The 243,793-nt window shown below is 44.9% G+C and overlaps 1 protein-coding gene across 2 annotated transcripts; it reads right to left on the bottom strand.

The window, feature by feature from the left end:
- Positions 1-1,207: 1,207 nt before the first annotated feature.
- LOC144729515 (neuropilin-2-like) lies at positions 1,208-144,906 on the bottom strand. Of its 2 annotated transcripts, XM_078609846.1 has the most exons (19): positions 144,570-144,905; positions 130,288-130,465; positions 94,834-95,015; positions 90,841-91,065; positions 79,630-79,785; positions 73,775-73,944; positions 71,554-71,709; positions 70,400-70,544; positions 65,529-65,875; positions 51,644-51,788; positions 29,926-30,021; positions 26,913-26,966; positions 26,148-26,303; positions 23,251-23,528; positions 21,565-21,661; positions 21,028-21,069; positions 19,412-19,516; positions 10,375-10,413; positions 1,208-2,209 (listed from the first exon to the last, which is right to left on the bottom strand). In XM_078609846.1, exons 1-19 carry the CDS (start codon positions 144,706-144,708, stop codon positions 1,866-1,868), a joined length of 3,054 nt encoding a protein of 1,017 aa, XP_078465972.1. In that variant the 5' UTR covers positions 144,709-144,905; the 3' UTR covers positions 1,208-1,865. The 2 variants fall into 2 exon arrangements, with proteins under 2 accessions (XP_078465972.1, XP_078465975.1); XM_078609849.1 differs by lacking the exon at positions 10,375-10,413 and having other exon boundaries at positions 144,570-144,906.
- Positions 144,907-243,793: the final 98,887 nt, after the last annotated feature.

Here is a 243,793-nt window from a genome sequence, read left to right as displayed (position 1 = left end):
TCACTTGCCCTTTTCATTTTCAACAAGAGTGGGTGCTTTCTGGCGCACAAAAACTACGTCTCTTGTACAGTCAAGCCATAGAAAAGGGGTGTGGGCATGCACAATTGTTTTAAGAGGCGTCAGGCGAGAGATGCCCAGGCAGTGGTGGATATTAAAGTAGTGTTTACAGTTGTTTGATGAAAAGGAGGGTGGTTGGGGGGGAAAACTGACGCATTCAAACAAAATCTTAGAGCGAAGGGGGAAACGAATGTATAAAAAAAAATCAGCATTTGCCACAATATGAACACCACATTACTGCTGCATCATCTTTTTGCCTTTTCCCCGACGCTGAACGTTTGAAATGCAGAACTGCATGTGGTGGCAGGCGACCACCACGGCCACGATCAAAAACACATTTTGGCAAAACGTAGAACTCCTCAACGCTCGCATGTACACAACTTGTGAAACAAAAACAAAAATCACTACAGCGGTACTACTGGTTATTAAATAAACAATAATCGTCATTAATACAAATACTTGTACATGAGCTGGATGTAGATCCCGCTTCGTGTTGCCAAGAGAAACATTTAAATTATTTTGAGATGTGCAGCTGCAACCCAGTTCCTGCTCAGTGCTATTCTTTTTTTTAAACGAGAAAAAAAACACAGATTTGGCCTACCAGCAAAAACACATGGATAAACATTGATCATGGGAACACATTCCACAGTTGAAGGTCAGAGGTGTTAAGTATTCTTTCAGTTTATATAAAATGATGACTGGTATTTCTGTACTCATCTAGAAACATTTTAAACAATATATCTCGAGCATCACTAAAGCATTGTTGATGAGCCTAATTTGGTAAGCGTACGAATCTCCTACAGGTTTAGTCTTGCGTTAAAAATTATTCTGTTTGACCCGTTGTCTATTAGCTTCATCTCCCCAACCGTTTGACTACATTTGGTTAAAAAAAATATTACACAAGGGAGACACACACGGATTTGCTTTTTCACATAGAGCAGAGGCGAGACACACGGAGCTATCATGCACGTGCCAACATTCCACATGGTGAATTTAAGAGGCATTACTTTGTCCAGTGGTAACTAATGTAATACGTATGCTTATTTTACAAGACTTGGGTATTTGCTGCCATAATAGTTATAACAAAGAAAGAGATATAGAAAAAAAAATGGAAAAGGGCACTTGTAGAAATTATGCAAGTAAAACAAAATAAAAATGCCCAAAAATATATATTTAATATAAAACATTAAAGCAATATATCTACAAAGTGCAGTATTCGATAATTGGACACCTGCCATAAAGAGATATACACATATATATTTGTAATCTTGCTCTCTATTTTATACTCTCAAAGTACACGTTTATAGTGGATTAAATCTGAATACGGTTCATTAAGGCAGAAACAGAAAACACCGACTAGGCAGCGCTGACGAAGCATGGTGGTGGGGGGGGGGTTAAGCAGCGTGAAGAGATGGCAGCGCCAGCACTTTGTGATGCTCTCCACGAGAGCATGGGACAGGGCTGCGGTAAATCCAGCAGAGACACATCAGTTGCACTTACAAGGCTTCGCACGATCGTGGATATGTATTCACTCGCTCGCTTCTCCTTTCGTTGCTTTTCCCTATTGTCGCTAAATTGCTCTTGGAAATCCAAACACATTAATGAGTGCAATAATTTTTTTTGTTTGAAACGTAATGCGTGGTAATTTTCTGTTTGTTTTGTTTGTTTGTTTGTAAGACTTTAATAAAAGGATCTCGGCACACAAATGCGGTATTTGTCTCCCTTGGATAAATTCAACCGACAGCGTCGGGCCCCCCCCTCCCCCCGATCCTCGCCCTACTCGTAACATCGGCGTGCTGGCACATCGGCTACGCCTGGGTGGCCTGCTTGTACTGCCCGTTGGTTTTACTCGAGAGCTTCACTCCGTTGTAGAGCTCAAAGTTGTAGCCGTCCAGTGGCGTGGGCCCGTTGCCAATGGTGTGGAGCGCGGTGGTGGAGGAGACGGGGCGGGCGCGCGAACACACGCAGTAGAGCAGCAGCGACGCGCACACCATGCCCATCACGATGCCCAGCGCGCTGATGGTGATGATGGTGATGAGCATCGGGTCTAATGCCTGGCCGAGGCTTGGCACGGTGGCGGTGACCCTTGTGCTATCCTTGCTCAGGCTCTTGCCTCCTCCTGGCCCTGACTCTGGCATCCACGGTCTTGAATCTACGGTTTGAACAATAAGCACAAAGTACAGTATTAATGGTTGCAATGCTGTTTGTGGATTGAGATGAAGGTGAATCTTACAATGCATACGAGTTGCACAGTATTTCGGAAATGTAAGGGTATTTCAGCGAGTAAAGTGAATGGTAATGCAGTCGGCTTATGTATGATTTTGGGAAATATTGCACAGCGAATGGGATGTGACCCGCATGTTCATGCGCAATTTTCTAAAGATCAATGTGCTTGCCACGAAATGACACCTCATTGGAGCGGTCAACTCTTACTCATATACAGCTAAAGTTATTAAAACATGTATAATAGAGGTTTTTTATGGGTTAGATTGCGTAAATATATAAATGTGTCGTTAAACCTGCCACCACCCGACACAGCCAATAAGTAAGGGTTGTCACGTAAACAGAACATGCAAATTCGTCACTCGTACAGCACTAACCGGTGTGGTCGAGATCTAAGCCACAACATTTACAATCTGAGTACGACGTTTCGCCAGTAATTACAACTAGCTTCATCAGGCGACAGCCAGATTTGTGGAGAAATCCTCCTGTTTCGTTCCTTAAATAGCAGGGTAGATGTGATGACGTCACGTGTGTGCCCTTGACGCGAAGGGGGGGGGGGTTAATGGATGCATATAAAGTAACGAATTGGCATGTTCTGTTTACGTAACAAACCTTACTAATTGGCTGTGTCGGTGGTGGTGGGTTTAACGACACTTTTAGAAATTTACGCGATCTAACCCAAAAAAACCCTGAATTATGGATGATATTGGTTGCGAAAGCCTACGTGTTAAACTGTTAATCAAACAATTGGAGCTGCAATGTGGTTATATCGGCAATAATCACAGCAGTCACGTATGGGCGGTATATCTGATTGGGGCAAAACATACATTGCCTTCACTCTAGCTGTGAAGCTTTAAGAAACATCAATCATTTTTGCCCGGGGGTCTTCTGTTAACTTTTCTGGTAGGCAGAATACACATACTTTGAGAAGTTAAAACGCCATGGTTTATTGAACGGACTGTTCCCAAATGTATCCTTCCGTCCATTTATATTTGATTAATTAAAATAAACCTCTCAACAGGAGCAACTGGTCTAACACATCAGCGACCATCGCAAATATTGTCATGTGCTGATGCAGCCGCTCCACTCGTTTGTAAACATTGCCTGCCGCAGTTTACACCGTTGTTATTCACATTTCAGCTTAATTTGGAAAGAATACCCTCAGAGGATAACTTTTAAAGACAATGAAACCTCAATCTTAAAGTCCGTCAGGGGACCAGAAAAATGAACAATAGTTCTGGGAAATGTGTTGGCACGGGAAATGTTGTTTCCTGCCATCAAAAGCGAGGATGCTCCCGCTGTCTGTCTCCCACTCTTGCTTCTCTCTCTCTCACTCTGACCGGCTTATCTGATGCTGTATCGCCCTCCCGTTAAAGCCTCTCGCTCATCTGTACGTCTCTCACGCCGCGTACGCATCTATCGCTCGATGGATCTCTCCCACGCCGTGCCGAGCCTCCACTCTCCCCACGTCGCACATCTCCTGCGCTGTGCCTCTCCCCGCTTCTCTCACTTTACACGTCTCCCTCCACGCAGGTCGTGCATCTCCCACCTTTGTGTGCACGGCGGCATCTCCCCAGCTCTCCACGCCTCTCACGGCACTATTCCTTTCTGATCTCGTCAAGGAGCATAAACCATCACACGAGCTCCGGTCATCCTTTTGGATAGCCATGGAACAAAGACGGCCACTTCACTTCATCGTGCGCTTCCGCGGCTATCTGGAACGTTCTTCCTTCTGATACTAGGAAGCCACCGGAGCTATGCACTTTTAAATAATCTGGATTGAAAACTCATGTCTATCGAACTGTCGTTTGTGTTTAGTTTGTTGTCCTCCCCTCGCACCTCCAATTAGCACGGTTGGCTACGTACGGTGCGAAAGAAGTTCAACATACATACATAGACTCACACAGAGACCCATAGATTCACACAGAGACCCATAGACACACAAAGAGACCCACAGTTTGTAGTCCATCCCCTACACCTCTAACGAGCATGGTTGGCTACGTACAGTGCAAAAAAATGTCAACATACATAAATACTCCATGCATCTCCCACCTATCTCACACCTCTCTCCACACATCTCCCCCTCTTCATGAATCTTCCATCTCTCACTCCATGCATCTCCAGACATATGTGATGGAATTATTTATACCTTTTGTTATTAAGTTAAACAAGTGATTGTGAATTGTATAAATAAAGGCGGAAATATTTCAAATACTATGTATTGCCATATTTTCACCACGTGAGATGTTCTGTTGGAGGGTCGCCGTTATGTGTGCGTACAGTGAAATGAAAAATGTTAATGGTCGAATTACGTCGCGAAAAGTGCACTGACCAAAAATTAACCGATACGGAAGAAAAAAAATCACTGCCGCATTGCGACAATGTAGATTGTAATGAGAATATGTTTAATATTTTTTAGTCGTACGTAAAGTTGATGAGAAACGTGGATATTTGAGAGAACGACCGGAACGACGTGAGGATTGCACGTTGAGAATTCCTGCTGATAGTGGGGCGGCGGTGGTGGCGGTGGGGTTGAGTGCATTATTTAGTTTTGCTAAATTGCCTAGTTTCCAGTTGAGTGTGACAGCCATTGGTCAGTGGGGAGAGAGCACGACCTCAGCCCGTGGGGAGGGAGTCTGGTCTATCTGTTTGGCGATTATTTATTACCTGCGCCGGATGGCGGGAGATAAAAGGTGACTGGGAGAATGAATGTTAGAAGAATAAAAACACCCCCCCCCCACCCTTTCCATCTGGCGTCCATTAGCCGCCGCTTGGTATGGGTAATAAATAAAACGCAGACAACGCAGCGTTGCCTTCTCAAAGCAGACTCGTGCCTTACCAGCGCCGGTCTAATTTAAACATTCACGTGGCAAGCGCTGGGAGGTGCTAAGGGGCCATCCATTGAGTAGGTACGCAAAAATCTGTAAAAACTTGACCCCTCCCCCCTTCCCTGTACGCACGCGGACTTTTTACAACCCCCACCCCCCCCCCCATCTGCGTACGTACGCCTGACACATCCCTCCCTACCCCCCCAGAATCCTATAGAACGGCCGATATTTAATCCACGCAGAAACGATCAAGGATCAATTAATCAACAGATAGTCCACCGCCGGACTATCTAACTCATTTGAAGGCCAATGTAGACAAATCATTATTATCGAGGCTTCACACCCCCCCCCCCCCGTTTCCTATGCGTACGCACATTGTCAGTAGACCCCCCCATACGCAAGCGTACGCATTTGGGTTAACCCCCCCCTCCCCCCTCCATGCGTACATACTAAATGGATGGCCCCTAACGAACTGGAGCTCCCACAATTTCAAGTGCGCCCCCCCCCGCCCTGAGAAGTAGTGGGGCAATCCATAACGGTAACATTGAAGGGCTCGTAGTGTGAGGCCCTTTCTGCTTTGAAGCCGTTTGTCAACGTTGTGTGGCGGTAATCATTCAAGGCTACGTATTTTGAATTGGCTACTGGTCATTAATTTGTTGCTGTAAATACGCATTTTATGACCGAATCGCCCTGCACGCGCCCGATATCGTCACATCTCGGATGCTAAGCAGGTCACAGCCTGGATAATGCTTTTTGAATGAGCGACCACCACTCACAGAATGGGTGTCATAGCCTGCGTCGAGACCATGTCGTCAGCAGACAGCGGCGCAGGACATCTGCTGTGCTACTTCTACTCCGCACCAACGTCTTTGCGTCCCACCTTCACCAGCCCGCAATGGCCAGCGTGCTCAAGTATGGTCAGATAACCCCCCACGACCCCGTGGCGTGGGAAAGGCGCTCATCCCGCAGTCGAATGGCACGAGGGCCGTGTACTAGGGCTGAACGATTTGGGGAAAAGATCTAATTGCGATTTTTCTGACATTGCGATTTGATTTGCGATAAAAAAAAGTCAAGCTTCAGTTCAATATTAACAGTGTAATTGATTTAAAACATGTGATGGAGCATTACCACATGATACCATCAAAATATGAACAGCTCTATATATTCTAATGCAAGGATGAGAACTTAAAATATATTACTTGCTTCCAACATGTATCTATTAAAATGTTTTAATTGAAATAGAACAATCAAACATAGAACATAAATAAAGTTATAATAATAAAAATAAACCAATTCCAATAAGTATTAGGACTTTTCAAATCTCCAAAAACCGCAGCTTTTGCGATTTGCTAATCGCATTGTTTCAAATTGCGATTTTGATTTGAAATCGATTAATCGTTCAGGCCTACCGTGTACACCACGTGCATGTGCGTCATAATGATAGTGACGCTCCTCTGCAGTGGGCTTACTTGGCATTCTGGGAAACCAATGCCGAGGTTTTGGCGCCTTTGGATCTAGGTCGAAAAAACGTTCCTTTAAAACCGATGCAGTTTCGCGTTAGAGTTTCGTTGTCCTTCAACCGCGCCTCCGATTGGCATGGTTGGCTACGTACGGTGCTGAAGAAGTTCAACGTACATCCATGCCCGTGCGACTGCAGTGCAGCTCATTCTCAGGACCGCACAAACCGCGGCACTCGTGTGCTCTACGAAGCGTGTGAGGGCTTCAACGTGCTGCCGTTGTTTTGGCGAAGGGAAAATGATCGACATTTTCTCGAAATCCACTTCGCAATCCGGCGACAACTGATACTCAAAACTCCTGAGTGGTGTGACTCATAAACGAAGGGCTGTTAATTTGTTATGGAAGAGGTGCAATTCTGGATAACAGTAGATGTTTGCCAAATTACGTTTATAATATATCACCGAAGCAGAATTTCAGCGTGGTATTGGAGGAGTTGAAATAATGTGACAAGTCTCCACTAATCTTGGTAAAATTGTTTGAAAATGAGCTCCGCGTCTTCACAGTCATGATAAATGCATCGAGGGCTGCTTAATTAGCTGATGTAGAGCCAATAAAGCGACAGTGGCCCATAAAGGCTGTTTCACACGTCTAATTAACTATTTAAACCCTGCAGCCTAAGCACCTTTGGCTGCACACATAAACAGAAAATCATTTATGTAGCCGTGCAGTGCTGCTTGTTTTTATTAAGGCTGGAATATTTGAACTCGATCACCGGCCAAAGCTAAAGCCAAATGTCCAAGAAGCTTGTTTTCAAAAGCTCTGGAAGAGTCAAGAATGTTTAGACATTCTTATGACATGTGGTTAATGCATTCTTTAAATTCAATGATCTATTGTAAACATATACAAAAAGTCAGTGTTCTCCATGCTTGTTTGACACTTAACTCCAGTGGCAGCTATAGGTTTTGTGGATACAATATATTATTGGGCTTGGGAAGAGACAGCGAACCTATTGAAGATACTCCTTTAACAGAGCTGCAGGTATCTCTGAAGAGTGCATGGTTCAATAAAATAAATGATCCCAACTGATCCTCTCCGTGATTCTGGAGATCCAATCCACATCAGTTTTTCGATCCAATCCTGGGCGATTGAAATTGGATTTCAGTGATTGCGTATAGGAGAACTCTTATCCGCGGTTATGGGGGGGGGGGGGGCGCACGGACCAATATTGCAGCTCCTATTATCTGTGGGGTTATCCACGCTTCTACTTTTCTCCATTGGGTACAAAAATGTGTGCATAACCAGTGAATAACTCGTGCATATTTTCCCAAGTGACAACTTGATTTCATTGGCTGTCGGAAGGCAGATGCTTAGTTAAAATTTGACATTACTGTAGACCTACATGATCTCACCCCCAAAAATGTTAAATCATGATTCATATTAGTCGCGAAAGTCTACGAGTGTACATTTACAAACTCTCGTTTGTGTTGCTGATTTGTAAATTTCGCTTTGTTTTCGATTTATTAGCAGAGATGTAACCTGTGTATGTAATAATAGTTCGTAAATTAATTCTACAGTAGACTTTGCCTGATGACGACCGCTTGTGTTGCGATCGAAACGTCGTGATTTGTTTTATTTAAATTGTATTTCTAGCTACGTGACTTTACCGAATGAACCAAAGCGTAAGTAGCTACGGTGTCTCATCTGATAAATATAGATAGAACAGGATGAACTGAAATACAAGACAAAATGCCTTCGACTCGCACAAGTTTAACTGATCTGAAATCTCCTGGCACTCATTTTTCATCCTGATACAGGCATCAGTCCAGATGGTCACATCTGGGTTTCCACAGTCCCAATGGAATTTCACTCAAATTGGGTTTTTTTCTTTCTTCTGAAAATAGGTTTGAGGTGTTAAATTAGGTTTGTGAATTTACATCTCGGTTTTTTTTGCTTGTAGTAATACAAACATTTAATAATACATTGCATCCATGTCGGCACTGTGTATGTTAGCTGTTTTTCTTCTGGATATAAAGCATGAGGTTAACCTCGAGCATTTATGTCAGTTCATATTTCCTCCCCACTGTCTTTGCTTTAGAGGTCACGGAGCATATTCTAAATCTAATAACGAGGAAAATCCTCGAACTCGACTAATGTGCAATTGGAGATTTGCAATTGGAGATTTTAAAACGTTCATTTCAGCTTTGATCAAAAACAAATGTGCAACGTAATAATAAATGTCACAATATTAAATTAAGTTAATATACGTTAATACTGTGTTGCTTAGCACGATATCACATTAATGTAGATATATATTTTAAGTATTTCGTTTTCTTAATCGACATTTTTGGACACGTTTCAACAAACCAATGCCATTTCACGAGGCGTGTAATTTAGAGATACATGTCGTATAAATTGTTCAGAAATATTATACGTGACATTTGTTTTGCTCATGTTAATCTTGAGCCCAACTTTGCATTCATGTTTACTAAGCTCTTAAATCAATTCCCATCAAGCATTTCTATTTGCTCTCATAATGGCAAATGTCTTCAACAAGTCTGAGGCAGTTGACATTGTCTTTCCATTTACGTGCATGCCCTTATCTCTCCAATTTCAGAAACGTCTTTTGATGCCATGCAGACAATTTTGATGTAAGCACGTTGCTCTTTGTACGAATCATCATGTGCTTCGATACTTTCTGCATGCGATCCAAGTGTAGCTGTTACATTTTTGTTAAATTGTCCACCAGAGTCACGGACAAAAAGTTTGTTAAACAACGTCAGATGGACACGACTGGAAAACACGTAAGAATCATTGTACAGCCAGGGCAGTTCTAGAAGGTGGTCCGAAATTACAGTTCTTACATAAAGAGGTGGATTAATTTTGTGAAAACTGTAATGAAAATGGACGTGCCGATGTGCCTCAAGAACTATTTTTTAAAATAAGTGTATATTAATGTCCCCACTGTGACATATGGATTACAAACATTAAACATGACGAATTAAAAACGAGAGCTAAAAAAACGTGCAAAGCATCGAAAGGTGCATGCATGGAATTACAGTGAGAACAACGGAGGAACACGTGGATTGAATAACATGCATTAAAACTCATTTGCAGGAACATGATGAATCACAAGGCCATGAGAGATGGCAGCTTATGGAGGCCTTCATCCAACAGTGCATATAATATGGTTAATAATGGCAATGACTTCGTAAAATCGCTATTTAATTGTAAAAAAAAATCCTTAATTTTAAAAGCTATTATTTTATATCCATTTCCTTTAACTTTGAATGCATTACACTTCGTGCAAAAGTTACATCAATAACTTATTTCATGTATGGAACTTGTACAGTAAAGGAATATTTATCTAAAGCAGATAAAGTATCTACATCATGGCATCTCCTTTGGCGTCCTCTGGTCTAACACCGTTTGAGACGAGGCTCAAAAGAAAGCTGTCTCTGGTGTGGACCAATCAGTTTCAAGGACAATGCATATATTATCAGAGTATGTTTTTTGGTTGTATTCTGACCACAAGTATTGTAGTTAATGCAGACATGATTCCTTGTAAAAGGTTTCAGTTTGGTGTTTTAACCAAACTGTTTTGTTGCCAGAAAAAAGGGGAAAACCCTATTCTCATAGCAGATAGCGTAAAAAAGCTTGGTAATTTGACATTCAAAGCGCCAGGAAAACAAGAGGAAGCTGTAATGGGTGGGTCTGCATATAGGATGGAGGCAACAGGTAACAAACATGGGACACTCAGAGAACAAAAGGAAGATATCGATCATATGATGGAGACTGTAAATGTGCTAACCTTGGAGGTCAGGCGTCATCTGTTCAACAGCTGCAAAATCTAGCAGAAGGAAGCAATGGTGAGGTTCATGCGGCATCAACAGCAATGGTCATAATGACCGTACAGTCTTGGTAGGCCATAATGCCCATACAAGGCACCACGGTGGCGAGACATAAACTACCTCGCCTGGTATACAGGAGGTCGTGGGTTCAAACCTGACCCTGATGCCTGTATGTTCGTAGTTTGCATGTTCTCTCTCCCCGTAGTTTCGTGGATTTTTTTCCGGGTCATCCGGTTTTTCCCTCCACATTTAGAAACATGCGTTTAGAATTTGGCTGCAATACATTTTCACGTGATAAGCCACTTCGTTGAGTTTGTGGCCAGGTCATTTCTGAAAAAAAGAGCTTAACAGCTCAGTGGACATTACCTGGTAAAATAAAAAAAAATGTTTAGCTTAGTTTTTAGTTTGATTACCCCCCCCCCCCCCCTAGTTTTAACACATTCAGTAATTTACTTATTGTTGCAGGGGGGTGCAGTGGTGGTGAGGCACTGTGATTCCCGGTCACGGATAATATTGTTGGCGAGTGATAACCTAACTGGTTGTTGGCCTCCCCTTCATCAACTCGAAATGACCAGCATAGTGAAGAATGTTCAAACAACCCCGTAACCAACACGGGCTTTGGGAGATTTTCATTCACTTATTGAATGTTATATTTTTTTTAAACAAATACTGCATACAGTAATGTATTATTTGTGAGTAGAACGTTGCATGCAATTTTACATTTATATTCTTAAATGTCGAGTTGAAGTGTCTCTCTGCTCAAATGGGCATAGGGAAGAGTCCATATTTACTGGCAGCACTGTGCATTGAACAGTAAAGTGTACACTTCAACCTTCGGCACGGCCCCTCAAGAATTAGATGTAATCTTCTTATTTCGTTTGGCTAACGTAGATGCAGAGCAACAAGTACAATTTCACATTCGGGTGGTCAGGCCAGATGATCGCGTCAGGAGCAGCGAAGTGAATGGATCGGGCATTGTTTCGTTATACATTGCACGGTCCGTTCTGGATGACCACAGTCACACACTGTAGAGTTTTTAATTGTACATTTTTGTGCATCAGGTATCCGCATCTGCTTCCATGGTGTGTGCAGTGGATGCAGTTTAGAGTGGACAATGGGCTTCGTGGAAGATAAAACCCAGGGATCTTCGGCGTTGGGTCTTTCACAACAAGGTGTTTATCTTCTTGGTTCTTTCGGTAAAGTCACGTAGAAGGGAAATAATAAAAGAATAAAAATAAAACATAATAAAATACAATTCTCACGACGTTTCGGCCACAACGCAAGCAGCCGTCCTCAGGTGAAGAACAGGTCTGTCGGAAAGACAGCGTCTGAATGAACACCACCAAGTTTGGCAGCGCATATTTAACCTGGGTTAGAGGAGGAAGGGCGCCTTGACAAAGGGATTTGCATATCAACAGAGGAATTTAGCATATTTATGGAAAATGCAGATATGGGATTAGTCACTACTTGTGGAATGCGTAGGAGGTGGGGGGGTCTCAAAGTCATATTATGCCCGTGCATTATGTAGGATTAGCAGCAACAAAGGGAGGAAGTAGGGTTAGCAGTAAAAAAGGGAAGGAATTTTAATAGTAAGGAGCTGCAGCAGCCAAACCATCACGTGACTTTACCGAAAGAACCAAGAAGATGAATCCCTGCAGTCACGACAGCTTTAAATCGAAATTTAACAAGGTGTTTGTTTGTGACTTAATTTTGAACCCCATTCAGCTCTCCAAGCTTCACCGGGGTTGAACTCTTATTGTTAAGTAATAACTTTATACTGTACTAGCTTGTACTAGCCGGCTTCGCCCGGGACTTGGATCCACCACGCCCGGCCACCTTTGTCTCCCCAGTGGCGATGTTCACACACCACACCAGTTACTCGTTTGAGGCTGAGTCGACCTAGGGGAGGCCCAGGACCAGTTAAAATAATTGCCACCGGCGGTGGCCGTGAGCGGGAATCGAACACGGGTCGCCGGGTTCGTAGCGCAGCGCGCTAACCACGACACTACAATGCGTTACGCTTCCACATGCGCGGGTCACGTGACAGATTTGACGTCACAGCTCACTTGCAGTGCAAAAAATCGATGCATTATTGAGCTCCCCCCCTTAAAAGGTGTATATTTATAATTTTTGCATGATGTACATTCTGGAAAGTACCCACATGGCAAATTTCAAGTTTGTTGCATGTCTGGAAGTACGCTAAACATTTTGAACAGACACACATAATCACAACTTTGCCTTTTATATATATGGAGATTACTGCAGAGTAAACATTACCAGCAAGAGTCCGGAGTCATGGGTACTCAGCGTGAGTGTCATGACCGGCGGTGCAATAACACCACCAAGACCGTGGAGTCAAGACGTCTTGTAGCGCACAACTCTGAGACATTAACCTCCCAGCTCTCACGAGACAAGCTCGTGCCATGCCCAGGTGATTATCATCCCCACCACCCTTCCAAAACACACGCAATGTTTTCTTCTGCTAGAACGTTAGGGCAGATGTTGATATTCCACATTTTTAGTTCATGCAAAAAAAGATAACCGATATTTATCCATCATAAGCAACCACTGTTGACCTTTTGCAGAGCAGACTCTCAATTTGGCATGGTTATAAACGAAGTAGAATTCCATAAATGAATTGAGATCAAGCAATTAACGGCGGCACTGAACATCCCTCTGTCGCTCAGACCAGCGGACGACGTGCTGTAATCCATTTGGTAATCGTCAGCCTGGTTCAGGTGTTAACAGAGGTGTGGAAAAAAGAAAAAAATCACCGATTAAATCCGAGGAGTAATTTGCCCAATTTTACAATTACAGTTTGAATGTATGCAGGGTCTAATGCAATTTGTGTACAAAAAAAAAACTGGCTGCACACGCATTATGGGAACAAAAGAGAGGTGGTTATATTTTTTAAGTGAGGTGCAATTTAAATCACTGCCTAGACGGGGGACATCAGTGCTAGTGCAGAGAAACGGTCTTGAGCGTGGATTTGAACAGCGGAAGGAATTCTGCAGCATGAATGGTCTAGTACTAATTGATCGTTGAAAACTGTACTTGCGCTCTGGTGGTGAGGAGATGTTATCTCCCTCTCCTGGTCGGCATGAGTCATGGATTTAATCTCCTACCCTGACGATGCCTACATACGACAGTTGTAGTTTGCGTGCTCTCTCTCTCTCTGTGGTGGTTGTGTCGATTATTCTCCGGGTCCTCTGGTTTATCCCTCCACATTTGGAATCAACATGCCTTTAGATTATACTGGTAGGAACCTCCAGGTTACACCAGCCCACAGGGGATTATTGTGTCCGTCGTGCAGGGAGGGGTTGGGTGGGGAGGGGAGGGTGGGGAGGGGCTGGGTGGGGAGGGTGGGGCTGGGTGGGGAGGGGAGGGGCTGGGTGGAAAGGGTGGGGAGGGGCTGGGTGGGGAGGGTGGGGAGGGGCTTGGTGGGGTGGGTGGGGCTGGGTGGGGAAGGGCTGGTCACCCCGTGGTGCCCTTATAAAACTCAACGTTTAACCTACTCACGCCGGCTTGTGTCCACCCTCACAGTCGGGCATATTTGCGGAATACTCCACGCCGCCGTTGACCCTGGCCATTGACCGAGCAACCCAACGTTCCTACTAGCTCCCTCCGCAGGAATGTGTTTTGGCTGCTACTATAAATTCCCATGCGTAATGATAAAAGCTACTTTGATGAGTTGTCACGTGTGGCCAGGGCATCACTCTGTGGGCTTTAACTGGTAAATAAAATAGTTATATAAAAATGACACCCCAAGTCTCAATCTAGTAGTCACATCTGGAAATTTGCCAATGAAAGTATCTCCACAGTAGGTGCAATACAATCTGGACGCCACACAAATAAATAGACTCCTCATCATCATCAACAACAGTGATGCATCAATCCACTGCTGGATGACGGCCTCTACAAGTTGGGGCTATATATCTGTCATTGTTCTGTGACACCATGAAACCATCTTGCTCTTACACATAAGCTAATCTCACAGTTCTCTCTCTATATATATCCATGGTGGTTGTCCTCTTAGGCGTGTTCTCTCCTTTGGCAGGCATCCCATCGCCAGTTTTGTCCACTGACTATCATGGTTCTAGTGGTGTCCTACGCAAGCACACTTTTTGCTGCAGTCAACACGATGTTTCTGTCATGACTTAAAGCTTTCGTGACTGCAGGAATACATATTTTATGGGTCTTTCGGTAAAGCCACGTAGATAGAAAAATACTAAAAATATCACGACGTTTCGATCGCAACACCTGAAGACGATTGCTTGTGTTGCGATCGAAACGTCGTGATATTTTTTTATTATTTTTCTTCTATCTACGTGGCTTTACCGAAAGACCCATAGAATACGATGTTTCTGGTTTGCATTTGTTCTCAAATACACGTGTTGTTCTTATTCCTATCTGGGTAATTCCCTGCATTAATCTGACCACGTTCCTTGGTGTATATTTCAGTTTTCGCTTCATTATCTCGGTCACTGTCCACACATCCGATTCATGTCACAGCGGAGAACGTAGTACCCATCAACATCTTCACCACCGTCACCACTATTTACACTTTCACCATGCTCAACAACTTAATAACGTATGTTACACTATCACCAAGAATATGAATCCCTGCAGTCACGAAAGCTTTAAATCAAAACGTATGTGATGTCTACCATCACCTTCACCACCATCTTAAAATGTACTGAAATGTTTATCATCACAAGAAGCATGATGACCAAAACCCACATTGCCACTACCATCGCAAGCTCCACCATCATTATCACCTCCACCTACATCATCATCATCACTATTTTAAATACGATCATTATCAACATCACCCTCAACCGTCATCATAACGTTTTAACCATTTAATATTTTCCAAAATTATTGAAGAACTAAACAAGGAAGGCTGCAGAGTTGAGCTTAAACATGTCCGTTGGACAAAAGGAAGGACACAGTTGGAAAGCACAACCGAGTGTGTGTAAAACTGTGCCAATTGTTGCACAGGCAAAGTGAGAGTGGGTTGGAGTGGTTTTGTAAAATTTTACTTGAAACTAAAATCAACTTACAAATGTGCCCAAAGGGGAACGTTTTGCATCATTGTATATTGTCTGCTCTGGCATATGAATTGAAAATGAAGAAACTATTTTTTGATAATTGCCTTTTTACCCTTCTATCTGGCAACAAAATTATCAGTTTTGTTGCCAGATAGAAGGGTAAAAAAAACAATTTTCATATTTTTAACTGGCAAATGAGGTTCCAATGGTGTAAACTATTTTTTGTTTTATTTGATGTGCTTCTTGTGGTCAGTGGCTGGTCTTGTGTGGTAAATGCTTGATTGTGCGTTCGGGACACCGGTAAGAAATTCTGAGATTGCTTTGGTATAACGTGGCATTTTTACATTTCCATGACAAAGCCAAGATCCTTCGGATTATATTATTGCCTTATGTTTGTCACAAATTGGTTTGTAGCTACTTGTTAAGTTACGGGGTGATTTTGTAAACCATCAAGAAAAACTAGATTTGTATAATGTGTGCACATTAGTTGCTGATGAAAACTATCAATGTCGTGAAAGAGTTGTACAATCACTGCAGATGAAGCGTTGCTCCTTCACCGTGGAGCTTATTTAACAAACACCGAGAATCAATAATCGGAATTTCAGATTTGTCACCATTTAGATGAGAAAATGTTGCCACATCAAGTTTATGTGTGGAGCGGTGGCACAGCGGATTTGCGTCAATTCGCTTGGAAACTGGTGAGCAGAGTTAAATTCCTGGCAGAGGCCAACATAAGTGGCGATTGTTTGAACCGGTCTTAGGCCCTCCTTGTCATGCACTGATCAGCCATGGGGAAGTATTGACAAAACAAACCTCCATAACCAACACGGCATGGACAGGCTTTTATCCAGCAATAGATTGACAAAAGGGTGTATAAAAAAGTAGTGGGTGTACGATGAATGTGCAGTGGCCATCACTGACCACCGCTATAACTTTGCACTGCTACAGTGTTTAGGTGCTGCTGCCAGTAATTGGCAGCATGAGTCCACTCGCAGTGAAATATCACAGCATGCCAGCCATGTGCAGGCAAAGTGGGCTCCTGAGCAGTTGAACCGAACAAGCAAGCGTTCATATTTTGTTGTTACAGGTAAGAGAGTTACCCTAGCTTGTGGCACGTCTAATGTACACGTTCTAAGTCCACTGGCGTAGACGTTGGTAAGTTTTATGATGGTTTCATGATTTAAAAGTGTTGTGAAAGCAGATTGTGTTCATCATGGAAGACAATGCATGGAGAGCCTATGTTGTTTATGTTGATTGTGGTTACTGATGTGGTAAAATGTAATGCCAATAGGAGTTTGGGAAACTTGAGAATTAAAGCAAAATACTGTTCAGTCGATTTTGAAACGTATTATTCAGACTTTGTATTTCAGAGGCACTTAGGGTGGATTGTTCTGTAAACACGTGCCCTAATAGGCTTCGGTCAATGTATAATTCGAGATAAAGTACATTGCAGAGTTAATAGAAAAAAAATAAGTATGTGATATTATGTTGTAAGTGTAGTATTGTGGTAATATAAATTTGTTATAATATTGATTGGCAATTTTTCTAAAGAGATCATTATTGTACTGATACGGAAATACGGAAACAGTGACACCTCATCTGGTTATAGGAAACCACGCTGAACATCGCGGTGAAGTATGGTCAATTTATCCTCACGACTGATCCAGCATGGGAAGGCCTTCATCCAGCAGTGGATTTACAAAGGGCCGTGATTTGTTAACGTTATTTTATTATTGTACAAACCATAAAAAACATGCAATCTACCATATATATTTCAAATACAATAAAGCCATTGCTTTTCTTCAATAGAATCCACCTTCCGCCTTCATATCTCCCACTTTAATTGAGGCTGTCTCTGTATAAAATATATATATTTTTTTTTACACTCGGTCGCAAAAACCAATCATTAACGGCAACCTCAACCCTCTTTGTCACTCAAGACCCAGACACTTCTGCAGATCTTTCGTCGTGGCGTGAAACAAATAACAGTCATTTGGTGCTTGGTTTGAGCTATAGAATTGATTTTTGGAGTCAAAGGAAGCCACATTCCCTAACGGTGGCTTGTGCTTGGTGAGATTATGTGCAATGGAACATGGTTACGGAATACCACGAGTTCGTTAGTCCACAACACATTTGTGCACTCTGACCAGACACTCAAAATGTTGAATATGCCTGCCAAAAATGTATACATTCGAGTTTGCTAATTTGACGTCATTTTGCACAATTTTATCCTGTTGGTGCTATTGGTGTCATGTCATGTGATCAGACAAAGAATCCATTCCGTTCTGTCACAGCCAGCAGTGAGTGCTCCCCTTCGTGTTAACAGCCCATGGAATCAGTTATCACAGAGCAACCCTTGAGGTCCCATTCAAGTGACCACCGGTCCAACCAGCAGATGGCCTCACTCTGCATGTAAGAGTACTGTTTGTTGGAATAACAGTGAAATTGACGTTTTAATTTGGCCAAAGTAAGTGCAGAACTAATAATTTATAGTGATCAGTTTGTGTGTGCTCATTGGTGACTGAGCTGAGAGCATCATCATCATCTCGCTACACTTGGGAACTCACATGAATCCCAAGCGGTGCCTGGATTGGAACCGAGGATCTCAACAGTGGCGGCTTAGTGCTTCCACCCTCTTGAGCCACTCAGCAACCTCCCATTCAAAACAAAGGCATTACCTGCCTTTGGCAGAAGTATTCTTGTCATAATATTTTCTTCATCTTGATTAACTCAATGCATGCAAATGTAGCACGTAAACAAATCATTGAAAATAAACATCTTCCAAAAAATTTACCGTTTCAGCAATTTAGGAATATGCACGGTGCCGTTTTTAGAAAAAGGTTTTTTTTTCTTCAAAGCATGCCCGCCCCAATCCATTTTGGATAACTTTGGATCATTAAAATGTAAAATAATAAAATGAAATCAGAGATGGTCACTGCCATGAAAAAATAATGAGAATGGGCTCGAATTGCCTCTAGATCAGAGACAAATGAAAATGAAACTGTCCTTTTGGACAAAGGCGTGAAATTAGTTTTCCTCAAGATATGTTTTTTATTCAGAAGAGGAAGTCTGCTTTGTGATAACTCCCAATTATAAAAGTAATGTTTGCAAACTGGAATCTTGATGTATTCCATCATAAATTATATAGGCAGTGCTTCTCTCCGAGACTGCTTTTGGGATGAAAGGGTACAATAATTACTCTGGAGGTCAACACGAGCAAAATTGCTGCTCTGCAAAAATTTCACAAAAAGGCACCTTCAGGATTTAATTATTTATAAAAGTCGATGAACATGAAAGTGATTATGAATCAAACTTTGACACTGATTCCAATTATGCACCCTTTATTCAGGGCTCACATGATTATCTAAGTCCCCATTTTTCAAAGATGGAAACACACCAATTTCAAATGAAATATTGCCGACGCTTAACCACAACGGAGCTGGTAACAGCGAAAAATATTCCCCATATGATAAGACGCAAAGATATCGATTGCACTTGCTGTGTTAATTCTCAGCAGGATATTTAATCATTTAGATTTATATAAACAATCTTATAGTATTCAAGTCTATAAATCGTATTTTGGCTCAGTCTTAATGTAAAAAAAATCCGGTTGAGCTTTGACCTAAAAACTACAGTACAACTGTTGCTAGGTAACTATACGCTTTCAGGCTGCCTTATATTTTTTTGTTCGTACAGACAGGCATGTCTATTAAGTGAAACACATACATCAGTTATTAAACAATCACTGACTTGGAAATATGTACATTTTGCGTTGAGCATTATACGGGGAAATGCTGCATTTCACAAAACCAGAAACAGACAACGCTTCAGACGTAATCCTTTCACCTAATCTGTGTGTACCAGATATGAGCAACGCAGAATTTCTCTCTCACAATATGTTTCTAGGATTGAACAAAGAGGGATGCAAAGTGAAAATGTTGTTTACCTGGGGGCCAACTTGTTGAAGTCTTGTTATCATATTTAACCTCGTACATATCATCATATTCGTCCAATATCAGCTCCGTGTCATCTTCAACATTTCCAGGAAATCCTGAAACGGAGATAAACCCATAGACAACGATTGCCTAAGGATCCTTTGCATCATCACTGTGTCTGATTTTGTTTTTCATGGAAGGTAGCCCAAGAAACAATGTCAGTAGTACTGTCTTATAAACGAGATTAAGTATTTAGTGCGCTTACGTTACATGCCAATGCCTGAAGAAAATGTTTTCTTCAGAGACGTTTTGTAGAGTTATGTTATTTGGAGAGATTTGGGTTTTTTTAGTCCGTGCGGACTGCTGCAAACCACTGCCAATGCCATAGAAATAAAACACGTTGGGTATTACAGTATTTTGTAGATGCATACTTGTGCTCTGCATCCGGGGTGTCAAGTTGATTGTGAAGCATCATCACTGTAAAACGTGTACATTCTTGGACGAAACTTCTGATGTTCAAGCGGGTTGCCATCTTCTTAAAGTGACATTACTAATAGTGTGCTTGCTTGACTTTTTCAAGCCAACCTCTCTGTTCTCAAGGTGAGGCCTGTAAGGCCCAGGGCTATATGATGACACACACCGTGTCACGGGAGCCAGTAGAGTGAAAAGAATATGGGGCAAAGTACGCAGAAGGTGAATTCAAAACTCATAGTTGTGGCAACACCACCCTCTTGCTTGGGACAGCCAGTGTTTCTGAGTTGGAATGCCAGTTTTATTTTTACAGGAATATATTGCATCTGCTGCATGTACACGCATGATCAATTCTATTTTATTCCGCTCAATTGTTTGTAAACAATGGTATGCTATTTATGATTCGAATCACTGAAAAAAGAATGCCACAGAACACATTGTTGCGAGGTTTTTTCATTCCTAATAAAAAAGCGGGAGTCACTGAGTAAATAAAAAGGAATCTTCCAATCGTTTTGTTCTTGCGACAATTATTTAATTTGGAAATGTGTATAAACATGTGTACATTACTGAAGAGCATTTATAAACCAACAACCCTAACGACATGATTTAAAGTCCACAAAAACAATTAACCCCTCGTGATATTTTTGTAGGAAAATTTAAAATAAACATAAGCACTGCATATTCATCTGCTCGTATCTTCATACAGTAGTGCTCGTCTGCACGTTTGGCTTACATACAACAGACGTATCGCGCTGTTTTACAAACGTGAATTCACGTGTCAAATATAATGCTCGCTCCGCCTCTAAGCCTGTTTGAAACATTTTAAAATCGCAAGCGCCAATTCAGTCCTCCTGCCACCAATTCAACGAAACGACTGTGAATGCGATGGCAGTGGAGGAGCGAGATTTCCCTCGCAGCAGGAACGGCGGATCAGTGTCTGCCTTATGTCCTCGGAGGCTGCTCTGAACACGACATCGGACGAGCAGCAGTCCAGAAGAGTGACTGATTATACACTTGAAAACATTCCATCACGTTTATTCGCATTAGACACCGTACAAAAAGGGACGACACATGTTAGCACTATAATGGCTTCTTTCTCTCTCAGGCGCTAGACACAAGGGAAACTGAGCATTAATGAAAAACAATAGTGTCCTACCTGGAGGCAGACCGAGTACTCCTGGGAAGGCATTGAAAGGCTCTGTAAGAGGAAAGGTGCTTGATCAATTTACACATGTGTGAATCGAGGCTTATGGACACAATCTAAACAATTGCAATTGGGGTGTAATTTCAGTTTTGTGAATGCTAAATATTGACAATTTGAGGTTTAAAGTGTGTAAGCGAATATTATATGGATGTGTCCCTTTGGGAAAATGGTAACAGCTGTCGAGGAAATTCAGTTCATTGAGAGTTTACATGAAGAAGCGGAAGAAATGTAGAGGGTTTGGGCTACTACCAAAAAGCACGTCCGCTAAAATGAATGCTACATCTGTCCTTGGTTTTGAATTCATTCGTATAAAAAATGCATATCCTACTTTTGCAAATGAAACAGTTGAATACTGTGTTTTGTTCTTTCCATGACTTCTGTAAAGTCGAACGAACATGAATTTTGGAGTATATTTTTGTTAATTTTCTTGCTGATCGCTATACAGTCGGTGCTTATTTAGAATGTGTGACCACTATTTGGGGTACTTACTCAGGCAGTGCATGAGAGGGATTTTGTCGTTGAACTTCACATCGTCAACAGCCAAGCACCCATTGTGCCCGTCACCCATCTTTCCTTCCAGGATGACCTGCGGGTACCGATCATGAGCCTTTGTTGCATTGGTTGTAATTTTACATGTCACATTCGAGTACTCCGTCATAATGTATTTTTTTTGTAAACACGTTCTTTCGGAGTGGGCAGGTAGGAACTTGGTTGGACAGCGCATTCGTGCACGACAGAAAGCTCGCGGTCACGTGACGCACTTCAACCAATCCGGGAGCGTACATGTTTGGGAGGGGCTATGCACGACAGACAAATAATCCCTGGTAGGCAGTGTGAAACTGTTGTTCCTACATGTATCATAATGAAATATATTATTGTGCAACATTTTCAAATATAGAGTGGTATATCCAGAGCGATAATATTCAGTCAAGATGTATTCTTTAACCATGCAAGGAACATTTTAGATGAATTATTTTGCATGTGAGGGAGACATTAACCATGGTTTCAAAATAATAATTCTTAAAATGTAGTTGCCGCTAATGTGTTTAAACATTGGGGTTTTGGCTTAGAAGCTGCAAGCAATGAGCTACGTTGTAAATGATACCAGGGTCTTTAACATCCATACCGTTACAGATGGCAGATGAAATTAACAATTCCCTGTACAAATGACGAGGCAGCTGCTGGATTCAAATTGTTCCATATCAAACTAAATATTGCAGGTTATAAAAATAACAAAAGCCCACAATATAAATGCATTAATTCCATGATGTGAAATGAGAGTATTGTGGATTGCCTACTAATATATAAATTAAGCTTTTTCTTTTTTTTGCATCCCGATATTTGCATAACCTAAGAATATAGACTGGTGATTAATGAAAGACTAAGAGTAACGGTGACAGAATAATATACCATGAAATGCAATGAATTATTAAACGAATCACATATCTATCAAATGTATAACCAGGAAATACAACTGTTCGGCTACAGGGGGGAAAAAATAATCCAAAATGACAGCGAATTTGCATTTCCCATTTGGCGGTCGGATATTTGTCACATGTGTGGTTATTTGGAGCGAGTCCCAAATATAATTAGCAGACAGCTGTGGATACGATTGTGTTTACTTGGGTCTCTGTGTTTGCTAACACTGGCCAATGCTGTGCAATATTTTTTTTGTGCTTGCCTGGGCTGAACTCGGGGATAATTCCCTTGAGTTCGTGACCTACTCGGAACACTTTCCCCTTTCCACTGACCTGTGATAACTTCCGTTAAGTCAGAACACTAATTAATTAAAACAGCAAAACGTATGTTCCCGTGAAGAAAGCTTAAAAATCAATACAACCTGCTCAAGCTGAGCCAGGTCGAATCAACAAAGACAAAATTCCCCCGTAAATATTGTTGGGGCAAGTGCTGCTGGCGAGTGGCACCTATAAAGGTCGACACGGCACATGAGGGGGGTGGGTTTGCCAGCGCCACGCGAGGCCGCCTTTGTCTCCCTTGTGGCGATGCTTACACACTGCACCAGATACTCAGTTGAGGCCTAGCCGACCTAACCACAACACACCGCTCAACACCTTCAACTTGCTGAGCGATCATCGCATCACGGCGGCGGGGGCCGTTGCTGTGATGCGACGAGCGTCCGGCGCTCCGAGTTGCGCACACGGGGAAGGAGGGCACCTGGTAAGGGGTGGCGTGTTGCGGCAAGATGGCGCGCGCCTCCTGCCAGCTTGATGCCGGCTGCTCTCCAGACAGGCTCCACAGCGTATCGTCCTGCAGGCCCATCGGCGTTTGCGTGCGCACGTTGACGGAGAGCTGGCTGTCGATGCCGCCGCTCATGTGGTACCAGAACTGCAGGCAACGGTAAGTGCTGTGCGGGGTCACGGGGGGGCTCAGCAGCCTCGCGGCACCCTGCTCGCCCATCTCCGACACTTCTACGAATGCGTAGTTTCCTTGACCTGAAAGAAAGGAAGGGACAAAAGATTGGGGTTATGTTACAACGTGGATGTGGCAATTTGGTAGATTCTCGATTTTAGGCCAGAAACGTTTAAGAAAGTATCGACGTTGCGTAGGTGTTCGTGGCTGTTGCGGCTATATCGGTGTCCGATGTGTCTTCGGGTTGTGTCGCGTGTTGTTTGCTAACAGCTCGTGGAGCGAAACGTCGGACATCATGCCGAGCAACGCGCGGCACAACCTGAAAACACAACTGGAGGGCGACATTATGTCCGATATTTATAACACTGCCCAATTACTGTATGGTCCGTGATCTTTGCGTGTTTTTTCGTCATAAAAATAAAACTCGCTACATTCAAAGTATATAGATGAAGGAATATAAAACTAATATAAAAAAAAATTGTCATTTTTAAACTGTAAGTAAATTGGCGAGTTTTTGTTGTTGCTATAATGTTATGTTCACGAATAACAATGAAGTGTCGGCTCAGGGATAGAAGGCATCTGAGAGAAGTCCACCAAGGAGATGGAGTGACAGAATCAGCATGTGTTCAAGTGCAAGGTGGATTAATACATTGCAGCATCCTGAGAGACAGCAATGGCTTGGGCCAGGCCTTCATCCAGCAGTGAATTGACCAAGGCTGCAGATGATGTTCAGTAATTTTCAGTTTTTTTAATATGCACTCCTCATGTTAGGAGTGTACTAGTCCATCGAATTAAAAATTGATATAAAAATAAACTCAACTATGGCTTATCACGTGGAAATGTATAGCAGCTAAATACTCTAAACGCATGTTTATAAATGTGGAGGGTTAAAACCGGAAGACTCGGAGAAAAATGCACGTGACCAGGGGGAGAACATGAAAACTCCAAATATACAGACATCAGGGTCGAGATCGAACCCACGACCTCCTGTATACTTGGCGAAGTAGTACATATCTCGTCACCGCCCACCCCGAAAAACGTTGGCATGCGCGTATCAGATTTTTAGTGCTAGAAATTCTTCTTGATTCCTACATGTTGTATGTAATAGGATTACATTGTCCCTAAAGCCACAAGAGGCGCTACCTGCGCCGCATTGTTACAAAAAAGTATTTGAATCGAAAATCGATCCTTTGAATCATGATTACATTGAATCGTGCACAGGACATTGTTACCCGTCTCGTTCAAATAACTAGAGTGCCTTCAATTGTCAGATTTCTCCAAAGCGTCTCAGTGTTTCATAACACTGCATGAGAACACAAGTTAATTCTGATTGAGAAGAGGTTTTCCCCTTTTTTCTGGCAACAAAATAGGTGCTAAGATGTTTAAACACCAAACTGAAACCTTTTACAAGGAATCATGTCTGCATTAACCACAATGCTTGTGGTCAGAATGCAAACAAAAAACATACTCTGATAATATATGCATTGTCTTTTAAACTGATTGGTCCACACCAGAGACGGCTTCCTTTTGAGCATAGTCTCAAAACGCCTGTTTGTTCCTAGAAAAAAGGGGAAAACCTATTCTCATATTTTGGTACTGGCAAAGGAGGTCACATGATATAGTTCTGATTGCTCACTTCATCTGGTTTTAAGGAGGGTCACTATCTGAGACATTAGTCTACGGGGTGTGACGAAGGGTGTGACGGATGCTTATTTTGGTTTATGTGTATCCATGGTGGCGGTTTAAAAAAAATATCTCATTAATTAGTTGGGTAATGATGCAAGAATGTACATTCTCATTGGAAGAGAAAATTGGCATCACGTTGTTTTTTACATCACGAGCTATTCTGGAGATTTAAGGTTTTAAAATATGCAAGCCAAGTCATTTTGATTTAAAGCTTTCGTGACTGCAGGGATTCATATTCTTGGTTCTTTCGGTAAAGTCACGTAGAAGGAAAATAATAAAATAATATTGTTTATAATCAAATAATATTATTATTTCCCTTCTACGTGACTTTACCGAAAGAACCAAGAATATGAAGCCAAGTCATGTTCAGTATTTGGTAATATCTCAAACATATCCGAAATGAGATTACCTCTTTGGTTAAAATAACATTTCAGAAAAACACGGGCAGGTTGCATAATTTTACAAAGTTGCGTGTTAACCTTTACTAACATTTCAGCACCATATTGTTTATGTATTTAAATCTAATGTACTATGTAGGGAAATGCTTCATTCTGTTTCTGATTGTAAATTGAAAGCACACTTTCACCTTTCTAGTTTGTTGTTAACATTTGTGTTACATTTGAGTTAATACCTCAGTGGGTTTTGCCTGGTAGGATGGGGATGGTTTATGTTTTTTGGTGATTTGTTTACCTTTCTTGTACTTTGCACTCCTGTTGTGTGTCTGTGTCGTTTGTTGTTGTAACGTTCTTACCCCGTGCATGGACATGTGAAAAATAGCTTCATAGCTCATCGGATTTCTCCAGCATAAATACACATTGATGCTTCGTTCACACGCTGTGTGTGTTCGCTGTGAATCAAAGTTGTAATTTTGAACCCAGGGGACACCCTTACTAATTCGACCACGTTTCACACCGTCATAACGAGTTGATTTTCCATCTGCCGGTTTAAATACAAGTTTACTACTACTGCTATTAGTAGAACAGCACCTACTGCTGATGTTGCATCGTGGCACTTGCCTGAGCTGTGATCGTGGCTGGGGCCCTTGCGGGAGGTCCCGACCTGCCAGCGGAGGTCGGCGCTGTCGTCATCCTGGAGCCAGCCGCATGTCCCCCTCTGCAGGCCGCGGCCGAAGCGACACCCGAAGCCCTCGACAAAGGCGCCCGAGTGCAGGTCTGACACGGAGGGCGACGAGGCGTGAAACGTCAGCTCGCGGGTCGCTCAATGACACCGAATGATTAAAATAAACACGGCTCCCAAGAGCACGACTCGAAATGTGCCATCAGCAACAAAGAGTTCCCTGAAGGTGCATAATTATGCATTGTATTTGTTTAATGAGCAAACGTCTGCCATGTGTCTCACGTCTGGTGATTTGTGTAAACAAAGTCAAGCCCCAGAAACACACCTTGAAAAGGTTTCACCAACGTTGGTGATTTTAAATCGTTAACTTGTTTGAGTGTGAATAATTGTTGTATGATTTAAGTATTGAGGACATTCTCCGCGCTACATTGAGGCGATTGATTTGTAAATTCCAATTAATTTTTCATGCTTCGTGTCACGTGATGGGGCCTACCTTTTTTATGTTGCAAATTAAATCACAGCGGGGGAACATCAACAAAGAATGTCACCACTTTTTAATAACATTTCTTAATGAGAGTGTTAGACGAGCGGTGTTTATGTTTGGGAAGGAGCACATGTTGATGCTATCGTCTTGAGTTTCAAGGATGTTTTGTCAGGAGTGATGCCACTTCTCCGTAAGTCAACGACCGTGGCAGCTGCTTTACCAGGAGTATTTGAAGAGTCTTCAGGAAACGTTAAATCATCAGGTGTCTGCACATCTATAGAAGGAAAAAAAGGACAACAGACGCATTTTTGCTTAGTAGTCACAAAATAATGACTAATCACAGGTCTTTCATTCAAGGAAGTGGACACGAGATATTTACACAAATCAAAAGTCCTGTATGTCGTCTCCCCCTGTTCAAATGAGCACGGGGAAGTGGCTCATCTCTTTTAGTGACCCTGAGCCTGTGGGACTAATTCCACATTCTTGTGATGGGGGCCTGTTCGTCCAGAGCTGGTGGGCTGGCCAGGATTTGACCCCTGAAACATTCTAATTGCGATGGAACTATAACCACAGTGGCATACGGCTGCAAAAGCTGTACATGTTACAGTTCTTAATCCAGAAAAGCCTCACTGAATCTCGAGATTATTTTCAGGAGGACCCATACTGCGATGGTTGACCAATTCCTTAAAATGCGTTGCGCATATCTACATATGTATATACGTGGAAACTGGAGTTTGTGCAAACAAGAATATCGCGCATATGAGGGCAAAACACTCAATACCCCCACAGACCAGTTACGTAGTGACTTTGCTGTAATACATTATCGGGACGCCTTAAAGCCCAGCAGGTTTGTAGTGCCACAGCAGAATATGAAATGTCAATGAACCGCCGACCCTGCTGCTAAAGTGATGGTTTGCAGTTGGGCACCACCAGCTCAAATATGCCACGTGTAATATGAGAGCAGTTTCAAATGTGGATTTAACTTGATGTTAAAACACCGATGGCGAGTGAAAACAGAACTAGGTGTCCCACTAAACACAACGAATTTCACAACATGGGTGTCTGCTGCCTCTGGCTCTTAGTGTTCCTACCCAGTATATAGACTGCATTTTAAAAGTATTAGTGGCCAATCACAGCGAGTCACAGATGTCACATGATACTTTGCGACTTCCTATGATTTGCCAGCAATGCTTTTAAATTGGCATTGGATGAACTTGGCTGGCTGTGTGTAGCACAGTCCAGCAATAGAAGTAAGTAGAGAGAAGGCTTTCGTGTCTGGCGTGGACAACTACTGTTTTCACTTGGCAGAGCACTGTGAATTCTAATTCCAGCCATAAACAACTCAGAAAAGAAATCAACGAACGTACCAAAATGAACATAACCTCGTCAAAAATCAACAGCGGCTTATCCTTCGGAAAGACTTATCCCTGACATGAACGTTACATTTGCCTGACGGACTTAGGATTGCCAATGGAAACAGAGTTGACCCAAAGTCCATATGTGTATGGTTGGTAATTTAACATTGGGGAAAGTTAACATATTAACATTACTGCAAAACATACTGTATAATCATAATTGCGTTCTATTGCGTGTAGTGTACTGTTATTGACTTAAAGCTATCGTGACTGCAGGAATTCATATTCTTTGGGTCTTTCGGTAAAGTCACGTAGATAGGTTAAAATAAAATAAAAATATACTACGACGTTTCGATCGCAACACAAGCGGCCGAAACGTCGTTTTTGTTATTTTCTTTGAACCTATCTACGTGACTTTACCGAAAGACCCAACGAATATACACTGGTATTGTTTAATATTTGTATAACTCTCAATTTTAACGGCTTATATAATCAAGGAGTTCCTGGCTATTGCTAACATATGGTTTTTCACTTCACAGGGATATACCAGGCCATTGGTTTGGCAAAATACATCCTTGATTGCCTAAAATTATGCACATATGTGAAATGGGAATGCTTACACACTGAAACTCTCACAGGATTACTGTGCACAGATGTGTGTGTGTGTGTGTTTTTCACGGGCAAAAGAGTTTAACTTTTCAAATGTGAAGTCAAAATGTATCACGAGTCTACAACCAGCAGTCTGTAAGGCTGCCTTTCTGCCTCCATAATTTAATGCATTGTGGTTGAGGGTTAGGTGAGGCCAAAACTCTGTTCAGGCTAGTAATGGGCATAAGGAAGGAGGCTCAAGGCCATTCTCATTTCCTTGGCTTGTCGTGCTCTATAATTTAGACCCTTTTTTATTCCACGTGAGTTAATTTCCCCAATTTAGAGATCAATTACACCCGCACGATGGACAGCATGACACAACGACGTTGGTTTGAAACCTGCACAATCACACGAAAGTTTCACAGCAGAGGACCAAATTGGCCCAGTCAATTTAATCATCATCATCATCCTATCCATGTATACGTTTCCAAACCGATTAGTGGTTTGATTAAGACTATTTTATTTTAATAAACCTCTATATGTACCTTCTGTACCATTACCCAGAGATTTAATACACCAAAGAGTTATTTGCAAATTTACAAGCAGAAAATACAAGAGGCTTTTCATCAGTGCAACTGGTTATTCATCAGATTGGTTTTACAACTTGGCATACTCTGCAATACAGGACATATATCTCCATCAACATACATTCAGAACATATGGCATTCCATACCATTGTGTTATTAAATGCGGGAAAAAACAATCGCGAATATGTAAAAATAACCGCATGATAATTTTACGCGTTCTTATATCGTGTAAGGCGATAGCGAAGGTGCTACGTTTCAGTCTGCAGGAGTTTTCACGGTCAGGTCGATGTCGCTGCGTGTAATCCCAGTTGACTCATTTGCGAGCAATTTTTCGAATGTGGAAAATTAGGACCGGCCGCACAATGGCCTGCTCATTTCAAATGACGTGAGGGGGATCCTTGACGTCCATTGTGAGGGGCAGCGCACGGCATTTTACGGGCAATACGCCCGCAGTAATGACCACGGTGGCTTGCGGAAATCGAATCCTGAACCTCTGCGACAAGGCGGCAAACACGACATCGCCATGGCACGCCATGGCACCCATAGGAAAAAATAGCATGGCAAGTTTGCAAGGAACTATGTATACATTTGCAGATAAAAATGCATCCGCAAATGTAATACAAACCCACACAAGCAAAACACTAGAGATACAGTGTAGCGAACACTTATACATGTGCGAGCATCCACCCACTCGTAAACTGACCTTGCTCCCTGCTCCCCTCGAGGCCAGAAGAACAGTTTCCATAATGCTCGCAATCTTCCTTTTGAGCCTCGCCATCAGAGTGATTTTTTTCTGGCTCTGTCAAACAAGCAGTGCAAGTTTCTTACATAGTTGTGTAACACGGCGTGAACTAAAGTATAGTTTACACGTTGTGACTGCGCAAATAATCAACATTCTAAACATGTCTTTGCCGGTAAATAATTCAGTGTGCATTTTGTACAGCGGATACAAAAAAAAACAACCCCAGCTCTCTCCGTGTTGGTTAATGAACCGAGGAACCATGGGGCTTTTTATGTAAAGGCAGTGTTGTCTGCCTTTGGGCGACTCCATGAACTGTGATAGAATGTTAACCGTTTGTGTTCGGGTGGTCCCTTTTGTGAACGTTTTAAAAATTTTACATCTTGTTCCCAATATGTTTATTCCGACCGTGCAATCGGTGTCATGCATGAGATGAAATAGCTCAAAAGGGTCCGCGGAAGGAGATGTCACAGGACTGCTGCTGAAATCTCTTTAAAGTGACCTCTAAAGAGAAGGCTCAAAGTTTATGTATAGCATTGTAGGCAATATGGCAGTTACACCGGTGGTTCTTTGGCAACGGATGTAACTGCCACCCCATACTCGTATGAACAAGGGGACACATGGACTCAACATTTTCACGAGCTTCCCACTCACAATCTTCCCTCGTGAGCTTATTACATGGAAGTTCGTGGAAATGTGATTGTTGGCACAAGCTGGTGTATTCCAATGAAGATGCATAACTCACAGTAAAGTACAGTGACTACGTAAGACCATAGCCAACATGATATTCTTCGAAATGTAGTCATATACCCTAGTGCCAGTGTGGCATGCCATCAGCAGGATGATTTATTTTTCCATAGGCAAAGTTACAACAAAAAAATAGCTGATTTCTTTGGATAAAAATTTACCACTTATTTCCAGAGAATGTGCCTGTTCGCAACCGGAAATGTCTGCGCATGTGAGAATGTCTCCTCTGCAATCATGAATAATACAAAACAGTAAAATACGAGTCATAAACCATTAATGCACGTTTAACATGAACAAAATAAATGTAGTTTATTTTATGAGAGTGAAATTAAAATGTCTCACATTTTATTTCAAATTATAACGATTATTAAATAAAGTTCAGCGTAAGCCAAATAATATGAACACAAATAGAATTCATGACACAGTTGTTTTCAACGGTATTACTCACCATAAGCAATCTCTGGTGTCTTTCAATAAAGATGGATAAAACAGTGGCTCTGACCCCAAACTATTGTTTAAAGTTTCTCATTTATAATGAATGTGCATAAACCAATACAAATATACTGCAGCGAGATCAAACACTACTCTTGCAGGGGAATTAGACCTCGCCTAACTAAAAGTGAAAGGTAAGCATAGTGCCAGGTGTGCGTGCAGTGGTTTTTCACATTTAAATTTGATTCATCAAATTACTGGTGACTTAAGCCTATTTGGGGGATTTAAATGACACTTCTGCTGATAGCAGTGGGTGACCTTCACGAGAATGAAACCACATCTGGACCTTGTCATTATCACCAAGTTTGCATGGTTTCACTGTCATGGTCCAGGTTGTAAATGCCATCGTCTTGTTAAGTATAGAAGTCTGATTGTTTCTACACATACGGGGTGGGAAGAAAAAAGAAACCTGAAAGGAAAATATGACGCCACTGTCTCTAAAGCCCTATATTGATTATTCATGAATTCCGGCACTTAAAACTCGATGCCACATTTTCTAATGATGTTCTCGATCCTCACCTGCTCTGTGTCAATTCAACGAAGCCAAAATCAGATACAATAATAAAAGAGCGTGTTATGCCAAATGCGTTGTCCATGCCTATCTGAGCTGAAGCAGGTGACTTCTTTAAACGAGAATGTTGTGCCAAGTGTATGTGTATGCCTCCCTTGCTCGTTGCATTCGTGAGTCATGGCACACTTCAGGAGTTTGGCTAAGAAGGTTGTTCACAACCCATCATAATACTCCCCTTTGCTACCAGTGCCTCAACAATAGATGTTTTGTGCGAGTGCTGTGATGGGTTTTTTTTCCAGCATAGTGTACTTGGAGCAATGTGTTAGCCGCCATTATAGCTTTTTTTAATGGAACCCCTTTTTGCGTTAGAAATACTGTACAACAGTATTTAGATTATTTTGCTACAATAAATGTCCACGTGATATGCCACTTTGTTGAGCTATCATTTGTGGCCGATTCTGAAAAATCAATTAATAGCTCAGTGGGCTTTACCTGGTAAGATAAAACAAATTTTTGTTGTATTTGTATATATTTTAAGTGACGCGTTTACCTTTACTATACTTTGCACTCCTATCGTGTTTTTCTATTGTTTGTTGTTGTAACGTTCTGACCTGCCCCTACCAGACATTTGTGAAAAAGAGCTTCATAGCTCGTCGGATTCCCCCAGGATCAATAAATATTCTGATTCTGAACAGTACCTACACCTTAGGTAGGAACAGTTATGGAGCTAAACAGAGCACATTTGCCAGTGTGCTTAAATCTCACCTTCTTGGGTATCAATCTGCAACACTAACTTGTTTAAACAGCTGATCGTATTATGCTTGTTATACCCAGGAAGGCCTCACCGAGTCTCGAGACTTTTTGCAGGAGGGTCCTGCCAAGTTTCTACAAGAGTCGGTGATGTTTCCTCGTGTATTCCCAATCGATAAACTTTTTTTTCCAGTTCTGGGATGTTTGGAAGATACCAGTTACATTTTTATATTTTGTTTAGCTGAGGGATGAAACCAGAGAACACCGTGCAGAAAATGGTGAGAACATACACACGCCACGCATAAAAGTTCCCAGGACAGGAATCTAACCAGGGGGCTTCTTGCTGCGTGGCACTGCACCACTCTGCCACCCATACAGTGGCAGTAGTGGTTGGTGAACACTCAGTTGCACCAAACCAAGCATATTAACCAATTGGGTTGATGTTTGATGTGCAGCCATCAATAATGAGGATGAGACCCCTCGAACCCACCGCATACAAGGAACTCCTTTCAACCTTTACCATGTTTGCACTTATCTAACATGGGGATCAATAACCCAGAGAGATACGAGATGAAGAGCTTAGATTAAAGGGCTCGGCAGAGTGTGATGCATTGCACCCACTTCTCAATGAAACAATTTAAGCTCGGGCAGTTCATGTCGTGAACACAGATGGACAAGTCTATTGATGGAACGGGCACCCATGAGAGGAAATGTGAACGATGTGTGACAGCCGGCAGGGGAGGGCTAGTGATGAAATCAGGGCACACGTGGAAAGGAGATGGATTGCAGGTGCACAGGACCACACATAACGGGGTTGGTGTGGAGAAGCCTTTTTTGCTGATGAGGACAACGGGAACTGCAATGGCACTGGATGGAGTTTGTTTGCTAATGTCAGCACAGCATTCTGAGTACTTGCAATCCTATAATATTGTCCTTGACATCGCCGTCCTCATTACTTGACACAGCCGTACGCTTCAAATACAAGGTGGAGGCTCTGGTGGTGGTGATTATATTCTGCCAACAAAGTCAAGGTGTCTCTGCTCAAGTGAGTATGGTTGCATCGCATGTGTTTATTGACAGCGCCGAGGTTGTCTTGGAAATTGCACACTCCTAAGGCAGGTGCGCAGTGTGGCTCCATAAAGTGGGAACTTATTTTTTGTTCATCAACACCGGAGATTGCAACCCGCTCTAATCGCAACCGTCTCGATGGAAACAAGAATAAATCTAGAACTCGACAAACAACACAAAAGGAAACGTTCTGCAGATGTGAAAACACAAAATACCAGATGGCGAAGGCATCCTTCTGGAGCACAATGTCATCCATTATTATGGTTTTGAACATGAATTGCACCAGGGGGGTGATCAGAAAACACACAGCATTAGGGGGACCGGTGGGTGCGATAGGGGGGATGGGAGCCGTTGAAATTGTCCGTGGAAGTTATTTACTCGTGATGCAGCAGCTCCCAGCTGGGGAAATCGCTCCCTTCACCTTCCTAAACACTGGTATATTCTCACGCATTTCACACGCCTGACAGTTCCACCGGGACCCGTGCAGCTCCCCGCATCATGTTCTTTGCGTGTTACTGCAGAGCTTTGGAGCTGTTGAGAAGTTGCAAGGGGCAATAACTGAGTATACCCCTTCCACAGTGGCGAGATGTTTACTACCTTGCCTGGTGTACGGGATGCCATAGGTTTGATCCCGACCCTGACACCTGCTGTATATTTGGAGTTTGCATATTCTTCCTGTGGTCGTGTGGATTTTTTCTCCGGGTCCTCCGGGTTTTCCTTCCATATTTAGAAACATCCAATTAGAATTTTGCTGCAATAAATTACCACGTGATAAGCAACTTCGTTGAGCTGTCGTTCGCAGCCAGGTCACTTCTGAAAAAGAGTTGTATGTAGCTCAGTGGGCCTTACCTGTTAAAATAAAACATAGTTTCATAATGGTTTAGTTGTTTCGTGCGTGCGTGCGTGCGTGCACACATTGTAGATTGCAGCTGCCCTCATCGCTGGGGAGCTTTTAAATCTTTGTCATGTCTGGGAATAATATTTTTTTTCGTGACAATTTGTTGGACATTGTGAATGCACGTCGGGGCAGATCAAAGACAAAGATCACCCGTATAGCCTTCACAGACTGTTGGGGCAAGTGCTGTTAGCGAGCACCAATGAAGGCCGGCAAGACACACGAGGGGGTGGGTGGCCAACATCACGGCCGGCCGCCTTTGTCTCCCTAGTGGCGATGTCTACACATCGTACCAGGTACTCATTTAAGACTGAGTCAACCTAGGGGGGGTGCTCAGGACCGGCTGAAGTAATCGTCGCTGGTGTTGGCTGTGAGCGGGAATTGAACCCGGGTCGCCAGGTTTATAGTGCAGCGCACTAACCGCTACACTACCCCTCCCCACAATCTCACCCACGCACAGTGGAGCTCAATCTATTGCTTATGTGGTAGGGGCTCCACAAGGTTTAAACTTGGTTGTGGTTTTGACCAAGAAACAAATATAGCCTGTCTCACCAGATTCGATTCTCGTTTAAGATTGTTACATGTAAACGTGAATATTATATAGAGGCGGGTTACTGTCCTCAAACACGTTCTATGACATGAATGTCGTTTGTAAATAAACGTTTATTTTACACGTGGAATGTACTTAAATAGCCTCAGTTCGCCGATATGAGGTCAGTTTGTTGACCATCCATTTGTTGTTTCCATACGCTCCCGTGCATTTACTCTTCACCCAATTTACGATTGCATATTCATTAACTCCCTGCCATACACTGTGTGCAATTGATAACTCTCATGAACAGGAATGAATCAAACATTACTGGCAGAGAGTAATCGTGGATGAAACAGGGCTCACAAGCAAGGCCCACTCTGTCTTGAGTCCTTATATGCAGTCCCGTGATGTTAAAGGGATCACCGAGCAAAGACGGCCACTGCATCGCGCGCTTTCAGATGCGCTTCTGTGGCCATCTGGAATGCTCTTCCTTCTGATATTTGGAAGCCACTGGAGCTATGCACTTTTAAATCATCTAGATTAAAAACTAATTTCTTTAGAACTGCCTTTTATGTTCAGTTTGTTGTCCTTACCCACCCCCCGCACCTCCGATTATCACGGTTAGCTACGTATGGCGCGAAAGAAGTTCATGGTGATGATAGTTAGTTATGCTGAACAATGGTTATTTGTGCAGTTTCGCATGCTTTGTGGAACGTGTGTGTGTGCGCGCCTCTTGGATTAGTTCTACAATGAGCAAATCTGTAAAAGTGTGGAGTCATTCATTAACGCACAGAATGCCTCTTGGCCGTGTGGAATGGTGCTGCATGTTGGTGAAGTCTATCTGCACATTGCAGGTGGGGGGGGGGGTGTTACAAGAGCTCTCATGAGGCTGTGCAGCGATGGTCCGCTCACACGTACACAACGACGCAAACTGTGTACCGTCTAGGGTCAAGTTGGCTATCACGGGCAGTAACATTGATGCCACCACACCTCGCCACTGCATCCTTTTGCCAGATACCGCAGCTGTTTGCACAGCTGGGGTTCGATCTCCGAGGTCGGCTCCCATAGCCGTATCCCGCTATGCGGGCTTCACATTGGTAGGTGGCATCTGGGTGCCAATCGGATGCCTCCTCTCAAGAACCTGCCCGCATATATCTGAGTAAACTCCTCCTCCACGTCCTGTCCATCCCATTGGAACCTCTCCCTCATGGTGATATCTACAATATGAAAACAAATTCTCCTGTAACAATTATCTTCTTGTCACGTCCGATTGTGAACGTAGCACCTCCTGCGAGCACCAAATGCCCAAGACCAGAAGCCTGCTTTCTAGTTGGTAGGGTAGAGTGCAGCTCGCTTGACGTGCACAACACACTGCCAAGTAAGGGATGCCACAATCTGGCCTGCTTATGAGGCGAAGGGTGCAGCCTTGAAGTGCTTGCTCATGCCACGGGCTGGCCGAAAGGCACCTACTCGAGGGAGCTTGAGAGCCCCACCAGAGGGGATTGGCCTAGTTTTCCCACGCTGAAAGGTGGAAGTACTCACAACACAACCTGTCGATCCGCGTATACTGCTATTCAGTCAACTGCTGTGTAGGAAGATGGAGTTGAAATCCCGAAACCTCTGGATTGCTCGTCCATTGTGCTAACCGTTGCTCCACAGCTGAGCCTGTTCAGATTGCAGATACAATTCTGCATTCGTCTGGCTTCGTCCTAGCACTGCCCTTCAACGAGCGACGGAACCTGGTCTGGTGGTTGAACCCCTCTCCACTTCAGCCTGGTTGCCACGGTAACAATGCTGATTGGACCATCTAGAACATGAATGCAATTTCCACAACCATCATTTTCTGATTCCTGACAATTATCGTCGAAATTGTATAGGTTGTGTTTTTCTCTCTCCATGGTAACCAGGCTGATGAGACCGTCTAGAACGTGAATAATTTCCACAGGCAGAATTTTATGATTACAGACACAATAATGTTCAAAATGAGACACGTTGTGGTTAGTTCTAAAGTGGGGCAGTAGCATCTATTTTTCCAGAGGCTTCTTCAGATGTGGCGACTGGGCTACCACTCTGAATTATTCTGCCAACGGGAGGGGGGTCATGAATCGACGGCTAGAAATTCTCCATGAATGAGCCCTATTATGTTGTTTGACCCCCTTATGTCACATCTGCACTCTTGCCTCGCGATGCATTCACACGTCGACACAATATATGAAATCATTTTGTGTTGTAGCATCGTATTGTACATATTATCATGGGTACCGTGTACAAGAGGAGCGCTGTGTTGTGGAAAAGCAGTAGCTGAAAATTAATATCAACCAGCAAAAATTCAGCAGAGGGATGACCCAGCAAGCATCTTGAAAAGCACTTGAAGCAAACCTTTAAAATGTTTGTATAATTGTTTCCTAAAGTATAGGCTATACATGCCTGAGTAATGCATTTCGTAACCTGCATAAAGAACATGTATGTTGTGGATTTATTAGAGCGAATAAATTGGTAGGATGCTGCCTGTCGGGGTGCATTTTACATTTTCACCTTGTTTTGCTCAAGAGAAAAAATAATTGAAGTGGGTATTCTGTAACCATTCAACGATGGGTATGCAAATGTGTGCATGGAATTGAGTTAAGAGGCTGTAGAAAAAAATCAAAAGTCAATCGACCATTCAAGTTAGAATGTTGTGCTGCACAAACTTTTGGGGAAGCTGGTGATGAATTGGATTATTGTGTTAATCTGTTCAGGCCTTCAGTGGTGCGTTGTAGTTCTGTCGAATATAGAAAATATATAATTTGAATAATTTATATGGTTGCATTGAAATATGTTTTATTATACTGATGGCGATAAATCATTTGTGACACGAACATACACATTTCGTGGGAAATTTGCAAATTCCCATGAGATTAAACTTTTTCCAAGTTTAATTATGCACACCACCAGCATTTCAGAAACTGTTCATGCAAATACTTTCGTCTTGCCAATATCATTTTCAATCACTCGTAATAACACCGATTCTGCAGTTCTTTCCAGAACACTGAACACATGCTAATATGCCATCTGCATTTAAAACAAACGAGCTTTCAAATGCACTTTTGCGGGCTGAATTACAGTGCAAATGGCAACACAGCAAAGATGGACGGCACGCAATGTTGCCCTTGGCAGAATTTGTTTTTGAAACACGCGTCTAGCTTTGTACAAGTTTAAACCTGCCGTCGTGGTGTGCGGCGGCGTGGATTTCACGTCGCGGGCACGAGGCTGCCTGCTACGCGCACGTGCGCTGCTTCCGGCTGCGCCAGCAACATAGTGAAAGGCACGAGTGCCCGAGCCCTGACCCAGAACAGAGCGCGGCCACAGATGTCATGGAAAGATCCACAGCGAAACAATCATGGCCCAGCGGACGCTTCCTCCTCCTGCCTCGTTACTTCCCACACTGCCCCTGCCACACGTGTCCCAATGGAAATGGGCCACGCTGCACAAGCCGGCGGAAGCCTAGTGTTTTTCTAACTCGGATGGCCCGAGTGCAATTCAGGGGGGTTATGCCGAGGCAGATTGATTGGAAATGTGCTTTGAACGCTGCAGTAAGCATGACTTAACAGTTAAGATAATGTATTGCAGTTATGTGATTATTTTTCACATTTTAAACAGACCGTGTGTATATATGTATATAATCATCTTTGAAGCCGAATTCCCATAATTGCATGTGGATTGCTGCTTGGATGTTTTTCTTGTTTGTGTACTGAAGACCATTATCTGCCTTTTTTGAGGTCATATCCACTGGTCTCACATCTCGTTCCACCACATCTGTCCATCTTATGTGGAACATATATTTATGGATAAAACAATGGTCGAAAATGTGAGTAAAATGTTGTGGGAAGTCAATAGTTGCGTTATGGAAATGGCGGTCTCCAGAAGAGGGCCGCTAATGCCATTGAGTGCCACTCAACGCTGGCTGAGTGGCACAGGTCCACCCGGGTTATATTCCTGACTTGGGCATCATCTGTGTGGAGTCTGTATGTTCTCCCCCAGGATCCGCATGGGTTTGCTCTGGGTTCGTCGGTTTCCTTCCATAGCTTAAAAAAAAAACAACTAATATACTGTAAACTGGCAATGGCCAAACACCGCAATGCCAAAAAACCCTGCAAATTACTCATTTGAGGTTACGCAAAGCAACATCGGCCCCATTCAGAAAAAAACTTGGCAGGACCCTCCTGAAAACGAGTCTTCAAACTCAACCTCTCCTGGATTAGCAAGCATAATAAAAACGCTCCGTTGAGAAGGGCGACACTGTGACTTGGTTTCAAGCTTAAAGCCACATTTCCAAAAAACTATATTTGCGTACTAAAATGCTTCTCTTTTTGAAAAACAAATCATAATACGATTTTCCTGTATGCTATAACATTACATATTTTTGCGCCACTACTCGTGATGCAATTATCTGGTTCAACCACCTTAATATTAAATTATAGCTGTTGCTCTGCATCACCATCAGCCAAACGCAAAAGAAGCAGACACACTTCCAGAGCATCTTGTTTTCTGGTACTTCTGCAGTTTAACATATGAGCGGCTGCATTTGGAAGCTCGCCCACTCTTTTCTCTCCACCTGAAGAAGACCGCTTGTGTTGCGATCGAAACGTCGTGAGTTTTCTGCTTTAAATTTAGATTTTTGTTTTCTATCTACGTGACTTCAACGAAAGAACCGAGAATATGAATTCCTGCAGTCGCGAAAGTTTTAAGTTTAAACTCAACATGTAACTGCTCTTCCAGTATTTGTATCAACTTACAATTTTGACTGACATATTGCAAGGAAGGCAGGTAGGGTAGAGTGCAGCTTGAAGGGTAATGGTAAACAAAATCACGTAATTTTTAAGAAAAATAAAAGCACGTAGTTAAGTGCTCTCGCTGAAATGCACCAAGAATCCATTTGGCTACTGTACTGCCATAGGTGAAAAACAATTCCCCCCACAAGCAGTGTCCAAGGCTGGCAGAGGAAAACCATTCCTAAAAAGGCGCATCTTCACAGATTCCAATAATGATCCCAAATCGGTCAATGCAAGAAGAGTACAACCAACAATTTTGATGGGGGGGGGGGGGGGAGGACTTTGCTCGTGTGTGTAAATTTAGCTATGGATGCAGCTTTCAGAGCTTGCGCTCCTTGCACACAATATGACCCCAAGCTTCATTAGCCCTGGCCTCTGCTGATGCAGCACTGATGTAAAGTGGCCTCAGGCCCGACATCATTTCCTCCTCGTATTATTTCCCGCCAAGCGGGCAAAAAGGAGTGCATCTTAATTCATGCAACCTTCACCGCAACATCACTATGACCGTAGTAAGGAGAAACAACACAATCTGCGAATAACCGACCTTTCGCGTCTTCCGAGATTGCAGATTTGTTTTTAATCCCCACCCCCCCCACCCCCCCGATTGCCATAAATGTATTCAAAGGAAGCCGTTTGGCAAATATACTGTTTGATTTGTGCGCATAAAGGTTATGCGTGCAACCCCTTATGATTTCCTATAAAAAGTCAACTCGTTTTTATCTCTTAAATGCCGTCACGGCTCTCATCTATTTTCCAACTTCAGATATGAATATTCCCAAAGAGCACATTATTATTTATGAGCACTGTTTGTGTTATGCACATGGCCATATGGGTCCCAAGCGATTTTGTGTCTACTTGTGAATAAGTAAGGGCCTGAATTAGTAATTGACCATTTGTATACATTATCATAGCAGTTACATTATGCATGTATGTATGTTGCACGCATTGTGCACCATACGTAGCCAACCGTGCTAATCGGAGGTGGGGGAGAAGGACAACAAACGACATTAGCATCTGCGCAGCTGGCAAAAAAGGAAAGTGCTTTATTCTGGGTATAAACTTCTAAGTTTCTCTGCACTCAAACAAACATTGGGCTGTACTAATTTCCACTTGTGGCCCTGGTGTCTGCCATTCCTATGGCAGATACCAGGACCATCAGATACCTTTCTCGACACAGGACAATCGTCATTGACTTCACAGACAGGGGTTCTCATTTAGTGACCATAGAAGATTTGGTTGAATAAACACCTTACCAGGATTTGAAGTCGCACCCTTATCATTGTTAGTCACACATCTTGTCACAGTGCCACCTGGCCAGGTATTCAGTACATACACAGGAGTGTAGAATTTTGAATATACATGCAGCATAATCTCACAATGGCTTGCCTCCACTATAGTGTAATGGCATGAGAAAATATGTTCTGGACTTATTGTACAAACTGTAGGACTTCGACCTGAACTAAATTACCTGTATTCGCAATACTATAGTGAGTTCATTTATTTAAGACCAACACATGGGGTAACTGTCCCTTAACAGAATAACAACCTATGGTGGTGACCACCAGGCTAACTACTCGAATTACAACGTAATTGCGACTACGGACCACGACCACAGCTCGGGTCCAGGTCTACGTGTTGGAGACTCGGTAGAACGTAGACAAAGGTTTGTTCAGGATCAACAACAACGCCGGCCCCTCTGGGGGACCCGGCTTATATTCTCTGCGGCGTGGCTGGCTCCGCCCTTGGCCATGACCACCTTCCAGAATCCTCGAGCAGGATCTGGACCCTGACCACGTGACCACTCCTAGCCCCCACTTGGAGCCCCTTTGTAGACTTAACTGGTCACGTGTCCTCTGGGGTCAACCAGAGTGCCATGGCTTTTAGTAACCCCTTTTCCTTTGGCCAGCACTCCCACACCCTATCCTGTAGGGCTGGCACTGCACGCCAAGTGAGATGCCATCCAGCGCTATCAATCGGCGCTGACCCACGAGCCCCTTTTGGGCCGGTACTACACCCACACCACGTGGTGTCCGCGATGTCGTTACACCGCACGCCGTGCCTCTCTAGGGCCGGCACTACACAGTGACATCCCGCGATGTCACTACAATACTATTAGACACACATTGCATTATCCACATTCATTTGTACCTACAGTTCGCTACGACTGAAATCCTGAGATATAGCATGTACATTTAATGATATTACATGAAATATAGTCTTTATTTTGTTATCTACAAGACATACCAGAGATAATAATAACAATCAGAGATGCTGTTTAATGGTGAGGAAGCGAGCCTTGCAATCCAGATGTGGCCGGTTTAATCGCTCGGCATGGCACGTTGGCATTTAAGAAACAACGGCTTTTTAAATCCCTCCCGCCTCTGTCCACCCAGCAGTGTGAACTGGGTTCACACCTGTTCCAAGATATCTGGCCCAGCGCAGAAGTGTAGGCCAAAATCCCTCTAGAGGGGTTCTCTAGAGCTCCCTCTAGTGTAAGCCCTTCCACCAGCAGTTGGTGTGAGCAAAGTAATTGCACCTTTACCACTTTTTTCCATGTTATAATGTTGAATGATAAACTCCTTGTTATATATTAAAAACATATTAACAGAACATTCAGAGTTGTCTGTGGACATGCACACGATGACGTTAGAAATAATGGTGAGCTAAGGAATAGATAGATTTGTTTAAAAAAGATTTCACTCAGTCAGGGCAGGTTTTACAAATATTAGTCATATGCATCAGATAACTGATCGGTCTTTTGATTTAAACAGAAGGGGGGAATCAGAAAGTATGGACAGCAGAGGGAAGGCTCTCACTGTTATATGCACAAGTAGAGCATATGTCGTTGTGCTGGATGGATCGGCGGTTAAGACAGACGTTCGTGCTTTTTGGAATTGAAGGAATGAGAGTCGAGTATAAAGATTACGGAAGTAAGTAACGGCAAGGCCTTGGGAGGATTTCGAAGATGATGAGAAAGATTTTCTCTGATGCTCTGGTGAGGGAGAAATCAGTGGAGGCTTGACTATATTTTCCCTTGTTGTATTACTTTTGTGCATTTGAGCAAGCAGCCTAACAAACACATTCTGCACAATATTATGCTTTGGAATGAGAGGTTTAGGCAGGGCAGGTGTTTGATGGGGCCTTGAGGCCAAATTAATGAATAGGAAACAGGTATTTGATACAGAAATAGCTTTTTGTTTCTGAGTCTTATCAGAGAGCTGAATGTTTCCAAATGTATTTCAAAGTACAATTGGCATAATAATGAACACAGCAGGTCACTGTGAACCTTCGTGGAGTTTCGCATTGTGTAAGATTTTTTTCTGGGCGATGGTGTAAAGGATATTTCGCAGGGTGTTTAGATGTCCAGAAATGCCCTGGTAGAGAGCTGGATTTTACCAAAGCAATTAAACTTAAAACTAAAACAATATTGACTTTACTAGGTAAGGTCCACTGAACTATATGGCCGCAAATGATAGCTCAACGAAATGGCTCATCGTGTGGAAATTTACAGCAGCTAAATACTCTAAACGCGTGTTTCTGAACTTGGAGGGAAACCCCAGAGGACCCACATACAAATCTATGAGATCACGTGGAGAGAGAGACATGCAAACTCCAAATATACAGCAGGCGTCAGGGTCGGGATCGAACCCACGACCATCCTGTACACCAGGCGAGGTAGTTAACATCTCGCCCTCGTGGTGCCCCATAGCCATACGGATTTTGAGGATAGGTGTATGGAGAAGATGCGAGGGTTTCCATGACAAGATAGGTCAAGCAACTTGGATATTTGGAATAGATCCTGGCAGGACATAACTGTAGCCAGGAGGATGGGGTCACGATGCGTGGGGGCACATGCAAGATGACGGTGAGCAGGAATCTTGAGATGGCCTTCGGAGTGGACAACCACTTGGCAACCTAGGGCAAGACGTCACGCCGGATAGCTGGGATACTGCAGGATACATTTTTGAAAGATGGTTTGTTAACGGTAACGGTTGTGCGATCTGGTGGCAGGTAAGTGATTGTGAGGTGTACTGATATCAAGAGCGGTGGCTCTGATGGTCTCTTGCTCAAGGAGTGAGGTGCAGAAAACAGTGTGGGAGGTAATGAACACACACACGACGGTTGCGGCAAGGGGAAGAGTTCAGGTATTGAGGGAATGGAAATGAGAAATGGCGAAAAAGGTGATGATAAGATTTGCAGAGTTGTGAAATACGGGGGAGAGAAAGTTAGCCGAAATTCAGTGTGAATGACCACACGTAATGTTAGAGCTGTGAATGCACAAGTCCGGGTTGATCACCCATCAAAGAGTTCACCGTGCTCAACTGCCCTCAGCCAAAGCATGCTTGGTGGAAACTCATATTGTTTGAGGCTGGAAATATCTGCTTTTGCTGTGCCCAGCAGCGTGCTCAAATACACACGCACTTTTTTCCATTTATAAAGACAATATTGAAGTTTGCCTTCTGAGGTCATCGAGCTTCAAATGGAAAAATCTTCAACAAACAAGTACAGCTAGCATAGCTATACAAATGGAAGGCATGGGCATTGTCAAAATCTATTAGACATACTCAGAAAGCATAGAAATATGAATGCAATGACTACATTATGAGATAAATATTTATCATATGTGAAGCTTTAATAAATAAATTGTAAAAAAAAAATACACCATGAGAATAGTGTGAGTTCGTCTTATAATTCATTGCTCACATTGTAATATATAAATAAATACCTTCCATCTACAACTAATATTAACTGAAGGCGATTTTTTTCCTTATAAATAAAGATTAGATTCATTAATATTAGTAGAGTACTGCACATCACTGACAGAATTCTAATATAAAAGTCACACAAAGTGTAACAGTATACTTCAAAATGAAAAATAGTTTCATGAAAATAACTCAATGAAGCTTTAAAAATAGAAGTGAAGAATGATAGAAATAATGCGGTAATACAAATTTATAGAAAACACAGCAGAATCCCTCTGATGCGCACGCTTTCTGTAAGTCAAACATCGTTTATTCTCAGTAGCTGGCTGATCGATGATAAGTCATGCTCGCCCAGTAGCCCCAAGGATTCACGACGTGAAATAGTCAGAAAGGCTGAAATGGCATCGTGGCCATGATGTTGTCTACAAGATGACATTTCTGCCTCTCAGAACCGATTCCCCGGGCGGTTGGGTATTGTTGCACACGTGACACATGTGTTGCACACGTGACACGTATGACACGTAAAGCTCTGCAGCGCTGTAGTTAAGCGGAGGACACTTTTATTATCCTGCTTTCTGCAATGTACATGCGTACGCATGCCTGATGAGCAAGTGCATGTGACCCACAGAGAGAGAGAGGGATTGTGGTTTCTCCAAACGGTATCCGTGAGTGTCCGTGGGTATCCATGTGCCTCGACGCACATCTCGGCACAAGCTAAGCAGCTTTGTTCCGTCGGTGGCACCGCAGCTAAGAGGATTATTTTTGCCCTCTCCACTACTGAACGTGCACCGTGAATCAGCCGATCCCTCTTAAAGGACCAGATTTGTGGATAACGTAATTGTAAATGTACATTGAACTTCTTTCGCACCGTACGTAGCCAACTGCTAATCGTAGGTGCGAACAAGAGGCGTCATACTAAAATCATTCGGTTATGAACGATTATCACGGAACAAATAGTGACATATTGTGTCCACGTCAGACTTATGAGCGCATTATTAAATGTCTGGGTTGAAACCACAGATATGTCAGGCGAATTCGACAGTTTATATTGCATGCAAAAAAGTTGCAGCGCTGCAATCACCTGTTCAAGACATTGTTGGAAGAATGTCGTCCGATCGAGAAAGCTTTAAGAGAGCTCCTCTGGAGGCTATTTTAGCCTGCGCAGTGCTTTCGGATATTTCAATATGAAAGGTGCTTTATAAAGCATATATTACAATTATTACTCTTCCATGCTGGCTAGACGTCTTGGAATAGGTGGGAGTGCTCAAACTTTCCCCCACCAAATGCGTACTGCCATTCGACAAATTGTGGCGAACCTGTTTTAATTGATGGGTGGACAGATGCGGTTGGCTACATGAGGTGCGAAACAAATTAATATGTACATACAATCCAATGGCAATCCTGACTCGTGGTTCCTCATCTTCATAGAAAACATTTTCTGTGTTAGAGCCGAGTACTGAAATAATCTTTGGTCTCTTTTAGAATCTTCTTATTCTTGGTTCTTTCGGTAAAGTCACGTAGATAGAAAACAAATAAATATATAATTTAAAAAAAAACGTTCAAAATAATAAAAGCAAAAACCGCAATAAAAAATAAAATAAATCGATTTGTTTTTTACTATTTTGAATTTTTATTGTGTTTTTTTGCTTTTATTATTTACATTTTTTTAAATGTATTTTCTTATTTTTTATGTTTTTTTTATTTTGATTTTCTATCTATGTGACTTTACCGAAAAAACCAAGAATATGAATTCCTGCAGTCACGAAAGTTTTAAGTCTCTTTTAGAATATTTCAGTTTTCATATAAATGGTGAATAATTCGTGGGAATTCCAGTTTCATAATTTCAATATGTTTTTCCACACCTAAACGTCCCTGTGCTGCTTTAATGTATGCCGAGAGCCGGGCAGTGCTGTAACGGAGAGCTCCAATTCACAATCGGAGGGTTGCAAATTAAAATTCCAGTTGGGTGTCAACTCAGCCAATAATACCTCTAAGGGACAATACAATCACGACTATTTCGTGGAAAAACCAGCAGCTGTCTCGTGGATAAACTGTCCTTCCATAGAAATATGGAATGTCTTGCACTATCTGACATCCACCGGTGAATCTGAACAGTGCCACATTGCTTTGGGGACAGAGACACTTGGGCTCTTAGGCTTAACAGTGCGCATTTAAATTTGTTTTTCAATTTAGCTCCACCAATTACTGTAATGTGGACATTAGAGACTGAAGGGCCTGTCACATCATTCTCCGGAGTTGGCAATTTCTGCTCATGCCTTCACCCAAATAAATCAAACACTTCCACTTTCCATCTTATTGATTTAAAAAAAGCAAACTGCCTTTATTAGGCTGGATGACCGATTCAGGTTGGAATCAGATCGAACACGTTAAACAAACATCATATCCGATCAGACGATCAGACTATGTCTGTTCATCCAATTGGCAGGGGCCAATTTGATTATTATTTGCAGTATAGTAGCAATGCGTGCTTTTTACTGCGTAAAATCAATGACAGTAGATTGATAGTACACTACAAATGTTATCTCCATTGGTTCAGACTTGAAGAATGACCCCTCTCATCTCCTATTGTCTCCACTATGCCCCCCACATCACTTGCGAAGCTTTCCCTTTGTTTTCATAGATCACTGCCGGGGAATAAAGAGGAATATGCTCACCTGTCGGCCAACCTTGCGTGCTTGCATTTTTGGTCCTGTATTGTGGTTGAAATGTGGGAAGATTTATTGAATTGACCTCTGACTCAGATATTCACTTGACACAATACCACCCACTCAGGGTGCAATCCCAGAGAGTTATTTTCAGTCCTCATTGCACAGGATATGGATTGTTATGCACCGCACTGTTAATGTCATAATTATTTTTGCTGTCTTCATATACTTGACAAATTTAGTAATTTTACGAATCCTACATGGTGGCTTTCTTTTGAATGTCACGTACCTTCCTATTGTCTCTCCTCTGAAAATTATTTCTAAATGTTAGCAACATGACTGAAGGCCTGGAGATGACTTTTTAACTAAAAACACTCTGTGTGCACCGTTTTGAAGCAGTACGGGTAATAAGATAAATACAGTGAGGGAAAAAAGTATTTGATCCCTGCTGATTTTGTACGTTTGCCCACTGACAAAGAAATGATCAGTCTATAATTTTAATGGTAGGTTTATTTGAACAGTGAGAGACAGAATAACAACAACAAAATCCAGAAAAACGCATGTCAAAAATGATATAAATTGATTTGCATTTTAATGAGGGAAATAAGTATTTGACCCCCTCTCAATCAGAAAGATTTCTGGCTCCCAGGTGTCTTTTATAAAGGTAACGAGCTGAGATTAGGAGCACACTGTTAAAGGGAGTGATCCTAATCTCAGCTTGTTACCTGTATAAAAGACACCTGTTCACAGAAGCAATCAATCAGATTCCAAACTCTCCACCATGGCCAAGACCAAAGAGCTCTCCAAGTATGTCAGGGACAAGATTGTAAACCTACACAAGGCTGGAATGGGCTACAAGACCATCGCCAAGTAGCTTGGTGAGAAGGTGACAACAGTTGGTGTGATTATTCGCAAATGGAAGAAACACAAAAGAACTGTCAATCTCCCTCGGCCTGGGGCTCCATGCAAGATATCGCCTCGTGGAGTTGCAATGATCATGCGAACGGTGAGGAATCAGCCCAGAACTACACGGGAGGATCTTGTTAATGATCTCAAGGCAGCTGGGACCATAATCACCAAGAAAACAGTTGGTAACACACTATGCCGTGAAGGACTGAAAACCTGCAGCGCCCGCAAGGTCCCCCTGTTCAAAAAAGCACATATACATGCCCGTCTGAAGTTTGCCAATGAACATCTGAATGATTCAGAGGACAACTGGGTGAAAGTGTTGTGGTCAGATGAGACCAAAATGGAGCTCTTTGGCATCAACTCAACTCGCCGTGTTTGGAGGAGGAGGAATGCTGCCTATGACCCCAAGAACACCATCCCCACCGTCAAACATGGAGGTGGAAACATTATGCTTTGGGGGTGTTTTTCTGATAAGGGGACAGGACAACTTCACCGCATCAAAGGGACGATGGACGGGGCCATGTACCGTCAAATATTGGGTGAGAACCTCCTTCCCTCAGCCAGGGCATTGAAAATGGGTCGTGGATGGGTATTCCAGCATGACAATGACCCAAAACACACGGCCAAGGCAACAAAGGAGTGGCTCAAGAAGAAGCACATTAAGGTCCTGGAGTGGCCTAGCCAGTCTCCAGACCTTAATCCCATAGAAAATCTGTGGAGGGAGCTGAAGGTTCGAGTTGCCAAACGTCAGCCTCGAAACCTTAATGACTTGGAGAAGATCTACAAAGCGGAGTGGGACAAAATCCATCCTGAGATGTGTGCAAGCCTGGTGGCCAACTACAATTAACGTCTGACCTCTGTGATTGCCAACAAGGGTTTTGCCACCAAGTACTAAGTCATGTTTTGCAGAGGGGTCAAATACTTATTTCCCTCATGAAAATGCAAATCAATTTATAACATTTTTGACATGCGTTTTTCTGGATTTTTGTTGTTGTTATTCTGTCTCTCACTGTTCAAATAAACCTACCATTACAATTATAGACTGATCATTTCTTTGTCAGTGGGCAAACGTACAAAATCAGCAGGGTATCAAATACTTTTTTCCCTCACTGTACATACATTCTCTTCGTCTCTTCTCCGTAAAAAATGAATTATTATTTAGTCCATTCGTCATTTTGCCTTCAAGACTAATGTTACAGAGCAGCAGCATTTATTTGAGCAAAAAACACTCCGCACAAGTTTCGAACTTAGTCTTATCCGCAGTGAGGCTTTTTAAGCAAACATTGTACTGCTGGATTGCCAGATGTTTTGGCAAAGAGCAACTTCACCTAATACCCTAACCTGCCCATACTGGATTCTGAGCTGCCCCTACTGGACATCTGTGAAAATAAGCTTTTTAGCCCATCGGATTCGTCCAGTATAAATACATGTTCTGATATGCCTGACACAATCCCTGAGACAAAATCTTAATGATATGAAACACATTACAAAGACCATTCGTGATCTGATCCATCTGCTAGCAGGAAGGGAAGGTATGGAAAGGATAGCTCGACCGATGAAAAAAACGTCTTGAGGGCATTGTTTCGTGAGAGGGAATGTTTATATCGGAAGGGGTGTAGAGCAAGAGGAAATGGGGAACATTTCACGAATAAATAAAAAGTCTCAAAATGCCATGGAACAGACATCTGGGAGATGCTCCGAGCGAGCCTTTGGGGAGAGGCAGCCAAGCAAACTGTGTGCCAGGGAAATATATACCCGTGGATCGATAGTTCAACTCTCGTCTCCCTCCCACTCACTTTGGAAACCCTTATAAGCAGTTGCATTTGGAGGCTTGCCCTCTTTTCTCTCCGCCTGATGAAGACCGCTTGTGTTGCGATCGAAACGTTGTGGGTTTTTTGTTGTTGCTTTCATCTGTATTTTATTTAAAAAATTATTTTATTATTTTCTATCCACGTGACTTACCGAAAGAACCAAGAATACGATCGTTCAATGTTAATGTGACATTTTATTGAGGCACTGTGTGGTGTTATCTTGGTGTGGTCTGGGACTGTTTTTTCGTTTTTGCTGCCTTTCCCAAGCTTGATAAATCGTACTTATATAATGCATGCATTTACCATATATTTATTTATTTATATTTCGTGGCTTGCTTATCTTTCTTCTCTATTTTGCACTGATGTTGTTTTGTTGTTGTACTGTTTGCTACTGACCCGCCCATACTGGACAGCTGTGAATAAAGAGCTTCACAGCTCATCGGATTCCACCCACGGTCGAAATAAAGATTCCGATTTGTTTGATGCAGAGTTGTGCTGCATCGTGGCGAAGGCGCTGTCAAGATGGGGTTGGGTACGTACGCCCGCAAGTGTGTATTTATCTTAAACTTCTTTTCGTACCGCACATCGCCAACTGTGCTAATTTTTGCAACTCAACGTTTTTGAGTTGCAAAGCTGTTCAACATTTTGTACTGTTAATCATTCTCCCATTCAAAAAGGCAGACACGTTATTTCTAAGAATTACATACCCATGGGTCTCTTACCGCATGAATATAAAACTTCATGAACATCACAGAGATGCAAATATTGGAAAATGTAAGTTTTCAATCAGTGAATATCACATGTTTTGACAAATGGATCAAAAATAAGGGCACTCACACAGAAATGCGAATGAAATCTGAATAGTATAAAATATGAATATTATGCAATGTGAGCTGGGAATTACACAGAGAAACAGAAACGTATTACAGAAGAAGTACACATTGGAGACATGGTAATGACAATCACAAAAAGCATGTGTGCTTTGCCAGAACGAATTCACAGAAGGGATGGTGGCCGAATGGATGAGTCTGTTGACAGAATGGAAGCCGAATGAGAGAACGTTCCCGCGAGGATTACAACTGTGGAGATGGAGCGATGAGATCATCTCGTGTGCAGTAGCGAGATGGATCGTTGCATCACAAGACCCGTGAGGGATGGCGGCGACGTGGGAGCCCCGCATCCAGCAGCGCGTAGCTCGTAGCTGACGATGATAATTATGATGATGACGAATGAAACATAGCTCAAGGCAGTGTTGAGTGCTGTAGGGCTTTCCGCGCCATGCACAACCTTCTCTGGCACATGTGAAGAATGCTGCAAGGTCCGACTATTTGCCCAGTGCTCGCAAAGTTTGCATTGCCTTCCGGTTGCTGAACGAATACATTATGAGGTCGCACTCATTTACACACAATGCTTCCTATAAATGAACCATTATACCTTACTGATCTCGTCATGGAACATAAACGATCACGCGAACTCCGGTCACCCTCGCAGCGGCTTCTGGCTGGCTGTCGAAAAAAGACGGTCACCGCATCGCGCGCTTTCAGGTGCGCTTCTGCGGCCGTCTGGAACGCTCTTCCTTCCGACATTTGGAAGCCACTGACTGAAGCTATGCACTTTTAAATCTAGACTGAAATCTCATTTCTTTCGAACTGCTTTTCATGTTTAGTTTGTTGTCCTTCCCCCGCACCTCTGATTACCACTCTTAACTACGCACGGTGCGAAAGAAGTTCAACATATATACATACGTGCACACGTGGGGCTGCCGGTGGCCCCGGGCGTGTTCTTACCGAGAGAATCGCAGCCCAGCAGCTCCATGCGGATCCCCGCGCCACCGGGCGCCTGCCTCTCCGGGTAGATGCGCACCCAGCTCGCCACGACCGGCTCGAACTTGCGCAACTCCGGCGTGTCGTAGTTACTGTTACCTTCGAACAACTGACAAGGGGCGGGGGATCGGAAAACGGAGGTCATGTCAGCGTTTTGTTTGGGTTGAGAAGAGATGATATTCACAACGCAGCGTACGGAAAGGCTAGAGGGAAAGCACCGTGTGCCGTCATACGTTTACGCAACCCCATCTTCAGATTGGTTGGACGGCGGTTCGCGCATTGTGCAATGAACTCTGATGAACTGAGTTTAATCATGGTTGTCCAGATGAGGATACATCTAAAAATGTGCCCAGGGCCTCAAACAAAGGAGGGCCTCACAGTGGGACATTTATTTTTTGTATCTCTCGCAAATGATTAAGATGGCCCCATACGGCTCTTTATGCCCCGGCCCTCCAGCCCTGAACCCCCAGAAACCTTTTGGCAGCCCTACATCAGAGCTTCATGTCACATTTAGGAATGAGCCCAGGCTAAGCAAGACAGAACCGCTACAGGTGTTCCTTACTACGGGAGTCTCTTGGCGCAACCATACACCAATATGATTCGTTTGCTATATACAGTATTTGTCTCCGACCAATGTTACTCCCACGTTCGTGTTCAGTGTAACAAGACTCGCTCCATGCTCTGCGGTAAAATGGTGGTGCAGTGATTAACGCACTGTGCTGTAAAGCCAGCGACCTGAGTTCAACTCCTGGCCACTTATAAGATTAGTGGTGATGGATATCCTAGCCCATCCTGGGCACCCCCTTCACAATCCCGCAAGGACCACCATGGTGAAGTATATGTGAAACAACCCCATGTCTGACACTGTGTGGGAAGGCCCTCATCCATTAATTGATTGACAAAGGTCCGTAAATGATCTATGATTTATGTTCAGGTTAACCTGTACTTGTTGTTCTAGAAAATAGTACATGCAATACCGCTGAAGTATGTGTAGCAGAGGCAATATCACGCAAGCGGGATTTATAACCTGCTGGCAACTCGTGCGTAAAGTGACATCACAAATAGGAAAATAATTCTGTGTATTTTAAATATGGTGGCGGACTGTGTCACGTGCTATGGGACTGCAGTGTGTGCCTAGGGGCACCACGTTGGTGAGGTGTTACCCCCCTCGCCTGGTATACAGGAGATTGTGGGTTCGATCTCGACCCTGACGCCTGCTGTATATTTGGACTTTGCGTGTTCTCCTCGTGGTCGCGTTCGATTTTTCTCCGTGCCCTCTGGTTTTTCCCTCCACATTTAGAAACATGCGTTTCGAGTGTGTGGCTGCTATATATTTACATGTAATAAGCCACTTTGTTGAGCTATTATTTGTGACCAGGTCCCTTTTGAAAAATAGCTGTATAGCTCAAGGGGCCAGACCTGGTAAAATAAAAAAAAATGTTAAATAGTTTAATGAGGTACCTGGTTTAGGAAATAAAAAACCAAGTAGAACTTAAATGAGGTGAGCTGTATAATGCAGTGAAACGTGTCTCAAGCAGAAGTATGTTTGACTGGTGCTTCATCATGCGGTAAGGATATGAGAGTTGGCAAACTGAAATTCACTACAGTAATTTTGCTGTGGCTGTTCCACCTGATGACGGAAGCTTGTGTTGCCTCCGAAACGTCGTGATTTAAATTAGTTTTTTATTATTATTATTTTTATTCATCGACGTGACTTTACCGAAAGAACCAAAGAGTATGAAATTGAAATGGCTTTGAACATGTCTTAAAGAGTTATGTGCTTCTGGCATTAAGGCGTTACAACACTGGCGGGGCAAATGCATACAGGTAGATTGTCTTTAACAAAAAATGAGGTACATTTCATTCATGTCACTTGATTCTACAAATCATCTGTAACTAAAATTGCACATTAAAGTTTGAATCGCACTGGTGCATAATAATTGGCTTTCGTCTGGGTGGCGAGATGTTGCCAAACATAGGGGGCTGAGAGGGATATGTGGGTCTCACAATGGAGCAGGTGTCATGGCCAATTATTTTTGGGCGAAATAAGTGGGAAAGCAGACTAAAGTGGAAAGTGCAAAGGGAATTGTATTCAATCTATGCCCCTTGATGGTTGCTGCAGCATTTGGTTCCGCTGCTTTGTATGCTTCAGCTTCAGCGCTGTATATAATGAAACACTACAACTCGAACTATTATCTTTGTTAAAATTACTTCATGTGATAGACACGGGTTCATGGCTAATCATTATAATTATGATCTCTTATTATTTCGGGAGAACCTTAATTGAACTGAAACATTTTCTTTATAATGGTATTGCTGAAGATGAATAATTGTGTGTGGGAGCAATCTGGAGTGCCAGGAGAAATCTCACAAACATGAAGGGAAACAAAAAAAAACAGATAAAATTAAGTGCTAGTGAAATAGAAATCGTGACTTCCATCAGGCATTTGACTCGCAATTTTAAGCTTGCAAGTTCAAATCCCAGTAAGCACTTGGGATATCATTCTGGTCTCCGTAAAAAACGAGAACCACTTTGTGTGAAGTCAACAGTGGCCGTTCTATGGAGAGAATGAACCCACCCTGGAATGTGGAATTTCCACCACTGTCTCTGGGCTGCCAACAAGACATGTGCATCGCCAACCTCGCGTTGCTCCCTCGAGCAGGGAGACACTTTGGCTTGACTTTGCATTAAACTTAATGATATATCTCCCTCATACAGAGTGTTATTGAAATAATCATTGTAATGCATTTCTAATAGTCATGATTTACTGTGGAAATTAGTTCTCTCAGCAGGCACTGCACAGTTTTCCATGTTATATGAGGTCAGCATTTATATTAAGCCGTAATGGCTGAGATAAACCAAATGAATTGCAAGGCGAGATTTATTCAAATTATTTTTTGTGAGGCCCAGGATAAGACCATAAAACTCCCTATGTTTGAATTTTTTTTCATTTCTAGATTCGTGGCTCGTACTCAAACCCGGGACCTCGACGACATTGTAACCTTAAGCGGGCATTTATCTGTCCAAACACCCCAATGTGACATTGACGACACTAAACTGTCTATCGACAGTGACAGAGAGCACAGGTGTGCTGCCTTATTAATGCCCATCTTCATTGCACCATGATATTGAACTTGAGTAGGCGGGTGTTCATCTACACGTACGGTCGGCCCATTTGACAATCCATGGCTCGATGGAGTTATCTGCATTGCCATACTTGCAGTGGGCGTTATTTGACCATACTTCACCATGCTGGTATTTGTGGAAACGTTTTTTGTGACGAAGCTGCACTGAACCTCTTTTGCCCACAAACGAAACCGACCTCTTTGTTTGTGAGGTTATTTTGACCCGTGTCTATGAATACTAATGACATCATACAGAGCATGTGGCATGCAATGTCTCAACACAATAAAAAGTTGAGTGTATGTAGCATTGTTTGAATACGTATATATCACTTACAATTAAGTTTGTTTTCAATGTGTAAAGGTATTCCTCTACTTCATATATATATACATGAACATTATCGGTAGGTAAATCTCACAATTCCTGCAATCATGGTTTAATCCTCCGCATTGAATACGATTCCTAATGGAATGGTGGAACTGTTGGAATTGTGTGAGCTGGGCTGAGCCGGGTTTTGGCATTCCGGCAAGAAATCAGGCCACGTGGAAGCTGACAGGGCCCATGCAATTCCTATCATTCATTCACGTAACACCCCGATGTACGTCTCCCCCCCCCCTTTGCGTCGTTTCGCAACTACGTCGTGCACTTTATTAACACCGCCACCCGAGTTGCGTCGCCTTCAACCTCCACGCACTCGCGTCGCTCACCTCGGCCTGTGCCTCCACCGCCACCACCATACCCTGCACACGAAATACTTTGTCTCGCGCATTAATAAGTGCACTGTACTGTAGAGTACGACGTATTATTTACGTGCAGTTATTTTTGGTGCTTATATTTGATCGTGTACTGATTTTTCTTGCACCCTGTATAATTTGTGTTAAAGTTTACTGCTGTACACTACCATCGAGTACATGGTTTAGTAATGTCATTTCACGTCGTGGGCGCATCTAGGACAAAGATGTGCGCATTAACACGCAGCTTCACCGTACCGTCTGTTGTCTTTGTTCAGCTCCCGTGGAAAAATTGCTTTGATTTTTACGTCGTTTCGATGTAACGTTTCACTGACGTAAACCGGGGTGTACCTGCACACAGCTTAGCTAAGTGTACAGCATCGCATATACACGGGGCAGCCTGATGCGTATGTAGCCTTGGCCACACCTTAACATATGCACGGGTCAGCTACGTGTACACGTAGTCTATGCAATGCACAAGTGATGACCGTGCCCGGGGCCAGTCTCCACACAGACAGGTTGTGAATTGGGGTGGAATCGATGAACTTCCAACGCACTTGGCATCAGCCCGACGTTTCAATGGCGATTATGGCTGCCTGGGATTTGCCTGAATTGCCACGATGGCTAGCTGGAATCGCCGATGCTTAGCTAAGCTACATTTGCAGTAGCATCACAATAGAAATCCATTCCAGTGCAGGAACGATCGATGGCAGAATTCCTGCTCGAATCCCATTCAATTGAATGGAGATTTTTAAATGGCATGAGTAAAATCGTGGGAGAAATTATACGACTCGAAGATGATTCCTGCAGGAATTGTCTGGCTGATGTGTAAATATCAGCTATGAATTTATTTTTTACGTTTTTCTTTTTTTAAATGCTCCTACTATACTGCAATAGTTCCTCTCTAAATCACCATCATTTGAAGAATAGCGTATATACGGCGTGTCGGCTAGCTTAGCAAAAAGAGACGTTTGTCTCAATGGGCTATCTCCAGGTTACACAAGAAGTTAATGCATGTGTATATTACCCGTCGTTTAATATTTCTCTGTAACTGACAGGTCCTAAGCCATCAGCGATACAGCCGTATAATCAATGAAGATCCCATTATAGCTAACAGCCCACTGAGTTCCCTCTTAGCTCACTGGTTATTGTTTGTGTAAATAATAGGTTGCAAGCTTCTCATCTGAGAGTAGAGGAAAAGGTTTTTTTGTATTCTCGTTAAGGCCGTAGACTTCAAGTCGAGCACGATTTCTGAGTATTAAACTATTGAGTAATCCACTGGTAACACTTATGCATGGTGATGATAAATGACCAATTGCATCTATGGATCACGATGCTAGGGCTAAGAACCCTTTATGCCCATGTTTGAAATGTCCCAATTACTCTTGGAAACGTTCTGGAAATATCACCTGATGATTCTGGATGTAATTATCAGGGAAACGTCGTACTCAAATTGTAAATGTTTTGGATGTACTCATTGCCATGTTTTGTTTATGTGACAAACCTTACTGGTTGGCTGTGTCGGGTGGTGGCGGGTTCACGACAAATCTAACCCCAAAAAATCTCTATTATGAATGATATTGGTCGCGAGAGTTGAATGAAAAGTCTGATCCTCGATCCTGCACATCAGGGGTGGGTAACCTTTTTTCTGCCAAGGGCCATTTGGATATTGATAACATCATTCGCGGGCCATACAAAATGTAATTCATGTTTCTATGAAAAAGCGCCTAGATGTATTGAATTTCGAGTCGTGCGGTTGCCTTGGCAGGGCCAGACCAAATGATTTTGCGGGCCTTATACGGCCCACGGGCCGGACGTTCCCCACCACTGCTGTACATCATGGCCTTCAACCGCTGCTATCATGTGCACAGCATAGAAACATTACAGACAAATTCTCCTTAAGTGATGGTGGAGCTCACAGGGCTAACGTCTGTAATTGAGTGGCGAGCTGACGAAGCCAAAAGCCTGGGCTTGAATCGGACGACCATCTGTGATGAAATCACGTCGTTGTGTATCATGTAACAAATAAAGGACAACATTCTATCTTTCCACGTAATACATAATAAAACATGTGTTTCTCTATCAGTCAAGGGGACTGCCAGACCAGAAGTCCACAATGATAAAGGAGGGAAACTTTTCAGCGTTCTGAGTTTCTCCAGTGCAGTCAGACCAAGAGCCTTTAGTTGCCAGATGTTACAAGTGACATTTCAGACACCTGATGAACAGTAATCTGTTGCAAATGAATCTCACATGGACATATTCATATACAGTAATATAATGCAGAACGTATATATATTAAGATAAACCTGGCAGGTAAGGGTTTATACTCTTGAAGGAATAATCATATAACTTGCAATACAGTACAAGCAATGCTCCACACTGCTATTTTTATACATATGCTGTACATCAATCAAGAGTAAGTGTACGTATGTGGAAATACTATTATTTATTTTCTCTAAAACGTTTACCAGTCACTGTTTTCCCAATGAGAAAAAAAAACGATAGTGCCCTTCCTGCTGAAAAATGACCATGGGAATCCTTGACACAACACTGCTGGTGTTGCTTTTGAAGCTGACAATTTTGCTCGGAATCTTGGCCTCAGAAATAGCAAGAAAACCATCCCCAACATAACTGCCACATCTATGTGACCTCAATGACTCCTCTAAATTCAATTACCCATTTATATTGCCTTTGCAGCAGCCACAAGTTTAAGCATACCTTACAAACTTGTAAAGGACAAGTCAAAAAAAGTTCAGAGAATCATGTTAAAGACGTACGATTATTTGAAACATGGCCAAGAGAAATGTTAATAATACTAAGGAAAAAAAGGAAAATGTCGTGGCATTATAATGATCATGCTCATTCTGTGCTCTCAAACACACGTGTAAATGAATGGCTTTTGGAACAACTTACTCCACATTACAGTAATTACACAGTAAAAATATGAAGGCCTGTGCAAGTATGTGCCTCATCAGTCTATTCTGTGTACAATGTCACAACTAGATGTATTTATGATGTGCTTCTTCGGTCACAAAGCTGCACATAGCTTTTACTTACACAATCTTAACAGTGGAGTATTTATTTTATAATTGTAATAAGGAAATGTATTTCATTCTCATAATGGCTTAGCGTTGAGCTTCATAGCATTACCTTCTGAATATCCGTAAAATGTTATTTAAGTGCAGATGTACGTCCATCGCTTAAGCCCTCATTGCGTTTGAAGTCATGCCAGAAATTGGAATTAACAAGACATTAACAAAAAGTGCTGTGTCGTATTGCCTTTCTTGTGAGATTTACACTCCGTCCAGCAGTGCAAACGCAGATAATGTTTGTATCCCTCACTGAGTTAGTAATAGTAGCACTAAAAGGAAATTCTAGCTCAGTAACATGCATCCATTAAACGCATCGTGTACGTGGCAGCTTTAATTGAGCAATGTTTCCAACAGTGCATTTATACAATCTCATTAAAACTAGATGATGTGCCCAAGGCCAAAGTACTCTCAAACAGAACAAAGCACTGTCAAGTTATTGAACACGAGAACATATATAATGGAATAGTGAGATTTGTGGATACTGAACCTGGCAGCCAACAACTGTGTATTGTTTAAGAACATCCTTACGGATACTTGCATGCAATCACGTTTTCTGCATTCCACAATGCGCTCCCCCAATTTATATGTAAATAAGTGTATTTTTTTTTTGCAATATGTTCTTCATTTACTCAAATTAAAGGGAGAAGTGACGCAGAGGTTTTGCTCTGAATCTGGCGACTTGAATTTGATAACCGCCCACGGCTCTCATCAGTGGCGAATGATATCTAAGCCGGTCCTGCAACCTCACAAACCCACACTGATCAGCACGGTTGAAGTATGGTCAAAATACCCGCGTGCCCGACATGGTGTGGCCTTTATCCAAGAAGTGGACTGAAAAATTGTTATACGTTAATTTCAACTCACTTAGGGTTAGTTTTATATGCTTTTATCTATGTGTGAAATAACCAATTGTCCACAATCCAATCATCCGCAATGTTATTTGTAAAAGCAATACGTTCATATGAGATTCATGTAATTGCCCATGGAGAACATTTACAAACATTTATATCCGACATTACCCATTAAAACGCTTGATAACTCCACCAAGACAATTTATTTGAAAAGTTAGCCACTGGATTATTCAAAGGGAAATACCACAGAAATATGATGTTGGTGATGGTAAAATTGTTATTTTGAATATTGTACACATCTAAAATTGACGATAATCACGATTTATGAGTACAGCATTATGTACATGCAGTCGATGTTTATGGAGTACACCTACAGAGGTCAGGGGGCTGATATTTTGTCTTCTGGATTACCCAAGTGGTTGTCCTATGTAGAAAATGGCCTCTGCCATAGAAGTGTGGAATTTCCACTACTGGCTGATGGTCTGCACGGACTCACTGCTTGTTTGAGTATGGAGACACTTTGACTAAATTTTTTACAATATCCCTAACGATGCATTACAGTGTAAACAACTTCTTACAAAACAAGCCATGTGCCGTTCTGGCAGTGTTATAGAGGGTATATGCATGCCAAGATGTGAGAAAATATTCTGACATTTGGGCCATTGGCAATACACTGCACCGACAAAGATCTCCAGATGTTTAGTCACAAACTTCAAATGATTTTGAAACTAGTTTTGCATGCAGATCATAGATGAAAAAGACCTATTTTTCACAACAGCCCAACTGAAACATCTGAGCGTGATGGGTCTTAGTTTAAACATGCATTTAACATGCAATGGTTTAATTTGTTGATGTTTGTTTTGATCATTTGTGAATTACTATTACAAGTAACTTGGTGATGGCAAGAGGCTAGGCCAGACATTTTGGCATATGCCTGTATTATAGGATTTTAAATGTTGGGTTGGTGAATCATTTTATAATGATCATGAGACTCCCAACCTCTTGGGCAAAGCGGAAAGGCATTACAGAAAGCGCATTACTTACTTGAATACATTTTCTCAATGTTATCCCCTCGTATACATGTGTAGTGACACCTTACATAGTAGTCTTCAAAGGGAAAGATCCCCTTTTCTCCAAGCATCCGGAACGCCCTCGCTTCCTCTTTACATATCCCTCAAGCTCCTTTCCCGAAGGTTCCTTGTCCCGCTTTTCCCTCCAGCCAATCACCTTCCATTTTTCCGAACGGATTCCAACCGTCCTCCCTATCAATCATCCTCCGCTCCCCACTCTTATCCGTGTTGTATTTCTCCTCCACAATCCCTTAAATTATGAGACCTCCTTTGCCAGTAGCAAGATATAGTAATAGGTTTTTACAGTTTTCTCTGGCACCAAATGATCCCTTGATAAAGGTGTCAGTTTTGGTGCCAGAAAAAAGGGTAAAAACCTATTACTATAATACATTAAATTCCATGCATCTAACCAATCACCTTTCAGGTCCGTTAAGTACAAATCAGAGGGCCTTGTTTTACGTCTTGACTGTACGTGTCATGCACGCCTGTGTCCATAACGTCCGGTGAGTATTTTCGGTTGTGATTGAAGCACTACACACGCACGTTATCTGGATACTTTGGTTTCCTTCCACGAACACACACGGTGCCCAAAATTTGAGTATTGGCCAAACATTGAAAAAGCAGCCACTATGTGAAGCTTTCCTGGATAAGCAATGAACTTTATTGTAGTCCTAAAAGGCAAGGGGGCGTATCGAGCCAGCACTGCTGACATTTTGAGTTCAAATCAGTGCCGCGGACCAAGGCACACTCCGAGTGTTCCTTTTGCAGTAACTTTTATGGTGTCACTGGAGATAGAAATACTACACAAAACAACTTAACTAATGGCTGGCAGGGATGTAAGAATGGGGACAACTGCACGCAGAAGCCACAGAGGCACTGCTTTCAAGCATAACATCTCACTGGCCCTGCCTATCAATCCTACCCTATCGTTTCCCTGCTCTGCCGCCTCCCATCTCCCACCCACAGTTTCAATATCGGCGGGTGATTTCTTCACATTACACGTCACACATCACACACTTTCATCAGCTCGCAATATGCTCCCATTTTTATTCTCACAGGGAGAAATGAACGCAACTAAGGAATATAATTAAAATATACAACAGCCATGAAAAAAAAACATGGTACGATATAAATATGAGCTGAATATGCTTAGATCATGTCAATGGATTATTCACAAGTATGTTAGATAACTTATTTATAATGTATGTGAATAAATCAAGAATTCCAAAATATAGCTTACAATATTGGAGCGCCGTGGTGGCGAGATGTTAACTACCTTGCCGGATATACAAGAGGTCGTTCGTGGGTTTGATCCCAACACTGACGCTTCTATATTCGGAGTTTGCATGCTCTCCCCGTGGTCGCATGGACTTTTCTCCAGGTCCTCTGGTTTTTCCCTCCACATGTATAAACATGCATTTAGAGTATTTGGCTACTATACATCTCCACATAATAAGCCCCTTCGTTGAACATATTGTTTGTGGCCAGGTAGCTTCTGAAAAAGAGCTATACAGCTCAGTGGGACTTACCTGGTATAATAAAAAATAGTTTCCTTTTTTTATAGATACCTCTGTTTACAACGAAAGGCCTAAACGATATACATGTTGACGATGGTTCTATTGCATGTTATAGCAAATATTATTTAGAGCTACATCTAGGAGGAAACCAAATTGCCCAAATAAAACCGACACTCGCGAGGGGATAGCGGTTAGCCACCGCACACAGAAGGGTCACAATTCTACTGGCAGCAGTGCCCAGTCGAGACACCTTGGTGTCTGGCAGCCAAGTGGCTGCGATTCACGAACCTATCGTCAAATCTCTCGATTACCGGCATGTGCCGGGAACGCGCTTAGTTTGACGATAATTCATTTTCATTTATTCGGTGTGTGTACGGTAATGCATTTGCATGTATACATGCATCGGGGCCATCAATCCTCCCAGCTCAATAGAACACAGTGATTACTAAATTGTGGAAAGTCAGCGTTGTTTGTCCTCGGGGTTCAAGGCCAGCATAGGAAGGAGCCCTGCATAATATACATTCGAGAGTGACGCACTTCTATTTTCTGAATATGAGTACGGTACAATGCGGGTTTCGATTACGGAAAGACATTTGACAATCCAGGCCGTAGAAATATTTTACTCATCGGAGTATGTCTGAATCAGTATTTTCGAGCTGCATTGCAGAAAAAAAGTATTCGGCAACTTCCATGTAGCAAGACTTTGTAACATGAGTAGTTGTATCAGCATGTGAATCTACAAATTGTATCAGCATGTGAATCTACAAATATCACTATCCAGGGTGCATTCTTTAAGCAAGCTGTCTAATATATTTGCCTTTGCACAAGAACAATTTGAAATAAACAAATAACAAAATTCGGTATGTGTGTTGACCACATGTTTTCTTCAGTTGTTGGTGAAATTCCACATTTTCACATAAAAAAAAACAGGTGGATACAATCTAATTGTTTTCATACCCTCGAAATTGGTTTTAATTGTTTTGGGATAAAATCCTGCGTACATTCATTCAACACTGGTGAGATACGTGGAGCTGTCGGGATGTGTCCAACGTTGAACGCTTCCCTGACAAACTGCGCCGAAGCTGAATGCCGAGCAATGGCGCATTTAGCTGGATGTCCACAAATGAAAGGGCACCGGTTTGTAGTAAAAAGGCACGGTGCACTTTCATCACAGGTGTCAGTATAAAGATAGAATGTGGAGACATTCGAGGACGTTGTTGAATTGGCTAGCGACGTTGCAATAACCCAGGAGAATTTGCGAGAAAGATGTCAACAGATGTATTCTTTTTTGCGGGCGCTGACAGCAAGAAATGACGTGACCCACTCTGACAGAATATAGAGGTCAATTCTGGTGTTGGAGATGGGTGCTTGAGGCAAGGCAAAGTCTGTTACTGTTAAGATCAGAGGGCTTTGCACATTTAGAAACCCTAAAACACAAGAAGCTGTTGCCCTTTGAATAGAAGTGCATGTAAAGGATGCTTGTAATTTAATGGCAGGACAACTTGAATATCCCCTTTCTGCCTTCAACATCCCCCATGGTCTCACGTCTGCCCACCTCTTGCATTTGATCTCTCTCTACTCCCCTTCACTTGCTCTCAGCTCCAGCAACCAAGGCCCTCCATAAAAACCTTCGCTCTGTGGGAGATTGCCCAATCTTGTCTACATCTACATGTCTCTGATCTCACTCCAGAACAATTTCATCTCAATGAGCCAGCATCAACCACTGTCCAAACCCGCTCTTCTCCAAACATGCAGGATTCAGCAACGTGCCATTCCACACAGAGCAGAGACACTCCAAGTTTCGCTGACTATATCATAATTTCCCTGGACTGAGCAGGAAAGCGGACATAATAACGCTTTGGTTTTGTGTTGCGGAACGTTTCACAAAACCCAAGTTCTGCCCCCATGCGTTTTGAGTATTTGGCTGCTATAAATGGCCACATGATAAGCCACTTCGTTGAGCTTTCATTATTGGACATGTCACTTCTGACATAGAGCTATATAGCTCAGTGAGCCTTACCTGGTAATATATATATATATTTTTTTTATAGTTTAACAGTTTTCCTTCCATCAATCTTGAGATCATTGTGGTTGCTGAGCATACATCACCCACCATAAAGGAAAACCACAAATTGATACAACTTAAAGTGATGAAAGTAAAAAAAAAACAGCATTCCTGTTTCTATTGAAATGGCATGTTTTCTCATGATTTCTGAAGAAAATAAATATGTATTTCAAGTAGAGTAATAATAACTCTCGGGGCATCATAATTTAATCACACCCTTGCTAATTATATTTTCCATATCAATGCATTACCGAGGTAAAATATTACATGCATTAAAAAGACACACACAAGTTGCCTTGTTACTGAAGAAGAGCCAATATTCAAACCATGAGCATACAAAACATATTTAATATTATAATAGACTGTCAAAGATTACATCAGTGGAATAGTTTAGGTCCACAGGGGCATTTGCTTCGAGCTAAAAAACTATTAAGTGCTGAAAATGTTATGCCTTTAAAACTCTATCTTGTAATTGTTACCATAACCTAATGATGCTTAATTATGTTTTAGTTTCAAGTGGCATCTTTTTGGTGGATGCCGAGCGTTGTGCAGTGCAAATAAAAAAACTAAGATTTAATGAGACGCATGACTCAGCCGATTTAATTTAAAAAAATGAGCAAATGTTGTTTGATTCACTGAAACAACCACACGGTTGACACTGGGTCTTGTGTAAACAAATATTATTCCACCGTTCATATTACCGATAGTGATTTAAAGACAAAGAGGGTCAAGATGTCACAGTACTGTGGTAGCCCCAGTCTTCCCCTTGCATGTTGAAGTTTAATCTTGTACAATGTTGAGCATTATCCATTATTGCCCTTTGGCTGTACCTTCGTGCATCCAAGTCTAAATGTGACTGACTCACGCTTATAAATCCCGTGATTTGAAGGCAGTGTTGGTGGATTACACGGACTTCATAATTAACCATGAGGCTCTCAACGTGCTAAACTGCATGGTGGCCAAACAACAGCAGTCCAGTGAATAGGTTCCTCACTTGGCCGTGCAGATTTTTAGTTTTTCCACTTGGCATGTGATTTCTTCCCACATGTAAAACTCCACCCAGGTAACAAAATGTAATAAATTTGGTGTCGCACTCACCTTCATTAACGGCCCTGAAACAGCCGTGGGAATTCAATATTCCTGTGGCAGATGGCAGTCTCTTTCCCTGGACAACCATGGACATGATTTCTACGTACATGCATAATTTCTATTAAGTCTCCAGCAACCCTATCGGGTTAGGGTTGACACCTCTGAGGTCCAAAAACAAGGACGTGTCATGGGAAGAACATCTCACAGCACGGGAGGCGGGCAGAGCTTCACGTGAACGCATCGCCCTGCCACCTCAAAAGGAGGACAATCCTGGCCAGGGGTGACACCCTACCAGTGGAGCATCGTCTACCTTGGGCAGGTCGGAGTCGTCCTCGCTGATCATTTCCCAGGTCTCTCCGTCGAGGCTCGTGGCCAGGCGGAACTTGCGCACGTGCAGCCGGTTATCCGGAACGGTGCCGGACTTGGCGCCCTGCAGGATGATGCCGCGGACGGTGTGCCGCCCGCCCAGCTCCACCTGCAGCCACTCACCCACGGGGTGGGACGCCCCGTGGGGGGGCATCGGCGCCCAGCCGTATGCGGAGCTGAGCAGCCGCGCGCTCGACGGAGCCCAGTTGAGGCCTCGCTGGGACGAGGACTGCAGCTGCGTGTCTTGTATCCTCCCGGAGAGCATTCCCAGCATGCCAGAGCAAGGGTAGTCTGTGGGCACAATTAATCATTTGCCGCTTACATGGAGTATATGGTTTTGCTCCTTCGTCATATGGCTGTGGTGCACAAATACAAATAAGAAAAAAGTCGACGCTCCCGTCAATATCGCTGCGGCCTGAAAAGTAAAAATATATTATAGGTGACGTTTCAGGCAATATGGTCATTCTCTAAAGGTGTACGTGCTATAAAGAAGGTACATTGCCTAAAACATTGCCTATTATGCATTTTCGTTTTAAGGCCACAGTTTTATTGGCGAAAGTGTCCTTTTAATTGATTCGGTGTGTGGTACGGCATGGTGTAGTAACAGTGTCCTGTTTAATATAACTCACATGGGTCATGGCGGTAGCAGAAGTGCAGCGGTTCACGCACTGCGCTTTGAACCCGTCGTCCTGAGTTTGATTACTGGCCATGGCTATGAATTTTGTATAGGAGAGCTGTGACGTCTATTCTCTGATACACAAGAGTGAGAAAATGTTGCATAGATTCATACACAACAATATTTTTGTTCTGCAGAAAGGATTGGAAAAATGCAGGCATTACAATCAATGGAGAAATCTTAACTAAAATTTTAGATTTGTTGATAACAGTAATTTATCGTCCAATGTAAATGAATAAACCCAACGTGTATCTGTGCTCAACAAGCAATGGGGAAGTGCTCATCTCTATTGGCAGCTATGAGACAGATGGGAATTCCACCTTCCCATGCCTGCAATGACTACAATCATATGATGCATATTATTACGTGCCAATAAATATGGTCCTATTTAATATTTTGTTTGCTCAAGGTGGCCTGGGTTAATAAAGACTACAATATCATGTTTGGTCTGGCTACTGCTGCTTTATTACAAAACCCTGATGTAGGTGCCTCGTGCCTGCAACAAGGACAGTGTAGACCATGCTTTAACTTTACCATTCACGCTGTAGGTAACACAAGACAGAACGTGCCCCTTATTAGTGCAGAAATGTATTATAATGATGATCGTTTCCCTGACCTCATTATGAAATAGTTGTTTTCAAAGTGGCCATCAAGAAAAAAAATGCTTTTCGTTCACGTTGTATTCATTACATCTGCTCTAAAATGAAGGTGTTATTGAATAAGAAATCACTGCGTATTGATCGTTTCAGATTCCTTGAAAGATGGAGAACACTAATGAAGTACATTTTTAATAAAACATGCAAAATAACATTCATATCCTGAGGCTCATTACATAAAAAAACAATGCTGCCTTTGCAAAAAAAACATTGACGCCCAGCATAAATTAAAACTGAGCCACGTTCATGAAAAGAAAAACAGAAAATAACAGGCGTTAACGTGCAGAACTATTATAATTAAAATGTCAGAAGGTTATATCAGAGAGTGTAATGATATGGTCATCAGTGTACCTAGAATGCCACCAAACAGGATGATATTATATAGCTCTAATATACGCTTTGATTACTATGCAAATGACATATCCTTAGATATGCAGGACGAATATGCCTGGTCTCCCCCCCCCTTCTCATTATCCTTGTGTAATTATGAAATGATTGCTGCAACCTGTACCTCAACTCCCAAAAAGTCAACTAAAATGTGATTTCTTGTTCAAATAAGCATTCAGGCAATGCTTGTTCCCTGTTTACAGCCTTACGGGGGCGGGTTGGGGGGGGAGCGAGTCTATCCATAGGACAACCTCTGTTGGCATCATGGTCCTGATTTTATTATACCCAGTGGGATGATTGGTTGAGTCAACCACCAACCAGGATTTGAACTCGCAACTTTCCGTTTTGCAAGCCGCTCCGTCGACCGTTGAGCCACGTGACCGGTTACCACCAACCGAAGGTGGATTCAGCCAACCTTAATTCATGACATAATATATCTGGACTAGATTGACCTGTGGAGTAAAAATTGGCAAAGCCTTCGCTTGCAGCACAGAAGGCGGCCAATCTTGGGTCAGCGCAGAGCGATGATTTTCAATGCAGTTTCACGAAGGGCACGGCTTAATCTTCCCCCAGGTGCCAACCAATCAGCCTAGTATCTGATACAAGGTGGTGCACAGCTAGCTGTGAGAGTTTCCGAATTGACATTTCTTCACCACCTGACGTGACGCCGAAAATATTTTGTGGGGGAAAAGTAAAAGAAACCCGTATCATCTCGGCCCGAGAAATAGCATGAGATGTATTGTCTGATGCATGTGTGGCATCATTACTTTGTATGTAATATTGAGGGCACTTTCAGTTTTTCTGTGGTGCCATGCAACTTAAATATATTTCACCATTGTGTGCATTACAGTACAGTTCTGGCCTGCGCATATCTTTTGAGGTCTTTTGGAGTTCTCATTGGCAAGTAAAGAACCTCAAATTGTAAAATAATCACGCAGCATCTTAAATCAGATTTCGAGTTTATCCCCAACTTGGAGTGGGTGTTTAAAGGAACAATTTCACTTACAAAAAAAAACCGAGAGTCAATGTTTTCTTTGGCAAGTTTCTGTACATGCACACGCACACACACGCGTGTGCAATTCAACACTTCCATAACATATGCCCAATGCTCCGGCAATAGCGTCTTCTCTCACTTTGATGGCACAGCAAATTAGAAGTCCTTCAAGCTATGAGGTGCAACCGAAACATTTGGTCATGTTTTTAGCTGCTGAAAAATTGATGCTCTCTAATGGCCGACTGATGCATGAGCCATCAATAGAGGGTCGGTTCAAGTGGAGGCAGGCATTGACGAGGCAGCTCTGTGGTGGTTTGCATGACAGGCTCTTTGCTTAAAGCCTTTTAAGCTGACTTTTTAATTCGGGATTGGATGCAACAATAGTGGGTGAGCGTTCCCTACAGGAGCCAGTTTATTTTTTTTCATTGCCAACATGACGATGCCAACATTTTTCCCGAACTGAGTTTAAACATTCGTCTTTTTGTTCGAGAGTTCGTTGTAAGTCAACTTAATTAACATTTCTTAAAGAAACATGCTGTTGTTTTCTTATTATAAATGCGGTGGTCACAGCGCTTGTCATAGCCGTTCTGGGAGGTCCAACAAAGACATTTCAAGTGATATAGCACATGATTTACACGCTCGTATGGAAAAGTTGCCAGATAAAGGTTACAGGGATGTGACCTAAGCAGACTTTTTTTCCGCGGCATCTTGACAAATGGCGTGTCAGAGTCGCCAATGAAAGTAGCAAGGGTTGGACATGCGCTATCTGAACGGATGAGACTGTCAGCGGAATACACACAAGCAATGATTTCATCGTCTTTTCCCATGGTGCTTTCTTTTCTCTCCACTCACGTCCAGATGTGCAACACTTGCAATGCCGTGCATTGAGAGTACCGCTGTCTTGTTCTATTGTACGGTACTTTAACTCAGGTCCAATTTGTTTACAGCTCTATAGCTGGAATTCAGAAAAAGGTTGCATGGGGTATTTTCCACTTTTAAAAAAACACGTTAAAGTCACTTTAGTACGTGCACAAAATTCACCGCCCATTTTGTGTCATTAGCAGACAATGGAAACATTTTCCAGCACAAAAAATCTTTTTATTTCCATGGCATGACGAAAAATGAGCATGCAATCTGGGGTTGTGTCCCCTGCACCAGGAGGTGCTACACCACGGGCACAGCGCCTGTGTTGTCCCTGCCCTGGGAATGTAGATATGCCACCAGCACCATGGAGATGATCTCCACTGCAAGCTTGTTTAAGCGTGGAGACCTTCTGGCTTGGCCGCGTGTTCGAGAATTGCAAGACGGGAATGATGTCGAGCTGTGGCATGATTTGGTAGAGCGTGAGCCTCGAGAACGTTAAGTCTGCCCTTGTTGCTAACTGTGGCGTGGCCACACTAATTGCCCTGTGCGATTGGAATGCGGTAAGTTGATGCTACTTTTATAGGAAGTGGTCAGTCAAGGCTTGTCATGAGATAATTCAATCATCGTTAATCCATGATTCTGAATATCTATTTTTCACGTGGGTTCTGCTACGTTGGGGGATGTTAGGCCAACACCAATTGCATTGCATGTGTATTAGCTATGGGAGAAACCCATGCAGAACAGGGGGATAACGCGTAAACTCCACTCAGAAAGTTGGCCGAGTCAAGAATCAAACCCAGGTCCTTCTTTCTGTGAGGCACAAGCGTTACCACTGCACCAGCCTTCCTCCCAAGCTGGCAGGTAATACAGCATTGTGACGTGATGTAGCATTGCCTACGCTCAACTCAATCAGAGTACACTCGATCTAGTCAGATATAAGTTAATCAGCCTTGAGCCCACGTGATGGGTGAATGTCATGCACAGAAAACAGTTGTAACAGCAGGTGTTCTGGGCACTAGAGGGCAGCGCAGCAAACACCATTGTTCTCCACTCTCCCAAACCTTCAACTCTCATTGACCAGCACGGGTGGCATGTGGTCAAATATACCTCACGGCCCTCAAGGCGTGGAAAGCCCATCAGCCAGCAGTCGACCGACACAAAGAACGGTCGTGGTACGTACGGCAGGATGTGTGGTGTGCAGCAGGGCATGCCGTGATTATGCAGCGCGGGCAACTTACCGGAGATGTGACATCCGTACAGCTCAAAGCGGAGGGCGATGCCATTCTCCCAGCTCCGGGGCCTCACGCGCACGAACCGCGTCAGCACAGGCTCCGGGAATTTGTTCTCCACCAGCGAGGATGCGTCCGAGTTGGCCGAGAAGACCTGTGGAGGGTAAGGCCCTGGGTGTAGTTACTCTGGTTGGAGTCTGCACGTTCTCACCGTGGTCACGTTGATTTTCCTCTGGGTCCTCTGGTTTTACCCTCCACATTTAGTGACATGCGTTTAGAGTATTTGGCTGCTAGAAGTTTCCACATGATAAGCCGCTTCGTTGAGATATCATTTGTCATCAGGTTGTTTTTGAAAAGAACTATATAGCCCAGTGGGCCTTACCTAGTAACATAAAAAAAATGTATAGTTTAAATTGAGATACGAATTAGATTCATTATGTTGTGGTAGTGCATGTGTAAGATCCCACATACATGTACTTATACTTTATCATATATGTAAGCATAGCATACGTAAGCAGGGGGGATCAGTGGTGCAGTGGCTAGAGCATTGTGCGAATAACCTGAATATCTTAGTTTGATTCCCGGCCATGGCTAACGTCAGTAGTGACTGATATTTGGAATAGGCCTGCACCACCCCTTAACCAAAACTCACTGAAGAGTGCGGTGAAATATCGTATGCACAGAACTCCCCATAAGTGGCATGACATGGAGATGCCTTCATTGAGCAGTGGATTTACATAAGACTGTAAATAATGGCGAGATGTTAACTCCCTCGCCTGGTATACAGGAGGTCGTGGGTTCGATCCCAACCCTGACGCCTGTATATTTGGATATTTACATGTTCTCCCCGTGGTCGCGTGGATTTTTAACCGGGTCCTCCGGTTTTACCCTCCACATTTATAAACATGCGCTTAGAGTATCTAGCCACTATAAATTTCTACGTGATGACAAGGCATTTCGTTGAGCTATCATTTGATAGCCAGGTCGCTTCTGAAAAGGGGCTATATAGCTCGGTGGGCCTTACCTGAAAAAAAAAAAGTTGTTTTTTAGTTTAATAATATTATTATGGTTAATGAAAGGACAGATGACTTAATCATGCAAGCATATTTCAAAACAAACGGTTTGTTACAATATGGCTCGGTTAAGTGTGAAACTTTGCGTACCTTGGGCATCCTTCCCTCTTTCAACATCATCCAATCGTCTCCATTGCTGCTGACTTCCATCTTGTATGATGTCACGTAGTAGCTCTTCTTGGAGTCCTTTGAGATGGCGCCCTGTGTCGCGATTCCACTCAGGATTTTCAGGTAGCCTAGATCAGCCTATTGAGATAACGAAGAGGAGAGTTCACTGGGCTGAAAACACGAATTTAAATAGATGAGATAAAAATGAAATGTTATCTTTGCACATGGCAGTCTTCATACAAAAAAACAGACAAACGTAATCTCTATAAGCACATGCGCATTATCACATTCGTTGCATTTAAAGTTGTTGCATTAAATGTCACTCGTGTTGTTTTTACTTTATTTCTACATATATATATTTCCTCCCAATATATTTTAACTGTGTTTTTAGAGTTGTATCGAGTTGAGCTGAACAATCAAAATATGTATCTAGACTGGAGGAATCCGATGAGCTATGAAGCTCTTTTTCACACCCAGTAATGTTCAATCAAAACTATCGTTCTGATGAGTGGTCCACCCTGAGTCTGAGAATTGTCTGGAACTATCATGGAATTGGTTCTAAAGTCCCTTCAGCAGGCCCCTTTCGCCACTCTCAGCATGCACCTTTTTAAATAATTAATTTCAAAGCTGGAATTTGCATAATTAAACTAAGCTCTTGTTTTTATTTCACCAGGTAAGGCCCGCTGAGCTACATACTGTAGCTCTTTTTCAGAAATGACCTGGCCACAAATGATAGCTGAACGAAGTGGCTTATCACGTGGAAATATATAGCAGACACATACTCTAAATGAATGTTTCAAAATTAAGTGAAGACAAAGCTAATTAATTATACATTTTTGTGTACTTTTAATGCCTTCAATGCTGTTTCTCAAATTTCCGGAATGCTCCTCGCATTATACGTTTCATTTGGAAAGTTTATATACTGCATTGTATTTTATTATTTTGCAAAGTTAAACTAATCTTCTCCCAAGCATATGTCTCTTCCTTGTTGAGAACTTGGCTGTGGTCCAGGTAATAACGTTTACTGCCTAGAATTTACACACTACAGCATTAATAAGACAATGAAATAAAATGTTTGCCAAATTAGACTAAGCTGACAATTTAAAAAAGAAAAAAAGTGTTAGAAAAAAGTGCTGCACATTTTACGGCAATTTGTGCTGTGTGATAGCTCATTACCAGTGCCTTATAAATTACACAGAACCTCAACTTTATTTTTCTTAACTAAACTCATTGCTTTACACAAGCGATGTCTATACTAAGGGTTCCAATGCAGTAAATGTGCACATTTTTACTTCATTATTCCCCACCAACGGTACTTAAAATGAACATTTTCTCCAAAATAGTTGTGGTTCAGTGGAGGAAGATATTTTACTTTCAGCTTATTTTTGACCATTCGGAATGTGACCAGGAGCCGAGTAAAGAGGAATTAGGTAAGTGATGTGTGTGAAACTAATCCTTGCATTTGGGACATTAGAGAGAAGGCTTTAAAGGTTTTGACTGCCCCACTGAAATCAGTATCTGGGGGTCAAGGTTTTTTTCTTAAGATGGCCTTAAGAGTGCTTCTGCGAAGAGCCTAATGGCCTGAATGACATGTAGGGCGTCTTTAGCGTGTTTTGCTAGTAAAAAGACACACAAACACACGGTGTGAGAAACTGCCCGGCGTTTGGGGACCTATAAGTGAAGGCTATTGTGCGTCTGAGTCGAGGTCTCCAAGTACTTAAACCCCCCCCCCCCCACACACGGAACGTTGAATTCTCACTGCCCTCCACACGTTCGGAGTTTGAAACTACCAAGTGACTTCTTTTTGGTTCTTTCGGTAAAGTCACGTAGAAGGGAAATAATAAAATAATTAAAATAAAACATAATAAAACAATTCTCACGACGTTTCGGTCACAACGCAAGCAGCCGTCCTCAGGTGAAGAACAGGTCTGTCGGGAAGACACCATTCAGACGCTGTCTTCCCGACAGACCTGTTCTTCACCTGAGGACGGCTGCTTACGTTGTGGCCGAAACGTCGTGAGAATTGTTTTATTATGTTTTATTTCTATTATTTTATTATTTCCCTTCTACGTGACTTTACCGAAAGAACCAAGAAGATGAATGCCTGCAGTCACGAAAGCTTTAAATCAATACCAAGTGACTGTTTTGTTTTGTTACTGCAGGCAGAGTGCGGTGTGTGCTCTGCAGACGCGTAACACCAAACCTGTATCCACTCCTTGTTGGAGTCTGCTGCCGGCGTCCATGCGTGGATGGGGTTGTTGAGCCGAGCCTGTTTGGGCTGCCACTCTTTGTTGGGGTACATTGAGGAAGCTGTGATCTGCTCATCTCGTATTTCCAGAGACTCCATTCCCAGTGGCTGGTTGCACTTCACCGCTAGATGCACGTGGTCACGGGAAATAAGTGTGACTCGAATGCACCGTGGCGTACGCAAACCAACGCGACAGTGCCCACACGAAACGCAGATGACTGAATTGACAGGTAGATAGGGGAGTTACGAATGAATAAAAAAAACATTCGTTTTACACTCGTCACAATGATGGCAAGCACCAACGCATTTGGCCTTGCAAATGCTTAAAATATTAAAGAGATAAATTGTTGTTCGTAATAATTCAACCGTAATGAATAATTGCACGGCTACAATAGCAATGTGAGGCAACTTCTGTTGGTACACAATAATATCTCAGTTGTGTAGATCCAGTGACCCCGAGTTGTTCAGCACATGCAGTAAATATCGAATGAACAAAACAGTCAATAAAGTACAACCCCTCCTAACGACCACCCCTGGTAACGACTAATTACTTAACGACGGGCCTCCATAGAGCCCAATATGTAGTGTATAGTGTAGTGTATAGTAGTGTAGTGTTTAGTGGTGTATAGTGTAGTATATAGTATAGTGTAGTGTTTAGTAGTGTATAGTATAACCCTTCTTAATGACCACCCCTGTTAACGACTAATCGCTTAACGACGGGCCTCCATAGAGCCCAATATGTAGTGTATAGTGTAGTGTATAGTAGTGTAGTGTTTAGTGGTGTATAGTGTAGTATATAGTATAGTGTAGTGTTTAGTAGTGTAGAGTATAACCCTTCTTAATGACCACCCCTGTTAACGACTAATCGCTTAACGACGGGCCTCCATAGAGCACAATGTGTATTGTATAGTGTAGTGTATAGTAGTGTAGTGTATAGTAGTGTAGTGTATAGTGTCGTGTATAGTAGTGTAGAGTAGAACCCCCAACGAACACCACTGTTAACGACTAATCACTTAACGACGGGCCTCCATAGAGCCCAATATGTAGTGTATAGTGTCGTGTATAGTAGTGTATAGTGTAGTGTATAGTAGTGTAGTGTATAGTGTAGTGTATAGTGTAGTGTATATTAGTGTAGTGTATAGTGTAGTGTAAAGTAGTGTAGTGTATAGTGTCGTGGATAATGGTGTAGTGCCTCCATAGAGCCCAATGTGTTCACTTACAGACCATTCCCCTGTTAACGACGGGCTGTTGTAGGTGCAGTAAATATTAATTGACATTGATTAACCATGTTTATTTTAATGATATGTGTTTATAAAGTTGTTATTATCTTTATGTATTAAATCCATTATTTAAATATTACAAAGTACGTTTTTTGGGTGAAAAAGGGTAACTTTCGGTGCTATCCGAACGAATGAAGCCTTTGACGTGTGTTTCCCATGCTCGCTTAACGATCAAATCACTTAACGACAGGTTCCGTGGAACCAATTACCGTCGTTAAGCGGGGTTCTACTGCATACGGCATTCCAGTCCTACGGTGGGGTTGCTTCTCGTGCTGCAATGTAACTGTTGGGTGAGTGACAGTGGGGTGACCTACAAAGGGAGGGAGCCTTGCATGCAAACCATTTGCACAGGAAAGTATATGACGTGACATGATCATTATTTGCATACATAAATTCAAACATATATATAACATTCGAGGCTTTTGCAAGCCCACTGGTGAGTGAGGTGCCCCACGTACAATTGGCATTCATTGGGCAGCAGGGGGTGTTGAGATACTTCACCACCTTGGTCAGTACTGGTAGAAGCGGAAGGTGTTCATCAATTATTCACCACCGATGTTAGCCCTGACTGGGAATCAAACTCAGGTCACTGGGCTAAAAGCAGTGGGTTTACCACTGCACCACTGCTTCATAAATACTGAATAGCGCATTAATTTCCATGCACATTTACACTTTGACCGGGTATGTCATATATTCAAACTGCCGAACTTGAAGATATTTTGGCCAACATTTAATCTACGCAATCTAGGCTGATACGTCAGAACGATTAGGCCGCTTTAATACCTCTCTTATATAAAACCACAACGGATTTACGATTGAATGTACATTATTAAAACACAAAAAATAGCAATTCTGTATGCAGCAACGTCTAGCAGAATGTCCCTAGAAAATGCTGGCTTTCAATATTGTCAGTGACTTTAATATAAAAATCTCAGCACTACTTCTGCTCTTTTGGACCAACCGTAGATCTCATTAAAGGTAGTCCTGAGGTTTTCTGCCATCTATATTACAAATCTCAAATAGAAATGTCACAACTCTACTCTCTCCCACAAAGGTTAAAGCACCAATTAAATATACATTTTAATATGTATTTCATATTCCTCGTGAACATATAAAGGTCATAAAAAGCACAGCGGCTAAACATTTTTAAAGCTTTGCTATCTGGCTGCTGCAGTATTCTGTAGCAGCCAGTGTTGGTACTCGTATTTATTTTAGTTTTTGATAATAATAAAAAAAAACTCCCAAAATACCACGTGCGAGTATGATGAAGGCTACTTTGTTTTCATTGCTGGAAATTATATTTGGTGATATGTATATTTGCTACCTTGGAATCAATGCTGCTGAAGCTATGCACTCCCAGAAGGCCGTGGGGGCTGACGGTTGTGTAAGCAAAACAAAAACACCACTTCATGCCAGAGAGATATATATATGCGAATGTGACGTGTTTTCCCGCTTAACCACTTTGTTACTTTGATGTTCTCCACGACGACGACGACGACGTTGTTGATTATATTGTGCAATGTATCATTGGAAGAGAGATCCTCTGGGGCCAATCGCGTAAACGTTCGAGAGCACCGACGACAAAACGTTCAGTTTGACACAGAGGCTTTCGCGACAAATATTATTCATAATACAGGTTTTTGGGTTATAATCGCGTAAGTATCGGTGTGTGTTGTCAACCCGCAATTACCCGACACAGCCAACCAGTAAGGTTTGTCATGTAAAAAATAAACGTTCCAATTACTTACTATTTCAGCCTACCGGTGTGTTTACAATTTGAATACCGTGACGTATCGCTGGTAATTACATCCGGCATCATCGGGCAATTTTGCCATAATTCTGGCAAAATCTCCGTGGATTATGATGTGGATTTACTCTCTAACACACCGGTGGGCTGAAGTAGTAACTTATTGGCACGTTTTGTTCACGTGACAGGCCTTACTGGTTGGCTGTGTCGGCTAGTGGTGGGTTAACAACACATTTACATTTCGATTTAAAGCTTTCGTGACTGCAGGGATTCATCTTCTTGGTTCTTTCGGTAAAGTCACGTAGAAGGGAAATAATAAAATAAAACATAATAAAATAATTCTCACGACGTTTTGGCCACAACGCAAGCAGCTGTCCTCAGGTGAAGAATGAAACACCACTAAGCTTGGAGCGTATATTTAAGCTGGGTTGGAGGGGGGAAGAAGAGCTTAAAGTTTTATGGAATCCCACCAAGTAGTGGCGGTTACAGTTTTTTTTTATTACTTCCCTTCTACGTGACTTTACCGAAAGAACCAAGAAGATGAATCCCTGCAGTCACGAAAGCTTTAAATCGAAATTTAACCGCCACTAAGGGGTGGGATTCCATAAAACTTTAAGCTCTTCTTCCACCCTCCAACCCAGCTTAAATATACGCTCCAAGCTTGGTGGTGTTTCATTCTTCACCTGAGGACGGCTGCTTGCGGTGTGGCCGAAGCGTCGTGAGAATGATTTTATTATATTAAAATTTTATTATTTTATTATTTCCCTTCTACGTGACTTTACCGAAAGAACCAAGAAAATGAACACATTTACACTTACGCGATCTAACCCAAAAAAACATTTGTATATAGACGAAACTTTCCTTGGAAGCCTCCCAAACACCAAGCCGTGTATGGTCACACCCCACAGGATTATCTGCAGCCACCCCATCTGATTCCCTTTGAGGGAGCCCTGCTGATGCCAGCCTTAATAGGTTTCTAGCGCCGCCCGAGTCTGAAGGAAAACAAAACTGAGTGACCCGCTAGCCAAGCGCTGCATGCGGTATGCACGCATCATGGGACTTGGACTTCGGCCAAGTAATAATGTAAAGTAATAATGATCTAACAACGGGTGTCAGTTTTGTTGCCAGATAGAAGGGTAAAAAACCAATTATCAACGTTGTTGTTGTTGTTAGTTCATGATTACACCATTAAGGTCTCGAGATGACGATCTGCGCAATAAAAAATAGATTTCTAAAAATGGCCGCCATTTTCCTATTTAAAGAAACAATTTAACTGCGGGAATATATTAGGTTTGTACACCTGGGATAGATACGAACAACCTATATTGTCTACATCGTTACATATTCTTAGGTTTCTTTCGGTAAAGTCACGTAGGTAAAACATTAAAATTAAAATTAATAAAAGTAAAATAAAAATAAAATAAACTGACTTAAAATACCCTGGAGTCCACAAACTAAGTTGCAGTTGTGGTGATTGCTACATTGGAGAAACGAAACGTCATATCTCTGAGCGTGTCCGCGAGCACAAGTCAGATCTGAAACAAGGTAAAACTGATTCTTCCGCCGTTGCCGATCATTGCTTTTCCGAGACCAAAGTGCTCTGCAAACCTCCTGGCTACCATCAAAGGTTTGTACATGAAGCCATCCAAATATACAAACACAGACATAATTTCCACCGTGATGATGGGTACAAACTTAGTAATCGTTGGAAAGATGTTATTAACCATGCAAAAAAGATTTAACTACACATTTTTGGACCATCTTATTTGACAGGCACTATTCTTCAGTTACCGTATAGTTTCTTCTTCTTTTTCACACACTGGTTTTCCTACTTTAAGTTTTACCACACATATTTGGCAAATCTAGAATTAATCCCAGCAACGTAACAAAAGTGCTGTTTCATCTACATAACAAAGGCTCAGTCCCATTCACAGCAGCCGCACCTTTACATCAGCCACACCTTAACAACTCTTAGAACCTCCCAGTTCAACCAGTCTACACAACAAAGACTCATTCCTGGCAGCGGTTTCAGCCTCACCACCTCTACATAACAAAAAGCTCAGTCCCATTTACACGCACCTTCACATCAGCCTCACCTTAACAACTCTTTTAAACCAGTCTACACAACAAAGGCTCATTCCTAACAGCGTGCTTCAGCGGCACCGAACCTCACAATAAGAATATTCAGGGCCTACCTTGGCTCCTCCCACCCTCAACCAGTATATATACAAGGACTGTTTTCTTGAAATTTCTCTTACTTGATACAGCTATCGTGCTGTGACGGTTCCACCTGAAGACGGAGGCTTGTGTTGCCTCCGAAACGTCGTGATTTTTATTTTATTTTTATTTTACTTTTATTAATTTTAATTTTTTTCTTACGTGACTTTACCGAAAAAACCTAAGAATATTAATCCTTGCAGTCACGAAAGCTTAAAATCTACATCGTTACACTTTGCATACACCCTTTGTATAATCAGGTAGAAGCAACATATGCACATGTTAGTGTATTGAATACGAATAAAGATGCAGTGATGATGAGTAAACAAAAACAAAGCAAGCACTGTCGGTACTTTGATCTAAAATATATACAGTATTTATGCATTTACAATTTTGCAGAATTAACATAACATAAATCATACAATAAAACAATGAATTAAAATTAAAGTTAATGATGTTGTTATAAATTAAACTGTACTTGCTTTCTCGCCATGGTTTTCTTACACATAGTTCGCTATATATTGAAGTTCGGAGGGGGAATTAAATGTCAAATATCAGGGACTTACTTTCAATGATCTTGCGTTGAATCATCCTGTATGTTGCAGAGAAGCCATCCTTGGCGATGCCGCCATCCGTGTTAAAGGTGACGGAGAGAATCCCAGACACAGACTTTATCTCCCCTGGTGATTTGCTGCCACAGTAACGGCCAATCAGTGGCCCAACTGTGGCAGCAGCAGGACCCATTATAATGGGCAGAGAGTTGAAAAACAAGAGAGAGAGAGCACGGAAATGAGAGGGGAGAGAATGAGATGGGGAAAAGCAGACAGAAGAGAGAGGAAATGGCAGAGAGGGTGCAACGGATTGACATTTACAGAGGGGCGTTGAATGTGGGAGGAGGGTTATTGAAGTGAAATAGAGAGGGTGTGAAAGGCATTCAAGGAATAGAGATGATAAGACCGAGGGACAGGTCAAAAGAAAAGTGAATGAGTGGGAGGGAAGATAAGGAAGAGTTGTCAGAGAAAATAAAAAGGCAGAGAGAGAGAAACGAATGATAAGACAGACACAATGTTAGGAATGCATTTCATAAATGGCGCATTTAATATATAAGTTCAAGTCAATTGCATTTGGAAATGACAGTCAATTGTTACGGGTTCTCTGAAAAATGTGAATATATGATGATAGTGACATATAAAGCAGCTTTAAAAAGTAAATGTTTTCACGGGGTCAAGAATAAATTGTCGTTGGCAAAAAATCCTATCAATACAGCTCACGCTTTCAAGAAATGCCAAATATTAAGCTGTCCAATTGGATTTAAATTTACTGATAGCTATTCATACTTATTACTTTTTGAATAATACAGAGTTCATATATAGGATATATTTTTTGCATCATGAGACCATTCATGCAATAACATGTGTATATAGTATATACAGCCCCTGATCATTCATTATTATGATTGACATTACATCTAAAATGAGACTCATATACTGTACATGTTGAAAACATCAATGTTTGTGAACTTGTACTGCAAGTAAACCACTGTCCACAGACTTTGTCTCACATGTATTTCCAATGCACCGCCGAATGGTGCTACCATTGCCGAACGGAGGGAGAGGCTTTCGTGCAATTTCCGGAACCTCTGCCTGACGATGGCTGACCAGCATATGTCTTGGCAGAGATAAACCCCGATAAAAGATGAGACCGTGACAGGGCTTTTCGGTCAGTCGGCTCCTTCTCATTCTGACACTATTCATTTCCCCGGTACAACAACAAGAAACGAAACGCCTCTGCGATGTGCGTGACTCAAGTGACGGGGCGGTGACGCGGGCCCAGCAGCCGACGGCGTTCGCCATTCGATTATAACCAGCGGCCGCCCCATTCAAACGACACGCGCCGTGGTGCCGCTTCGCAATTTGGATCCCCGTTACAAAATAAAAAGAGAATCCCGTAACGTCTTTCGCACAAGAGAGAGGAGACCGCTGTGTGCCGGCGTCGGGGGTCCAAGTTTGGGGAATCGAGGCTGCGAACGATCGAATCGCGGACACACGTGGCCGATCATCGCTCCCAATGTGGAAGCTTGTCAAGACCCTCCTGGAAGAGTGTCTTGAGGCTTTCCTGGGCTGAACATCATACAAATTAATGAATGAGTGATGTTCTGAGTGACCGGTACGTTACAAAAAAAATCCACTAAAGTCTTCCTACGTATAGCGCAAGACAAGTCAATGTGTCTACCTCCTCAAACAAGCATTGGGGCAGTGCTCACGTAAGTTGCTGGCCTTGAGCCAATGGTAGAAATTGCACAGTCCCATGACAAGGGAAGGTTTATTCATCAAACAACCTGTCCTGATTCGCCCCTGAAGGTTTGATGGGGCTGAGTCAACCCCTGATCCGGCTATGAACGCTATGAACAAGGCACACCGCAGTCAACAGTAGTTATCCTTTGGAGAGACTCAACCCCTATCAAAGGAATGTGGAATTTCCACCACCGGTTGAGGGCTGTAAATAGGCAATGAGCATCAGCAGAAATGCTCATTTGAGCAGGAAATCAGCTTAATTTCGCACTGCAACACCACCGATTAAAATCTTTATTCGGATATTCTATAAGGGTAAGGCAAACATATGTTCACATAAAGAAGGTTAAACCAGATGACGCGTTCGTATCCCTGCTGATCCGTGCTCCCCCATTGACAGCGGTTGACATATCCTCTCGCTTAAAAATCCCCGCGCAACTGTGAGCGGTGTCCCTCTCATCACCGGGTGAGCTCCTTAAGTCTCTGCTGCTAGACGCAATTCCCCACCTCCCCCCCCCCATCATCTCTTAATCCCTATTCACCCACCGCTCGGTGTGATGGGAGGGAGGTGGCGAGTCGAATTTGTTTGTGAACAAAATGATGTTGGCAAAAAAAACCTCCCGCGCCCCACTCACCCCCCAAATGCTTCGCGAGTGATACAAACAGATGGTGCTGTCGTGAGACTATGATTACACGTACGCATTAAGACCTTGATATAATGGGGTGAAGTTGCGCCAGTATCATCGGCTAGATCTGATTTACACGACAGCTCGAGGGCACGTTGAAAGTGCATTATCTCCAGCCAGACTCATTGGCTGGGAATGATGTTAGGGTGTATTACAAGCTTTTGAGCCGTGCCAATTTCACGTTTGGAAGCATAGGTTGGGCGCTGCTGTACACAATATCTTATCACGATTGTGGCATTGGGATAACGTGGTGAGACTATGTAGTATTGTGTTAATAATCCCTCGTAAAAAAAGGTTAGATTGCTGTACAATTACCGTCTTGTTCTACTCCACAAGACATGGAAGATGCGAACTCTTTCCATCGTTTGAAGCCAGGCTGACGGAGTGGATCTGCTCATAATCTCCTTTAGATAGCATGGCCTTAAAGTTATCACATATGTGGGTGGCATACTATGATGGTAAAATATTAGATTATTTTTTAAACTTTTTGTATTCTTAATTACAGCATATTATATCTACCTGTGTTCATCAGCAAGTGCCGGGTATTTATAGAACAGTCCCATTACTCTCAGTCACTGAACATGAACTGAAGCAATTTCCTGGCTAATTGATCTGGCCGTAGACTTGCACCGTCACTATTCATTCAGCCAAACACAAGAGGGATCATTTTCAATAAATGCACATGCTATGAAACTTTAGTAAAAGCATATCACAGACGTTGATGATGTCCTGAAGCACTTTAAAGTCGTGTACCTTTCGCAGTTTAAGGTCAGTGGCTAGATCAAGTTGACATGACTGATACTCAGACATACAGATGGTGTCCTCTAGTAGCTACAAAGGTACTGTAACATTGTAGTGAGGTCACGTAGGCAAAAACAACTTTCACAAAAGCTTCACTTATTTTAATGACTGCTCTGCATACATGTTTCGTCTTACTGTGATGGTCAGTGGCTGGAAAAGATGTCAAACAGTCAGTGCTATCAACAAGTGGTTATAAAAATCCACAGTCACGGGGCGTGAGGAATAACAGCAATCGAAATAAATCCCACGTAACGTTGGCCTTGATGCGATGCTCAGTATTCTGACCGGATTTCAGAGAGCACTGTCAAGGCTTTGGAGCTTTAGGTCGCTTACAGTCGGTAAACACACGCAGACACTTGTAGAGAAAGGTGAGGTGAGACATAGCAACGTTGGTTTAGTGGTACAGTGATGCATTTTTGTTCACATCAACTTTATTCCAATGCATTATAATTATTTGCAGTTCAACCCCCTTGAGATGCATTGAAATTCGTGTTTTTTTGCCAGCATTTGTGTTATAATTATTCTGTAATTGCTGGAAATATTCAATTTTGTAATTTGTGAACTGTGAGAGAAGCCTGCACATTTTTGGCCACGAGAAAAAAAATGATGTAACAAATACTCTGCAGGATATCTGGTTCCCCTGACCGGCTTTGCCGACTGACAGAAATGAGCACCACCCATTGCTCGTGTGAGCGTGAAGAGATTGATACTCAAAGTGAACAGCTTGCTCGATAACGCCACCTGGTATTTACAGAATACGCAAAGTGTGATAACGTTCTATAAAAAAATGAACAACACAAGCCACTTTCAATAAATTCCACACCAAAATCGTGCTTTTGTTGAAGTCGATTCGAGGTTTCATGTGAAATCCTTTAATTAAAATATTCAATTAATAATTTAATGAACAAATTCCAAGCTGCTAAGTTGCTTTGGTGCATAATTGTATTAATCATAATTGTCGGTAACACAGACTATTTACGTTTACAATAATTTTTGCCATAGGACAATCTAAAATATCATACATTTTTTAAATGTATGATATTGAGTGTAGAATAGCTACAATACAAGTGTTACTTCATGTAAACAGCATTGCATAAAAAGCATAAAACCTGAGAAAAAATTAACGTTGGTCCTATTTCCGCATTACTCAACAGTTTTAATTCCTACAGCACTATTGAGATTACATTTCATACTCACACAAAATGGCTACGACAATTAATCACATAAATGATATATTTTATATATTATAAAAAAAATAATTAGAACTACACTGAACCAATTAAAAAGTAAGCCTATAACTGCATAAATCGCCTCAACTATAATGCGAGCCACTAAATTCTGCAAAATATGCCACCTATAAGCAAAAATAAATCCGATGTATCTTCATCCTCGCAGGGACTTTTTGGCTGGCCATTGAACAAAGACGGTAACTGCATCGTGTGCTTTTAGATGCGCTTCTGCGGCCATCTGGAATGCTCTTCCTTTCGATATGAGGTAGCCACTGGGGATATGCCCTTTTAAATCTAGACTGAAAATCCATTTCTTGAAAACTGCTTTTTGTGTTTAATTTGTTGCCCTTCCCCTGCACCTCCGATTAGCACGGTTGGCTACGTACGGTGCTAAAGAAGTCCAACATACATACATGTTCAAACTCGCATTTGGGTCGGACTCATCTCCATTGACATGTCTTGAGCCAGGTTTTGGAATGTTACATTCCAATGGTGGGGACCAGTACATGTCCACTTAACCTCGTAGGAATGAAAGTTTGATTCTACTTTTCACTGACATACAACTCACGACCATCTGATTATGAATCGATTCCTCAGCGAGAGCATTGCCCGTCTGCAGTGGGATAGAACACATTTGGACTGCACAGTCTCATAAGAAAACATTAATTAACGTACAAGCCTACCAGAGTGCATCTGGAATGTGTACGCGACAGCCTGGCCCAGCCAGCAGCATCAAAGGCTGAACATTTAGCAGCAGTGAAACTAAAGGAGACTCAACTGCGAAACGCAGTTTGTAGAGGAACCACGAGTGCAGCCACCGAGAACCATCAGGCAGTAACGGAAAACTATTTGTAATCGGGTTAGAATATTAAAGTGTTGGAGAGAAACTCAAATGTAATTCTAGATTTGAAGCTTTCATGACTGCAAGGAATCATATTCTTAGGTTTTTTCGGTGAAGTCACGTAGGTAAAACATCAAAATTAATGAAAATAAAATAAAATAAAACAAAAATCACGACGTTTCGGAGGCAACACAAGTCTCTGTCATCAGGTGGGACCGTCACAGCCGAATTAGCTGCATCAAGTGAGGCAATGATTCAAGAAGTAATCCCTTATAAGCAAGTTGAAGGGCGGAGGAGAGGGGGGGGGAGCTCATCAGAATGTGGTAGCCAATGAATGGAACGTATCGGGAGGGAGGGGGGCGGGGCTCAAAGACAGCACGGAGTGCTAAGTACAACGCATCGGGAGGGGGAGGGGGGGGAGCGGGGCCAAAACAATGGACGACGGCTTGGACGCGGTTGCTGCTGCACACGCCAACACAATGGACAGAGAGGGGGAGGGGAGGTCTGATACACATGATAGACAAAAGAACGAAAATGCCCATGTTTATACCAATGCTGGCTGAACAATGAAGAGAGTACTGTTAAAAAATAACTGGGGATGTTAACACTCGGTAAAGTAAAGTAAAATAGTGCCTGTCAGATAAGATGGTCCAAAAAAGTGTAATTAAGTCTTTTTTTTTGCGTGGTTGATAACATCTTTCCAATGATTACTAAGTTTGTACCCATCATCACGGTTGAAATTATGTCTGTGTTTGTATATTTGTATGGCTTCGTGTACAAACCTTTGATGGTAGCCGGGAGGTTTTCAGAGAACCTTGGTCTCGGAAAAGACAATTTCATGAGAGCCCACCGAGTTGTAGCAATGATCGGCAACGGCAGAAGAATCAGTTCTGCCGTGTTTCAGATCTGACTTGTGCTCGCGGACACGATCAGAAACATGACGTTTCGTTTCTCCAATGTAGCAATCACCACAAATGCAACTCAATTTGTAGACTCCAGGATACTGTAAGTCAGGAACGACATCCTTCACAGATGGAATCAGATCACGGATTTTATGCACTGTACTGAATCGGACTTGAATCTTATGTTTGTTTAGAATTTTGGAGATCTTTTTGGTCACGCCTGCTATGTATGGTAACGTGATGGTTTTGGTCGGAGTTTCAAGTGGCTGTTTCTGTGTGGTGGGAGAGACAGCTTGGCGGATAGTACGGTCAGAGTATCCGTTCATCCTGAGGGCCCGATGTACATGTCTTTATTCACCGGTCAGGTGGTGTTTTTTTTTCTGACAAACACCACCTGACCGGTGAATTAAGACATGTACATCGGGCCCTCAGGATGAACGGATACTCTGACCGTACTATCCGCCAAGCTGTCTCTCCCACCACACAGAAACAGCCACTTGAAACTCCGACCAAAACCATCACGTTACCATACATAGCAGGCGTGACCAAAAAGATCTCCAAAATTCTAAACAAACATAAGATCCAAGTCCGATTCAGTACAGTGCATAAAATCCGTGATCTGATTCCATCTGTGAAGGATGTCGTTCCTGACTTACAGTATCCTGGAGTCTACAAATTGAGTTGCATTTGTGGTGATTGCTACATTGGAGAAACGAAACGTCATGTTTCTGATCGTGTCCGCGAGCACAAGTCAGATCTGAAACACGGCAGAACTGATTCTTCTGCCGTTGCCGATCATTGCTACAACTCGGTGGGCTCTCATGAAATTGTCTTTTCCGAGACCAAGGTTCTCTGCAAACCTCCCGGCTACCATCAAAGGTTTGTACACGAAGCCATACAAATATACAAACACAGACATAATTTCAACCGTGATGATGGGTACAAACTTAGTAATCATTGGAAAGATGTTATCAACCACGCAAAAAAGACTTAATTACACTTTTTTGGACCATCTTATCTGACAGGCACTATTTTACTTTACTTTACCGAGTGTTAACATCCCCAGTTATTTTTTAACAGTACTCTCTTGATTGTTCAGCCAGCATTGATATAAACATGGGCATTTTCGTTCTTTTGTCTATCATGTGTATCAGACCTCCCCTTCCCCTCTCTGTCCATTGTGTTGGCGTGTGCAGCAGCAACCGCGTCCAAGCCGTCGTTCATTGTTTTGGCCCCCCTCCCCCTCCCGATGCGTTGTACTTAGCACTCCGTGCTGTCTTTGAGCCCCGCCCCCCTCCCTCCCGATACGTTCCATTCATTGGCTACCACATTCTGATGAGCTCCCCCCCCTCTCCCCCCCCCCCTTCAACTTGCTTATAAGGGATTACTTCTTGAATCATTGCCTCACTTGATGCAGCTAATTCGGCTGTGACGGTTCCACCTGATGACGGAGACTTGTGTTGCGTCCGAAACGTCAAGATTTTTGTTTTATTTTATTTTATATTCATTAATTTTGATGTTTTACCAACGTGACTTTACCGAAAAAACCTAAGAATATAAAACTCAAATGTGACAAGACAGTTTCCTAGGCAGGCCACTAGTGTGGTAGGAGGGGACGGGGGTGGGGGTGTATGCCCCCCCCCGCCACTCGAAAGCCATGTCATCCAACATCAGCCCCGTCTCACAAATTACAGCAATATGCCACTGCTACCCTGTACTCATTCATGTCATCCAGTGCCCGCGCACGACATCTTGACTGGCTTTGGACATGGTTATCGATGCAATCGGGAAAATGAAGGAAATTGTGAGATGAGTGGAATTCTGTGTTGGAGAACGGAGGAGGATGGCAGTTCACCGTGACTGGCATTGTGAGTGGAGATACGGAGGTTTGTGGCCAAAGGAAAGGCATAAAGCCAAATGGTGCGATACTTTAGGAGCAGACGCTGGGAGGTCAGAGCACAGCTGCAACGTCGAGCGCGAGGAAGGAAGGGACGGTGACGTGTGGTGGCATCGCACCTCGTGACCTTCCCCTTTGCTCGCATAAAAAAAACTGACACATCCTCAGTATTTGTTATTCTAGCTAGCATCCTCTTCAATAGGCGAACGTACCCATCAGTTTGAAAACAGATTGTGGGTCAAGACGTCAATAATCGCCAAGGATCCATATCCTGTGTTTAGGCCGCACATCATCACTGCACTGATGATCCCATATCACGGGCCAACGCAGAATGCAGTTGATTATGCTGTTAGGTAGTCTTCGAAAATGTCGACACAATAACTTGTAAATGTCCCGCTACGGTGGGGGCAACTGTGGCGTGGCTGTAAAACATTGCATAATCGCAACTGCAAATGGGGGATACTGTTTCATTCGTCTCGCAGCACTTAAGTGATTTGTCTTGAGCTAAAGTGAGATTGAGAGCGTGTGTGAGGAGGGATAGACTTTCACTTGGCCGTAGTTTTTATCGATGTTTCAGTTAGCGCTACAGCTTTCTGCGTGATGCACACGAATTTTGCCTCGACTATTATTTTGACGTACGCATTTAACGCCGGCGTGATATTCTTTACATTCCTCAAGACTCCTTGTGTCTTTTGGTACAACAAAATAAACGAACCGCCGGTACATTAATTTAACAGCTAAGCTGCACCAACACTTGATCCCTTTGATTTTCACTCGGGGAAGAGTTACTGTGCGTTGGGTCACCGGTCAAACTAACCTCACGCCATTGCCCTCTTGGAGAAGGCAACGATTATAAAAGTATGTATGCTGGTTTGGGGGAATTACAATGCTCCCATGTGTCTAACATTTCATGCACCTTGGGGCCACGCCTCATTGACACGAAGGGCCCTTTTAAATATCCACCAACAGCTGACCCAGATCTATACGATACCGATACCCCTCGGCGCACAACGCAGTGTGATTTAGGGGCACTCAGAGGGGTCCACCGCACACACGCAGGCAGGCAAGTGGCCACTCTATCCGTGCAGGCTGGGAAGGGTGTTAGTGCAGAGGAAATGGCTCATTTGTGCCTTGCCGCTGCCCAGTGTTATTTGGGCTGCGGGGTGTAAAGTGGCGCCTTGGCTGGGCAGTGCGTGAGCATGTGCCTACAATTAAGAAAGATGGAGGCTCGCGCGCAAAAGTTTCAACGGTCTTTTGCTTTGCGGTCCGAATCGCGGTGCTTTCCCAATCTCGTAGCGTCGTTGACCAGTGTAGCAAGCGTTCTCATGAAGTCTGTTATGAAGTGGAATATGATTGATGCTGTGTGGAATTAACGTGGAAGCCTGAAGGAAGGGGAACCAAAACTGGCACGCTGCAGCGAGACGCCAAACGCCGTTACAGACATGCATTCGAGAGGCCTGGTATGTGTTTATGTTCGGTTAATGCACTGAGACCTTTTTTTCTATAAATCCCAAGGCCAGAGAATGAGGGGGCAGGAAGAGGGAAACGCTATTGTGGCTGCGTCTCTCTTTGTGCTGTCACCACGACATGTTGGGCCCTATATTCAAAAACGTGCAACATCTAACTCGATTATTCTATATTTCTCCCAAATCAAACACGATTTCCTTAGTCCACGAAACAATAAGGAATTATTTCAAAATTTGCAGCAAGCTATAGGGAGAGGCATGTGAAAGGACCAAGTTTGTATATTAAATTATCGCACCACGAGTGATCAGAATTGTATTTCTGCCGGAGGGCTGAGTCAGCCCTGAGCACCGTTCGCATTGCATGAGGCTCAATGTGGTGTGCATAAAGGCCGCGTGAATTTGACAATTGAACCATGCGCACACCGGCGTCTTGCCAGGGTCCCTTGTGGGAATATTAAATGCATCAAGTTTGGGCACTTCATTACATCGCATTAACAAAAACCGTGCTCCCAAACATTATACATACCGATAAGTGTAAAAAAAAGTCTGCATTCGTAATGCATTTGTCTGTGCCATGTCTTGTTAGTTTCAAACACACACACGTGTACTGAAAGCACTCAGCCTGTGTGCGTAATGTAAAAAACCATCAGCAGTTCCTAAAGGACTGCATTGTGGTAAAACTTATAGTTTTCTGGCCGGCACAATTCTTTTGTTAGAAATTAGATTTTATGTTACAGATTTAGTTTTTGTGTTACAAATTTGAATCTTACCATTTTCTTCTTTTGCATTTTTTGCATTACAGTGCATGACTTATACATAAACACATCATCATTGCAGAATTAAGTATTACCTTGCAATACAAATTGCACGCTTGACTCCGTAACATAATTTACCATTCAGTGTATGAAATGAAGATGTTAATGCAGTACATATCAAAACAAGCTACAACCATAGGCAGCTTTACACTGCAGATTGAGAATTAAACATCTAATTTTCAATATCTCAACATGGCAGTTGCTCTCTTTTACATAAATATATTCGGACAAATACTAAGCGTCGCATTAAACTATGCTAAGCAAGGCGATTCAGGCCGCAGCCTACAGTTATTATAAATGAGCGTGCAACTGAATGCACCCTAAATATCGCATCCGTTGCACTGAACCACCAGTCAATATGACACATGAAGCACGCCTTTTAGTTGAAAGAGGCAGCACGACATCGCTGCCATGTTCATCATTGCGTTAAGTTGCCCTGACCCAAATCATCACGACAGTCGGCACGCATTGCGTTTGACCTCGGCAGTGGCAAATAGTGTTGACATGGGAAAACCACCAAGACCTGGGTACCCGGCTCACCGCTCGTCACTCGAAAACTAAACAACTAAAGCTTAACTTTTCATTTTATCAGGTAAAGCCAGCTGAGCTATATAGCTCTTTATCGGAAGCGACCTGGCAACAAATGGAATCTTAACTAAGTGGCTTATCATGTGGAAATGTATTGCAGCCAAATGGGGAGGTGAAAAACTGGAGGACCGGATGAAAAATCCACGCGACCACGAGGAGAACGCGCAAACTCAAAATATTTTGGCGTCAGGGTTGGGATAGAATCCATGACCTCCTGCATACCAGGCGAGGGAGTTAACATCTCGCCACCGTGGCACTCACCGTGCGGCAGCCCGTCCCACACCTCCAGTCGGTCGAATCGACACTCGGCATCTGGTTGGGCAGCCGGCTCAGCCTCCAGGCTGAACACGTGGAATCGCAGGACAATCTCAGACTGTGGCGGAGCAGAGATGATGTAGGTGCACTCCAAGTTGTGGCCGTACGGTTCGGGGTATCCGGGTGATTGCAGCGTTCCATTGGGCGTCGTAAACGTATTGGAGCATTCGTCTGCGTGGGAAAGAAATGTCGCGCAGATGCAATGAGCACACGCGCCTCTCTCACTCCTGTCTCAGGCAAACAAAGCACATCTGCACAATTCAAAACAAAGCTCGTCTCTGATAATTACTTTTGAGGGAGCTGTCACAATATTTTCAATATTGTATGCTGGTGCTTGGTTAAATTTCAGTGCAAGATTTTTTTGTGATTTATAAATTATGAGCCCCTTCTAGTTTATTGCATCAGTTTGTTTCCCTCTTACTTTGACTTTTTCAATCCCATGCCTATTTTACATGCAGAACATATAAACTATGTTCTGCATAATTTATACCAATACGGTCAGTTGGCTGCACATGGCTCCGTGGCAGAATGCCTGACTCACACACACACACGTTTGCGAGTTAAAATCCCGTTCAAGGGTTTGGGTCAGTCTATCATCCCTCTGACATCTGTAAAATAAGTACTACTTTGTGGGTGGTCAGCAGTGTTTGTTTAATGGGGGGGGGGGGGGGGGGTCTGGACCCTGCAATGGGAATGTAGAATTTCCACCACGAGCTTAGGACTAGAAACAAACACAGATGGTTACTGACAAATTCTAATGAGTTGGGTCGGAGCAACGTAATGCATTGTTTAGCACGGCGCAACCCACATTACCAACACTCTCTTGTGTTGAGCTGGCCCTCGCAGATGCTTACTGCAGCATTTTCAATATATGTATGCGTATTTGAAAGACATTACGTTTGCATACATTTGTGTGAGCGTATTGGTATACTGTATTACAAAATGTGTTGGAAGTGAAAATAAAAAATTAAACTAATTTACAGCCATATTTTTGGGTCTTTCAAGAATATGAATTCCTGCAGTCACGAAATCTATAAGTCAACAATTTACGGCCAATTGTCAAAGGACTGCTGTGGCTTTCCAGTGCAGCATTCGCTGCACGGGGATTGTGTGCACATCCTTCGCCGTGCTGGTGAGTGCATGTTGGCGACGAGGAGACAGTACCATGTCAGACATCAACCTGCCACTGATAGCGAACCATGATCGGGGAATCAAACTCAGGTTGGCGGGGTCTTAGCGCAGTGCGCCTAGCGCTGTGCCACCACTCCACCCAAAAGCTTCAACACCAAAAAGTAATCTATGTTAATGTCCAGAGTGAATGTTAGCAGTGTGCTTGGCATACAGTGGAATTTTTGCACAAAAACTAAAATGAAAACCACACAATTACACGTGACAGTTGGATATTATTGCCTGTACTGCGTAGCGACCGAAAGCAATCTGAATTTAATTACGGTCAAACAAAATGTGGCTGATCCCACTTGAGGATTCACAAAACAAGAGGACGTTTAATGGCAACAACAACAACAACTTAAGAATGTTGTGCTTGAAGGGTCACTGCAAAAAAATAACAAGGAACACAGAGTCCATTTGCAATAATTAGACTTTACGTGGCGATTAAGCTACTTTCACAAACGAACTTTTTGTGCAAAGAACAGAAAAGGCACGAGCCATTCGCAATGATTATCATCTGGCCAACAATCCTGAAACGCAGTGTTAGAATTCACTAATTATTTGGTGACGCTGCTGCTGCTACGTTGCCAGTGGTGCTCAAGCGCAGCGAACAAAGAAACCACTCGACACGTTCGTCAATAACGCTGTGGCCTTGAAAAGAAAAAACATTGTATAATAGGCGACGTTTTGGGTAATGGTCCTTCTTCACAGCACACAGAGAAAGGACTCGACCTCTCAGGCCTCTCTCTCTCTCTGCGTGCACTGTGGGGAAATGCAATTTCCCAAAACATTGCCTATTTTAGACTTTCGTTCTTTTTTTTAGGCCACAGCGTCATTGACGAATGAAATTAGTTTCTTGTTTTTGGTTAGAAATCACAGATCACGTGTGCGTTCACTTACAGTTCCCTCATACACATTGACAAATGGGAAATGTAAATGTGGCACTACTTTGATGCTTAAAACAGCTGCCCTCGGTTTTGCCAACATTAATGTGTCTTGCACTCTGGCCAATCAAAGTGGCAACTCAGGCAAACTAAAATCCGTATCGTGCATATTTTTTTTTAAAAGCTAGGAGAGACGGAAACAAATACACACGGTTAAAATGTTTTCATTCACGTCGTAATTTTTCAATGCAGCGAGTCACATCAGTTTACCGTACTGTAATATCATGTCCATATCGCATAATTAAACCGAGAGTGAACTTCAATACGGAGCATAACATTGGGTTTGTACACCGACCTATATGTAAGTGTGTAGTCCACGAATGCGTGTCACGTTCACCTGCCATTACTTTGCGGTGTAAAACACACATCATTTATGGGCATGAATCACTCATCTGCTTGTAAACACGAGCTTGCATGCCATTTTGCACCATTGTGCACACGATGAATAAGCGCTGAGCATTCTTGATCGCGACGAAATTCACGTGCAGCACACAGTGTACCCTACAGCCAGAGCATGTCGCGCTGTGAAAGCTGGGTGTTATGTCCAGTGTAATGATGCTGCGTTTTTTTTTTGTCCTTCCTCGCACCTCCGATTAGCACGGTTGGCTACGTCTGGTGTGAAAGAAGTTTAACATACACATACGTTGCATTGCATTGCGACACAACACTGCATTGTGGGTGTACTGGTCGTTTACAGGACATGCTTTGTTATAGAATAGGAACGAACACATTGCATCACAGAGATACAAGCACAACGCTGCAATCGCTTGCTCATGTCACTGCTGGCAGAAAGGGCCTCTACGAGAGAGGGCTCCCGAGAGCCCACTCAGGAAGGTATTTGGCCAACTGAACCTCATGGCGGGACCCTGGGGTCCCGAATAAACGGAAGTCAAAATCGTAATTTATTTATTTTTGGCGACTCCGTCCCACCACGCACATAAACGCCGCGACCCGCTTGGCGCGGATCGTTCTGTTGTCGCGTCGTCCGAGCGCAGCAGCGAGGACGAATGCGCAGAAGAAACAAAACTTTGAAACTCTGATTAGCGCATTGTGTAGAGCTCGTCGAGAGGAATAAATTGCCATGTCGTTCGCCTTCAACAGACATAAGATGACGTTTCAACGCAGTTTATGCGAGAGCCGGGGGCTTATGGGACCCCGGTGTCCCGCCATATGGTTCAACTATGCCATGCTGGCCAGACGCATTATGGCACTCGATAGCGTGGATTGGTTGTATTTAGCAAAGGCGTTATGTACGGTGATGTGTTTTCTGTAAGCTTTGCTTGATTGCCTACTCTGATTAAATGCACTGAGCCCGATACTTGTAGAGCTCGTCTTTACACTTTGGTCGAATACCGGTGTCAGCAGAATGCTGAAATATGAGGCCAGTCCACAATTGTGGCAGGAACTGTGGCAGAATGGGTGTGGTTTTGTATAGATTTGGCAATAAATGAATTGTGAAATGTGCAACTTTGCTAAAGCATTCAAACTACAGGAGTGTATGTATGCATGTATGTTGAACTTATTTCGCACCCTACATAGCCAACTGTGCTAATCGGAGGTGCGGGGGGAAGGACAACAAACTAAACGCAAAACTCAGTTCTAAAGAAATGAGTTTTCAATCTAGATTTAGAAGTGCACAGCTCCAATATCGGAAGGAAGTGTTCCAGATGGCTACAGAATCACATCTCAAAGCGCGCAATGCAGTGCCCCTCTTTGTTCGATGGTGTGCCAAAAGCCGCTGCGAGGATGACCGGAGTTTGCCTTCCGGTTGATGCTCCTTTGTGACATATATAGAGAGCTGAAGCAGATCAAGCGAGACACTGACCTATTTTGTAAATCTCGTATCGGAGGGAGAATCCTGCTCCCTGGGTGGCATAGTCCGACTTGAATCGGATGAAGAGGGTGGCACCTGAGGAGGTCTGCGACGGGGGCGCAATGTTCCCGCAGAACTTCCCAAGCAGCGGCGCACTGTCGTCCGCTCCGTCCCGGATCTCCACAAAGTCGTACCTGCGCAGGAGAGAACCGCAGCTTGAAGCCGCGAATGGGCAGCAGGGTGGTTGCACGGTTGGTAACACTTGTGTCTCACGGGCAGAAGGACCTGGGTTCGATCTCTCTCTCTCTCTCTCTCTTTGTGGAGTTTTGCATGCTCTGTTCGGTTGGCCAAACGTCCAATTGGCGAATTACTCAAGATTGATCACGCACGGCAACGTCGCACCCTAACTGCCACAACTTGGCAGGCCCTCTCCTGCAAGAAAGTGTTGAGAGTCAGTGAGGCTTTCCTGCGTAAACAAGAGGAATCATAATACTCGTAATAACAGTCAAACATCGACCATCTCCTGCCTTCGTGAAATATTCTGGCAGCGCTCATCTCCACCGGTGGCCCCGAGTACAGCTGTGCATATCCCACATCCCCACGATTGATTCTGGCCTTTCCATTGGACAAGCACTGTTGAGTTTTTACAAAGAGTGACCGTATTCACTGCATTCACCTCGATGTGATGATTGATTGCGAGTTGAGCGCTCTGCCAACAATGCCACCGAAGCCAGCTCAATTATTACCCGTAGCTAAAAGGAGCGCATGTGCTCGTAGTTCATTATCAAGATATTTGGTCATGAACCGCACCTCCGATTAGCGTGCGGTTTGGCGATGTATGGTGCGAAAGAAGTTCAACTTACACACATACATATCCTCGTACACTGAGTTGCATTGTTGGAACATAAAGCATTTTACAAAACAGAGACAACATCTTCTTGGTTCTTTCGGTAAAGTCACGTAGAAGGGAAATAATAAAATAATAAAAATAAAACATAATAAAATAATTCTCACGACGTTTCGGCCACAACGCAAGCAGCCATCCTCAGGTGAAGACCAGGTCTGTCGGGGAGACGCTGTCTCCGAAACGTCGTGGGAATTATTTTATTATGTTTTATTTTTATTATTTTATTATTTCTCTTCTACGTGATTTTACTGAAAGAACCAAGAAGATGAATCCCTGCAGTCACGAAAGCTTTAAATAGTGACAACATCATCACTTGATTGTCCATTCATAGTGATGCTATCACTATCCTTATGTACAGTAATCACTTAAGCTCTGGTAGTCTTACAGCAATAAATATCATTACCACAGCAATGGCCTTACCACATGTTACTCCCGCCATAACCACTACAACAACATGAGCCTTTTCAAAATACTGTACAGCAAATACACGTAGATGTGACTTACCTCATGAAGTATGCGTGGCAGGTGTAACCAGATATTTAGCTTTCTAACTCAATTCATTTAAACCATAGGTTTTAAAGAAAACAATGTATATGACAGCCATCTGTGCAGCATTTTTAAACGTCTCTGAACCACAAAAGACAATATCTCAGTGCAGATTTTTGTTTTATTAAAAAAAGAGTCAGTATCGTATGCATCATTTTGGCTTTGGAGGTTCTAGCATTTGGAAATGTTTAAAAAGTAGTTTTTCGAGATTAGAGATAATGCATGATGTTTTACTGTTAATATATAACGCTCGGGGAATAGAATATACAATGCATATATTGTTGAATATGTTAAATGCAGCGTCTCTCTCTTGAGATGCCATCTGACATAGGTCTAAATCCCTGCTTGAAAAAAACCCCACATCTTTCAACAGCTAAAACGATTTTCAACTAGTAAATAGTATTATTTTTTAATCATCTTCAGCCATGATCTATCCACTGCTGGATGAAAGCTCCCGCCATCTCTCGATATTCATGGTGGACATCCGGATGGGTGTCTTCCCGACGTTGGCAGCTACTATGCCATTGGTCTCAAACATTGGTCTCAAAAACCTAGTTTATATCTCTTAACAGCATATATCTTCCGAAAAAAATATTCTGAAGCAGAAGGTAATAGTGCCGCGCACAACCACATTTGGCAATGTGGTTTGTGACTTTGATCCTTACCCACGTATCGATAAGTTAAATTGTAATGTGCAATTTTCTTTTGGGACTGTGTGTTGTCTTGGTGTGGGACTGCTTTTGTTTTGCTGCCTGCCCAAGATTGCATTTGGTGTTGAAACATCGGCAGAAATTGATGTACTTATGCAACTTGTACTTACATACTTTATTTTTAACTCATATATAGTGACTTGTTTAGCTTTCCTATACTTTGCGCTCCTGTTAATTTGTATTAATTGTTGTAACTTTTTGACCCACCGTTACTGTTCACCTGTGGAAAAAAAAGAGCCACATAGCTCATCGGATTCTTCCAGTCGAAATAAAGATTGTGATTCTGAAGTGCGCATTCTTCATCTGAACCGGTCCAGGTGCCCCCCTTCACGAACATGCACTGACCAGCATGGTGAAGTATGGTCAAGCAGCACCCCCGTAATTGATACGATTTGGGTCACAGTCAGTCCAGACGTGGATTTCCACCAGATCTGAACTGCACGATCCTGTGACTAATACTGCACTACGATACTGTGAAATCGCGACGTAAACTATAATCATACGTGATGTAGCCATATAACAGAGGTACAATAGCGAGACTGGATAATTTACACGCAAAAATAAAAAAAAATGTATTAAGTAAAAATGGGAAGCTTTTAGGCATAAATGGAGAATGGAAAAAAAGTGTGAGATGAAAAGCCCAAAGCACTTTCATATCCTCTGCTTGCACTGCAGGGTGCACTAAGAACAGCTGATCCAAGTGCAACTGTGCCAATACAGCCTTCACAGGACTTCATTAATGCAAGAAGAGGCCACATTAAACTATAAAATCTCGAAATTAAAATTCCTAATAGACGCCGGCACTTACACAGGGCTGCCCAGATAACGTATCATGCCAAGAACATCAGAGCTGTAGGTCCTGGATCCCTATTGGGTGGGTGCTTGCGGGTGCCGTTTTCGGCACTCCACGCTCCCGCATTCTGATGGCCGGTGTAGCACTTACTGAGAGGAATTTCTGGAAGAATGCCGCTTTATGCTGGCTGTTTTGAAGCTTCGTCTTCACAAGCAGCACTTTTGAGCGGCCAATTGTAGTAGGCAGAACTGCGGCTGCCCACCAGAGTGAAGTTGGCACAATGTTGAACTTGCGGCTGCCTGGCAGGATCAACAGCGGAGGGCCACATGACCTCCCGGCAAAAATGAAAATCGACGTTGAATGTCTTTTTTGCACCGTACGTTGCCAACCGTGCTAATCAGAGGTGTGGTACATAGCGGCGTGCACTCTTTTCCCTCTGGTATTTAATGATCCTGTGGTGTAGTTTGCAAGAGCAGGAAATTGTGTACCACTGTCATACTCCGCATCTATGGTTATAATGGGGGGGGGGGGGGGTCAGTATGAACCCAGTGACCTGAGTGTGATTCCTAGCTTTGCACCCCCTCCCCCATGTCCTCACCACCCACCTTGGGGCACATCGGTGATGAGATGTTAACGCCCTTGCCTGGTATACAGGAGGTCGTGGGTTCGACGACGACTTAGACGCCTGTGTATTTGGCGTTGGCACGTTCTCACCGTGGTCACGTGGATTTTTCTCCGGGTCCTCCGGTTTTTCCCTCCACATTTTCGAAACGTGCGTGAGGAGTATTTGACTGCTATGCATGTCACGTGATAAGCCACTTCGTTGAGCTCTCATTTGTGAAAGCCAGGTCGCTTCTGAAAGAGAGCGATAGAGTTCAGTGGGCCTTACCTGGTAAAATAAAAGTTTACTTTAGTTTTTTTTAGTTTCACCTTCACTAACCTGTGCCGACCAGCGTGGTGAATTATAGTCGCGCGATTCGCCGGACTGTAACAGCATGAAAGCTTCATCCAAGTTGACGAAAGGAACGGACATTTTTTATTACTAAATCATTACCTGCAGCTATATTTCCTTTGCATGAAGTGTAAATAATTAATGGGATATCACGTGGTAGGTGGGTGTGTGTGTGCGCGCATGCCTAGCAGTGGGGTTCTGAAGAGCATTTTTCTGCCACGATCCTGGCCTTTTCGAGGTCAAATCAGCTTAATAAGTACCTCGAGTAGAGTCAACAATGGCTACGGGGAAACAACGGCAGCTGGACAAGGCGCAGGCCATATCATCCCCTTGTCTGCCGTGTTAACGTTAACAGGTGTTTGCTAATGGCACTTACGCCAGCATTCTTTCAGGGTTGAAATGAGGGGTATGGTATATGGCCCTTTTTTTCTCTTTAAAAAAATAAATATTTGCCACGAAAAAAAACACAATTTGAACATTTTGCAGCTGCAGCATTAACTGTATGTACTATTTAAGAAGTTGAACGATAGCCACTCATGTTTTACACACATGCGAATGTATATATTTGCACAGATTTTTCCACCCTAAACAATATGTATTTATGGCTCTTTAGATTTACGTCGCGAACAAATTGGGCTGTCTACTCTGTTTACAAAAAAATATGCGGCCGCTTCATGGGCCTGCTCCAGTTGTTTGCTTAGTTGTTATTTCACAATTGAGAAACAGCAAGAGAATACGCGCCCTTTAAAGAGCACTTCCTCTTCCTCTCTAAAAGCTATTTAGATACTAGTTTTATTTCTATTTACACGGTTAATGAAGTAAATATTTTGAGTATTGTTCACAAACGGGTTGAATTGTTTTTTTCCGGGAATTGAGCAGCGGACTGGCCCATGTAATTATAGCAAACGGAGTTTCCTCCTCTGCTTAAATTTAACTGACGTCCCGCCCATCCTGCAGCTTGAAAGCTGTCAAAGCCACTGGCATTAAGGGCCCACCGAAACTCTGTTGTTCATCCGCTCGTTTTCTTGGAGACAAAACAACAGTATATTTATTTACAGCTGTTGTTGATCTGCATTACATTAGGCCCGGGCATTAGGCCTCATCATGGTCCGTGGTCAATTGTAAAACAACAACAAAAACTGCATGTACAGGCACTGTTTGTTGTCACTTGAGTAAAAAAAAATAACGAGACGTGAGCAAGGACACAATGAGCCTGATTGTTTCAACGACAAGAGTAGTAGGGCATAACAAATATATAAATAGATTGTATTGAGAACCGCATTTCTAAACGATGCATGTATAGTGTTGTAATATATTTTTAAAAAAAGGCAACGTGAGTTTTTGTTTATTTCTCATGGTTGCTGCTGTTGCTGCACCGCCGTTTCCTGGATTCTCGTCATTAAAACGACGAATGTGATGTCACCAAACAACGGAGCAAACATTTCATTTTTGGTCACATTGCTAAAGCATCAGGCCCAGAATAGCCACAACAATAACCCCATTGCCTAAGCCAGTGTGAAAGCCTTCAACTTTCCGTCGTAAATATATACCTCAATACATATATAATGGAACCTCACGTGTTGTCCAAATCCAACGTCCTATTGCGGCTCCGCAGCTGCATGTGACTCTTTCGGGCCTGCTTCGTGACGCAATGTGCGTACGTATTCACATGCAACGGCGCCTCTTGAAATATCGAGTTTTGTACCGAATTCGCACAAACAAAAATGTATCTTGTTATTTTGATTGCCGACCCTGGTTCCATTCTAATAGCAATCGGGTGTAGGTGCACAGAGTGACGAAGGGTCGAGTGACTCAAGGAATGTGTGGTCTTACGCCACGCACAGCTGTGAGGAGGACCGTATACAGACACCTAGGGGACACAAGTGAGCGTGAGCAGAGGTCGCAGAGGGTGTGTTTGCGGACAAAGTGGACAAATATGCCATTTCTCGTGTGTACGGTCAATCTAAGGTCATTCGCTAGCTTCACGAGTGTTAGAGAAGGCAGTGTGTGTGCATAGTAGGCATATGTATGCCTGGAGGGCATTAAATGTAGACAGAGCCTGCCCCGACAACGTTCTGGGGATAAGATGAGGGGTTAGGATCAGGGGTTAGGATTAGGGGTTCGTGTTGTGGATTAGGATGCTAGCCCGAACTGAAGAACTCAGCTCAAAATGTAACCTCGGCTCTTAACCTCAAAGTGAAGCTTTAAACAGGAATGTTGGTTAGCCTCACTGATTTTTCGGAAGCCTTATTAATTGAATATTCCACAGACAAGTGATGATTGGGCCACTGCTACATTTTAAAAGCACTGAATGTTAAAAAAGATGTCTTTGCCTCAGGTCATTTGCAGCTGCGATCGTATTACAGTCGCATGCGCCCTAATTTGACCAATCTCATCTTTCCCGCAGTAATTTTAATATATCATTATAATTCTTTAAGTCCGTATGTTGTCACTCCTGGCAGTAAGTGCCACTCAAGTTTAATAATTCTGTGTATTTATTGCGAGTTTTACCCGATAGTTTAATGTAACTATTGTAGTCACGATAACACGTATGCACCTATGCTACTCATTTATATGAATGTGAACGCAAAGCAATTCTAAGGATTTCTGAAATTAAATTAAGGGTACAAAGATCCGTATATTTATTTTATTTCAACATTTATGCCTGAGAATACTGTCACGTTTTCTTTTGGTCCGGAGAGTTATTTTCATCGAAGATGACCCCCATACATGTCTTCACTTGATTACAGTGGACGTTAGTAGGTTAATCATCAGACATTTCAGAACCATTCTGGCGAATTGCCCGATGATGCTGGATGCAATTACCAGCGAAACGTCGTACTCAAATTGTAAATGCTGTGGTTTCACGCTTCAATACACCGGTGGGCTAAAGCAGTGAACTAATTGTCTTTTGTCAACGTGACACTTTTTTACTGATTGGCCGTGTCGGGTGGTGGAGGGTTACGACACATTTATAAATAACGCGATTTAAACCCAAAAACGTTGATTATGAATTTCAGAACTGTTTGCGGTGTAATGTTCATTTATATAACCAATAACCCGCTGCTTCTCGTATTCTTTCAGAAAATACCAAATGTCTTTGTGTAGTCGTATGCATTGCATTTGCGAGCATACACAATGTACACAAAGGGGCCTTGCATTCACAACGCTGTGTGTATAGACTTTGTACAGTGTAATTGCTAGTGCCATTGCAATGTGTACTTGTGGCACATGTAAAAAAAAAACACCCTCAGTCGATTCGTTGTTTATTAAAATGTTACCAATTTCATCAATGACTTATTCTTCTTCATAATAATCATCATGTATTAATAGCAACATCATCTTCATCAATTCTCAACTAGAAAGGTAAAGATCGTATGCTTATTACCATGTGTTTCTATATGTGGTGAACCAGTTACCTTGTATGGAATTTTTAAGTATTTTACCAAAGCGGTAATGCAAAACTAATATTTTAGCAACCCTGATTTAAAGCTCTATATTTTTTTAAACAGTAATGTATTTTCAAAATGGTATATTTTTTCATCCACAAGAGAATATATTGCTGCATTTACTTTCATTATTTTCTTGGCATCAGTCTCAAATCACTGCAAGGCAATTCTTATTCATAAGAAATCGGAGTAAAATGTTTATTCAATGCAGGGCATTTTAAATGCAGTACCCTCCCACAAGCCCTGTAGGTAATTGATGAGCTCAACAATAATCTACTGCCAATAAAATGAGCAGCAGAAGGACATGCGCTGAAATTGTATAAGCCTTTGTATGAGCTCAGCTTAGGACTTCTACTTCTGTCTCATGGCAGGATGGAAAAGCAGTTGTGAAACGTGTTATAGTTGAATGCTAAGTTTATTTCCACCAATCCAAGGAGGCAGTAGATGCAACAACAGGATGTGTGTGGATGGAATATTCGACGGTGTTTCGTTTAGTGGTTTGGATTTCACCATAGCCGCAGCTTAGCACTCAAAACCGGGATGTCACCATGGCCAAAGATATTGATGCCACCACACCTCGTCAACAGATAGCAAAATTGCCTCAAATAACATTATATGTACACTGATACTTATCACTCTTTTGTTCACAAGTAATTTCCATAGCCCATAAAAAGCCTGGCCTGCTCAAGCAATCCACCTCTTGACCTCCTCACAGCCCCCTGTATTATAGACATTACTAACTAACGTCCTCCATGACCACGGGGAGAGAGACTTGCACACTCAAAATATACAGGCATGATCAGGCTTTGGGATCTAACCAACGACCTCCTGTATACCAGGCGAGGTAGTTAACATCTCGTTGCCGTGGTGCCCCAGATCAAATGAACGCTTAATTCCTTTGGAGTCAATAAAAGTTTGCAGGAAGCCAGTGGGGGTTATGCTACTGAGAGACCGGCCCCTACCACAGGAACGTGGAATTGTTTAACTTGACACGAGCATTGTTGCCGTACGTGGTGACGATACCATGCCGGTGGCCATTGCAAAACACTTCGCAGGAATCCATCCGCGAATGCGAGAGTCTGAAATCTCATTCGCATTCTGTGACTGTGCGCGCATTATTGTTTCGACGCCGAGACGCTGCGCTTTTTGCTGTAAAAGCTGATACGAAGATTGGCGTAGAACAACTGCTTCATGTGTTTAATGTTCGTACGAGACACAAACTGCCATTTTCTGCCAGTCATGCGCATCGACCGTAGCAAATTTCACCTTGAAGCATTAGCGCTGTTCGGGGCTCCGCTTAACTGGCAACTATCTCTGAATTTTAGAGCAAATTTCTTTTTTCAGCAAGCTCGATGCTCTTTTTTGCCTCTCACAAAATGTTTTATCGTCAATGCTTTCGCACAGGCACCGAATACGCTGCTGTGTGACATCGTCTTCGATGTAGCCCCCCCCACCTCCAAATGTACCACATTGCGATCTCGTGATGCCACAATTCGCAGAATACAGAATGTAATATTCCAGGAATACCTCTCTGCTAAATGTCTCAAGAAAGAGACAAAAACTGCACGATCAACCTTCATGAAATTGCTGACTGCAGTGGAAAACATGAGCGTAACATCTAAAATATTCTCCGGTAAAAATGATGAGTCTAACTAGTAACAGTAACAGCGACTTTGGCTGCAACGGTTCCACCTGTAGATGGACGCTTGTGTGAGCGCCCGAAACGTCGTGATTTTATTTAGTTGTTTTCATTTATTTTATTTTCTTTTTTACCTACGTGACTTTACCGAAAAAACCCGAAGAGTATGAATCCTTGCAGTCGCGAAAGCTTCAAATCTAGAATTAGTTTAACCGTACTTTTATGGGTGAAGCCATGGAGTGTGGCACACAACAATGTAGTCGGCTCATGAACAAGCTGGAGTCGTTGATAAGTGACTGGTTGAAGAATGGCACTTTGTCGTGTGGGAGTGTGCACGTGCATGCGTGCAGCAAAGTTTGTTTTGAGGACGGACGGTGAGGTGTTTTCTTTACTGGGCCACGTTTGTTTGTGTGCGCCTCCCGCGTGCACTGACCTCTGACACTACTTGTGAAGGTTCACAAATGGCAAGGAAAATGATCTGAGACAGCTATGGGGCGGGGGGGGGTAGGTAATTCCGCACCCTCTGCAGAATTTCATTCGTCCAGATAACAATGAGCAGTCAACGCAAAGTTCGAAGGTTGTGATCAGTTGCAATCCTAGATCTGGGATGACTGTGCCCACCATCCTTTTGCAGTCAACAAAATAAGAACTCAATTTGTACAGGACAATAGTCTTAGGGAGAAACTGGCCACCACCATAAACATGTGGAATTTTCCATATTTGGCTTAGGACTACCAATGGTGATGAAACCTACATCGTGCTGGTGTTGATTTTGGAAACACGTTTTCTTTTTTAAACCACACACACACACAAACATGCAAAAGGAAGCACCTATTATATGCACAATCTGTGGTCTCTTGAACAATAGGGTATTATTGGGAAGTAATGATAAGCGAGGCAATTTTTATTGTGAGTTAGAATACAGAAAAGAGCGTGGAATGTGGAGGACGGATTGTCATCACAGGAACAATGTAGTTAATATCTCCGCTGTGGTTTTGTATAAGTACAGGGTGTTTTCAAAAAGATCGCTAGATCTCTGCAACCATGAACTATCCATGAATGAAACTCTTACCACTTGAAAGGGCGGGGCATAGAGTTTCAAATGATTACCGCTAAATGCCTCTCCCAGAGCACAAACAGCCCCTAGCCTCAGTCATTCGCAAATACACACTGCCTCAACGTTGGATAGGTCACACGGGACCCCAATACTTGGCGCTACACTCTTGGCCCCCAAGATCCCCAGACATCATCACACCCTGCGACTTTTTCTTGTCGGGATACGTCAAAGACCGTGTTTTTGTGCCACCATTAGCGACTAATCTGGATGACCTCAAAAACAGAATCACGGCAGCGGTGACTTCAGTGAAAGAAGACACTTTGAGAAGCGTTTGGGACTAATTCCACTATCGTCTCGATGTTGTCCGTACAGCAGATGGAGGGTACATAGAGCATTTATAAATTGGGTAGTAAAACTTGATAACTCATTAAACCGTTTGTAACTTTTTGTGTAATTGTAACATGTTGCCATCTTGAAATATACTGCTTTGAAATTGGGTAATTTTTTTGGAAAAAAACTGTATTTAGTCCTCCAGCAAGGGTTAGAATTTGGGAACAGATGACCAAATGGAGAGGATTAAAAGCCACAGTGGTCATCATTTACGCTGTTGTATGAACTTTCTGAAATCGTGTGATGGACATTCCACATTCCCAGTTAAATATAATCTTGGCCACCGTCTCTAAAGCCAGGTCTGTTCATTTATTGGAACATTTTTTGAGACCCAAATTTACAAAGTATCCTCATAAAAATCGTCATAACCATAATAATATCTCACATATAACCATCAAATAATTTCTATTCATAGCTAAAAGATAGAGCTATTTGATTAATAACGTTTTATTTATTTATTTAAAAAAATTGAATAGGTGTGGAATTTATATAGAAAGTTTAACAAAAATAAGTTCCTTCAATTATGCCCCTAATTTTTCAAATGTAATTAAGTTCAGCTCAACATGCACTATGGAATAAAACCTGGATTAAAATCCACGTATTCCCTTCTCTAGGGGCTAATCTAATCGAATATATACGTAAAAAGTGTTGAAAAAAAAATCCGTATTCATCTTTACAACTTTGTCTCTCCACTAGCGATGATTACTTTAATAAATGATTCGGCAGCATTTTGAGGTTATAATGTACCGAGGGGCCTTAAGGTTCATATACGTTCAGTCTTGATATAATTCTGTAGAATAAAGCATTTATAACAAATGACTAATGAGGTGGATCTAGAATGTCCATCACAAGATTCCAGACAGTTCACACATCAGGCTCACTGAACATCATAGTGGCTGTTAGTCCCTCCATTTGGCAGTCAAACCTGGCCTGTCTCATAAACGAATGTGGTTTCACCCAGTTGTGGGCTTGATCTTTACAAAAGCGGAAATACTTAATGAAATTCATGGAATGCATACTTTGTTACTTTTTGTTCGTCTGTAACAAGCACCAATAAAAACCGAGGTCTTAATATGATGATAATTTGAAGGCTGAGTCAGGGTGACTCAAGGGGTCTTTTTCAGAATTGATATAACTGTGTGAATGAGGCATTGACAATGGCAGTAATGACATGCTGGGCGGTTTTACAGTCAGATACACTCTATAGAGCTGTTAGTATAATGAGATATTTTAATGAAGTGGTTATCAATGGCCATTCTCCGAATTTCCTGATGGGCTTTTATCTATAAGGCCATAGTCGAAACTCCATTTTACAACAGTATATAGGAGTAGGCACAAAAAAGCTCTTAGGAAATACAATCATGGCCATTCTGCCATATAATTTACTGGCCATTGTAGCATCCCCTTAGTGAGAATGTAGACTGTTTGGTTAACATATAGGACCGAGATTCCACATAAACCCAATGGGCATCGTCAAATGCTTGTTGGGTACAATGCTCGTGTTAAAGAGTTTGTCTTAAATTAGGAGAATCTGCACAGTAGGAATCCCAGTGTTTCTCTTGTGTAAATGTTAGGTGACGTTAAACAAATACTTGTGCGATGAAGGATACGGATTCATCATCATCATCATGATCCATGGGCAGATGGCCTGTGAGGTGTCCACTGAACATTTCGTAATTTGTTTACACTTTTCTTTGTCTTGTGCCAATATGCTCAAGTGGTGGCCACATCTGTCTGGCACCAATCTCTTGTGAAGTCGTCCTCAAGCCGTTCTCTGCTAGGTCTTCCTCTCTTTCCTGTTCCTTCCATCTTCCCATTGTTGTCCATCCTACACATGTGTCCAAACAATGCCGGTGTCTAGAAGCCAATCGAAGCTGGGTGGGATGAAGCCAAAAGCAGAGGAGTGCACTGGTTCCACTGCAGGAGGATTTGTACGACGAATACAAACCTCGAGGCGTCAAGGATGCCGCCCGTGCCGCGAGCCTCCGTTGCGTGTTTCAGGTCTCGCGAGAGGGTGAGCCCTGCAGAGGCCACCTTATCTTTATAGAATCTAAAGAAAACGAACACTTCTTAAAGCCGTGCTGATGCTAGATGCGAGACTCAGATAGAGCTGTCGAAATTGTCCGCGAAGGAATGTGCAAAAAAATGACGACTTTGCTCCCGAGGGAGGGATCATTTGGTCCCGAGGGTTTGAAAAACACACCGCGTGTGCCCGTTCACTCTCGATTCGAACGTGCACACTTTGTTGTCAACCCCATGATGGCAGCAAACACACCAGGAGCACGCTTCTCTGCAACCGTATGCTGAACTTCTATCGCGCCGTACATAGCCAACCGCGCGAATCATGTACGTATGTATGTTGAACGACCTTTCGCAACACGTGACCTACCCCCGCTCGTCGGAGATGCGGGGTTCTAAGGACAACAAACTAAAACAATTTTGTGCGCCGCCCGGGAATCGGACCATGGGTTAGCCAGAATGGGAATCTTCCACGATACAACTACACCAGCGGCATGTTTAACCACCGCCTCTGTGACACGTCTCATGCCAATGATTACGTGCTCAGAATATAATTACACAAGCACACCTCCTGCTCATTGCCGAGACTCGCGCAATGCAGCGTATAAAACTGATTTTATTTTTCCATGGACAAATCTACGATGCATTGATATCAGCGAAAATAAAACAATCTCTTCCTAGATGTACCAGCCCAGTGCGCATAAAACACCCTCCAAAGGGGCTCTGTAGAGTTCCCTCTCGGGGAAGTATTTCCATGAGCAGTGCTGTAATCAATCAATTGCAGGGCTGAACATTTACCTTGACTGTTTTAATTAAGATGACATAAACGATGACAGTTCGAGGTATACATACAGATATACCGTATGTGTGCAGCGTAATGCATCCATTGAAAGAGTTTATATACATTTCCCTTTGTCCGTCGGAAGACTGAGTGGCGTTTTTCAACATTCCCTTTTCCTCTCGTCTCTGCACTCCATCACGCTTACATCGCTTATCCTCCCGTCGAACGGGTCATTCCTCAAGAAATCTTATCTCTCGCCTGTTTCCCGGAATAGATGTGTTCTTTACTTAACTCTATTGTTTTTGCTTGTTAAACAACCCCAATCACACGCGATGGGAAAACATAGGCTATCTTGTAAGAATGCCATTCTTCTGGCAAACTGAGTATTTGACCAGGTGTCACTGTGTGGCAGAATTCTCGACCCACAATCAGAAGGCTGCAAGTTTAAATTCCAAAGCCGGACTAAGAAATCAGTTGCGCGTCTGCGACCTCAAGGATGTAAATGTGAAGAATGTCATCTCTTCATTGACAGCGAACTCACTTCTGCTTTTCAATTCAGTTGCGCCAGTTCCGTGAATGCCGATTCCTGTAATATCGATTCCTGTAATACCGATCGCGGAATGAAGCGTTGATCAATTGACGAACGGATATTCTCACCACACTCACAACACTGATTCTTACCGCACTCTCAAAAAAACTTTCCGTTCTCTCGTAATGTGCACCGATGCCTACTTTTACCGAGGGCGGCAATATTGCCACGAAAACACATAAAGATTGATTCATTAAATTTCGATTTAAAGCTTTCGTGACTGCAGGGATTCATCTTCTTGACTTTTTATTGACGCCGTGTGACGAAGGGGGGGGGGTCCAAAATCCTCCAAAATCGCGTGACGTCATTTATGGACGGCCCCAAACATCGACTGATGCGCATTGTGAAGACTCGGCTCCATGGCTGAAACTAAAGTGTTGAGCATCACCATACCTGGCGGCTTCTCCACAGATTCCACTTTCACCTGCGCAAAGTCACAAACACTCACAAAGCCCCTTAACACTTTCCTGTTGACGCCCGAGCTCCCATTTCTTTTTTCTGACCTTGTTTGGCCCCGACTCACCCTCTCACTTAAGCGCGGCTCTCCTGCTCAAGAAAATACGACCGTTGTCTGCACCCCATCAATATTCCTATGATCGAGCCCCCCTGTTCTTTTCTATTACTTACCCACCATATAAATCCGAGCCCATCTATTTTCCATACCTTCCCCTTCTGTCTTGCATATGATGAATTTCGCTCGACTTCCCTTCACTGTGCCTACATTTCTCTTCGCACGCCACGGCACTTTCCCTCCCCCCCTCCTTTTTTATTATTATTATTATTATTTATTTTTGTATAGATACTACACGAAGATAGACCTCGACAATTCTCACACATCCTTGTCCGCGAATTGAAACGTATGGCCAATGCTTCGTCTGAAAATTTGTCCGATTCCACCTCAATTCCAGAGTGTTCGTTGAAGCAACATTTGAGGGCCCCATTAGACTCTGGATGGCCAAGTGGAGGCTAGCCCGGGCATGACCAGGATGCATGCTGCAGCTAAGCCTGGGCTGTATACAGAGCAGCTGAGTGTATAGCCTAACACACAAACAGGGCGGCTCTGTGCGTATGTAGCCTTGGCTAAAGCTGATCGTATACATTGAACAATGACGAATACATGCAGCCTTTACTGTAGCCTAGCAAATACATGGGGCAGATATGTACTTAGCCTTGAGTCTACAAATGCATCTCAGCCCTGTATAGGTGCAGGTCAGGACTCTGCCGCAGTTTCTGCCACTTGGAAAGCTATGTGTGTCCCACGGGCCCTTCCTCCTTGCCTGGACACCATGCCAGATTTGGGACAATTCTGGGCACTTGGCATCAGCCATATATTTCTATGATGATTCTGGCCATCAGGCATCAATCAACCAGAATCACCATTACGGATAGATGGAGTCAGTGATGCTTAGCTAGGATTACGTAAACTCTATTGACAATAGAACCCACATTCTGTTGTACGAATCTTCCATGGTAAGATTCCTGTTATAACCCCATTCAAATGAGTGGAGAATTGTACATGGGAATTGGCGATAGAGGAAATATTACTTACATCGCCCTCACCTTACCAAGCTATCGAAACTTTAGAGCACCTCGAACTAAATGTGACAAGTTGAACCCTTGAAAAAATAACAATACGGTATCGTAATGAAATCGGTAACCGTGACTCGAACACATCACCCATTTTGCCATGTTTTCCACCAAGCAGATTTCACAATATTAGTCGTATTATTCCCAGATTAAAGTACCTGCAATTTTTCACTTTCACTCATTTTAGTCAATGTGAAACTATATTTTTCTTGTTGTTCTTGTTACGATTTATAAGACACAATATATTTGCTTTGATATTAACAGGTACTGTATAATAAAAAGGTTTTCCCCCTTTTTTCTGGCAACAAAACTGAAACCTTTTTACAAGGATGCATGTCTGCATTAACCACAATACTTGCAGTCGAAATGCAAACAAAAACACACTATGATAATATATGCATTGTCCTTGAAACTGATTAGTCCACACCCTGAGTTTCAAAGACAATGCATATATTATCATAGTGTGTTTTTGTTTGCATTTCGACTGCAAGTATTGTGGTTAATGCAGACATGAATCCTTGTTAAAAGGTTTTAGTTTTGTTGCCAGAAAAAAGGGGAAAACCCCTATTATTATATTTTGGTACTGGCAAAGGAGGTCTAACGATGATGAGGTAATGTTTATTATTTGGGTCTTTCGGTGAAGACACGTAGATAGAAAAATAATAAAATGATCACGACGTTTCGATCGCAACACAAGCTATCGTCATCAGGTGAAACAAATATATAGCGAGAGAGTTGCCTAGGCTGTATTTTCTCCTGCCTCGGCAGCTCCCTCACCTGATGATGATTGCTTGTGTTGCGATCGAAACGTCGTGATAATTATATTATTTCTATATCTACGTGGCTTTAACGAAAGACCCATAGAATATGAATTCCTGCAGTCACGAAAGCTTTAAGTCAAGGTACTGTATAGTTTATGATTATATTTATATGATGATCATGAACATATATACACACAAACAGGTTTTTTTTCTTTACAAAATCGTGAAAATTCACTTAACCTGCTCATAGTACTTACATGTTTAACATTATGCGGTATTGCCATTATTTATATGGCTTATAATTTTATAGAGTTACATTTTACCCCTGTTCCCCTCAACAGGTGTTACAAAATTTGTATTTAAAGCTTTCGTGACTGCAGGGATTCATATTCTTGGTTGTTTCGGTAAAGTCACGTAGAAGGGAAACAATAAAATAATAAAATAAAAAAACAAGAATATGTATACAAAACTTAGGGCTTTCATTACCAGTACGTGGCTGGATACGACACGCTTCTGAGCTTTTTTTTTTCAGGGTGAAGCACCAACTCTTGCTTATTATAGCGTTTATTAACACAGGAAATCCTCACTAAGTCTGAAGACTCCTTATCAGGAGGGTCTTGCCACGTTTTCACAGTGCGGGGAGGGCATGTTGCTATGCGTGTAATCCCTATTGAGTCGTTTGCAAGTAATGTCAGGCGTTGGGATGTCTGGCCATTTCCAGTTACGTTGTGTGATTCCCAGGCCTTTCTGTGAGGCACAAGTGTTACCACTGCACCACGACCCTGCCATCAAATCGTGGAACAAAGACGGTCACTGCATCCGCGCGCTCCCAGATGTGCTTCTGCGGCTGTCTGGAACGCTCTTCCTTCTGATGTTATGAAGCCACAGGAGCTATGCACTTTTAAATCTAGATTGAAAACTCATTTCTTGCAATGCTTTTTGTGTTTAGTTGGCTATGTATGGTGCGAAAGGAGGTCAACATACACATACATACCAAAGCACACGTGTACCACTGTATTGCCTAATGCCCGATTGGAAGACTTCTCCACTCAAGGATCGAGCTGCCTTTTTGTCAGCAAGTGATAGTCCCTTGATTTGCTTGAGCACTTGTATATTTTGGTATATGAAGCTCACTGAAGCAACGTTATCACAATTTGTCACTCATGGGAGTTGCAGACAGCTGGTGGAAATGTGCATGCACGACCTCTTCATAAAAAAAAGCTGTAAGCGAATCTTCTCAGCTTATGACACAAAGGGCTCACAGTGATGTCACCAGACAGCAGTCTCTTTGGCTTTAGCGCATTACACGTAAAATGCCTTTGAGGCGATTCTCTGGGTCCCATGCTACAGATGTAGAATGTGCCCATTATGACACATTAAAGCACTGCAGCTGCTTGTCACAAATTTCCTGGTACAAAAAAACTACAGGACAATTTACTGTAGGTAATTGTAGCTTAGCTTCCTCCTGAAAAGTTTCCAATCTCAGCCAATTTACAAGTTGAATCTTCACTGGGTGACAGCAGAATATTTTTCTGACACTACAATCTTTCCCAGTTGGAAGAGTTTTTACTAGACATCCACATTGCCAGAGTTTCAGATATTGTTTTTAAAGTGTGAGCCCCAGAGGTAACTGTTTTTAAATGTGACACATGCCGCTCATTTTCTGCAGAATGTATTATACAAATATTGCATCTGAGTTTTTTTTTTATAAATTAATCAACCACTCAAAATAATGTTTCCTAAAATCAAATGTTAACAATTTAATAAATCAATGTAACATTTAGCTCCCACAATTAATCCGGGTTCTCAGGTTCAGAAAATGAATGGTCTCAGCACGGTCACCAACATCTGCACGAAAAAAACCCATGAGCACATTCGATGTTCCTTTGACTGTCACGTGACACTATTATATCAGAATATATGAGAACGTGTAAAGGCTAAAAGGGCCACGTTGAGGGTTTTTTGGGATTTCCTGTGAAAACGCATCTTCTGTAGCCTCTGATTGAATTAGTAACGTTACGACATGATTCTAATAGCGCAGTTCAAATATATTGGGGGAAATAGACCAATAATAATGATCTCATTACAGAATGTATTATCCGTCATGCCTTTGTCAAAATCTTACCTTTTGGCAAGAAGTAAATAATTGCATATTGAGCATTATATTACCGTTGCCACAAAAAATCCACTGCCAAGCACAGGCAGGGTATTCATCATTGATGCAACCGCACTTTGCACGGTGAGGAATCGACGGGTCATGAGTAGTACAGGGAAGCGGCCCTGTTGCCATGGTTATCAGACTGTACGTATGTACGCTGTACTTCTTTCACGCCGTATGTAGCCACCCGCGCCAATGGGAGGTGCGGTGGAAGGACAACAAACTAAACGCAATCAAACTAAACACAAACTGGACTTACAACCCAGAGGCAACTGGCACGGTTTCCCGGCGTGGCAGTTTCGATCAATGGGTACGATTCTCATGTCCCTCCCCCTCCTCTGTCCAGATACGGATGCTTAATGAACAAATAGTAAATTAGAAACTCTCCAGTGTACAACTGTGGCCATCCAGAACAGACCGTACAGTGGAGAACAACGCAATTCCCCCCATCCACAAATACGAAGGAGACATCGTCGCAGTGATGCACTCCGCTGCCCCTGACGTGGTTATCTGGCTGGACCACCTGAATGTGAAATCGTAGTTGTTGCTCTGCGTCTACATCAGCCGTACGAATTAAAAAGAGGCATAAATGGAATACACCGCGCGATTTTGTTGATCGGCGGGTCGTGCGCGGTAGGATAAACTGCAGGGCACTCCAGCCTCCTCCTCCTCCAAGTCGTCTGGCCAGGATGGGAGAGGAGGGCAAACACCCTCTCGAGGCACTCTCCTGATCTTCTTCGGGCCCTACCGTCAGGATTGGTATAAGCGAAGCAATTGCAGGGCAACACTTTTACCTTTCGTTTGTAAAAAAAAAATGTAATATGCAATCCACTTATTTTCTGGTTCTTCCGTGGGGAACGGCTACATTTGATTTTGAACGCGTTGCCCTTATGAGCATGCAAAGACTGACTACATTTCAACATTTTAAAATGCAACCTTTTACGCGTTACACCACGGACAATAAAAAAGAACTGAGCAAAAAAAATCTTGATAAACTGAGGTGAAATTTGCAATTGGAAATATAATTTTCACTACAAAGCTGCCCTCTGCCACCTTCTGTTTGACCATGGGGCCACCAACGCAGCGCATCTGGCTGCCTGTGTACACAGAGATAATAGCACATGTAAAAACATTAGTGTCCAAATGAGATACATTTACACATACAGAGCTCTACAAAGAGACTGCTCCCTCTTGTACAGTTCACATGCTATGTCTATTTGCTACAAACCCATGTTACCAGGTTTCTGTAACTAGGTTTCCATTGCACATGAGCAATTATTGCCCGATGGGTTTTAGCTGAGCCAAAATAAAACCTAAAATCGATGTGAAATGTGGTAGTATGCCTGTTATATAATAAACTTTAGCAGATTTGGTAAAAAAATAATAAGTTAATATTTTGCCACAGAGGGAAGGAACAGTTCTGTGTTATGACCCAACATTTTCTACTTTCTGTGACATTGCCAATAACAAAAGTTTCCCGGTCATAGGAGGCCACTCTTCATTTTATCCACGTCGATCTAGAGATAGGAGGAGTGGAGCGCACGATTCGTTGTTATCTGTGATGCTGCAGCGAACAGGAAAAGTCACAATGATGCCACATGACATTAGCCACATGCCTGACTAGACATTTAATTATTGTTCTCGCGTGCCACAGCTTCCAATCTCAGCACGCATTCCATATCTGTACGTAGAGCACGAGATATTGTGGAACACTTCTTGCAAGCTTGTGTGAAATAGCGGCAGACACCTTTCCCGCTATGCATTCTGGGCGTCTGACATTACACATCTCACAGTGGCTTACATCCGGCAAGATTTTACATTCAACATATCTAATACAAATAATACATTTTGCAACTTCGTAAAATCACTGCTGAAAACCATGCCTCATGGCCGATTAAAACTATGCCATACATCATAAGGTCGCATTCATTACACACAAAGTGCTTCCCACAAATTAACCACAATACCTTGCTGATCAAGTCAAGGCGCATATACCATCACGCGAAATCTGGTCATTCTCGCAGCGGCTTTTGGCTAACTGTTGAACAAAGATGGTCACTGCATCGCGGGCTTTCAGGTGCACTTCAGCGTCCGTATGGAATGCTCTTTCTTCCGATATTAGGAAGCCACTGGAGCTATGCACTTTTAAATCTAGATGGCAAACTAATTTCTTTAGAACTGCTTTTTATTTAGTTTTCTGTCCTTCCGCCGCACCTCTGATTGGCACAGTTGGCTACGTACGGTGCGAAATATGTTAAGCATACATATATATCAGTCGTGAGGGTTGTCTGAGCATACGTCATCACACTTCACCACACTAGACAATTTAGGGTGGCAAAGTGGTGGGTGGAGGTCTGCCAGGATTGATCCATATATGACTGATGTCAGCCATGGCCGGGAATCGAACTGAGGACGCAAAGTTCATAGCGTAATGCTTGGACTACTGTCTCACCCGGCCACCCCATTACACAATCTATAGTATACGTATATCATACACATTTAAGGATGTCTTTGAGGGATACTCTATGTACAAGATAACTCCTCTATTATGCTCCCCTATTATCCATGACTCCTATTTTTCCTCCATGGATATTCGGAGTAAATTAGCGGATAGTGCCAGGAGAAAATAACATCCGCAATCTGGGCTCCTCCCATATCAAAACGGCTAAGCGGAGCTCTCCTGTGCACACACATGGAAGCAAATCTGTGGAGGCAGTAGGTTCCATCGGACACACACGTGCACACAAACGCGTCCCTTATGTGTGTGGATACACCAGTGAGACCAATAAGGGTCTGATTGGTTGACCCCCATTGATGGGCAGGGATTGCACCCGGGTACATTGATGCTTTGGCAGTATCTCCCCACTGTGCCCTTGCCGTGGGGTTTTAGCCATTGTCCGCAGATTGAAAATAGACCTCGTTCATTTCCTCCGGGGGGACAGCAAGTAATCTTGACCGTAAATTTACAGAAAGTTTCCACCACGAGCGCAATGTGCCCCAACTCATAAATTACGTGAAATGCAACTCATGAATCTACCAATCTTGCCTCCACATTGCTCAATTACCAGCATGCATTATTGCCACTGTGCTGCCTCGCCTGATATACAGAAGGTCGTGGCTTCGATCCTGACCCAGACGCCCGTATATTTGGAGTTTGCATTTATTTCTCCCTCTGTGGTCGCGTGGATTTTTCTCCTAGTCCTCTGGTTTTTTCCCTCCACATTTAGAAACATGAGTTGAGAGTATTTGGCTGCTTTACATTTCCACACGGTATGCCACTTTGTTGAGCTATCATTTGTGGCCAGGTAGCTTCTGAAAAAAGAGCTGTAAAGCTCAGTGGGCCTTATCTGGTAAAATAAAAAAAACTATATATCGTACTTGAAATTCATCATAATAGCTAATGCACTCATATATGAAACAATCATTGGATATTTGGGTGTTTTTGTCATGGAGTTCTGACACATATGCACAACCCTTTTGAGTGGACTCCACGTGATGATTGAATTTGCTTGGCCATGTCGGGAGGTGGAAGGTCTTATGAAAGACATTTGGCCGGATCGTTACGTGACCTCACCCAAACATCAACCGTGAATCACAAAAATCCTGTCCGAAATATTCCTGGAGTAGCTGAGGTCAGTCGAGCCAACACACACCACAATCGTTTGGCACCCCATGCATGCCTGGGATGCTGTTTTGTTTTTAATATGTAAATACAAGACAACGATATTGTTTATTGCATCCCGTTTAACAGCGGGACGGTCCATTTTTTTTATAGGCTATGTTGAAATATTCACACAAAGCTCCAGTGTAAATAATGTTCACTGCTGCGTACAATAGAGTGCCTTTGTGCTAACATGCTTGAGATAGAGCTGGTGTTGTTCTATTATACTTAAAAAAATCAATCTCAGCCATTCTTTCAGAAGATCCCATTGTTGCAGCTTAAGTTTTGCTCGTTGATCTGTTTTCACTGTACACTATCCCTTTAGAAACCTTTCTGTAATAAATTGCAAGGCTAAGCCATGGTTCTTTTTTTTTTACCCGTAACAATATAATCTCTTCCATTTTATTCAGCCTCGCTTCACCATCCCATCTCTCTCTTTCTCTGGTTCAGTCCTCTATACTCTCTGTGCGCCATGTATTCTGTCATCCCTGGCATCATTTGCCTCATGCTTTTGCTTTGAGTGATTTCCCGACTATGTCTTTTTTTTACACGTGCCCCTCATCCAATAAGAAACCTGTCCGGAGTCAGGAGTAGTGTGTGCTTTGAAGAGCAGCTAACGATTGGGCCAGTCTGGCCAGGCGATATACCTTACCCACTATTTCAGCACGCGTGTTATGTATGTATCTCACACTAAGGACACAATTTTAAGCATCGTATAACCATTCGATAATTTATTCTGAAGTGAATAATAACAATGTCAAATATTTGTCCAGGAAAGCCTTTGCCGAGTCTCATTACCGGTGCTCAGGTGCGGTTTGCAGGGTGGATGCTTGATAAAAAAAACACAAATGAGTGTTTGGCTTGTGGGAGAAAACTGGAATACCCGGAGAAAACTCAAGCATACGAGGGGATAACACCAGCACTGGCATCTCGCGGCCAAGTCTTGCAGCCCCTAAGCTTACAGCGCCCGGCAAGCCCTGGTGGTGGTTGCCCATAAAAACACTGGCCAGGTGAAACTTCTGCTAGGCTACATTCATGGTGATTTGGTTGTAAAACCACATGCGTCAATATTCATTGTATCTAACTTATCTCCACAGACTGTAACTGTCTCTTCTCGATGAAATATGTTTCAATTGCACCTAAGTGTACCATCGTCTCACTTCTCGCCATGATGTCTGCCCCCCCCCCCCAATTAATCTCCTTAAAACAACTATTTTTCTCCACTGCCGCTGATAAGAACGTGCCCCTGCTTTGTACGGCGTTTTGCGACGTGCTCACACTGAGACACTCCATGAACGTGATTGCATTGCAAACTATATTTCAGATACAGAACGCACATTACAAACATGCGTGTGCGCATATCTACACATTCTGCCGGTGCTACATCTGCAGGAATCTAATTGAACCATTGATTCCACCGTCTGTCCACATGGCTGCTAACATTCCCCTCCAATGCCTCAAATCTATCACCTAAACCGGTGTTTCACCTTTTACAAGCATCGCGTCCATAGACAGACTGCACTCTACATCAAACACTGTCTCCAGATATACGTATTCCCAATCTTTTCTTGTAATAGTTTTACATTGCCGCGTACTATATTCTTTTCTATAGTAATCCTCCATAATAGAGGTTTTTTTTGGGTTAATCCTCAATTTGGGATATGTGGGAGATGGTGACCAGTGGTCAAGACTAACGATGGAGTGGCAGCCACAGGAGGAAGGCAAGGCCGAGAGCCTGCCCACTGCAGGGAGATTGAGCTATTATATCAGCTCGTGTGCAGGAGCTACATGGATTGTTGCATTTGCGAGACCATCAGGGATGTGGTGGCCTTCACACCAGAAGTGGATAAATCCTGACGGGTGATGACAATGATTGTCATGAGTATTCGCCACGTTGCCACGGACGTTATCTGCACAGGCGTTGGTGAAACTGGCTAAGTACAGGAAAAACCTTGCCCAACGTGGTTTAATTGAACGCGCATTTCGGCTATCCACGGCTTACCCAATGAGGTCTGTATTCTGGAACGCAAGAGTGATGTTTCGGGTCGACGCGGTTTTACGCTGATCACATTCTCGTCTCCACGTCGACAAGTAGTGCCGTTAGGGTGCTGCATCCGAGGACTATTTATTTACCACGTGTGTTTTTGTGTGCGTATGGTTTTTTTTTTTCTGCGTAATAATGTAACACACTCAACACGCACGACGGCACCTTCACGTATAGCCGCATTCGTCGAGGACGTCGGTCATAAGGGCGCCTGGATGGCGAATCGTGAACGTTCATGTGTTTACAGGGGCGAGCGCTGGGCGTGAGTGCCGCGCGAAGGGGAATGGAGACGCAGGTTTTTGTGTTGAGGTGAAATTGAATAGTAAGGAGTGTACACACGCGCACAAGAAATGGAGAGAGACGCTGCATATGTTGTATACTCACAAGGGCTGACATCATGTAGAATTAGCTAAACAATGGGGGGTGATCATTTTTGACCCAGGAACGCAACTCAGTTTTTCCCACAAAGTCTATGATTTGTCGAACGCGATTTTGCCCAACACGGCATTTTCCAGGAACGTAACCCCCGACCCCGCGTTCAGCAGGGTCTGCCTCTTACTTCAACGTATCTCCTACGCCTGCCAGTGACCGTCTCTTCACTCTACTCCCGGCTTCATTCACCCGCCCACCGCAACCCTTCTCAGCTTTAAATGTTCGTCTGACTTCGGTTTAAACATTAAAAACAACAAGGCATTCAGATGAGCTGAAGGTTTATCCCCCTAATTTTATATAATTTTGACTCATTCGCCCACGGAGACATCTCCTGAAACCTCATTACTGTATTCCTAATTCTTAGCCAAATATTTCTTTACATTTAAATAATTAAAGTGCAGTGTACCATACGTGCGGATCGTGTTCAATATTCATGCCGGTGTGCTAGCAGGACATAATTATTCAAGAAACACTACATTTTTGGAGGTCTCATGAATGCAATATTCATTATCGCGTATAAGTGTGACAGAATTAATATTGCCACGCAATCTTGGCAGAGTCAATGTTAACGATGCACGGGGCCACTGTTGAACATCATTAAACAACCGAATTATTGTACATAACATGGGACTCGCTCCCTCCCCGTCACCTTTTAAATAGGTGTGAAGGGCAAGGGTAAACGTTAATAACTAATGAGGGCGCAATTCATACGTGTTTATGCTGAACCCTCAGCTCACGAATAGAGTGCTTTCAGACTCTTAGGTTTTTTCGATAAAGTCACGTAGGTAATTTTTTTTTAAATAAATTAAATCACGACGTTTCGGGCGTAACACAAGCGTCCTTCTTCAGGTGGGGACAACGTAGCGAAAGCACAACCGCTTAGATGTGTCTCAGAGATGGTTGTGACGAAGGCTTATATAGTCGCTGAGGCTTTGTGATGTAGATGGCAGAAGTAGATATGCAAGCTAAGACCTTCATGAATTATGAAAGTTATCAAAAGGGAAATTGTAGTAACCCAAGTCAAGAAGTGGTAACCGATTTTAGTTTTTTTTGTTGTAACTTTGTGACCCACCCCCACTGGACATCTGTGAAAAAGAGCTTCACAGCTTATCAGATTGTTCCAAGATGAATACAAATTCTGATTCCAGTACACCGTTTGGCACATGCGAAATTGACAAATAGTACGGCGGCCTAAGTCACTGCGAGGAGCATTGCCACTCCCTTCACGTCCCCGTTAAAACAAACTTTCACATGTTTCGTTTGTCGCTAGACATCATTTCTATATGTGTAGCAAACCGATCACTGGTTTGATACCATTTTTGTTTCATAGTAAGGAAAAAAATTACATGAGATCAAGATTTGCACGCTTTAGTTTTGTTGATTTTTTTTTACCTATTGTGGTATAAAATAACAACCCTTTGTCAAGCCACTGCTGAATAAAGACCTCCTGACATTGTGATTGTTTGACTACATGCTACCACTTTGGTCAGTGTGGGTCGGTGAAGAGGGAAGCCCAAGACTGGTTCAGGACGCACTCACCGCTGACGTTAGTTGGGTTTGTGAATTAAACTCAGGTCACAAGTTCATAGTGCAGTGCACGAACCACTTTGCATCTACTCCTCACGCACAGTATATATGCCTCAGACCGAATTGAATCATTTGTCTTGCTGTTAGGGAAAACAATACCCCAAAAAGTAAGGCGACTTCCTTGCCATCCAAAATGCTGAAGATTACAAAGTGTAACACCTCCCAAAGTATTAATTCTAGATTTGAAACTTTCGTGACTGCAAGGATTCATACTCTTAGTTTTTTCGGTAAAGTCACGTTGGGGAAAAATTCAATTAAAATTAATTAAAATTAATTATCTTCTTGGTTCTTTCGGTAAAGTCACGTAAGAACCAAGAAGCTGAATCCCTGCAGTCACGAAAGCTTTAAATCGAAATTTAAAATTAATTAATTAAAATTAATTTCATTTTTTACCTACGTGACTTTACCGAAAATTAATTAAAATATTTTTTTTTTACCTATGTGACTTTACCGAAAAAACTAAGAGTATGAATCCCAGAGTATTGCTGCTTATTCGGCTCCCGCACTCTCATTCCAACAATCACTCTTTAGTCTTCTATATTTGTATCAATGTCTGTACAATATGTGGTTGAATTTCGATTTAAAGCTTTCGAGTCTGCAGGGATTCATATTCTTGGTTCTTTCGGTAAAGTCACGTAGAAGGGAAATAATGAAATAATAAAAATTTAACAATTAAATTCTCACGACGTTTCGATTGCAACACAAGCAATCATCATCAGGTGTGAAAACCACAGCAATAAAATTGGTTGCTCATTTTCATGTGGTTGCACTTATTACCTGAACACGACATGCTGTTGACCACTAAGTCTATGTTACTATTCAAATCCACACTCGCAAGGGCGTAGCACTCATCTCTACTCTCACCGGCAGTACAATTTGTGATTCTTTCTAAACTAAACTATTTTTTTTATTTTACCAGGTAAAGCCCACTGACTTAAATAGAAGTGACCTAGTCACAAATGATAGCCCAACGAAGTAGCTTATAATGTGGAAATGTATAGCAGCAAAAAACTCTCAACGCATGTTTCTAAATGTGGCGGGGAAACTGCAAATATTCCGTCAAGGTCGTGATCGATTCCACGACCTCCTGTATACCCGGCGAGGTAATTAACATCTCGCCACCGTGGTGCCCTTTTTTGACTCATTTGCTTCGTTACATTTAGAACGAGCACTTAAAAAATTAACCCGTAAAAACAAAGTTTTTCACTATAAATCCTTTATATGCGTGGCGGCTAGAGTCCTCTCGTCCTCTGGCTTGAGATGGCTGCCACCTATGGGTCAGATGATTGCCTGCCACCATTAAGCAATTGGTAGTTAAATATAAAAAAAAAATCCTAAAAAGTGTAAAATTTTGGAGAAAAAAATTTCACGAAAATAAATTGTCACGCACAACGAGTCTGTGTGCAAAATGTCAGCTCGATTGGATCACGGGAAGTGGGTTAAAAAACGACCGAAAGATTTGCACGGTCGTAAGCGCGCAAGCAAGCAAGCAAGTGAACTTAATATAAAGGATTTAAAAAGAACGTTCAGAGGCACGGGTGAAAACATGGAAAAAAGAGTCTTGAGATTCCGACTTCAGAAGGATGACACCGACGTGGCTGTGTGGCACAGCGAGAGAAGAGGAGGAAGTGAATTCCAGGCGACGGGAGCTGCGACCTTCGCCTTGTCTGGGTCGAGAGACCCAGGATTCGACCAGGCGGAGGCCACTGGAGGCAGCCCATAAAACAAGTTGGAACAAGTTAACATTTTTAACTCTTTTGATGCTACACGTCATTTTGACACATTCGTGCATTCAAGATTCTTAGAAAGCGGGATTGTATTGTTAACGAATTGTCATTGCCTTTGTTATTGCCTGTATACCACGTGACATGTCCGTTCCTCTGATAGTTCTCAGGTGGAGAATGCACCATCACAATGTCTCTCGCAATATATTCCCGCACTTCCTAGTCATTGTCAAATATTTACGCTTTAATTTGGTTTCCTCTGCTATGTATCGCACTGTGATCCTGTCAGCCTGTCTCATTAAGTTGTTTTGGCACCCTGATGCCTGGCCATACCCACGAGGCCCTGGCAATCCTCACAATGCTGTCCCGTCAAAACACACAACACGCCGCTGTCAAGTAGGTCCCCGTGAAAACAATGACGGGAGTACGTCCTATGTGTACGTTGTGGATGGCCGAGCCATGCAGAATTCCCCACGGCGATACAATGTGAATGCATTAGGCATTGAGATGGTGGCTTAATTTAATGTGCAGGGGCGAGGGGGAGTAGAGGGGAAGTGGGAGATGGGTCGCTGTAGAGGCCGCAACTTCAACGGGGGCAAAGGAGCCGCCAGCCACGGATGGTTGTCGAGTGAGAGTTCCGGAACTAAGAAGCTGCAGCAGCAGCAGTGGGAGAGAATGAGCGACCTCCCACTAAGTGAAGGTTCAGGTTTCACGTCTATTTTGCTTCGCACGGTGAGCAACTCAGGAGGCATGGGAAGCCTCAAAGGCAGCAGCGACCCGGGCCACTGATAATGTAAAGCATAACAAATACAGGCAGACCTCGTTTAAGGTGCTCAAGAGGCGTTCCTGGAGAAGTGAGCTCTCATCGAATCAGCGCTAAAAGGGGGGGGGGGTCATCATACCAATAATACTGTCGGATGCTTTCCCGGCGGCGTTATTTCTTTCGCGTGAGCATTATATGCGGGCTTCGTTGGGGCATCGGGGAATAGCGCCAATAGTAATGATTCTTCTAGTAGCAAAGTAGCTACATATGCTACGGGCCCTGCACTTTCAAGGGCCCCGCGCTAAATGCTTTAAAGCTATCAATTCCGGATCAGTGATTCTGCACTTGCTTTATTACTATAGTACTATACCGCCTTCAACTTTTATGAACGACTGGGTGTTTAAAGTTAGCGATTTGTCATATTAGCTGGCTGTATAGCAAATGAAATAATACAATTACTTTACTATGCAAGTAGAAAATTTGTGTTTTAATATTTACGTGTTTATTTATTTATTTAGGGCCCCTTCATAACATATGCTACAGGCCCCGCACTAGCTTAATCCGGCACTGGGTACAGGTGAACATTATTTAATAAATGACACTCATACATTTATGATAAACACCGTCGGGAAGTATCGTGGAAGGTACTCGCGAGTGATATGAATGTACCGCACTCCTCCTACAAGGTTGGGGGTTGCTGTGTTCTGAGCAATGCCCTCGGTGAGGCTTCTTCTCGGGTGAAGTCCGCGAGACTCTTTGCTGTGTTCGTGGGTTCTCTCGCCGGGCTTGAACGCACTGCTATTAACATTGGAGGAGGGGGGGGGGGATATCTAAAACAAAATGTAATAAAAATAAATCGTGACCACGAATCGTGCTAATCGAATCGCTGGGGAAGGGGGTGGTTGACTGAGAGCATGCGTCGCTCTCGTTGGCTGAGCGAATGATGGGGGACGGGTACGTTTCGCTCGGCCGACGCTGCTGCCGCATGTTATCGCTCGTAAGCACTTTGTAGACATTTTGACCGCATTTCTTTTTTGTTAAGCGATAAGAAAAATTGTTCTCCCGGATAAAGAGCACTGTAACGACGAAACAGCGTTCTACGGGGGTCACGCTAAGCGATGTCTGGTGTGTAACAACGAAGCAGCAGCATTACAGAGACATCAACAACAGTGGATGTTGAAATAAAAACATTTTCAGAAAACAAATGTTGGCTCAGAAAAAAACTACTTTTAAACACCATGGTAAAATTAACTCACAGAATCCTCGAAACAGATGTACCGTCATGATTGCATGAGCACGTTAAGCATTTGCTGCTGGTGTGAAGCGAACATGGGAGGAAGTAGGGGATGAGAGCAGCGATGTAGGCAGGGGTGAGTCCTTGGAGGATCTTAATGATGGCGAATGTGATCTTGAAATTAATCTGGGGTTTTACTGGGAACCAGCGGAGGGGATTGGAGCACTGGTGGTGTATGTGGTCACACATTACACAGGAAATGCTGACACCACATGGTTAATATCAACCGTCCACGTTTCTGCTTTTGAGGGCCAGTCCTAGTTGATGGAGCCAAACTCGCATGGACATGTGAATAGAGGAGACGCGATTCGTCCCCGTGCCCAACTACTCAACATGAGCTCAACAACTCAACTTGTATTGTAATCCCATGAATCTTCACACACACCGCACCCTATCGCTCATCAGACAGAACATCATCTCCTTCATAACTGGACAATTAAAGACAAGCCACAGTAGGGCGACTGTGGCTATGCAACGCACACAATGGGCGCTCCTTCAACGGCCCCGCCCACCCCCCCCAACACGTTCCATTCATTGGCTACCACATTCAGATAAGCCCCTCCCCCTTAACTTGTATTTAAGAGCTTGTCTCTTGGAATTTTGCCTCACTTGATACAGTAAATTTTAACTGTGACGGTCCTACCTGATGACGGAGACTTGTGTTGCCTCCGAAACGTCGTGATTTATTATTTTATTTCGATAATTATTTCTATTATAATGTTTTACTACATCACTTTACCGAAAAAACCTAAGAGGAGCAGGAACAGCAAAACTACACAAACTCTGACGAAGCCCTCTCTTGGCTAGCAGACCTCGACATTTGCATTTAGCTCTCGAGCACATTGCAATCATATGCAAGAATGGAAGAAAATAGAATTCGTCAGACCTAACCCAAGTAGACACGAAAGTCACCTTGGTAATTTAGCATGCGTGGTGAAATAATTGAACGCACTATCAAAATGAATAGCCTATATTAATGTACGTGTTTGTTTTACTATTGGGTAAAAGAAATTCACATTCGTGAAAAGTGTCACCCGTGCAATGATAGCCCTGGCCAGACTGTGCTCCCTTCGTGACGATCACGTTTTTCATCCGAATGGCTCAATCTCGTTGGCAATTCGCATGAATGACTTCAGTCGAGCGTAGTTCCATTTGTGCGACGTATCAATTTTTTTTTTCACTACACATTCTGTAAACAGTGGGGAGGTGATGAAAGACTTTTTATAAACAGCTGTGCCGTGGCCAAAAAGAGCCAGGCAGCTGCACGAGGCCAGCCTATGACCGCCGCTCCCAGTTGGCCTGCTCACTGTTACTGGTAATTCTCCTGCGGTGGACACGCGCTGCCCAAAGTGATGTCGCCACTGCATTCACGCGGCTCGCCGATGTCGTCACGTGTGCCCTGCCCGCCGCGTACTTGCGTGCACACGCGTGTTGCTCGTGTCAGCGTGTATATTATATGCCATGTGGGGTGGGGGGTGAAGGAGGTAGGGGGTGGGTGGGTGAACATGAATCCCCAAGCGTGTTTAAATGTTGCTTCTACATGCCTAATTTTTAACCCGTCCGAGAGTGCGTCTCACCGGGGGAGATGGAGCGATGAAATGAGCTCGTGTGCAGGTGCTGGATGGGTCAATCCATCGCAGGGTTATTATGCGAGAGATGGTGGCAGCTTGGTAAGGCCTTCATCCAGCAGTGGTTTGAGCGTGGCTGACGATGGTGCTGGACAGTTGTTAGGAGTTAGTGGACCAAATTGGCAGAAAATTGCAGGCCGTGTTTGTTTTTTCAGTTGCGGTCATCAGCGGGACCTGCCTCTCCGCGCACACGTGTGCTGTGTCTACTAGAGATGTTACACTTAATAAATAAAAATCTGTTTGCCTTTTATACACTACACCTTATCATTAATGATGTGAACGTGTAATGGGGTGCACGTTAGAAAAATAAAACATTTAAATGCTCTTCAGATTCGACTTCTTAATATTTGGAAAACTCCAAAGCACCTAAAATTCGTGTAGAATGATTTATGATTTTGTTATTGTTACTGGAGCCTTGACAAAACGACAGCTTGCAATAACTTGCAAGTCCTGCGTTTCTTGATATTGTTTTATTTATAACAAATCACCTTATATTCTCTCATGTCATGAACCTAATGTGTTGAGGGACAATATTTGTGTTATTTCAAACGCAGCAAATTAAATTTTGCCCCGGCATGCATCGCTCTTTTGTGCCGTGGTGTTCAAAATGACCTTGTCTTAAGGAAGGTCGAGAGAGAGAGATGCAATGGCTCTGACGTTCCTACCTGCATTGTTCATCAAGTGAACGTGCATGAGGGCACAGGAGCGCGTCCCCGTGTGTCGTTTGCTGAGCATTTAAATGCTCATGCCGCACAAACCGCATTAATTGTGTTTCTCAAAACGCTGTTCAAGTCGCAGTGGAAGCGTGCACGATCCTAATGTAGCGTCGTATTTGCAGTGTAATAAATAGCGAGATGTTATCCGAACGGTACCCTGGTACGCTCGATATTTTATCCTTTATATCTGTTAGATGTTTATGGAAATTCTCCACACCTGGGATGATGTCAGCCTATTATGTATATCGATCAAAGTCAAGTCATCCCCGGAGGAATAAAGGGCTGAGTCAATCCCCGACAGGGATTTAAATGAGCAAACTTTCCAACACGGAGCGAATTTCACAACAACACTGGGTGGTATTTGTTACATTGAAGCCGAACAATTATCACTGTTACACTGTCTCCGACACACTCTTTATATAGCAGACACAACTCAACAGACGACTGAAGTTTCCTGACTCTGGCAGAAACTAAAGTGAAATATTAATCGTGAAGAATACCCATATTCCACGCTTTTTAACGCAAAAAAAATCCTGAGCTATCGATATTTTGTGCAATTCAAGGGAAGTAGGCAAGACTGGTGCCAATTTCATGGCCAAGAGCTTACGTGAAATTCCAGCTGAATTCGCTCTTGCCTTTGGTAGCCTCCGATAAATTATCCAACATTGCAGAGTAGCAATTTGTCAAAATAGATATGAAATGTTTTGCAACTGAAGTTTCAATAGTACAGTAGTCTTCCGTGTTTAATATTGTGTGGATAAAAAAAAAGATATGTTTGTGTTTTCAGAAAAATAAATTACTTAAAATTGTAAATTGTCCATTTTTTTCTGAATTTTGTTCACAAGGTCATGGAATTGCATGCCTGCATGCTTCACTTGATGCATTTTGAAAACAGCGTTTTCATTGTGAAAAGAAAAAAATAAATGTTTCGCGGAATGCGTGCGGTCACCTGACAACTTAAATGTGCTCGAAGCAAAGTGCAGAACCTTGGTGAGGTCGTTGGCGGTGGAGAGAAAAGTATATCCACAATTTGTGGTAACAAAAGCCTCTGATTTTCTATTGTCGAGATTGTACATTTCAACCCTATGATGTAGTTCATTCAAAAGTGACACAACTTTACGATTCAGAGGACTTCACCAGCAAATTAGGATCCTTGAAGCCAATTTGAACGATATATTTGCAGCACCGTGATAGCAAAATCTTTTTCGATCGGGATATCTAAAACTATCCCTGATCAAATGTTTGTCTCCAGGTAATCTAGTTTGCAGACATATTTGGACCATGGATAATTGGGATACCGTTGCAGTGATAAACATTCCAGCAGCGTCCTTCACGTACAACATTGGCTGCCCCTGCACCCTCCTGGTGAAGGTGTGAGTCCACCGCTCGCTTTGGGACCTCCCACTATGTAGTTGTAGCTCTGCCCCACGCTTCTTTGGCCATGAGAAGGCCTCTGCCTTTGAATACGAATTTACCAGTGATGTGGCCCGTTGGGCGAAAACCACGATGCAGTACCGTATGTGGAACCCCATTGCATCTCTCCACATACAAATACAGGCAATGTTAAGTCCACCACCACATTGGCTTTCCAGAGCAACATAGCCCAAGCAACATTTGTTTGAGCCAGCAGAGTCTTGATCGGTTTCAACCTTTTGGGTATCATCAGCCGAGTCAGACTCGTTAAAGAAATGCTACTGGTTTACCAGACGTTATTGGCAAGAGCACTCCATATAAACTACGGGAAACCCATTCAATGCGAAACGCAAATCACCGTAAGCAAACTCATCATGCGTTGCCGTGGGGCAGCAAAATAAGTGCAAAATACATACACACATCATGCGTAAAAACAAATAAATCCAGAACTCCGTTCTGTCACTCCACGTGCAGTCTAAGTAAAGCATACATTTAGTCCATTAGCCTGTTGGATTTCCAGACCAATATACCGTGCTGTAAATATACTGGTGGGGCACGGAAGTCTATAGGGGTGGTAACGAGGAGAAGAGAGGGGTGGAGAGGGGGTGTGGGCAAGGGAGTGGTGCAGTAACCCTTGTGGGGAGCGGTGGTGCAGCGGTTAGCACAATGCACTTCGAAGCCAGCGAACCGAGTTCGATTCCCACTCACGGCCAACACCAGTAACGATTATCTGAACCGGTGCTGGGCCTCCTCTAGGTCGACTGAGCCTCAAATTTGTACCTGGGTGCGAAGCGCTTTGGGAAAAGCGCTATGTAAAATCCAAGATAAGATAAGATGAGTAAGCATCGCCACTAGGGAAACAAAGGCGGGTGGCCATAGTGCTGGCTACCCACCCCCTCGTTTTTCGTGACAGCCTTTGTGGGTGCTACTCGCTACGAACAACACTTGCCCCTCCTCTCTACAGTCTGTTGCAGGCTATACGGTGCGGTCACTCACAAGCATGCGCTTGAGCACAGCAGTGAAGGGTGCCCTGGCTGGTTCCAGGCAAGATAACCCCCCACCTCCGCCCCAACAGAGCGGCATGCAGGAGCCCGCAGGAGCCCACCCCCTCCCTGCCTGCCCTGCCACGAGGACCCGCAGTGTGGTGGCATCCCAGCACGTGGTGGGGCCCGTCTGTGATCGCCTGCCCTTGGGTTTACCAGAGGCTGCCTCAACACACGGCACCGTAGTCTTAAGATCCGGTTAGGAGCAGCTTTACCCTCGGGCGACTGTCCTTCACCTGGTGCAAAGGGTGTAACTAATATGCGGTTTAGAATCTTTATCCCGAGCGGGTGGGCAATCGTGGGGCCTCGTGCACACTGGGCCTTGATGAGACGAGCCACCGCTTAGCGTTACGCTGGTCTTCTGCACGGCGGAATGTTATCGTCACGTACACTCCAGTGTGTAATGTATATACATTGCAATCATCAGAGGGCCGATGAAAGGAATTGTAACAAAATGAGACAGTTGAACTTTTGCCATTAAAGGGTGGGAAGATGTTTTCAAAATATGATCACCAAGCAATTTTGAACACCTGGACAAAGGCCGGCTGTCATTTGATTCGAGTGATATTGAGTCTGGAAAGGTGACCACAACTTTGCTACAGACCAGTTTCAAGAAATAGTATGAATGTCAACACACATTAGGAATATCAATTTCAAATTACGAGGAAATCAAATTGTGTAGCCGCCTCTTTGGGGAGGGCAAGGTAATGTGCCTCGGGAAGCCGTCAACCCCATCGTCTCGACCGTGGACTTGGACGCGCGGCGCGTGAGTGAGTGTGTGCGTGCCCGTCGGTGAAATTTGTTGAGGGTTGCAACACGGTACCGGCAATCGTTGGTCCTCTCCACCTCGAAGTGCGGGTTGAAGTTGAGGATGATGCGCTGATCGCTCTGCGGAGCCTGGACCAGCCACTCGCACATGAGGTGCGCGGGGTAGTCCTGCGGGTAGCCTGAAGACATGACGTAGCCCGGCTCACCGGCAGACAGCTGCCAGTTGCACGGCACTGCAAAGTGAAGCATGGGGTGGGGGGGGGCAGAGGGGAGAGGGACAAAGGGACAGCAAAGGCTTAGAAGTTGCGCATCCTCCCCACTGAGGAACGGAGGGCCCTGGGTGAAGAAATAATTTGGTTCGTTTGAACAAATACACGACTTGTGGGAGATTGTACCCGAGAATGATGCACGATGTACGTTAGTTCTGCTCATCAAATGTAAAACAAAATTTACTCTATTCTGGGTACAGAATAGAGTAATCAACGTACAATTTAAATTGCCGAGTTTGCGTGGATATGGTCAACGCAGACAATTAAAAGGTTTAAGTTTAGTTGAATTTTATAAAAAAAAATATATTGTTAACATCTTGAAAGTCACAATTAACCTTATATTAATCTGACTAAAATCGTGACAGCATCGTCAGATACATATATTTGAGTTGACTGCATACGGTATTATAGATTCAGTTCTAGAAACAAAAATCAGGCATTATTACACAATGTACATTCACCAATTTCTGTTCATAATGGCTGTGCTGTCGGGGTTATGTCAGGAGGCAAAGAATACTTAGTCACATCAGATCATATCAGTAAACAACCAGGATAATAACACCACGCAAACTACATCGAGGCCTTTATTATCAATAGTCCTTTATTCCCTGCCACTGGGTGGGACCGCTTGTATTGTGGTCGTTAAAGATTATTTTGCAGTTAGTGCAGCACAGCAGAAGCACCTCCGATTAGCACGGTTGGCTATGTGCGTTGCGAAAGAAGCTCAACGTACAGAAGTGTGCTCACGAATGAGATCGCAATTATGTATTTCACAAGTCAGCAGAGACATAATAGCCCCCGTCATAAGAATGTGGAATTTGTTTTACCACTGGCTCATTTGAGCAGGAAATTACTTTTGAGTGCACGACATTACCGAGGGATAAAATGAGAATTTGGTTACAGGCGAACGGACGTTCAGAGTTCTACGATTTCCATCGCGGTATTATTTTTAGCTATAGCCTCACATCCGGACGGCTGTAATTGTAAAATGTCGGGTTCACATCTTGGTCAGGGGTTAGCTCAGTTCATCATCCCTCCGGGTTTCATGACACACAATACGCGCCGCCTTGTGAGACGTCAACACCCAGTGCTCGCGCTACGTATGGATCAACTAACCCCTGCCCGAGGAAGGTGGAATTTTCACTTCGTTGAGTCATCATTTGTGGTCAGATCGCTTCTGAAAAAATAAGATAATGGCTCAGTGGGCCTTAACTAGCAATTAATCCTTTTTTTATATCTTTAGAGTGATTTGTATACTGTGCACTCTTATCGTGTGTTTGTATTGTTTGTTGTTCTAGCGTTCTGACCTACCCCTACTCAACATATGGGAAAAAGAGTTTTACAGCTCATAGGATTCCTCCAGTATCAATAAATATTCTGATTCATTGCCGACTGAATTCCACAGAACATCCACGCTCATTTGAGCGTGGAGCGTGGAGGTGCTGTGACTCTTAATTTTTTTAAAAGAGATTTCAATAATGCACGTGGGAAATATTTGTATCAAAAAGTTAAGTGTCATATTACTCATTAAATAAAACCTACTGCCTCGCTTAGGAATACAATAGATCACAAGTTTTAATATTGCAAAAGTAACGAAATATGCCAATATTTTTTTTCAACATTGATTTGTTTGGTGAAGGAATCAAATAATACGACTCGTGCAATATAGAATACAGATTATGCATATACAATTTAATTTCTATGATTTGATTGCTAAAAAAAGAATGTTCTTTTCTCCATATTGCTTACCCAGTAAACGTGGAATGTTGGGCCAACGATGGTTAATTTCCAACCACATGTCAACGTTGCTGCTGCAACGTTGCATTTTCACCGAGTTTTTCCCACCAATCGACTCCATCTGCTCTCAAGCCACGCCTTTCAATCCATCGCCTATCAACGTGCTATTTGTATACGCAGAGCGATGTATGGGCCTGCATTAATCTAATTCACTTCCCATCTAATCTAATTCATTTCCCATTTCCTTCTCTCGTCATACTAATTCCCTTCGTGTCCTTATTCTTCGTTGCCAATGCCCCGTGCTTCATCTCTGTCTTCTTTTGAGATGCATTTTCGCAAATCTCAATTCTTTATTTGTGGATATGAAAGCGGAGTGTGTGGATGATGTTAAAGGTCACACGGGGGTGGAGGGGCCGCTGTGTGCATCCTCGGAACTGATGTCCACGTTCGGCCGCTGAGCCGAGAAAAAAAAGTTCAGGTCGTAGGTTCAATGATGGGCAGCCACCTGCGTTCAACCTAGGCTCTCATCTTCGAACGTATGTTATGTTTTTTGTAGTTGTTTTAATTTCAATTGAATTGGTCTAGTTGTGCCCTGAGCACTATTTTTTTTGTTATCTATAAAGCTGTTGCATGATCTACACGTGGCGAACCCTGCTAAGGGGCTCTCAATCGGAAGGCTGCGAGTGAAACTCCTGCTTGGGGCTGATTCAGCCCATCGTCCTTTTTGGTGCCAATAAAATTAAGTACCAATTTGCGTGGAAGGCAACCGTGGTTGTCCTATTGATGGACTCCGCCGCCACCATGGAAATGTGGAATTTCCACCCCTGTCACGGGGCTGTAAAATAGCAGACGCCGGGATTGCTCAATTGATCATCAATGACATTTTGGCCTGAATTTTTGAGCTTCTCTACGGAATGTGTGAAAGTGCGGTCCAAGCGTTGGCCAAGTCGGGTCTTTGAAGTGACTCCCAGAGTGCCGAAGCGGCATCACGTTGAGTTGTTCCCTGGCATCCTGCGCTGCACTCTAACGGGAGCTCTGATTATAATACATCTGCTTACTTAGCAACGTGACTCAATAATATCACACCTGGGACGCAATCAGTGATTTAGCATAAACCATTTACAACCGTTCTCTGTGCGACTCCTAACAAATTGGGAGCATCTCTCACTCGTTCTCCGAGCACACTCTACCGCAAGCCACTGCTTTCACGCCACTGTCAGTGCGTTTGTGCGCGAGTGTTATTGTGTTCTGCACGTTGATACGTTTATGGGTCTGCACTAGTGCGGTATGCTAGTGCCGTAGACTGAGGAGAATGGTTTTAAGAATCATCCCCTCCTTCGTATCTATGTTGTTTTTGAACTTCTTTCGCACCGTACTTAGTCAACCGTGCTAACATCGGAGGTGCGGGGAAAGGACAACAAACTGAACACAAAAGGCGGCTCTGTATAATAAATTCGTTTACAATCTAGGTTTAAACGTGCGTAGCTCCAGGAAGAGCGTTCCAAACGGCCGCAGAAGTGCATCTGAAAGCGCACGATGCAAGTGACGGCCTTTGTTCAATGGCTTTATTCGAGGCCCTTGTAAGGGAGCCTTAATGGTAGGAACCTCCTGGTTACACCAGCCCACAGGGGATTATTGTGTCCGTCCGTCCATCGTGCAGGGAGGGGCTGGGTGGAGAGGGGCTGGGTGGGGAAGGTGGGGAGGGGCTGGGTGGGGAGGGTGGGGCTGGGTGGGAGGTGGGAGGGGTGGGGCTGGGTGGGGAGGGGCTGGTCACCCCGTGGTGCCCTTATAAAACTCAACGTTTAACCTACTCACGCCGGCTTGTGCCCGCCCTCACAGTCGGGCATATTTGCGGAATACACCACGCCGCCGTTGACCCTGGCCATTGACCGAGCAACCCAACGTTCCTACCAGCTTCCTCCGCAGGAATGTGTTCTGTTCGTGTTTTCTTGAGCCATTGTCTACCCCAGTGTTCAGGTAGCACAGTTAAGTGTTTTGTTGCAGTCTTTTGGAATCTACGGCTGCCTTATTACTGCAGCCGTACGGCCTTGACTGCTGATGTAATCAGTGTAATTTAACAGGTCTCTGTCTCTCTGTGTATCTCAATGTAGTGGATTATTTTCGGCTGTCTTCGCATCCCTGTCAATGTTCGCAGGTGCGACGGTGTGTTTCCATGTCGTTTGTGCTCAGTGGCATCTCTCGGAACGAATTGCATTGTCTCTGTCACTCACTGGGGTGATCATCTAAGTGTTACTTAATGTCTCTTGGCGTGTCCGTTTTGTCGTAAATGTTCCCAATTGTATTCCAGGTGTGCTCTGAGTACAATCCCACGATACGGTCCATTCAGAACCCTGACAAGGCAGTGCATTAGAGAGCGGCCCACAAAAGGTGACATCACAGCATTACTTCTGAGATTCATTCAAGCGACTTCTAATCCACACTACTCGATGCTGCACTTTCCCACGCACAATGACATAATTGCAACTTCTATGATCCCTTCCAGTTACTTACGATTCACACAATAAGGGGCACACTTTCCAACGTGCCCTGCTACAAATAAATGTTCATCATTTGAGAGAAAAAGACTTGATGTTTTTTTTTGTTTTAAATCTCAGAGCTGGTATCTAACCGCATTATGTGCAAAACCAAATTGAACGTGACGGGCTTTTGTTCCAGTAATCGATGACCAAGCTGAGATAATCAACTTGCTACACTTGAGAACCTGGTTCAATTCACGGGTGGCAAATTGGAATTAAACCCAGGCTCTCAGCTCTGTGACCTCTGAGCCTCCTTCTGTTGTTGCCTCGAATTTGTTTAAACTCTGCCGCCATGTAAAGCCATGCATTCTGAAATCTCTCCCGTGCTTATTAGTATTTATATAACCTAGTGCCTCTCAGAATACCTCGGTGTGTGTGTGTCAGCACGCCTCACCCTCTCTCAGCGTTTCGTAATATTTCTCAATATTCATCGGCATGCCTCCTTGTAGCTCTGTGCAGTGATTTGTGCTGCAGTTTATATCAGTCTCTCTCGGCATACGTCGGTGCTCATCAGCGTGCATTGATGTGTTCCGTATATAATCGACACAAGCGTTGCACCAAGCACACTCGCGTCTGTGCAGCATCAACGGTTCCCGATTGGAACGTTGGTTTCGGTCGAAACCCTGGCCACGATGTGAACTTCCCAGCCCTGCTCTGGCCACGGCACCACCACCTCGTTGGTTTTTACCGCAACAAAAGCCTCTCCTCTTCCTTACGCTTCTCAGTGGCATTTTTTGTGGCTGCTTTAACCACAGCTTCGTGTAATCTACGTGTCTTATGCAAAAGGGTTTTACTTCGTTGACAAGCCTTATCGTGACAGCTGTTCGTGATGGGATATCATGGTGCTCTGTCGGTTGCCGGCAATCAGCAGGAACTATAAAGGCACTTTGCGCAGATTATTTTTAATCTCCGCTTTGGAGTAATGTATTTTCCCCATTTGGCCTTCCTTGTTGAGGTAGATACACACCTCATATATGCTCACATTTGATATGAGGGCTTGCCAAGATTTCTCGACTCCAGTGAGGAAGTTGTGGGTTGGTTTTCATACCCAAGGCTATTGGTGCTGATCTGCCTTTCCCAGATGGCTTATGCGTAGGCAGGCAGTTGATTATTTGCGTAAGACCCAGCTCTCTGCAATGGAAACAGCCCCGTGGATACCTATTTTAACATTCTACCCCTTTTGTTTACATACAATGAACAGCCAAAGAAAGTTGTCACAATAGCTGTTGAAATTTGTCCGCAATGGTGACCGAACCTAGCTTCTGTATACACCTCAAGTCGACAAACATGTTCATATAAGTGCTTCTGGTCCCATTCAGCAAATGATGGTTAAGTGTACATCACCTTCACAGTTTCGCGACTGCATTGTGCCGGGTGGAACAGATGAATAATGGCTAGGACCCTGTGCTATGAATCCGATGACCCTGAGTTAGCCACAGGTGAGGTGTGTTCTGAGTAATATCTAAAACCGGGCCGAGGCTCCCACGTGACCAGCATGGTGAAGTATGGTCAAACAACTCCCATGAATGACGTAGCATGGACAGGTCTCCATCCACCATTGCATGGGGAAAGTTACTTTACCGTTATACTGGTAGGAACCTCCTGGTTAACCAGCCCACAGGGAATTATTGTGTCTGTCGTGCAGGGAAGAGCTGGGTGGGGAGTGCGGGGCTGGGTGGGGAGGGGAGGGTGGGGAGGGGCTGGGTGGGGAGTGTGGGGCTGGGTGGGGAGGGGAGGGTGGGGAGGGGCTGGGTGGGGAGGGTGGGGAGGGGCTGTGTGGGAGGGTTGGGCTGGGTGGGGGGTGGGAGGGGTGGGGCTGGGTGGGGAGGGGCTGATCACCCCGTGGTGCCCTTATAAAACTCAACGTTTAACTTACTCACGTCGGCTTGTGCCCGCCCTCACAGTCGGGCATATTTGCGGAATACACCACGCCGCCGTTGACCCTGACCATTGACCGAGCAACCCAACTTTCCTACCAGCTCCCTCCGCAGGAATGTGTATAACAACTGCCATTATAAAATGCGATACAGCATATGCTTTGGGAGTTATATAACTGCATCTCAAGACACTGTGTCAAGAGCGTGGAGTTAATCACATCCAATGAGGGGGGCATATGTATAAAGCCGATGTATGTCTTTTATTTTGACAGAGAAAATGCAGCCAGGCAAAGGGGAGATGAAATAACTATTTTTTTCCGGACTTGAACCACTTGCAAAGAGTCGGGAACACGAATTACAGATAACGCAACACATTGCTTCATTTGAAGCTTTCCTGACTGCAGTAATCCATGCAGCAGGGAAACTGCTGTGATTGTCTCACCTGATAACGGTCGCTTGTGTTGCGATCGAAACGTCGTGATCTATTAATTGTCTACCACCGTGACTTTACCGAAAGAACCATTACATTTGGAATACGCAGAGGAAGTGCTCTTGTGGTGGAATTCGTTGGGTTTTGTTTTCCGTTCCGTGGCTTTACTTTGTTGGCTGGAATGACTCGTGAGTAGACACAATAGAGAACTCCTCAATGCCACACCTCAAATAAAACTATTGCGGTTAGGCTAAAATTACGTGATAGAACACAGACCAAGAGTAACGTATACCCTGCAGTGATAGTATATATAATGATGGTATAAACTAATGATGCAATTCAATACCGTGTGCAGTGAGAATAGGTTTTCCCCCTTTTTTCTGGCAACACAACAGGTGTTAAGATTCTACTTGATACAGTAATTTTGCTGTGACAGTGCCACCTGAAGACGGAAGCTTGTGTTGCCTCCGAAACGTCGTGATTTAATTTATTTTAATTTTATTTTTTACCTACGTGACTTTACCAAAAAAAACAAAAGTAAGGTGTTAAGATGTTAAAACACCAAACTGAAACCTTTAACAGGGAATCATGTCTGCATTAACCACAATACTTGTGGTCAGAATGCAAACAAAAAACACACTCTAATAATATATGCATTGTCCTTGAAACTGATTGGTCCACACCAGAGACAGCTTTCTTTTGAGCCTCGTCTCAAACGGTGTTAGGCCAGAGGACGCTTTTCAATGTAGCGAACTCAATGCAAACAAGTTGTGTGATTGCAGTGGCCGGCAGTCTCGTCGTGGAATCCGTGACAAGGTCCTGGTGCAGTGTTGTTCGTGACGTCCTCGTCCGAACAAACTGACTGAGTTTGGAACCGCCCAAGGAATCAAAATATTACTTCCTTAATCTTTGCATTTCATTTATATTTTGGGAGCCAAAGTGGCATGTGAGGGGTGGTGAACCGGGACTGGATCAGATATTACTCGCCGCTCATGTTAACCCTAGCCGGGAGTGCAACTTGGGTTACTGGTTCATTGCACAGTGCACTGATATAACCCGTGGCTCAGTTCACTGGCTTCATTGACCTACCCACTGCAGTAGTAGCCTGTCCACTGCTTTTTTTGTTTAGTTACAGATCATTTTTGCTTATACAACTGAGCCATGACCTTACCTCGCAATGGCTTGCTCCTGATGTCACAAGACATCATGTTGCTCATGTCACCCTTAAGCAGACAGAAGACATGAAGCTATGCTCCACAGCATTAGCAGATGGCTGCCGCGATGGCGAGATATTAACTACCTCGCCGGGTATGGAGGAGGTCGTGGGTTCGATCCCGACCTTAACGCATGCTGCATATTTGGAGTTTGCATGTTCTCCTTGTGTTCGCGTGGATTTTTCTCCAGATCCTCCGGTTTTTCCCTCCAGATTTAGAAACATGCGTTTAAAGTATTTGGCTGCTATACATTTCCATATGATAAGCCACTTTGCTGAGCTACCATTTGTGGACATGTCGCTTTTGGAAAATAGCTATATAGCACAGTGGGCCTTATCTGGTAAAATAAAAATAAAATAGTTGAAAGTAGTTTTAGACCTGTTGATCCCGTGTAAACTGGGAAAAGTGTGTTATCAATTTAACTACCGGCCACTCAAAAAATGTCAAAGCGTAGAATTGATCGAACGAATGTGGAAATGCAATTGTCTAATGGTGGCCCTGATCTAGACGTGGGCATTCCTCATTCATTTGATGAGGGCCGGTCTGTACATAATAGGAGAATCGATGTTGGCTCATCGCAAAGTGGTGTTCATTTAAAACTATTTTTATTTTACCAGCCAAGGTCCACTGAGCTATGTAGCTCTTTTTCAGAAACGACCTGGCCACAAACGATAGCTCAACGAAGTGACTCATCGCGTGAAAATGTATCGCAGCCAACTACTCTAAACGCGTGTTGATCAATTTCATGACCCCGAAGAGATGATGGATTTACTAAATCGCCGACTCAGATTTCAACTCGCAAGAATACGATTGTATGTGTGTTGAACTTCTTTCGCACCGTACGTGAGCACGTACCACAACGTGTAGAATTATGACACGTCCCTCGTGTCGGCAACACGGCATGGTTATTGTTAAACACGTGTCGTATTCACGACCCCTATTTGGCCCATACAATTCCCTATATCGCACGCATGCATAATTGGACGTCACACACACACAGACTCGTTCACGTACACCCTTGTAGTCACGTGCACCTCGTGGTGCATGTGATTCTGTGCCACGGTATACGACCACTCCTTCCCTTAAGCTCAAATAAGCGCCGATCACAAGACCAACCATCTCCCACGTCTACAATCCCGGGGTCAAGAGGTAGCTCCTTGTCACGCATTGGTCATTAGGGGGTATAGCGACTCCCTTCAGAGGATTTTCCACGCGCTCAGACTTTCACCTATGGGTGGGCAGATGGGTGTGAAAGGTAAGGCCCACCTCTGACGAGCGGGGTCTTAATTGGGGAACGCTGGAGAATGGAAAGTCATTATCCGGCAACACTCAAGGCACGTTAATCTCGCTCGTACGCTTCTCCGCAGGCGTCGACTGAGGGCAGCATTGTGTTCGTTTTTCAAAGGCCCACATGTACGACATACTGAATGTCAACACAATGTACCCTGTACGTGTCTGCAGCACAGACACGCGCACGAACAAGCCAAAGGCACGAAACAAGTATCCATAAACCAGGAAGAAAAATCATGCATATGCACGGACCGTGTAACGCTATATCCAACGGTGCGTTCGGTCCGTTGATGTTTGAGAACACGCGCGGGTCAATGACGATGATCGGCTTCACGAGCTAACAGACAGGCGGGCGGAGCTAATGCATTTGCGCTTTTCACCACGCCTGTCGGCGCCGGTGAATGATTCACGGGCGCGATGGTCGTGTCCGCCGTGGCGCGTGTGGGTGGCGACGCTTCCTCCGCGACGCGTGCGCGTGGCCGGCGAGCTCGGGGCACGCACGGATGGCCCGCATCACGGCTCTGGGCTCTAGGCTCTTTTTTCAAAGCTCCGGGGCTGGGCGGAAAGACCTTTGCCATTGGTATCGCCGTTATCATCGCAATTTACTGACATAAAGAAATACGTTTTGGAAAAACTATGCAGTGCATTACCCCGACAATAATATGAATAGACAATGAATGATAAATCCTGCAATTTGCAGCATGCGTTACGAAACACACACACACACCTGTTGCACGCAGTAAGACACGCGTCTCTGTGTGCACCTCCTGTGTGTGTGCGTGATGTGCCACTGCAGCGCTGTGATTCACATGCCACTGGGCGGGGGGGGGGATAAAATCAGCAGCACTCTGTGACGAGTCAAGCGGGGGGTTGTGCTGTGGACAGATGGGACCGCGGCTTAGAAATGTGGAATTTCCATATCTGACCCACATGGGCAGGGCGCCAACAGAGATGGTATCCGAACAGGCAGCCGCTGTGGGTTTGGCTGTTTTGTAATATATCATTAATTAATTATAGATTTGAAGCTTTCGTGACTGCAATGATTCATATTCTTAGGTTTTTTCGGTAAAGTCACGTAGGTAAAACATTAAAATTAATGAAAGTAAAATAAAATAAAAATCACATTTTAATGTTTTACCTACGTGACTTTACCGAAAAAACCTAAGAATATATCATTAATTAGTCGCCCAGGAAAGCCACGCTGACTCTGAAAAACGTTGTTACGAGGGTCCTGCATTGGGATGTTTGGCCGACACCAATGGCACTGCATGAGGTTATGTTTTTGTTTTAAGCTGTCGGAGGAAACCGGGAGAACCCCGAAGAACCCCTCGCAGGATGGGGGAAGAACATACAAACTTCACACACACACAAAGCACCGTCCGTGTCAGGAATCGAACCCAGGTGGGAGCCAAATGCTGCCTTTTGCACGGCGCTGCTAATCGTCATCAGAGGCACGGCCCTGTGAATGGTCGTCTTGGATGCGCCGGGGACAGTCGCCTCGAAGATGCTCCACACCCCCACGCGGACCCGTGAGAAGCGCATGCGATGGCAGGGGAAACGGTATTTAATGGTTACCCCCCCCCCCACGTCTCCCGCAGCACAATGGACTGTCCTCATCCCCAAAACTCAAATCCTGCGGTTGGGGTAACACACACACACACACCAAACAAAAAAAGAAGTCGGCGAAAAAGCACAAACGCGTTCGTGGTGTGTATCCGAACGTTGAAGGCGCGCCAGTCCTCAGCTCGCTGCGCTTGAAGCTTTGTTCAACGGGAGTTCGATTCCCGACCACGGCTCGGTCGCGTCAGTGTCGAGTGAATATCTGCAACCGGTGCTGTCAGCGTGGTGAGGTTATGCGCAAACAACCTCTACGGCCAACGCGACATTGGGGGAAGGACCTTATAGTTCAGTTAGCGCATTGACAGACGGGGTGTACATTATTTTACGCTGTTTCACGCATCGTATTTAGTCGTACTAAAGCATTAGGGCAGAGACCCTACGAGTATTTTCAATCAGTCTTTTGAAAGTCGCATTGTTCGCCGGCCGCGCTATCGAACGGATGTAACTCTTCGCAAGCACACAATGCTGCGAATTATTTGGAATAAAGGCTTGCAAATCAGCGGTCATCTGTATTATACCATTCCTTTGTGAGCCGACAATGGAAACGAATGGACACCCCGTATTGTCCCACTGCTGCGACTCGTTTCGTGGTGTATTTCATGTACAATGGAAATCGTTCCACAAGTAAAACAAAAAAACTCCCAAAACTTTTTTCTATTCGCTCAAAGAAAATCAAAGTTTCGGATGCTCGTATCTTTTTTTTACATTTGAGAAATCGATAGCATTCAACCGAATTTACAGCATACCACGGAGCACACAAAGTCCATAACGTTCGATGTTGAAATACTTAGGCTGCAGTATGTCCTATGCACATCCTATAGCCTGTACAGAATCTAGGAACTTTGCATAACCGCTCATACAGCATCGCTCTGGACCTTCTTGCACGTGATAATGACAATATCCGCATTGTCCTCAGAGCATGAGGATACACAGCATATGTATATGTACGTCCCTCTTCTATCCACTGCTGAATGGAAGCCTTCTTTCGCACCGTGCGTGCCTATCGGAGGTGCGGGGGGAAGACAACGTGGAGGGGGGGTTGTTTGACCATACTTCACTATTCATAATAAAGTGTTTTGGGTGAGATCGCGTTATTATAAATGTGTCGCAACCCTCCACCACCCGACACGGCCAATCAGTAAAAAAAGAAAATGCGTCACGTTAACAAATCGCCAATTAGTTACTCCTTCAGCCCACCGGTGTGTTTGAAGGGTGAATCCACAACATTTCGAATTTGAGTTGTACGACGTTTCGCTGGTAATTACATCCAGCATCTTCGGGCGATTTGCCAGAACACTTCACGACTCTGGTCAGTGTGGGTTGGTGACGGGGGTGGGATGGAAGCTTAGAACCGGGACCATTTCAGATTCATCTCTCTTAGCTGCTGTGGGGAAACCAACTCTGGTCGATGAATAATTCATGCATTGCGCGATGGCGCTAACCGCTGTCCCACCCGTCATGTACACGACGGTACTTGTACTGCACTCCAATGCTCGCTGTAGCCACGCAAGCCACGGCCGTAACGCTAATTGATGGCGGGGCCGCATGCGAAGTCGTATGAACGTCAAAGACTTTATACAACTGCGGTCAATGAAAAACTGGGATTGTAAGGGAAGCTATTCGCGTATGGTGCCGCCGGCGAGTTGTACTCGTACGGCAACCCGCCTCCCTATCCACAACAGCATGTACATTATATTCTAAATCCGTATTGTGGGCACGAGGGGATGATGTCTGTGCAACCCCCGGGAGAGGCGCGCATTTCAACTCGCATTGTATCGATAATTTCACGCATAACATGCTGGCAAACAAACCCCGGCTTGTGCCGCCCGTGGAATCAAGTATCCGGGCTCAATCGCCCCTTTTGTCGTTTTGACAAACAAAATCATATTGTGCTTGCCCCGTCCCCCTGTCTCGTCTCGAGCCATTGACACGACCCAACGACGAGGGCTTAGCGCGGTCTATTTAATAAGCAATCCGCACAAAGCGGACTTTATACGCAGTGTCTGCTCGCGAAAAAGACGCTGCTGCTGCTGCTCATTGTAGGCTTCTGATGGGCTCTTGTCAGCCACACACACACAGCCCACGTATCGTACTACAGTCGCGGCTTTGAGTGCCTGGGACTACGGCCTCACACCTACTAAACATTTTTTTTTTACCATGGTAGGCACGCTGAGCTAAAACATAAGTCTATTTTTTTCGGAAGCGACTTGGCACGCTAATGATAGTTCAACGAAGTGGCTTACGACGTGGACATTTATAGCGGCCAAAGACTCTGAACGCACGTTTCCAGATGAGAAAAATCCACGCGACCACGGGGGGGGGGGGCGAGAGAGAAACGTGCAAACTCCAAATATACAACGGGCAAATCTTCAGGGTCAGGATCGAACCCACGACCTCCTGCATACCAGGCGAGGGAGTTAACATCTCGTCACCGCGGGCGCCCCAATCTACACGTCGCTTAAAGAACACACGAGCGGAGAGTAAAACCTGTCCCCCTTATAGTGCGCGTGTGTGTACATGTGCGCGTGCGCTCGCATTCCCCAGCAAGGCTGTCGGAAACGGCTACAGCCCCCATACAGTTGATTGCCAATGCACAAGAGGGGTGGGGGGTGGGTTCGCTTGCATGTTGTGCGAGCCTTCCAGCTGCGAGCAATTACCAGTCGCAATATGCGAGCGCTAAAGCAACGCGGTCACTTATCCCCCTTCGGCAGCGCGAGTCGTGGGCACAAACTCAACGAGCGCACATAACAACAAAACAACAAAGGGGGTCTCGGCACCGTTCAACTCACGGCCACGGAGAGCGCGTGGATAGCCGCGGCGAGCGAGCGAGCGCCGCTAGGTTGAAGGGAGAGGCGCGCAACACGTCTGATGGACGCGTCCCTTTGGGAATGAAAGGGAAAACGGGGCACACGAAAGCCCGTGGGCGCAGCGCACACGCGCTGACAGTCGCGTTCAAGAGAGAGAGAGAGACACACAGAGAGAGATGCACTGTTGCAAGTCCCCCGCGAAACACGTTTAAAAAAAAAAACTAAATTAAATGCAAGGAGGAATGAATGACTGAGCCCGCGAAAACAGTAAAAAGTGAGAAGAACACGTTCGCTAAAGGCAAATAGGACTGTCGTGGACTCGGCGCTACACTCGTGGACGAAGGCGATGCGACCTGTGCCGTTGCACGTAGCGGACGCGTGGGTACTTGTCGGTGCATGCGCGCTCACGGAGACGGAGCGAGGAGTGAATACCGCATACTTGGCTCGCAGCTGAACTAACGGAGGGAGCAGTCGCGGGCTGGAGACGGGCGAGCGAGTGCGAGCGAGTGAAAGTTTTTTTGGCGAAAGTGCCAAACGCGCGGCGTTACCCTCTCACCTGCCCTCGCCGTGCACGGGCTGACGAGTAGGCACAGCGTGCCCAGCACAAGCAGCAGCCGAAGTTGCTGCAGCTGCTGCTGCTGTCGTTCCATCCCCGTTTTCCTCCTCCTCCTCGGCGCTTCCCCGCTATTCCACATTCAGCTTCACTCGCGTGGCGCTGCAGAACGCGCGCTGCAGGGGTGGCGGTGCGGGCGTTGCGGGCGGGTAAAACGCGGCACCAGCGCCGAATTCAGCTCGCAACCCCTCTAAGTCCCCTGGCTGCCTCGGGGATAACCGAGCACAAAAGAGCCGGGGCTAAAAAAACGACGATAATTCCTCCTCCCCCCCCTCCAGCCTCCCCCCCCCTCTCTGTATTTGCTCCGCGTTGCAGGCAATTAACGCACAGCAAGCGGCGAAAAAAAGTCACGAGGCTCAACTCAGCGTCGCTGTACGCAGACTGCGCGCAGGGGCCGCCTCTCTCCTTTGTTGCCGACCTCCCCCTCCATCTGGAGTCGGCGGATGTCCATTTCCTGATGACGGCGCGGCGGGTCTCCGCTGGGAGGAGGAATGAGCCGGGCCCCGAGGGCCAGGGGGGGGGAGGAGCCGCAACGTGCCCCTAAGGCTGCGCCGATGAAGCGAGATGCTGACCTGGGCTTGGAGAGGGGGGGGGTCGCTGGGTTTGCTTTGGGGGTGGGGGTAGAGAGGGGTGGGTGTTGAGGGGGTGGGGGCTGGTCTTGGTCGAAAGGGTTGGCTTCTACTGCCGTGGCCGGTCACGTCTGCCTCGCTGCCACCTGCACAGAGTCACGGCGGCGGAGGAAAAGGCGGCGCTGCGGATCGCGCAGCGAGCGAGGGAGCGCCGCGCGCTCGCTCAGCCTCGATCCACCGCCGCTTGTTATATCGGGCTGCGCGCAGCGCCACGGATCTCGTCAACAATACACGCCAAGAGCGAGGCGCTTACGTAAAGCGCCGTGACACAGCCCCATGTCAATATCGCGTCTTGGGCCAACTTAATCCCCCCACCCCATCCAGCACCCGCTTTGCGAATCGTGGAGGAAAGACGCGCGCACCGGACAGCAGCTACTTCCTCTGGCGGATCTGCGCGCAAAGCCAGCACGCGTGTACAATCCCGCACAATGTTTAGTGGCAGCAGCAGCAGCAGTGTGGAATCTATAGCGGTGTAGTAGCATAGTCTTGCACCCCGTTGGTTCTCAGTCGTAAAAATAAATAAATGCAATAGGTTTTATGAAACAAAGTAGTTGTACTTACGTTGCCCGTGCAAAATTAGTGTTTCGATTATTTATCTTCTAAATGTGGCATGTCTCGCACCCCCAGAAAGGGCATCTGGAACCCCAAGGGGGTGCCTACACCCCAGGTTAAGAAGAACCACTGGTCTAAGAAGTGCGTAGTAAATGGAACGCCACCATCGCGCGAAAAGAAATTCGCAGCGTTCAATCCCACACCGATTGTTCAAGAGACACTTAAAGCCCCAGGTCTGTCGCCTGGCTCTCGAGTGACAACACCACTGAGTCCCGCCTCTGTGCCTCGGAGTCACTGTCATCTTTAAACAAAACAGGAACACACTGAACGTGATCGATAACGTGCCTTTGTGAGTCACCGCTGGTTGAAAGCCTCCCCTGCGCCGTTGTCGGCCCGTCTGTCATGAAGGTAGTTTGACCGCTACGCTGGTCAGTAGGACCGGTATAAGAGCTCACATTTATAACTCGCCGCCTAAGGTTGCCAAGTTGGTCGCGCGGATGCCCCCACCGCTGCGCCACCGCTCCACCCCCAGTGAGTGTGGCGGTCTACGCATGGCGCGTTGAACGCAGCACTGTATTGGCAAGATGATCAAAATAGAATTGGACGAAAATGCGGACGTGAGATGTGCCGCGGAGCGTGTTGTGCTTGGCCGTCTTGGTCGAGAAGGAAACGCGAGGCATCGAGACGTGGCTAAAGAAAATAATCGCGCAGTGGCCAGGGCGATCGAGGATGTTGATTATGCACGCAGTGATGAACTCAGCCACGGGCACGCAAGCCTCCTTCCTCCCCCCCACCAGCGAATGCTCATAAACATGCTACAATTGTAATCTTATATATACAATAACAAAACTTGAATTGCATTGACATCCAAAAACAGGTCTTGAGCTCGAAAACGTGCGGCAAAATTCGCGTGGTTTTCCTATCGCGTGGTTTTCATATTACGGCGTCGGTTTTAATGTCGGTTCGATTATTATTGTCCACGCGACCATTAACTAGGATGGCAACGAGTTATCTTATGTTTTTGTTATCGGAGGAGCGTGTATGTCCGCTGGCTATAATAATTGGCGTCGGATGCGCTAAGATACATTCCAACCAAAACCCATAGCCTTTCTCATCCGCCAAGTCGCCCCTTCGCCACGTGCCAACTTTATCACGTGCTAATAATTGTTGCGCAGGTAATCCAGCGGATTTAACGCAACCCAGACACGGGCGACTGTCGGCTGCCTCTGGAGGGCCCTTAGCCCTTTGCCGAACCCATTCGGGCGTAAACGTGTCATTAACGTGTGCTTTATTTACGCCTCTTCGGCAATAAACCAGGCTGGTTTAACCACGCTCGTAAACCCGTACTACTACCGATGGCAGTTCGAAAGAATATTAGCGTCGCTAAACAATAAAAGTGACATTCAACATACGTCACGGCGCAGGATCGTGCCACCTAGCGGCCGTGGCGTGGCCAGTCGCTGCGCTTTGATTTCTGGGACGGGTTGAAATGTGTCTTCTTCTCAACGCACGGTTAGATAGATGGACGCTTGGAATGAATAAACACTGACAGACTGACAGGAGGATACATGTGCACGGACCGGGGAAGATACACACGTTGCAAATCATGAAAAAAGAGTGCGTTGACTCTTCCAGGAAAGTAAATGTGTTACCTGGGGCAGCTGGACGCCTCGTTCGGAGGGGCGGTGTGCCGGTGGACAAGAATGCAGGTAAAGTCACGTAGGTCAAATGATGCAGCAAATCTAGCTGTGACGGTCCCACCTGATGACGGAGACTTGTGTTGCCTCCGAAACGTCGTGATTTTTTATTTTATTTTTTATTAATTTTAATGACATTTTTTACCTACGTGACTTTACCGAAAGAACTAAGAGTATGAATCCTTGCAGTCACGAAAGCTTCAAATCTAGAATTAAGACTGCAGGTGACGGAATAGCAACGAGGGGAGACATCGCTCACGGCACCGTACGGCCACTGTGGAGGTGGAGTTGATGGCCTTGATGATGATGAGAAAGGATTGTTGATGATAATTCAGTTGATTTCTGTTGCTGGGTTGTATGGGCTTTAACTGGTATGATAAAAAAAAAGTTCAGTTTCATCTATATATATGTTTTTTTACGTGATTTTTTTTTACCTGTCCTATACCATGCAGTCCTATCGGTTTTTTTTTTGCAACGTTCTGACCCCGTGTCCCCTACAGGACATCCGTGCCAAAGGGCTCTACAGCTTGTCGGATTCCTCAAATACAAACAAAGAATCTGATTCTGGCTCCCGCGGTCTGGCGTCCGTGCGCCGCTTTGTATCGAGTTGTGCGTTCGCGCAGCATTTGCTCTGCATCGCGGGGGTACGGAGAGAACGCCGCCGTGGAAGCCCACCGCTGCAGGGAGAAAACCAGAGAGCGGCGTCCGATAAGATCAGGGAATGTGCAGCAGTGAGATGGATTGTGGCCATCGCAGCACCACCGAGGAGGGTTGGATGACGCACAGCGTGGGAAGACCGTCCAGCAGTTTGATAGTCCGTGGCTGATGAAGATCGTTATCCTCTGATTGAGGTGATACCCGATGGAAGATTGCAACTTTAGGTCGCGTGCAGGCTAACACCAGTGCCGGATTAAGCTCGTGCAGGCCTGTAGAATATGTTATAAAGGGGCCCTATTTTTTTTTAAACGTAAACATTAAAACATAATTAGTTTTACTTGCATAGTAAAATAGTTGTATTTTTTTCATTTGCTATACAGCCAGATAATACGAGAAATTGCTCACCTTAAACACCCAGTCGTTCATAAAAGTTGAAGGCGGTGTAGTACTACAGTAATAGAGCAAGTGCAGAATCACTGAACCGAAATTGGTAGATTGAAAGAATTTAGCGCGGGGCCCTTGAAAGTTCGGGGCCTGTAGCTACATATGTAGCTACTTTTGTTACGAGGACAATCCGGCACTGGGTAACACGCTTTTTTTTTATAACCCCGTTAACTGCCGAATGCTTCCCATTCAGGGGTTGCACGTGGGCCACAGCAATGCCGTCTGGTTTATTTTCCTCTCCCTCAAAGCGTGAGCAATAAAGCATCACCGTCAGTGTGCGTGCGGTTAGGACGCGATTATAGACGGCTGGAGACGCGAACGCAAGAGAACGACATTGATAAAGTCACACACACAACACACACGAGGTGTGTTTGGTGTGTGGGTGTGGTGTGTGTGTGTGGTGCGTGTGTGTATGGTGTGTGTGTGGTGTGCGTGTGGTGTATGGTGTGTGTGGTGTGTATGTGTGTGGTGTGTATGGTGTGTGTGTGGTGCGTATGTGTGTGCTGTGTATGGTGTGTGTGGTGTGTGTGTGGTCTGTGTGTGTGTGGTATGTGTATGGTGTGGGTGTGTGTGGTGTGTGTGTGTGGTGTGTATGGTGTGGTGTGTATGTGGTGTGTGTGTGTGTGGTGTGTGTGGTGTGTGTGTGGTGTGTGTGTGGTATGTGTGTGGTGTGCGGTGTGAGTGGTATGTGGTGTGTGCTATGTGTGTGTGGTGTGTATCTGTGGTGTGTGTGGTCTGTGTGGTGTTTGGGTGCTGTGTGCGGTGGGTGTGTGTGGTGTGTGTGGTATGTGTATGGTGTGTGTGTGTGGTGTGTGTGTGTGGTGTATGTATGGTGTGTGTGGTCTGTGTGTGTGTTCAGGAATGGGAGCCGTTTTTATTGAGGCACCGAGGAACAAAGAAATCGGCAGAATCTCGCGGGGCAGTCCGCGGTTGGACGCCCAATGGGCCACATTTGTCGTGACCCGGGCCGTTGAAATCAACGAAAATGTGCGTGGATATCACGAGGCATCGAAGGGTCACTTTTACATTGTTTATATATACACACACACACAGATACAAAAAAATATTAAAATAACCAACACAACAAAAACAACAAATAAATATTGCGTCGTCACGCAGGTCGAACAAATACGTCCCCATATACATATCGTATACGCTCACGAAAGGTAGTAAAATAATACCTTCGTGACTTTACCGAAAGAACCAAAGAGTATGGATTCCTGCAGTCACGAAAGTTTCAAAAAGCCATGTATATATACTGAAACAAAGCGTTGAAAGATTACATTATTGCGAGAACGGTTTTCCACCGTTAAAACAACTCAATAAAAGGCCTCCCTCCCAGTCCAATTTCTACCCACGCGTCACTTCTGGCGTCGTCCGTGGCTCGGCATGAGAACACGTGGCCCTCACGTGGAGATTACGCCCGGTTTGTGTGTGCGTGCATTCGTTAATAATGTCACGATCAGTCTCATGGAGTCTTCGTGTTTACTTTCGCGAACAAAAGAGACGACCTTCAAATGCAAATTGGACCCCAAAAGTCTAGAGGCTGCGGTGAACTAATTGCGGTTTTTTTCTGAGTGGCTCAGAGGTTAAGGTTTAAATCAATTCATTTAAATTTAATTTAAATGTTTAAACAAAATCAATGCGGACGTAACAAAGAGGAAAAAAAAGGCGTAGTTATGGTAACCAAATACTATTGAAAGCTTTGCGTGCGTTGAATGTCGTTCAGTGGTCACATTGGGGACGAGACGAGGGTTGTTTAATAAGAATATCTAGCCTTCAATTGCCCTAAACTAATACTGAAGACCGTGTAAATAGCCTCAGATGTTGACATTCATAAATCTACGCTCATAGACAACACCGCTTCTCCACCGAGCATTCAATTACCGTGATAGATGAATGAGCGTCCGGCCCAAATGTCGACCACACACATTTGCGGCAGAACTTGATCCGTCCAATAGACCAGTTCGTGTTCCACAGGGTATTTGCATCCTAAGCTACTCATCGCTATTCTAACGCTATCGACAACTCTCTTGATTGTGGCGTGTATAGGAAATTGAAATTACTTATAGAATAACATCGCAGCACGCTCCATCTTCCGCGAGTTGTGAAGGCATTACACGTTAATTGCAATTAAGCCATTAAGTTACCAATAGCAGTCGCCTTCGTGGCATATTATGACACATTATGACACATGCATGCATGTGTAGAGGAGTATTGCGAGTAACCAATGAGGTGGCGAGCGTAAGGAGGTGCGAGCGGGTTGAGAGTCAAGGATGACGTCACGTCACGGGTTACGCAAGAGGCTTTCTGAAAGCACTTTCGGGAACGTGGGCGGGGCCGAGCTGGAGATAGGAGCCGCCCAAGGGGTTCTTAAGGGGGACCCCGTGACGGGGGCGTGGTCGTCGTTGGGAGCCAGGGTAAGGAGCGGCTGGAATAAGGTCTCTCTCTCCTCGTCGCGGAGCGGGTGTTGGCTGATCCCCCGCTCCAGGCAGATGAGTGACAGCGCCTAAGGGATAGCCGGAGTAAAAGAGTAGGGTAGAAGACCAGGGTCTCTCTCTCTCCTCGTCGCGGAGCGGTGTTGGCTGACCCCCCGCTCCGGGCAGATGAGTGACAGCGCCTAAGGGATAGCCGGAGTAAAAGAGTAGGGTAGAGGACCAGGGTCTCTCTCTCTCCTCGTCGCGGAGCGGTGTTGGCTGATCCCCCGCTCCGGGCAGATGAGTGACAGCGCCTAAGGGATAGCCAAGGGTAGGGTCCAAATAGTATTCAGTGTCCAGGTGAAGGACCGAGAAAGAGTGCATCTACACTGGTGTGAGTGTGGGATGCCGAGTGTGAGAGTGTTTTAATAAACGGCAACAGCCCTTATCGTGTTAATTCTAGATTTGAAGCTTTCGTGACTGCAATGATTCATATTCTTAGGTTTTTTTCGGTAAAGTCACGTAGGTAAAAAATTAAAATTAATAAAAGTAAAATCAAATAAAAATAAAATAAAAATCACGACGTTTCGGAGGCAACACAAGCTTCCGTCTTCAGGTTCCACCTGACGGAAGCTTGTGTTGCCTCCGAAACGTCGTGATTTTTATTTTATTTTACTTTTATTAATTTTAATTTTTTACCTACGTGACTTTACCGACAAAACCTAAGAATACCTTATCGTGTTCCTCGTCTCCGCGTGGTTGTACTGCACGACACATGCATTGTATGCACTTCAGTGCTTGTTCACGTCATCATCATCTTCGTACATGTTCTATTCACTGCTGGAGGAAGATCCTCACACGTAGCCACCCATCCCTCTCGATCCTGCAATTAAACGACCCAATCCTGCACATGAGCTGATTTCATCGCTCCATCTCCGCAGCGGTTGTCCCGTCATGCCCATTCTCACCGTTGGAAGGGTATGCACGTGTATGTTTATTGCACGTGTTAATTACTTTTACAAATATCTGCGACTCTAGGCGCAACCGTAACGAATAATTGATCATCAGCAGTGCTCTTTACCCACACGCACAATACACTGGGCAGCTTTGTTTACAATTATCTGCCTAAATCAGACTTTTAAAACGATCTTCCCAAGGGCAGAGCTCAAAACAAACGCTCTGCTATTGATCTTCTTGAGAGAAGTCCCATTGGTCTGATTTGGCAGCGCTATCACGGTGAGACACGTGGAGCACAATTTTTGGGGGCTTCTAGTAACCTTGAATTTTTTTTTGTAAACATAACAAAATCTTGGTATTATAACCAATAATGGGTAGCACTTGGCAAATCCACGATAAGATGAAGGCCTCTCCACGCCGTGTCGGTTATTGGAGTTGGTTGACCATATTTCACCACGTGGTCAGTGCGGGTTGGTTAAAGCGTAGCACAAGACAGGTTAAGCTATCACTCGCTCGCCACTGATGTTAACCGTGGTCGAGAATTGAACTCAGGTGGCCGAGTCCATATCTGTTGTACCACTGCTCCTCCACACGCATCCCTCACGTTTTCATTAAATTGTATCGTCCTTGTAAATAAATTGCTGCCACCTAAAGTTTTGTTTTCCGGTTTCCTTTGCGAGTAGGAAACCTGCTGGGCTGCCAGGTGCACATCAGATGACAGTGCCGCTTGTGGGTTTCTTCTGCATCTGCGCGGATTTCCAGAGTCATCCAAGTAACTTTGGCCCAACTTTGCTTCTAGTTGGCTGGACAAAAGCCCCAGATTTGCTGTGCGCTGTAAAACTTTTAAAATTGAATTTCATACGTAGGCTATCACGACCAATATTATGATTAAAATTTTGTTTAATTTAGGCTATAAATTTGTTTCATAATCGGTTTATTTTGTGTTCGTAAAATTGTCAAAAAAATACATCAGAACCGGTTTTGTAAAAAAAGAAAATGGCACATTTGCCCACGTGACAACTTAATTTATTTTGGCTGTGTCGGGTGGTGGGGGGCTGTCGCTCTAATTAACATATCTGCACGATCCAGCCCAAAATAAAACAATTATGAATCAGTGTTCACTTGTGTATTATTGCAGCGATCCGCGGATAGTGGTGCATAATCGATCCAAGTGTCAAAATCACGGATTATCCGCTGGCAATATAGAAAGCAGGGCTTGATTTCAGCTGGAACAAACTGGAACGCTGTTTCCGGAGATAGTTTTGGCACCCTGCCACATACATCTCGCTTTACTTTGCCCCAATTTTTTGTGACACATATAAACCCTGTTTGTAGGATTATAGGAAGATAGAGTACAAATATATAGGATCATTATAAACAGGCGTGCCTCGCACTCTCATGGTAGTGGAATCACGACTCCGAAAAAGAACATAAAAAACCTCAACTCAGACATTAAGCCCTGTTTATCACTCTCCCGATTGTCACGTAATTCAGAATCTTTATTTATCGCGGAGGAATCCGATGAGTTATGAAGCTCTTTTTCACAGACGTCCAGCAGGGTCAGCGAGTTACATCAACAAACAATACAAAAACACGATGTGAGCGCAAACATTGAGCAAGTCGCTAATATATACATACATAATACGATAACTTGGTCCGCTGTGGCCAGTCCCGCCTGTAGTAGTGTGCCTTGGTGTCCCTGCTGTCCCAAAGGTAAAGATTGCTGGGAAATTTGGTAAAACCGCCTTGGAGAGGCATCAGGAATTCCACCATTTTGAAGTCTCCGATGACCTCCCAGCCATACTCATCATACTTCAAGGGTGTCCACAGCAAGGTCTTAATGTTGTTGTAATCCTCTTTGAGGTGCACCGAGTGAGCCAGGGGAAGAGACGGGTACTTGTTACCATTATGGAGCAGCACGGCTTTGAGGCTCCTGGATGAGCTGTCAATGAAGAGGCGCCACTCATTCTGGTTACAGGTGATTCCGATTGCCTCGAACAGACTGGTCACATTGTGGCAGAAGCAGAGCCCATCTTGACGGGTGAAGAAGCTGCAAAAAGGTTGGTGACGCTTCCTCTGATCTGCGACTTGCACACTTTCATCCAACAAGTTCCACTGCTTGTGCCTTGACGTCAAAAGCTCAGCATTCGACTTGGTGAGACCAAGACCTCTGATCAAGTCGTTGAGGTCTTTTGGTTGGAGTAGTATGAATTTTTCTCCTCAGCTCCACCTCTGAAATTGTCATCTGGATCTACTACGTCGTCCTCACTCTCTGATTTGCTTCTCTCGTCTAAAGATGGCTGCTCTCTCTCAGGAGGAGTGGGTACGGGGAGCTCATGGCAGTGTGGCACCGGGGCGATGGATGAAGGAAGGTCCGGATAAACGTGATAGCAGGTGCATTCTTGCCAGTCCAACGTTTGGAAGGGTTCACCATGCAGAAGTAGCAGTTGTTTGAGTGGTCAGTGGGTTCCCGCCAAATTCTTGGGATAGCAAACTTCATGGCTCTCTTTTACCTCATGTACCATCCTACAAAAATAGATTTATTTCACCCATGAATAATGTGTAAGAGATTGTCGCAACATTTTTCAAATATGATATATTTTTCAATAACATTGAAAATTGTAAAACATTCAAAAATTAAAAACTTTTACAATTTTAAACAGTTTAACAAACTTTATAGCATAAATTTCCGAGCAACAATTGTCCATCTTACCTTCCAGAGTTTTTTTGCATTACTCGCAGGTGAAATGAGGTGCCCAAGGTTGTTCTTGATCCCCGACAGGCATGCCGAAATATTCCTTGTAGGCCTCACACATCTTAGCAGATGCTTCCACAGAGTACGTTTTCGCTCTTGTCTTGACAAATTGTCTGTAGACATAGCAAAATGCGTCTGCCGGATGCTTGCAGCCTTTTGATGCCATCTCAGAAAAATGCAGATTTGTATCCACTTAGGCAGCTGGATCTAAACTGAACTGGTGGACTTAAGGCCCCCGTATTTAAATTACTATTTACATTACTGGAAAGTTCTGGAATGTTCTAGAAGTTACTCCACGTTTACTCAGAACTGAATCTATCTGGAATGTTCTGGATAATATGTAAATTCAAAATATCAATGTCCTGGTCACAAAAGCAAAGTTGGTGGGGAATAATAGCCAGTCTCTGTACTTTTGAGGCATACGCAATTAGGAAATTACAATTACCAGCCAGAAACAAAAAATATGTTACACAGTGTATTTTTCCACCGCTTTGAGACGTCCCCACCGAGGATTATAATCCGCGCCCCATGCATTGACCACAGCGCCACCGTGTGGCCAGGCGGCGCAATGCCCCCCACAACCAATATCGCAGGGCCAGACGACCTTGCTAATTTTGTTAATTAGTTGATAATAATGTCTAAGTAAACACCTATGCGAATTAAAACGTCGTTGCTATCTATGTGTCAGTTGACACCCTTTCAAATGTGACATTCCGCCTCAAGGGTGTCCAAGTGATACAGGATAATTAAATTAATTTCAAATAAGGGATTTTAGCGGTGTTGCAGGTTTCCATGGCGAGAGTTGATTTTGATGACGTGATTGTAAAATTCGGTCCGTGCAGTATTCCTCCGCTGAGAGTTTGGTTGCGTTGAATAAGCCAAAGTATACGGCCGACCTTTAAAAAAAACATTATTGTAATAATATAATCAGGGCACAGTCTGCCTGCCAGTTAGGTCAACCCCATGCTCTCAAAGCGGATATGAATCTGAGCGCACTACTCTGCAGAGAGCAGCAGCAGCATCTTGCTGGGAGGCGCGATTCTAAGCCGAAGTCTTCTCGCTCCCGTGTATCAACTTATTTGTTGATGCCGAGTGCTGTTAGAGCTCTGTTGTGCCCTGCCAGCATATTACAAAGTCTAATTCTTGCGACAGACGTACGAGAACCTCATTTTGGAGTCTCTGTTATTATAAATGTATAGGCCGCGCGGGCTGAGCTGATTTGTTTTTTTTGATTCACAATTTCTAAGCATGGTTCCAAAACGCCAAGCGGCAAGCAAGGAAGAAGGCGCGATCAAAGTTGTAATAGATATGAGTTGTAACACGTCTTGTAAACTGAGCGAGGCCATTAAAATGAACTTAAAATAAAATATTCGATGGGAGGGGTTTCCAAAGTGGAGCAATGCGGTGTGGTGAGTGAGTGGGTGATTGAGTGGGTGAGTGGGTGGGTGAGTCGGTGACTGGTTGGGCGAGTGAGTGAGTTAGTGAGTGGGTGACTGGGTGGGTAAGTGAGTGGGTGATTGAGTGAGTGACTGGGTGGGCGAGTGAGTGGGTGACTGGGTGGGTGTGTGAGTGAGTGGGTGAGTCAGTCGGTGGACGAGCGAGTGGGTGACTGGGTTGGCGAGTGAGTGGGTGAGTGAGTGGGTGGACGAGCGAGTGGGTGACTGCGTGGGTGAGTGAGTGGGTGGGTAAGTGGCTGAGTGAGTGGGTGAGTGAGTGGGTGCGTGAGTGGGTGAGTGGGTGGGCGAGTGAGTGAGTTAGTGAGTGGGTGACTGGGTGGGTGGGTGAGTGAGTGGGTGAGTCAGTCGGTGGACGAGTGAGTGGGTGAGTGAGTGAGTGGGTGAGTGAGTCGGTGGACGAGCGAGTGGGTGACTGCGTGGGTGAGTGAGTGGGTGGATAAGTGGGTGAGTGCGTGAGTGAGTTGTGGTGACCTGCAGTGTGGTAGTTGAGCACAGTGCAGTGGATGAGACGAAACAGGCGGTCCGGTTTACCGAGTTCTCATCATGGGACGAGGAATCAAAGATTGAAACGCATTTGAGTAGTAATGGAGGAAAGTGTAAAGGAGGCCACTGTGAGCGAGTGAGTGAGTGGAGTGAATCAGTGAGTGCTGGATCATCAATCACCCTGACTGCTGCCGCTTCACTTTGAATTTGATCAAGTGCGGGGAGGTAGGAACTGAGTGCTCTACCCCATATATGACAGCAGGAGTTCAACTTCGACCGAATTACCGCTTTGTACAGCAGCCGGTAATAATTGCTCACAGTTAAAGACCAAGGCTTTGGAGCAGCAAAAGAAAACCAAAGGCTTATTTGATACCGCCTGCGTCGTGCGCATGAGATGTGCCGATATCAGGCAAGCATCGCAATGCGGTGCTCTAGTAGGAGGGCCGTGTATTGGTGTATTATTAGTGTGCGTTCTGTGTAAACACGAGAACAACTAAACTATTATTATTTTGCCAGGTAAGGCCCACTGAGCTCTGCAGCTCTTTATCAGAAGCGACCTGGCCACAAATGATAGCTCAACGAAGTGGCTTATCACGTGGAAATGTATTGTGGCCAAGTGCTCTAAACGCGTGTTGATTCTAAAATATCGAGGGAAAGTCCGGATCGAGAGAGAGAGAGACATGTAATTTCCAAATATACAGCAGGCGTCAGGGTCGGGATCGAACCCACGACCTCCTCCATACCCAGACGAGGTACCTAACATCTTGCCATCGTGTAAGTGTCAGCGTGCAGCTATGGTGAGATTCCGCTGGACCTGAATGATAACACATTGTAACATAATTTTTGTTCCTGTGTACTAAAAAGTAGATAAAATAGCGATTATTCTCCACAAACTTTGCTTTTGTGAGCAGGATTTTACGTGAACGAAAGACACAAATGCACACGTCTTCACATTGAAAATAGGTACATTTCTAAATATCACTGTCCTGGTCACAAAAGCAAAGTTTGTGAGGAATAATAGCACTTACTACCCAGGAACAATTTTGGTTTATTGTTACACACAGTGTAATAATCACAACACCGCTGTGGCCAATCCCGATTGTTCCTGGCGCGCCAGGAGATTGCTGGCGGCATAGGCGTTGCTGCGTTACTGACCACCCCGCCCATGACTACGGGCGTAACGGGACAGGGCCAGGTTTTCGAAACGAAATCGCGAACAATTTGTTGAGCACCTTCTTGAGAGTGAGCATGCCCCTGGTAATGACCCTGCAATTTGGTACTGCAATTATCAGCCGTACGACTGCACTACCAATTATGTGCACGCTTTACGGAGCATCCGTGAGAATTGATGGGGAGGGGTGGGGGGGTGACACTTTTGGTGCACCCTGTACTCTGCGCATTGGCGTGTTTGGGTGGCTGCCCCTGATTGTCCACCCCTCGGTTGCCGGGTCGAGGCTCGGGTGGGCGCGCAGTGATTCCCCAACCTCTCGACCGCCGGCTCCGTCCCACGAGTTCCGTGGGAAGTGATCCGTGGAACTGTTGCAGACATTGGTCTATTTTGGAGGGGGTTTTTGGGGGGGGGGGGGGAGAGGGGGGGATGGTGCAAATCTTCTTAGAGGACTGACACGGTCGGCAGATCCACAGTGGTCTGGAGCCCGATGGGTTGGAAAATCGGGGTTTAAGGCTACTGGGGGGGGGGGGGACAATGATCGCTTGTAGAATCATTTTTCCAGAGCTCCCGTATTTCGCGCTATAACCCACGAAGTGTCCGGTGTGACGTTGTCGGTGCCTTACTAACGGCGTTGGGCGCTGTGAGCTCCCAAAGGGACGGGGAGGGGGTCTCGTGGCCTTAACCAGGAAAAGGCTGGCTGGTTGGTGGTCGTGGGGGGGTGTCATGCACTTAAAGAACGTGCTTGCGCGCCTCTTAAGCGTCCAAAGTAACCGCAGTTGCGCATTCCACCTCTCACAGCTGCTAAATTTAAGGGCTCAAGTAAAGTTGATTTGTTTACCCACGGGAGAACCAGGATAGGCTCTCAGTTGCTAGTGGGACGGGGGTCACCAAAATGACGAAAGCAAAACAAATAAGATTAAGTACACCGAAGCAGCAAATATAAATCAGTGCAAAGACAACCGTGTTGTCACATGAGAAATCGGGTAAAATATTGCACGAACATAAATCAATGTTAAATAATGCATCCCCTGTAGCGTAGTCCGGCTCGGGCAGATTAATTTTCAATCGGTTGTTTTGGTAACTAAAGACCAGGCCTGACTTGCATCACGCGAACTCTGGTCCCATTCGCAGCGGATTCCCATCGAACAAAGACGGCCACCGCATCGCACGCTTTCATGTGCACTTTTGCGGCCGTCTGGAACGCTCTTCCGATATTAGGGAGCCACTGGAGCTATGCACTTTCAAATCTAGATTGAAAAATAATGTCTTAAGAATTGCTTTATGGGTTTTGTTCGTTGTCCTACCCCATGCACATACGATTTTGCACGTTTGGCTGTGCATGGTGCGAAAGAAGTTGAACGTACGTAGCTCTCTTCTGTGCCAGAAAAGCCGCAACATGTTGTGGAAAGTTACGGGAATCATCAGGGGTGCTTCCTATCAAGCACGAAGTGCTAAGTTTAGGCATTGCTAGGCAATGCCGCCTACTGATTCTGGCAGCCAAAGCTGAGCCTGGGGGACCCCGAGGAGTGAGATGCACGCCAATGAGTTGAGTTGTATCTCTCTCGTCGTTTTATATCTCTTGCAACGTTGGGGGCTGTTGTTCTTCAGATATTATGCATACACATTCACTCCAATATCCATCAAGGGGGTTGTTTAACTTCACCATGCCGGTCAGGTCCGGCCCAGGATCCGTTGTGATATCACTGGATACCGATGTCAGTCGCTGCTGGGAATCGAACTCGGGCAGCCACGTTCGTGGCGCATTGACATTTAATTGTTCACACATTTATTATCTTTAATGACTTTACAAATGGAAACGTAAAAAAAACTCTTCCAGTGTGTGACTGTTGTCATCCAGAACAGACCGTGCAACATGATAGCGACGCATTGCCCCATCCGCAAGCACGAAGGAGACATCATCACAGTGATGCACTCCGCTGCCCCTGACGCGGTTGTCTGACTTTGACCGACTGAATGTGACATTGAAGTTGTTTTCTCTGCATCTGCATGAGCCAAACGAAAGAATAAGACGATGTATTTATATTATTGTTACTCTTTATTGTCATCGCATTCACACCTTTGGACAAGGATTCCAACAGAAATGGCTATTACAGACCAGAGTGCCACAATACATTGTTACTTTACACCCACAGTTAACTGCACGCTTATCACGAATTTTATTTGAGTGTTTAATTGGTGACATCCACGCTGTCACCCAGCAGAGCAGCCCAATGCGTGGGGGAATGTCCCTCACATGATGATGATGATGAAACTGAACTATTTCAATAGTCACTTCAATAGACGTTTACCCTTTCCAACACAAATGGCATAACTTTACGCTCCGTAAATATGTCAGTTGCATGGCAATTAAACGGATCTTTTAAAGTCAATAAAGCAGAAATATCATAAATGAAGTGGAAAATCAACTGAATGTTTTTTTTCCTTCTCATCCATCGTTCACTGAGCTGAGGCCATTCATCCGCTAGACTTGAGAATGTGATTTTAATCGATGGTTGCTGCCTGGATTAGAACCTAGGATCACAGTGCTGCCATCAAAGGGGTCTGACAGGCATTAGCCTCTCGAGCTACGGAGCCAGTGTAAGCTAGCTTGTTAAATTAAGTCGAAATACATCACATTTGAAAGACAGGTTAAGGCATTTTAAAATGTGAGCTGTATCACTGACTGTATCACATTATATTTCTTGCATTGTTTTAAAAAAAATTACAACAACAACAACACGCTTTTTGTTCCACAGGGCACATTTTACTCTGTGGTTCTTTCGGCAAAGTCACGTAGAAAATACAATCTAATTATTTGATTTCATTATTGTATTTTCTACGTTACTTTACCGAAACAACCAAAGAGTAATTCCTGCAGTCACGAAAGCTTCGAATCTAGTTTTAGGGCACATTTTATACGCTCAATGTTGGGAGGTTTCCGTGCATGAATATTTCAGCGGCTCGCAGAATACCAATACTGGAATGGCAAGATGTATACATGTTGAACCTTACGTAGCCAACCGTGCAAACCGGAGGTGCGAGGAAAGACAACAAACTAAACAAACGACGTAACCACCATGGGGAGGGTGCACTCATTTCCAAAACAGGAGCTCGCCGTCGCAACCTCTCGACGCGTCCACGTTCGCCGTTTGCTCGGGATGCGCGTGTCCTCCTCACTAGTCACAGAACGGAAAGGAGGGGGCTGGAGCCGTACATGGTGGCAATGTCACGCGGCACGGCACAGGCAAGCGGTCACAATGTCACGGACTTGCTGCTGAGTGTATCGCAAGCTACCTCCCGAGGCACCCAGGCAGTGACAGAACACTTTCAGTATGCCAGGCATGCACTCGGCAATGCTGCAATGACATTGAGATCTTCAGAGACATGCTTTTTTGAAACACTGGTCAGGGTAGATGCCCCCTGACCACGATAATGCTGTGGTCCACTGCCTCTGATGTTGGCAGAGCCTGACTGCCAGATGCACAATGTTGGTGGAAATGTGCATATTTTGGCAGACCTCCACCAGCAGACCAAATGCCCTCAAACGCATCAGCAGCATAACATGATCACCTTGATATCATAAGGCAGAACTTTCCATAAGAGATAGATGTAATTAAATAATGTGTATGTTGTATATCCGTGTTATGTGACCGACATTCAAACATATGATTGTGATGGGTCTTAAATAAATGAAAATATTTGACTTCATCATTGCAGCGCTTCGAATTGGAATGTCAAAGTATTCAGATTCTAACATTTGTTGCATGCAATTAGAAGACCTGAATTTTCCATTCTGACACACAATACTGGAATTGTAAATGTTGTGGGTTTATATTATTTGGGTGTTTTGGTAAAGTGACGTCGATAGGTTCAAAGAAAATAACAAAAAATAACAAAAAATTATGACGTTTCCATCGCAACACAAGCGTTCGTTATCAGGAAGAGGTGGTTAGCTTCTAAAGGTAAACTGTTTATGAAGGTTGAAATGGGCGTAGTTTGTAGACGCCGGGGTATTGCATGTCAGGGATCACATCCTTCACAGATGGGATCAGATCACGAATTTGACGTACTCTGTTAAATCGTGGGTTTACTCTCCAACACACCGATTAGTAACGAATTGGCATGTTTTGTTTACGTGACAAACCTTATCCATATGGCTGTGTCGGGTGGTGGCGGGTTTAACGACATATTTATATTTATGTGATCTAACCCAAACACCTGTATTTTGGACACCCACAGAATTCACCCACAGAATTCACCCTTAAAATAAAAAATTCCATTTCACATATAAATTGGAATCGAATAGAAACAAGCAGTACATGCATATATAATACAATTAAAATTAAATAGTACGTTGTTGAAATATTTAGTAATTATTTTTTGTTAACTAGAATGTATACTATAACATAATCTGAGAGATGTAAGAAAATCCATCATTCCATGTAAAAAAGCTCTCCAGTCATTAAACAATGTGAAAATTATCAGTAAACTTCCTGGTTGATTTGCTGATATTAAATATTTTTCACATGTAAGATATCGTGTTTCCTATTCGCCGAATCACGTGTTGTGAGATGTTATCTCCTTCACCCGGTATATAGGAGGTCGTAGGTTCAATCCCGACCCTGAGGCATCTGTATTTGGAGTTTGCATATTCTCCCTGTGGTCGCATGGATATTTCTCCGGGTTCTCCATTTTTTCCCTCCACATTTTAGAATAAACACGCGTTCAGAGTAGTTGGCAGCTATTATTTCCACGTGATAAGCTACTTCGTTGAGCTATCATTTGTGGCCAGGTTTCTTCTGAACAGAGCTGTACAGCTCAGTGGACCTTACCTGGTAAAATAAAAATGGTAGTAATAATAATAATAGTATTTGTCTCTCTGGGCAAACCAGCCTAGGGTGGTGCTCTTCTCTGCTTGAGTTCCTGAGCCAGTTGTAGGAATTCTGTAGTCCTACCTGGGCATCAGCTCTCTGGATGGAACTATCAAATCCCACATATTGGTGCTTATTTCACTGATATATGGCTAAATGGAGCTGCAGTTAGCGCTCGATGCTAATATTCAATGTGTGGACATGATGGGCTGTGAGTCGACTGCTATATTGAATTTAAACTTGCACCCTTCAGATGTCGAGTCGAATATTCTAACCACAGCTCCAGCCAGCCATATATCAATGCAATAGAACATCACGAGTCTATTGAGGGCATTGTGGATTGTGATGTTTTGTTAAAATATGTGTTCCATCCCCATGCAGATGGGCAAGAATCCCTGCAGTCATTTATATCAGAAACAAAGAGATCTGGAATGTGCATATTTAACAGTGATATATTAGTTAAACATTGTTGCAAATAGAAACCACTGTCCTGTTCCTCAAGTGTGATGCTCCCTTAACAGTTGGTTGCTAACAGCTTAGTTCCACACACATATTACAATGTGTTATGTATGTTTCGGGAATTGTCCGCAAAATCCAGAACGGGATCATTCCTCGCCATAAACAAGGGAATAATTCAGGACGGGTAAAGCAGACGGAGACGACTCGTGGGTTTTCCACCACTTTACGGCAGAATGAAGCGTGCCAGATGGCGCGGTAAATACTCCTCGGAAAAATAGCGGGTGCAGCTCCCGCATGCCCAACCCGATGTCTCCTCCCAGACTTGTGGAATTCCTCGGTCTCCGATTGCAGGAACGCCCAGCGTGAACCACGAATCACGTCCACTGCTGCCCCAGCTCTGTCGTCAGACCCCGCTGACTGGACCTTCCTGCCGCGCGCAACGCGGCGTGGCGGGATGGCCTCTTCGCAAGTGGCGGTATGAGCTTGATTGAACAATGGAGGAGGGGAAGGATTTTTTTCCGGCGATAAAAATTTTTCCCAATCGCCACCGGTCGTTCTGCAAAGAGGAAGCAGAAGGATGGCTTCCATCATGTACGGCATTCCCTCGTTATTTGCGAGGGATACGTTCCAGAGATGCAATTTCGGTGGATAGTGATATTTGCCTAGGAAAACCTAAAATAAATCAAAACGATCTCATCAATTTATCTCATCGCTTTTCTCGCATCACATTCTCTTTCAAAACTTCATCTTATTGCTGTCTTTCGCTCTCTCTTACTCGATGCAATTGGTGGATAGCCAAAATCGCGGATAGCAAGTTCGTGAATAATGAGGGAATACCGTACAATGTTTGGCCCTAAGTGTCTCCCGACTGAGGCGAACGTGTAGAGGAGCGTGATGGGCCCAGGCTGGCTGCGGAAATTACTCGTACCGTGGGGGTCAGGACAAGCACTGTCAATTTCCCACAAAAGTGGTACTCTTTTATCCATCCCTGAGCAACAATGGGCTGAGTTGACCCAAAACTAGGATTTGAACCTGCACTACCAATCTCCAAGTCGTTATTTTTGCTCCATCCTGACTGCCTAGCAAAGCCGTAGGAGGGCATTTGTCAAATGTGACCGCATGAAGCTGGCATTTCCACCATAAATATTACGCAGCAAATTGAGACTTTGTACAAATGACACGAGAAAGTAATGCTTCACTTTCTTCCTGGCGGGAGATGAAATTTTGATTATCATCGCAGTAACTTTGAGCAAAGCTTTTTGTCAAACACTCGTGGAGAGATTAGATGTTAACCCACGTGTTCTTCGGCGCATTCCTGGGTGTTACGTTATCAATTTAATTTGTTTTAAATGTCAAACTGCATTTACAGTTTAAGTTTATCAGTAAAAAAAGTTGGTATTTTTTCATCACATTTGCATATTCTGTTTTGACATTGACATGGCACATTTGAAAGCTCTGACGTAATAAATGTCCGAGCAAGCAAATCTACAAAAATGCTCACTTGAGATGTAAAGCCATATGGGGAAGCTCAAAGCGTTTTCCTTACAAAAGTGCATATGAAAAGTGAAGGGGGTGAGTGAGTGGTGGTCAACTAACCAGCTGGGAATGCAGTTAAGGCAGACCTCAGCTAGAGTGGGGAATCGTCATCACTTTGTGGTTAGGTCTGTACGAGGGCTATTTATATCAACGGCGCTGAATAGGTTTTGATTTTCCGAGGATTTTATATTTTTAATGGCAGGCTTGAAGTCTTCCATGTTTGGGGTGGACAATCATGCGCCATTCATATTTAACACAGGTCCATGAATGCAAGTCACCAGTGTATATTTGTGATTTAAAAAAAGAAAATCGATCTGATAGGGAACAATTGACAAGCAATCCATGTCTCGTTCAAATTAATACAATTCAATGCCGTATTAAATGGACTCAAATACTTCAGCCGCTTTGACAATCAAAAGTTTACACGTCCAACCATGCATGTGGTCCTTTACTACATAATGCCACCCAGGGAGACGTGATCATATTTACAACTACCATTACTACACGAATTGTATGTATGTATGATGAACTTCTTTGCCTACGTACACTGCGAAAGAAGTTGAACATACAAAAGGTCCCATGATGTAGCTGCTCACCCCGAGCTATAAATGTTCTCATACGTGGATTGGTTTTGTAGTTTTCGCCTGTTGGCGTTCTCTGTTCTGACACTGATGAGACTATGCCATTAAGAAGGCTGTTGTCTCTGGTGTAGGCCAATCAGTTTCAAAGACAATGCATCTATTATCAGAGGACGTTTTGTTTGCATTTTCACCATAAGTATATGTAGTTAATACAGACTTGATCTTAAAACTTGTTTTATTGCCAAAAACGGTAGAACCTATTATTATTATTATTATTCATTATTTGATGCTGGCAAAAAGAAGTCCCATGATATACAGATATACAAATCGTTATACACGACATACAGTTTAACGCGTTAAATTTTCTCCGTGTGCTCCGGTTTTTTCTCCCTCCACATTTAGAAACAGCGTTCATAGTGCTGCTGTACATTTCCACATGATAAGCCACTTCGTTGAGCTATCATTTATCTGAACTCGTCTTGGGCCTCCTCTAGGTCGACTCAGTATCAGATGAGCACCTGGTACAATGTGTCAGCATCGCCACAAGGCAGACAAAAGAGGCCGAGTGCAGTGCTGGCCACCTTATCCCCTCGTGTGCCGTGTAAGCCTTCAAAGGTGCACGCTAACAGCACTTGGCCCAAAATTATGTTAAGGCTACACGGGGGCGGGAGGGGTGTTTGTAGTTGCCTCGTGTGTGTGAGTGTACGTGTGTGTCTGTGTAGGAGTGCGTGAGTGTGTACTTCAGTATCATCTACGTGCTTCTCGGTTCATTCGTTGTGTGACCGTGGTGTTATACTTCTATATACTTGAGCGAGTCTTGCACCGTGTCATAAGCGTGCTTGTAGACTACACGACATACGGTTTGAATGTGATTTGGTTACCATTTTTATATATTTTATATATATATACCAGCAAACATGTGGTGCACATTCAAAGTACAGGTCTCTTCTATTAAGGGGGAATAAAGTTGAAAAAATTTGTATTTGAATAAAGGGTACTATTTCGGGAGGAGCGGTGGCACGGTGGTTAGCACACTGCAATATCAACCCGGCCACAGAGTCAGTCACAAGTGATGTCTGGGATTCCCCCCTTACCAACCCAAACTAACCAGCGTGATCTATTTTTTCGTATCGGTCAATAACGGCAGATTAAAGATGTAATTTTAGATTTGTCATCCACTCAATGGTCTGTTCAGAAGCAGAGTGGATCTCGTCCGTTCCTCCTTTCAAGGAGTGAAGGCAGCAGCAGTGGCGGAGTGTTTACGATGCGTTCGATGGTTTCGGGATTCGTTGCCGCCGAATCTTTGATGCGCCATGTGTGCATCACGTGGTCGCACCGGTCATGCCCGGCAGTGATTCGTTTGATAGTCGACCATTGGTGAAGGTCGCTCATACAATGTGTAAGTATGCTGATTTGGCTTAGGGAAGCCTTTATTCGGCGGCGTATCGACAAAGGGCTGTACCTTTTTACTTTTTTAAACATTTAGGGTATGGATGCTCATCGTTCAGATGCTCGTTTACAGTAGCAGCATGGGATATAAACAGTGGAATCTAATGATCTCACTGCCCAAACTCTCATCGAGTGGCATTCGTTATCACCAGAAGCTCAGTCTACAATGAGGCCATCAGGCAGTTTTCACCTCGATCGGATGGTCCCAATGCAGTAGTGGAAATTCCACATTTCAGCCGTGAGTGACAGAGGACAAAATACAGTTGATGCCCCGCAAAGTGGTCCTTATTAAATCCTTTATATTAAGTTCACTTGCTTGCTTGCACGCTTACGACCGTGCAAATCTTTCGGTCGTTTTTAAACCCACTTCCCGTGATCCAATCGAGCTGACATTTTGCACACAGACTCGTGTTGCGTGACAATTTATTTTCGTGAAAATGTTTTTCCAAAATTTTCCACTTTTTAGGAAAACATTTTTTTTTCATTTTTAATTTAAAACACCAATGTGATAAAAATAAAACTCTTACTCAAGAAAAACAGAAATGAAAAATAAAATAAAACCGATGCAACGCATATAAAGGATTTATAGTGAACAACTTTGTTTTTACGGGTTAATTTTTTTATCAACCTCAGAAGGATTATGGGATAATCCTATTCCCATCTCAGTTTGAACTTACATTTCAATTGCGAGTATGGTGTTTTAGACAAAGTGGCACTCTGGCTGGTAAACGGTGAAACGATAACTCTGTGGGTATAAATGTAAACAACAGAAATATAAACATTTGGTAAATTTTTGGCATGTGCATATTGAGTGAGCCACACTGTTTTCTAAGTGTCTGTGAACAATGTGCGTCATTGCAGCATGTCTCCGAGGAAGAATAAAACAATTGCCTGACATCTGATTGTTTCAAGAATGGTTCCAGAGAACGGAAGTCAGTGGCAATGTTTGTGGAAGTGTTGCACGTTTCGTGCAACATGGAATCGCAGCGGGATTTTCTTAAGGAGGGGGTTCTTGTTTATTTAGCGGTTTGCATGTCGCCGCAATTGTTTAACGTATCAATTTGAGGAACGTAATTGCTGTGTTTCATTGCTTTAAAATTATACACATTAATTGTCGTTACGTCATCATACATTTTTGTGGTGGTAGTGGTGGGGGGGGATAGGGGAGTTGTATTTATAAAAAAAACATGCATCTGTCCGTCTTGATAACAACGTATTCATAGAATTCATGAACATAAAAAACACACTTGTATAAAGAACACACTTCTGAACTTTGAAAAACAAACAAAAAAGTAAACAAAACCGATGATCACAAAAAAACATAATTGCTCGCAGAAATATAACTTGCGGTTAGTTTCTCTTGTTTTGATTTCCATTCTGGCATTATTTATACAAAAGGGGGGGGGGAGGGTGCACATGTTTTCTTTTTGAAAGAATGTCAAGCAGAAAGCTTCGTCCGTGCCAGGAGTCGGCCTTTGATGTGCAGTCGTGGGCCTCTTGTGAAGTTTCGTGGCGCAAGGTTTAAGCCGTCGCAAACCAGCGTTGTGATTTTTTGTGTGTGTGTGTCGACTTAGCTTTTTTGGTTCCGTTCCAAACAAAACCACGGGGGAAAGTGCCTCTGGTTGCAACGTCTTGCGCAAGAGAGAAGGTCGCGTGCAGCCACTCGTGACGAACTCACAATGGCATGGGAAACGTGAAGGCAGGGTTGCGCCTTGAGGGTTTCTTCCTCACTCCTCCCTCGGTTAAAATGAACGATGTCGCGGTTTGTTCCGACCTTCCCCACTTTAACTCGCTGCGACGCTCATATCCACACGGTGATGCAAGCCAAGAAGAAACTGTACTTCAAAGTAGACATCAATGGACACAACCGTGCTGTTGGAATCCTTGACACGGTAAGCGCAAGGGTGCAACCATCACCCATTATGGCTTTGACAGGATGCACCCATAGCAATGTTAAAGTGCACAATCCTTTATCTGAACCCCCCCCCCCCCCCCCTTGATATAACTCGCAAAAATGTACATATGTGGTGAATAAAATTAAATTGGGACGTAAAATTAAATAAAGATAGTAAAACTGATTTATTTTTTATATTTTTTGGTTATGAACCAGGCGACCCAAGTTTGATTTTAGCTCACGGCCACCGCCAGTCAAGATTATCTGAGCCGTCCTGGGCCTCCTCTAGGTAGGCTCAGCCTAAAATGAGTACCTGGTGCCGTGTGTAAACATCACCACTGAGGAGACAAAGGCGGCTGGGTGTGGTGCTGCCTGTCCACCCCCATGCCGACCTTCATAGGTGCTCGCTAACTGCACTTTCCCCAAGAGTCTGTCAAGGTTATACGGGGGGATCTTTGTCTTTGGAGGCTTACAACGCAAAGAGATCGCGACCAGAGATGCATCCGCAGCATCTACTGCTCTGTACAGGCGAGATGAGAATGTTTAGAGGCGTCAAACTGATCCGCACTGATCAGCGTCAAACTGCGTGCAGCTGAAACATCAGCCTCACGTTCCGGAAAACATGTCTCAACAAGTAAACCGTGTGTAGGTGAAACATGCGTTCAATAAAACAGCGCCAGGCAAATGTATGACTGACTGTAACTGTGCAATGGAACTCATCTCAAACATGCCTACATTACAATCAAATTCCATTATCGCCTGCCATTATAAGGAGCTGATAATTTGTAAAATAAAAAAATAAATGCCATCTCCAGGCACAGAATAATGAGAAACTAACACGATAGGCAGGCAACGTTGCTCGCGCTTTAAACCACTCACATGTTTAATTAAACAAATTAACTGCTTCCGAAATATATTTTTAAACCCCTTTTCGTGTCTCTCAAAAATCCTCATGAGGCCTCAATTGGCATACTTGCCCTCTATATCCTACCTCTCAAAGGCACATGGCAATGCCGGAGATGTCACCAAGCCGTGCCCGTCACCTCCCGTCCAGCGGCACATGCAATGAGGGAGTTCAGACACGTTTTTTTCCCCCTTTGTCCTTCCAAGTTCATTCTCAGAGCTGGAAATGTGCCAAGTTAAGTGGAGCACCGCATTTAATGTGGATCATTACGCAGTTTGATGGTGGATCCGACTGAAACCATAATAATCACAACTCCAAGTAATTATCACAGGCGGCAGGCCTGCATTAGAACCCAGGTTGTGAGTAGTGACAGTTTGACGCCTCTGTCTGCCCCTCTGAGACCAACCGGCCACCAAATTTGTATTTTGCCTTTCAAGATGTGGTGGGCCCACGGCCAGACCTGGAAAACATCGCAGCAAAAAAAAAACGAGTCACGTTGAACAGGCCCTCAAAGCTAATCTCACTGTCGGTGCTATGGAGGGCACAGCTGTGGACAAGCCAGAGTTTGACTTCAATATTTGGGGGGGGGGGGTGAGGGGCAGTGCTTCGCTTTGTCCCTCACATTAGGAATCGCTGGTGTATTTCATTTTTTTAAAATCCTTTATATTAAGTTCGCTTGCTTGCGTGCTTGCGTGCTTGCATGCTTACGACCGTGCAAATCTTTCGGTCGTTTTTTAACCCACTTCCCGTGATCTATTTTGCACACAGACTCGTTGTGCGTGACAATTAATTTTCGTGAAAAAAAATGCAAAAATTTTACACTGTTTAGGGAAAGTTGTTTAATTATTTATATACCAATTGCTTAATGGTGGCAGACAATCATCTGACCCATAGGTGGCAGCCATCTCAAGCCAGGGGACGAGAGGACTCTAGCCGCCACGCATATAAAGGATTTAGAGTGAAAAACTTTGTTTTTACGGGTTAATTTTTATTAATTGTAAACTCCTAAAAATAAATTAATAAAGGTGTCCAGTATGTAGAGGTGGGGGGGGGGGGCTGCCCCCCCCCCACACTCCACCCATGGCCCTGTGTTTATTTGAGTAAAAACAGCCCAAGATAGATCACAGCCCATGTAATGAGGTACGAGGGGAACTGCAGCGGAAATAATTGAAATTACATCGAATGCCGTGTTAAACAGCAACGTGCCATTGTGCCTGAAGACGAAACTCCTTCATTAGTGCGCGGTACACATAATGTAACTCATTCGTATGCAACTTACCATTAACATGTTGACTAACGGCAAAAATAAACACTCCGTACGTATGTTGAGCTACTTTCGCACCGTACGTAGCCACCACATCTTGAAAGGCATATCTCATTTCCATTCATATTCATAGCAGCAACACCATCGCATAGTCGCCTTCTCTAGGAGGAACTATGGATGGGCTGGGCGGTATAAATAAGCACACTCTGGGACCAAGCCCTGAGCCTCAAAGACGGGGAGGAGGGAGCGGCGGCGGGGGGGGAGGTGACCCTCCTGCCCCCCGCAATGCTAAGGGCCCAAGGCAACAGAGCCAATTCCACTCCCTTGAAAGCAACAGGTTGCGCTCCTCGACAACGTCTTGCAACGTCAAGGCTCCGATCCTCCGGCATACGGCCCGCTGCACCATGCAGCGACATTATCAGATGCTAATTAGCATTCTGCTTGGCCCACTTTGCAACCGGTGACAGCGAAAGTCAATACCGACAGTGGCAGCAGCAGCAGGCTCAAGTGGGACACGTGCTCACGCCGGCATTTCTGTTTAGTTTTTTTTTCTTTTCTCCCAGAGATTATCTCAGCCAGACCGAGAGCTCGGAATGCGATACGCATTTGCCACCTTTCTGCTAAATTTGGCGATCGCACCTCCAAGGCCGAGTTGCACCATATCAAAGGCAGCTCAACTGATAAATCCAATAATGCGCGATGAAGTTTATGGGGTGCTGAGGTGGCGAGATGTTGACTAGCTCGCCTGGTATACATGAGGTCGTGGGCTCAATCCCAACCCTGACGCCTGCTGCTCTATATTTGGAGTTGCGGTGTGTCTCTCTCCCAGTGGTCGCATGGATGTTTATCCCGGCCCTCCGGGTTTTCCCCTCCACATTTAGAAACGTGCTTAGAGAGTATCTGGCTGTTATTTATGTCCACATGATAAGCCACCTCGTTGAGCTATGATTTGTGGTCAGAGCTATATAGCTCAGTGGGCCTTACCTAGATAAATTAAAAATAAAACGTTTAAAAATAGATTACGTAATTAATGTTCAGCTGCTTTAAATACATTTGTTCCTATTTCTGTCTCTGTGTAGTTCCAAAGATGCATCTCTCCACGCTTTGTGCACTTTTCTGGGCCAGATGTCAAAGCAGTTGGTACTCGTCGATTTAAAAAAAATGTTTCTCTTCAGGCGTGGGTGGGGCTACGCCCATTTTAAACCTTTAAAAACAATTTGCCTCTAGAAGCTAACCCCCTTTTCCTGATGACGACTGCTTGTGTTGCGATCAAAACGTCGTAGTTTTTTTTGTTATTTTCTTGAACCTATCTACGTGACTTCACCAAAAGACCCAAAATAATATTAATTTCTGCAGTCACGAAAGCTTTAAGTCAAGATTTAATGAATGAGTCACCACATTCAAACCACGGTGACCGTGCTGGACAGAGCCCACGGAGAATGAAAAACGAAACGATGCTGTTATTCAGCTTGTCATGTCACATGGCACCAATGCTGTCACGGTTAAACAAGATGTGGCCACATTGTGGAAGCTGTCAGCTAGGCATGTACATTTCTGACAATGGAGATGCTGTAATCTGTGGAAAGCATCTGAAGTGAACAAGGATGGAAATATACGTGTTTGGCTATGTGTGTTCTCTTCGGTGTAGCGATTAGCGTGCTGCGCTACAACCCCGGTGAGTACGATTACCGCTCACCACCAATAACAGTGGTGATTATTTGAACCGGTTCTGGGCCTCCCCTATGTCTACTCAGCCTAAAATGAGAACCTGGCCATGTCGGTACTAGGGAGACAAAGGCGGCTGGATGCGGTGCTAGCCACCCACCCCCTAGTGTGCCGTGCCGGCCTTCATAGGTGTTCGCTAACAGCACTTGCTCAAATAGTTTGTTGAGGCTATACAGGGGATCTTTGTCTCGTCCCTGTTTGATTGGTCAAATGATGTATTTGTGAATATCAAGTAGTTCACAATCCAAAATGTAATTTTATTAAATGGTGGCATATTTTATCTCGCTGAAATATGATGCCGCTCATTCTTTTAAAAAATATTCACATCTTCACCTGTCATATTTATAAAAAAAAAAATTATAAACGTGTTTTTAAACACTGCACATAAATATTTTCACATCACGGCTGTTACAAATAAATCCGGCGAACAACGTGCTTCATCCCTAATACAGTTTTTTTTGGGTTATATCGCGTAAATATAAATGTGTCGTTAAACCCGCCACCACCCGACACAGCCAATTAGTAATGTTTGCTGTGTCGGCTGTGTCGGCTGTGTCGGGTGTTGGCAGGTCTAATGACACATTTATATTTACGCGATCAGACTAAAAAAAAAAATCTGTATTATGTATTATATTGTTCGCAAAAGCTTACTACGTGTTAAACGTGATTCAGCTAATTGTCTATTTGCCAGATCCGATCACTTGCGCATAAATGGCATATCACCATTTGCTGCAAGGTTTTTTGAAGTTCCAGATTATTGCCACCCTCTGCCTGGCTTGAAGAGGGTTGCTGATTATGCCCCAAAGGGGTTCCATACATCACACTGACAGACCTTGATGAATGTGAGATTCCTGCAGAACACGTACGTGGATTGAATGAGAATGGCATGCGGGAACATCTTTTCGCCAACGGAACAGGAGACGTGGCTTTAAATTCCATGCACATTCGATGCAGCAGCATTAAGCTGCAGAACGCGAGTTGTTTTCTTGCATTTTGCAGCTCAATGTGTTGCACGTTGCCGTTTCAAATTACTGCTTGACCAGTGACCAGGTCACAGATAGAACACGTAAAGGTTAAAGACGTTTATAGAAAACATCGCAAAGCATAAACACCATTATCAGTAACTGAGATGATGCACATTAACAGCGTTCCCACCCCCGATGCATCCTACTGCTGCAAAAACAAAAAAACAACAATAATGTTACGTTGCGATTTTCAATGCACGTGAGAAATGATAGGTTACTACCACACCCCATCGGTGACCGGTCTACGCTGTCATTTGTTTGCTCTTGCCAATGGTATTGAATTTTTGCAGCCCGTAAACACTTATAAATATATTCTCATTATATGCAATTTACATGGAAAATGGGGAAGAGCACTGGTGATGTCCCGGGAGAGCCCTGCTATGTATGCTAGCATTATTTCAATCCATATAGATTACTTTATCAGGAAGCTAAACCCTCCAAACGGTGGCACATTGACAAAAATCGAAAAATCAATGTCCTCATGTTGCTGGTGTCGGCAGGATTTTTTTTTGCTCTTTGAAAGCCGGTCAAGTGTGTTGGGGTGGTGACAACAATGGACCTTGAGGAATGTAAACACAAACGACATGTGGGAACGCATAATGTGTGTACGTATGTAGAATTAATTTCGTACCGTACGTAGCCAAACATGCTAATTGGATGCGCGGGGGGGGAAGGACAACAAACTAAACACGAAAAAAGCTGGTTTGAAGAAATTCGTTTTCAAATTAGATTTTTTTAAGTGCATAGCTCCAGCGGCTTCCTAATATCGGAAGGAAAAGAGCGTTCCAGACGGCCTTTGCGATGGTCACAACACCGAGGAGAAGCACAGTTTTCCCCTGCGTCTAGGAACACGGAACACCTCGAGTGCTGGTGAGTCACCGGGACGCAGAGTGTGACTCTGCATCGTGATGCAGCCATCAATTAGGTGCCCACACACTCACCCGCCAGGGCTTTCCGTGCTCTGACACTTGTCTCCGTCTTGGAACTCTTTAAAATAAGGCTCGGATTTTGTCCAGACATGGCCAAAGCCACACACGCTGCTGCCTTGCTGACATCTCGGGGCCAGGGAAGGTTAATTAATGTTTTCAGTTTCTCAAATCCCTGAAGATGCAGCAGACTCGCAGGGCCATTCTCTCCTCCTTTAATGAAGGCTGAAAGAGGGAGTGTTTTCTTTTTTTGTATGAGCCGTTCTTGTCTTCTTTGTGTATTTATTTACAGTTGTCTAAAAGTGCCGTGTGCCACTGAGTACTCCACATGAAAGCACAATATACAGCCGCTTTTGTTTCAGCAATTTAAAATAAGCCTGTAAGGAAAACTATTCTGCTCTTTAAAAAAAAAAATAAACCCCAAACATTTTCACAAGTTATCTTAACCTGGCAAACTTGAGTTTTATTCCTGAACATTACTAAGATCGATAGTAAACTGGTCCTGGATTTCCCCTTCAGAAATTCACACTAACTCACCTGGTGAAGTATGGTCTAATAGCCCACGTGACCGACATGGTTCGGGGAGGTCTTCATCCAGCAGTCGATTGACAAAGGGCTGTAAGTTAGTCTTCAGTTCATTGTGGATGGACCCAATAATTTTTCTACAAGATCCTTTTTTGATATATCGTGCAGTATATGCGATGTGCACAATACAACTCATAATGCACTCTACAGCATTCGCTGACACATTAACTTGTGTTGCATGGTAGTAAAGTTAATCCGAGTTTTCCCGTTTTCTGGAAACGTTGAAGATTTGTGTACGAGATTGTCACAAGTATTTAAATTGCATGGCGACCACAAAGCATTTTCAACTAGCGAAGTGTCCTCACTCCAGCACAATTCCTGTGCTTCCGTGCTTCGTGGTTATGTCAAACACCATCCGTGACTTAGTGCAGAGTGTACCCTTTGCACACATTTAAAAAAGACAGTTGGGTGTCTCGCTCCGCGTGTGAGAGGTGAATAAACCCTGCTGTGGATGCGTAGGTAGTCCAAGCTGTTACTTATGTTATTGGTCCGAGATAACATTAAATTAAACGACAAACTATATATTTTTTAGTTTACCAGCTATAATTTACTGAGCTATGTAGCTCTTGTTCAGAAGCGACCTGGCCACAAACGATAGCTCAACAAAGTGGCTTATCACGTGGAAACTGACAACACCCAAACACTATAAACGCGTGACGTTGATTCTGAATGTGAAGGAAAAAAACCGGAGGACCCAAAGAAAAATCTACGCGACCACGGGGAGAGAGACACGCAAACTCTAAATATACAAGCGTCAGGGTCGGGATCAAATCCACGATCTCCTGTATACCAGGAGAGGTAGTTAACATCTCGCCACCGTGGCGCCCCACACTATGCACAGTGTGGCAGGGGCATCAGTCCAGAAATCCTCGGCAAATCCTCTTTCACAATATTGCAGACTGTCGGAAGTGTAGTCCTGTCTCATATTTTGGATTAAAATTGCCATGGCTCTCTTTGGCAAGGTTATTGATCGTGTAGTGCAAAATTAACCTTATTCACCCTCTCTAAAAAAAATAGAAAGTGGCTTTGGTTTTTTTAAAGGAAAAATAATCGTATATGTAATCAAATATAAAATAAAACATTTTCAGCACGATTACTTTAAATTTCAAGGACATTTTAAAAGAATGTTTTAAAATAATATTTTTTTCTCACATTTGTAAAAGGCTGTCCAATCTCTATGTTGTCACTGGAATTGGGTTTTTTTTTTGGGACCAGTACTCCATCTCTTTCTTCATCCTTCTTGACCCCATTTCTGGCTCTGACACCACTGACCTCTCCATCCTACCTGACCAGACAGAGAATCACATCAGCAGAATCTCTTGGATCTCCTTGGACCTTTTGTCCTGCATTCTCTGTGTCTCTTTAATGGGTGTTTTTTGTGCCTTTCATTGCCCAGCCTTTTCACTGTGACGTCCCACAACGCTCCACGCTTGCCCTTCTCTATTACGTGATTTACCTCCGCAAATGCATTTCCAAAAATCTTTCCACTTTTGAGCTTTTCTGGCACATATACAAAAATGAGATGAACAGAGCGGGCAGCGTCGATCTTAAGTAAAATGAGTGGTGATTTAGACAAGGACTCTGCACAGCACGGTACCTGACAGGATATATGTTAGGCATTGGCGCAATGGCTCGGAACAAATTACGCAAAAAGTCATAATGATACAGGTAAAGCCATCTTACACTGGCAAATATTCATAGACTCACTACATTGTCATCGATCCTGTGAACCTCTTCAGGAACAAATCATAACTTAGGCCCATTGCCAATCCACTGCTGGATGAAGGCCTTCCCACGTTGCCTGTCGTGGGGCTTGTTTTTTGGCCATACTTCATCGCGCTCTTCAGTGCACGGTGGCGAAGGGGGTGCATGGCACCAGCACCGGTTCGAGAAATCACTCACTACTGACGTTAGCCATGGCTAGGAATCTAACTCGGGTTCACTTGGGTTCACCGTGCAGTGTGAAAGCCACTGCGCCACCGCTCCACTCCCTTAAGAAATATGACAAGCAAACACAATTAATTCCAACTTCCTATGGCACAGAGCAGCCTGTATCCATGGCAAACCCCGCTAACTGATAACCTCCCACAAAGTAGTACTTATTTTAATGACTCGAGAGAGATTGTGGGCAGGGTTGATCTGTGGTTGAAATATAAAATTGCAGCGTTACTATTGAGCTAGGCAGTCATATTTTTTTTATGGATGTATAATTGCTGTAAATGGTCAAATAAACATTCGCATTAGGCCTCGGCAAGTTAATGTAATTTACCATTTTACCAGGTAAAAAGTTAAAGGGTAAAGGTGTCGACCATGCCAAGGGGTAAGGTAAAGGGTAGGGTAAAGGTAGTACGGAATAATTACCCGGTAAGGTAAAGGTAGCGCAAAGTATTACCCGGTAAATACCCTGTTTACTGCTCGCTAATAGCTCCGTGGCGCAGTCCGTGGCCTCCATTTGAAATTGTAATCATTGATATCGGACCAAATGGAGATGGACCACGTTCCTGAGGTAGAGGATGAGGTCGAGGATGCCAGCAACGTCATTTCCGGGGTCGCTGCGAACACCAATCGAAATAGGCAGCAGCATGCGTTGCCGTGGGAGCACACGCACGATTGGATGGAGGGTGGTCCCCATGTGCATCAAGGAAAGTGGCAGTGCGTACACTGCCGCAAGTTGTTTTCCTCCCACACGAACACGTCGGGGTGGAAAACCCACCTCAAGAAGCACCACGTGCTCGCCCCAGGCGTCGGCGAGCCGCCTAATGCAGCAAACGCTGAGCCGGCCAGCAATCCCGGATCGCCTCCCGGTAAAGTTTGAGAACGCGGTGGTTTATTTTGTAATCCAAGGTGCAATCTCTGTGTGAGTCGCCGGCAGCAACAAGTTCAAGACATTTACGCAGGGATACGAGGGCCCATCGACCCGCACCGTCATTCACAGGATTATCGAGCTTCATGCCATCATGCTGCCCATCGTCGGGGCGTTCTTCTCCAACCTCGACGTCGCCATCTCACTCACCATCAACGGGTTGTCGAACCACAACCTGAAGGGATTTTGGATGGTCACGGTGCACTGGATCGAAACCAAATCTGTTGCGTTGAAATCCATGCTGCTGACGATCTTCGATGTGCAGTCCGGAAGGGGTGTCGGCAAGCGCATTGGCACCGCTCTGTTTGAGCACCTCCAAAGCCTCGGGCACAATGTCTCGACCAAGCTGCTCGCTGTACTACCAGCGACAATGGCTCCGACGCGAACAGTGTTGTCAAGACGTTGTTCGCCCTGGTCAATGCGGACGCCGGATATGTGCAGTTGCGGGTTTGCCACCATATTCGCTGCGCGGATCATTCGGTCCAGAATGGCGTCGTCCAAGTTCTCAAACTGATCAAGTCGACCAACGCTGAACTGCGCGAGGCACTCGTCAACATCAGGCGCAGCAAGGTCGTCCGGCATTCGTACCGCCGCGAGGCCGAGATCGCCAAACTCGCCAGCAAGGAGCCGACGTTTGACATGGGCGACGACGCCATCAAGAAGCGTGTCGCATTGGACATTATCATGGCGCGCTTCCAGGATGTGATCGGCGTTGGTGCTTTCTCTGAACTGCAGTGGGCATGACAGCATTCCTGCGAATGCCGCACCAGGTCATAACCTCGTTATTGGCGGACCGCAAGTCGACATTGGATCTCGTGCCGGTGACGATGATCCGTCATTGCGAGCGTGGTGAAGCCACTCTTAGAGCGATCGATGAGTTCTTGACCGCGATGGGAATGAAGGCCGAGCTGGTGCTGTACCAGGACTTCCTGGTTCAGAAACCCACCATTGTGGCATCCTACTTGAATCCACAGCTGCTGAAAACGACAGACCAAGACGAGCTGGCTACGCTGAAGGCCACGATCCTCTCGTGGATCACGGTCGGCTGCCTGAAGGTCCCGTCTAACCGGGTCGGAGTGGTGCAGGATCTTATTCTTTGTCGTTGATCAGGTTGCTGATGAGATCGTCATCGACCAAGACGACTGGGACGAGGAGGTTATGGAGGACGGTGTCGCTGACAGCCTCAACGCCGAAATCGAGAGGATTCTATACGAATAAAGCGCTCTACCTCACATTTTTCCTGTTATAAACCTTTTTCATGTGTAGTAACCCACTAATTACCCTGTAATCGGGTAATTTATATGGGGTAAGGGTAAAAGGTAGGGTAAAGGTAGGCTCGTTGCTTATACCTTACTTTGCTAAAGGGTAAAAGGTAAGGGTAGAGTGACTGTATTGTGGTAAGGTAAAAGGTAGGGTAAATGTAGGCTCGTTGTTTTTACCTTACCTTGCCGCGGACTATTCGCATATTACATCTAAATAAATTAATAAATCATAATATGACAATCTAACGTACAGTATACCCTAAACACACAAAGTACAAACATGCGTGATATGTTTGCAGTAAACTTAAAAAATGTGTTTGCATGCACATCGAAAACATTTCACATGTCAGCTGCACACGCAGCCTGAAAGCACATTCCGTATATTTATGAAACACATCATATACCGAATATAACCTTTCATGAAAACATATTGATTGCTTTCTTGCATTGCAGCTGCAGCCAAAACTGCCGCAAACATGATCCCAGCCAGCCCTTCTCCATCATCGTCTCCCTCTCATGAGAACTGACAGAAATGCAAATTAATTGGAAGACTGAAAACATTACTACTATAATCAGCCAAGAATGTCTGTTTGTGTGTAACGCGCATGACGTCATTACAGATGCCGCACCCCCTCCCCCCTAATGAATATTCATGAGCGGGTGGATTTTTACACTCACTCGAAAGAAGGTCGAGTGTAAATATTTTTTTTCGCAAATTCACTTCTTTATTGAAAGTGAATCTAATAAATAATTCTACGCAGCAACAAAGTGGATTTCGTGTCTTTATTGATTTCTTTAGCACTTGAGACAAAAGGTAAGTCTAATTTATGCTTCCACATTATGGTAAAATAGACATTTCTCGGTGATTTTCCAGATATTGTATCGATTTACAATTAATTTCAACCCCAGTGATCGAAAGCAGAAGAGAATAAAGTATCAAAGCAGTCAATTTGAACAAATTGAAGGTCAGTTATATACAGTGCTACAGTGACATGAAGTTCAGTGTTTTATGACTTAGTTTTGTGCAAGATAAAATTATATTTTTTTCATAAATATTACAGCTTCCGTCCTAGGACGGGCAAAAGGCTAGTTGTAAATAATTACTCTCTCGCCATGGTTACACACAAATGGTTGGACTCGTGTTGGAACTATTACCAACAATCACATTCTTCAGGAAAGCCTGTTAAGTGTCAAAATTCGTTACTTCTTTTCTCTAAAGGAGTGTGAAGGACATTTCTTATTTGGCATTTTTACGTAATATTATAATGGATATCCCCTAATCGACTGCTTTCAATGCATGGTTGGTGTCACAGGTGAAAATGATGATGTTTCACATGCCATAAGGTCGCTGCTTCGGTGAACTTAAAAAAAAAAGTTAATTACAAATAATATATTTAGTTATATCGGTCACTGAGGGTTAAAGAAAATCTGTATGTGTCAGAGGTCTGGACTTAGTCAGGAAATGTTGAGGTTTACAGAGAGCCTGAAATAGCCTCGCTGACTCGGGAATATTCCCAAACGGGCTACATTCCTTCCAGAATCAGAATCTTTATTTATTCCTGGAGAAATCCAATGAGCTATGAAGCTCTTTGCTTTGTTCACAGATGTCCGGTAGTTTCACAGCTGTCCATCGCCCAGCTTTTTGTGTGTGTGTGTGATTAGTTAATTGTCCTTCCCCTGCACCTCCGATAATAGCGCGGCTGGCTGCGTCCAGTGCGAAAGTGGTTCAACATACATACACACATACATAGATACACCTCTCCACACGATCACAGGGAGCTGCAACAAAGACCTGCTGCTGATGTTGCTGCTACAGCTGCTGCGACACGTGCACACAACAAATCATGAGAACCCCCCGGCCCCGCTTCGTGAAAGGACCAAGGCAAGATTGGAGTTGATGAGTACACGTCCACCACGACCAATGAGGTGCACTGCATCGCGTGCAGAAAGGATTCCCCTGCCATGTACGTCGGTGAAAGCCAGAGAAGGCTGGCAGACGCTTAAGGAGTGTTGCCATTGCCAACCTCGCTTACAAAGTCGTGGGAAATGTGATGGCCGCAGGACACAGCTTCTCTGACACGACTATGAGCGATGTTCTCCAATCGGATTCGTTTCGACTCCGAACCGACACGACATTCTGATTCTAATTCAAGGCCTGACCTGTGAAGGACAAGATCCCTGAAATGCAATATCCCGGTGTCTACAAACTAAGGTGTATCTGCGGCAGCAGTTATATTGGGGAAACTAAGCGACATGTCTCGGACCGTGTTTGTGAGCATAAGACAGATTTGAAATATGGTAGGACCAACACTTCTGCCGTGGCTGATCATTATTTTAATGCGGCTGGCTCACACGAAATTGATTTCTCTAAGACGATGGTACTTTGCAAGCCCACTGGCTATCAACAAAGATTCGTTCATAAAGCCATCCATATATACAGACATAGACACAATTTCAACCAAGAGGATGGTACAAATTCAGCAATTATTGGATAAATGTCATCAACCACTTAAGTCATAACTTGTTGTATGTTTCATCATTAGACCTCGTTTGCCAGTACCAAATATAATAATAGGGGTTTTCCCCTTTTTTCTGGCAACAAAACTGAAACCTTTTACAATGTTTCATGTCTGCATTAACCACAATACTTGCAGTCAAAATGCAAACAAAAAACATACTATGATAATATATGCATTGTCCTTGAAACTGATTGATCCACACCAAGGGACGTATGTTTTTTGTTTGCATTTTGACTGCAAGTATTGTGGTTAATGCACATGTAATAAAGGACTCTTGCACTGGGTCTGTCTTTGTTGTCCTTTATTGTGGTTCGCACAACTTTGCCCGCACGGCGTCTCGCTCAGTCTCCTCCGTCTCCCGCTCGACAGCCCCACTGCTGCCATCGCTCCTGCAGACTTGCTGCCGGCTCACTATGCAGCCCCGCTGCTGGCTCTTCACTCAGCCTCTCTGTCCCCGACCTGCAGCCCCACGGCTGCTCTCCGTGCAGCCCCGCTGCTGGCTCTCCGCCTCCTCTGTGCCCGGACACCGCTGGCCAACGGTGCCGAGTCTCGACCTGTGGCGATCGCGCCACTTTCCACCTCATGCCCTGCGTGGGCTCCTCCTGTCTTTATTCCCACACTCTCCTCCAGCCCTTCCGGTTCCTGCCCTTAAAAGCTCTCCTCTCTCCCCACGTGACCCAACTCCTCCCCCCTGTTACGTCATATCTGCGAGGCCGTTTGCGCTCGCATTACACCACCCTCCCCCGTAGAGAAAATTCCAGCCGTCCTCGGCTGAAACAGAACAAGTAATGCGAGCGACCACCAACCATCAGCCATGAACGGACAACGGAGAATACAACGAATATAACAATAACAACAAGAACGAGAACAACATTAATCAACGAAAAGAAAGGGACTTCGACCGCGTGCGGGTCGCCGGCCCGTCTAGGACGAGCGGCGGCCCCCCTGCAGACCGAGAACGCGACGGGGTTTTAGGAGCGACAGGATCAAAACCGCCTGTCGCTATTGGAGGCCTGCCAACGCCAAGGTCCCGTTTCCCCGAAGGACCAGAGTCCGGGGCGTCCCGCAACCGTGTCTGTGGTGGGGTTGGAGGGGCGCCGGGGCCAGGTGTCCCCGCAGCCGTGGTAGGCCCACCCAGAGCAGAGTCCTCTGCCTCCTGCAGTGTCATGGCCGGTTTGTCTGTAGAAGGCACGACAGGCGCTCTTGCAGGGTCAACAGGCACAGGCAAGGGTGCGTCGGCAGCAACAGACACCGGCAAGGCAACATCAGGAGATGACGCATCCGTTCGAGGGGCCACGTATGGTTTCAAGCGAGACGTATGGATGTACCAGCGGCGAGATCCGAACCGAACGCGCGTGGACTGCGGGTTAGGAACCTCAATGAGCCTAACAGGCCCCTGTCATGGTTTATGTAACTTAGGGGAGGTCCCTGCTCGCACCTGCGGGCAATGCAGCCAAGCCATGTCCCCCACCTTCCAGGGGCACTTCCCCTTCGAGCGTCGAGCGCAACGTTCGTTTCGGGCCTGGGTTTTGGCAGTAGCCATTCGGGCCCCCTCCCGCGCCTCAGCGACGCGGCGAACGGCGTCCTGAATGTAATCAGGGAGAGGCTTAGTAGGTCCTCTCACTCCTGTTCCCAACTGCACATCCATTGGCGGCACGTTTTCGCGACCGTACATGAGAAAAAACGGAGAATATCCTGTGGACGTGTGAGGCATCATCCGGTATGCCGAGAGTATCCCAGGGATGTGAAAATCCCAGTCAGCTTGCTTTTCATTAACCGTGTGACACAGCATGGCGGACAGAGTCCGATTTAGTCGTTCCACCATGCCATCCGTCTGCGGGTGGTAGGGAGATGTCCGGATCTTTTTAGTCCCCAGAGCCGCGCACACCTCCCCCAACAATTTAGAAGAAAAATTCCGGCCCTGATCCGTGAGCAGCCTCTCCGGCACCCCCTTGTCCATGACATATCCAAATAGAAAGGCGTCCGTAATGGACGCCGCCGAATGGTCGGGCAAGGACCAGGCCATCGGGGAGCGGGAGAGACACTCCACCCCAACTAGCAAGTATTTATTACCCTTAGCGGATGGTGGGAAGGGTCCCAAAATATCCAACGCCACCAACTCGTTAACTCGAGACACTTGAATAGACTGTATCGGTGGCACATATGGGTGTTTAGGCGGTTTCCGCCAGGCACATTCGGGACACGCGCGAACGTGCCCGACGACATCCGTCATCATGCCATGCCAGAAGTAGTCTCGCTGCAATGTCAACAAGGTCTTCTGCACCCCCAGGTGTAATAGCGTGTCGCAATGCAGAGTCCTAATCAATTCGTACCGTAACGACGACTGTACAACAAGACGCCAGCGATCCTGTAACCCCTCCCTCCACATCAGCAGTCCGTCGCGGAGAGCGGCCCCCGGCGTCCCCCCGGAAACCAGTCCCCCCCCTCCCTTTGCAGCCCGACTCCGCTGGGTCCCCAACGAGTCGTCAAGCATTTGTTCACGAATCCACACAGCCCGTGGAAGGTTCAAAACCCCATCGGCCGGTCCCGGGCACACTGGAGCCTCAGGCACCTCGACCGCCAATGCAATAGGCCGAAGGGGGCTGCTGGATCGGCGTATACCTATGCGTCCCCGACGCGCAAGCGCAAGGGGATCCTTGCGGTAACCTGGAGAGCGCGTCCGCATTCGCGTGACGCGCCCCCTTCCGATGTTGAATTTGGAAGGAAAACTCCTGCAGAGTGTCCAACCATCGTGCCAGCTAGCCAGATGGTTGGTCTACCTTCAGAGAATATTGTAAAGCCGCATGATCCGTGCACACAATAAACGAACGGCCGTAGAGATACGGCCGAAATTGGCGGAGAAAATAGACGATTGTCAAAAGTTCACGGCGAGTGACGCAGTAGCGGGTCTCTGCGGGGGACAAGACACGGCTACCGTACGCCACCACGCATTCCACACCGCCTTTGGACTGTGACAGCACGGCCCCAATGCCGGTGTCACTCGCGTCTGTGTCCAGAATGAAAGGGTGATCAAAATCGGGATAGTCCAATGTTGGCGCCATTGCCAAACGATCGCGCAGGCCCTTAAATGTCGCCTCCTATGGCGGTCCCCAACTGAATTTCCGTCCTTTACCCGTAAGGAGGTGCAGAGGCCTCGCGATCGTTGCGAAATTGGGAACGAACCTACGGTAATATGAGGCAAACCCCAAAAAGCGACGCACATCCCACACCGTGGCCGGGGTTGGCCAGTTGCGGACGCACGCCGTCTTCTCCGGATCCGTGGCAACCCCGTCGGCACTGACTATATGTCCCAAATAGTGCACGGACCGTTGCAGTAGGTGACATTTCTTAGGTTTAAATTTCAGATTGGCGGAGCGCATTCTGGCGAACACCGCCTCCAGTCTCTGTAGATGTTCGTCAAATGTGCGGCTAAAGACGATAATATTGTGTAAATATATCAGACATGTCTCCGACTGCAACCCCATTAATACCAGCTCCATCAACCTCTGAAATGTGGCGGGGGCAGCATTCAGCCCCATCGGAAGACAATTAAATTGAAATAGACCCTGCGGCGTACGGTAAGCAGTCTTTTCCCGCGAGGACTCATCGAAGGGAAGCTGCCAGAACCCCGAAGAGAGATCCAGCGTCAAAAAGAACTTCGCCCCCGACAAGGCATCGAGGGAATCATCCATACGCGGCAGGGGGTACGCATCCGCCACGGATATTTTGTTTAATTTGCGAAAATCGACGCAAAATCGCAATTTGCCGTCTTTATTTTTGACCAAGACCACAGGCGCGCCCCATGGGCTGTTAGACGGAGATATTATGTCCGCAGCCAGCATGTCATCCACTGCTCCACGAACATGGTCTCGCTCCACCGGGCTCATCCGATGTGAGTTCAACCGAATCGGAGCAGCGTCCCCCGTTTCAATATGATGGGAAAGCAGGGAGGTGCGTCCCAAGTCCAAATCGTCGAAGCTAAACACATCGAAATAACTCAACAATAGCGCACGAAGTGCGGATCGCTGTTCCCCGGTCAGGGAAGAATTTTCGGCGCACAATTCGGCGATCCAGCGATCATCTGGGCCCGCCGGGCCCGAAACTCCGGCAACCACATCCCGGCGGCCCAGATGGTCCTGGGCCGTGAACGCCGTAGTGGCATGGGCCACGACCATTCCGGCCGGCACGCAAACATTTTCCGTACTCCCATTAAGCACTTGCAAAAATGGCTGCTGGTCCGGCCGGATAATAGTTTGCGCCCCGACCAGCGCCGATCCGCCCATTATGGTAGCGAATGGCGATAACAAAACCCCAGGCGCTCCTTCCCGACCAGGCACTGGTTTCCGATATCGCAAGGGGATAAGCATCTGTGAACCAGGTGGGATGTCAACCGATACTTCGGACAGCGCCTGCACCTGGCAGACCGGAGCGGGTCGCCCCCAGGGCGACGGCAAAAATGTAATTTTTCGACCCCCCGGTAATTCGATGCAATTTTTATTAACTCTTATTAGAATGGGCATTTTGGCCAGAAAATCAGTTCCCAACAAACACGGAACCGCAAGGGACCTCAAAATCAACAAAATTCCCGAGGCCGACACCCCCTCGATGGATATATTGGCGTCCACCTGGCCCACAATGCCCATACTTCCCCCGTTCACTGCTACGCAGGAATCGTAAACCGGGCGCACTGCATCCGGCGGGATGCCCAACAGATGGAAAATGACATCAGATATAATCGTCGCGGACGCACCGGAGTCCACTAAAATTCGCACGTCAACCCCCTGTATAGAACCGGGCACAGTGGACGAACCAGTAGCGGCCGCAACAACCCGCCGTGCCAATTTATGCCACTGCGTTACTGAGCGACATGGGCCAGTCGGTGGCCTCCCGTTGTTAATGACACCCGGATCGCGCGGCAACGGTGATGAATGAGGTGCCAAGCCTTGCCGGGTGTCTGGTGCGCACCGACTTGCCTGTCCAGGAGGGTCCTTCTGCAGCACGTCTGTGGTCGAGGCCTCCTGCTGGGGCGGCCCCGGGATACGGGCCCAGCAATCCCTGGCGTAGTGGCCTTTGCGACCGCAGCGGAAGCACTCGACATCATTACGACGCACCGCACTCCCCCCATCTCGACGCTCCCGCGTCGGCGGCGCAGATCGTGGCCCCGGTCCTCCGCGGGCCGGCCACTGCGCAGAGGCGGCCGTCAATTCCTGCGGGCCCCCCCGTCAGGAACGTACACCGCCCTCTTGGGATCCCAACCCACGGCACCCCCTTCCAAGATGGGCCCCCCCGTCCACGCTGTCACCTGCTTCCAACGGCGCAGATTAAACTGGGCATCCAAACACTTCACAGCCGCCCGAGACGTCAGCTTCTCATGGCCGCACACCGGCATAGGGATCCCCAAATCTCTCGACACTCAAGCATTTTGCCCAAAATCAGGGGTTCCAGTAAGTCAGGCTCCATCTCAGGGTATGCGGCCATGGCCAATTCCAAGACAGCACCCCTGTATGCCACCGGCGACTCTTCGGGTGCCCGCTGGCGCTGAACGAATCGTCGGTGAGCGTCATCCGGTGGCTCGTACGCATCCGCCATCTCGTCAAAAACCCCTCTCAGTGTCTTCTTTTTCTCGGCCTTGATGGAACGGAAAAATCTGACCGACTCATCGTCGAGAAGAGTTGGCAAAACTTCCAGGGCCTCTGCGTCAGTCCATCTGGCGGAGCGCACCGCCACCAAAAATATGCAGGGGAATGCACTCCAATCGCCTCCAATCGAAAATTCTTTAACTGTTGTCAAGTGACGGCTGCGGCTCCTCGCTCCGCCGTCCTCTGCAGACGGCGCGTCGCGTGGCATATTCAAGATGGCGTCGCACCGCAACGTGTCAAAGATGGCAGCTTCCCGCCGCGGAGGGCGGTTCTTCCCCTGCCACGCCCAAGATGGCGTCCTCGCGCCGCGTGGCAGAGGGCGCTGGCGGTGCAGGCAAGGCCGCGGTCTGTCGATCACCCCCGGGCCTCCCCGACGCTGTCGCCGGCGTGACGAGGTCGCACAGTTGCGCCAAGACGGTCTTCAAAGTCTCCAGCTGGGCCGCCATCTGTCTCCATCGCTGGTCAGCGTCCTCCGGCGCGGGCGGATCCACTGACGCGGCGACCTCTTGCACCCTCGGCCCACCACTCGTTCCCACTTGGATTTCCTCCTCCATTGTTGGCAGCTGCACTGCCTGAGGAAGGTCGTCGTCGTCGGAAGATGTAGCAGACAATGGTGCGGGATATTCTTTCTTCTGAGCTGTTTTGACATGATGTTTCACTTCTGACACCAGTGTAATAAAGGACTCTTGCACTGGGTCTGTCTCCGTTGTCCTTTATTGTGGTTCGCACAACTTTGCCCGCACGGCGTCTCACTCAGAGTCTCCTCCATCTCCCGCTCGACAGCCCCACTGCTGCCGTTGCTCCTGCAGACTTGCTGCCGGCTCACTATGCAGTCCCGCTGCTGGCTCTTCACTCAGCCTCTCTGTCCCCGACCTGCAGCCCCACGGCTGCTCTCCGTGCAGCCCCGCTGCTGGCTCTCCACCTCCTCTGTGCCCGGACACCGCTGGCCAACGGTGCCGAGTCTCGACCTGTGGCGATCGCGCCACTTTCCACCTCCTGCCCTGCGTGGCCTCCTCCTGTCTTTATTCCCACACTCTCCTCCAGCCCTTCCAGTTCCTGCCCTTAAAAGCTCTCCTCTCTCCTCACGTGACCCAACTCCTCCCCCCTGTTACGTCATATCCGCGAGGCCGTTTACGCTCGCATTACACACACATGAATCCTTGTAAAAAGGTTTCAGTTTTGTTGCCAGAAAAAAGGGGAAAACCCCTATTATTGTTGTATGTTTTCTTGTCACCTTTCATTCCTTTATTGTCACCTTCCGTCCTTCACCTTGGTACTCTCTGATCCCAGGGCACATATGCCCCGCCCACTTCGCTCTGACACCAGAACGCTTGTACCACGCCCATTTTTGAACCCTTATAAAACGGTTGCCTTCAGTGACTTTCCCCCTTTTTCCTCCTGAAGACGATCGCTTGTGTTGTGATCGAAACGTCGTAGTTTTATAAGTTATTTTTACTTTATTACAATTTTTTCTATCTACGTGACTTCACCGAAAGAACCAAAGAACATAGATAGATCATGTGTAATGTTGCTATTGTACTGGTGTGGTGGCGCGGTGGTGTTTTCGCACTGTGCTATGAAAATTCACGTGAGTTTGATTCCAGGTCACGGCTGACATCGGTGCGGAGTGACATCTGGTGTCGTTCCAGGGACATCGATGGGAGCCCTTCATCCAGCAGTGGATTAGAGAAAGACTGAAAACAAAGATTATTATATTCATTTAATATTCCCATTCATGTAACTTCTAAAAACAGTCATAAATTGTGGTCTTGACTCTAATGAAACTTAAAAAAAGCAAAATAATTGCAGTGGAGCCGCACTTGTTAAAGCAATTACGGAGAGCAGAGAGCTCTTTAATCCACAATGTTTGTTGTTGGAGGCAGCTGGGCTGGCAAATAAGGCAGATTGCACAAATCTTTTGAGTTATTGAATATCTAATTAAGTATTTACATGTCTGGCTTTTCCACAGAAAGGGATGTTTACTCGGAGCCAATGAACTGGAATAGTACACTCGCGGCGTAATCTCTTATGTAAAGTGGTAAGTCCTGCAGCATGACATCACAGAGGACATTAAGATTTTGCCCAACAAAATTGCACTGGAAGCAGAGTCAGGTGCCACTTATTCTCATTCAATAGGGGGGGGGGGGCATCAATCACATCACCTCAGTTAGCAGAATGTGTGGACAATGCAACGACGGCCTTCTTCAGGAACGGAGGTGGCCCAGGGGCAGACTGAGGCTGACCTGGACGCCCAGCGTTGAGGCCGATCTCAGATGTCACAACCTAGGCGACCTGCGCTGGGCAAGGCATCGGGCGCAGGACGGCATCTCGCGAGGATCGTTTACACCAGGGCCAAGGTCTTCGACTGATTAAGAACCGCCTCTTTGCCATTCCGATGACGTACGTGTACACCATCAGTTTTTCTTCTGATTCTGGTCCGATGATGTAAACGAAAATGAAATAACATATCGAGGCTCCCACAAGGCAATGCGGGAGGGCGTGTGGCACTGTTTGGCACCAGCTATTGTCGAGTACGGTCGTGTCGCTACGATTCTCTGCAGTGAGTACAATGTCTTTAAAAACAACGGTATGCCCCTCAAAATATAATTCATACTGAAACGATTGCGCGTTCCAAGATTCAGCGGTTAACTGGACACCCACCCTGCAACTTACAGACGTCTCGGAACGGGAAAGGGTTAACTGCTTAAGTTGTATAACCTGAATGATAACATTTCTGCCAAAGATACAATGTATCAAAACTGTGATTAAACTTGTTTTTTTAAAGAAAAAAATGCAATAAAGAACGCATTGTTACATGCAATTTTTTTTACTGTATTCAGAAATTGTAATGACATCAAAAGCGTGCTATTAACAACAATCGCATCCTTTACTTATCTCATTAGCAATGACATTTGGCTACTGATGTGTTTATTCAGATCGTGCAACAGCAGGAGTTTTCATTCAAGATGTGTATCTTGCATGCATTTTCAACTTTCCCAGCATTTCATGGTGGATTATGGCATTCCAGTTTCTGTAATATCTGTTATAATTTCTGCTGTGATTATGTCATTAGACTCGCAATGCAACCATAGTGACTGCATGTGATTGAAGCGATGCATCTTATGGTGCACTGCACTTTTATTCATAAACGGGGATTACACGCGTTCGTGGTTGAGGCTTTGAAGCAATGTGTTTATCAACGCCGGCGTTAAGTGATGATCTTCAAGTTTACCATTTTTTGCTACTTGATACGTTTCTTTCCTGGGCGTCATGTGGCTCACGATCAAAAAGGTCTGTACGGGTTAGAATCTCGGTCTGGGGACCTGCTCAGTCAAAACACCCTCCCGGCATTGAGAGGTTGAGTACCGTTTCGTGGGAAGTTAAACATTCGTTATCCCACAGAGAAACGAACCATTGCCCCCTAGAAAATTGAGATTCCCACCGTTGGCTCAAAGCCAACAACAGCTACAAGCACCGTACAAGCACTGTACAATATTATTTCATGACCAAGCCAAGAGTAATGTGACCAACTTTTCATCAAAGTGTCTGTGTAGCATCCCGAACTGAGCAATCATTTTGTACGTGAATAATTAGCGCGAGCAAATAATTGCAACTATGCGAATGAATTGGAGTGCCAGTATTACTAAATTGATGACTTACAGAAATAATTATTTTTAAAAATTAGGTGCAACCCTTTGCCCATCAATGCTGGATAAAGGCTTCCATACGCTGTACCAGTCATGGGCATTATTCAAAACCGCAGAGAGTGGAGGCAGGTGGAGCAATTTGCTCCAGGCCTGAGATCTGAGAGGGCTTGATAAGGACTAAGGGGGGCTCAGAGGGGGCTTCATATGGTACTGTATCTCGATCTGTGCCTCCAAAAACCTGTGGGGTTTTTTACCATACCTCACACTCATTGTCATTGTAGGTTAATTAAGGAGTAGTGGCCCAGGACTGATTCGGATATCGCTCGGCAACTGATATTAGCCGAGCTAGGGAATTGAACCGAGGGCACCAGGTTTATAGTACAGGGGTGGAGTGGTGGCACAGTGGATAACACACTGCACCATGAATCCAGCGACCTCAGTTCCTCACTCAGCCAGAGCGAACATCGGTGGCAATTGATATCTAAATGGGTCCTGGGCACCACCATTTCTCTCCTTCGCCAACCCACACTGACCCGCGTGGTGATGTACGTTCAAACAAGCCCTATGAATGACCAACATGGCTTGGGGAGGCCATCGTCCAGTAGATGTACAGATATACACTAGGCTATATCATCTGCATAGTGTTTTCATTTGAAGAAAAACATAATCTGTTAATGTTTACAATCGCATGGCTTAACTACTTGTGCAAGCATATCACCAGCAGACGGGTCATTAAGAAGGCAGGAGGGTGGGAGTATATGGGAAAGCATCTCTAATGAGTGCCTCACTGCAAACAACATGGGTCGTAATTTTGTCTATTAAATATCACTGAAGACTGTATGCTATTTCACAATATTTATTATAAACTATTCATCATGGCTCCCAATTATAATTTTTTAAACAGTTATTTCAAAGTTATGTTAAAAGAGTAAATATATTACAGATGTTCTAGTAAAATGTTTACCTACTTGCATATAGTTAAACGTTAATTATATAGCAGTGTAACCTCTGTAAATTATTACTAATAGCCCTTGCAAATGAAACATTTTACATGAAATAATAGCAAAACACTGTAAATTATGGGAAAATGTATTCTCTCTCATAGATAATATGTTTCATGTGTTTATCATTTTCACTGCAGATTGGTATTACAGCTGGTATCGGTTTGTACTTTTAAAACAGTAACTTAAATATGCAGTTGATGGGGCAGTGAGCTAATGTCTTACACGCCCACGGTTGAGAACCCAAAGCCAACCCTTTGGTGGTCAAACAGATTCCCATGCATAGCAATTTGAGTGGTCAGCCCAGCTATCGATGACGTAACAACCTTACGGTGCATGGGGTTGTGTCAAGCCTCAGTTCACATGCGAAGTGGCATACGTGGAGTTGATTTTCTCACGGCAAAAAAGATCCACTGGCTGGAAACTTTCCATCACGGAAGTCTTTTTTTTTGCGACTCACGAGAAGGCTGCATTGGCGGAGTGGACGGAGCGCAGGTCCACACACTGCAAACGCAAGCCGATCATAACATTATTGGCAGGGCGAGAGTACTCCACCGCGGTGCCACGTCGTCACGACTCAATGCCTGCTCACAGGCACGGCCAACCAATCAGACTCCAGTCGCAAGTGCGCGTGTGCACACGCGCGCGCGTGTGTGAATGTATGTTTACGCAGTGAGGGAACGGTAGTGGTGGAGCGGTTAGCGCGCTGCGCTACGAACCCGGCGAACCGAGTTCGATTCCCGCTCACGGCCAACATTAGTGACGATTATTTGAACCAGTCCTGGGCCTCCCCTAAGTCGACTCAGCCTCAAATAAGTGCCCGATGCAGTGCATACATATTGCCACTGGGGAGACAAAGGTGGCCAGGCGTGGATGCTGGCCACCCACCCCCTCGTGTGCCATTCCGACCTTCATAGGTGTGCTCGCTAAGCAGCACTTGCCCCAACAGTCTGTTAAGGCTATACGGGGGATCTTTGTGTTTGTATGCACAGGATTAGCGAAATGCATTTGTTCGAAACAGAATCAGAACCAAAAGATGGAGCGAGCCCCTGGTCCTCACCTCATTCGTGACTTTGTTTGGGAATTCCTCATGACTTTGAGGGGATTTGGCGTCTCAAAGCGCATCGCAAACAGTTTGCAATTTACATCACTTCTTATCAAACAAAAAACATTGAAAAGGGAACCCTCGCTGGCAGTTGTCCCTTCGGGCAGACGGTGACTCAGCACCTGGCCCGCAATGGGACATTTAGACTGCCATGTGCAATCCAAAATTTGGAGTAATTTGCAGGAAATCTAATTAGGAAAAAAATGGACTCGTGACGCTTGCATGCATTGGTCTACTTGTTTCAAACGACGTCACAGGATCTTTGAACAGCCACTGAACCCGCAGCATTAAGCAGGGCTGCCGCCAGGGTCGAACCGCGAACCCTCTACAGCAAAGGCAGCGAATGTGCTCCCACTGGGTCGTGCCACTTCCTCCGCGGAAAAAAAATGCATCGGAAGCTTACAACATTGTGGCAGTAATTAATGAATACACTCCTCAGGCAAGGTCAATAGGTAAACGTATAATTGTTGGCAAATCAAAAATAAATCCAAACAATTAGGGCCGTCGTGCATTTCCGAGAAGTGCAAATCACGTATCTGTAAACTTTTTTTTCCGCAACAAACGGCACAACACAAGTAATAAATAACACTTATCGCATTCATTGAATTGAGCAAGGTTATATCATAATCACAGCCTACTCATACCATGAAAACAACAACAAATATTGATGCCTTGTAGCAAGACGGCAATGAATAAATAAGCAACGAACGAGGCTGTGATATTGGTGTTGCAGTCACGGTATGAGGACCAATCAGGAGTCTTCTCTGCTGCTGGCGTCTGAACACTTGTGGTGAGGGCTCTGGGACTAGTGCGTTCTGGTAGAGCTGAGTAGGGCTGAACGATAAATCGATTTCAAATCGAAATCGCAATTTGAAACAATGCAATTAGCAAATCGCAAAGGCTGCGATTTTTTTCCGATTTGAAAAGTCCTATTACTTTCTTATTGGAATTGTTTTATTTGTTATTGTTATAACTTTATTTATTTAACTTAAAATGGTTCTGTTTGATTGTTCTATTTCAATGAAAACATTTTAATAAATAACATCTTGGATGCAATTCATATATTTGTTGGAAGCAATTCATATATTTTTTTAAAGTTCTCATCCTTGCATTAGAATATATGGAGCAGTTCATATTTTCATGGTATCATGTGGTAATGCTTTTAAATCTATTACACAGTGAATATTGAACTGAAGCTTGACTTTAACAAAATTGATCGAATATCAAATTGCAATATCTGTCAGACAAATATTTTCCCCAAACCGTTCAGCCCCAGAGTTGTGTTCTTCATTGCAAGGCCCAGGGGCCCCCTGGTGGCCTTTAGTGTGGCCTCTGGCGTGCAGCCCCTGGCAATACACAAAAGTGAAAGCAACCCCCATCATCATCGTGCTGTGCTGTCAAACCCCAATGGTTGCAAATGTGTGGCTGGTCCTCACGCTGATGCCTTATCGGCGACAGTAGCCCCTCTCTTAAATTTTGTGAAAAACACTGGTATAGGGTGTGGCTGCCTTGGGGAAATCGTCTGTCGTATTAACGCGAATAGCAAACGTTCTCTGAAAAATAACCTTTGTCTGTTCGCGAAAACACCGTCATGTACCGATAACGAATTAAACTGGCCTTGTTAAATATCGCCATAAAATCTGACTGCCATTGTCTTAAATTGCCAACACGTTAGTGGTATGGTTCGATCGGCTCCAGGTGACCTTATTCACGTTAGTCTAAGCACTGGTGTGTGTTTAACAAGAACACGTTTTAAACCTATTTGGAACAGCGTGCGTGCAAGGTGTTTTATGCAACTGAATTTCTCATATTAGAGAAACATGGATGGGAACGTTGTTGCAAGCAACATCTTTGCACCAATATTCCACGGCTTAGCTGAAGCTATAGCATTTGAAAGCAAAATGCATTTGTGTATTTACGTAATTATTCACGTCATATTATATCCAGGTACCACATTTGATTTGTCCGTGTGAAATAATGTAGATTATAACATACTAAGAGGCACGTACAGGGCATGGCATTTTCACGGAATGTTTGTGGAAGTGGGTCGAAAAAAGATAACACTTGACGTTATTGAGGAATCAAAAACGATGTGGCCATTGACAGTCGTGTACAATCATTCGACATAACTGGGGTGTTCGGTAGACGTCACCGTTTATTACAGTTTATTGGAAAAGTGTGTTGTCATTTTTTGATTGACAGTTTAAATTTGAAAAATTGCACTGCGTTCGACATAAATAACCTTGGAATAGAATCATTAATGAGTCAATAAGCCAAATTTGACATGTTTAGGTCAACACATTCCCAAGCCGTTTCATGAAAAAAATATATATTTCTACCTGTGTAACCAGACTCTTTGCTTAAAGTCTAAATTACCTAACCGGAGCAAGAGTGAAAAGACCGTAAAATCTTGTAATTTTGTGTTTGAGTTGAACATGATTAACGCAGATATAGGGAAAAACATCAATGCCTAAACCGAATTGGCAGCAACCATTTTTTATTTTACTCAATAATGCTAGAAAATGTATAGTTCAAAGCTGCCAATCAGAAAATTGTCCCTGGTAATACATTTGTTTAAAAGTTATCTTCCATTAAGGCCGGTCATCCATGTACAGTAACCCAAACTTCTGTAATGTTTTGATGGCTTGATTCATGCTTTATGCATGTATGTTGAACCTCTTTCACACCGTACGTGGCCAAACGTGCGAATCGGAGGTACGGGGGAAGCACAACAAACTAAACACAAAAAGCACTTCTAAAGAAAAGAGTTTTCAATCTCGACTTAAAAGTGCAAAGCTCCGGTCGCTTGAATTTGAAATTAACTGTAAATTAAACCCAAATTAACATAAACTAACTGACAATGTTCAATGTACTTTGTACTTAAAATCTTCACTTTTTTATGAGACCCAGTAACACTTTTCCACTCAATACAAATCCTTTTTATTTTGCCGGCCCTGCATTACTCCCCTGACTTCAACGCACTGGGAATGTTCAGCCGCTCTTATTGGAATGCCTGTCCCGCATGGACGTGCCATTAAAGTGTAAAGCCGCATTAATACTGCATGCTTTGAGTTAACGGTGGAGTGCTTTTAAGAGTTGTTACATTTAGGTTTTATATGCGCTTTTTTTATTAAACCGTCCATTTATCTTATGTATTAATTCGCTTGCTGCCTTAGTCAATCAATCAATCCTTATTTTTTCGTACCAATATCGCCCTCGATAATGTAAGCATTAGCGCACATTACAACGGGACGGGAACAGTACAGGGGGGGGGGGTCACACAGCAACAGGAATGAAAAAGGAAAGGCATCACGACGAAGTAACAGCGGTGCTGCTTCTGCAACTGAGCACTGCCCTTGCCAGGGGCAAGGGGCTCGAAGGCCTTTAAGACTTAGATAGACAAACTGTGCGTCCCTTTAACAGACTGCACTCACCCGCGTGGCCCTCTTCTGTCTTTCGTACGGCTGATGGAGACGCAGAGCGACGACTACGATGTCACATCCAGGTGGTCAAGCTCACATAACCGCATCAGGAGCAGCAGTGCGTCATCGCTGCGACGATGTCTCCTTCGTGTTTGCGGATGGGGCATTGCGTCGTTATTTGTTGCACGGTCTGTTCTGGATGACCACGGTCGCACGCTATTGGCGAGTTTTTAATTGTCCATTTGTGCATCAGGTATCCGCATCTACCATGGTTTGTGCGGATGCGGTTTAAGGTGAACCGTGAGCTTCGTGGAAGATCAAACCCAGCGTGGCGAAGTGTGGTCAATGCCCCCTGCCCCCCGTACCATGACCGGCGCACCTAAACCACGGCATCCAATGCCCGGCGTCTCTGGATCCACCACCCGTGGCATCGCCCGGGCAGGTGGAGCAGGAGGTGCTAAGAATCACTGGGTACGATGAGGATGCCTTCTTTATGCAACACACGGACACTGTCGAGTCAATCAAACATTGTCGAATTGGAGACAATTGGCAGAAACAAATTGGGACGCAGCTGGTATCAACTTGTTGGGAAGGGGAGAACTTTATACCTTTGAATAGTGACAACCTTTATTGTAGAGGCAGAGCTGATCATAGTTGTGGAGAGGGTGGGAAACGTAGTTTTAGGTTTCTAGAGCTCATCGGATGAAGTTTCCCAGAACACACACGAAGGCTCTCAAGACACTACAAGCTCAAGATTATTCAAGAATGCGCTCCGACAAACACTAAGCACGACGAAGTTGTGGCCCACATGTTTAAAGAACTTACACAATGACGTACAGTGGTACCGCAGGGTTGTTAGAGGTGGCGGCAGTCGCAAGTATCAACCATGATCAAACATGAGCGTCACGGTGGCGAGATGTTAACGACCTCGCCTGGTTTACAGGAGTGGGTTCGACCCCGACCCTGACGCCTGTATATTTGGAGTTTGCACGTTCTCTCCCCGTGGTCGCGTAGATTTTTCTTCGGGTCCTCCCGTTTTTTCCTCCACATTTATAAACATGCGTTTAAAGTATTCGTGGTTGTTCCTTCACATTTGCCGAGCACAAGTCTATTTTGCCGAGTTAATTGAATCCCCAGCGTTTGGCATTGCTGCTGCATTGGCATTTGTTGGCTTCATTGGCATTGTTGCTGCAGTGGCGTTGTTGTTGCATCCTCCCCCCGCGCATCTCCAGCTCTCTCAGCCTCCCACTTCGAGCCCCGCCAACTTCCCCCCGTCCAGCTTCACGTCTCCCTCTCCTAGTGTCCACGCAACGCTCCCCTCCCCCTACCCCCCTCCCTTCCCCCACCCTCCCCCCTCTCTTACCTATATAACCTCTTACCACGGCATCTCTCTCCCACTTCAGCAAAAAACAATTCTTGCTTTGGTTTTCCCACCTGATGATGATTGCTTGTGTTGCAATCGAAAAGTCGTGATTGCATTTGTTTTATTTTATACCTACGTGACTTTACCGAAAGAACCAAAGAGTATGAGTATTTGGCTGCTTTACATTTCCACACGATACGTCGCTTGGTTGATCTATCATTTGTGATGAGGTCGCTTCAGTGTGGCTTTACCTGGTAACATACATATAGTTAGGAGTCTGTAGTTTGTTCGTGAGTCTTCCAACGTTACTACTTCCTCTGGATGAACTGCAAACATGCATGTTCATCACGTCCGAGATGCTCATACGTATCTTTGCAGGTCCAGGCGTGCACAAGTAGCAAGATAGCTTTCCAGTTTCTACCCACACTCACAGATTTATTTCCAGCCTCACTGGAAGTTTAATAAGTGTGGGCTGAAACAATTAAGTATTTTAATCTACAGGCGTTCTGGAAAACAATAGAGGCTCTTCTTCAAAGTAATTACCTCGTATTGTCATTTTGGCAATTGGGTCTGCGTGTGCCAGCAGTATCTACTCTTCTTAGACTAGGCAGGATATAAAACACACCCAATTTTACATGCGGCGTGTTGCCTGATTTGCAGTGTGTGCATCAAGATACTGTGTATTTGTTGGGTTTATTTTAGGAGACGGGGACGAATGTTGTGTTTGTTGTTGTCTGCCATGAGTTCATGATAATTGCAATGATTTCATTACCTTACAGTCATCGCTTGAGCACAATCTAATGCACTCAATCTCAACGTCTTTTTTTATCCTGACAGTGTGTGATTTTACATAAAATATACAGCATGACAATTCAATGTGTTGGATGCCGTACGCACATATATCGTTTTAAAGTATTACCTTTTCAAGATCAAGAGGTCATCAAACATTGCTCTTACAGGGCGACACTATCTGGGTTTTTTTAGGTTCCTCCCCTGCTCTCTGACCTTCACTCTAATGCCCGTCTTAATAGCTTCCCCTCCTCATCCATAATTCATCACAACCTCCTCAACCACCTACTTCCTCATTACACAGACGGTGTATTGCGAACGCCCCAAGTCGCTCACCCTCTTTAACCGCCACCGTTATCAGCCCCCTGGCTATCCACGACTGAACGAAGAGCGGTCTCACGCCGTTGCCAGCCCCGTCGTGGTAACTGCGATGCCACGATCCGTCTTGCTCCAGCGCGCGGGATGCTCTCATCGATCCGTGCGGACGGTGGTCATCCCCCTCTTTTGGGCGCGCCCGGTCCTTCGGTTGCCATTTCTGTCACCAGCTTTGTCCACCGGCCGTCATCCCGTTCGCGCGGTGCGTCGCCCTCTCCAAGCTTACTTGACTTTCCCGAACGGCCCCGTGTTTTTTGTTTTCAGTAGAATTTTTTCTCCACGTGTTCGTCCATCCCTCAGTGTGATGCCACTCGTGCGTAGTTCTTCAACGCACTTTTCAGCTCACGTTCTTTATTATTTGCCGGCGTCCATAATTTCTGATACACGTCGTAGCGAGTAGTGCGCTCTAATTGGACACATTTTTCTTCGAGTGCATCGCCAATGCGCTGCTTGTCATCAAAGCACTTCGGCTACTCTCATTCAACCCTTTCTTCGTCACGTCGATCCTATTCTGCCTTCAATAATTGCCATCGGTGTATTAGTTATATAATTTGCAAGTGCATCGCTCCAACTATATGTCTTTCATTTAACTGACTGGCACACGAGGTGTGTTTCATGCATATCCATCTTGAGCCCTGTGAAACTGTTAGCAACCACATGAGAACAATACGAATAATAATAATCATCAGAGAACGCATTGCAAGAGTGATTGAAGATGTTATCGTAAATACAGTGTGTTCTCCTGTTATAACGCCTGTTTTCACAACCGCGAAAGGGATAGAAACGCGATCAATGTATTAGAGAACACATGTTTTTTTTTTACAACGCGGATGCGAATTGGATATAACGCGATTGAGTGAACATAACTACGTCGCCCGAGTCGGGATACACGGTCGTATTGCTGCCTCGGCGTAGCATCGCACGAGGCGGGATGATGCTGGATGCTTCTAGACGCTACCCACGTGCCTCAGTTTTTGTTCAGCCTGCGCACGCATCTCCACGTGTTATCGCGGACTGTCGTTATATATTATTGAGTATCACGCGATTCTTCCATAACTGGGTGTTCTTCAGGAACGCAACGTTACGTGGGAGAACAGACTGCATTGTAAGCATGAGAGCAGCAAAAAGGACAATGGTGATTGGTAAATCGCAAATAATAGCCTTGAGAGACGAAAAGAACCATTATGCATGAGAAAGAATCATAATAATAGCGGAGGCCTATATATATATCAGCAGAGCTCTCGAGCAAAATAATGAACGGGCTGAGGGTGTGATTTGATTGCCAGGAAGGGGGGAAGATTTCCCTGTGTCTGCTTGCTGTTTTATTAATCCCCAGGACTGCACTTTTGATATCTTCAGTAGCGACAAATGTATTCTCCTCTGATATAATAAATAAATAACGACATTTACTCTGCCAGGGTTGAGCCTGGTAATTACTTGAATGGGAGACTGATGGGAGTAGCAGGCTGGCTGCAAGGTGGCCACGAGTTTGACATGCCTATGCCACGGGAAACAACACAATCTGAGATGAGCACGATGTTCCAATGTCACACCTGAAGAAGTAACCAACTGCCTTTTGCAACACTGACAAGGAAACATTTTCAGGCCAGAACAGAAATCCACAAAAAAAGCTATGGAACGAATTCAACAGAAAACAGCTGTATAATAATAATCATAAAACACACAAATAATAACAATACTCATTATGTGCCATCGTGGAAGATTATGGGTAAAAATGTATTATAAAAATGCAGTCGTTGTTTTTTTTGTCCGTTCACCAATGTGCCTATATGTCCACGGACAAAAAAAAGATATAACATTTGACGTGGAGAGCGAGACTTTGTGAATGTGTTACCCCATCGACGTGCACACAGGATGGCGGTGGAGGGAGGGGGCGAGGACCAATTTGTCGAGACAGGTGTTGAAATAGTCTCCACGGGTCCGATGACCACGGGGGAGGCCCAAGAGCAGACGGTGGGAGACCTTGGAGGTCGCGTGCCTACTGTGTAGCAGGTGCAAGATTCTGGTGGAGGGTAGAAATCATTGACAAAGAGGGGGGGGGGGGTATCAACGACTTTGGCCATGAAGACACCATCATCTTGTTGCCCTTCATCCACAGTGGTGCATAATGAGTGCTCGTTCGTCGAACGTCAACTGGTGTCTCGCATTCTTGATTTGAAGCTTTAGTGACTGCAGGAATCCATACTCTTTGGTTCTTTCGGTAAAGTCACGTAGGTATAAAATCAAATAAATCACGACGTTTCGGGCGCAACACAAGCGTCCGTCATCAGGTTTGTGCGCTACTTGGCTGCGTCGGATATGAGCGGGGTAAAAAAAATTTGTTGTCACAGCTAGCAGAGGGGATAAAGCAGTCGTGCAGTTCACCGCGGTGCTGATGATTACATCTCGATATTGCCATATCATTCTCTGCATACCCATGCCACAGCTCTGTGTGTGTGTGCGCTTTGGATTGCCCGTTGGTCCTTGTCGGATTTCATCGAATTCCATCTTAATGGCCTTGCTTATCAATCCAGAGGTGCACTTTCCTTATAACATCCTCAGGCTAATCCGTGCAGAGGCATGGCAAATGTTTACGATTGTACAGCACACAGACGTTGAGCGACTTGACCTCCCTTGCTCTTATAAAGGGAATATGGTATTCAGACCATCTAAGCTGCAATTATGGATTTATTTCTGATGGCATCAACCAGCTTCCTCGGTGCATGATTTGACCATTAGTTACACACTGGATGTTTTGAGAGCAATCTTGAATATATGACAGCGTGACTAAAGGCGTGGTTTTATTTACTATTTACAGCCTATATTCAGCTAAACTCTTCTGACATATAAATTATATTCTGTAGGAAAGGGGGGGGAGTGATTGAATCCACGGCAGTAATTTGTAATCTATGGCATGATCTCATTCCAGTCTATACGTATATATTGCACGATATTTTACCAAAGGAGAGAAATCAAGCAAGTGATATTCCTACACCGATGATTTCGTGCATATAAAAATAGCTGGGTTTAGGTGAGCTGTTGAATCAAGTGCTTCACTGTCACTTCGGCCTAGAGTTCCCCGGTCACATTCGTCTTTCTCGTTCTGTCTTTGGCACTCCCCACTCACGAAACCTGCTGTTGCCTTGAAATCTCTTATCACAAGTCAACCATGACATTGGGCATCATATCCAATACCCCTAGAGCTTATTACAGATTATCTCAATGACATAAACCTTTTATATCTCCTGTTGTATATCCGCAACGACTACTGATTAAGCTAACATGCCTTAACATGCCTTAACAGTGCTTACACTTTATTCAATCAAAACGTTATTTCTTTAAAGGGGTCTTCCTTAAAACCAAGGACCATCTACATAAACGATTCACCATTAAAACGATTCAATGAAAATAATCATCAGATTAATCCACGACTATAAATTCTGTCGCACTAATAAAAATTTCATCCGTAAATGCCACGCGAAACAAGTAACGTTGTAAATAGTTTTTTTAAGACTCTGGATGGTCAGGCAATCCCCTTATCCGACGAGGGACTTTCTCAGTGGGGTAGGAGCCATGTAAGCAAAGGCCTCAGATATTTGTAGTCACACCCTAGGAATGTTTATCAATCCCTCAAAGTAACCTCGAAACTAAACTATAAACTGTTTTTAATTTTACCAGGTAAGGCCCACTGAGATATATAGTATTTTTCTGAATCGACCTGGCCCCAAATGATAGCTAAAAGAAGTTGTTTATCACGTGGAAATGTTTAGGAGCCAAATACTCTGAACGCACATTTGTAAATGTGGAGGAAAAACCCAGAGGACCTGGAAAAAAGAATCAACGGAAACCACATGAAAACTCCAAATATACAGGTGTCAGGGTCAGGATCGAACCCACGACCTCCTGCATACCGGGCAAAATAGTTAACGTCTCGCCACCGTGGCACCCGACAATCTCCACCACATCCCTTAGATGGGGCCATATAGAAGCCGGACCTGCTGGTGACAACCTGATGGCCCAACCAAAATAACTCACCCACTTACAGAAACTTGGTGAGATACTTGGATCGCTCTCCGCCCAAAATGGGGAGTTGAATTGTTCAAGTTCAAGTTCATTTATTAGGTATAGCCCTGTGAGCCATTCGGCTCTTGAATCGGGTGCAACCGCAACAAACAAAAAACAAAAACATGAACAAGAAAACATCTTAAAGTGAATATGTGACTAAGTGCAAACAAAAAAATCCAAGAAAAGACAGCAAAATATTGCAGAAAAAACACCGTACACCAACGCTTGTTGGAAACTAAGCAAGTAGTGACAGCTAGTGGCTCAAATATTTGATGGCAGGTGCCGGCACAACAGTAGTGAGGGAAAGGGTGAGGGTGGCACCTCGTCCAGATTGTTTTAATATTGAGTGACAACTCTAGCTGTATTGCTGTGTAGGTTTTCGCTGTTTTTACGTTTCACCCGCTGACGTGTTTTTGGGAAGCGCCGCATGTTTGTTCCACATGATGTCCGATGTTTTACTCCACAATGCTGAAGACGTTCCCAGCATGTGGGGCGACACGTCAGACATGCCAAACAAGTAGCAATAAAACCCAAAAAATTATTATGAAGCTATGAAATACTGTAATTTTCTGCGATGTGTATATATGCTGAACTTCTTTTGCACCGTATATAGCCAACGGTGCTAATGGGAGGTGTAGGGAAGGACAACAAACTTAACATAAAGAGCACTTTTAAAGAAATTAGTGATATCTGGTCAACAAAATAAAACGTTAAATAAAGTTCCAATTCCTCCTTACTGCCACGGAAGTCCATAGCTGTGCATGGCCTACAGATGAGGGTACAATTCTAATCAACAATTTAACAAAAATCCTACAGTCGACATCACTTTTCTATTTAATTTGTATTCCCCTGAGCTAATATCCTTTGTGTAATGCAATGATGACTAGTCATGTAATTAATCATCTCCTCCATGGTTTAATAAATTGCCACGACTCAGGGTCATGATTCAATTTAAGAGTCAAATCAATTTGTATAATTTATATTTTCATCACTTGTTTCTGTCTCATATATACTTTCTCTTTCACTTCATTGCACTGCATTAACATACCATTTGCATCCTTTGTACATAGTTAATTGGCAAATGATTCGATGCATGTATTGTGAGTGAACTGTTTGTGTTTTATCGATTAATCCATGACTCTTCACATGAATAACGATTGGTCACGCTGATATTTGTGGTGCTATTGGTCATCATGAGGGTTTTTAGTCATCGTCTATACGAGTTGACTCTGCACTCGGATTCCCAAAGGCTTAGTTTCTTTACCATCCCTATCATAGCATTGTACGCTCACTTACGATGTTGTTCACATTCCTCCGTGATGATTTGAATTCAGGAGGTGATTTGAATAATTCAAATAAAGCATGCACCAACTATAGCTAAACTGGGATAGTCTGACGATATCATGAAATGTGTTCAAAGCAGGGGACCTGAAATTGAACTCCAACACTCACGCATTGAGCCTGAAACAGTGCCCTTGCAGTCCCACAATGTGTAACGACTAACATTTCCTGACAGGAGAAAAGTTAAGTTCAAAGTAAAGTGCATACTCAGACGAGTCCCCTTTCTCCAATGCAGAATTTTTAGAACTGAAAGGTCTCTCTGTGTGTGTCTCTCTGGCTTCATCCATTCTAACTCCAGCGTGCTGGGTACCAGGAAACACAAATACACCGCTCAATAGCATTCCAAGTCCAAAACTGCCATGTTACCTTGGATCTGCCTTTGATATGTTTGTTGAGACTGCAGTATGCTTCATGAATTGCAATGAAAAAAGCATTCCTTTGTTTACTAATTAAGTAATTTAAATAGGCGAATGCATTTCAATCGCTCTTTCACACTGTTGTACATGGCACCGCTATTCATCCCACAGAGACGACTGGCATGGACAGAGCTGCTCTTTTATTTAGAATACTATTTAGAATAAAAGAACACAAACAGAATAGAGAGGAATGACTTTCTTTGTCCGTGTGAAGTCAAGCTTTGCACGGTTGATACAATCCAAAGGAAGCGTGAGAAAATTTCGCGAGCCAGCTGAATGTCCCATTTCCAAAAATAAATGTAAACTACGTCTTGCCCATGACAAACAGAAAAAGCCAACGGATTTTCTCCGTGACATGGCAATGTCGTGCCTTCACCCCGAAAGGCATTCGCCGTGAACCTCAGATTACAATGTGAGGTCATCGCCGATAAGAACGATTGACATGCGGTTGTTTGTTTGATGGAGACAAGATGGAGGCGTACAGTTCCCGCAAACTCTTTTGTCATAACCCCATTGCCGTCTGATCACTTATCGCAAGGCAGCTGTCAGTTTTATCGTCCATTTACGACCATGCCTCTTTATTTGTTTGTGTCCACAAATCTTTCCACACACGTACAGAGCGGGGAGTCGTTTTGCATCTCTCTGGGCCTGTTTAGATTCTACACTCCTGGCTGCATGCATTTGTGTTCACAGCCACACTCCATTTGGAAACGCACCAACACACTCATAGTAGATATTATTTTGTTGTTGTTAATGTTGTGGTTCCCGCTGATTACCCCTATTTTTATTCATCGCTCACCTCCAATTTCCACCGGTTATTTCAGCACTTTGTTTTGTAACAGGATCTGCCTTTTAATTGTAACGCACAAAATGTTCTAAACGTAGTGGAATTTAAATAGAAATGTGCACGCGCACACGTGCACACACCATCACAACTTTAAATCGTGACATCATGAAAGGTCTTGGCATGCACCACCAGCTTATTCTCAGAAATGCATTCATTGTTAAGTATGTGCTGCTTGCAATAACTGCATTAAGGGATTTTTTTTTACGCTCAGCCAAAAAAAAAATCACTGGAAATTTTTTTGCACGTTGCAACACATTCTTTACGATGTAACAAAAAATGGTTAATTTCAACCCAGGTGAATTTTTTTTTTAAGTCAACGTGGTTTCCTGTTCAATGAGCGTCTAGGCAGTTTCAGGTCGTCTCATTCTAGTGACCCTAGAGCAGTGGTTCTCAGGGTGCTGTCCCCGGGACCACCAGTGTGGGTCCGCATTCATCTCCCCGGGTTGTCCATGGGGCTGCGATGCAAACGGAGGTTGATCCGAACAATAATGACGTTTTAACTATTTTGTTTAGCACATTAATTCATATTTTACTCGTGATATTTAATTTTTAAATGAAGTGAGGTAAACCACCCTGATTAAACTATCCTAACCCTTCGATATAAATGCCCCCCCCTCCTCCACCCTCAAAAAAAGTATAGCTGCTTTAAAAAAATAATTTAATAATGTGAATAACTTTGTATTTCTGGTATTTAGAGAGATAAGTGAATGCGTTTTGTCACCAACGGTACGGGGCTGGGTGGTCCGCGGAAATGTTTGCATCAGCCGTGTAGTCAGCAGGCCAAAAAGAGTTTGAGAAAAAAAGCATATTTTTTATTAACTACTATTTTTTTAAATCCTTTATATTAAGTTCACTTGCTTGCTTGCGCTTACGACCGTGCAAATCTTTCGGTCGTTTTTTAACCCACTTCCCGTGATCCAATCGAGCTGACATTTTGCACACAGACTCGTTGTGCGTGACAATTTATTTTCGTTAAAAAATGTTTCCATAACTTCACACATTTTAATAAAAAAAAATGTATATTTCATTACCAATTGCTTAATGGTGGCAGGCAATCATCTGACCCATAGGTGGCAGCCATCTCAAGCCAGAGGACGAGAGGACTCTAGCCGCCACGCATATAAAGGATTTATAGTGAAAAACTTTGTTTTTACGGGTTTATTTTTATTTCACCAGGTAAGGCCCACTGAGCGATGTAGCTCTTTTTCAGAAGCGACTGACCCCAAGTGACAACTCAACGAGGTGGAAATTTACAGCAGTTAAATACACTAAAGCAACGTTGATTCTAAATATGGAGGGGAAAATCGGAGGACCCGGATAAAAATCCACACGACTACGGGGAGAGAGATATGCAAACTCCAAATATGCAGGCGTCAGGGTTGGGATCGAACCCATGCCCTCCTATATACCAGGCGAGGTAGTTAACATCTCGCCACCGTGATGCCCAAACACTGCCCTAGAAGGCTGATGGGCTTAGACAACCCATAAACACGATTAGAACTCATTGCCTTCTGATTGAAAGCTGCTCACGCGCTGATCACACGAGGCATCTAAGCTCCACCCACCTCTTCAGGCTGCCTTGTGAGGAACTTTGAACTTTGACCCCCGACCTCTGAGTTGAAACCAGACTTGTTATTTTTGAGCCGGGGTACATGCGGGTTTTTACGTATTTTCATCAAATGCAAGCTATCGATGTATAAAAACACATTAATGTAAAATCTACAAGCAAAGGAATAAGTTATTTAATCTTGTTGAACACATTTTCTGCAAATCACTTATATGCCCTTTGGCAAGATTGAAATGCATGCACCCAGAAGTGGCATTTCACTGTTTGATTGCCGTTGTAATTTGCCAATGGCAGACTACTTGATACACGACAGTACATTGTGAGACGTTGTACAGTCAATCCAAGGGCACTGGAGCACATTATTGAGCCGTTTTGATCTGGTCTAGGATCAGGTCAGCATTATTATTATTATGAGTATACTTATTCTTAGTTATTTCGGTAAAGTCACGAAAGCTTTAAATCGAAAAATGAGTATGCTTGTTTAAAATAATGTTTAATAATACACGGTGGTTATTATAATTTTACTTTTACGATTGCTTACCCGAGAAAAAGCCCCGCCGACTCTCAAGCCTCTGTTTTCACGAGGGTCCTGCCAAGTGTTCGCAGTCGAGGGGGGGGGGGGTGAGGTTGCTAAGTATCAGCCCAATTCTCTGAATATTGCAAAACAATGTTCGTGCGTTAGTGTAGGAGAACCCAGAGGAAACCGACGCAGGACAAGCGGAGAACGTACCGACTCTACACTGAGAGGCACCAGAGTTTGCAATCGAAGCGAGGCCCCATCTTCATGCTGTGAGGCGCGAATATTATCGCCAAGCCACCCTATCACAGTAAGTGGATAGTTTTGTACCTTTCTGACCGGCAATCTTCAGTCAGGTTGGGCACGTCCACATCGCCTGAAACGAAAGCATTATGCGGGGTTCCCCAGGGCTCCGTACTAGGTCCCCTGCTCTTCACAGCCTACACTTCCACGATCGGCCGGCTCATCGCAAGCTTCGGTGTTAAGCACCACTCATACGCGGATGACACGATTCTATTCACCACCATCGATTCTAGCAATGCATCTGGATTCGAGAGGCTCTCGGAATGTACCACCGCCTTGCAACAGCGGTTCACTGCACACAACCTAGCCCTTAATCCGAAAAAGTCAGTGGCCATCATGTTAGGTACCAAGCAACGTCTCAACTCATCAGCACTCCCAACACACATACACATCTTCGGTCACAAGATCAGGTTCACCGATCACTTCAGCTACCACGGTGTCATCCTACATTCGACTTCATCCTTCGACCGTCAAACCAACCATATCATCAGTTCATGTAACTTTCACCTGAAGGCGCTCAGACACCTATGTCCTCTCATCTCCACTGAAATTGCCAACACATTAGCATATTGAATAGTTGGGTCTCGCCTTGACTATTGCAACTCCGTCCTAGTCCGGACCTCCACTGGCAACCTAAAAAAACTTCAGCCCCTTCTCGACTCACTTGCCTGTCTCCGTGCCCTCAACTGGCTACCCTTCGTTAGCAGGGTCATATACAAGATCGCCTGCCTCTGCCACCATGCCTTCACATCTGCCTGCCCCCCGTACCTCTCTTCATTATTGACAACTTGCAGCTCAGCACATGGCAGATGCCTGTGCAGCGCGACTCACGACCTCCTCTTGATACCGAGATCCAGGATGGTCACGTCTATGCGCCGCTTCTCGGTGGCAGCCCCAAAAGTCTTGAATGCAATCCCTCTGCACATTCGCAGCATCACCTCAATCGCCTCCTTCAAGAGAGACTTAAAAACTCACCTCTATAACCACGTGCTTTCGAGCGACTCAGAGCTTGGCTCCGCGCCTCTGAGTTGCGGCCGTTACGTCCGCAAATTTGCGCGCGTTATAAATTGCATTTTTATTATTATTATTAACGGAGCTTTCAGTTGTATTACGCTCGTCCAGTTATCTCTTCTCTAACTCTTGCTGTGAGGCGCGAGTGTTACCACTGCACAACCTTACACGCATATAATACGTGTGTGTGTGTGTGTGCATGTAACCAGTGGTAACATCAGGTTCGTGGACTCAAACTAAATCATATTCCAGGCAGGCTCGGTCATTATTGTAATGCTCTTGTTTAACGCGGAAACCAGCACGGTAATTGCATTTGGCACATGGTAGCATGCAGTCACGTGTAATGAAATAGACTCTGCAGCATACAAACGGACGCGTACATATTGTAATTGTCATAGGAATGTGGAATTTCCACTTTTGGCTCAGGGCCACCAACGGAGTAGAGCAGGGTAGATTTCTCACACGAGCTTAGCGGTTAGTCGATCGGCAGGTCACGCGCGGTGGGGTAAAGTGTGACCACACACAGGTGTGGCGCACGTGGACGAGGAGGCCACGAACCCGCACGAGGGGCTTCTCCTCCAGAGCTCCCTCGAGTGGAGGCCCTGCTGCCAACACTGTGGTGCTGTGCGCAAGCAATTGCAGCGATGCAACCTTTACCTTTATACGTTTAGACTTCATACAAGTCATCTGTGCTTCATACTTTAACCGAGCTCACCTCATGCTTAATTTCTCCGACTCAATAACATTGCCGTTTCTCCTGAACTCTGCCCCTCAAACTTGCTATGAAGGTGTATAATCTTGATATCCTCCTTAACTCGGGCTCATCTTTTCCATTCACATTTCTCATTAAAAAACTCCCCCTAACAGAGTCTCAAAAGCATCTTTCTCACCCGTGAACTGCTGACACATTCACGCCTTCATGATTTCTAGCGTGTGTAGTGCAACGCTGCATAACTCACAAACTTCAAATGGATTCTGCTGCTGGGCACATCACCCTAGCCACATGAAAAGGATAATTATGTATATACAGTATATGTGTATCCCCTAGCCCTTCCACTTTTTTGCCATTCATATATGCACCAGATACAAATCTCCATTTTTGTTAAATTTGTTGTCTGGCCTAGACACGTCTATGAGGCGCTTTCTCCTGCCTTCTGTCCCAAATCACTTCGCAAAGAAAATAACTTTTTTTCCCCCAACTACTCATTATTCTGAGAATAGGGCAATACTTCACTTGTGCCCGTGCATTCTGAAAAGGATTTTCTTTACGACAAGGAATTGTGACGATCTGTTATCGCTGTAACTTAGGATGTTTTGCTTAAAGTTCCCTTCAATCTCACTTGTAATAAATAGGGCCCTCGTTATAAAATGAGCAATGGCCAGTGATCACCTCCATTGGTGGTCCTGAGCCGCTGGTGGAAAGTCCATATCCATTCGGTGGGAAACGTCTCGCCCAAAGGATGAGCAATGTTGAGCTTCGACAATGTGGTACCTGTTTTAGTAACCCCAGAAAGCCAATGGGTCTATCCCTTATCTGGGATTTTAACTCACGACCTTCGGAAATTGAGCACAGTGATTTAGGACAGTGCCGCCGGCCAATAATATCTGCATGACATGATGATATATGACAAAACCTCTCTATTCGCGAGGGTTACGTTCTAGAAAACGCTGGCGAATGCTGAAACTTTGTTCAACGGGAAAAATGTGGTGACGTTCCTGGTACGAGTGATCATAGCAGGGACATAGTAAATGTTTAACAACAATGACAACAATAAATCATGCATACATTGTGCAGAACGCTATATATTTTTTTACTTTGATAATGATGATGATTTGACGACGATGGAGGCGGTGGTGATGGTGAGCAATTCAGGAGGATAACTCCTCGGGAGAGGCAATGGGAAGAGAGGGAAATTGCAAACACACTCTCCCGTTGGACGCCTGGGAGCCAGGATTAAGGGCAATTAACAAGCAAGTACAGTACGTAGCAAGTAAAATACGCAATTGCGAGTGCAGAGGCGTTGCAAGGTAATTGCCTATCCGTGGTACGCATGATTACTGCGGGGCTGAGGACGAAGCGGGCAGCCGAGGTGGCTTGCCTGGTGTCGGTGATCTGTAAGGCACCGCGTACACTCGCGAATCGGGAATTGGGACGCATTCAGTGACTCGCGAGTATGCGAAACTCGCAGATTCCAGAACTCGCGGAGAGAGAGGGTTTGTGCTATCAAGTGAGGCGGTGCAGCTGTGAAATTAAGTTGCTCAGGCCACTGCTGGTGCAAGACCCATCCACTCTTCCATATGTCTTGGAAGATGTGGGAATACCCACACTCTAATCCACCGAATGCAGCCTGCCAAACAACTAACTGTGGTTTTAGCCACTTACTGCTGGGAGCACAGAGGTGAGGATATTTTGTTGAAAACTTTCTCCGCCGATTGAATTACGAAATTCCCAAGGAGCACGAACCGGTGCCATCTGGATCACGTGCTCAGTTTGCTCACCATCGACTGCACGGCAGTCTCCCCGTTTATCACACGTCGCGTTGCATCGTCACGGCACAGGCGGTGAGATCACAACTTTGTCCCTCACCTGCCTTCTCACTAAGCTCTAAAGCATTCAAGGATGCCTTTTTGTGTCCGCTTTCCGCGTGAGGCGCACATTTGTATTGCATTTGCAGTTTAGACAACGCGATCTATGCAGACAGTGAGTTGTGCATACGCTCAGCACTCGCTGAGTGTATGGACAACTTGTAAGTTTTACATGTATTCGATATTTTGTTACACGCAAAAACATGTATTCAGCTTAATAGGTGTGCTCGTTTATACTCTAGGATCAGTCCATAAATGACGTCACTCGATTTTGGGCGAGTTTTGACCCCCCCCTCCTCATCACACGGCGTCACAAAAAGTCAGACCCCCCTCAAATATGACGTCACAAAGCTCCCCCCCCCCCCCCCAAAAATAAAACATGCTTCAAATCGCTTTAAACTATTGTCATTGTAACATGGTTGCCTACGTACGGTGTGAAAGAAGTTCAACATACATACACATATTTTACAGCATTTTAATATCCCACTCTCAAAAACGTTTAAACTAGTCTTCATGTATACATTGCAATAATGGTATCAAACCAATAATATCCTTTAATCTGATATGTGTAATGTCCAAATACATTTTAGGTCATCATTTTTGTTTTTAAAGCAACTTAGTTTTTATTCTTGGGTCTTTCGGTAAAGTCACGTAGATAGGTTCAAAGAAAATAAAACAAATTGAACCTATCTATGTGACTTTAGCGAAAAACCCAAGAAAATGAATTCCTGCAGTCACGAAAGCTTTAAGTCAAGATTCAACTTTGTTTTCTTGAGAATACGGAGAGAAATGAAAATAGGTTTTTCCCTTTTATCTGGCAACAAAACAGGTGTTAAGTTGTTAAGACACCAAACTGAAACCTTTTACTAGGAATCATGTCTGCATTAACCACAATACTTGTGGTCAGAATGCAAACAAAAAACATACTCTGATAATATGTGCATTGACTTTGAAACTGATTGGTCCACACCAGAGACCAATGCATATATTATCAGAATATGTTTTTTGCTTGCATTTTGACCGCAAGTATTGTGGTTAATGCATGCATTATTCCTTGTGTAGTGGTGATACTCGCTGGGTGTATATGTCGTGTGCCAGCGCGTATGTACGGGTGTGTGTGTGGTGACGCGCGCTGACGGGGAGGAGCAGGCGTCAGTGCGCGGGTGGGGGTAGTGCTGCTGATTGGCTGTGTGCCGGTGACGCGCCCAGAGGGAGTGATCGGGTAGCAGCGCGGTGTGATTGGTCGGGGAGTGGAAACACGCGCTGAGCGGAACCGGATCGTAGGGATAGCGCGTGGGGATTGGGTAACTGAGGAGCGGTGCCGACGTTGAGGTCCGCATCCGCTCCGTCTCCCGGGAAGAAGAGGTATATAAGGTGATGCACAGAGGAGCAGGGGGCAGAAGTGGAACCATCTAAGAATGAAGACGAAGGTGTAGAGATAGAGCCCGGAGAGGAGAGTAAGGGAGAGTAGAGGAGAGTAATGAAGAGTAGAGGAGAGTAAGGTATAGTGTGTAGCCAGCGAGAGAGAACGGTCTACACGAGCTGAGTAATGTATAGTGTGTAGCCAGCGAGAGAGAACGGTCTACACGAGCTGAGTAATGTATAGTGTGTAGCCAGCGAGAGAGAACGGTCTACACGAGCTGAGTAATGTATAGTGTGTAGCCAGCGAGAGAGAACGGTCTACACGAGCTGAGTAATGTATAGTGTGTAGCCAGCGAGAGAGAGAACGGTCTACACGAGCTGAGTAATGTATAGTGTGTAGCCAGAGAGAGAGAACGGTCTACACGAGCCGAGTATGCATACGGTGTAGCCAGAGAGAGAGGAAGGTCTACACGAGCCGAGTATGCATATGGTGTAGCCAGAGAGAGAGATGCAAAGTCTACACGAGGCGAGTGGAGAGTGTAGCAGAGGCACAGAGTCTACACGAGGCGAGAGAAGAGTGTAGCCGAGGCGCGGAGTCTACACGAGGCACAGAGAGCCAGCAGCACAGAATCCAGAGAGTCAAGAGAAGCGTAGGGTGAAGAAGAAGAGGTCACGAGTTGTACCGTTGTATGGTGACCGCATTGTGAAGAAGAGAGGCCACGCGTTGTATTGTTACAAGTCAAGATTTAATAAAAGAAGTGTGTTCCCGTCAAGGAGTTTCCTGCCGTCATTTTCCAATACTTCATCTGGCGTCAGAAGTGAAACGGGCTTCCAAGTATGGAGACAAGGAAGACCCGTAGGACCCACGGGATTGACCGCGAGGAAGACCTGGACGACTCGGGGCCGCTGGTGGCGGGGGGTGAGGAAGAGGACTTGCCCACGCTACAGGGTCCGTCGACGGCGCCGGCCGAGCGACCGGGGACCGACGCCGGGCTTCGTGAGGCGCACTCCCGACTGGCGGAGCTGCTGCTCGCCGCCGCGTCCATCTTGGCGGAGATCAGCTCGTCGGGAGGAGCGGGGACGGTGGGGGACATTTTACAAGGTCGCCCCGCAGATTCCCGCCAAAACGAATGGGGGATTCCCGCCATTGCGCCTGGGCCTACTTTTGGCGGGAACGGCGAGCGCCACGTGGTGGTGGGTTCCCAAGCGCGCGCATCGACGTCATCAGCGCGAGAGGGGGTCCGCCATCTTACGTCTGCTGCTGGAGCCGCCATCTTAGACACCGACGGACAGGCGGAGAGGAACCACGAGGCGGATGACTTCATTTTTCAGCAGCGCCTGCCCACGTTGTCAGCCTTCAAGGCGGAAGGCGGAGACTGGGGCCAATTTCAGCGAAGGTTTTTGGCGCATCAAGAGATGTCAGCGTGGTCCGATGCTACGGCGCTGCGGGCATTGCCCGCCATGCTGGACGACGATGCGCTCGCGGCCTTCAGGGCTGCACGGAAGTCGGACCGCTCCACGCTGAAGGATGCGCTGGGCTTGTTGGCCAGGGTCTACGGACCTCCCTCTACGTGCCGCCATCAGTTCTACGCAAGACGGAAAGCGGCCACGGAGACCGCGCTGGCCTATCGCACGGCGTTGCTGGCTCTTGCTGATGCTGCGTTCCCTCGGATGGACGAGGAGGGCCAAGACGCGATGGTTTTGGAGCAGCTGCTCAAGTTGGCGCAGGACCTGGGGGTCCCTATCAACACAGCTGACGAGATTGATATTTCTTCTTTGAGAGTCGCCACGAGTATTCAAGCGCACGAGGCCCTACAACGGAAGCAAGGCGTTGGTTGCAACGCTGCTGTCGTCGCAGCCCCGGGTTTGGTGGTCGCCGAACCCCAAGTCGTCAGCCCACGAGAGGAGGCGTTCGCCACGGGACGACCAGGGGACTGGAGGCCGGGGGCCCGGTCGCCTCTGCGATCGGGCCGAAAGTCGGAGCAACCAAGATCTACTCCGACCCTCGTCACGTGCTATAACTGCGGCCTCCGGGGCCACGTGGCGTCCGGGTGCCGCGCTCAGCGGCAGCGCGCCATGGGAGCTCGGCTGGACGACGACCGAGAGCCCAAGCCATCTCTACAATCCCCGGCAAGTCGCGGCACCTCACACGCTCGGCCTGTTTATTCGGCACACATGGGACGCCGCGTTGCGGCGGAGGAGGGCCGGTTAAGATTCGGGGATTCGGTTCGGCGAGGGGGGTTCGGCCGGGACCAGGGAGACATTGAATGGGCGGAATTGGGGCATAGAATTGTGGCTGCTTCGGCGGGTTCGTCCGTTGTTACGGGATCCATTGATGGGGTTGAGATTAGGGTGTTAGTGGACACGGGGGCATCGGCAACTATTATATCGGACCTCATTTATAATATTCTTCCAGTCCAATGTCGTCCGCTGCTTCCAGTGGATGTGCCATTTTACGCCGCTAATGGGGGATCGTTGGGCATTATCGGTCAGGTTAGGGCGTCCATTTGCATTGGAGATATCAAATTGTCGGGACCCGTTTTCGTTTCGTCTTCTTTGGCAGTTCCGTGTCTTTTGGGCACTGATTTTTTGGCTAAAATGCCTATTAAAATTCTTATCGATCAACGATGCATTGAACTGCCATCGGGTCGCCGGATTTCATTTTTGACGGGCCCTACTGACATTCGGACGGCGTGCGCTACGATACAAGCGGTGGCGACGCAGACAATGCAAGTGCCCCCGGGTTCACAGATGTTGATTCCCCTCCGGTTGCGGAAACCATGGGTGAGGGAGGCTTCGGGACAGAGTATGCTTTTGGGTCCTTCTAACAAGGCTGTCGGGGGTCTTGATTTATCGGTGGCTCACACTTTGGTGCGGGCTGATAGGGATCCGTTTGTGATGGTTTTGAACGCGGGGTCGCGACCAGCTGTCATTCCGCAGGGCACCGTGCTGGCTCACGCGGCGCAGGTCCCTGGGGATGATGGGTTGGTTGCGCAGGTGGGCTCGAGCCCCGCGCGGAACGTTGAGCCAAGGGAAGACCTCGAGTGGGTCCATTCGCTATGTGCCGCCTCGGACGATTTGTCGGCGGCGCAGTTGGGTGCGCTGCGCGAGTTGCTCATTGAATTCTCTGATGTATTCAGTAAACATAAGTATGACATTGGGTGCACGGATTTGTTGCACCATCACATTGAAACGGGCGATGCGGCGCCGGTCAGGCTAAATCCCTTCCGACTGAGTCCCGTGGAGAAGGAACATGTTCAGTCGGCTGTTAACGATATGCTAGAAGCCGATATTATTTCGCCCTCCTCTAGCCCGTGGGGAGCGCCTATTGTGCTGGTTAAGAAGCAGGACGGGTCCCTGCGATTCTGCGTTGATTTCCGTCGCCTGAATAAGATCTCTGTGGCTGACGCGTATCCGCTCCCCAGGATGGATGAGTCCCTCGATGCATTGTCTGGTGCGCGATATTTTTCGACTCTTGATTTGTTATCGGGGTTTTGGCAGTTGCCGCTCGACGAAGAGTCGAAACCTAAGACAGCATTTCGGACTCCAGGGGGGCTGTTCCAGTTTAACCGGTTACCCATGGGACTTCACTCCTCTCCAGCGACGTTTCAGCGACTTATGGAGCTGGTTTTGTCGGGCTTGCAGTGGGATACATGCTTGATTTATATGGACGATGTCATTGTTTTCAGTAAAACGTTTGAAGAACACCTCCGGCGATTGAGAGGGGTGTTCTTGCGAATGCGATCGGCTAAGTTGAAATTTAAACCGGCCAAATGTCACCTCCTTCGTAGGTCCGTTAGATACTTGGGTCACATTGTCGATTCTTCGGGGATCTCCACCGATCCCGCGAAGACGAATTGTGTCGGTTCGTGGCCGACACCTACGTCCGTTTCCGACGTGCGTAGTTTCATCGGGTTTGCTTCTTATTATCGGCGGTTCGTTGAGCACTTCGCCACTATTGCAAAACCCTTGCACGCTCTAACGGCGAAGGGAGTGAAGTTCAAATGGGGACCGGAGGAGGAGGCCGCGTTTCGCTCCCTCCGGGACGCCTTGGTGGGTGCCCCACCCTTATGTTATCCCGATTTTGCCAGTCCCTTTTTGCTGGACACGGATGCTAGCAACACGGGCATTGGGGGGGTGCTATCCCAAGTCGTTGGGGGGGTCGAAAGAGTTGTCGCCTACGGTAGTAGGGTGTTGTCTCCGGCGGAGCAGCGCTACTGTGTCACCCGTCGCGAGCTGCTTGCCATTGTTTTTTTTGTGCAGCAGTTTAGGCCATATCTCTATGGTCGTCACTTTACAGTCCGAACGGACCACGCGGCGCTACAGTATTCATTGAGGGTCGCCCAGCCCTCGGGCCAGTTGTCGCGTTGGTTGGAAGTCCTCCAGGACTATCAGTTTACGACTACGTACCGTAAGGGGTTGCGACACACGAATGCCGATTGCTTGTCGCGGTTGTTGCCTTGTGATGAATGCGCGTGTTTGTCGGGATCGGCGCGCTGTAAACCGACGCTTGCGGGGGAGATGGGGGCACTGGCTGCGACAGCGGGCGCACCGATCGGGGATGATTCCACTGCCTCTCAGGGTCGGGACTCGCTGCTCTCGCTGTCACTCAGCGAATGGGGCCGCCTCCAGATGGCGGACAGCTCGCTGCTAGCATTGCGCCGCAAGGTTGGGGGTCCCGAGGGGGACCAGGAGCGTACCGGCTCCTATGTACTTGAGCAGGGCGTGTTATTGAGATGGGACAGTTTGTCCCGGCGGAACGCACTCGTGGTGCCTTCCGCTGTGAGGGGGAGGGTTGTCTTGGCGGCACACGAACGCCTCTTGCACTTGGGAGTTAACAAGACGCTTGCCCTGCTTCAGCGTGACTATTACTGGCCGGGAATGGGAAGTGATGTGGTACATATTCTGAAGGGGTGCGTTGAGTGCGCCAGGCGTAAACCACCGGCCGTGGCAGCTAATCCACCGCTGCAATCTATTCAGGTCTCGCGTACCAACGAGCTCGTTGCACTCGATATTTTGGGGCCCTTCCCAGTCACGCCGAGAGGGAATAAATATTTGTTAGTGGGGGTCGAATACTTTACCCGATGGCCTATGGCGTGGCCTCTCGCTAACCAGTCGGCAGCGGCTGTGACGGATGCCTTCGTCCAGGGCTATGTCCTGGACAAGGGGGCTCCCGAACGCCTGCTGACCGACCAAGGTAAAAAATTTTCGAGTAAATTGTTGCAAGAGGTGTGCGATCTGTTGGGTACCAAGAAGGTGCGTACCTCCCCGTACCACCCGCAGACTGACGGGATGGTGGAGAGACTCCACAAAACTTTGACTTCCATGCTGTGCCAGCAGGTGTGCGAGGCACATGTAGATTGGGACCTGCAGGTCCCGGGAGTCCTTGCCGCGTATAGAATGGCCCCCCATGCAGCTACGGGGTTTTCCCCATTCTATTTGATGTACGGTCGGGAAGCTGACCCGCCAATGGAAACGCAACTTGGCCTGTCCGCTCCACGAACTAATTCTAATTTGGCAGAACATATTAAGTTTAATATTCACAAGCTGACAGAGGCGAGGGAGGCCGCACGGCTTAATTCGCGGGCTCGCCAAATTGCTAATGAACGGTTGCGGGCACGGAAGGTGTCCACGCACGAATGGAAACCAGGTGACAGGGCCTGGCTGCATTGCCCTCAGGCACCCTTGGCTACGTCGCCTAAATTGTTGAGACCGTGGAGGGGACCCGTGGAGGTCGTGCGCGTTGCACGGCCCCAGTGCGTTCAGATAAAGTGGGGAAAGCGCCGTTGGTACGTTCACCCCTCCCGACTGAAACCGTTCTCGCCTCCATATGGCCTCCCCTTGTGTCGTGATGGCCGGGCGTGTGACGTGACCGGCGACCCAGAGGGGGAAATGTCTCTGCCTGATCCACACGTATTTTCGCCTGATCTGCTCCCAGGTGTCTCGGAACTGACACCTGCCGATCACCGGCGGCCGGATCTCCGCGGCGGGGCCGGCCCTTTCAGGCCCGTTCCGCGCCGTCTGGAGCAGCCGGAACCGCCGGACGGTCGTCAGTGTCCCGCCCCATACGATGGACCAGCCAGACGGACTCGCGCCAGGTCGTGCTACTTTGCATGACCTGCCTCGTGAGGAGTCGGGGCAGTTGGAGCGCCTCGTCACTGCGTGTAGTCGCAGGGACGGGGGGCGCGTTCGCTTTCAAATTTGCTCGTATCGTGTTATTGTTGACTTTTCGTGTTCATTGTCAATCTGTACATAGTTATTCTTGTTGTTGTTGTTGTTGTGTTATGTTACGGGGCACACTCGGGGGGTTACGGGGTTTTTTTTGTTGGTTGTCGTTTTATCATCGTGGTTGGTTGTTGTTAGCAGCCGGGCCGGCTGCGAGCTATGTGGGAGGGGGTGATGTAGTGGTGATACGCGCTGGGTGTATATGTCGTGTGCCAGCGCGTATGTACGGGTGTGTGTGTGGTGACGCGCGCTGACGGGGAGGAGCAGGCGTCAGTGCGCGGGTGGGGGTAGTGCTGCTGATTGGCTGTGTGCCGGTGACGCGCCCAGAGGGAGTGATCGGGTAGCAGCGCGGTGTGATTGGTCGGGGAGTGGAAACACGCGCTGAGCGGAACCGGATCGTAGGGATAGCGCGTGGGGATTGGGTAACTGAGGAGCGGTGCCGACGTTGAGGTCCGCATCCGCTCCGTCTCCCGGGAAGAAGAGGTATATAAGGTGATGCACAGAGGAGCAGGGGGCAGAAGTGGAACCATCTAAGAATGAAGACGAAGGTGTAGAGATAGAGCCCGGAGAGGAGAGTAAGGGAGAGTAGAGGAGAGTAATGAAGAGTAGAGGAGAGTAAGGTATAGTGTGTAGCCAGCGAGAGAGAACGGTCTACACGAGCTGAGTAATGTATAGTGTGTAGCCAGCGAGAGAGAACGGTCTACACGAGCTGAGTAATGTATAGTGTGTAGCCAGCGAGAGAGAACGGTCTACACGAGCTGAGTAATGTATAGTGTGTAGCCAGCGAGAGAGAACGGTCTACACGAGCTGAGTAATGTATAGTGTGTAGCCAGCGAGAGAGAGAACGGTCTACACGAGCTGAGTAATGTATAGTGTGTAGCCAGAGAGAGAGAACGGTCTACACGAGCCGAGTATGCATACGGTGTAGCCAGAGAGAGAGGAAGGTCTACACGAGCCGAGTATGCATACGGTGTAGCCAGAGAGAGAGATGCAAAGTCTACACGAGGCGAGTGGAGAGTGTAGCAGAGGCGCAGAGTCTACACGAGGCGAGAGAAGAGTGTAGCCGAGGCGCGGAGTCTACACGAGGCACAGAGAGCCAGCAGCACAGAATCCAGAGAGTCAAGAGAAGCGTAGGGTGAAGAAGAAGAGGTCACGAGTTGTACCGTTGTATGGTGACCGCATTGTGAAGAAGAGAGGCCACGCGTTGTATTGTTACAAGTCAAGATTTAATAAAAGAAGTGTGTTCCCGTCAAGGAGTTTCCTGCCGTCATTTTCCAATACTTCACTTGTAAAAGGTTTCAGTTTGGTGTTTTAGCAACTTAAGACCTTTACACCATTGGAACCTCATTTGCCAGTAGCAAAATATGAGAATAGTTTTTTTACCATTTTATCTGGCAACAAAACTGACACCTTTTTTTACAGGCGCACGCCTTTTGGCGTCATCTAGTCCTACACATGTGAGACTAGGCTCTAAAGAAAGCTGTCTCGGGTGTGCACCAATCAATTTCAAGGACAGTGCACACATTATCAGAGTTATGTTTTTTTTGTTTGCATTCCGACTGCAGGTATTGTGGTCAATGCAAACATGACTCCTTGTAAAAAAGGTGTCTATTTTGTTTCCAGATAAAAGGGTAAAAAAACAATTATCAACTTAAGACCTGTTTTGTTGCCAGATAAAAGGGGAAAAACCCTATTCTCATATTTGGTACTGGCAAAGGAGCTCCCATGATGCGGAGAGAAATGTTGCGAATATTATTAATTGGGCCATGACCACGGTTACCGTCAGTGGCAAGTGGGTGTCTGACCTCGGCTCTTGGCTCTTCTTCGCAAAACTGCACTAACCAAGCGTGGTGAGGTACGATCTAACAACCCCCCACCCCAACACCGCCGAAGGGAAGACACTGACTCATTCGTACTCCAGCAGTGGTTTGATTAAAAAAGGCTGGAGATACTTTCGCCTTGTCATTCAAGGATATCGATGAAAATTTAGTCAATTTTCTAAATCACGTTATTCCCCACCCGACAGCAACTTGCACGCACAGCCCAGGGCATTTAACTGTGCGGGAAACATTCGCATGCAGCTAATTAATGTAAATGCCGTACAGTATTGGCTTCGTTGCCACTGGATTTAAGGTTACTGCAGTGGTGGGAGCTTCAGATGGCGGTTGGGGCTTGGAAATCAATGTTGTTTTCCTGCTTTTTCACCGATTTGCATCCATTGTCATTAGTGAGGGTGGCACAAAAGCCAGGAAAACATGTTTCATTTGAACAAATCACATCGGGTCAATTTAATTTATTTTCACAAACGTTCAAACTGGCTCCCATGAACATTAATGCCTTGCGAGAATTCTCTTTTGCAATGAATTCAGGACTCGTTTTTGTCTTAAAGATCACAGCTGCCTGCTTTAGCTAACGTAAAGACGACTTGGTAAAGTCGTTCGTCTTCAGTAGAGTTTATTTACATTGTTAAATGTCATCCAAAAATGCAGAGGAAAAATATATATTAACTATTATTAATCGAAGAAGAATAAACGATAAAAATGTTATGCCAGTGTTCACATGAATTAACCATATGTTTCCTGACTTTTGGGCCACAATGTAGATTACTATCATTGGCTTGGGTAATTATTTATAAGCTGTTTGGTTATTCTTTGCTAGAGTCAAACTGTTCTTGTCCGTGATAAACGTTCCCCATCTAGGTGAACAAAATAATAGACATGATATCATTCTGTTATCCGTGACAAAAACTCTTCGGGTCTACGACCTCATATCCACCACATCATGGGTAATATTATGAAGGGAGCCCCCAATTCCGATACATGTAAGTATTCCCGAGAAAACCATCCAGCTATCCATTAGAGTTATTTGTGGTCAGTTACAACACCAGTAACCTACAACAAACGCAATATAAGGGAAGCACATGCACATCATTTCCACAGTCCTCCCGAGCGTTGGACACGTTTAATTTTGAATACATTGAATTTTAAATCTTCACTTAACTTTTGCCCGAACTCGGAAGGGCTGACTGGAAACCTCAACAGACAGTGGCTGCTCGTAGCTCTAGTGGGGCAGTAGTGGCTCGTGTCTCTGGTGGGGCAGTGGTGGCTCGTGTCTCTGGTGTGGCAGTGGTGGCTCGTGTCTCTGGTGTGGCAGTGGTGGCTCGTGTCTCTGGTGTGGCAGTGGTGACTCGTGTCTCTGGTGTGGCAGTGGTGGCTCGTGTCTCTGGTGGAGCAGTGGTGGCTCGTGTCTCTGGTGTGGCAGTGGTGGCTCGTGTCTCTGGTGTGGCAGTGGTGACTCGTGTCTCTGGTGTGGCAGTGGTGACTCGTGTCTCTGGTGGAGCAGTAGTGGCTCGTGTCTCTGGTGTGGCAGTGGTGGCTCGTGTCTCTGGTGGGGCAGTGGTGGCTCGTTTCTCTGGTGGGGCAGTGGTGGCTCGTGTCTCTGGTGGGGCAGTGGTGGCTCGTGTCTCTGGTGTGGCAGTGGTGGCTCGTGTCTCTGGTGTGGCAGTGGTGGCTCGTGTCTCTGGTGTGGCAGTGGTGACTCGTGTCTCTGGTGTGGCAGTGGTGGCTCGTGTCTCTGGTGGAGCAGTGGTGGCTCGTGTCTCTGGTGTGGCAGTGGTGGCTCGTGTCTCTGGTGTGGCAGTGGTGACTCGTGTCTCTGGTGTGGCAGTGGTGACTCGTGTCTCTGGTGGAGCAGTAGTGGCTCGTGTCTCTGGTGTGGCAGTGGTGGCTCGTGTCTCTGGTGGGGCAGTGGTGGCTCGTTTCTCTGGTGGGGCAGTGGTGGCTCGTGTCTCAGGTGTGGCAGTGGTGGCTCGTGTCTCTGGTGTGGCAGTGGTGGCTCGTGTCTCTGGTGTGGCAGTAGTGACTCGTGTCTCTAGTGTGGCAGTGGTGGCTCGTGTCTCTGGTGGAGCAGTGGTGACTCGTGTCTCTGGTGGGGCAGTGGTGACTCGTGTCTCTAGTGTGGCAGTGGTGGCTCGTGTCTCTGGTGGAGCAGTGATGACTCGTGTCTCTGGTGGGGCAATGGTGACTCGTGTCTCTAGTGTGGCAGTGGTGACTTGTGTCTCTGGTGGGGCAGTAGTGACTCGTGTCTCTGGTGGTGCAGTGGTGGCTCGTGTATCTGGTGGGGCAGTGGTGACTCGTGTCTCTGGTGGGGCAGTAGTGTCTCCTGGCTCTGGTGGGGCAGTGGTGGCTCGTGTCTCTGGTGGGGCAGTGGTGGCTCGTGTCTCTGGTGGGGCAGTGGTGGCTCGTGTCTCTGGTGGGGCAGTGGTGACTCGTGTCTCTGATGGGGCAGTAGTGTCTCCTGGCTCTGGTGGGGCAGTGGTGGCTCGTGTCTCTGGTGGGGCAGTGGTGGCTCGTGTCTCTGGTGGAGCAGTGGTGACTCGTGTCTCTGGTGGGGCAGTGGTGACTCATGTCTCTGGTGGGACAGTAGTGACTCGTGTCTCTAGTGTGGCAGTGGTGGCTCGTGTCTCTGGTGGGGCAGTAGTGACTCGTGTCTCTGGTGGGGCAGTGGTGGCTCGTGTCTCTAGTGTGGCAGTGGTGACTCGTGTCTCTAGTGTGGCAGTAGTGACTCGTGTTTCTAGTGTGGCAGTAGTGACTCGTGTCTCTAGTGTGGCAGTGGTGGCTCGTGTCTCTGGTGGAGCAGTGGTGACTCGTGTCTCTGGTGGGGCAGTGGTAACTCGTGTCTCTAGTGTGGCAGTGGTGGCTCGTGTCTCTGGTGGAGCAGTGGTGACTCGTGTCTCTGGTGGGGCAGTGGTAACTCGTGTCTCTAGTGTGGCAGTGGTGACTCGTGTCTCTGGTGGGGCAGTAGTGACTCGTGTCTCTGGTGGGGCAGTGGTGGCTCGTGTCTCTGGTGGGGCAGTGGTGACTCGTGTCTCTGGTGGGGCAGTAGTGTCTCCTGGCTCTGGTGGGGCAGTGGTGACTCGTGTCTCTGGTCGGGCAGTGGTGGCTCGTGTCTCTGGTGGGGCAGTGGTGGCTCGTGTCTCTGGTGGGGCAGTGGTGACTCGTGTCTCTGGTGGGGCAGTGGTGGCTCGTGTCTCTGGTGGGGCAGTGGTGGCTCGTGTCTCTGGTGGGGCAGTGGTGACTCGTGTCTCTGGTGGGGCAGTAGTGACTCGTGTCTCTAGTGTGGCAGTGGTGGCTCGTGTCTCTGGTGGGGCAGTAGTGACTCGTGTCTCTGGTGGGGCAGTGGTGGCTCGTGTCTCTAGTGGGGCAGTGGTGACTCGTGTCTGGTGGGGCAGTGGTGGCTCGTGTCTCTGGTGGGGCAGTGGTGACTCGTGTCTCTGGTGGGGCAGTAGTGTCTCCTGGCTCTGGTGGGGCAGTGGTGGCTCGTGTCTCTGGTGGGGCAGTGGTGACTCGTGTCTCTGGTGGGGCAGTAGTGTCTCCTGGCTCTGATGGGGCAGTGGTGGCTCGTGTCTCTGGTGGGGCAGTGGTGGCTCGTGTCTCTGGTGGGGCAGTGGTGGCTCGTGTCTCTGGTGAGGCAGTGGTGTCTCCTGGCTCTGGTGGGACAGTGGTGGCTCTGGTGGGGCAGTGGCAATGCGGGCAGCAGACAAACGGAGGGGGTGGAGTCAGCGTGGAAGGCACCTTGCCATGGGCACCAACTTATCGGCCACGGCTCTGAACCCAACATCAAGGGTTTTAAAAAGATCAGCGTGTTGTGGTACAGGCTGCGTGTTTAATGCGATATTAATTCAAATCGCAGTGGACAGTCGTATTCAAACGTTGTGGCCACAGCAACTCCGCAGTTATGAAAGTTGTTCTAAGACTACAAACATTAACCCAAGCTGAGCTTTTATCCGTCACCAGAGAAAACAGATGGGAGGGTGCAGTTGAAACTCCACCGTGTGTGCCCATTACTCACGGCGTCATATCTGTGCTCTTCTTAATTTCCTTCATTCCCACAAAAGTGATGGATAATAAGATGAGTGCTACTTGGATAGGCCATCCCCAGCTTATGATGATGGAGAAGAGTGATGCACTTAGTGTGATACCTTTGCAACAAAGGCATCAGCAGGAGATGGGGGGAGGGGGTGCTTCGCCTCTCCCCCTGCCCCCCACCGGTTTGAGAGCCCAAAAGTTGGTATCCTGAATGTATTGTTACTCATGGGAAGTTGCTCAATCATGCCTCTGAACACAGAGATTGAGTGAGTGAATGGAAATGAATTCAGTTTCATTTATTTGGTATAGCCCTCTTCTTGGTTCTTTCGGTAAAGTCACGTAGCAGAGAAATAATAAAATAATAATAAAACATAATAAAATACAATTCTCATGACGTATCGGCCACAACGCAAGCAGCCGTCCTCAGGTGAAGAACAGGTCTGTCGGAAAGACAGCGTCTGAAGGTATAGCCCTGTGAGGCATTCGGCTCTTGAATCGGGTGCAACCGCAACAAACAAAAACATGAACAAGAAATGATGCCCGACATGCGGATAGAGAGGCGTGCGGGATTGGTCGTGCCTGCCTCCGTCTCCTTCAAACTCTTTGTTGCGCCCCCCCCACCCCCGCATATCCGATTAGCGTGGTTGATTACGTATGGTGCGAAAGAAGTTCCACATACACAAATACGTACGTAAGCGGCACAGAGTCGACATTTCCCAGTATGCACCTTGACTGCAGCGGTCTTTGCTAAACTGACTCCCGGCAGAAAATTCATCTAACTCACTGCACCCAGGCACCGCAGTAATATTTACCAGTATTGCCATTTCATGATATTACGGCATTAAATATGTATACCACCGTACATGGACACTGAATCAGAGGTTGCTGTAATATACAGCCGTGCCTTGTGGGTCCCACAAACCTGACTTATCATCGCTGCAATATCGTTCATAATAAGGCCTACGTGTCATCGCTTCAATATTGAAATACAGATGCAGTCTCCGTGGCCGGATTCATTTAGGGCCTTTAGGGGTTGCAGCCCAGGGCTTTGGATATTTAGAGCCCCCGAAAAAAACGTACCGAGTGCTTTATAATGGTTTAAATGTAATTCTGCAGCACGTCGGCAAATGCTGCGGGTAATTTGGTAATTACAGACATGGCATCACTATGTGCGTTACTAATAGTTGTGTGTCAACGTGAAAATGTATTCGTTTTAACTTTGACTTAGCCCTACGATTAGTGTTTCACATCTATAAAGCGGAACTGAATGAACCAAGGTAAATATCACTCGAGTGTTTGGCATTAGCACGGTTGGCTCCGTACGGTGCGAAATAAGTTCAATGTACATATAAACAACGGTCATCGATGGTGGTAAAATGATCAATGGGAAGGAATTGAATAAACACTGCGGGCCCCCCTCAAAACTAAAACAGCCCGAAGCCCCCCTCAGACTGAATCCAAACCTGGCCATTACTGCAAGACTCGGTATAAGGTATTTCATATGAATTATATGATGCATGTTTTCCTTCTGTTATTGTACACGAGGCAAAGATATGCTCATGTGTATCTTATGAATGCTCTCCTGGAGATTCGCGCGGGGTACAGAGTTATTCGTTTAAGTGAGAATGTTGATTTGAAATGTTAATCAATTCCATGCAACACCTCCAGCTGGAATTCTGAATGATGTAGAAAATGTTAATTTTACAGCATTCCCTAGGCTTCAAGCATTCTTGTGCTTTATGAAACCAAAAAAGCCACTTTAAATATCATGCAATGATAATAGATACTTTATATGATATTAGCATTGCAAAGATTACATTCGTTCAGTTATTTTTGCCTTCATCACCCGTCTTGCTTGACTACTAATGATCTCCTCCGCTGTAGCCTCACCAATTCCCTCACCTCACATTGCAGATGGTTCACAATACTGCAGCCAAATGTCTCACCCATGTGCATGTATGTACAGTATGTATGTTGAACTTTTCCACTGCACGTAGCCAACCGTGCTAAGACAATAAACTAAATACAAAAAGCAGTTCAAAATAAATGAGTTTTCAATCTAGATGTAAAAGTGGATAGCTCCAGTGGCTTCCTCATATTGGAATGAAGAGCGTTCCAGACGGCCGCAAATGCGCATCTGAAAGCGCGCGATGCGGTGACCATCATTGTTCGCTGGCTGGTAGATCTCACCCCATACCCACAAGCATTGCGACATGTGTTCTCACATCCCTCTACCGTGGCTCCCATCCCATCCATTATTCACGAGTCAACAACACGGCTACCCTCAATGTCTTCCAAACGCTGCTTCAGCTTGTGAATCTCACCTCATACTCCGATCTTATCCGTGCCATCGACTTCAGCAACCGAGCCCTTCTCTCAAATCCTTCCATTGGGGGTGGCACAGCAGTGGCAACACCAGCGCCTCACAGCATCAAGGGCCTGTGTACGATCCCCAACTCGGGCACCTTTCTGCCTGGCGATTTTTCCCTCCTCCCGTTCTCCATGGGTTTCCTCCGGGTTTTCTGGTTTTCTCCTGTAGTTGAAACAAACAAACACAATTCATACAATGTAACTGGTATTTGACAAACATCCCAATGCTGAAACATTACCTGCAAATTACTCAATTGCAAAACGCATAGCAACATCGTGCCCGACTGCAAAAACCTGGCAGGACCCCCCTCCCCCCCACGCTGAAGAAGAGTATTGAAATCCTGCGAAGCTTTTCTGCTGCGTAAAGTAATAATAGATAATAAATCAGTTTTGACTCCACGAGAAATGACTGTTGGTGGGTGCATCCCCACTACCCAGACTACTCAGGTTGTCCGCTGCCTATTCACACCGCCACTTGCTCTCCGTTGCCCGAAACATCCATACAACGTGTCCGTGTGCAAGCCTCGCCCACAAGAGCAAGGACAAAATATTGCCAAACGTGGTCAAACTGGAACTCTAAAATGACCATCAGAAAGTTATAAGCCCTTGCCGAATGTTTTTGTTAGGGCACAACGTTTTTTTAATCCCTCAAATTAACCCCTCACATTAACACAACCTTCATTGCTCTACATGCTGGGGCCCACCGTTTATAATCCCTCACATTAACATAAGTTACCCCGCCCATGCTGCCAACACTTGGGCTACGCCCATTTTAAACCTTTATAAACAGTTTGTCTTTAGAGGCTAAACTCTTTTTCCCTATCCTGATGACGACCGCTTGTGTTGTGAATGAAACGTCGTAGTTTTTTGTTATTTTTTTTTGAACCTATCTACGTGACTTTACCAAAAGACCCAAAGAATATGAATTCCTGCAGTCACGAAAGTTTAAGTCAAGATTCAAGAGTTTTATAGTTGAGCTGTCCAACAATATATGTGGGGACAGTAAAAGACCATTCTTTGGGTCTTTCGGTAAAGTCACGTAGAACAATTTTTTTTTTACAAAAAACTACGACGTTTGAATCGCAACGCAAGCAATCGTCATCAGGAGGAAAAAATGAGGGGAAAGCTGCTGAGGCAGGCTGTTTTAAAGGTTTGAAATGGGTGTAGCCCAAGGGTCATATACGAAGTGGGCAGGGCTAGTGATGTGAAAGTGAGAAATTTGCATGTTAATGAAAGATCGGAGGGCGACCCAAAGAATATTAATTCCTGCAGTCACAAAGCTTTTAGTCAAGATTTAGACCATTGTTGGTTCTCCAAATGACAATGTGAAAAACGATCTCAATTCAAATTCCACAACAATTTCTAATTCTCATGCTCCACAAGATGAATGCAGTTTCTCACTGACTGTCCCGATGTGATCATAAATACCTGCATTTATCTTGGATTAAAATGAGTAAATCATTGCTTTCATTTTTATTAAAATATACCACATTGATTTATTATATTTTTTCATTGATAAAATACATTAAAATATTTGTTTACATATTTAGATTACCCATTGTTTCACACATCCGTTGAAATCACTTCTATGGGCATGAACTACATATATCGATGCTGTTGCTGTATTTATACTCAGAGACAATTCATTTCTAACACATGCTCTTGACAAACGACTTTCTTATTTTCAATTCATTTTTCTTGCAGGAATGCAGCTCTCTGCAGTTTATAGCCACATTTTGCATGGAAATTTCATCAGTCTTTGCCAATGGAGGTTTTTGTTCCCCTCCCTCGGCATCTTTTATGCAGAATCATCTACAAAAAGAATGGAATCAGTGCACCGAGGCATGATTAGAGTGGTTCTGGACGGTGACACTTTTTTCATTGGGCGCCACTGTGGCAAGATGTTAACTACCTTGCCTGGTCGTGAGTTCTCCCCCGACCTGAAGATGCCTGTATATTTGAAGTTTGCGTGTCTCTTTCCCAGTGGTCGTGTGGACTTTTTCTCCAGGTCCTCTGGGATTTCCCTCCACATTTAGAAACATGCGTATAGAGTATTTGGCTGTGATACATTTCCAACTGATAAAAAACTTCGTTGAGTTATCACTTTTGGCCAGGTCGATTCTGAAAAATAGCTCAGCGGGCCTTACCTGGTAAAATAAAAAATAGTTTTAGTTTAGTCATTGCAAGTGCCAAAATGCAGTATTGGTAAAAGCATGCTCTTTCAAGTTACGTGGACGGTCGTAGACCTGTTAGCCTTGGACTCCAACATTTCCTCACAGCTACTTATGTTGAGCTAACTGCCTTCAATCTCACTCCTGTTAATCTACAAAAAGAAGGAATGTAATTCTCCGTGATAAATGTAACGTTTGCACATTTCGCATATGTACAAATCTGTCTGACTAGGCAGAGATGTTCGGAAGCATTCATGCACTTTTCTTTAAGTGCCTGCATTGCCTCACTGCAGCATTACTTACTGCTTTCCTGCTAAATGTGCACAGACTCGTTGAGTGAAAGGCAAAGCAAAACTGGCGACACATGTTTGCTATGTAATGTGAATTGACAATAATGGCGCTGTATGCTTTGAACACCTTTTGGTCGAAATAAAATTTCAAATATTAAAATAAATCTCTTATCAATCCAATGTGAGGATTGTAGACTGCGGAACACTATGTACAACTCCTTGTGTGCGTGCTCGCAACAACATCACTCAAATGCTTTTTGGGTTCTCGGCCAATTCTTCTTGAAATATTTCATGCCTTTTATCTCTCATTTTCCACACCTTTCAAGTCAGCAGATGTGCAAATGAAGGAAGTGTGCCTGCCCTCTCAGGCTACTGACTTGAAATTATTCTCACTTGACATTACTTCATTTCTCAAAGGTGAGAGGTTAGCTCCCTGTTAATGAGCCACCTGGAAAAGGCCTAAAGGCTTTTTTATTTTATTGATAGAACCTAAATGCCGTTGTCTATATATATGAGATAGAGGTTAAAGAGCCTGAAAAACATCAAGAAAATATGAAGACCAACGTGCTTTGATACATTCCATCATTAGTTGAGTTTTATGTTTACTGCGGTTGAGGACATTTCAAATAATTAATGAGAGCAATGAAAAATACATGAGGGATCTGTTTTAAAAAAAAAAGCTATCGTAATTGATACGTTTTTTCTGAATGTTTTTCAGCAAGAAGTCATAAATGAGAAAGTAATTCAAGCCTTATTATTGGCAGTCTCACCGGAAATGTTATTTACAACAATTCAATAAACTTATTCAACCTCTTCACTGTTGTTGTTGTTGTTGTTATTAAGCACGACATGCCAGCTTAAGTTTTAAAAACTGGTAAATTTGGTCCAAAAAAATGCAATCTTTCTCTTGGATTGATCTTGCTTTATTGGGTTGGAAAGACATACAAAATATTTGATTTTCACTGTTAAATTGATTGTTACTGAAGTTACAGTAACGTCTAAATATATTTTAAAATGTACTTGAACAACAACAAGCTATTGTACAAGGATCATAGAGGGTTAGCATGTACTTTAAATTCTAGATCATTGTAAACATGTTTTCAATTCACTGCTGGAAATTAGCAGCATGTGGCAAGCATATTGAAACTGCTGTGATGCTGCGAAATGACGTAGCTACACAAAGCATTGTGGGTATTTCAAGAATAGTGGTGAATCAGTTTGTCGTGATCCGCCGGCCGGCGATGTGCAATGAAGTTTCTGCCGAAGAAATTGTTCAAACAAACTGACGTTTGTACGCACGTGTGTTCAACGTCTTTGGCACCGTACGTAGCCAACCGCGCTCATCGGAGCACACTGGCTGGTGAAACTTAGTGCTAGATATATCTAATGCGTAAGTGTACTCGAGTGGTACGTTAAAAATGGGTCACGAGTCTGTCTTTTTTAAAAAAATTGTCGTGATGTTAAAGCAGATGTCCCGAGTAATGACATCATTGTGGCATTAAGGCGTTTGCTCCAACATTGATGGGTCAATCGTGCACGCGCAGACAGGGAATACCTTGAAAAATAGGGCAAGGTGCATTCCCTTCACGTTACTTCCAAATGTACCAGAACTAAAAGTGAAAGTTAACCTGCAATCACCCTCTTATATAGACGAACAAATAAGTGAATTTAGTTTTCTTAGAATGTAAGAATATCTATTCGTTCATCCTGACACTAAATAAGATTGTTTTTTGCGTTTCACGTGACTAAGCATTTGAGTACTTAGGGGCCATCCATAAATGACGTCACGCGATTTTGGACGATTTTTGAGCCCCCCCCCCCCCTTCGTCACACGACGTCACAAAAAGTCAGACCCCCCCCCTCCAGTATGACATCACAAAGTTTTGCCCCCCCCCCAAAAAAAACATGCTTCAAATCGCTTTAAACTATTGTCATTGTAGTGCGTATTTAATGTGGTGCTGCACTCTAATGTTGTAGGAGAAATCATTTATTAAAAAGTATATTTAATTAAGTAGAACGTGTTGTCTATATTTATTTAAAGTTGCGGATTTTGATGTGACGTCACATTTCTCAACCCCCCCCCCCCCTCGTCACATATCCTCACAAATGTCTGACCCCCCCCTCCCCTAGGTGCGTGACGTCATTTATGGACGGCCCCTTAATCTATGAACAGTACAGTAATACCTCTGTTTGCGTCGGGGATGCGTTCCTGAAAGGTGCGACGACGAATATCGAAACGAGGTCAATCAAAGCGACTTGCAGGGTAGTAGTCGTAGGTGGAAGCGAAGGATGAGAGGCAATGGATAATGAGAACGGATGGACGATGCTGTCAGCGATGTAAGTGTGGGGCTTGAGGCGACGCTACTTAGGTAGCAATCTTGATTTGAAGCTTTCGTGACTGCAGGAATCCATACTCTTTGGTTCTTTCGGTAAAGTCACGTAGGTATAAAATAAAATAAATCACGACGTTTCGGGCGCAACACAAGCATCCATCATCAGGTGGCAAAGCATGTTAATAAAGTGACGACGTATTTGCGAAACGACTTAAAAGGGGTAGGGAGGGGGGGTAAATGTAAATCGGGGTATTGCTGTAGCAACACAACCTTTATAAACGTAAATTTAATTTTGCACATTGTTTTGCAATTCTGGTGCCACGTTGTGATTTCGTTGCCCCCAACAACATGTGCAAGCAATCACCACGAGAATACAAATCACATAATTGGCGAGCCCATTCCAACTCAGCAGCATTGTGCATGCTTGTAGTTAGGGCACTTGAATCATCCTTACAGAGTCGTGAGTTCAAAGCTGGCCAACCGTGCTAATCGGAGGTGCGGATCATGCCATCACACCTTCTGATGGATCCCAAAGCTGTTGCAAAGTTGACACCCGTCCTCCAAAACTCGCCCTGAAATACAATATTCTACCACGTGGTTAGAGGCGTTCTCCTTGGGGTCTGACTTACTGATGTCCATTCCGATATCTGTCTCGGTATGGCGACCACCTCTTCGTATCGTGTCTAGGATTTTGTCGAAGCGCTTTAAAATAACTATACATTGTACATTAGTTGTGCCTGATGGGGAAAAGGGGTGGGCTGTGACTGTTGGTGGAGGGGAAGGGATGGCAAGTAAGGGTTGATGATAGGGCAAAGGAGGGGCGGGGTTAGGAAGAGGGTGGGTGGTAAAGGTTTTAAGGATGCGGACAGGAAGTAGTCGAGAGATACGCTGTTGAAAAAACGATGAGCCTTAAGGGAGGAACGGTTATGCCTACAACTGTTTTCTTCCTACGTTTGCCAAACTTCCAATTCTCCACCGACGCATGGACCGTGTTACTATTCTGACAAAAAAACACGGCATATTTACGCTTCTTCTGCTTAGGGGCCGTCCATTATTGACTTCACGCACTTGGGGGGGTGGGTCAGACATTTGTGACGATGTGTGACGAGGAGGGGGGGGGTGAGAAATGTGACGTCACATCAAAATGCGCAACTTTAAATAAATATAGACAACACGTTCTACTTAATTAAAATAAATGTTTTCTCCTAAAACATCAAGAGTGCAGCGCCACATTAAATACGCACTACAATGACAATAGTTTAAAACGATTTGAAGCATGTCTTATTTGGGGGGGGGGGGGCAGAGCTTTGTGACGTCATATTTGAGGGGGGGGTCTGACTTTTTGTGACGCCGTGTGACGAAAGGTGGGGGGGTCAAAAATCGTCCAAAATCGCGTGACGTCATTTATGGACGGCCCCTTATATAAAACCTCAAAACGGATATTTATTTCAAGTTGCTGTAAAGGTCGAGCCCTTCGTATGTCGAGTAACGTAGAATACTGCTGCCTCGAACACCCGTCGTTTAGCACAAGAGTTGATGTCTGCATCTTCCAACGTGGTTCTTCATGTCATCCGTTAAAATTCGGCCTTTATTATGTACACGACTTCCGAAATATAAGTAGCGGGCGATATTTCAACTGGTTCCACTCCCACGCATTTACCAACACGCACTAGCCAGCGCGACAGAGATTGATTGACACGGCATGGGAAGAAGGCCTTCATCTAGCAGTGGATAGATAAAGGACTGTGCATTACATACATTGATTTGTTATTATTACATATATATGCATCCATTGAGAGAATGGAGTGATGAGCATGTCTCTTGTTAGATTACATCACCTCTAATTGGGTTCTTAAAGCTATTAGTGAAATAAGATTTCGGTTCCTTGAAGAGTCAATGATTCCTCTAATGCTCGTATTTGGAGAATATAATCAGTTAAGCATGAATAATCAGTTCCATTTACAAAATCAAACAGCATTCTAAATGAGCCCACCTTATGATCCATTGGAAGCCAAAGTCTCGTGCTCTGCCTTTGAATAGCACATTTCCCAAAAGGTCAGGAATACAGCATAATGATATACTTCCATCACGTGAATGCCACAGAATTTTTTTTTTACAATTCCATTTGATGACAGAAAATCATAATTCCCTTAGAGGTAGGAAGATCAATGAACGCCAATGATTGTTTTGAGATAGTTTAAAAGATACATATTGCCTTGACAGTTTGATTGCTCCAGCTAAACACGTGAACACAGGGCATATAGCAAACAGTGTCCATCGTGGCTGTCCCGTGAAGGTCACACAAACACAAATTATCAGCGATGGCAGTCTACTCACAACAGCTCTAGCAGAACAGTCCCTTAAAATCCGCGGGTGTGCACGAATTAGTCATACATGTTATAGAGAACATAGGGTTAGGGGCAAAAACGTATATTACGTTTAAACATGAACATATAAACTGTATTTATATATTAATGAATACATATTTTGCGTATTATTGTGTAATTTAACTTATCTTTAATAATCATGAGCATTAATATTTTATATATATTTTATTATGTATGTGTTTATTAAACAAGACCTCGGTGCAGAGCACGACAAGCCTGAAGCCAGGTGCTCACGGGGCAGGAGAACGGGAACATAAACGTTTTAAAAAGTTCAAATGTAGTTAAACAAGTGGATGTTACATAGTATGCGTAATTTCGCATAAAATTGTCAGGGAAAGCACTCCCACGATCCGCGCCTTTGTCACGCCTCACCACTTTTTGGCCGGGTGGTCAGTAGCAAGAGCTACGGCCGCAAATATTCAAAAATGCAACCCCGCGAATTTCAAATAAATTCGTCGCAAATACAAAAAGGCCGCAATTTTAAAATCGCGAATATTAAGGGTTTGTGGTACTCGCTACTTACATTACTTTCACCTGTGGTGGGACAATATGCATATATCTTCTTTATGTTAAAGTTTCCTCATCATGATAATATTCAACAATTGATCTGTGCATGTATCAAAAAAACTAGGTGCAAATTTATATTGTGCAAATAAACTAAACTTAAACTAAACTTTTATTTTATTTTACCAGGTAAGGCCCACCGAGCTATGTACATCTTTTTCAGAAGCGACCTGGCCACAAATGATAGCTAAAAAAAAGTGACTTATCACGTGGAAATGTATAGCAGCCGAATACTCTAAACGCATGCTTCTAAATGTGGAGGTAAAAACCGGAGGACCCGAAGAAAAATCCACGCGACCACGGGGAGAGAGACACACAGACTCAAAATATCCAAGCGCCAGGGTCGTTATAATTGAACCCACGACCTCCTGTATACCAGACGAGGTAGTTAACATCTCGCCACCTGCAAATATAATATCGAAACATGGTATGTCGCTACCAAACGTATCACACAAAGGTGCCGTGAGAAAAAGTTGGAGACACACATCATACATCCAGTGATGATGACAAGGTTTATGATGATAGTGATGATTGTGATTAAGTTCATGATTATATGTTAATACTGTTGATGTAATTGTTACAAGCCTACAATCTACAGTGGCTGCAGGAATCATGCTTGGATTTCTCGTGCAGATGGAAGAATCGACAGTACAATGCACTCGACAAGAATCTATTCATGCATCTATTCTTATTACCGTTCTGGCATTATTATGAATCATCATTATCATGCAATTTTCTTACTGAGTTTGTGTAACCCCAGTGGGGTTGAGTCAACGACACACGGGATATGTGAGTCTGTCAGATCGTCCGGAGCCTGATTGGTTGGCCTGGTCGGTGGTGCATGGCTAGCACCTTGACATCAAAACGCTCACAGGTGACTCCTCTTGCCCCTCCCTCGGCTGCCAACTGGCTGTGACGACGGCTCTGTGCAGGCTGTTTCCCACGGCTAAAGGGATACGGAGGGTGAACAATCTACATTATGCTAAGGTGAGACTGACCAAGCGCACCCGTCTAGGTTGTGTTGGTTGGGTGCCCGTGGAGTAGTATAGAAGGCAGTGCTCAGAGCGAAGCAGGGAGGAGCCATCCTCTCAGCACCTCAGCAACCCGCACAGCACTGGAGGGAGTAAGGAGGGCTTCAGGCAAGGAGCGGCAGAGGGGAGACTGGACAAGGGACACTTCCAGAGCCCACCCAGGGCGGGCCTGGGCAGGAGTGAGGCTGGAACGTGGCGAGCTGGAAGGGCAAGAGGAGAGAAGCACACGGCTGATAGCGGGGACACTGTTCGCTGTGTATACCTGTGACTCGTGGAGGGGGAGCTGGCCTCTGTTGCTGCTGTCCAGGGTGTCCTCATGTGAAGAACGCCTGTGGACTGGCATCTACTGTGGTGTTCGGTATTCACAGTTGGTGGCGACTGTAAGACTCGCATTGATGGCTGCATGGTGATAAATGGTGTGGCCAAAGAGAGTCGCACATTTGCAGCAGAGCGTGTGTGCGTGACGGGTCCGTGCCAGCCGTAAGGCGCGTGTGTGCTTTTGCGGCGTGCGAATATGTCCTAAGACTCGTAAGGAGACATCGTGTAGATGGACCCATGTTTATTTAAAAGACTCTGCCCGCCTGATATTAATACACATATACCTCTTCGAGACGTGTATCTAAGCCCTCCGTTGAGAGTGTGGCAACCAACCCACATCACACAATCCCACGTTACGGGGGAAGACCGCCCTGCCGCGCGATAACAAAACAGGACAATTACGTTGCGGGGCGGGGAGTTAAGTTTTTGGGGCAGGAGCAGAATCCCCATCCCGTTCTGCCAGTCGCCCCGTGACGGTTGCCAAACAACGTTGACATTTATAATCCTCAATAATTTAAGGGACGCATGTACCGTACAGATTGCTCTGCAATTTTGAACTATGTAATGCAACAACCGCAGCTTTACTCCAAACCTGCACAGGCGAAGGCAGCGCTAGTGGATTGGGAAGAGATAGTGATACATTTCGCCTTGTACTCTTCTCGTATGGCAGTGTCACCATATTTGTATGCATTTTTTTGTATTATCATCGTCGTAAGGGCGATCCGTGATGCATCGGCACAGAAGAAGAGGAACAACACGAGAAGAACATGCAAAAACGGAACCGAATGCATCGGAGGTACAGACAAATCGAGTGCTTAAAGAACAAAAGTTAACATATTCACGATACAATTTGGCATGACATTCCAAGCAAGATCCTCCTTTAAAAAATACGCCGAAACAAACGCCCACCTTTATTATTAATAGTATCAAGTCCAGGCAAGTTTAAATATAGCATTAGAATATAGAGTCCCGCAACGTTTCAACAGTCCTTTTCCCTAGGCACTCAGTTAATGCTTTCGTCCGTGAATCATACAAATTGTGATGCATCCAGCCAGTCGGCGTTGCAGTGAGAGCACCATTTTACAATTATAAAGTTGTAAGGTCAAATACTATATCAGTGTTAATTGAGTCCATCATCACTCTTGAGTCAATAAACACAAAACATCGCTTTGGAGAACACCAACGGTGGTTGGCCAATGCAGAGGCAGAACGCTGCCATCGTAATAATGCATTTATTTGACTGGTCCAGGGCCAACAATGAACTCGGATTTCGACGCTGGTTTTTTTTTCAAAGTTATTATTCTGTGTCAGAGTGTCTGTGGTGGTGGAGCGGTGGTGGAGCGGTTAGCGGCGCTGCGCTCTGAACCTGGTGTCCCGAGCATCGTTCCCGCTCACAGCTAACACCATTGACGATTATATGCACCGGTCCGGTGCCTCCTGTTTGGTCGGCTCAGCCTCAAATGTTGCGAGGATGTAAACATCATCACCGAGGAGACAAATTCGGTCGGGCGTGGTGCTGGCCACCCATTCCCCTCGTGTACCGTGCCGGCTTTTATGGGTGCTCGCCCCATAAAGTCCGTTAAGGATACACGGGGTGGGTGTGGGGGGGATCGTTGTCTTGTGATGGAGTAAAGGTGGAAAATCAAAACGAGTGCCTCAACCTTACGCGTGTCGGCAGCGGGTAGGGGCTGGCGTGGCGGTGCGATGGTAATTGGTGAGATGTAGCACTCATAGATTACTCTCCCACCCCACTGTAGCCACTGTTCACACCCTGTGTGCCTGGGTTTATAATTGTATTGTTGGATATTTTATATTCTCGTGCGGTTGTCACTATTGCTCCCATCATAGCGGCCACTGCGATGCAAGTGTTGTGTGGTAAGAAGGACGCTGAAGGCAGTCGTGTAGGGGCTGACGCCAACTCTTTATTTAAGGGCTTGCGCCTAACTCGGGGGAAGGGGTCAACACAGAGTTAGTAACTAATCTCCCCAGGGGAAGGGGTTAACACAGAGTTAGTAACTAATCTCACCAGGGGAAGGGGTTAACACAGAGTTAGTAACTAATCTCCCCAGGGGAAGGGGTTAACACAGAGTTAGTAACTAATCTCCCCAGGGGAAGGGGTTAACACAGAGTTAGTGACTAATCTCCCAGGGGAAGGGGTTAACACAGAGTTAGTAACTAATCTCCCCAGGGGAAGGGGTTAACACAGAGTTAGTGACTAATCTCCCCAGGGGAAGGGGTTAACACAAAGTTAGTAACTAATCTCCCCAGGGGAAGGGGTTAACACAGAGTTAGTAACTAATCTCCCCAGGGGAAGGGGTTAACACAGAGTTAGTGACTAATCTCCCCAGGGGAAGGGGTTAACACAGAGTTAGTGACTAATCTCCCCAGGGGAAGGGGTTAACACAGAGTTAGTAACTAATCTCCCAGGGGAAGGGGTTAACACAGAGTTAGTAACTAATCTCCCAGGGGAAGGGGTTAACACAGAGTTAGTAACTAATCTCCCCAGGGGAAGGGGTTAACACAGAGTTAGTAACTAATCTCCCCAGGGGAAGGGGTTAACACAGAGTTAGTAACTAATCTCCCCAGGGGAAGGGTACTGGGATTTCCCTACACCCTACCAGGCTATCAGGCTCTTAATTCTAGATTTGAAGCTTTCGTGACTGCAAGGATTCATACTCTTAGGTTTCTTCGGTAAAGTCACGTAGGTAAAAAATGTAATGAAATTAAAATTAATAAAAGTAATAATAGAACTAAAATAATAATCGCGACGTTTCGGAGGCAACACAAGTCTCCGTCATCAGGTGGGACCGTCACAGCTGAATTTACTGTATCAAGTGAGGAAAATTCCAAAAGACAAGTTCTTATTATTACTTTTATTAATTTTATTTATTTTTTTACCTACGTGACTTTACCGAAGAAACCTAAGAGTATCAGGTTCTTCCCACAGCACTGACCGAGGATTCATCCAACTCGGCCAGCCGGGTAAAGCAGCCCCTTTAACCTGGCTCTCAACCCTCTATACCGGAGCCCCCTACTCCCCTAACACTCACTCCTCTGGCTCACGGCGAAGACCCCCGTCTACGTCACGGGTCTTCCCTCAAATACCCCGGGTGGCATGACGTCACTTTACCTTGACGGCATTCCCCCCGAGGCGAGTGTTACCTGACGTCAGCACTCCACTCATCAACACTAATGTACACCGTGCCCAAGAGTGTAAGCCCCTCAAAGCAGCTGACAAATCTCCTGTTTTGTTTTTAAAGTCATACTAAATTATAGACTATGATGATCCTACACCATTATTGTGAGTCCTCTCATGCTCGTCCGCACGTACGTACCTTGGACTTCTTTCACACCGTACGTAGCCGACCGTGCTAGTCGGAGGTGCGCAGGAAGGACATGAAACTAAACGCAACAACAACAAACTTCTTAAGAAAATAGTTTGTTTGTTTTACACGCTTTTATTTAACTCACTCTTGTTGTTGTCGTTGTATCCTCAAATCTTGTAACTCAATTTTTACCCACTTCCCAATGTGGTATCGACTGAACATTTGTTACACTTATGTCATACTGATGACAATACTATATTCTATCATAATAAATAAATAAACATATTTTTAAACATTTTTTTTATGTTTTGGCTTGGCTTTGATTGTCCACGGTAAACTAACGTTGGCTGTAATTGGCCACGCTCCCCTTACGTTATGGCAAGCTTCGGGGCCACTTCCTGGAGTCGTGGAGTTCTTCAATTGCCAGTACGGTACATTTAATTAAAGCGTGTTTTTAAAAAAAAGTTTTTACAAATATTACTTATTTTAAATGCACGGCACGTAGTGACACGGGCGGGTTCAATGCAATGCTGTAAAACTTGGAGCCCCGAGCGCCGCATTATCAGAAGCTCCGTGTTCATGAAATGTTGCCATTGGGAAAAGAGTGTTAATGAGTAACTTTGAAGGTGTCAAGCTGGAATGCATTCATGTAAATTAGCATTACACATCACAGGTTTCTAAAATAGCGTGGGAACAGCGAATACAGTACTTACAGTTTTTTTGTACCATGAAAATTTGTAAGTGTAGTCGTTTGGTACAAGTGGCATTCGCGTCGTTATTACAGCGATATCACGAAGGTTCTATATGGTATAGATGGGTAAAATTGTCTGCCAGTTGGGGGCGAATGTTACTATTGGTTCTAATTCGGCAATTTGCGAGTAATTTTTCTAATTTGGACTGTGCGCCGGCTTTTCGCATTACTTCACAGTCTTTAACGTCCGTTGTGAAGCAGATTACACGTAATTTTGCTGTTGTTGTTTCTAATACACCCGCAGTATTAACCAGGGCGACCGTTGGGTTCGAACCGCGCACCTCCTCATCAAACTGCAAACGCAGAACACCTCGGGGCATGTCCCCACCCCAACCGTGCCGACACACTGCCTGTCGTACCTACTAACGCTCTCCATGCACGAAGCGTTACCCTGGGCTGTACACTCTGCCTCGGGTTCTGTATATCCAGGAGACAGAGCGAGCAGGCGATTAATTAGAATTCGATGAAAGCGCGCGCAATGGTTAATGCACCAGTGGAAGGTGCTGTGGAGGCTGTTGCCAGACCTGCGCTCCCAGGAGGCATTTCTTCGCTGGGAAATCTGGGACGGATATTAACTAACCTGGAGCGTTCAGCGTGTCCCTTGCCCGTAAGCAGACATTGCCATCACAACACCTTACGCGTTAAATTTCGATTTAAAGCTTTCGTGACTGCAAGGATTCATCTTCATGGTTCTTTCGGTAAAATCACGTAGAAAGGAAATGAAGAACAGGTCTGTCGGAAAGACAGTGTCTGATTCAGACGCTGTCTTTCCGACAGACCTGTTCTTCACCTGAGGACGACTGCTTGCGTTGTGGCCGAAACGTCGTGAGAATTATTTTATTATGTTTTATTTTTATTATTTTATTATTTCCCTTCTACGTGACTTTACCGAAATAACCAAGAAGACCTTACGCGTTGTCAAGAACCAATGCAAAATGTATGACTATTTCTACCTACGTGACTTTACCGAAAGAACCAAAGCGTATGGATTCCTGCAGTCACGAACGCTTGAAATCAAGATTATGACGATAAAAGTGCTTCGCAAACACAAGTTACAATAATTGTACACATCGACTGTGCACGTGTGGGTCTTCGTGCTAGTTTAATATTAAACGCTCCGCTGGAAATCACAGCATCAGTCAGGAACGCCTAAGTTTGTCACGCCGTCATTTCGCACTGTGACTAGCATTCATACTTAATAACATGACCAAAATCCAATTAGGGGCCGCCCATAAATGATGTCACGCGATTTTGTTAGATTTTTGACCACCCCCCCCCCCCCAAGTCACACGGCGTCACAAAAAGCCAGACCCCCCCCTTCAAATATGACGTCACAAAGCTCTGCCCCCCCCCCCCCAAACCATATTTCCATTTTGAAAATAAACATGCTTCAAATCTTTTTAAACTATTTTCATTGTATTGCGTATTTAATGTGGCGCTGCACTCTGATGTTGTTGGAGAAAACATGTATTAGAAAGTCTATTTAATGAAGTAGAACGTGTTTTTTATATTTATTTAAAGTTGCACATTTTGATGTGACGTCACATTTCTCAACCCCCTCCCCCCTCGTCACACATCGTCACAAATGTCTGACCCCCCCCCCCCCTCCAGGTGCGTGACGTCATTTATGGACGGCCCCTTATACGAGGGAGGGCGATGCGTACGAATTTGAACGTGGGGAAGTTTAACCCGGTTGCTCTTGAGACGAGCTAAGGGGCCGTCCATAAATGACGTCACGCACCTAGGGGGGGGGGTCAGACATTTGTGACGATGTGTGACAAGGGGGGGGGGGTTGAGAAATGTGACGTCACATCAAAATGCGCCACTTTAAATAAATACGGACAACACGTTCTACTTTTTAATACATGTTTTCTCCTACAACATCAGAGTGCAGCGCCACATTAAATACGCACTACAATGACAATAGTTTAAAGCGATCTGAAGCATGTTTTATTTTGGGGGGGGAGGGCAGAGCTTTGTGTCGTCATATTTGAGGGGGGGGTCTGACTTTTTGTGACGCCGTGTGACGAGGGGGGGAGGGGGGGTGTCAAAAATCCTCAAAAATCGCGTGACGTCATTTATGGACGGCCCCTTACTGCGAGACGGCGGTGCCGCACGCATCGCGGCAGCAGACAGGCCAGCTCGCAGACACGCGGGCAGCCCACGGGTTATTGTGTGAGCGTTCATCTTCTGATAACAGGCACTGGGTCTGAGAGAGTGACACACCCTCTTCTGTTTCGATATTGAATTTATAAGGTCGTGCTATCCATGCTGCAACTGTCGCAGTGTTATCACATTTCCATCGGCCTTCTGCCACGTTGCTGATAGCCCAACAGGTTTTACAATCCTGGCCATGGCGCTATCTTAATACACTGTACATGTATTTCCCTGCAATGCGGCCAGATGGCTCAGCTCACAGCTGGACGAGTCATATCGAGAACGGGCTTAAGTAGAGTTGAAGCTGGCCCCTGTCATAGGAATATGGAATTTCCACCAATCCGCTCAGTACCACCAACATAAATTATGATCCCGTGAGCACGATGCTTTGTCTGGGCGGTGCGCGTCTGGATCAGTTGCAAGATTTCTGTCAATTAGTGTGAGTCCCTCTCTCAACCGACAACAGAGAGCCCTTAATCCTACAGTGATGATGATGATAAAAATAAAACTCGTTACGGATATGTTTTTCGTCCAAGTGTCTCCATGTTCTCCGAGTGAGACAACCACACCGTAGACTTCTCACAAAGTGGAAATTATTGTAATGTCCTGGAACGGATGAGAGTCGGGCACTGAGATTTTGATGCTCAACCTTCTGAATGTAAATCGAGTTCTGGGTCACAGAGCTACCCCCCCCCCCCCCATTGTGTGTGTTTAATAATGTATTTTCAATGTAAAAAAAAAACTCCTTGATAATAACACGCTAGTTTATTTTTATTACCATTAATCCGTGGCTGATGGACTAAAGCCAAATAATTGCAAAGGGGAGTGAATGGTATGTTTATTGCACTGGCACGAATCCACCTCTTCGATTAACCTTATTGAGAGTGCACCAGGTGTGCTGGCAACCGACTCCTATGAGATTTATCTCACCTGTCACAC

Source organism: Lampetra planeri, chromosome 2 (assembly GCF_965212315.1).
Source record: "Lampetra planeri chromosome 2, kcLamPlan1.2.h2, whole genome shotgun sequence".
NCBI classification, from domain to species: domain Eukaryota; kingdom Metazoa; phylum Chordata; class Hyperoartia; order Petromyzontiformes; family Petromyzontidae; genus Lampetra; species Lampetra planeri.
This window is presented reverse-complemented; position numbering and strand designations above follow the sequence as displayed.

Coding starts and splice junctions, on each gene's coding strand:
- LOC144729515 (XM_078609846.1), bottom strand. CDS start 144,708: ATGTGGAATAGCGGGGAAGCGCCGAGGAGGAGGAGGAAAACGGGGATG. Junction 79,786..90,840: donor GTGGGACGGGCTGCCGCACG/GTGAGTGCCACG, acceptor CTGCTGCCACAG/TTGGGCCACTGATTGGCCGT. Junction 10,414..19,411: donor TTCAACAAGTTGGCCCCCAG/GTAAACAACATT, acceptor TCCTTCTGCTAG/ATTTTGCAGCTGTTGAACAG.